Genomic DNA, 231,993 nt, shown 5'->3' with positions numbered 1-231,993 from the left:
TGCCCACTCAGTGACAGACAGCTGAGGCTATTGCTGATGACCACAACGTCTGAGTTTTAAACTCCTGTGTCCAGCAACGTCTACCCACTCCCTGATTTAGCGTGTCCCTGGGAGACACTCCTTTGACTCAGCCCTCCCCTCCCATTGAAGATGAAGGAGCCACCTTGAGGTTGCATGTGAAGGGTTCCCTAGTTAAATGAGCAAGTCCTGTTGGTTCTACCTTCAAAATCTACCCAGAATTCAACCACATCTCCCTACCTACGGGACCACTACTCTGATTCAAGTTGTCAACATTTCTCATCGGAATTATTTCAAAACCCTTCTATTCTCTTGCAATAAGTTTCCTGATTCCACTCTTCCTCCTATCCCCCGAAGTCCATTTTCCACACAGCAGCCAAAGGGCCTTTTTAAAAGGCAACCAAGCCACATCATCCTTTTGCTCAACTGTCACTCACTACATCCCCATCACTCCCAGGAGATGGTCCCCACGGGATATAAATGGGTTGTGATCGATTACTAACCTAAAGATTGGTGGGTTGAACCCGGATGCACCAAGGAAGAAAGCTCTGATGATCCGCTTCCACTAAGATCACAGCCAAGGAAACCTTATGGAGCAGTTCTACCCTGTAACACGTGGGGTCGCCATGATCCGGAACCCACTCCAATCAACTAACCACAGCTGGACGTCATGTCAATCTCTTCTCTTGTCCCACAGAACCACATCATTCTCCCTTGCTCATTCCTTCCTGGGCACACTGGGCCTCCCCTGGTTAGGCAAAGCCAGTTCCTGCCTAAGGGTCTTTTCAGTACCCTTTTCTGACAAGAGGGCATGTTTTTGCCCCAGTCTTTGCATGACTAACTCCCAGTCATCTAGGTCTCGTCTCAGAGGTCATTCACTGAAGGAAACCTCCCTTATCCATTCTCTCCTACGTTTCTCCTGTGAGTCACGCTCTGTTCTGATTTCTTTCTAGTTCTTCAGAAAGATCAAGTCGGAGGCAAACGCACCTAACAACCGTTGTCACCACTAGTAACCACCTCATGCTTTTGTTTATCTTTTATTGTCTGCCACCTATACGTACGCGCAGAGAAATGCCCTGTTTACAGAGCAGGTATCTTATCTTTGTTCGCTGCTGCTGGAGCGGCAGCACCTGGCACTTAGTGGAGCTCCACAAATACTTTTGTTCAACAAGAGCACAGAAGGACGTGGGGAATTGAGGGGAGCTGCACTTCTTCTGGAGGCCACACGAGGGAGCTCCTCCCCGAAAACTACATCGCTGGGACCACTCCCAGTGTTTCCCCTGAAATCTACCAGCCAGGGTGCCAAGATGGTGAGATGGCAGAGGTGTCCCTGATTCACTGCCTTGCAGCTGCCCACCAGTGGTTTACCTGGAGAGGTGAGGGCGTCGCGGGAAAATGGGGAAAAGAAAGTCAATCGTGCTTCTTTGATAGGGGTCAACTCCCACTGGATCTAGTGGTAGAGGTGTCCTGAGAGATGGGTCCCCACAAAGCCTTCCCACCAACTTGTGTTCTATACTCTAGCTTCAAGCCCATGGAGGCTCCTGGGCAGGAGTCAGAGGACTAAGAGTCATTGTTCTTTCTTACCGGATGGGGTGGGGGGAGGTGGAAGTTGGTTTCAGCCCCAGGAGGAAAACAACTGACTTGGGGCCTGAGATGGCAGGTAAACCCTATGACCAGTCCCCTCCAAGAATGTGAGGAAGCCACTCTATTGAGACAAAGGGGATTGGGGAGCACTGACTTAGCATGCACTCCGATACCAAATGAAACCTTCTGCCCTTCCCTGCTCTGGGACCCCGACTCTCCTGGCCTTTCAGGCTGCCTTCAATAGAAGGCCACCATGCCGCCCCCTCCCCTGCACTAAGGAACTACCGCTCTGCACCTGGGGGAGGGGCAGTGCTGCGCTGGGCACTTATGAGGGTCAGAAGGTGTTGTGGAAGCTGAGGCAAAGCCTGGCCTGGGGTTCAAAGACTGGGCTGGCATCCTGACACAGTCACAGACTGAGTGTCCTTGAACACGCTCCTCCCCTCCAGCTTGAGTTTTCATAGCAATAAACTGAGAGAGTTGGGGTAAATGATTTGCCAGCTCCTGGCAAAACATACCTTTCTGCAGTGCCCTGAGCCGGGCCCTGAAGACGGGAGAGTGGCCAGATCAGGAATACCAGACTGCCTACATGTAAACTGACCTGCTCACATTCTAGTCTCGGGGTGGTGAGGGGGAGCTCTCACTTAGCTTAACCGAGTCCCAGTGTTCTTATGTACAAATTCAGAGGAGAAAGGGGCCCACTTGACAGGCTTCCTTCGGTGACAAAATGTGTTAGTGGGTACACAGGCCTGGTACACACAAAACACTATACAGAGAGAGAACTGTTATTTCAGAGAGAAAAAAGAGGCCCTCCCGGCATGGGGAGGAAAGGAACTGCCTTGCTCTGGGAAGCGGTGGGGTCGAAGCACTGTGCTGGCCACATTAACTCATATAATCCTTACAGCAAGCTTTTTAATAGCATTTTTTAGCTTGAACCAACTATAGGCTTACACAAAGTTGCAAGAAGACAGGGTGGTCCCAGGAAACCTGTCATTCAGCCCTCCCGATGTTAACATCATTTGTTGTTCTTCTTAGGGACCATCAAGTCCGTTCTGACCTGGAGCGACCCAATGCACAATAGAACGGAACAGAACCACGGTCTGGCCCTGCGCCATCCTCACAGGAGTTCCTATGCCCAAGCCACCGTGTCACTCCATCTAGTTGAGAGTGACAAGCGCGGTGTCCTGCTAAAAGTATGAAGATGAAGCCTCACCATCCATACCAGTAAGAAGTGACTTTGACCTTTCTTCTTCCAAGGCAGATTTGTTTAGCCTTTTGGCAGTCCATGATAGATACTTTCAACATTCTCTTCTGGCACCACGATGCAAACCCACTGATTCTTCTTCAGTCTTCCTGAGTGTCCAACTTTCACCTGCATATGAGGCCATTGGAAATGCAATGGCTTGGGCCAGGTGCGCCTCAGTCCGCACAGAAACATCCATGCTCTTCAATGCTCTAAAGAGGTCTATGCAGCAGATTTACCTCATATGTCTTTTGATCTCGGACTGCTGCTTCCATAAGCACTGATTGTGAATCCAAGCAAGACAAAATCCTTGACAACGTCAACCTTTTCTCCGTTGATCATGATGTTACCTTTTGGTCCAGTGGTGAGGATTTTGGTCTTCTTGACATTGAGTTGTAATCCTTCCTGAAGGCTCTAACCTTGATCTTCATCAGCAAGGGCTTCAAGTCCTCCTCGCTTTCAGCAAGCAAAGTTGTGTCACCTGCATATCTCAGATTGTTAATGAGCTTTCCTCCAAACCTGATGCCATATTCTTTTTCAAATAATTCAGCTTCTCTGAGGAATTGCTCAGCCTACAGATGGAACAAGTTTGAAGAAAGAATACAACCCTTTCACACATCTTTCCTGATGTTAAACCATGCAGTATCCCCTTGTTCTGTTCTCACAACGGCCTCTTGATCCATGGACAGGTTCCACAGGAGAACAAGGAAGTGTTCTGGAATTCCCATTCTTCTCAAAGTTATTCATAGTTTATTATCGACCACACAATCAGATAGCCAGTAAAACACAAGTAAACATATTTCTGGTATTTTCTGCTTTCAGCCAAGATCCTCCTGAGAGCAGTGATTTTCCTTGCTCTGTGTCTTCTTCTGAATCTGGCCTGAACCTCTGTCAATGTAGTGCTGTAACTGGTGCTGGATGATCTTTAGCAAAGTTTTTCCTTCATACGACATCATGATCTTGTTACAAATTTGGATCATTCTGTTGGGTCACCTTTCTTTGGAATAGGTACACATATGGATCTCTTCCTGTGAGTTAGCCAAGTCGTTGTCTTCCAAATTCCCGGCATACATGAGTGAGTGCTTCCAATGCTTCATCGGCTTGTAGAAACACTTCAGTTGATATTCCATCAATTAGTGGAGCTTTGTTTTTGGCTAGCACACAGTGCTGGCTGCTTGAACTTCTTCCTTCGGCACCATTGGTTCTTGTTCATACGCTACCTCCTGAAATGGTGGAAGGCCACTTCTTTTGGGTACAGTGGCTCTGTAGTCTTTCCATCTTCTCTTGATGCTTCCTGCATCGTTCAATATTTTGCCCAGAGAATCCTTCAAGATTTCAACCCGAGGCCTGAATTTTTCCTGAGTTCTTTTGATTTCAAGTATGCTGAGCATGTTTTTCCTTTTGATTGTCTCATTCCAGCTCTTTGCACACTGCATTTTAATATTTGTCTTTATCTCCGCCAGCTGTCCTTTGAAAATGTTCTATTCAGCTCTTTCGTTCCATCATTTCTTCCGTTTGCTTAGCTCCTCTATGATGAAGAGCCAGTGTCAGAGCGTCTTCTGACACCCACTGGATCTTTTCTTCCTTCCCTGTCTTTGGAACGACCCTGTGCTTTCCTGACGAAGGATCATCTTGATGCCCTTCTGCAGCTCATTAGCTCTTCTGTCATCAGTGTTCAGTCCTTCAAACCTGCTCTTGAGCTGTTCTGGAAATTCAGGAGTGACGGTCTCAAGGTCATATTTTGACCCTTGTGGACGTGTTTTCATTTTCTTCAGCTTTATCTTGAACTTATCGATGAGCAGTTGATAGCCTGTTCCACAGCCCGCTCCTGGCCTGGGTTTAGCTGCTGACATTGACCTTCTCCATTGTCTCTCCCACAGATGTAGTCAATGTAAATTCAGTGTAATCAATCTGGAGAAGTCCGTGTATGCAGTGGCTTGTTGTGCTTTTGGAAAAAGCGACTGGGGGGGGGGGGTACTTACTATGAACAAGCCGTTGGTTTGGCAGAGCTCTGTCATGCGGTCTCCAGCTCGTTTCTATCTCCAAGTCCATCTTTTCCAACTAGTGATCCTTCCTCTTTGTTTCCAATTTTTGCGTTCCAGTTGCCAATAATTATCAATGCATCTTGGTTGCATATCTGCTCGATTTCCAACTGAAGTCATTGGCAGAATACTTCAGCTTGTTCATGACCAGTTTCTGTGGTTGGTGCATACATTGCGTAGCCTTTGGGCTGATTGGGTTTCCTGGCAGGCGGACGGATAGGACCCTGTCACAAACAGCATTGCACTTCAGGGTGGGTTGTGCGGTCTCTCTTTTGGCAATGAAAGCCACACCAGTCCTCTCGATTGTGTTATTGAAGCATAGGAAATCATATGACTTTCAGATTCAGAATGGCCAATACCAGTCCATGTCGGCTCATTAATTCCTAGGATATCAATCTTCTTGTGTTCCATATTAATTTTGGATGACTTCCAGTTTTCCTAGATTCATCCTTTGCACATTCTGTGTTCTGATCATTAGCAGATCACTGCAGCTGTTTCTGCTCACCTTGAGCAGTGCTCTCTGCAACTGAAGACCCTGAGGCTCCACCCCTATGGGCTCTACCCCCTCACGTGACCATGCTCCACTACACTCCTCAGTCCCGTTTCAAGGGCCTCGGACCCGAGGGGCTCTCCTCCAGCATTGTCTCAGACGGTGTTCTGCTTCCATTCATTAGACCTTCAGTATCTGACAGCGCTTCCTTTCTCCATTGTCTCTTCTTCTTCCAGAAGCTCTGCAGAAACCTGCTCACTCTGGGTGACCTGCAAACACTTGAAATGCCAGTGATACGCCTTCCAGCCTCACAGCCACACACAACCACCACAGTATGACAAACTGACAGACAGACAAGTAGTGAGCTAACATCTTACATAACTGGGGGAAAATATTTAAAAGCAAACCCCACTGCCATTGGACTCATCATAACCGTGCACAGGGTTTCTGAGGCTGCACACCCTTATGGAGCATACAGCCACCACTTTCTCTCTCAGATCATCTGGTGCGTTTACATCACCCACCTTGTGGTTAGCAGTTCAAGACTTACCCACTTAGCCATCAGTGCCGCCACGGTGCCTCTGACAGAGCAATAGTATCATATCAAAACCAAGAAACAGACTTCATGCAGGTCTCACCGGTTTTTACATGCACTGATTTGTGTATCAAGCTCATGGAAGCAGCAGTCGAGAGATCAAAGGATGCATTGCATTAAGTAAATCTGCTGCACAGGACCTCTTTGAAACATTGAAAAGCAAGGATGGTACTAAGGTGAGCGTGACCCAAGCCATAATATTTTCAACGGTCTCATCTGCGTGTGAAAGCTGGACGCTGAAGAAAACTGGTGCATTTGAACTATGGGGTTCGCAAAGAATCTTGAGCATACCATGGGCTGCCACAAGAACCCATAGCTCTGTCTTGGAAGAAGGACAGCCAGAATGCTCCTGAGAGGCAAGAAGGGTGAAACTTTGTCTCATGCACTTTGACATGTTGTCAGGAGAGGGCGATCCCGGAGGAGGACTTCATGCTTGGTAAAGTGGAGGGAGGGTTCACGGAAAAAGAGGCAGGCCCTCCAGGAGGTGGATTGCCACAGTGGCTGCAACAATGGGCTCGAACAAAGAACCCTGGCGGGGATGGCTCAGGACTGGTGGTGCTTCATTGTCTTGTACATGGGTCACCCTGATGGCACTTACCAACCACAGTGTGTGTGTGTTTGGGTGCTTAAGAAATTGTATGCTTAGATTACTTACAACAAACTTCCCTGGGATTTAAAACACTTTTTGGCATAGAAGCAAGGAAGCAAGACATGGACTTTGGAGTCAGACATACAATTTTGAATCCCGGATCCACCTTCCTGAAGCAAATAGCTCATCTTCCTTAAGCATTAGTTTTCTCATTTATAAAATGAGAGTGAGAATACGATGTTCCCCAGAGGACTGTTGTGAATATTCAAGGAGATAATATATGTAAAGTGCTTCAAACAATGCCTAAAATGTAGCAAGCACTCAATACATCGAAGCTATGATTCTCTTTTATGAAGAAAGCACATTTTGAAAAGTGGCTTAATATACATAAATAATTCATCTTTATTATAGGAACAATAGCACACGACCATAAGAGTAATTTAAAAAAAGAGGATAAAAGAAGTCATTCAGAACGTCATTATCCAGGAATACCCACTGCTAATAAATTTACTTACCACAAAATGTTGAGGTAAGTTCCATTACCCCCACTTACTATAGAGAACACTGAGGTTCGGGAGGGTAGACCGTTTGCTCAGATCAATGAGTAGAGCACTGAATTTAAGGCACACTCTCTCGCCTCCAGGAGCTCACAGGGAGGGCAGACAGGTGTCTGGAAAATGGACGGAAGGAAGACCCGGAAAAGCAGCAACTACAAAGATGAGGCTTTCTACTCCCATAAGGAGCTAGTCTCCGAAACCCACAAGGGCAGTTCTGCGCTGCCCTGCAGGCTCACTGTGGGCCAGGATCCACCTGGCGGCAGTGAGTGAGCATCTGCAGAGCACAGAGCTTCCCTGGGCCTCTGCACCTCACCGCACCGCACCGCACCGCACCGCACCGCACCGCACCGGCACTTCACAGACCTTCCTGCAAGCTTCACAAGGGCTCTTGGAGGCAGGCCCGATCCATTGCTGAATGAGCAAACTGAGGATCAGCGAGATGAGAGGTAGAGGTTGTGGATCCAGTGTTCAAAAGGAGTCTGATGCTTCAGCCTGAGCTTCAAATCCCTGTGGGGTGTGCATGTGAATGGAGTCTTTCCTATGGGAGCCTTTGGCTTCTTTGAGTCCAGAGCTAGCCTTCCCTTTCCTGATCCCAAGTCACCAAGAGCCAGCCAAGTCTTGGGTGGGCCCTGACAGCTGGAGCCTGCCTCTACTTGCCAGCGTGCCTGCACCCCATCTGGACTGGAGAGGTGGGAACCTTTGCAGGGGAAGGAAAAGAGGCATCAAAGGGACAGAATCTGCAGGACCCCTGAGCGCCACCCCCCCCAAAGGCTTTGCCTTGGGTTTTCTAGGTCCCTCTGATGTAGACTGCAAAACTCAAGAACTGCTGGGAGAGAAACTGCACGTGCGTGATTTTTGAGTTTCACACATTTTATTTATACTTTCCTTGTTTCCAGGAAAGATTTAAAGGTAGCTTACAACAACAGTCACAGCAATTATTCTTTTAAATGATTAAAACTCAAAGGAAAAAAAACAAAAACTACTCACTGCCATCAAGTTGATGCTGACTCATTGTGATGCTTTAGGATGGCATAGAACTGGTCCTGTGTTTTCAAGACTATAACTCTTTCTGGGAGTAAAAGGCCCATCTTTATCCTAAGGAGCAACTGGTGGTTTCAAACTGCTGACTTTGAGATTAGTAGCCCAACTCCTAGCTACTACACTCCCAGGGAGCCTCAAAAAATGATTAAAGAGCCTCATAAAGAAACCAAGTTGGAGAGGAAATGATTAACTGTTGAAAACAAAACAATGGTGGCCTAGGGATAATCACTGCAATTGAGCACCAACTGTGAGCTTCCTGGCAGCAGAGGCGAAAAGGAAACATGTATTGCATAGGTACTATACCTAATTAAAAACCAACAAGTAAACCTGCCTCCTGGCTCCTATCTCTTGCCTTGGTGGCTCAGGACTACAATGCATTTACAATTTTAATGCCCTCCTTGCTTAATTATGACATGTTTTAATCTGGTAGGTATGGAAAGTTTTGATCTATCACCAACTCTCATTGTTTGTGTAAATAGTATCCAGTCCTTTAAGAGTGTAATCAGAACAAGTCAACAATTCATGTATTGTGGCTCACAGCTGGCCTATACTTGTATAATTTCCTTTTCTCAACAGTGTTTTAAGTTCTATACCATTGGCTAAATGCATGCCACCACTAATAAGAATTATGTTATGTCGCAGAGGGTGGTTGACAATGTTCTCTAACATAAAATTATAATGATATCTCTAAAATGAACCAGAGGCACCTATAAAACCATAGTTATATGAATGGATTTGGGGGTTACAAGGATTTTTTTGGCTTAAAATTAATTATATACCCAATCTAAGAAAAATTAATTCCAAGACATGGTCCTGCTTGATGCTCACCCTCATAAAGAGATCACTGAAGATATGGGTGCTATAGTAAAGTGTGGTGAAGAAAGTAGATGGTGCCCAGCTCTCAGAAAGAATAGCATCAGCGGCCTTAAAGGCTTGTCTTCAAAGCAACCATCTGATGTGCCAACTAATTCCATATGGAAGAAGCACAGCAACCTGTGTGATCCAAGGATAGTAAACAATAAAGTCCAAATCTGAAGGAAGGAATGGTGTCAGAGCTCACACTGTGAACACCCAGTCTGCAGAAGTCTATGGAGGACAGGGGAAGCCCATTTGCAGGGTCTACAATGAATCCTCTCTGAGCATAGCCAAAGAATGTGGGTACCCTTGTTATCAGACAGAGAGTGTTTTAAAGTTGATTGTGGACAATGTAGTTAAAGTGTAAAATCTAATCATTTGATCTCCCTTTTGAGCCATTTTAAAGTTGTTTCAGTTAAAAAAAAAAGTGAAGGGAAAAAACCTGTGGATTAAACCTTCCATAAATCTCCTCTGACAATAGACGAAGGACATCGCCTTGCTATCATGCAATGTGCATTGGAAAAGGGATGATTGCCCATGCAGACAGGTTAAAAATTGTCTTTAAATCATCTTATGGGGGCTCACACAAGTCTCATCACAATCCTTACATCCATCCACTGTGTCAAGCACATTGGTACATATGTTGCCATCATCATTTTCAAAGCATTTTCGTACTACTTGAGTCCATGGTGTCAGCTCCTCATTTTTCCCCTCCCTCCCTCATGAAGCCTTGATAATTTATAAATTGTTATTATTTTCCCATGTCTTGCACTCTCTGATGTCTCCTTTACCCGCTTATCTGTTGTCCATTCCCTTGGGAGGGGGTCATTGTGATCAGTTCCTCCTTTCTCCCCCAACCTTCCCCTTCCCCTCCTGGTATGGCTACTGTGAATGTTGGTCCCGAGGGGTTTATCTGTCCTGTATTCCCTGTGTTTACAGCTCTTATCTGTACCCATGTGCATGCTCTGGTCTAGCCAGATTTGTAAGGTAGAATTGGGGTCATGATAGTGGGGGGGGGGGGAAGAAGCAGTAAAGAACCAGAGGATAGTTGTATGTTTCATCAGTGCTACACTGCACCCTGACTAGCCCGTCTTCTCCCCACGACCCTTCAGTAAGGGGATGTCCAATTGCCTGCAGATTAGCTTTGAGCCTCCACTCCGCACTCCACCCTCCTCCCATTCGCATTGACATGATTTTTTGTTCTGGGTCTTTGATACATGATCCTATCAACACCTCATGATCACACAGACTGGTGTGCTTCCATGTGGGCTTTGTTGCTTCTGAGCTAGATGGCCGCTTGCTTACCTTCAAACCTTTAAGACTCCAGATGCTGTATATTTTGATAGGTAAGCACCATCAGCTTTCTTCGCCACATTTGCTTACGTACCCGTTTGTCTTTAGCAATCGTGTCGGGAAGGTGAGCATCTCAGAATGCTGGATTATAAGAACAAAGTGTTCTTGTGTTGAGGGAGTACTTGAGTAGAGGCCCAATGACAGCTTAAAATTTGACACCTTATTTGATCTCCCTTTTGGCCCATTGTAATGTGTTCTAGTTTTTAATATTTTCTGAGGGTTTTTATTGAAATTTTTCTCTGTTTTATTTTGTTATTTTAAAAAAATCATTTTATTGGGGACTCATACAACTCTTACCACAATCCATCCATACATCCATTGTGTTGAGCACATTTGTACATTTGTTGGCATCATCATTCTCAAAACATTTGCTTTCTACTTGAGCCCTTGATATCAGCTCCTCATTTTTTCCTTTCCCTTCCTCCCCTATCTTCCCTCCCTCAAAAACCCTTGATAATTCATAAATTATTGTTATTTTTTATGTCTTACACTGACTGATCTCTCTCGTCACCTACTTTTCTGTTGTCTGTCCCCCAGGGAGAGGTTATATGTTTTTTTTTTGTTTTGTTTTAAGAGGTTATATGTTGATCATTGTTTGGTTCCCCTTTTCTCCCCCCACCTTTCCCTTCCCCTCCTGGTATCACCCTACTCTCGTTATTGGTCCTGAGGGTTTATCTGTCCTGGATTCCCTGTGTTTCTAGCTCATATCTGTACCCGTGTACATGCCCTGCTCTACCTGTATCTGTAAGGTAGAATTGGGGTCATGATAATAGGGGGAGGGGAGAGATGCATTAAAGAACTAGAGGAAAGTTGTGTGTTTTGTCAGTGCTATATTGCACCCTTCCTTGGGACCCTTCTGAAAGGGGATGTCCAATTGACTACAGATGGACTTTGGTTGTCCATTCTGCCCTCCCCCTCATTCACATCGATCTGTAGGACAATTCTTAACTATGTGGAACGGATCCCTCTCCCCTTCCTGAAATGTCAGTAAGAGAAAAAGCAAAACCACCCTTGCTGCCCCCCTTCCAGTTGAGGGTGACTCTGAGGTACCCTTTACGGAAGCAGACTGCCATATCTTTCTCCTGCTGTGCAGCTGGGGGTTCCAACTGTCTGCCCTTCAGATGGCAGCCCTGGCGGAACTGTGGGATACGTGTTGGGCTCGAATCACTGTGAGCTCTGAGTCAAGGGCAGCGAGTTGGGTATGATTTGAAATTGACCGACAGCACTGGGTTTCAGCTAAGTGCTTTAAGTACTGTGCCATCAGTGACAGTTAAAAAAAATCGATGTCATTAAGTCCATTCCAACTCCTGGTGACCCTATAGGTTAGAACTGCCCCTTTGACGCTTGTAACCCCTGTGGGTTTCTGAGACGCTTCATCTTTACAGGAGCAGATAGACAGCCTCATCTTTCTTGCACACAAGAGCTGGTGAGTTTGAACAACCAACCTTGCAGTTAGCAGCTCAACCTTTAGCCCTGCTACCCCAACTCCTTCTTGACAATCAAAACTTCCCCACAAATTCCTAGAATGACCCCTAGGGGGCAGTGCTTCTTTCTTTGAGAATCATTGTCTTAAATCAGCTGGGTTGTTAAAAAAAAAACGTAAATGGGTAATGTTGAAGTGTAGCTCTGTGACTGTCTACATTTCTGCAGAGGAACTGAATTTCATTTATGTATTCCTGGTACATGCTGGGATCTGCCCCCATTCCAAGGCTGAGCCCTGGAGAAGTTAATAATAGCACTGACCTATTTTTATACCGTTTTACCATACACTTTTAGAGATGCTGTCTCCTTTAACTGCCACAAAAAAACCCTGATTACGTAGATTGTTATTCTCCCCATTTGCAGCGTCAATATAGGTTGGAATCAAGAAGATGTCAGTGGGTACTTGGGGCCCCCTCTCCCCCATTTATAGAGGAAAGGGCTGAAGCCCAGAAAGAAAGGTGATCACGCCCTGCTCATCAGACAGTGTGCATTGTCGTGGGGTTGTCTCAGACAGCCTTTGATGGCAGCCTGACAGCAAATACTGTGTGATGGATATCACTGGCCGGTGCCTGAGTAAAGAACAATGGTCTCAACAGCACGCTTTGCACACGCAGGCAGACCCTGCTGATTGAAGGGGGGTGGGTGGTCTCATGAGTCAGGAATCCTTCTCCCTCGCTGCTTGGCATATAGAGGGCAGCAGAGGGCAAACTCCTGGATCTGGGACCTTAGTCTCTCAAAGCCACAGAAATAGACCCAGAAATGGAGGCACGGGCAGCTGAGAATCCAGGCCTGATCCAGGTTTGTCATGAATGTCCTTTGTTGACATCTCCCATGGATGAGGGGTATCCCCTGACTCCACCCACGCTCCCCGACTCCAAGCCCCACCTCCCCGCATCCTTTCCAATTCTTGATCCTACTCAGATGGATCCTCACCCCAAACAATCAGACACCAAGCTTGTCTATCTCTGGGTGTGCCTGCAGCCTCTGCAGCCAGTGGAGGAGGTGGGAGGGGGTGCCAAAGGGCTGGCCTGAGTTTGAATGCAGATGCTTTCTCCAAAACGGTCCAATGAACTGACTTCCAGTGGGGTGGGGGGGGAAGACAGCTATGAGAGAAGGGATCCTGAGGCCAGGAGCAAGGACCCCTCACCCTGAGCTTCCAATCTGAGTAACTCTGAGCTGGAAGTGCTTCAAAGGAAACTCCCCTCGCCTAGCCATCTGCCCACACCTGGCCTTCCTTCCCTCGCCCATACCCTCGCAGCTCTGCTCAGGACTGGCCTTCGCTGCACAGAGTACTCGTCTGAAGCGCATGGAGTAGCACGCTGCTTCGCCCTGCTCTGCTAGTACCACAGCTGCTTTCTGGAGCGGAGGTTTCCAAACCACCAGTGGCCTCAAAGTCAAAGAGCCACCAGTTCTTACCTAAACTTGGTCACTTTCCAGCAGGGATGGGCCACTGCAACTCTGCAGGTAGCTGGCCCACAATAAAAGAGGCCTCTGTACAAGTTTCCACTTTTAAAGAGAAGAAAGCATATGCTTTCACCAAAGTAAAAACAGGCCACTAAAAAAAGGCATTTGTTCATTAACCCAGTGGACTAATGGATCACACACATCAGTCTCCATGGCCCTGAGTCTAGTCAGGCGTCCTCAAACTATGGCCCATGGGCCACATGCGGGCCGCTGAGGGCATTTATCTGGCCCGCCGGGTGTTTTTGCCCCATTTGTTTTTTTTTCACTTCAAAATAAGATATGTGCATAGGAATTTTTTCATAGTTTTTATTAAACTATAGTCCGGCCCTCCAACGGGTCTGAGGGACAGTGACCTGGCCCCCTGTTTAAAAAGTTTGAGAACCCCTGGGCTAGATGGTGCCCCATCACCACCACCACTGACTACTCTGAAAGGGATCACGTTAAAAGGCCTGTAATAGAATGTGAGACAAATGTGGAACAAAACCCAAAGTCATAATAGAGGCCAGGCTTGCTGTGAGAAAGAGCCTGATGGAACCCCGAACACCATGGCCCTTACCCTTCACTCTGGAGCTGAACTCACCTCAGAGTTAGAATTACCAACCATTCAAGATCAAAAGGACGTGAGGTTGATGCGTAGTTTGAACTGCTGAAGGTAGGGTCAGTTGATGGTCTGAAATGTAAACGACCCTCCCCCCCTTATTCACCATGAAAAATGATTAATTTATTTTAAAAAGTAAATAAAGTCTACCAAAAGAACCAGAAGGGGGCCTGAATAAAAAAAGAAACCTTTATCCCAGGACCAAGTTCAAAGGGTCAGGAAGGCAGGAGGAATGGAAACAGGAAGCCCAGGGTGGGGTGGTATCAGTGGTGGTACCCCGAGGGCATTGAAATGGATGGATGTGCTGAATCAGAATGTGTGTGAGTTGTTGGACGCCACACGATGGCCTGTTCTGCAAACCTCCACCTCCTTCACAGTGAAAAGCGTTTTTGGAAAAGCCTGTGTTCGGATCACAGCTGTGATATCACAGCACCTATGACATGCCATTCGTTATATTCTGCTTTATTACACTTATCTGATTTAATCATCACAATAGCCCTATGAGTTAAATACTATTATTGTCCTCATTTGAGGACAATTATAGGTCAGAGAAATTGAATAACATGTCCAAAATTAGAAAGCTTTAAAAACACCAGCAGTCCAAAATTTGGACTCCATGCTTGCCCGACTCCTAGAAGTATGCACATCTCATGAGCTGCCCATTCCTAAACCTCGGAGGCTAGGGAGCCGAGGAGGTTCTGATCCCTTTGGGCCCATTGGAGGGACAGAGCCTCAGTAGAGCTGATGATGTCACTGTCTGAAGATGCAGAGAGACCACGGCTGTCTTCTCATCCGTTTGTTCAGGGTAATGTGGAGCTTAAGAGCAGAGGGTCAGCCAGCCTGCTTGATGGTCACTCTCATGAAGAGATCCCTGAAGACACACAGATAGGCAAATCTGTAGGAAAGTGTGGTGAAGAAACTAGATGGTGCCCTGTCATCGGAAGGAATAGCGTCTGCGTGTCTTCGAACAACCAGCCATCTAAGTGAAGCACCAACTAAGTCCTCAAGAAAGAAGCACACCAGCCTGCGTGCTCCAAGGATGATACAGAAATAAAACGCAGCTCTGAAGGAGGGAATGGTGTCAGAGCGTAAATTGTGAACACCTGGTTTGCAGAAGGCCATGGATGACAGTGGACGCCCAAGATCCATTTGTAGGGTCCACAGGGATTAGGCTTCCAGTGAATCCGCTCTGACCTCAGCAGAGGGATGGGAACAGCCCCGTTATCAGAGAACATTGTAAGATTGATTGTGGCAGATGTATTAGATTAAAGTGTAATAGCTAATTATTTGATCTCTCTCTTGACCCATTTTAAAGTTGTTTCAGTTTAAAAAAGTGAAGTGGGGAAAGCACGTGGATGAAGCGTCTGGCGGCCCTCCTGTGACCCCTCTGACTATAAGGCAGGGATGTAAGGGACAGCCTTGAGGTCATGCGGAGTGCGTTAGAAGGAGGATGCCGCAGATGCAATGAGCTTCAACTCCAACTCCTTACCGTGTGACCTCCCTCTTGCCACATTCTAAAGTTGTTCTAGTTTTCAGTATTTTCTGCTTTCTCCCCAATTGATGTTTTTCTGTTTTACTTTGTTATTGTTAGATTTTTTAAAAATAATTTTCTGTGTGTGAAATCCAGGATAGGCAAATCTATAGAGATAATAACTGAATTAATCATTTCTTGGAGGTATGGCAGAGGAGGTTGGGGGTAAACGGAAATATAGGAACAAAAAAGATGTTCTCAAATTGATTGCAGTGATGATTGTACAACTCTTCTTAATATGATTGAGCCTTTCAATTGTATGATTTGTCAATTATATGCCAATAAAATGGTTTAAAAAAGAGAGCAGAGGGCCAGGGCGCACAGTGAGACTGAGACATTGACTTATCTCTCAAAGTCCAAACCCTTTAAAATGTGGGCCATGGTTACCACGTCAGGGTTAGCGCTGTTTTGAGGGTCCAGCGAGCGAGATCGTGCATGAGCAATATGGAGCACGTGAGAACTGTCGTTACTTCAAATCCCACTGCCTTTCTCTGAGAGGTTCAGATTTTGTTCCCCTTGTTGCTGATAGAGAACAGTGATGTCTGAACCTGGCTGGCGTCTGAATTACTTGCCTGCAGAACGGATGCTTGGGTCCCATCCCGGGAGGTTTTGATTAAGGACTGGGAAAGGCTCTGGACCTTCTCATCATTAACACCCTCCCAGGGAATCCCAATGCCCAGTCAGCTTGGTGGGAATGGATTTACCAGGATAGATGGTGCAGGCACAGTGGGGAAGGGATTAGGAAAGTTCACAGGGTTAGGGTTCTTTTCCGAGTGTCATTGTTCCCTTTCTTGTCACTACTAGCACCCTTCTCTTTACCTCCTCCCCAAATCCAGCACCCCACCCTGTAGCCAACAGTATGTCAGTGGCACTGGGTTCCATGGAACCCTGGAGGCCTGGGAAGCCAGAACAAGGCTAGGAAGCAAGACACCAGGCATCAATCTGCTCCCAGTCACCAGAGAGTTAAGGAAAGCAGAGTTGCCCGTTTGTTCCCACGGAGTCTTTGCGTGATGTGCACACTGAAAATGCTTTGGGCACAAGGCTGGTTCCTCCTCAGTCACTCAGGCCCCAGCTCACATGTCACCTGTGCAGAGAGGCCTTTGCCAATCAATCCCCAGATCTACAGTGCCATTCCAGGTCCTGGGTGGGACACCCAGGTATTCCCATTTGTATCTTAGCCTTGATCACTCTAGATCCCTTGGTGGCACAAATGGGTAAGTGCTTGACTTCTAACCCAACGACTGGTGATTTGAACTCGCCTAGCAGTGAGCACCGTGGAAGGAACTGAATCCACAGCAGCGAGTAACAGGGAAATCATAACTCATTCATTACCAGTGGATTCTGACTTGTAGCCACCCTATAGGACAGGGTAGAAAGGCCCCTGTGGGTTTCTGATACTGCAACTCTTTGGGGGAGTAGAAAGCTTCATCTTTCTCCCTCCAGAGTGGCTGGTGGGTTCGAACTGCTGACCTTGCTGTTAGCAGCCCAACACGTAACCTATTCCAACACCAGGGCTCCTTTAAAAGAAAAAAAAAATCAATCTAGGATAACGCTTTTTCTTGTTTACTCACTTCTTCGTGTGTTGTCTGCCCCTTCTGCTATAGAATGTAAGCACCAGCTACTCAGGTCTTCGGTGGTTTTGTTTACCATGGTGGCCTCTGAATTCCATTCGGTAGATGAGTGTGACTATGTGAGTTCTTGAGGTTTGCCGCCCTAGCATGAACTATGACTCTTTCTCTTTTGGCTAAGGAACAGTTGAGATTCTGAGAGAAGCGACTGCCTGGAGCATCTCCGGTCCAGGCCTTTTGTCTTCTTTCACCAAGCCCCTCCCCTCCAACCTGGCTGACACACAAGCCTGGCTGGGGTGAGGCTCCCAGGTGTGAAGAAAGCTTGGAGTTGCCCCACAAATGGGCTGAGGTTGAGGCTGATGTGGATGTGAGAAGGCGGAAGGACAGAGCATTTGAAGAGAGAGACAGGCTGGGACAGGAGAACAGGGTGGGAACCTGGTGGGGAGGGTGATTTGGCTGTGTGTCAGGAAGTATTTCCTTCCACCCTCCCCTGGAGGGTAGGAGGAGGGTGTGTGCGGGGGGGATGTGGGGTGTCCGGGAAGAGATTGGGGCTAACCCCAAGGTGGCTTCATTTTGAGGAAGCAGGGAGAGTCAAGTAGCTGCTGAGGGTGGCCAAGGGTGTGGCTTGGGCAGTGACCATCTGCCAAGACTGATCACCCAAGGATCAATCCAGTAGTGGCATGTGGCCAAGTAGGTGATGGATGAACTTCTACCTGAACCAGAACCTGAGCCTGGAGTTGGGACTGCTGAGGAAAAGAAGTCACCGAGGCAGAATGGTTTGCGATGACAAAATGATGATCATGCTAAGAATACGTCCCATTTATTTAGTGTTCATAAAATGCTGGCACTGAACTAGCTTTTATATGTGCTTGCTTTTCAATTCTCAAAATGTTCTACAAAGTAGGCATTTCTATTCCCAGTTAAGAGATGTGAAAACTGGGACCCACTCACTGTGATTTGGTATCTTGTCCAAGGGCACACAGTAGATGCCAAAGGCAAGATTCATACTCAGGTCTCTAGTGATTCCTCTAGAAACCTAGGGCCCTGGGAAAGGTGGTTGGAGCAAGTTCAGAGAGCAAGTCAGACTGAAGTGTGGGTCAGGAAGGAAGGGTGGTGGGCTAAATGTCAGGCTTGTTTATATCCCCTCACTCAGGCCGAATCAGGCAAATGACTCTATCTGGCAGTCCTGTATCAAACATTTTCCTCCCCTTATACGCCTGCAAAGAGCCCTGATGGGTGGCGCTGTTGTGTGAGCATTGAATGATAACCATAGGGTCGGTGGTTCAAATCCACCAGAAGCTCTGCAGGTGAAAGATGAGGTTGCTGAAGGATAAACCCACGAGTCTGCAGACACCTGTTGAACACTGGTCCCGTGTTAATCAGCTGGGTCCGGGTCCTGTAGGAGTGCAATGGGGTTGGCACGGGGGTGGGGGGGCGTGGGGGGCGTTTTCACGTTGGGGAAGAAGGTGATGTTCAATGGCTTGTTCCACAACCGGTGTCTGTAATCCAGGAGTTTAGGGATTATGATTCACAGTTTAAAAATCCTAAGAGAGACGCTGCCCCCTGTGGAAAAGGTGAGGGCCAGCCACTCCGGTGGCTGGAGGATTTCTTTTGCTGGAATGATACCAAAGTGGCAGCAACCACAACTCCGCGGCTACTCCAGGTTCAGACTTGCTGGCATTCAAGCGTCTAATTTCTAAATGAGAAATTAATGATCAATTACGATTCGCTGTGCCAGCCAAAGTCGGCTTCTGAATTCGCGGTGGCACGAGTGGAGACCCGTGGTTGGGAAGAGGGACGGTCCGCGGGAGGGACCAGGCCCCGAGAGGGAAGGGACGGGACGAGGGGGTGGAGGGGTGGGGGGACGTTCAAGGGCTGAGGCTCAGCAATCTCAAGGTTGCTATTTGGGGAAAGGTAAAACCTGGTTCCCCGCCACCTGCCAGTTGGCGGCCGAGCTCCCAGTCAGGCCCCCGCGCTTCTGGCCTGCTCCCAAAATCTGTGCGCGCCGCCCCCTCCCCGCCACGCCCGCGGGGTCCGGGGCCGCGCCGGCGGCGCCGCGCGGCGCGGGGAAGGGGGGGGGGGCAGTCCCGGCGTGGAGGGGGCGGGGGCAGGGGCAGCGCGGGGCGGGGCGGAGCTCCGGCGCCTCCGGAGCCTTATTCCCCGCCGCGCGCCGGGAGCGCTCAGTCTGCCGGGGAGCGGCGCGCTGCACGGTTCTTGCCAGCGGAACGGAGGCGTTGCCGGGCTCGGGCGGAGCGAGTGAGCAGACCGTGTCACCGCGGCCGCGAGCAACCGCGCAGGTCTGCACCCGGCTGGTATCGAGAGACCGTGCCAGGCGGAATCTTCGCGCCCCGCCCGCCCGCCCGGCTCCGCACGCCAGCGCCCGGTGGCCGTCGCCTCCGAAGTGATTGCTGCCTGCTCGCCCGCCCCCTCCGCCGGGCCCGGGACCATGAAGCTGCTGCCGTCGGTGGTGCTGAAGCTCCTGCTGGCTACAGGTAACAGAGCCGCCGACGCCCCCGGAGGTCGGGAGGGTGAGGGGCGCCGAGCTGGGGGAGCAGGGGGAAGGTCGCTGCAGCGTCCCCCGGGCTGGGCCACTTGGTGGGGCCCGTGCGCCCTGCGCCCTGGTGGGCGGGAGCCGGCCTTGGTGCGTGGAGGCCGGGGGTCCAGGCGGGGGTCTGATGCGGCCTCGCCCCTCGCCCACAGTGCTTTCAGCGCTGGTGACCGGCGAGAGCCTGGAGCGAATTCGGAGAGGGCTGGTGGCTGGAACCGGCCGCCCAGATCCTCCCACTGGGTCCACCGACCAGCTGCCGCCCCCGGGAGATGCGCAGGGCCGGGAAGTCCAAACCTTGGATGAGACAAACCTGGACCTTTTCAGAGGTAGGTGTGGGGACCACCTGTCCTCGGTCTCCGGCAGGCAGTTGGGAGATAGAGGATCTGGGATCAGTTCTGTGGGCCTCCCCTGAGCGTTGCGGGATGTTCATGGAGGACCTCTAAGAAGAGCCTTTTGACCTGACAGAGGGGTGGTGCTGGGGGCGGGAAGGGGGGATCCTGGAATGTGAGTCCTTCAGCCCCATGCCCTTGGGACTCGCCTGGTAGTTTCCTGCCTATGTGGTCATTTGGGGGGGAATTCAGACCGCAAAGGCCCCGCGATGGATACAGTTAGCCCTCCAAGGTGGGAGATGAGCTGAGTAGTAGGAAGAAGGTAGAGCTGAGATGCATTCCTGAGAGCTCTGGGTAAAAATGGGTGCAAGCCCCAAATCCCACCTCAAATGGCAATTCTCTGGATACCAGAGATTATGAATATAGAGATACCCGGGCACATAGTAGGTGTGCAGGTTTAATCGCCGTCCTCAGCTGTCCCAAGGTTAGGCCAACGGAAGGGAATGAGGAATTCTTGGGGAAGGCTGTCAATGGTCCCAGGAGACTGTATTGAAGTACTTAATGAGGGTCTGCAAATCTTCCCCCAAACTCAGAGGCTTCTGACCACTGGAGTCCCTAAGACACCTTCAGGGAAGGGCCAGGTGCATGGCTCCTCCAGCCAATCTATGTGGTTGAGGCCAACACAGGGTTAGGGGCAGAGTCCAGAGCCTCGGGCATCACCTGCTTCCTTGTCCCCAGCCATCTTCAGGGATTCTCTGGAGGGTGGAGCAGGTACTGAGCCCCAGAGCCCTGGAAATGACTTTATTTGGTTGGAAAGATACCCACCTGTTTAGCTCCGCCTACTTCCAGGCTGCCTTTCTCTCTCTTTGCCCTGAGTTCCATGTAGGTGCTCTCCCTGTGTCTTGTATAAATTAGTATCTGCTCTGAAGCTGAGCCTGCTCCCAACCCCGACTCTTAAAGCAGTTCTCTGGGGGTCACCTCTCGCCTGAATGGCCTGGAACGGACTTTCTTTGCCCTCTCCTCCAAGGCTGGGCAGGGCTAGGCTGTGACTCACTCCCACCCACATGGCTGCTGTTCTACCTCTGCGGACCTGACTCACTCCCTGGCCGGAACCTGGCTGTCACCCTGCCACTCTCTCCTTACCCTCTCTGATTGGCTTGGCTTCCCTGACTCAAATATACACAGTCCTGGTCATCTGGGCTCCGCTGAGCACCTGCCTGACCTGAACTCTGGGGGTGGCATGGGGGTGCAGGGAGGCCGGGTACTGGGCTAGAGACTAAGGAGGATTCCTTGCCCTTGCCTCCCCTTCCTTCTCTTGGCTTTGCTGTTTTTCAGATTTGGAGATTCGATTCACCTGAAAAACAAACAAAAACTGCTACCATTTCTTAAATGCTTCTTGTGTTCTGGGCTCTTGACATGCTGATTTAGTCCTGTAGCAACCCTCTGAGATAGGTAGACTCACTGTCCACATGTTCCTGCAGAGAGCACCAAGGTTCAGAGAGGTCCAGTGACTTGTTCAAGGTCTCACAGCGGTGCCTGGATCACAGTTCTGCTGACTTCAGAGCTGCCCACTGTCATTCTTCTTCTTTGCCTCATTCCGGGCACGATATCTATCCCAGGTGCTCTAGACTTGTGAGGGTTTGGGAGGCAGCTTGGTGGGGGGGGGGCATGTCATCTCTTCTTTGGGGATCTCAAGATTTTCATGTGAAAATACAAGGCCATGCTTGATGCTCTTTGGGTTTACTTCCATCTGGGAGAGTCTACGTCTCCAGTTGAATACTTTCCTGCATATCCTTCTGCCCACCATATAGCTAGAGCGGTGGGCAGTGGGCACCTCTTTCCTACTGGGCGCAGAGGAGTTAAGGTGTGGGGCTGGAGCCAGACCCCTTGGCTAATGGGCGTAGCTCATGCATTACCAGCATGTGGGTGAGGTGGTTTCCCCCCCCCCCCCCGCTGTCACAAAGCCTGGAAAGAAAGGGGGACTCATTATTATTCCAGTTCCTCCTGGATAGTTCCTTACTTCCCATCTCCTTAGCCATTGAATGTCCCACCTGCCCGAGCCCCACCCCCACCCAAGAGAACTACCTATGGGACATTTGGAATAAGTGTAAAAGGACCTTTGAGGCAAGTGGGAGAGGTGCAAAGGCCACCGAGCAGCGTAAATACCCTGCTTAACGTAAGAAAACCTGACCAGTGGCAGCCTTCTTGCTGTTCCTGAGGCTGGCTCTGCCCAGGACTCAAGGTATCCTGATGCTAGTGGGTACCACCTGAAGACATGGGCCCAGTCCTTATTTTATGAACCTCCCCCGTGTCCCTTCCCACCCTCTCCACCCTCCAAGTTCTTTTTCCCAGAAGTAATTTTTGTCTCTGACACTGTCTTCCTGGAAGTGGGTCGCTGCATGCAGCCTCAGGAAACAAGGCTGATGAAGGCCGAAATAGAACCAAGTGGGAATATTATCAGAGGCTGGGGGCAGGGGGGGAGTAGACAGTGGGGTGGAGGCGAGCTGGGTGGGATTGCCCAGTCAGTGGTAGGCACGTGACAGAAGCTAGCCCTCTAGGTAGCAGGTGCTTCGAGGGAGTGTGTGGGATGGCCTCCTCAGAATCCACCTTTGCCTCGCCTTCCTCCCAAGGTGTTCCCACTTTCTGGAATGGCCCAGTCTTCCTTCAGCCTTTGGGAGGGAATGAGCCAAGGGGTATTGCCGATCCTCCCTCCAAATTCTGATTCTGTCCCCCAGGAGAATCAGAGATTTACCAGAGACCTTTTCTCCCTGCAGTTGCTTTCTCTTCCAAGCCTCAAGCTCTGGTCACACCAAGCAAAGAGGAATATGGGAAAAAGAAGAAGAAGGGCAAAGGGCTAGGGAAGAAGCGAGACCCCTGTCTTCGAAAATACAAGGACTTCTGCATCCACGGAGAATGCAAATATGTGAAGGATCTCCGGGCGCCATCCTGCATGTAAGTGGCCCTTCCCCTGGGCTGACTCCCATCGGCACAGCCTCCGCCGTCAGCCTGACTGCTCCTTGTTGTCACGGGTCCTTGGATTCATAATTCTACTCAACCTCTGGGCGGAAGTTGAGGGGAGGAAAACTACTTTTAGCAGTGGAAGGGGCTTCCCCTCAGTGGATGCGATTTCCTGTGGTGTGGATTTGTGATGCTCTGGCATCGCGGGGCCATTTCCTGCTTGCCCAGATCGCAGCATGCGGATGGGAAAGCTGGCACCTGGAGGGCAGGTCCTTCATGCTTGCTGCGTGCCCTCTTCTGGGTGGAAGAAGCCAGTAAGAAGCAACACAGAATGGACTTCCTGGGTGGAGCAGAAGTCGTGTAGTCTTTTGTCTCAAGCCCTGTAAATCCCGTAGGCAGATATGAGGTGCAGCTGCACGCTTGCTGGGCAAGTGTGTGCATACTCTGGTATGTATGCACCCATGTGAGCCAATACAGATGGATTCTGAAGCATGAGACGCATCATTATGGGAACAGGGGACCCCCTTCTCCCTTCGGTCTTACCCTGATGAGGGACGGGAGGTGAGGTCATGGGCCTTTTTCCTTTCCTGTGTTCCTCTCGGCCTTTGGCCAGGGGGGTGGGTTGGGGGTGCTGGGGGAGATGTTCTCTGTTCAGGAAATGGAACCTGACCCAGCAGATGGTAGCCCTCAATTAGGCAGCATCACCCTTTCCCTGGGCAGGGGTGTGGGTGGAGGGACCGTGGGTCCCTGGCTGCTCTGCTTAGGCTGAGCCCAGAGCCCAGCAAAAGACAGCCTTGGCAAACCCTCAGGGATGACGGCACTGGCAGGCATAATGTCGCCACTGTGCCCGAGGCCAACAGCACACGTCAGGCTGCAAACATTCACTCGCTTCCACTGGGCACAAAGTCCCTGTGGAGAGGCTAGGAGCATTGTGGCCTGGGAGACACTGCGCAGGGACAAGAGACGGCCGGGTACGCAGCACCTCCTCACCTGTAAGAAAGCTGGAGGCCCCCCGTGATGGGTGCAGGTCCTTTTGCATTTTCCCTTGGCCCCTCGGATCGCACATCGGCAGACAGACCCCTCTCTCTCTCTCTCTTTTTTTTTTTCAGACCCCTCTCTCTTTACCATGTCCTTGGCCACCAGTTTGTCTTCTATAACACCCTCGTCAGGGCATTGCTTGGGAGTAGCCTAGGGACTCCCCAGAATGCCCCTCCCAGGATCTTGGGACTGGGAGGAAATATTTGTCTTAAATTTGTAAAATGGCATCATTAGCTCAGGGTGGAGGCAGTGACTCTGAGGGTAGTCAGGATGGATAGAGGCCAGGCATCTGTCTGGGCTACTTAGCCCAGGGCATTGGCACATGGCTCTGGGGCCTCTGGTGCTTAAGGGGACCCTTGTAAAACTCTTCTCCCATAGCATGGAGCTCCACAGGCCACCTCAGCCTTGAGTACATCAATAAGGGTTACCCAGGGCCCGCTTCTCAGTGGCCTTGGGGATAGTGGACATAACCTTAAAGGGGCAGAACCTCTCCTTTGCCCTGGACCTTGATAGTTTCCACTTACTGTAATATGAGTTGAGACCAACAACTATGTTTTAAGTGCCTGCTTGATGCCAGACAGATTATTTTTTTGGGGGGGATTTCATTTGTCTCTTGGGGTTCTCAAAAGCTGTTTGCTAGGTAGGCAGCCTTGCTACCTTTACTTAAGAGAAAAGGAAATTTGAGCCAGAAGGGGATAAGTGATTTCCTGTAACCAAGAGCTAAATCAGAGGATAGAAACAGGACAGGGACTCCCAGGCCAGCATACTTTTCATTGCCCGAGGCTGCCCTGAGTGTTGGGCTTCCTGGGCGGATTTATGGAGGGTAACAGTTGACCTAGAGATCTCTGGAGACTTTTCCTAGCCCAGCAGGAGAAAGATGAGGCTTTCTACTACCCCGAAGAGTTAGGCTTGGAAATCCACAGGGGCAATGCCACGCTGCCCTATAGGGTCGCTCTGAGTCGGAGCTGACTCAAGGACAGTGAGTTTCGGAACAGGATAGCAATTTGATCTAAGAGCATCTGCTGCCTGCTTTAGTGAGGCAGACTTTTCAGGGAGCTAGATTTTTTTTTTTTGGCCTTGTTTGGCTTTTTTCCTGCTTTCTGTCTTCAGCTCTGGATTCTCAGGACAGAAAGCAGCAAAAAGAGAGAATTCCTGATTTGAGGAAGCATGACATCTAGGCACTTACGTCTGGGGGCCCTTTGTGGATCCTCCCTGCCTCCAGACCCAGGAACCGCCGGCCAGGGCGTGTCCAGGCTAGCGCGGTAAGCTTGAGGCTAGCCAGCTTCCTAACCCAGCCCTCCACAGCCACCAGTGACAGGAAAACCGTGCTGTGTCATCAGCCAGAAGCCACCCTTAGGGACTAGTTCCTGACAGGCTGTGGACCCAGGAATGGTCCACATCCCATGGCTGGAAAAGGCCCAGAGGGCCAAGGGGGACTCGCAGCTGGAAGAGGGGCCTGGGAGCTTCCTGTTGTCTTCCTAGTTGCAGAGAGCATGGTGGCAGAGGGCCCCCTGGGAATGGCAAGCCCGTTTTCTTTGGCTCCATCTGACTTTGGGACCCCATTCCTCAGGCTAGGGTACTGCCCATAGAAAACCACCCACACACCTTTTGGACTTGAAGTGCTTTCCCTTGTACTATCTCATTCGATTTTCATGAGGTAAATGAGTCCCGGTGGCGCAGTGGGCTAAGCATCGTTCTGCTAATCACAGGGTCAGCGGGTCAAACCCACCGGGCACTGTGTGAGAGAAAGATGAGGCCATCTGCTCCCATAATGATTGACCGTCTCAGCCACTCTGGGGATCGGTTCGACTCTATCCCTTATGGGGAGCTGCCTTGGTGACAGAGGGCCCCAGCGAGGCAGGCATCCAGTATCCCAGTGTTTTGCATGAGGAAACCAAAATTTGGAAAGGTGAAGTGACTTGTCCAAGCTCACCTGGGTAGGAATAGAAGCCAAACTAGTCTGGAACTCTCAAGTATTTGGGGTTCCCCCTCCCCTGTGCCCCTCCACCTCATGGAGGTAGGAACAAGAAGCTCTCAGTTCAGAAGATGTCTCTGGACCCTAGAGCCCAGAGGGATCTTGCTTCTGTCGTAAACGAAGTTCCGAAATGGGTCACAGACACGTGTCCCAGTTTGATGGGCAGCTGGCTCCGGGCACGACACTTGATCTCCCCCCCTATCCCCACCCCCCTCCTGGGATGCTTGGAATGTACTCATCCCTTTCCCTGCCACCCCCAAGTCTCTGGGGAAGCCAGGAGTCTTCTGCAAAGGGAGGGCGAGGTAGGTAATATTAGGATGTTTACATTATTATCCTTTTGACTCAGGGTGGGGGTGGAGGGATTATGTAACTGAATTGCGGGGCTCTGAGGCCAAGCTTTATTTCTATCAGTTGAGTAACTACCTGTACGGTCTGACTGGGGGACTGGGAGTGCAAAACAGCCTAAGCCTCTCCTCTTGAGGGCTTAGTCTCTGGGGCCAGCCAGGCTGCCTGACCGGACCGCTCACTACCTGTGTAGCCTGGGCAGCTTGGCTAAGGCAGTTAAGACTCTGTCTCATCTTGGATATGGTAATAGTAACTCCTTCCTAAAATGATTTGAAGTGAAATGAAACGATCCTTGGAAAACAGTTCACCCAGAGGCCCTGGCACCTGGCAAGCCTTTCATGTTGGCTACTTTTTGTTGTTTATTCATAAGAATTAATAGCAGTACTCATAGAGAGCGGGGTCAGGCATCCCCCGGAACCCATCTGATGTGTAATCTGCAATGTTCACAGTAGAAAGATCCATGACCTTGGGAACCTGCCCCAAACTGATTTCTGGTTCTGGGTTTCACTGCTGCTTCCTCGTGAAAGGTTTGGCAAATCACTTAATCTCTCTGACCCATTCAGTCTGTAAAATGGGGCTCTGCTTGCCTGCCAGGTTGTCAGGAGCCCCAGCTGAGCTCGTAGGCATGAGTAGTGTCTGGCAGAGTGCAAACAGCTGCGTCCAGGTCATTGTCCAGGGGAGCTCCGGGTCCTGGTTGGAGGGTGCAGGCCCAGGGACCCAGGACCCCTCAGTCAGCGCCCACATGCCTGTCTCCTCTGCTGGATTGGTCTGCTCTGTGGAACTTTCCTGGCATCTTTGGCAGATTCTTCAGGTGTGGCTCAAAAACAACCCATGTGAAATTGTTTACTACAGATTAGTAAGTCAACACAAGTAAGCCTGTGCTTAAGTGGGTAATCTGCCCCTCGCTACCAGAAAGCCAATAGTCGGAAGTCCCCCGGCAGATGGTTCTACTGCACTCCTGGCTGGGAGAAGGCAGTGGTGGGCAATGAGTGGGCAGCATACTGAGCTCAGCGTCAGAGGATCTATGCCCACAGGGTTGGTGGGTGACCTTGAGAAAACCCCTCTGCCTTTCTGTATGATGGCCTTCTAGCTCCATCCCAGGAGCACTGTGGACATCGTGGGTTACCCATTGGGCTTCCAACGTCAAGGTCACCAATTCGAAACCACCAGTCACTCCGTGGGGGAGAGAGGAGACTTTCTACTCCCCTAAAGAGTGACAGTCTCGGAAACCCAAAGGGGCAGTTCTATAGGGCGGCTACGGGTGGGAATCGACTCGATGGCCTTGCGTTTGGTGTGGGTTTGAGCTGCAGCAAAGGCTCTGCAAGGGGATCAGATAAAGGAAGGGATGCGATATACTTATTCAACTGGAAGCACTTCCAGGTTTTCTTCAGCGTGCGAAGGAAATACTGTCACTCAGTGATCTTCGATCGAGGTAGTGGCCGTAGGGCTTTCCCCCTGAGCAAGGAGAGCCAGCCAGGGCAGTGCTGCCGGTTCGGTTCTGACAGAGCACCTGGGCCGAAAGGGGCGCTCTTGGTTGGTGCATTTTGCCCTGCAGTGAAGGGCAGGCCTGCCACTGCTGTGCTCCAAGGCCTGTGGCTCCCACGCTGGGCAATGCATCCAGGAGGAGCTGGGAGTTAAATGACGGGAACTTGAGCGAAAAACCACTCTTGGCAATGGGTCCGGGTCTATTAATAGGCTGGGCAGCGGCAGCGAGGGCTGGAACATTGATGGGAAGGCTGGTTTATTTCTGGGTTGGGGTGTTGAGGGGCCTCCCTACAAGAAGTGATACTGAATCCCATTACTCAACCCACCAACTCTTGTGCCCAAGTCCCGTTCAGGGGGCTGAAGTCGAATGTCAGCACACGTGTACTAAATCAGTCACACATGGAACACCACGAACCGAGACCTTCAAACCACCCCGCTCACTTTTTCCCTGCCTGGAGCAGAACTCGCAGGCCAGGGAACCAGAAAGAATGGTGGGAAGGGAGGGCATGGCACGAGGGAGGACGTCCATGGAGCATTTCAGAGGGACTTTGGCAGAGTTTCCTACCAAAGAAGAAAGATAGGGGAAGGGCAGAGACCACGGTCTGGGATTGACTGCCAGGAGAGAAAGGGCACGTCACTAACCCTCTCTCTCTTCTCTTCTTCCTGTCTTGACCCAGCTGCCAGCCAGGTTACCATGGGGAGAGGTGCCACGGACTGAGCCTCCCAGTGGAAAACCCCTTGTATGCGTATGACCACACAACCATCCTGGCCGTGGTGGCTGTGGTGCTGTCTTCTGTCTGTCTGCTCGTCATTGTGGTGCTTCTCATGTTTAGGTGAGTATCGGTGTTCCTCGCAGACTGTTTCTGGAACTCAACCCCTTCCCCCTCCTCCTCCTCCCGGGTCTTCTTGTCGTTGATCCCATGAGTCCTGTGCCTCCACCTCCCCAAATCTTGGCCCAGGTCTGACGGACCTCCTGGGTACAAGTTCTCCAAGAGCCTGGCTTCTTTGTTACAGGAGTCCAGTCTCTTGGACACAACGTACCAGGCCGCGGCAGGTTCTGTTCTGCGTAGGGCTTCTTTGCCTGCCTCTGCGACCCAGCAAAGGAGGCTGGTGGCCCTGTTGGGGAAGCCTTGGATTGCTAGCTATGAAGCTGGAGGTCCAAATTCACCAGCTGCTCCGCAGGAATAAGATGGGATTGTCTGCCCTTGTCAAGATGTATAGACTACCTGGGGTCACTATGAGTCAAATCAACTCAATGATAGTGGTTTTGTTTGTTTTTGTTTATAGCCCAGAAATCCACCCATGGAGCCTCCCCTTGACACATTTACTTCTCCTGGTTTTGTTCTTGGGTGACAGTAGCACGTGACTTAGTGATCAAGGCACAGATGGTGCTCTTGAGTTTTCCTTCCAATTCTGAATGATCTGGGCCACAGGCCATGATTCTGATCCAAATAATGTTCTAGGTTGGGGGAGACCTACCAAGTAGCCTGTCTGTGTTCAGTGCAGCTCAATTCCTGAGAGACCTGGAATGAGCTACCTCATCTTACTGAGGATTATAAGCTTTCAACGATTTGAATGCCTTCTCATCTACCCTGGGAGGCTGCTGTCTGAGGACCCCGTGAAAGATGTGAATCCAAACCCACCACCATTGAGTTGATTCTGTCTCAGTGACCCTCAAAGGCAGAGCAGAATAACAGGGGCATGAACTCTCTCCAGAAGCAAACAGCTCATCTTTCTCCTGCAAAACACCTCAGTGGCTTCCTATTGTTGACTCTGGCCACACCGTAGCAGCTCAGTGAAATGAGGTGAATGAACGAAGTGAAAGCCCTCTAGAAATTATAGCCTGCTGTTTGAGACAGGCATTCTCGGAAGTTTAATCAGGGCTCTGTTGGGCTGCCATACCTTCTGGGGTTTTCCAAATAGTGGAAGGAAGCATGGGGTAGACTTCTTGGTAAAGACCTGCATCGTGTGCCACAGTTCCTCCACTGACACAGCAAACAGGGCTCGCTCACAAAGCTTGTCTTGCACAGGTACCATAGGAGAGGAGGCTACAATGTGGAAAATGAAGAGAAAGTGAAGTTGGGCATGACGAATTCCCACTGAGAGAGACCTGCACTCAAGGTAACGGCTCACTATTTGTCCCAGGGCACCATCCCTACCTTTCATGGGTCTGTTTCAAGGATTGCTGAATAAGTCTTTGGATCTAAGTGTTGGGAGATGGGGGTGGGGGCAGGCTACCCTGGAGTCAGCATCACATTGCACAGTTGTGTTCAGGAAGGCGATGGGTGTTTCATCCCCATTTAGGGTGTGTGTTGCCAGAGAGGTGTCAGAGAGGACAGTGTCTTCTTCCCACTCATCCCTTCCCTCCCCCCACCCCAGCCCCAGATGACCTTTCCACCTTCCCCTTTAAGGCTGGACTGGGAGATTCGGGGGTTTAAATGCTTTCTTCTTGTGCTTTAGGAATCAGCTGGGGACTGCTACCTCTGAGAAGACTCAAGGTGGTCGCAGCCTGTGCAGAGGGGAAGGGCTTCACAACTGGCCCAGAGGACTCCTTGTCCCCGGTGGTTACCTAGGCTGGGCCGTCCATCATTGCTTTGCCCAAACACCAGAGCCTTCAAGTGCCAAACAGAATATGTCCGATGGGATCTGAGTCAGAAGAAAGCAAAACTAAGGGCCCTTCATGCCCCTCTGGTGCCCCGCCACCAAACCTCACTTACCCCCATACTTTGTTTAAATACTTATCGTCTGGATTCAAATGCCAGTTCAATTCCATATGCTCCAGGATCTTTGACTGAAAGACAGAGAAGAAGCAGAGGAGGAAGGAAAGATTTATGGACTCGAGGCAAACAACAAAGACTGAGAAGCCATGTACTCAAGTAATCACCAAGGGATCTGCCATTTGGACCCTCCAGCGCTGGATTTGATGAGCTAACTGTGAAATAACACAAGCCCAAGAACTCTGATTGTTGGGACTTCTGCCCAGATGGAAAAATAACAACTATTTTTGTTTGTTTATTTGTTTGTTTGTAAAATGACTTTTAAATTATATATTTATTTTATTCTATGTATGTTAATTTATTTAGTTTTTAACAATCTAACAATAATATTTCAAGTGCCTAGACTGTTACTTTGGCAATTTCCTGGCCCTTCACCCTCCATCCTCATCACTGGGCTCAGGGCCACAGTCCTCTGCCACAAATCACAGTGGCTCTGTGGCCCGTCTGTAGTAATTTGTTGTCTGTCTGCATTTCTGAAGATCTTCTAGGGTCAGAGTGCTGCAGGGGGGAGTTCTGTACGGTCAGGATGTAGGAGTTAACTTTGTCGGATCCACTCTATGAGTTGGACTGCAGTCTTGCCTAGGCAATTTTGTCTACCGTGTGTTTTGAAAGCTGAAGGTGCTGATGTCAAAGGCGTAACAGATATCAGTATTTCCCGTGTCCTCTTCCTCCCAAATCTCAAGAGGTTGGGCTCCCAGGCCTGTAGCTTTCCTGGCCCTCCGCCGCCTTGACCCCCAGCTCATAGGAGCTCACTCTGCTTTGTGTCGAGACATTTCTTACTCCTGCCATTCTTCTGGTGCTACTCCATGCAGGGGCCAGTGCAGCAGAGGACAGTCTGTGGAATGTGTTAGCAAAAGAAAACAGTGAGGAAAGGAGGAGCGAGAAGCCTTGAAACGGACTGTTCTTGGTCATTGGTTGCCCGCCAATTTCTACCGAGGCTGGAGGTGGGGAAAGCTTTGGTGTAAACCCACCCACCTTACCCAAACTACAAAGGTATGCTGTCTTGGTCCCTTCTGGAAGTTTCTGGTGCCATTTCTGAACTGTTACAACCTGTATTTCTAAACCTGGTTCATATTTGTACTTTGCAATTCAAATAAAGATAACCCTTACTCCATAGAAGCCGTCTGCTTGTTTTAACTGGGAACTGGTTTAACACAGCTATTTTCTTTTTAAAGTCCTGACTCGGTGTTAGATTCGATGCTTGGCTTATGTATGTGCACTGTTTCAACAGCCCAGTAACCCTGTGACAGAAGTCTGACTGTTCTCCCATGCATGCCCAGGAGGAAGACAGCTCAGGTGACACAACCTGCCAGAGTTGTTATACGCTGGGAAGCAGGCACCAACTATTTCATCTTTTTTTTTTTCATCTTAAGACTTAAACCATATTACCTCTGAAACGGAAGAGAATGGTATTAGTTCAGCTGGTGATAAATGGGAACGATATACATTCAACCAACAGGACATGGTTTGGCTTGGTTCCTGGTGAAAAATGTTTGTTGACTCCCTTCTTATGCTCCAGAGCAAATTCATCAGCAGATCATGTCAGCGTAGCCTGAGATGAGGCCCATCGGCATCAATTTCTCATCACTGACACTACCGTCACCTGCCCATCCTCGGCTCCTGTCTGGAACTTTGTGAGTCTTCTGTCTTCCTGTTTCATCTTGCTGCCCATAGTGGATTTCCAACAGAACAGCCAGTGATCCTTTTAGCACATGTAGATCTTACCTGATCGCTAGGCCTTCCCTGTTGTACACAAGCACGTTCCTCTCCCACCCCCTTAGCGTGTGTGATGGGCAGAACTGTTGTTATTGTTCATGCCATCAGGTCGGCTCCAACCCAAGCAACCCGGTGCTCAACAGATCGAGACACCACAAAGCTCTGCACCATCCGCACGCATGCTCCTGTGCCCGAGCCATTGATGTCACTACCGTGCCATGATGTCCTTCTCCAGGGACCAGTCTCTCTGGACAACATGTCCAAGAAATCTTGCCATCCTTGCCTCTAAGCCTTCTGGCCTTTAATTCTTCCAAGATTGGTTCGTCTTTTTGGCAGTCCGTGGAACTTTCCATTTTCTCCAGCCCCACAAGTCAAATGCATCAATCCTTCCATGGTCTTCCTTGTTCCATGTCCAACCTTCACATGCAGGTGAGGCATGCGATCCTGTAACTACTCTGTAATTAAGAACAAGGGTTAAACTGTGTCTCCCCCGCCCCAAAATATGTGAGGCAAATCGGAACCTCTATGCCAGTGATTATAGCCCTATCTTGGGAATAGCTTCTTTATTATGTTAATGAGATAGGATTAGTATCGTTTGTGTCTGAGTCAATATCTTTTGAGGTATAAAAAGAGCAAACAATCGTGCAGAGAAGAGGCTTAAGATAGATGCTAAGGTGCATAAATATCTCCAGGTATCCAGAAGGCAGATGCTAAAGAGGCAAAGACCTTCCTCCAGAACCCTCAGAATGAGAAGCTTCTCCTTGAGCCAGACCTCAGCCTCCTTAGTTGTGAGAAAATGCATTTCTATTTGTTAAAGCTACCTCTATTTCTATTTAGGAGTCCTAGTATTTCTATTAGGGCAGTTCTAGATAACTACGACACCTTGCCCTCCATAGCACCGGTACCATTAACATTCTGTTGTTGTTCTTCCTAGTAGGAATTAGCTCCACGAGTCCTGCTCCAATCCTAGATTCTAAAATAGCTTGATTAGGCTGTTGTTGCTAGGTGCCACCAAGTCAGTCCTGACCCCCAGTGACCCTGTGCATAACAGAAGGAATCACCGCCTAGGTCTAAGCCACCCTCCAATGGTTCCTCTGTTCCAGTCCGTCATTGCAGTCACTGGGTCAATCCATCTCCTCGAGGACTTTCCTCTGTTTGCAGCCCCTCCAATTTACCAAGCACGAAGTCCTTCTCCAGGGAAAGCACGAAGTCCTTCTGCAGGGCCTTCTCCTGACCACTTGCTGAAAGCAGATGAGAGGATGCCTCACCATCCTTACCTCTAAGGAGCAACTCTGACCTTACTTCTTCCAAGACAGATTGGTTTGTCTTGTTGGCAGTCCGTAGTACTTTCGATTTTCTCCAGCACCACAATTTAAATGCATCAGTTCTTCTTCAGTCTTCTTTATTCAATATTCAACTTTCACATGCATATGGTACAATCGAAAACACCATGTCTTGGTCTTGGCACACCTTAGTCCACAGAGTACCAGCCCTGCTCTTTAACACCCTACAGAGATCTGGTGCGGCAGATTTACCCAATGCAAAGTGTCATTTGATGTCTTGACTGCTGCTTTCCTGAGCATTAATTATCGATCCAGGCAAGACAAAATCCTGGACAACTTTAACTTTTTCTTCATTGATCATGCTGTTATCTATTGGTCCAGTTGTGAAGGTTTTTGTCTTTCTTACCTTGTAGGCCCTCAGAATTTGTTATGTGGACAACAAATTAATATAAGAATCCATCAAAATCCAAACAAAGACCAAACAATGACAGACATAAGATCCAGTGCTTCCCTGGAAGTGTTCAGAGAAGAGCCTCTCTTGGGGAGAGTGGAAGCTGATGACAGGATAAAAGTGGAAGTGGGGGGTGGTTCGCGTGACCATGGCATTCTGGATGGACTGGAAGTGGTGATACTGGGTTGCCCCTGCCATCTTCTTCCCTTGGAGAATGGAGACATTCTGAAGTTTCTCCAAGAGCACACACAGATTGAGGATTTATATCGAGTTTCCCTTTAAAACCCTGGGGAGCTGTGGCAACAAAAGCCAAACATGTAAATTCCACAAAAAAAACAATTCTGCTGGAGATAGGTCCAAAATAAATCAGGACATATGCTTACCCAAAGATGTGAACAAAAAGAATCTTAGCAGCACTATAATAACCCCAAACTGGAAACCCCCACCCCCAGACCTACTAGTGTCGTTGCTGTTGTTAGGTGCCATCGAGTCAGTTCTGACCCACAGTGACCTTGTGGACCACAGAACGAAGCGCGGCACGATCCTGGGTTATCCTCAGGATAGTTCCTGTGCTTCAGCCCGTTGTCGCAGCCATGATGCCAAGACAGACGTGTTTGTCCTGTGATCAGCCCATGGTGCTTTCGGTCTTCATCACCACCATTTAAATGCATCGATCCTTCTTCAGTCTTCCTTGTTCAATGTGCAACTTTCACACTTGGGTCAGGCGCACCTTAGTTCTCAAAATAACATTCCTGCTTGTCAATACTCTAAAGAGGTCTTACGCAAAAGATTTACCTAATTGCCACGTGTCGTTTGATCTCTTGCCTGCTGCTTCCAAGAGCATTGATTGTGGATTCAAGCAAGACAAAATCCTGGACAACTTCAACCTTGTCTCCATTTATCATAATGTCACCTACTGGTCCATGGTGAGGATTGTGGTCTTCCTCACATTGAGTCCTAAGCCATGCTGAAGACTACAGTCCTTCATCTTCACCAGCCAGTGCTCAAAGTCGCCGCCGCCACCACCCCTCACTTTAAGCAAGCTAGGCGTGTCATCTGCATATCTCAGGTTGTTACTAAGCCTTCCTGTCAACCTGATGCTTCATTCTTCTTCATCTAAGCCAGCTTCTCGGATTGTTTTCTCAGCATACATGCTGAACAAGTATGGTGAGGAGATAAAACCCTGACACACTCTTTTCCTGATTTTAAACCATGCACTATGTCCTTGTTCTGTTTGCACAACTGCCTCTTGATTCGTGGTCAGGTTCCACATAAGCACAATGAGGTTCCCATTCTTCTGAAGGCTATTCATAGTTTATTATTGTCCACACAGTCGAATGACTTTGCATGCTCAATAAAACCCAGGCAACCCTCTTTCTGGAATGCTCTGCCTTCAGCCCAGAGCTAGCCGACATCAGCAATGATATTCTGTGTTACATATTCCTTTCGGAATCTGACCTGCCTCTCGGGCAGCTCCCTGTCAATGGACTGCTGCATCCATTGTTGGATGATTTTCCACACAATGTTACTTTCATGTGATACCATGATCTTGTTCCATAATTTGAGGTTGTCTTGGGTCACCTTTCTTTGGAACAGGTACAGATATGGATCTCTTCCCATGAGTTAGCCAAGTCGCTGTCTTCCAAATTCCTGGCATACATGAGTGAGTGCTTCCATTGCTTCATCAGCTGCAGAAACACTTCAATTGGTATTCCATCAATTCCTGGAACCTTGGTTTTGGCTAGCACGCAGTGCTGTCTGCTTGAACTTCTTCCTTCGGCACCATTGGTTCTTGTTCATACGCTACCTCCTGAAATGGTGGAATGTCAACGACTTCTTTTGGGTACAGTGATGCAGTGTTTTATTTCCATCTTCTCTTGATGTTGCCTGCAGCATTCAATATTTTGCCCATAGAATCTTTCAAGATTGCAACTTGAGGCGTGATGTTTTTCTTCAGTTCTTTAGGGTTAAGAGATGCGGAACACCGCTCTTCCCTTTTGGCTTTCCATTCTAGGGCTTTGTCCCTTCACGATAATATTTGACTTTGTCTTCTGGAGCTGCCCTTTGACATTTTATATTCAGCTCTTTCACTTCAAGCTTCCATTTGCTTCAGCTACTCCATGATTGAGACCAAGTTTCAGAGTTGCTTCTGACATCCACCTTGATCTCTTTTTTATTTTCTGTCTTTTTTTTCCTTTTCATTCTATTATTTATTTATTTGTTTGTTTATTTTATTAAAAGATCATTTTATTGGGACTCTTACAACTCTTGTCACAATACATATATTGTTTGCATCAGGTGACTTTATACATATGTTGCCTTCATTCTTTTCTAGACACTTTGCATTGAGCCCTTGGTATCAGCTCTTTTTTTCCTCCCTTCCCGCCTCACACCCACCCTCATAGCCCCTTTATAGAGTGTACATTGTTCTTATTTTTCTTTCCTATCTTTTTAATGACTGTTTTTTTCTTTGTGAATGATGGTTTTGCTGCCTTCCACCCATCAGATCTTCCGTCATTAGGGTTCAATGCATCAAATCGTTCCTTGAGATGTTTGCTAAGTCCAGGTGGTAGAATTTATTAGTGGTAGAAAGAATAAATAAAGTGTTGAATATCTACACAGTGAAAAACCTCATAGTAATATAGATGAATCTCACCACATACTGCTGAATGAAAGAAGTTAGATATTAAAGGGTACATGCTATGTGATTCTATTTATTTAAAATTCAAAAGCAGACAAAACTAATCTGTTGTGAAAAAGGCCAGGAACAGTCCCTTACTGGAATAAATTCTGACTGGAAGGGGGCAGAAAGGGCATTTCTGGGGTTCTGATGATGTTATGTTCCATGATCTGGACACTGGCCATATGGGTATATTCCCTTTGTGAAAATATATTAAGTATGACTTGTAAAATGTTCCATATATATATTATGCTTCTTGTGATACAGTCAATTACTTGGTATGGTTCTTCTACAACAGTCTTTGTAACCCTCATAGAATTGCTGAGTGGATCAAGCAAATAAGATGTTTGGAAATTATAAATGATTCATCTCAGAAGCAGAAAGGAGGCATCTCACTAACATGTAGCAGATTCAGGAGTAGAGCATGACCTTCGGACGCAAACTTCCTCAGTGCAGTAGACAGAGCTATGAACCAGAGAAGGAGCAGCGGCAACGAGAGCGTGGTTGGCTTCCCGACCCACTAAACAAGTCAAGCTAAGTGTCTTTGGGCAGCCGACTCACTGGTGGAGTGAGATGCCTTTGGGTACTTAATTTGGGTGATTAAGTTTTCTGACCCTGGAGCTAGAGCTGAGCACCTATAGATGGAGGCAGTTGGGTTGCCCTTTGGGATGTGCCGGCAGCACTAAAAGAGCCTTGCAATATTGAACGGGACAGTGGCTGAGAGGCTGCAGGCCAGTGGAAGATGTGCACTTTGGGCACGGTGGAGAAGTGCTCCTGACCCGAGGTTTGTATCCTGAACATTTCTGGTCCTGAACTGTACCTTGTTCCTATCCTTACTGACCCTCACAATCAAGAGGATGGCCTATGAGTCTGCATGGGACCCAGGAGAGAAGTTGAGTGTTTGGGGGGAACAGCTGTTGTCAGAGTTGGAGGCAGGTGTAACCTTCTTTTTTTAAAAAAAATAATTTTATTGGGGCTTGTACAACTCTTCTTATCACAATCCATCCGTCCATCCATGTGTCAAGTACATTTGTACATATGGTGTCATCTTCATTCTCAAAGCATGTTCTTTCCACTTGAGCCCTTGGTGTCAGCTCCTCATTTTCTCCTTCTCTCCCCAGCCCCCCTCCCTCATGAGCCCTTGATAATTTATAAATTATTATTATTATTTTGTCATATCTTACACTGTCTGATGTCTCCCTTCACCCACTTTTCTGTTGTCCATCACCAGGGAGGGGGTTATATGTAGATCCTTGGGATCGGTTCCCCTTGTACCCAATCTTCCCCTTTCCCTCCTGGTATCACTACTCTCATTATTGGTCCTGAGGGGTTTACTCTGTCCTGGATTCCCAATTCTAGGCCAGGCCAGAGGATGTACACTGGTACAGACAGAACTGGAAACACGTGTGACCTCTTAGCACAGGACTCGGCCTTGGGTTGGTGTTGAGTTTGAGTCTCCTCTCCACTTAGGAACTCAGAGGACAGACATCTGTACACCCCTCTCACACTTTGGTAAAAAGGTTTAAAAACCAAACGAAATACCTTGATTGCAGGTTCTTTCCCTGTCCTCAATACACAGAATTCTGTAAAATGCCCATATGTGATTTGATATCAGAGAAAACAGTTAAAGATGTTAGGGATAACTGTGGAGTGGTGGGTTACTTTGAATTGTCTGTGGGGGTTCCCTTCCTGCTTCCAAACTTCACCCCCCAGCCCTTACACTGGGTTGGGCTTTTCCAAGCAATCTTTGTTTCCCAAAGGAATGTTTCTGGAAGGTCTCGGGCTTCCTGCCTTTGAACTGCACTTTCCCGCTCCTCTGATGGAGCCTGTCAGCATGGGGTGATCTGGCACCAAGTCCCTGGGAGTCCCTGAACTTGCAGACGGGAATGGCGATTGGCCGACAGTAGGAAGCCTGCCTCTTCTCTGGGCTTCCCTTTGAGTCTCCCTGGAGACAAGGGGGAAAAAAGTGAATAAAGATCATTATTAGGATTATGGACATATAGCAGCATTCATACCCCCGGCGGCACACTTTATAGGCATCCCTTCATGTAAGTCTCCCCAAACTGAGGAGGCAGGTGCTCTTCCACACCTGTGTGCCTGAGGCTCAGAGAGAGGAACAGAGCTGCGTCCGTCCCTGCGTGGTCAGGGCAGAGTGTGAGACTGGACCTTCCGCGCTTGCCCTCTGACCATTAATTAAACTGTTGTCCTAAACAAATTCTTTGTGGTAGATGTCTCTTCTTTTCCCCCCATATCCATAAAAATGAGAAGAAATCGTGTGAAAGGGACCTTAGCGCGCAGTGTCTGGGAGTTCAAGAGTTTCTTCCCCTCACAACGCACCGCCATGAAAGATGTCTTATGGGGGAGAAGTGGAAGGAACAGGAGCGCAGACTCGCCCTGACTTGAGTCTGAATCCAGGCCCCTCAGCTATTTAGAGCAATGCCCTCAGGCGCCATAGCCCATCTCCCTGTCAATGAAATGGATACGTACAGTACGCGCCTCGAAGGGCTGCAAAAAGGTTGTGTGTGACTACGGCGGCGTCTAGTACCGCGTCTAGCACTGAGCCAGATCTAGACGAGCCCTGCTAGCTGCTTGGTGCATGTTGGTTATCTTAAGCAACTTGTCCAAGGACCTAATCAGTGGCCAGTCTGAGATGGAAGCCCCAGCCCCTGGCTCGCAATCCACAATTATTTCCTTAGAAAGCAACAAAGACTTTCCACCATTGTTTCATATTTGAATGTCAACTTTGGCATCAAAGGAGATCTTAAGGGCCTTAATAAGTATTTGTGAATTTAAGAAGTTATGGGATAGCAACTTTGTCCAAAAATAGCCCATCAGTTCAATGACCTGAAATTTTTCCATTGGTCAACAATGCCTGAAATTCAAGCTTTCTGTTTGAGGACACAAACACTCCTGGGACTAGTTAGGCATTAAATGGCTGGCATTCTTTGTTGGTATCATTCATTTTTGCTTCATCTCATACAGCAAGTATTTATGGCGTTTTCCGTATCACTTTCTAGATCCATGTCCTGAATAAAATGGGAGTGGGGAGAAAAAAAGAAGAGGCATGAGCATTTATGTATTCATTCAAAATGTTCACTGGGCTCTCACTCTGTGTCAAGTAGGAGCCAAGTCTCTGAAGAAGAGCAAGGGACAGACTGACACACAGCAAAGACATGAAACCATTTCAGAACTAAGTAACACGAAGGCACACACAAGACAAAACGATGTGGTCCAGAATCAGAGGGGACAGGATTGTTTCAGGAAGGTGGCCCAAGGAAGGTCTCTCTTGGAGGGCACATCTGAACGGAGACAAGAAGGGATCAGATAGAGCACATCAAATGAACTGAGGGTCTAAGTGGAACAGGAAGGCCGCTGTGGCTGCAGTACAGTCATCAGAGATTGAAGAAGGCAGCAGGGACTAAATCTTGTGGGAACTTGCAGGCCGCAGTAAGTTTGGGAGTCAAGGTAGTGTTTTGAGCAGGGCAGTGACAGGAGATGATTCATGTTTTAGAAACCTGACTCTACTATGCAGAGAGAAGACCTGGGCATCGCAAGTGGAAGAAGAAAGACCATTTAGGTAAACGCTGCAGTTGTCCAGACCAGAGATGATGGTAGCCAGGATTAGGGTGGGAGCAGAGGAAGTGACGAGAAATGGCCGGATCCAGGGTATGTTAGATCACGTGGATGGATTGAATGTGGATGTTGTGAAAAGAAGTGCCACCAAGGAAGATATCTTACAGTTTAGCCTGAGAAAGCAGACAGGCAAAGGCCCTGTCTTCAGGATGACAGAGGAGGGGCACGTTCATGAAGGCCATGGCAATCAAGAGTTAATTTGTGGACATGTTAAGTCCTTCTGGGGTGAAGGAAGGTGCCACACAGAGCTCCATGGGGGAGTAGGGAATGGAAGGAGGATACAGAGATAACGGAGAGAAAGGGGGAAAAAAAAGTGACACCTGACATTCATAGGATGTTCACAGTTCTGAAGTGCATTTCCTTTCTAGAATCTTATTTAATCTTCACAACGCCGCCGGGAGGTATTAGATAATATTATTATAATATATCATCGTATCTTATAAAATATTATTATTCCCAGCTTAATGAGGCCCTGAGTCTCAGAGGGGAGGAAATAACTTGAACAAGGCTACTATTAGCTAACGCAATTTTGCTTGATGCTGTCTTTGCCTGTGGAGTCCGAGGTTCCTGTCCTGACCACCATTCTCCAGTGAGAGAGGCCAAGACTGTGTGGTGACGTGTCCAGGCGAGGCCAAGCCTCCACGGAACAGGGCACGAAACATCGCCACTCCACGAGCGTCCGCCCTGCGAAAAGCAAAACGACTGAGTGCCTCCAAGAGCGGGAGCAAGTTAGAATGGCCCCTTTCCCTGCTTGGTTTCCGGAGCGTCAGGCCACCAACAAAGTCATGTAACTTGGAAGTCATTGTGGTGTGGTTTGCTTTTTAACCTTTTTTTTTTTTCCCAATTGCACTCCTCCGCCCCCCTCCGGCCCCCGATGATTGCCCCCTTGATTGATGGAGAAGAGAACAGGGACCTCTTAGCTCACTGCCACCCACACAGCTGAGAAGGAAGCCAGCTGCCCTCTTGCTCTTCAGAGAACATCCCTCCTTTTCTTCCCCCCTCCCAGCATCGAGCCTGTTACTAACCAACTGAGCAGCTAAGGAAAAGGGCCCCTTTCAGCGCCCGAGCGCAGTCGTTAGCAGTTCACAGCCAGTGTGGGAAGTTTCTCCAAAGACATACAATGTGGGTGTAGGAAACAGACGGGCCGGAGGAATTAAGTCACCCTTGCCCCCACCCTGATTTCCGTACCTCATCTGGAAGTGGGTCAGTCCCTATGAGTAGGAATTGACTTGGTGGCAATGAGTGTTTGAACCTAAACGTCACTGGACGGCTTCCCTATGATGAGGGTCTAGTTTTGTTCAAACAGTGTTCGAGTTTGGGGCAGAGGGCAGACGCCAAGGGGAGTGTGGACACAGGAAGCGGCTATCCACTTGTTCTTCTTACAGCATCCCTGCTTGCACCCAAGGCTCTCTAGGAAGGCTGGGTGTCTTCTTCCTCTTTTGTCTTGTGGCTGGTAATGGGTGGGTGGGGTGATCCTGGGAGCAGCATGCTTGGAAAGGTCAGGTTGCCTGATCAAGCCCATTTTGAGATACGTCTTCTTATCCTGCTCCATGGAGGCAACTCCGTGCTCTGGGGCTGCAGGACTGAGATGCCTGACCCAAGTTCAACCCTGCGGGTACCAGCATCTTTACCAAGTGTGCTTGAGCGCCCGCTGAGAAAGTCTGCCACCCATCCTCCTCCGTCCCAGCTGTTGGTAGCCAGTCGCTCCTCTCCTCTGCTCCCAGGACACCAGGCTTGGACCAGGCAAGGAAAATGGACTCTCTTCCCGAAGTCCCTTTGGATTTCCTGTCCCAGGCCTTTCATCACCCTGCACTGTCCTTGCCTGCTGGTGTCTCTATGGCTCCCACTGAATGCTTGCAGGCCACCCAGCAGCCTGCCCTCCATATCCCCGCCTCCAGCACAGCCCCTGACACATCAGAGCCTTTCAACATGTGTTGGCTCCAAGCAGGAACGGACGGGCTATTGAGTCACTGGATGAGTGGAAACCAAGCACGGAGCTGAAGCGTGGAGGCTCTGGAACAGACAAGCCCGGGTTCAAACCCCGACGGTGCTGTTTGCTGGCTGTGAGGTCATTTTTGATAAGGCATTTTCTTATTAAGGTCACTGTGAGGGTATAGTACAGGACCTGGCATGGAGTAAGTTCTCGACATATGCTACATATTGCTATTATTAGCAAGCGACTTCGAACCTTTAGCTGGTCTTCACTTTTATGGGTCTTGTTTGTACCCCCTTGTATCTAAATTCTTGGTACAGTAGAGTCCTTGCCAGACCCCAGGTTCAGTCTATGGGCTGCACCAGGGGGTACAATTTGGCGGGTCAGCCTGGGCAAGGGAGTTCAGCATTGGACTCTGCTGGGAAGGGAAAACTGTGCCAGGGGCCTTTCTGGAGCTATGCCAACAGGTCACCCCCCTCTCCCCGCCATGGTCTCAGGCCTTCTCTGTCCGGCATCCTCAGGAAACCAAGAACAGTGCTGCATTTAAGGTGCCCGGATGACAGTCACATCAAATATGTGACCTTTCTCTACGAAGCTTGGTTTCCATAGTGAGCGAGATCTCACCCTTTTCCTCAAGCCTCGCTCTGTGGCTCATGGCCCCACTCAGGAATGTGGTGGCAGTGGCCCCAGCATTGGTGGGGGCATCTACTCTTGGAGCTTCCCCCTCCAATATGTCCAGGTTGGGGCAGGGGGGTGGCGGATGGCTGAGACGCTTCTTCAGACTGTCTGATGGCCACACCAGACCTCCAAACTGGAAGCGTTTGGGTGGAGAAACTGACACCCTCCCTCCCATTCCTTCCTCCCTGTACACACACTCTTAATGGCTCAAGGCCAACTGGCTGCTAAGCTGGGCAGAAAGAAGGGTCTTTTTTTCTGGGAGCAGCCCCCCACCCCACCACTATCAGGCAGAGGCCATGACCTCCTCCATTTCATCTTGGCCGGCTGGGCTGAGGGAGAGAGAGTGGCGCACCCCAGCCTTGGCAGAGAATGTGTTTGGACCTGGTCTCAGGCATTGCCAGGACAGGAGCTGAATAGCCAAGGCGCCTGCCAAAGCTTTCCAACTTCTTTCTTGTTTCTCTGAGCTATGCAAACTGGAGGCTGCTAAGGAATGCAGTGGAGAACCTCCCCACCACCCGCCTCCCGCCTCCTTTGGCCTGCCCTCTCCCAACCCCCCAGACTGGAGTCACGTCAGAAAAATGCAGGGGAAGAAAGAAATCCCCCAATGTGTCATGACATTTCTGCATGGTGCTCAGAAACAAGAAAAGGGGGAGGGGAGGGGGGAGGTGATGTGGTCAGAGCTGCCTCTCCTGGCAGCCTCACCTGCTCCCCTGGGGCTTTTGTTTCCTCACCTATAGGTGGGGGTGAGTCACCCTGACTCAGGTGCCCAGAAACTCAGAGAATTAACTGTTTGATATCACGCAAGAGTACTGATCTCCCTAAGAGGCTACTGGGAGATGCATTATTGTTACTTTAAGTTGGCAATTATCTATCCAGTCACTGGCCACAGGTATTAACAGACATATCTTGATGCCTGCCTTGTTGGGGATGCTAGGAACACACGGGTGAACAGGACCCAGGTCCTGCTTTCTAGGAATTTGCACTCTAATAGGAAAGGCAGACAACGACCCCCAATTCAGTGTCAAGAAAGTTCTGATGGGGAGTCAGAGGTGCCAGGCTACCAGATTAGGCCCAGGGAACAGAGAGGTACTGCTTTGTGAAAATGAATTCAAGATGAGGCCCTAAGACAGCAGAGGGGACAGTCCGAGAGGAGAGGGAGGATGATATGGATGAGGAGTGGAAATGGATTTGGTATAGAAGGAATGTAGACAGATAGGTTGGGGTCAGAAGAGGAGGATCTGGAGGGAGGCAGGCCAGATGATGCAAGCCTTTGAAGACTGTGTCATGGAATGTGGACTGGGTGGGGAGGGGGTATCACATGATCAGGTGTATTTGGGGGGTAGGTGACACAGGCGACGGTATAGGGAATGGACTAGACGGGCAGCCACGGAGACAGGTTAGCTGGGAGCTGTGACAGTCTCTATAAGGAGCCCGGAAAGCATGACGATTAGGTGCTTGTCTTCTCACCCGAAGGATTGGGGTTTGAGCCCAGCAGTCACTCCATGGAGAAAAGACGCGATGACCTGCTCCCGCTCAGAAGTCCAGCCGAGGAAATCCCATGGGACAGTTCTAGTCTGTCCTACAGGTCACTAGGAACCGAAAGCAACTCAAATCAGCCGCACACAACAGGATCTTTCCCAGATCCAACTCAGGTGATGGCAGTCGAGTGGAAGAGAAGTATATGGGTTCAAGAGAGTTGCAGGAGGCAGGCGGAGATTGATAGAAAAGGAAAAAGAGTCAAGAGTGATTCAGAGTTATAGACACGGAAGCCTGTGTGAAAAGCAGTGTCAGCCAAGAAGAAGGATCACTTAGGAGATGGAGCTGTTGGCTGGGGGTGAAGGTAGCAAGCCCGGTTGGGGCCACACAATATCTAAAGTGGTGACCCCAATTCGGTAGGAATATCCCATGCACAACTGTCGAATCTGGAGCTGTGGACTGGAGAAGTGGCCCTGGCCTGGGGGTAGTAAGGGAGCTGTTTCATTAAGAGCGTGCTAGCTGCTCTACCAGGTCAACCTCCAGCCTCAGTGGCCTGTCGTGATAGTTGATCCCTCACAAAAAGTTAAAAATGGGTTTCCTAATAAGTAGGTGGCTCCTCTTCAACTTGTGAGTCAGAGGCCAAGGCCTTTCCATCTTGGGCCTCTGACTTCCAAAGTATACCGTGATGAAGATAAACCATGGAGCATCATTGGTGGGAGATTCTATCACTGCTCTTCACAGGCCACTGGGAAAAGAATTCATCACCGAGTCACACCTCGCTACAACAGAAGGAGAGCAGTACAGTTTAACTTGGGGGAGGAAGAGGAAATGGGTTTGGCAACCATGTAACCATTCTTGCCATAGGAAGCTGCAGGGCTGGATAAGGTCGCTTGGCAAGTTCAAGGCTGTGTGGCTGTTCTAGCCCCATCTGTAGGTGCCTACAAAGGCATAGGCTGCAGATAATCCACCCGTTCCTCTTCTGGGGCTCGTGTTCCTAGGAATTAACAGGAGAGGGTGGGCTTCAAACTCTGATCCCTCCTGAAAGGAGAGAGGACCTTCTGAGCGCCGGGACACTGCAGGAGTCAGTTGTGTTACTTCTAACACGGAGCACTCCTACTGCTTCTCAGAAACTGGCTGCCCTCACCCTTCCTTCAGTTTCCTTCATCCCCACAAACAGTTACTGAGCATCTACTACGTATGCGGTACAAGGTCAGGTCCTTGCAATGAACAAATGTCTCTTTATTTTCTTATTTCTTGTTTGCGCTCTCATCCACTAGAATGTCAGATCTATGTCGGATCTATGTCTTATTTGGTTCACTGGTATCCTCAGGATCCAGAACAAGGCCGAGCACATAGTAGGAGCTCTGGACATCATTGTCAGATAAATGGATGATTGAAGGAGGCCCTCTGGAGTCCACCAGTTATAACACACGAGGAGGGCTATGAAGACGGGAAGAGGGTGCCATGGGGGCGGGGGCGCTAATCTAGCTCCGGAGGTCAAGGAAGGTCTTCCTGAAGATGAGGTTTATGAGTTGACAATTTTAAGAGAAATAGATAGTAGGCAGATGAGAGAATATATGCCATGGCTGGACAGCAAACAAGTTCAACACACGGAGGAAGAAAGAAGTTCCGTGGGGCTGGATCAGAGATGAGAAAGCGAGAGAGCACGCTGCAAGGTGAGACAGAAGGGCAGGCAGAGAAGGCTGTCTGTGACCTTGAGGGTCTCCTAAGCCTTTGTATTTTGTCTTGAAGGTGCTCCCTTGATGAGGGACTCTTATTTTAGGGCTTTGTTTCAAGAGTATAATGTTTTACTTTATGAAGAATTCCCTCCTCCCCTCCTGGGTTCAACGAATGATTGAGCTGAGAGTAAAATGACTTGTCCCACTGCCTGATGCCCCTGTGCACGGTGGGCACAGGCATGGCTGCCCTGCTGTGCTTTCCATCGTCCCCATTGCTTATTGGAGCCATCCTGGAAGGTTGCCTTTATGGTCCCCATTTTATGGATGAAGGAACTGAATATAAGAAGAAATAGGAATCTGCAGTAAGGTTCAAGTGAAGTGCATCATTCCAGACTTGAGATTTTTAGGTCAACTCTCTAAATAACAGCTCCAATCTACTCTCAATATCTCACGCGTCTAGACATCACAGATACAAATGGGCTCTATCTTGTCTTACTTTTCTTGTATATCTTGTTCTTATTTTCTTCCACCCGAACCCTAAAATAACCTCCTGAGGCCAATATCCAGAGTGAAAAAGTCTACCTCCAAAGAAGAAACTAGGCGGTGCCTACTTTTCAAAAGCATTTTTAAAAATTTAATCATTAGACACCTCAGGGACCTGTACCCTTGATGGATTCGAGAAAGAAGTCTCTGTGTATAATTTATACCTAACGTTTTAAAAACCAATTTGTTTTGCACAAAGTAGATGACCGAGTAAATGTTTAAGCGATGCTTTGAAAATATTAACAAGTTGGCTCAACAGTCTAAGCTGTTTAAACAAGACATCTTCCCGTTCTTTAAACAGGAGGCCCAGTGAAACCCCAACGCGGTGGCAAGGTCTTAGGATTTTTTTCTTCTGAAGTAGCTCAGTTTTTATTTCCCATTTGATATTAGCAGCACAATGAGGTTCCTAAGGTGTGTTTTTGCAGCCCTATCCCTGGGAGACCATCATGCCTTTGGAAAGTTACCGAGAATTCAATATACGCTGGAACACACCCAAAGCTTCCCCATCCTGCCCACAGCCACTCTGAGAACATGAAAGCCGTCTGAGTTTGAGGACAGACATGGAACCACCTAGTCAGATGAGTCAGGTTAATCAGGCAGCTAGTCAGAAAGTGTTCACCGGCTTCCGGGACTCGGCAGAGGAGGGAGTCTGGCAGAGTCAAACCTGCTCCAGCCTCCGGAGAACTCACCTTGTGCCAGAGGAGACAAAGCAGCGAACCAAGAACCCCAGGCCAGTGTAAGAAGCTGCTCTCACATGGTTTAAAGGAGAGTCTGGGTTTTCTGTGTGCCCAGCGCTGGGGGCTTAGAGGATGGACACACGCTGGCAGCTTGCCAGATACTTAGGGCTATCCGTGAAAACCCACTGTCTTCCAGGCAATGCCGACTCCCGGGGTGCCCCTAGGGTACAGCAGAAGTGTCCTATAGGGTTTGGGCGGAGAAGCAGCCACAGCCAGCCGTGGGACGGCTGGTGGGTTTGAAGCACCAGCCTTTAGATTAGCAGTTGAGTCTTTGACCACTGTACCACCGGCGATCCTAAAAGCAAACTGATAGACTCAGTAGCCACCTTCAATCCAGAGGAGGAAACAGCTACTTGAAACCACGAAAACCACGAAAATGCAGCCTATCTCTGGAAAGACCCACGCATGAGAGCAGAATCGATCACCCCAGAAGGAAGAGTTAAGGATCAGGAGACTGGGAACAGGGAGGTACCTCTCCTTCCCTGGTATCCTGCGTTTCCTGTGTGCATTTTAAATTTGAGTATTGCATGAGTTAACTTTTTTTTTAATGGAGTTTAAAAAAATAGCCACACCAATAAATGTACTATTCAGAATGGCGGTGAACAACGTGGAGGAAAAGTGCTCTGAGAAAGGAAAACAGAAGGAATTACTTTCCACTGGGAAATCAGTAAAGAGCTCTTTACGAGCAGTCCAGGGAGCCAGAGCATCGGTTTTGGTTCCGAGCGAGGAAAATAGGGCCTCGTCAGAAGCACTGTCCACAGCTGTTTGCTCGGCGAGCTCCACGGAACGCAGGAGGCAGGAAAGAAGAGCTAGGTCTGCACTGGTCGGGCAGGCAGGAGCAAAGTGCGGAGGGAGGGGAAGTGAACAGCCTCTACCTAGGTCCTACGTGGAACGGACCTCAACCTGGGGCTCGCCACCCCTTTGGAGCGCGAATGACCCTTCTATTTTGTTTTTGTTTTTCGAATGACCCTTTCACAGGGGTTGCCTATTTCTGACGGTCCTAGGTGCCAAGGCATCACTCCTCTATCCATCTCCAGACGGGTCCCCACCACATAAGGAGCTGTGTGTGTTAAAGAGTCACAGCATTGGGAAGGTTGAGAACCACTGCCCTAGGGGAGAGGGTCCTGGCGGCATAGTGGGTGAGGCGTTGGCTGCTAGGCTCAGGGACAGCCTTCCAAACCACCAGCTGCTCCTCGGGAGAAAGATAAAAGACTTTGGACTCCCTTACGATCTTGGAAACCCCCTGGGGAGTGGGGGGTGGGTAGGGGGTGGAGCACACTTCTACTCTGTCCCATAAGGTCGCTGTGCATGGGCAGTGAGTTTGGTTTTGCCTAGGGGAAGCTGTGACACTTGGTCTTTGCTGGCTCTATCCATTCCAGCCTTTCTTCATTTGCTTCCGAAAGGACAACTCTGAACCTTTGTTTTCAAGGGTTGTGTAAATAACAGACAAGATGAAAACTTCCTTTTATTCGTTTTTGTCTCCTGAAATCAAACTTAATTTATTGACTTATGTTTCATAGATTCTGAAATCATCCCCTCACCTGCCCCCTATATTTCTTATACCATCCTTATTTCTCTCCATATCACACCAGCTCTGGGTTGACAGTTCAGGACAGATTATGGTCAAGGCCATGACTTCCATAACAGTACCCACCCCCCACCCTAGCAGAGAGTATCCATCTCACTAGCCAATCCGCTTCACCCTCAGATATGTGTTTTTTGAGGATGCATTTGGAGGTGTCGCCAAGAAAAAGGAGTCACAAGACTGTCCTCTCACATGGCAGCTTCCCTCACATCCTACACCCTCCAATTTCAAAAACGTACTAAACAAGGCTTTATCTCTGTCATATCTGGAGGAAGATCCCTGACTCTTTTCAACATTTGTGGGCTTTGGGGTGCTATATGTGCCTTGGCATCAATCCTAGGTCTAGGAGGTTCTCAGCGCAGGGGCCCTGGGTCCAAAGGATGCATTCTGCTCCTCTTATTACATGGTGGTAATCAGGTGTCCCCTGTCCTCTGCTTGATTCTCTCTCCTTTCATCTCTTGTAAGATAGCAGGTGGTGCAGGTTACAACCCAGAAAACTTCCTTTATATGGGATCAGCATTGTGACCAGAGTAAGGTATTGCGTACCCACCCTGATCCTCTTACACATGCTTGGCTAATACATAATAGGGGATTGTTCCATAACTGCCACACCACTGAGAATCAAGTTGCCACATTTTTGGTGTGGAAGGACTGGATTCAAACCATATAAGTCACCTTGTCCTTTGAGGATAAAAACCTTCCTCTGTGCTGGGACGTTTTGGTGCCTAGTTTAAAAATGTATGTGGACTTTTGCCCAGACTTAAGCCCAACTCCATTGTATTTCTCTTCCTGTCCTAAGAGACCAGGGTTGTTTTTCCACTTGGGGTGAGCTTGGAGTGGTGGGGGCAGAAACCTCGTTATACGGTTTGGTAGACACGGTGTGTGTCCTGGGTTCTATTTGGAGGGCCTCTTCTCATTAACCTGGTACAGTCCAATACCTTCCTCAAGCCTAGTAGAACTCCGAGGCACGTGGAAAGGGATGAAGAGGGAGGCACCTGCCCCAGGGTCTAAGTCTAAGGGGGATTAAAATGGCATTTCAAGACACCACAAACAGGAGAGGTGCCAGTCGGAGGCAGAGGGGAAAGGAGTTTCTGCTGAAGCACAGCTACTGTCAACATCCATTCTTGAAATGCAGGCCAGAGGCACTTTAAAGGTTGCCCGGATAGAAGTGTGAAGTCCCCACGTGGCTTTCTGTTTCCCTGACTTGATTTTTTTTCCTGTCCTAGGGCAGAGTCTCCTGCTCTGGCCTCTCTCTCGCCGCTGACAGTCCCCACACCCTCACTTTCTGGGTAGCAATGGGATAAACAACCCAGTCTGTCATGCTCTGTTAGCCAGCTTCATCTGTTACACAGGCTGAAATCACTAGGATTGATCAAAAATACACTTTCTGTGGGCTTTTCAAAAACAGATTGAATCAGATGTGGTGAGCTGCCTGGAAAAGCCCCCACTAGTTCCTGCCAGTGACGACTCACTTCCTCTCCTATGACTGCTGCATTCAGTAGGCACCACTAACTCCCTTTCCCTCCTAAGACGGTCCTAGCCCCAAACTTTGTCAGCTGGAAGGGCTACCTCATGGTTTCTTGGCAAAAACTGTCCCTTGAGAAGGATCCCTCCCATCCTGGTCCCTGAGAGCCTTCTCAGAGTTACCACAAGTCTTACACACGCCCCACCCAATCCCAGCCTATGCCCAGGCCAACCTTGGGGCACAGTTCATTTCCAAGGAAACAGGTGCAAATTGCCCCTTCTTCAGGATATCAGGAGACGGTCCACTTGGTGGAGAAACTTAAAAGCCTCCAATACTATGTAACTAAACTCAGTACTCTCAGAGGTCTTCCGCAGGTCGCAGCCTCCAGTGACCCAGAGCCACCACCCATGGGTGGGGTGATTATGAACTTAAGTGAAGGGTCTGGAGACATTTGAGATAGGATGACACAAGGGTGTGTGTGTGACAGATGAAAACACGCCAGACTGCAATCTATTTATGACTATTACATAATAATAAATTATATTTAATATAGTTGCATTATATTAACAGCCACAATGAAAAGACTCAAGGGTAGGTTTTACTGCATTGAACACTAATGACAGGAGACTTGATGAGCTGTGGGAGGACATTAAGATGATCCTTCGTGAGGAAAGCAAAACGTCATTACAAAGACAGGAATGGAAGAAAAGATCCGAGTGGATGTCAGAAGAGACTGACGCTTGCTCTTAATCATGCAGCAGCTAAGGGAAGTGGGAGAAATGATGAAGTCAAAGAGCTGAATAGAACATTTCAGAGTGCTCGCTTCGGCAGCACATATACTAAAACTGGAATGATACAGAGATTAGCATGACCCCTTCACAAGGATGACACGCAAATTCGTGAAACGTTCCATATTTTTAAATCACTACTAGTGTCAGGAGAATGTGAGCATGATTTTATTAGATTTAATGTGTTTGGTGGAGCTGCCTGACTGTAGCTGCTATTCTTGACAAGACATTAGAATTTATTTTATACTTACATTTTTATTTCAGACAAATGCTGTAATAAAACTTTTATTTTACAAAAGAAAAAAAAGAGAGAAAATTTCAAAGACCAGCTCGAGAAGACTAAAATATTATACTGAAATATGTGAAGACCTAGAGTTCAAAAACCAAACAGGAAGAAGATGCTCAGCATATCTAAAACTGACAGAACTCAGGGGTGGGGTGGGGGGAATCTAGCTTTGAGTTGCGATATTGAAAGATTCTTTGGGGAAAATATTTAATGATGCAGGAAGCATCAAAAGAAGATGGATAAAAAAAGAAAAGATGGAAAAAACACACAGAATCACTGAACCAAAAAGAACTAGTTGACATTCCACCATTTCAGGAGGTAGCACATGCACAAGAACCAGTGGTGCTGATGGAAAGAGTTCAAGTGGCACTGAAAGCATTTGTCAAAAGAAGGCTCCAGGAATTGGTGGGATACAAATTGAAAAGTTTCAACAAGCTGATGGAGCACTAGAAGCACTTAATCATCTATGACAGGAAATTTGGAAGACAGCTGCTTGACTAACTGGCTGGAAGAGATCCATATGTGTACCCATTCCAAAGAAAGGTGGCCCAACACAATGCCATTGCAAGTAAAATTTTACTGAAGATCATCAAACAAAAGTTTCAACAGTACATTGAACAGTAGCTGCCAGAGGCTTAGGCCAGATTCAGAAGAGGATGTAGAACAAGGGATTTCATTGCTGATGGCAGATGGATCTTGGTTGAAAGCAGAGAACACCAGAAAGATGTTTCATTGCGCTTTATTGACTATGCCAAGGCATTTGATCGTATGGATCACAATAAACTTTGGATAGCCTTGAGAAAAACGAGGATTCCAGAACACTTCATTGTGCTTATTCAGAACATGTACTTGGATCAAGAAGCAGTTATGGGAACAAAACAAAGGAATGGAAAACTGCACGATTTAAAATCAGGAAGGGTGTGCGTCAGAGTTATATCCTCTCACCATACTTATTCAATCTGTATATTGAACACATTATCAGAAAAGCTGGATTATCGGAAGAAGAATGTGGCCTCAGGATTGGAGGAAGGCTTATAAACAATATGTGATGTGCAGATGACACAACCTTGCTTGCTGAAAGTGAGGAGGACTGGAGGCAGTTGATGATGAAGATCAGAGATTGGAGCCTGCAGTACAGATTGGAAGACCAAAATCCTCATCACTGGATCAGTGCTCATAGAAGCATCAATCAAAGGATCAGAGGACACATGACATTAGGTAAATATGTTGCACAATGCACTTTAGAGCATTGAAAAGCAAGGATGCTACTTTGAGGGCTGAGGTGCATCTGACCCAAGTCATAGCATTTTCAATGACCTCTTATGCATGTGAAAGTTGGACATTGAATAAGGAAGAAGAAAGAAGACTCGATGAGTTTGAATTACGGTGCTGGCAAAGAATATTTAAAGTACCATGGACTGCCAAAAGAACAAACAGATCTGTCTTGGAAGAAGCACTTCCTGAGGGCTCCGTAGAGGCCAGGACGGTGAGACTTCATCTCACATACTTAGACCTTGTTATAAGAAGAGACCAGTCCCTGGAGAAGGCCATCCTGTTTGGTAAAGTGGAGAGGCAGTGGCAAAAGAGGAAGACCCTCAACGAGAGGGATGGACACAGTGGTTGCACCAATGAGTTCAAGCATAGGGCCAATTTCGAGGATGGCAGATGACTGGGCAAGTGTTTCATTCTGCCGAGCATAGGGTCACTGTGGGTCAGAACCAACTCGGTGGCCCTCACAACAACAATGAAGAATATTGCTAATAGTAAATTCAGTGTTCCAGGCATTGTTCAAAATGCTCCTCAACATACATTAATTCATTTCATCCTCACAATTACCCTGATAGGCAGGTACTGCACTCCACCATTTCCATTATGCATTGGGAGAACTGAGATTCAGTCAGGCAAGCCACTGATCTCTCTGTCACTCTAGACTTGTTTGTATTTTCTAGAATTTTCTTTTAAAAAAGGAATGATACAGTATGTATTCTTTTTTCCTAGCTTTAGTCTGCATACTTAAAAATGAATAAATTATTTTTTAGGGTAGCTTTAAACTCACACAGAAATTAGGCAGAAAGTACAGTGCTCTCATATATCCCCTTGTGCATCCTCCTCCTTTTACCAACATCTTGCATCAAGTAGTACATTTGTTACAATCTTGATACCTTATTAACAGCAAAACTCCACAGTTTACATTAGGGTTCATTCTTTTTGTCTTGGTCAGTCCTATAGGTCTTGGCAAATGACTAATGGCCTGTGTCTACCTTTCTGGTATCCTGAAGAATAGCTTCACTGCTCCAAAATCCACCAGAGCTCCACCTGTCGAACCCCTGACCATGACCGATTGGGGTAGTTAGATAATTTCACGTCAACTTGAAGATATATAAAAGGGTAGGATTGGTATTTAACCTGTCAATCAGGTCTCAGCCAGATGGTGTCTTCTTGTGGGCGTGGCCTTCTCATAAGGAGGGCCCTAGGAACCTCCCCTTCTCTCTGCCTTCACCTTCCTGCTGGTGGACCCTGGTTGCTGCCAGAGTCCTGTGATGCGTCCACCGCCCTTGGATCCACATGACTCTGCACCCACCAACCTGTAATCTTCATGCGTTCTGCATCATTGCTTGCAGCGCTGCATGAATCTCAAGAGGGACTTATGGACTAGTATCAGACTTCTGGACTAGAGTTGGAATGGGCTTGGTTGTTTTCTTGATATATAATTACTTGTCGATCTAAAGCTCTCATATATAGCTATCTCTCTCTCTCATCTCTATCTCTATATATCACTGGATTTATTTTGCTAGTCAACCCAGCCTAACATACTGATCTTTCTACTGTCTCTACGGTTTTCCAAAATGTCATGTAGTTGGAATCATGCAGTGTCAGTAGCCTTATTTTGAGATTAGGAATCAACTTTCCTTCATTGCTCTCCATCCCTCCCCACACTTGTTCCTTCATCAAATTCAGGAAACTTTACCTGGATACATCTACTTTCCTTGCTTCCCACTGCCATCATCCGAGTCCCAGAACACTACCCCCTTTCTCATGAACTACTGCAATCGTCTCCTGACTGGTTTACCTGTTTCCACTCTTGCTCTCTCCAATCCATTCTCCATTAAGAATCCACAGTGATCCCTTTAAAATAGCTTTCAGATCAGATTAACGTGACGTCATTCAGTGGCTTCCAGTCACTCTCAGAATACCATTCTGTTCTGATAAGCTGTTATTACACTGCTTTGTGGTCTGGCTTTGGCACATTTCTCCAAAGTCTCTTTTGGTCACTCTCCCCATCTAGCCACACTGGCTCCTTCCTTTTTGTTCTTTAAGTATTCCAAGCATCCTAGACCCTTTGTTCTTGATATCCCCTCTCTCTGGAATGTTCTCTCCCCTCTGACGCAGTCTCATTTCTCAGGTTTCATCTCAGATGTTAGGTCCTGTCGGAGGATTTCCCAAAGATAAGTGGCCTGCACCAGGTCCCGCTCTAACTACATAGCTGTTTTTCTCCATAGTAACATTTTTTGTGTGCCTGTATTGCTTATCTTACCCCACTGAAATAAACGTCCTAATTTACTACACTACCATCACAGTTCTACCATCTCCTATAGGGTTGTCAAGAGTTGGCATCGACTTGATGGCAGTGAGTTTGAGTTGGCATTTTTTGACCATTGGATCTGTGCTCAATGGGGTCAGAGAGCTTTCTCTTCGTATTGCTATTCCTCCAATGGCCTTAAACAATGCCTCACAGATAGTAGATGTTCAATACGTATTTGTTGAATGAATAAACAAGTGTACTGAGCCTTGAGTACCAGAGATTGGCAGTTTGAATCCACCCATTGGCATCTATGAAGAAAGGCCTGGAAATTTGCTTCTGTCAAGACGACACGTGGAGCAGCTCTACTCTGACACACATGGGTCGTCATCAATTCGAATCAACTTGACGGCAAAGGTTAAGAGACCACAGCTGGGTCTGATTAAACTTCCCACAGAGCACAGGCCTGAACTAGAGAAGCCTGTAGTGTGAACTGCATTTTTCTACAAAAAGAGAGAAGCTGAAACACTTAGCACAGCAAGGGGAGCAAAGCAATGAAGTCCCCAAGGAATACCAAAAGTAGACTTAGGGGCCAGGGTGTGGCACTCCATCAGACTCCACCAGGAAAATACTCCTAAAGTGTTGGGGAAATGCCAGCCCCCCACAACTAATCGTGGGTTTGATAGGCGCAATTGTACAGTTAAAATACATATAAAGATTATAATAAAGTCATAGAGAGCATGAGAGATAGAAGAGAAATTGAAATAGTGGAGTCAGACACATTTCATAGTAGCATGCTTACCTCAGCCCTGCTTGGTGGTCCACCTGGAGATAGGAGACCAGAGGGAAGGAGAGGGGGACAGGGGAAGGAGGACAAGGGGAAAGGAGCCAGGGGAGAGAGGACAGAGAGGAGAGGGGGCTGACAAAGGGGATCTTTATTGCTAACCAAGGCTTATGTATCTTTGGGGGGAGTGAGAGCTCATTAATTACAGGTAAAGACATACGTCACAGGAAGGGATTGCACTATAGGTTATACAGCAATGAGGGGGGCAATCTAGAGATATACATGCAATAGGAAGAGGAGGGATTGGGGGTACACATGTGACAAGATGGGCAGACCCTAGATTCAGGATGGCAGCCTAACTTTGGATATCACTGAGCAGGTTTGATCTGTTCTCTGGATCTCCATAGAAACCATTATCAATAAAGTATAACCCCACCTGCAGGGACCAGACTAATGGTCACAAGCCTTTCGGGAGAAGTAGCCCATTGTCCTTAACAGCAGGGAGTGTGCCCTTCTTCTTCTTCTTTTTTAAAAATCATTTTATTAAGGGCTCATACAACTCATCACAATCCATATATCCATCCATTGTGTCAAGCACATTTGTATATTCATTGCCCTCATCATTCTCAAAATATTTGCTCTCCACCTAAGCCCCTGGCATCAGCTCCTCATTTCGCCCCCGTCCCTCCCTACTCCCCTCTCCCTCATGAACCCTTGATAATTTATAAATTATTATTTTGTCATATCTTGCACTGTCTGATGTCTCCCTTCACCCACTTTTCTGTTGTCCGTCCCCCAGGGAGGGGGTTATATGTAGATCCTTGTAATTGGTTGCCCCTTTCCACCCCACCCTTCTGGTATCGCCACTCTCACCACTGGTCCTGAAGGGATCATCTGCCCTGGATTTCCTCTGTTTCCCCTGTATGTACCAGTGTACATTCTCTGGTCTAGCCAGATTTGTAAGGTAGAATTGTAATCATGGTAGTGGCGGGGAGGAAGCATTTAGGAACTAGAAGAAAGTTGTATGTTTCATCATTGCTACACTGCATCCTGACTGTATTCCTCCCCACAACCCTTCCGTAAGGGGGTGTCCAATTGCCTACAGACGGGCTTTGGTCTCCACTCCGCACTCCCCCTCATTCACAATGATATGATTTTTTTGTTCTGATGATACCTGTTCCCTTTGACACCTCATGATCGCACAGGCTGGTGTGCTTCTTCCTTGTGGGCTGTGTTGCTTTCCAGCTAGATGGCTGCTTGTTTATCTTCAAGCCTTTAAGACCCCAGATGCAACATCTTTCGATAGTGGGTACCATCGGCTTTCTTCACCACATTTGCTTATTCACCCTCTTTGTCTTCAGCGATTGTGTAGGGAAGGTGAGCATCACGGAATGCAAGTTTATTAGAACAAAGTATTCTTGCATTGAGGGAGTATTTGAGTGGAGTCTGGAGTGGGTCCTTCTTGTGGTGGGACCAGACAGTAGTCTGGCAACTGACTGCCTTCATGGAGGATGTTGCTAAGCATCTGACCTCCCACCATGTGCTGGCAAACAGCCTTTAATGTTTGGCATATCTTTGGGGGAGACAAAACTGAGGAAAAGTCTCTTAATAATCCCACACTAAAGGTCAACAAACAGTCCTGGAACTATGTATAGGTTCTTCTTGGTTGTTGATGGTTTTGTTTTGCATTGTTTTGTTTTTATGCTTATTATTGTTTTTGCATGTCTAGATAAGATAGGCGGAAGAGAGGACACAGAGAGGGGGAGGTGGGGGAAAGGAAGAGGGAATGCTAACAAAACCAGGGACCAGGGAATAAGTGATCCAACATCAATGGCAAGGAGGCCATAGGATTCCTGGTGGGGCTTGATCAAGGAATTAATGAAACCCAAATGAAGGCCAAACGTGATAGTGGGATAACAGGAAAGTAAAAAGAAATAGAAGAAAGAACTAGCAGGCAAAGGACATTTATAGAGGTCTAAATATAGGCTTGTACATATGCAAATATATTTATATATAACCATAAGGAAGTAGATCTATGTACATATATTTATATGTTAAGTATTAAGGCAACCGATGGACATTGGGCCTCTACTCAAGTACTCCCTCAAAGCAAAAGCACTTTGTTCTAATAACCCAGTATTCTGTGATGCTCACCTTCCCAACATGATCACTCAAGGCAAAATGGTGCATAAGCCAATGATGTGGTGAAGAAAGATGATGGTGCCTGGCTATCAAAAGATATAGCATCTAGGGTCTTAAAGGTCTGAAGATAAACAAGTAGTCATCTAGCTGGTAAGCAACACAGCCCACATAGAAGAAGCACACCAGCCTGTGTGATCATGAGATGTCAATGGATCAGGTATCAGGAACCAAATACCCAAAATAAAAAATTATACCAATGTGAATGAGGAGGAGGGTGGAGTGAAGACCCAAAGCCCATCTTTAGACAATTGAACATCCCCTACTAAAGAGTCACAAGGAAGAGATGAGCTAGTCAGGGTGCAGCACAACACCGATGAAACATCCAAATTCCCTCTAGCTCTTAAATGCTTCCTCCCCCCCACTATCATGATCCCAATTCTACCTTACAAATCTGGCTAGACCAGAGGATGTACACAGGTACAGATAAGAGCTCAAAACACAATGAATCCAGGACAGTTAAACCCCTCAGGACCAATCATGAGAGTAGCAATACCAGGAGGGGGAGGGGAAAGAAAGGGGAATGGGGGAGAGGGGTAACTGATCATAATTAACAAAAGAGATGAACAAAGGAAAGGGGCTGAAGGAAGACATTGGTTGGTGTAAGCCATGAAAAAAATAATAACTTATAAATTATCAAGGGTTCATGAGGGAGAGAGGGTGATGGAGGGTTTGAGGAATGAGCTGACACTAAGGGCTCAAGTAGAAAGAGAATATTTTGAAAATGATGATGGCAACATATGTACAGATGTGCTGGACACAATGGATGGATGTGTGGATTGTGATAAGAGTTGTAAGATCCCTCAATAAAATGATTCAAAAATAAAAATAAAACAGCAGAGACATATACTATCTTTAGAACAGAAAGCCATGTGTGATGCAAAGGGCAGCCTTGCGCAGACATAAAACCCAGCAGCCGGGAAGGAGCAGGAGAAAGTGAGTGGATACTGCCTATACTGGGAGAACGTGGCAAGCACACTGCTAAATTGCAATGATTGTAATCGAAATCACAATGTAAAATGTCTATGAATTGCTTATTTCATTTGACCTGGGAACTTTCACCTGAATCACAATAAAAAACCCCTTTAAAAAAAAAAAGAATGAGAGAGAGGCGAGTGCTTCCTGGTTACACTCCAGGCATGTTGTCCCCGGCTGCACGCTCTTCAGGCCTCTCAGAGACAGTCTTTTCTTCTCATTTTGGAGACGTTGGAAATACGAATAGAATAAACCACTGTAAAGACCTTCCCGTCCATAAATCTGCATCACCTTCTTGCCAACTTGGTGCTCAGGGCTAGTTTCATTTCCCCACAAATTTGCTTCCCTCATGCAATGGCAAGGATTACGACTCATGTGATGTCCAGAGAAACTGGTCTGGGACCGTGAATCCCATAGGGCTTTGGCAGAAGTGAAAATGAAGCCGCCCTTAGGATGTTTCCACAGCCCAGCGCGTGCTAGACACTGAAGACGGGGTCACCATAAAAACTTACAACGTGCTCTGTACTCAAAGACTTCTTGATTGTTCCAAGAGAGAAATTTCTTCTCTGGCTTTTAAATATTGTTGGTAGTTTTTTCTGTTTTAGTCTTTCTTTTTATTTTTTATCTTCATCTTATTACTATTGCTTTTATCTCTTTCTTTTTTTATTGTTTTTATTAGGTCTCCCAGTTTAGGAAGCACAGAAAGGGTGGATGCATAGAGACAATAACTGATGTAATCATTTATCAGGAAGGAAAGTGGGGAAAGGGAGGGGGGAATTGGGGAGCGATCAGTGGATGCAGGGAGGCAGGGGGGAGCTTTAGCGCTGATTGTGATGATGTATACACAACTCTTTTTAGAAGTTGTTTAACTATGGAAGTACATGGTATGTGAATATCCTATCAAGAGAACTCTTTGGCTCAAGGAAACACATTAAGAGTGCCCAGCTACCATTCTCAATTGCTTGAAGAACCACATTAAAAGGTCCTGGATAGAATGGAAGAAGCATGTGGAACAAAACTCCAAATCACACAAGAGCCCCGGTGTGTTGGTCAGACAGAGACAAGTGAAACCCCCAAGGCTGTCGCCCTTTGTCACCCTTCAGCCATGCATCTGAAATCACGCCAATGTTAAATGATCCACTAGGTAGATTTAAAAGACAGCATTTACCCAAGGATGAAGTACAGAGGATTAGAATGGAAAGAAGAAACAGAGGGAAGAAGTAGGATAAGTGACGGTATATTGAGGTGATTGTAATAGATGGGTTGGAAAAAAATGTATCTGAGTTGTTGAATGCAACACTGATGAGCTGCCCTGTAAACCCACACCCAAATGACAATAAAAAGTTAAACACACAAACACATCAGGTCCTACATGGGAAACAAAGAAAAGCCACCCACAACAAACCTCAGAGCAGGAGGGCAGAACCCAAAGACAAATTGTCTTAAAAGATACCAGAGTAGGGTGCAACAAGTGATCCAAAATCGGTGGCGAGGAGGGTGTAGGAGGCCTGGTAGGGCTTGATCAAGGGCAATGTAACCGAGAGGAATTACTGAAACCCAAATGAAGGCTGAGCATGATAGTGGGATAAGAGGAAAATAAAAGGAAATAGAGGAAAGAACTAGGAGGCAAAGGGCATTTATAGAGGTCTAAATAAAGGCATGTACATATGTAAATATATTTATATATGAAGATTGGGAAATAGATCTATGTGCATATATTTATAGGTTTAGTATTAAGGTAGCAGATGGACATTAGACCTCCACTCAAGTACTCCCTTAATGCAAGAACACTTTGTTCTATTAAACTGGCATTCTGTGATACTCCCCTTCCAGCCACAATCACTGAAGACAAAGTGGATGCATAAGCAAATGTGGGGAAGAAAGCTGATGGTGCCTGGCTATCTAAAGATATAGCATCTGGGGTTTTAAAGGCTTGAAGGTAAACAAGTGGCCATCTAGCTCAGAAGCAACAAAGCCCTGAAGAAGCACACCAGCCTGTGTGACCACAAGATATTGAAGGGATCAGGTATCAGGCATCAAAGAACAAAAAATCATATCATTGTGAATTAGGGGGAATGTGGAATGGGGACCCAATGTCCATCTTTAAGCAACTAGATATCCCCTTACAAAAGGATTGTGGGGAGGAAATGAGCCAGTCAGGGTACAGTATAGCAATGATGAAATATACAACTTTCCTCTAGTTCTTAAATGCTGCTTCCTCCCACTATTTTGATCCTAATTCTACCCTACAAATCCTGCTAGACCAGAGGATGTACACTGGTACAGAGAGGAACTGGAAACACAGGGAATCCAGGACAGGTGAACCCCTCAGGACCAGTGGTGACAGTGGCTATAGTGGGAGGGTGAAGGGAAGGTGGATGGAAAAGGGGAACTGATCACAGGATCTACATATAACACCCTTCCTGGGGGACGGACAACAGAAAAGTGGATGAGGGGCAATGTCGGACAATGTAAGACATGACAAAATAACAATAATTTATAAATTATCAAGGGTTCATGAGGGAGAGGGTGGGGGAAAGGAGGGGAAAATGAGGAACTGATACCCAGGGCTCAAGTAGGAAGCAAATGTTTTGAGAACCATGGCAACAAATGTGTAAATGTACTTGACACAATGGATGGATGTATGGATTGTGATGAGTTGTAAGAGCCTCTAATAAAATGATTAAGATAAACAAACAAAAAAACTCCACCAGAGTAAAGAGATTTTTCCCTTTCAAATCATGAGAATCACCTTGACAGAGTACTTTTTAATAAAAAGTACAAATAAGCCAAAATTTAATGGAAAATTGTCTTTAATAGTTGTCAATCTACCAAATCAAAATGAAACTCATTGCCATCAACTCGATTCGGACTCACAGCAAGTCTACAGGACAGGGTAGAACTGCCCCAGTGAATTCCCCAGACGATAACTCTTATTTTTTTATTTTGAGACTGTGACTCTTTGCGGAAGTCGGCAGCCCTGCAGAGCAGCTGGTGGATTCTAAATGCCGCCCTTGCAGCTCACAGCCTGATGAGTAATCACTCTGCCACCATGTTCTCTACAACCAGTGTTATTTGTGGTACTCAGAGTAAAAGGCAGACTTAAGACCTTTGAATCTACAAAGCTTAGGAGAGTGCATTCTGTGTACAGTACGTCAGTGTGTTGTTCTTGTTAGGTGCAGACAGGTTGTTTCTGACTCAAGAAAACCTTATGTACAACAGAGACGACTGCTCGGTCCGGTCCTGCATTGTCCTCACAACCATGATGTTCTTGAGCTCATGACTGCAGCCACTGTGTTGATCCTCCTCATTGAGGGTCTTCTTTGCTGACTCCTTGCTTCACAAGCATGATGTCCTTTTCCAGGAGCTGGGCTCTCCTGACAACATGTACAAAGTACATAAGATGAAGTCTCCCCATCCTTTCTTCTAAAGGGCATTCTGGTTGTACTTCTTCCAAGACAGATTTGTTTGTTCTTCTGGCAGTCCATGTCAACTTCATTATTCTTCACCAATACGATGATTCAAATACATAAATTCCTCTGTGGTCTTTCTTAGAGAGTAGACACATCTTAATTTGGGTGAAGGGGAAAGCAATAGATTGTAAGAGGGAGATCAGTAAAGAAATAATGATGTACAGAAGATACTAGGAGGAGGACAAGGATGAAAGGCAACAGGTAAATACAAATTGTGTACACAATTGTGGAATAACAATGACCTATGAGTGGGATGTGTAGATAGACACACAAACTGAACATGTGTGGGAAAGGGGGTGGGACTATACCCACAAACAAATATAGGTTTGATAGAGGATAATTTTACATATGTGCTTACCTATGCTGCATAGTAAAGCATACATGGGGAAAAATTTTAAACGTTTTATTAGGGGCTCATACAACTCTTATCACAATCCATACATACATCAATTGTGTAAAGCACATCTGTACATTCTTTCCCCTCATCATTTTCAAAGCATTTGCTCCCCACTTAAGCCCTTTGCATCAGGTCCTCTATTTTCCCCCCTCCCTCACCGCTCCCTCCTCCCTCATGAGCCCTTAATAATTTATAAATTATTATTTTGTCATATCTTGGCCTGTCCGACATCTCCCTTCTCTCTCTTTTCTGTTGTCCGTCCCCCAGGGAGGAGGTCACATATAGATCATTGTAATCGGTTTCCTCTTTCCAACCCACTCTCCCTCTACTCCCCCAGTATCACCCCTGGTCCTGAAGGGATCATCCACTCTGTATGGAAACTTCTTAACCATAAGTAAACACCTCAAGGGATGAGGGGCTCAGGACCATAGTCTCCGTGGACAGCAAGGTCAATTGCCAGAGCATAGTCCACAAAGACAATATTCTAAACACTCCTTTGGTGAATAGAGCTGAGGTCTAAGCCTGTGAGTGGCCATCTCAGATGCAACTATTGTTCTCTTTCCATTTGGAGCAAGAAAGATGAAGAAAAATGAAGACTCTTGGAAACAATTAGTCCAATGGTCTAATAATTATATCATGAGAATCTCAGTTTCGTGACCTTGGAACCAGAAGAGCTAGATGATGTCTGGTTACTACCACTGATGGGTAGGAAAGGGACCACATTAGAAAGTCATGGATAGAGTGGGAGAAAAATGTGGAATAAAGCTCAAAATCATAAAAAAATAAAGTCTAATCTTACTGGTTGAATAGAGACTGGCCCTCAGTCATTCTTTGGGTCTGGAATTGAACTCACCCTCATGGCTCAATTTTCAGCAAAAAAAAAAAAAAAAGGTGTTCAGTTGATTCTGACCCGCAGAGTCCCTGTGCACAGCAGAATGGGACATTGCCCAGTTCTGTGCCATCTCCATAATTGTTCCTATGCTTGATCCCATTGTTGAAGCCACTGTACCGATCTATTTTCAAAAGGGTCTTCTTTTCCACTGTGGTTCTACTGTACCATGAACAATGTCTGTGTTTGTCTGCGTTGACTAGAGAAACAAGTCAAGAGACACTCATATGTGGGTAAGAGAACTTTATATCAAAGAGCAATTGCATATTGAAAAAACAACTCAGGCCAGTCCAGTCCAAGTCCATAAGTCCTATATTAGTCCATATGTCCAAAACTAATCTATAAATTCCTCTTCAGACTCACACAACAAATGCAATGATGCCGAATGCAGGAAGATTCCAGGCTAGTGGGCAGAAAGTCTGTGGGTCCAGTGGCAGTGGAAGCATTTCAATGCTGGCAGGGGTCTCCACGTGGCTCCTCCAGCTCCAGGACGCTAGTGTAGCTTCATGTGTCTCATCAACAGGAAGACAAAGCAGAAAGTCTGCATGTATCTGGCCTTTAGTGAGCTATTTATCTCTGTGGTGCCTCCAAATAAGGTCATCAAGCTGTTGCCAGGGGAAGCCAGCCCCTAACACATCATTACGGGTCCGGTAGGCGCAATTGTACAGCGATAATAAGTAAAGATCATAGTAAAGTTTTAGAGAGCATGAGAGATAGAAGAGAATATTGAAATAAATGGAGTCAGTCACAATTCATGGTAGCATGCTCACCTCAGCCCTGCTCGGTGGTCCACGTGGAGGGAGAGAGAGATTTTAATGCTAGTCCAGGCTTTTTATATTCTCTGGGGACATGCAAGGCCCCTAATTACAGGTGAGGACATACATCACAGGAAGGGGCTATAGGTAATACAGTGATGGGAGGGGGTGGTCTAGGAACATACACACAATAGGAAGAGGAGGGATTGGGGATGTACAGGTGACAAGATGGGTGGATCCTAGATTTAGGATGGCAGTTTAACTTTTACCTGTTCTCTGGGTCTCCATAGGATCCATTATCAGTAGGATGCAAACCACCTACAGGGACCAAATAGATGACTGCAGGCGTCCATTGTCCTTAACAGCAGGGAGTGGGGCCTACTGCAGTCTGGCAACTGATGGCCCTCAGGGAGGATGCCTGTGAACATCTGACCTCCCCCCACAAGCTGTGACCTGATTGACAGGCTAGACTCCACCCATTTGCAAGACTCTACCCCTTGACACCAGATAATATAACTGCCACAATGTCTTTCTCCAGGACTGATCTCTCCTGACAACATGTCCAAAGTATGTAAGATGAAGCTTTGTCATCCTTGCCTCTAAGGAGCACTCTAACTGTACTTCGTCCAAGACAGATTGATTGGTTCTTTTTTTGGCGGGCCATGCACCATAATTCAAACACACGGATTCTCCTCAGTCATCCTTATTCAATATCCAACTTTCACATGCATATGAGGCAATAGAAAATACCATGACTTTGGTCAGGCACACATTAGTCCTCAAAGTAGCATCCTTGAGTTTTTATGCTCTAAAGAGGTTTGAGGGGCCCCGGTGGTTCAGTGGTTATGTGTTGGCCTGAAATCTGGAAGGTCAGTAGTTCAAAACCACTGGTTGCTCCAAGGGAGAAAGACAGGGCTTTCAACTCCTGAAAAGTTACAGTTACAGGGGCAGTTCTTCCCTGTCCTATAGGGTTGCTACGAGTTGGCACAGACTTGGTGGCAGTGAGTTTGGGTATTTTTTTGGTTAAAGAGACCTTGTACACCAGATTTAGTCAATGTAATGCTTTGCTTGATTTCTTTCTTTCATCGTTTGATTTTTTTGACTGCTGCTTCCATGAACATTAACTGTGGATCCAAGCAAGACAAAATTCTTGACAACTTCCATCTTTTCTCCATTTATCACGATGTTATCCGTTGATCCACTTGTGAGGATTTTGTTTTCTTTACATTGAGTTGCAATCCATACTGAAGGCTGCAATCCTTGATCTTCATCAGCAAGTGCTTCAAGTCCTCCTCACTCTCAGCAAGCAAGGTTGTGTCATCTCCTGATGGCAGGTTGTTAAGCCGCCGTCCTCCAATCCTTATACTGGATTCTTCTTCAGAGAATCCAGCTCTCTGATGATTTGCTCGGCACACAGATTGAATAAGTAAGGTGAGAGGAGACAACCCTGATACACACCTTTCCTGATTGCCCTACCCCCACCCCCACATTTGAAAGTGGTAACTGTTTTATTAACTGACCAGATTACAAAATTAATGCAGACACCTTAGTTCATTCTTCTAATAAGCCAGTTGATCTGGCCTTCCTTGTTGCCAGCATCTCTACTTTCTACAAAATGCATAGTCTTTTTCTTCATCCCACCTCCTAGAGAAGATCATTGGAGGGACCACAGGAAGTTATGAGCTTCCTTGAAACAGTTTCCCAACAGCACAGATCTCATGAACCAGATCCTCCATGCAGATGATGTCGCATTTACCAAGAGCTCATACAGTCAGAGTGTTGTCTGTCAGGGCAGAATCTTACTGAGTTTGCCATCACCACGCTTGCTGAAGGTTTGGGCGCCCCAGGCAATGTCCGGCTCCACAGTCCTCAGCCTGTTCACTGAAGCCTGCTTAAGCTTAACACAGGTGCTAGTGACAATCTGGCGAAGGCAGAGAAGCTGCAGCTCTTTCGGAACCTTTGGGCTCACACCGTTGATACCCGAGATCCTGAGAACAGACACCAGCTTGGGCTCCCAGGTGCATAGAAGTTGTCTGCAAATTCCTTTCTCAGGTGCTTGATCTTTTGTTCTGCAAAATTCCTTCGCTTTTTCTCAATGGTCCGTGGGAGAGTGGGGACCTTTTGCTTCTTTGCGACACTCTCCTTGGTTGCACCAGGCTTAAAAAAGGCAGTGGGGTAGTGGTGGTGGGGGTGCAGTTGGCCAGTGGGGGGGGGGGAGGCAGAGGGAGCAAATGCCTTTACCTAGTCGATAAAGCACTACTATAATACTAGGGAGGTATGCACTCCGTAGAGTACAACCACTGAGATCAAAATTTAGCATTTGCCCAATGACAAACTTTTTTTTCTTCCAGCATTTTACTGGGGGCTCATACAGCTCTTATCACAATCCATACATACGTCCGTTGTGTCAAGCACATTTGCACATTTGTTGCCATCATCATTCTCAAAATATTTGCTTTCTACTTGAGCCCTTGGTATCAGCTTTTCATTTTTTCCCTCCCTCCATGACCTCTCTCCCTCATGAACCCTTGATAATTTATAAATTATTATTATTTTTCATATCTTACATTGTCTAATGTCTCCCTTCACCCACTTTTCTGTTGTCTGTCCCCCAGGGAGGGGGTTATATGTTGATCCTTGTAATCGGTTCCCCCTTTCTACCCCACCCTTCTTCTACCCTCCCAGTATCGCCACTCTCACTACTGGTCCTGAAGGGATCATCTGTCCAGGATTCCTGTGTTTCCAGTTCCTATCTGTACCAGTGTGCATCCTCTGGTCTAGCCATGTTTGTAAGGTAGAATTAGGATCGTGATAGTGGGGTGGGAGGAAGCACTTAGGGACTAGAGGAAAGTTGTATGTTTCATCGTTGCTACACTGTACCCTGATTGGCTCGTCTCCTCCCCGTGACCCTTCTGTAAGGGGATGTCCAGTTGCCTACAGATGGGCTTTGGGTCTCTACTCAGCACTCCCTCTCATTCACAATGATATGATTTTTTTTTCTTTGATGTCAGATACCTGATTCCATCAGCACCTCATGATCACACAGGCTGGTGTACTTCTTCCATGCGGGTTTTGTTGCTTCTCATTTAGATGGCTGTTTGTTTATCTTCAAGCCTTTAAAACCCCAGATGCTACATCTTTTGATAGCTGGGCACCATCAGTTTTCTTCACCATATTTGCTTATGCACCCGCTTTGTCTTCAGTGATCATGTTGGGAAGGTGAGCATCACAGAATGCCAGTTTAATAGAACAAAGTGTTCTTGCATTGAGGGAGTACTTGAATGGAGGCCCAATGTCCATCTGTTATCTTAATACTAAACCTATAAATATATGCACATATATCTATTTCCCCATCATCATACATAAATATATTTACATATGTACATACCTGTATTTAGACCTTTATAAATGCCCTTTGCCTCCTAGTTCTTTCCTCTATTTCCTTTTACTTTCCTCTCCAAGGACAAACTTTTGAGGACAGCAAGGGTTAGGAAAAAAGGAGGAAAGGAAACCGGAATTATAGGAAGAAAGTGGGGTAAGTGAGGTTACATTGTGGGGAATGCAAACAATAATATGAAATAAAATGGGTATGAATATTTTAATGGCAAAAGGAAACTAGTTTCCTCTGTAAAGCTTGACCCTATTCTCCATAAAGAGTTAAAGGAAATAATAACACTTAAAAATAATTCCTTAAGCAATAAATTCCACAACGTTTATGATGATGCTGTTTATTGGCTCAGTTCTGAGAATTAAAAAAAAAATCATTTTATTGGGGGCTCGTACAATTCTTATCACAATCCATTGTGTCAAGCACATATGTACATTTGTTGCCATCAAATATCGGCTGCTCATTTTTCCCCTCCCTTTCCACCCCCCCTACATCATGAACACTTCGTAATTCATAAATTATTGTTGTGTAGAATTTTTGTTTTATGTTGAGCTGTAATCTATTCTAAAGGCTGTCATCTTTGATCTCTATCACATAGCACTTCAAGTTCTCTTCACTTTCAGCAAGCAGGTTGTAGCTGCATTCTATAAGTTGTTCATGAGTCTTCCCAGATCCTGACTGTGTGCTTTCCATACAGTCCAGCTTCTCAGATTATTTGTGCTGCATCATCTTGAATAAATATGGTGAAAGGATACAACTCTGACAATATCTTTCCTGATAGCAAACCATGAAATACTCTGTTTTGTTCACATGGTTGCCTCTTGGTCTATGAACATGTACCTCATGAGCACAATTAAGTGTCTGGAGTGCCAATCCTTCACAATATTTTCCATGCATTGTAAAGGTCCACAGAGTTGAATGTGGGGCACCAGTCTCCACAACTGAATGCGTCCAAGGGGCCGTTGTGTAATTGAGGGGTACAATTAAAGAGACATCAGAGAAGATAAAGCATGCAATTGCTCACTTCCTGGACAGTAATGATCTCAGCAGCCAGATTCATGCAGAGAGAGCAAATATATTTCAAACCAAGGCTTATATACACTTGGGGGGCATGCAAGCCCCCTAATTACAGGGAACCACATGTGTAACAGGAAGGTGGGCTGTAAATTGGCATACATGCGACGGGAAGGGGACAAGCCAGGGGTTGTTAGGCAGGCTAGCGCAGGGTTAAAAAATGTCCATTAACGCATGCCCAGAGAGCCAAGCACGGGAACAAGGAGTGGTGCACTGCACATGGTCAGAGGTTCAGGTTTCCCACAGGTGGGCGCTAAATCTGGATTGGCCCACCTAGGCCACCGGATTGGCCCACCTAGGCTAGGTGAATTCAATTCAGCCAATGGGGTCGATCAGGGGTCGTCCACCATGCCTCCCTGTGGAATCCTTGAAAAGGCAGGAGCCCAGAGTCCAGAGATAGACTTTTTCTGTGTGACGCTGAGCACTTTCTGCCAGGCTGCGTGGTCGGGAGAAGTCCTATGGGTGCCGTGTAAACCTGAAACTTCTAACTCTCATAAAACTCACTTGGATCACGAGCCAGGCTTCGGCGTGAATTCTTTCTCGTGTGGGGCCGAGGACTGAGGTGTAATGCTAGCTCCAGAGAGCTCTAACAGGGTGTATACACAAAAGGAAGGGGAGGCACTAGGGGTAACATGTGACAAGATGGGCGAACTCTAGATTCAAGATGGCAGCCTAACCGTGGTCCTCTCTGAGTTGGCTTGACCTTATCTTTGGGTTCTCCTTCAAGGAAACAATCCATTTTCCTTACAGAAGGGAACGGGCCCTATTTAGGGTGGGACAGACTGCAGGGTCTGATTGCTCTAGATGGCTGATCACCCTCAGGGAGATAACCTGTAAGCAGCTGACCTCCAAGTCATTGACTGTGTTAGCAAGCAGCACCTTACATTTGGCATACAATATCGGGGGACAACCTAGTAAATAACCTTTCTGCTTCCCATAGTTGAAATTTTTTGTATAGCTAATAAAACACAAATAAATATCTTCCTTATAGTCTCTCCTTCCAGTCAAGGTCCATCTGACATCAGCAATGATGCTCATTGCTCCCTGTCCTCTTCTGAATATAGCCTGAATTTCTGGCATCCCTGTTGGATGTACTGTTATACCTGTTTTTGAATAATCTTCAGAATAAAAAAAGATTTGGTTTATAGTGATGGGAAAAGCACACAAATTAAAATTTGGATTGAACAGCTGATTGATTAATATAATGTAATAATTTTCATTAATGGCCCAGTGGTTAAAGCATTTGACTGAAAACCAAAAGGTTCCGTATTCAAACTCACCAGTTGCTCTGTGACAGAACGATATGAGAGTCAAAGATTTATAGCCTTGGCAATTCTATGAGGGCAGTTCTACCCTGTCTGAATTCTCTCTGGGTGTCAATGTGTTGAAGTTGATGATGGCAATGGATTTGGTTTGGTGGGTTTAAAACAAGCAGTAGCACTTCATAACCACCAGCTGATCTGGTGGGAAAAGATGATGATTTCTACTCCTATAAAGAATCGCAGATTTGGACACTCACAGGGGACGTTCTATTTTGTCCTATAGTTCAGACATTTGGAGTACTGACTCCATGGGACATCTCAGTTAATTGGCCTAGTATCATGTTCAGTGTTTCTAGTCTACTAATTCATTATGTACTTAGTGCTTGAGGTTTTAAAAGCTTGTAAGGTCCAGAGAACATGTATTTTTAAACAAACATACTGAGTTTCGCTTGAAAACCACTGTGTCTAGAACAAGGGTGGGGAATGTCTGACCCATGGGCCTTATAAGGCCCAAGAAATCCTGAAACCCAGCTAGCATCATAAGCCTCACCAAAGAGCAGCAGTCCTCGCCACCCCATTAGGTAGGGCTGCATTAATTGTTTTGGCCAATATGGTCCTCAAATGACGTTATCAATATTCAAATGACCCCTGGCAGAGATAAAAGGTCCCCCATCCCTGAAAGATGATATTTCAGAGTGCACCCAGCAGAAATTCGTTATTTGTAAATGCATTTCAACTCTTCTGGAGATTATGGGCATGACTGAGGCTAGGGATTGAATCTTTTTCTTTTTTAAAAAAAGTTTTATTGGCATATGATTCACAAATCGTACAATAGTTCAATCATAGTAAGAAGACTTGTACAATCATCACAATAAATTTTAGGACATTTTCTGCGTTCTTGTAGTCATTCATCGTTATTAAACTCTATTTCCCTCCCCTGCCACCCCCCAAGGAACCCTTAATCCAGTTACTGTCTCTGTATTACACACGGACTAGCTGAAGGGCTGAACAACGGAAGGCTTGGCGCGACCTACATACATCCCAGTTCAGCTGCACAGACCACCCCATGGTCAAATTGCTTGAAATCACCCACAGAGACCACCATCCATTGGCAGCGTCCGGAACACGTGGAAACCCCGGGCGGCGCAGCGCAGGGCTGCGCGCATGCGCAGGCGCACGAGGGCGGACAACCTGGTTGAGCAGAACGCACCCTTCCCCCACCCTCCGCCTTTCCGGCCCCTCCTACTGCGCATGCGCACAGCGCGGGCCAAGATGGCGGCTCCCGTGGATCTGGAGTTGAAGAAGGTAAAAGAGGGTGTTGAGAAGGCCAGAGGCGTCTTTTTCGAAGCCGAGAGGACTGTGGACAAGAATATTGATTAGGTCCTTACTCCCACAAAGGAAAGAGGCTTCAGGGGACTGGGAAATGTTTTCCTAGCTCCTAAAGCGGGACTGGGTCTCCTTAGGTTTGGGTGGGGAGCGAGCGGCTCCTGCTGGCTTGGAGCCCGTAGGGCGGGGTCCTTTTAAGTCCGTGGACGCGGCCCCGGCCCCTCCTTGTGAGCTCCAGAGCTGCTCGGTTGCGCTGGGAGCGTCCAGGGACGAAGGGAGCGTTTCAAATTGGGAGTCCTTTAGGGACGCCTCCGCGAGCTGCAGCACCTGTAATCCTGCCCTTCGTGGCTTGCAAAACGCTGGTCCAAACGCTAGGCCCTTTATTTGAGAGCGTAGCTCGGAAGGTCAGTTTCCACCGTCCAGGAAGTTAGATAAGTTCATAGAAATGTGCACCTTAGGGCTTTGACACCCTTCCCCCCCGCTTCCCCTCCCTCCCCCCCAACCCTACGCTGTCTAGGGGACTATTCGACTCACAGCCACCCTGCAGGACAGAGTAGACTGTTTGCTCCACAGGGTTTCTCAGTGGACAGACAGCTTTACAGAAGCAGACTGCCACGTTCTCCCCTGGTTCCACGGACCCAAGTACCTAACTACCGCAGCACCAAAGCAGCCCCCTTTTTGGGGAATGACTTCGCGCGCGCGCGCGCGCACACACACACACATTTGGGGAATGACTTCACGCGCGCGCGCGCACACACACACACACACGCGCACGCGCGCGCGCGCGCGTAAAGTTTTGCAAGTGAAATGTGCACGAGAAGGAATTGGTTATCTGGGTTCCAAGGTGTAAAAGTGTGTTGGCTCAGATTTCCTTGTCTCAAGATTGGTCAGGATTCTAACATTACTACCTACCTCAAGCCATATGCACCTGCGCGGGTGAGGGTGGGGTGGGGAGGGATTCTAAAGGACCTTGAATTATCCTCGTTTAAATGTGTAGGTGTGAAGGAAATTGAGTTCAGAAAAGACTGTTGGGAGGTTGTGGTTCTTCATCTTTACACTTTTTGGCCATGAGTTTAGATGGTCAAATATGTTATATCTTAAGGCTGCCCTCTGGTCAGCTTTTGCATAAGGATAGCTGAAATAGCTTTTGATCCTAGTAAATGAAGCGGTTTGTTACCTCTGAGGATTTTATGTACATATTTGTCTGTATCTGCCATTTTTTCTTGAAATCTCTAAATTTAGTCTTCAAGTAGTGTTCTCTAATGTTGTAAAAGCTTTAACAATATGCTAACATCCTTACCAAGCTGTATGCAGAACAATCAGGTGATAGCCAGAATTTTCCATTTCAAAACACTATATCAATTTGTGGATTTCAAAATGGTAATATATATATCTTCCTGTTAAAAATTCAGATTTTATTTAACAGTTTACTGAAAGCGAACAAAGGAGTACAAGTGTGAATGAATTTTCTCAGTATTATTTGAATTCCTTGCTTAAAAAAAAACAGCAAATGGACTTAAACCTTCTAATATTTTAATTTACTGCTAAAAACCACGTAGACAACTTCTCTTTTTTGATGGAGACTACAAGAAAATTTTGGGCGCCTTCTCTCCCCCAAAATAAATCTTTTGAGACCTTGCTAGTAGGTGAGAACAAGGTCAGAAGACGTGGGTTAGTAGCGTTGGCCAGTAGCGTTGGCCATGTATTGCAGTCACGGATGTTATTCGTAGGGCATTCGTTTGACAGCATGTGAAAGTCATTCCAGGCACTTCCACAGTAGTATCCAAGAACTGAATTTATCTTCCAGCCAAGTAAACGGACCCAGGCTAAAATTTGACTTGTTATGTGTGTATGAAGATCACCATGAAATTCTTGTCGGTGCATTCCACTCCCTCCTCTTTTTCTGATGTTTTTAAAAATTCATATTCTAAATAATGCAGTAGACAGTAGTATGGAAGAGACTTGAAAGAGGGATCAGAATAAATAGATTTGAATCCCTGCTTTTCTACCTAATAGTTAAGCAGCCCTGTGCACGCAATCTCGTAATAATTTTACTTAATTTGTAAATTGTGGATGAAGAAACTGCTATTCCTAACATACAGGGTTTGCATATAGGGTGTGCATTAGGGTTGTGTCCTCTTACTTTACTTATTCAATACCTATGCTGAGTAAATCATCAGAGAAACTGGGTTATATGAAGAAGAATGTGGCATCAGGATTCGAGGGAGGCTTCTTAACCTGAGTTACACAGATGGCATAACCTTGCTTGGAAGTCATGAGGACTTGAGGCACATACTGATGACCATCAAGGATGGCAGTCTTCTTAAGGACTGCAACTCAGTGTAAAGACCCAAATCCTCACAATAGGTAACAGAATGAGAAACAGAGAAAAGATTGAAATTGTCAAGGATCTTCTATCTTGTTTGGATCCACAATTAATGTTCAGGGATGCAGCAGTCAGAGATCAAACGACACATTGGACTGGGTAAATCTGTTGCACACGACCTCTTTAAAGTGTTACAAAAAAAAAAGTATTAAAAAGCAAGGATGTTACTTGGAGGGCTAAGGTGTGCCTGATCCAAGCCATGGTATTTTCCATCGCCTCATATGCATGTGAAAGTTGGATATTGAATAAGGATGACTGAAGAAGAATCGATGCAGACTGGAGAAGAATATTGAAAGTACCATGGACTGACTGCCAAGAGACCCACACATCTCTCTTGGAAGAAGTACTGTCCGAATGCACCGTAGAGGCAAGGATGGCAAAAGGCCATCGTACATATGTGGACGTGTTGCGAGGGAGGAAGGCCCTCAGTGAGCTGGGCTGACACTGGCTGCGGCAGTAGGCTCAGCATTTGTGAGGGAGCACTTGTGAGGGTGGTGCAGGACCAGGCAGTGTTTTGTTCGGTTGTGCATAGGGTCGCTCTGTGTCGGAGCTGACTCAGTACCACCTCAACGACGACGACTACATGCAGGGGTCTTGAGAGGAGTAAACGATATGTTAACTATGTGAAGGGCCTTTAGAAAATCTTTTGGAAAATTGAAATAAAAGATAATTTTTCCATGAACCTATTGAAGCCCCCTTGTATATTCTTATTTAATAGTCAAATTAATGTGGGAAAATGTTTTAAAACTGAGAAGCATAATCTAGAAGCGTTGTTACATAGGGTTGTTTGAATCTATTTTACCCTTTAACGTTTGCACTTTGTTCTTTAGATGCTTGCTTTCCCATATGGATGTTATTTAATTGTATTTCTTGTTCATATAGAGTGCATCTTCTGAGGGTAGTGTAAATTCTATATTCAAACAGTTTTTTGGGGACATAATCCACATATGCAATTCAGTATCATATCAAGAGTTGTACAAGTATTACCACAATCAATAAATTCCATATTTATTATAGAACCGTGATCATTTGTGGTTATACTTTTATCGATGTTTGCTTTGGCAAATGTCACAGTTTTGTCAAGGATTAGCATGTTTTCTTTTAATGTCTTTGAATTTTATGTTAATATTTCTTGTAAAATATTTTACTTAGCAACTCAAGGACTTGTTTTTATTAGGCCTTTACAGAGCTTCAAGCCAAAGTTATTGACACCCAACAGAAGGTGAAGCTTGCAGACATACAGATTGAGCAGCTAAGCAGAACGAAAAAGCATGCGCATCTTACAGACACAGAGATTATGACCTTGGTCGATGAGACTCACATGTATGAAGGTGTAGGAAGAATGTAAGTAAACTATATTCTTACGGGGTTTATAGCTTGGTTGTCTGAATTGAATCATAGAAATTGTTCATTTTAAAACTTGGGCTAAGGTAACATGGAAGTCACTTTAAAAATCATCCAGTCATATACTTTCTTTTTTTACAAATGAGAAACTGAACCCCAGATAGATTTAAGTGTTTAATTTTAGACTTTGAAATTCATTTCTTAAATGCTTCTCTGTTCATCTCTCTACATTGGGTACTTAGTTGTAACTCCAGGGATAAAAATATGATTTGTCATGGAAAGATGTTTATAAGAATTTTGTGCCTTATTTAAGTTGAATTTTTAACCTCCTTTTCCTTACCCAATTTATTTGGAGACATACAAATCATACATCATTTGTAAAACATAAAGATTAAATTGTCATTTATGTATTATGTGTGTTCTAAAGGAGATCAATGTGTACATGAGAAATCTAACGAACCAATTGTTAAATCTTGTTGTTCTACACACACACACACACACACACACAAAAAAAAAACCAAGAAAAAATCTTGCTGTTCTAATTGTTATTGTGTGATTAACACCTACATTTCACTTTTTCCACAATTACCCTTATGAGGGACTGGGTCTGCTTCAGACTCTCTTCTACACAGTAAAGAAGAAATGGGAAAGCCCTGAGTACAGGTCACATTCCATTACAATGAGCTACAAGGAGAAGAATGACTTTAAAAGTGGGGGAGCTCAGGGAGGAGGGTCATTCTGGAATTTAGTCTTTGAGTTGAATAGTCAATGGACCATTACTTCAAGTTTGGAGATCTATTACTTGGCATGGAATTTGACCTCCATCCTAGGATGACTCGTTTTGTGACTGATTTGCAGGAAGCAAAATGTGTAAATTTTAGAAATGGTTTTGGAGTGGCACCCTGCTCATGACTAGTTTATCTTAATTTTTCTGGAAAGGAGATAGATTCAGATTTTTCATTCTCAGGGAAAAAATCATGTATATATATCACAAATAAATATTCTCTATGAGTTCATGTTTTCCATTTAACTTGTTTAAGAGGATTCTCAATTTGAGTGTTTGTTGTTGGGACATAAAAGAATTGGGCTGAGAACAAACTAAAACCTTCAGTGTGTGTCCTTATAGAATGAAGAGCATTATTGCTACTCACTACTGGACAATTTTATCCTTAGCGAGAATATCCTTAGGTCTTTAGACAGGAACGCTAGCTTTTCTAGCATGCCTAATAGCACATTGCTCTTGGACTTCACATCACCACACTAATCTTTGTTTGAGCCCTTTTTGTTAAAAGACCTTTTAGAGAAAAAAGAAAGCTTTTCACTATCTTTTGTCTTTGAGCTAAAAAAAAAAAAAGAAATTAAAAGAAAGGCTTTAATTAGCATAACTTATTAAGCAATTCTAGAAAAGTGGTAGAAAAAGTTCTTTTCCTTGTGTATTACCCAAAGTGCTTGTAGATAGCTTGTATGCCACACAAAAAAACTTCATTGTAAAAGTTTGGGATGTGAATTAGTTCATGGTAGGACATTATCTCCAGAAGATTTATTTTATAGAAGTAGGTTTCTTAGAAGTATTGTGTAATTTTACATGTTTGGGTAAAGTGGGATTCTTACAGTGTTTTACATTTTGGTTTTAAATGTGAGAGTTGTGTTTTTTACATCTCACTGGCAGTGTGAGATGACCCTGCATTGTAGGGGCATGTAAGGTGAGTAGCGTTTGTTGTTTGGCTAGCATATTATGCCCGGGAGGAAGAAAAGACTTGCTGAGTATTAGTCTGGTCATGAGGACGGTCTCTTACTTGATGCTAAACCTGAAATATCTATTTCTGAATTTATAGTCTTGAGTAATCTTGGACATCATTGTGATTCAGTTCCTTAATTCCAGCCTTTAATTGGCCTTTTCTTTTGCCTTTTTGAGTGTTATAACCTGGGAATTCTGATTAGAGTATAACTTTTTCTTTATAAGAATCCCATATTCTCCATTTGCGTTTTTAGACTGACAGTAGATTTTTACCGTTGCCCTCATTCAGATCGTACAGTATCTTGCTTGGACTGTTGCAGTAACAGCTAACTGCCCTGACTGCCTTTTTCCAGTGTCCTAACTCATTCTTCACACATCTGCCAAAATTGGTAACATCGGCATTTCCCTTAAAATCCTGTGTTGGTCCTCTGCTGTCTACTGGATAAAATCTTTGACCTAGCATTCACGAGCATTTATAATTTATCCTTCTCGCCTCAAGTTTCACAACCTTCTGTGACCAAGTTCAGGATGGGACTTAGGTTTCATCTTCTAGACTAGTTGTTCCCAAAGTTGGGGGGAAGGTGCTGGAATGGTCCGGGGGGGCAGCAAATACTCTGCACTTTCTCCTGATTACGGCTGTAGTACAAACGTTTTCCATTGCCAAGGGGCTGCTGAGTGATTTTTTTTTTTTTTTATGGAAAAGGGGGTGGTAGGCCAAATTTGAGAACCTATGTCCTGGTTTTGGCTATCTTTTGAGAGGAATTCCAAGGTCTCGTTTGGGCTTTAAACTATACATTAATTGACTAGTTATTTCTATACATGCGCGGCAAAAGAGTAGTAGCATATGTGTAAGAAATTGTAATCTCTGCTCTTGCCATGTGGCATATATCTTGGTATAGATATATTGGATATATGCCAACTTTATTGTGTTTGCTTGCTTTTGCTATTGTTCTTCTTTTTAATTTGGAACAGCTCTCTCTTTTTCTTCTACAATGTTTGTCCTTCAAAACTACATAGGTCTTACTTCTCTAAAGATTTTTTTCCAGCACAAGGAAATACTGACTTGCTTTCTTCATTGTTACTACAGGTAGTAGAGAACATTGCGTGTATGTGTGTGTTAATGGGTCAGTAAACCAACTAGGTGGTGGCTCTCCAAGACCACCTACATACTTAACTTTGTTTTCTCAGTTCCCAGCATACTACCTGGTACAAAAATAGGTGATAAATAAATGTGGGTAGATTTGAGGGATGAATCTGATACTTTTGCCTAAGATTATTTTCTCTTTGGTTCTTTAATATGTTTGGAAAGTATCAAACTTAAAATTAGACTATTATTCTATATTAATATGTGATTCAAGATGAAATGATAAAAGTAACATGCTTTGGTTAGAAACTATTGTTAGGAATTGTTTCTGACCCCCCAAAAAACCCATGTTCTTTGGCATAATAGGATGAATTATTTATTAAAATATGTAATTTGTATTTGCATATTGGTCCATAATTTGACCAGCTTTAAATGTCAATTAGTTGCTTAGGTATTGAGTTAGAAATAACATATTGGAAAACTCAAGCCCTTGGAACCGAGCTGAGGGTAGTATAATTCTTAGAGAATAAAGACTCTTTTATGCAGAATAATACCAAAATCTGTTTTACCTATCTTCAATGGAGTAGTTATACTTTTATTTTAGGGTATGTTTTGTTTATTGAAAATCATTGGTAGCTCTGATATAGTCCAACTCAAAAGTATGGGGAAATTTGATAGTGTTAAATATTTCTTATACTTGGCTATTTTTGGTTTAAAACAAAGTCAAGCAGTGGGATAAGAGATGATGGATACTTGTATACTGTAAGCTCTGCGTATTCGTTGCTCAGAGTTATAGCCCATCCAGCCTTTTGGCATGTTGCCAGCACATTTTAGTTCTCTTACTTCATATTCTTTTGGAGAGGCTGTTGTGTAGCCTGATACTACTCCCGCCAATTCCTCGTTTTGCTATTTAAGCTGTTTGTGAACTGACCTCACCGAACCGCTTTGAGAACTGTGTTGAAAGTTACAACTGTGGAATGATCTGTCTGAATATTTGGAAGTGTTTGCCTCTGCATCTTTCTAGTATGCAAGTAAGGAGTAGACACACATCTCAAATAATTTATGTTAAGTCAATGTTTCTTGATTTTTTTTGTTGTTGCATTAATAAGTACCAGCTATAATAATTTGTGGTGTTCTTCAGCTTTCTTTGCACAGTAAAGGATAAGAACATATTTCTATTATGTGAATTATATTTGCAAGTGAGCATAAAAGACATTTAACCATGCCAGTGCTTGTAAGCACTAACATTAGAATAAATATCAAATCTATTTTTTTTAACAATAGGTATGATTTGATTCTGATTTGGTGTTAGGTCTATTACTGATGTCCTTTTATTGGTTGAACATTACATAACATAACTCATTTTAAAGTTATTAATGTATGTTTTAGAGTAGAGAAGTCGAGCAAAGAGAAAAGCCAGGTTTTTATTATCCTTAATAGGAAAGGAACTTGAGTAGGTTAGCCTTGAAGAATGATTAGTGCCTTTTTAAGTCTTGAGCATAACTAAAAATAATTTTGAGCTATATTTAAACTAATTTAGAGGTATGCCACCGTTCTGTGGGTATTTTTTTACATTTAGGGAACTAAGAATGAACATTGTTATAAATCTACCAACTAGATAAGTGTCTAGCAATGCAGAAATTGCTGTTGGGGAGCGGTGTTGCTATTTCTACTTGTTGAAGTAACTTAATGATTTGTCTCTGGTTGAAAGTTCCAGAGTACAGAATTTAGATAAACATGGTTTAGATGGAAGGTGAAACAGTAAGTGTATTCCGGATATGTAGCAAACAAATAAATATAATAACAAAGCCTAAAGTAAAAGAACACTTAAAAACAAAACTTGACACAATGGATATAGGTATGGATTGTGATAAGAGTTGTACGAACCCCAAATAAAATGATTAAATAAAACAAATAAAACCCCTAAGTTTAATAGCTTAGCCATTTTAGTAGCTGTACATTCACTGGGTATATTTGTACCCCAAGTTAATACACACATACACATATCCACTTTGAAACCTGTATATATTTGTGGTGCACTCCTCTTCCTCTCCCACCTGGGTCAGGCTGTGTGCCTGCCCCAGCATCTACGTGTCCAACTAGAAAAGCCCCATTGTTGCAGGATTGTGCATATAACAGTACTTGCCTCTGCTGCAAACCTTCTGGTGTCTTCCCCTGCCTCTTAGCGTTTTGTTCCTAACACGTCTTCATCCAAGTTAACACTTGTCTACCCTCTAGCCCTCCTGCCCCTACTATCAAATAATATTTCTTTTAATGTGAAAACCTATTCTTTTTATAATAGTGGTCTCATAGTATTTGTCCTTTTAAAAATGTTTTATTATTTTTTAATATTTGTCCTTTTGTGCTTGAGTACTTTCATACCCACTGTAAGGAGTTTCGCAGATTCATTGTTATTCTTTAATGTGTAGTATTTCATTGTGTTATGGACCAAAGTTTACTTAACCATTCTTTCACTGATTAACATTTAGGCGGTTTCCATCTTTTTGCTATTGTGAATAGTGCTTTGATGAACATGATGTTATTAATATATGTTTAGAGAAGTTGAGCAAAGATAGTAGACAAGTAATTTTCAAAGGTGAGAGGAAAAATGTTGTGTATTTTTCCTTTGAAATTATTTAGACTTTATTTGAAAGGCAGCGATTCTTCATCTTGAGCTGCCTTTACGAATAGACTATGACCCACCCTGCTAGTGTTTTTATACAGAGCCATTTAAAGTCTGGCTCTCGTTGCTCAGAGTTGTAAAGGGAAAAAGAAAACAACTTCTGTCGTGCAAGGAAAATGGCTCCAGTTTTGTTGATGCTGAGAATGAGTGCATTCAGCCCAGCTGGAACACTTCTCTCTCCCACAGATGTGGTCCTTCTGGGGGGAGGAGATTTTTGAGTAATAGTTTTAATTTCCTAAGTTGTCAGTGATTTAAATACTTGCTGTTCATTATAAGTCTGCTGTACTGCCGTCTAGACTGACATCAGTGTTTCTGTGCCCCACATTTGCGTAGGAATGACACACTCATGTTTCTTCTGCAGGAGAGGGCTTTTGAATCATTTTTCCCCCTTCCCCTCCCATGTCCCCCAGAAGCCAAGCACTCTCACTGAAACACAGGAAATTAACTTTTAAAATGTTGAACTAATTAAAAGTCTATTGTAAAAAAGGAAAAAGAAGTCTGTTATCTTTGAATACAACTGTGCTAAAAAAGATTTTTATTTTAGCCTCAAACTTGTGTAAATAATATAAATATCATTTATTCATTTAGTTACTTGGAAGACTTTCCTTCTTCATTTCCTGACATCAAAAAGCCTCACTTTTGTTTTGTTTTTGTTTTTAAACTGACAAAAGATTAAACCAAATCTGCTTTTATTACTTGAAAGTAGCAGTTGTTTCAACACCACCACAGGATACTGCAGTGAATTCCAGTGGGTGGTAAGCAAGAATCCTTGATAACTGAGGGGAGGGTGAAAGGTACCTTTTCTTGCTGTTCCTGTGTAAATAGAAATAAAAGTGGCAGCAGTCTTGAACAATTTTTTTAAAACTATGTCACCAGGCATTAAGTGCTGTAAGTTACTTAACCCTAGCCGAAGTGCTCTAAAAAGAAAAAGTCAATTTTAAGCTGTACCAAGAATTTTCTGATTTTAGCTGCCACTTATCTCATAGTGACAAATTTAGGAACAACTTGCTACCTAATCTCTTTGAGACGAGAAGACTGAAATGTTCATGTCAACGAACATAATCTTGCTTAATGAAATGTCCAAAAAAGGAGCTAAAAAAATGTTGACCTAGTCAGGCCCATATGTATGAACACTTGGTAATGACTTACTGATAATCTTTTCTTAGGAGATAAGGAGTTTTTCTGTGAACTGCAAATATCTTTTACCCTGATGGCGTGTGTTGCATGCTTCCTTAATGCCTGTGTTTTTGTGAAGAACGTAGGCCCATCTGAGTTTTAGATCTCGTGTTTGAATGGATATGTCTAGGAGAATGCTATCTCATTGTCCTGGGCAGTAACGTTCATTGCTGTTCCTGATTCTGCGGAAGATCAATCACCTTGAAATGAACCAACATGCTTGGAAGACACTATTCGTATGGCTTTGAATAGGACATGAAATATTTTCATATCAAAACTTGCTCAGCAGCAGAAACCCAGTGTTAAAAATGTATCTTTAAATAGATAAGAGCATGACTTCTTTAAGCCCAGCCTTTTACGTTGTTTGGCTCAGAATAAAAAGATTTGGACCACAATGTACATCCTGTGTGTGTGTCCGCCTGAGTCTTTTGCATTTGTGCCAATGTATATTTATATTTCTCTGTGACTCTTCTGCTTTTGTACCAGGAGCTTTCTGTTCTATTGTGTCCTCCAGTACTCACTGAATAGCAATTTGTTACTATCCACTGGATGTATTTTAAGGTACTAGTAAAATAAAGATCACATCTTGGAAAACATAGGCTAGCTCAATGCTTATTTGAGTATGGGGACATGCTTGGGGTTTGTTGAGGTCAGAGTAAAAGTGGTAAATATCAGAGGTGGCTATTGACCAAAATACTTAGAATACCAAATAGTGACTCAAAATAAGCATCATGTTCTACTCAGGATAAAATAGACAAACTTACAACTACTTCCAGTTCAGGAGTAATTGTTTTGAATTACAAATAGACCCACTTAAACGCACTGCTGTTGAGTCAACTCAGTAACCTTACACGACAAAGTAGAGCTGCTTTAGATGGTTTCCAAAGCTATCAGATTTTACAGAAGCAGACCGCTACATCTTTCTCCTGCCAAACAGCTAGTGGGTTCAAACTGCCAACCTTTCCATACCAGCTGAGTGTTTTAACCACTGTGCCACCAGGGCTTCCTTCCAAATAAAAACTCAAATTCACTGCCATCGAGTTGATTCTGCCTCATAGCAAGGACAGGGTACAATTGCCCCTAGGGGTTTTCAAGAGTGGCACTCTTTACAGGAGTAGAAACCCTCATCTTTCACCTGTGTAGCAGCTGTGGTTTTGAACTGCTGACCTTGTGGTTAGCAACCCAGTGTGTAACCCACTATGCCACCAGGGCTGCTTTCCTTTATAAATAGGCATTCGTCTTTAATGAGTTCACAGTAAACCTAACAACAGAGTGTAAGTTCCTCATTTAAAATAAGTAAGGAATGCGGAGAAGCTGATACCAAGGGCTCAAATTGAAAGTAAGTTTTTAGAAAATAATGATGGCAACATAGGTACAAATATATTCGATACAATTGATGTTTGGATTGTTATAAAAGCCCCCAATGAGATGATCTTAAAAAATACATAAGGAATGCATACATGGAATTTCATTCCTGAAAGGCCACGATTCTCTAATTATGTTGGTGAATCCATTGTCCTTAGGTTCCTATCTACTATTTCAAGTTGCTGTTGTGGATTTGGGAACCTGGTTCTGTGTTGACTCACCAGCCACTCTGAGGAAGGCTGATGGTGTTTTCTGCTCTATTAAGATTTACAGCCTCACATGAGGGAGGGGGGAGCGGGGAGGGAGGGGGAAAAAAAAGAGGACCTGATGCAAAGGGCTTAAGTGGAGAGCAAATGCTTTGAGAATGATTGGGGCAGGGAATGTATGGATGTGCTTTATACAATTGATGTATGTATATGTATGGATTGTGATAAGAGTTGTATGAGTCCCTAATAAAATGTAAAAAAAAAAAAAGAGTTGTATGAGCCCCCAATAAAATGATTTTAAGACAAAAAAAAAAAGATTTACAGCCTCACACTCCTACAGGGGCAGTTCTGCCTTGTATGATAGGGTCGCAATAAATCAGTATCTAACTTGATCACAGTGAATTAATTGTTAATATGAACCTATATCCAAAACCAAAGCCCTAAGCAAAGACCTAATGCTTGCTACCCAGTCAATTCTGTCTCCTAGTGACCCTGCGTACAGGGTTTCCGAGGCTGTAAACCTCATGGGAGCAGATAGTCTCATCTTTCTCCCTTGGAGCAGTTGGTAGATTTGAAGTGCCATCGTTGTGTTTTGCAGGCAACCAAACCTACCAGCACTGCCAGGGCTCCTGTATTGATAGTTCTGCAAGAACCACAATGCTCAAGGCAGACATTTCTTACTCATTAAGCAACATTTTCGCTCAATTTCAAGATGATTCGGGGGATAGATTTTTTTTTTGGTGTAAGGTTTAGAGATAACTCTTTCCAGAGGTTCATGTCCCCTCTAAGACTCCAGAAAATCTAGAGTCCATGACAATTTGAAATTCTCTTCTCCATTTCCCTCCTTTTGGGTCAGGATTCTTTTATCGGCATCATCGTGTTCTTCTAGACTCATGGCAAAAGAGGCAGTGGTTCCTGGAGGTGCTTAGCTGCACAATCCATATCCTTCTAACCTTGATTCTCTTTTTTTGTCTTGGGCCAAGTGAACAGAGACAGTTGTGTCATGGATAGCCACTTACAAGCTTTTCAGTCCCCAGTCGCTATGTAACAAACTAGGAAGAAGAGCAAAAACACTAAACATGCTAGTAAGCCAATCAACTGGGAGGTCAGATGAAACCATGAGAATAAACTCCCAGCCAAGGGTCCAAGTCCCAGGAGTTGTTTGGTTGTACATAAGCAGGTTCAGTAGCTATTCTTTCTTTTTCTTTTAATTGACTTAAAACAACACCATTTTATTTTCTTGTGTGGGTCAGGAATTTGGGCTGGGGTCAGCTGGGTGAGCCCAGCTGTTTCTGGCTCTATTGATGGTACTACTCTTTTTTCGGTCGTCGTAAATCCATCACACAACTTTTGTCAGTTCAATGTTTTACAGGTATACACTTGACAACACAACTTTTTATGAATTAGGTGAGGGTTTACAGATCAGATCATTTTTGCATTCAGTAATTTATCAAGCCTTCCAATGGTTTGCTTTCCTTTTCTCCCCATCTCCATCTTGTTGCAATTATCTCCCCTTTACCCAAGTTAATACTTATCTACGCTGTAAGCCAGCGGTTTTCAACCTGTGGGTTGCGACCCCTTTGGGGGTTGAACGACCCTTTTACAGGGGTCGCCTAAGACCATCGGAAAAAACATTGTGATTTGCATTGTGATTCATAACTAGCAAAATTACAGTTATGAAATAGCAAGGAAAGTAGTTTTATGACAAGTTTGATCTACATGTGATCTCCTCCCTGGGGGACAGACAACAGAAAAGTGGGTGAAGGGAGACGTCGGATAGGGAAAGATATGCCAAAATAATAATTTTATAAATTATCAAGGGTTTATGAGGGGAGGGAGGAAGGAGGGGAAAAATGAGGATCTGATGCCAGGGCCTTAGGTGGAGAGCAAATGTTTTGAGAATGATGAGGACAATGAATGTACAAATGTGCTTTACACAATTGATTTATGTATGGATTGTGATGAGTTGTATGAGCTCCTAATAAAATGATTAAAAAAAAAGAGAAAGTAGTTTTATGGTTAGGGGTCACCACAACATGAGGAAATGTATTAAAGGTTCACGGCATTAGGAAGGTTGAGAACCATTGCTCTAACCTGTTGCTTTCCCCATTTCTCCCTCCCTTCACCCCCATTGTAAGCATCAAAGTCTTTCTTTTGGTGTGAAAACCTTTCCTTGACTTTTTAAAAAAGAACAGTAGTCACATAATATTTGTCTTTTTTAAAGATTAATTTTGCTCAGTATAATGTATTCTAATTCCATTCTCGTCATGAGGTATTTCACAGATTCAATGTTATTCCTAGATGCTGCATAAAAATTCCATTGTGTCAATGTACCAAATTTATCCATTCGTTTACTCACAGACATTTATGTTATTTCTATCTTCTTGCTATTGTGAATAGTGCTACAGTGAACATGGATGTGCATATATCTGTATATGCTATGTTCCTGATAGCGATTGTAATCAAACTGAACCTTTGTACATCCTTGGTGGTGTGGTGGACTGCTCACCGCGAGGTCGCCAGTTCACAATCACCTGCTACTCCACGGGGGAAAGATGAGGCGGTCTGTTCCGTAGAGTTACAGTCCCGGACACCGGCAGGAGCAGTTCTGCTCTGTCCTAGGGCCCCTGTGAGTCAGAGTTGACTCGATGGCAATGAGTTTGCTGCTAGTCAGTGTGCTTTTTCTATCACCCCTGCCACCTGCCCTCCTCCCCTTCATGCTGCTGCTAACCACGAAAACGTTTGGTCTTCAGACATTTGTTTTCCTTGTCTTTTAACATGCCCTCACCCTTTTGATCATGAGCACTTTCTTTCTGGTGCTGCACAACTCACCCGTGTCTCCGGGAAGGTGTGGCTCTTATTTTTGGAGAACAGTCTGTAGAAGCCAGGATCTGCACTCTGGGTGTTATGGGCACTGAGGGGTATTCTTTCAAGGTCCTTTCAGTAGCTAGAGCTAGGTGTGTGTTAACTTGCGTGTGCCCCCATCACCATAATGTTGCTGGGCCTATCCGCTCCCGTAGAGGTACGCTCACACTGCTAGGTCAGACTCTCATCCAGTCCCACAGGTCCTTTCTAGTCGTCCTTTCTTGATTTGCTGTAACTTCACTCTCTGACAGGGAGAGCCTGCCTCCCAGCCTCCTCCTCATGGTTATAAAGCAACTTCAGAACTGCTAACTTACATCCCCTATGACAAATACATTTACGAACTAGTGAATCCAAGGTTAGTCATCTTTTTATGAACTATCTATAATTTTTTTCTGCTTGTACAAACAAACAAATGCGTTGCCATCCACTTGATTCCGCCTGCAGCGACCCTTAGAGACTGTGTAGCACTTTTCCAGAGAGCTTTCAAGCTGTCAGTCTCCATGGAAGGAGGCTGCCCTTTTTTTCTCCCTTGGAGCATCTGGTGGATTTAAACTGCTCACCTTTCAGTTAGCAGCTGAGCGTTTACCTAGTAAGCTTCCAGGTCTCCTCTTTCCAATTAAGCTTACATATAGAACCTGTACATGGGAGAATGATGGGTTTTCTACTCCTGAAAAGAGCTCCAGTCTTGTAAATGCATGGGGCTAGTTCTACCCTGCCCTGTTAGGGCCCCTATGAATTGGCAATATGTGAGTTGATGGCAGTGGGTTGGTTTTTTTAAATACAACTCACATATATGTGTAAATATACACACACATTTAACCTTGAAAACAATAATTTAACATGTTGGTTTTGTAAATTTGAAGTTTTAGAGTAAGATTACCCCCTTTTACGGTCATAGTTCTTTTTAATTTTGATAACATATGTTGTTAGGTGCCACCAAGTCAATTCCAAGTCCTAGTGACCCTGTCCACAACAGAATGAAACACTGCCCGACCCTGTGCCGTCCTCACAACTGTGCTGTGCTTGAGCACAATCCTTCTGGAAGTTGTACACATAATTTAAATTCATTTTGAATTTAAGTTTTAGATACAGTACAAGTACACATCGAAGTTCCTTTTTTTAAACATTTTGAAATGCGTGATTTTATTTATTTATTAACTTTTGGTGTAGGAATTTAGAATGTTAGTAGGCTCATTATTTCAGAGGGAAAGGATTATAAAGCCAGAAGATTCTGATCTATGGGGATCCCCGCGGTTAGGGCAGAACTGTGCTCCACAGAGCTTTCCATCACTGCTTTTTCAGAAGCAGATCACCAGGCCTTCCTTCTGAGGTACCTCTGGGTGGACGTGAGGAGCATGGCGGTATCGCCCAGGGTCTCTCCAAAGAAGGTTGAGGACGCAATGACTCCAGCCCGAGTCACAGGTTCTCTCGTGGGTGATCATGGTAGCTGGTGATCCCATTGACAATGTTGAAGGATGTCAGGTAGGTGTAGAGGCAAAACTGGGGTAAAATCATGGTCTTCAATCATGGCATCATTGAAAAAAAATACCAAGGGCCCCATGAAAGGGAGGAAAGCTGCAGGCTGGAAAGGAGCAGGCATCAGCTTTCCACTGTCGGGGTGCACTGCCGAAAGACTCTTCTCTTCCAAGCTTCTTGCATCTGCTTCTCCTCCATGTTCCCGCTGGCTGCATTGGTGGATAACAGCTGCCTGAATTTTCCTATTGTTTCAGTTGAAATGATCAGATTTGTAGGGACTTATAATTCTGTCCATAGAAGAATCTTTGAACAAAAGATTGGTGCTCGCGGATCCAGAAGTGCAGGTTAGGCTCCATGAGGGCTGTGCAGCACCCTGCAAGCCGCTGGCCCGTGAGGCCTCCTCCGCTTATTTTCTTATACGGATGTCAAATTGCTCTATCCCCATTTGCTGATAGGACAATTCTTTGTCCATTGAATTACCTTGGCAAGTTTACCAGCTATATTAGAACATTTCTGCACAGCTCTATTTTGCTCCATTGATCTGTGTGTCATTGATCTATGTCTGTTAATTTCTTAGTACCCTGTAGGCTTGATTTTTATAGCTTTATGGTAAGTCTTGAAATTGCCGGTAGGTATTGTGAGTCCTCTTAACTTTTTCCTTTTTCATAATTGTCTTAGCTATTTCAGATCCCTTGCATATGAAATTTATAATAAACTTGTTAATTGCTACATAGAAGCTTGCTAGAATTTTTATTGGAATTGCATCAAATCTACAAATCAATTTGGGGAGCATTGACATCTTAACAATTTAGATTTGCCTGATGTATGAACATAGTATATCTCTCCTTTTTCTGGATGTTATATTGGATTTTTCTCATTAACTTTTTATAGTACTTAGCACATAAAGTCTTAAATTTTTGTTATATTTATTTCTATTTTAAAAACTTTATACTATAAATAGTACATAACAAAATTTTTTTCAGTTGCCAATTGTTCATTGCTAGGATACAGAAATTATTTTTAATTGAAATTTTTATGGAACTAATTATAAACTCAGTTATAAGAAATAATAGCAATCCCCTTGTATATTGTACCCAAATTCCTCAACAGTAATATTTTGTAAAACTATGATATAATAACCCAGAGCTTGACAGATAAAATCCACTGATCTTATTCAAGCTTCCCTACTTTGACTTACACTAATTTGTGTGCATATAAGTATATTAAGTTCTGTGCAGTTTTATTTCTATGTAGGTTCCTTTATCTACTACTACAGTCAAGATGACTGAACAAAGAGATTGAATTTTGTGTTGTGTTACCTTGTAAATTTTCCACCTCATTCATTATTACTTTTTTGTAATTTTTTTGGACATGTTTATATAGGAAATCATACCACTTATAAATATATTTTGTTTCATTTTTGCTTATTAACTTGTATACCTGTTATTAGTGTTTTCATGCCTTACTGCACTAGGTAGGATTTCCATTACAATGTTGCATTGTGAAAGCAACCTCTTTGCCTTGCTCCTGGTGTTCTGTAGAAAGCCTCTATGTGACTGATGAAGTTCTCCTTTAGTAGTTCACTGAGATTTTAAGTACTTTTTAAAATTTTATTTTATTTTTTAAATTTTGCTATTTTTTTAAGTTGGATTTTTTCCAAATGCTTGTTATCATCTAATGGGATAATATTATGGTTATCTTTTTGGTCTGTAGATAAGGTGAATTACATTGATTTTCTAATGTTGAACGAACTATATTTTTGGATAATACCACTTGGTGTATTATTCTTTTTATGTATTGCTAGATTCATCTTGTTGATAAATTATATTTTGTGTATGTATTCATGAAGTATTTGGTCTCTAGTAATTTTTCCTTCCCTCCTGCCTTAAACCCCACCACCTTCCGCTTTTGTCTTTGGCTTTGCTATCAGTGTAATCTTGACCTCATACAGTGATGTAGGAGGGTCTTATAATCAGATAAGCATTTGTACAGACAATGCAATATTTTATCTTTAAACATTTGAAAAATTCACTAGTGATACCATCTGAACCTGGAGCCTTCTTTGTGGAAAGATTTTAAACTATGAATTCTAATTTTATGAAATTATATATGTATGTATCTATATATATATACACATATTTTGTTATGTATGTATATAAAACACTTTACTAATTCAGTATTTTTCAGGTCTACAATTGAATTAAATCTCTTTAACATCTGTTCTATCTGTTTCTTCTTGAATAATCTTTTGTTAATTTGTGTCTTTTAATGAATTTGTCCACTTTATCAAATTTAACAATTGTTTATTTTTGTGTTTTACTGTCTGTAAGATCTGTAGTGTTGCATTTCACGCCTGATACTGATCATTTGTGTCCTCCTTCTTTTTTCCTTCATCCTCTAGATCAGTGGTTCTCCACCTTCCTAATGCCACGACCCTTTCATACAGCTCCTCATGTGGTGGTGACCCCAACCATGAAATTATTTCCATTGCTACTTCATCACTGTCATTTTGCTACTGTTAGGAATTGTAATGTAAATATCTGATATGCAGGATGTGTTTTCATTGTTATACATTGAACATAATTAAAGTAGTGTTTAATTGCAAAAACAATATGTAATTATATATTGTAAAATATTTGTTTCTAATTACAAATAAATGAAATTTTGTCTTGAAGTGTGGTGTAGCATGGCTAACAGTCTTCAGGCCGGGTACTCATATGGGGGCGTATCTGCATGTGGGCGGACCCGCCTGGAGACAGAGGAGCAATGTCTCGGTTCCTAAGACCCTCTAAAATATGTGTTTTCTGATGGTCCTAGGTGACCGCTGTGAAAGGGTCATTTGACTCAAAAGGGGTCACGACCCACAGGTTGAGAACTGCAGCTCTAGATAGTAGTAGCTTATCAATTTTATTGACTTTCAAATAATAGCTTTTGGATTTTACTGACCCCCCCCCATTTTTCATTTTCAATTTCACAGACTTTTCTGCTTTTATTCTTTTTATTTTTCTTGTTTTGAGTTTAATTTGTTCATTTTTCTAAAGTCTGTATTTATATTACTGATAAATATTTTTTGCTTACTCATAAGCATTTCACACTATCCATTTCCTTCTAAAAACTGCTTAGCTTTCTCTTGCAAGTTTTGATACATTTTAATTTTCACTCAGTTGAAAGAATTCAATAATTTCCTTGTGACTTTCTCTGTGACACATTTGTTATTTCAAATATATTGTTTAACTTCTAAATATCTGGGGCTTTTCTAGGTATCTTCCTGTTACTGAAATCTGGTGTACTTTTATTATAATAAAAGAATATACTTTGTATAATTTCAGTTCTTTTATATTGAAGTTTATTGCCCAGAATGTCACTTGCTTTGGTGACTGTTCCCTGTGCATTTGAAAAGAATGGACATGCTTCTTTTGCTGGGTAGAATATTTTGTAGCTGTCAATTGGGTCAAGTATTATGTAGGTCTGTCTTTCAGAAAATCTTTATTGATTTTCTTGCCCTTGCTCTGTGGATTACTTAGAGCAGCGGTTCTCAACCTGGGTGTTGCGACCCCTCTGGGGGGTCAAACGACCCTTTCACAGGGTTTTCCGATTCATAAGAGTAGCAAAATGACAGCGATGAAGTAGCAATGAAAATAATTTTATGGTTGGGGTCACCACCACGTGAGGAAGTGTATTAAAGGGTGGCTGCATCAGAAAGGTTGAAAACCACTGACTTAGAGGGACGTGTAGAAGTCTCCCCCTATAATTGTGAATTTGTCTACTCTTTAGTTCTGTTAGTTTTTGCTTCACGTACTTGAAGTCCTTGTAAGTGGGTTTCACTTAGGCTTGTTCTTTTTAAATTGATTTTAAAAATAATTACATAATGTTCTCTCTTTATTCCTGATAATATTTATTTTTTTAAGCCTGTGTTGGTTGATATAAATACATCCACTCCAGCTGTCTTTTGATTTGTGTTTATATCACATATGTTTTTCCATCCTCTAACTTTCTTATAATAACTTTCGTGAGATATACTTCAAATATCATGCATCTATTTGGAAAAGTCAATTTTAGAACATTTTCATCACTCCTAATAAGAAATTCTATATCCATAAGCAGGCAGTTCCCAAATTTTTCCAGTTCCCCTCACCCATTCACGCCTCATCCCTGGCCCTCAGCAACCACTAATCTTTATTTATGTCTGTGTAAATCTTGTGCATTTCATATAAATAAGAGTCATATAATATGTGATCTTTCGTGACTTTTTTACTTAATGTTTTCAGGGCTCATCCATTTTGTAGCATATATCAATACTTCATTCCTTTTTGACATATTTTTTTTGTCTTCCCTCTCCCTACCTTTTTGACATATTTCATGAATGGATATGCCACATTTAAAAAATAGATTCACCTATTGATAGACATTTAGTTTCTTTCTACTTTTTAGCTATTATGAATAATGCTGTTTTGAACGTTTGAGTGTACATTTTTTTGTCCGGACATACATTTTTATTTCTCTTGGGTATGTACCTAGAAGTAGAATTGCAGGGCTACACAGTAACTCTTCAAGTAATTATTGCTAATAATGGGTTCTAGTCTACCAGATCTTGCCAGTTTCTATTTTCCTCATTTGTTCTTTGTTACTCTTTTCTGCCTCTGTTTGGATTATTTTTTATACTGTTTCCTTTATTAAAATAATTTAATAGTGATTGCTCTATGTTTCACAATATGTCTCTTTAACTGATCACAATCTATCTTCAAATAATATGCTGTGTCAGTCCTAATAAAATGTAAAAAAAGGAAAAAAAAGGTAACAACAAAAAAAACATACAAAAACTCTGTACCTATGACACTTCCTCTGTTTATGTACTAGTTGTAATCAATTACTTTATACTGCATATACCCTGTAACATAAATTTATACTTATGTTTATGCCTTTGTTATTATAAAGCAAGGATAAAATTGTGTGTAACCACCTAAATTACCTTAAATATGGTCATTATACTTCCCCCCCCAAAAAATAATAATATGCTGTGTCACCTCATTAAATGTCAAATTTCATGTTCTTGTCCTTTGTTACATATTTGATGAAGCTCACTGATGGGAGGGGCAGTGCAGGAAAGGGAAGAGGGAACGGTTATAAACAATACATTGTTATTTTTGCAAACATTTTCTGTTGAGAAACTAATAGGATTTTCAGCTTTGCTGACCATGTGGTCTGTGTCATAACTTTCTGCAATTATAATGAGGAAGTTGACAGACAAGATGTAAACAAACGTGGCCAGGTTAGCCCACAGCACATAGTTTGCCAACCCATGTTATAAAGTGGTTATTTTTTTAACAGTTTAAAATTATTAATAATAAGAAAAACATACCGTATATACTCATGTATAAGCCGAGTTTTTCAGCACATTAAAAAAATAATTTTATTGGGGGGTTCGTACAACTCTTACCACAATCCATACAGCCATCCATTGTGTCAAGCACATTTGTTGTCATCATCGTTTTCAAAGCATTTTCTTTCTACGTGAGCCCTTGCTATCAGTTCCTCATTTTACCCCTCCCCCTCCTCCCTCTCTCCCTCCCTCATGAACCCTTTGATAATTTATAAATATTTATTATTATTTCATGTCTTGCACTGTCCGATGTGTCACTTTACCCCTTGTCTGTTGTCCATCCTCCTGTGAGGGGTTATAGGTAGGTCATTGTGATTGGTTCCCCTTTCTCCCCTGCCTTTCCCTTCCCCTCCTGGTATTGCTACTCTCAATATTGGTCCTGAGGAGTTTATCTGTCTTGGATTCTCTGTTTCCAGCTCTTATCTGTACTCATGTATGTGCTCTGGTCTAGCCAGAGTTGTAAGGTAGAATTTGGGTCATGATAGTGGGGGGAGGAAGCATTAAAGAACCAGAGGAAAGCTGTATGTTTCATCGGTTCTATACTGCACCCTGACTGGTCTGTCTTCTCCCCATGACCGTTCTGTAAGGAGTTGTCCAATTTTCAGCACATTTCTAATGAAGTTTTTGTGGTAAAATTGATGCCTTGGCTGATACTCAGGTTGGCTCATACTCGAGTATATATGGTACCTATTATATTCATTTTATATACATTTAATTTTATATTGTTTTTAGTGCTTTTATTTTTTTCTAAGTTGATGCTTAGATGGGTATGATATGGTATGATACTCCTTCTGGAGTCTTCTTTTTTTTTTTTAACGTTTTATTAGGGACTCATACAACTCTTATCACAATCCATACATACATCATTTGTTTAAATCACATCTGTACATTCTTTGCCCTCATCATTTTCAAAGCATTTGCTCTCCACTTAAGCCCTTTGCATCAGGTCCTCTTTTTTCCCCTCCCTTCCCTCTCCCCCCTCCCCCTCCCTCATGAGCCCTTGATAATTTATAAATTATTATTTTGTCATATCTTGCCCTGTCCAGCATCTCCCTTCACCCCCTTTTCTGTTGGCCAGGGAGGAGGTCACATGTAGATCCTTGTAATTGGCTCCCTCTTTCCAACCCACTCTCCCTCTACTCTCCCAGTATCGCCCCTCACACCCCTGGTCCTGAAGGCATCATACGCCCTGGATTCCCGGTGCCTCCAGCTCCTGTCTGCACCAGTGTACATCCTCTGCTCTATCCAGGCTTGCAAGGTAGAATTCGGATCATGGTAGTTGGAGGGAGGAAGCATTTCGGAACTGGAGGAAAGCTGTGTTCTTCATCGGTGCTACACTGCACCCTGACTGAAGTCAGTCTTCTTTCTTATACTGTGTGTGTCTACGGGAATAAATTCCCTTGGCTTTTGTTTGTTTGAATTTCCTCTTCATACTTGAAAGCTGTTTTGCAGTGTATGTAATGCCATTTTCGTTTAATGCCCTGGAGATGTTAGTCTGTTGCAGTTCTAGCTTCCATGTTTGGGACAAGAAGCTTACTTTGATTCCTGTCTTTCTCGGGATCTAACGTGTCCTTTCTCTGGCTACTGTCAAGTTGTCCTCTTTTCTCTTTGCTTCTCAGTAGGGTGATATATTTGGAAAATGGAGTTTTCCCACCAACAGTTTGAAGTTCCCCCATATGTCATGTTTTTGACTTTATTTTGTTTGTAGTTCTTTGAGGTTCTTGGAACCATCATTTGCTGTTTTCCCACTTGTCTTAGAAAATTTTTGTCCATTCTTCTTTCACATTTTTATTCTACTCCATTCTCTCTCTCTTTTCCTGGGTGTCTAATTATACATGGATACGGTCTCTTAGTTTTAGGGTGTTGTATCTTAATTTTTTCTTTTAATTTATTGCTATTCTCTCTTTGGATTGGCTAATTGTTATTGACCTGTCTTCCTTAAGGCGCCCTGGTGGCAGAGTGGGTCACTCACTGAGCTGCTAACTGAAAGGTCTGGTTCAAACCCACCAGTGTCTCTGAGACCATCTTCTCCCATAAACGTTTAAAGTCTTGGAAAACCAAAAGGATAGCTCTTTTCTATGCTATATGGTTGCTATGAGTCGCTATTGACTCAGTAGCAGTAGAATTTTTTTTGTGGTTTAAGTTTCCTTGAACATTGACACCCGGCTTATCAAGAGCACTGTAAATTCTGCGCATTGTGTACTTGAGGTTTTCTAGGCCATGTAGGTAGGGTGACATCAGACATAGACAAGTTTATTGGTCACTGGTGATGTAAGTGGTTAAATGCTCACCAGATTTAATCTTTTGGTTACAAGGTTGGCGATACAAGCCCATCCAGAGGCACTGCGAAAGACAAGTCCTGGTAATCTGCTTCTATAAAGATCACAGCCAAGGAAATCCTGTAGGCAGTGCTGCCTTCTCTGGGGGTGGCAGTGATGTGACATAGACTAAACAGTATTCCAAAGCAACAACCGAGGAGCCAGGTTTATTTCTGATTCAGTGGTAGACTTACAGTGGAAACCTTTGGGACCGACCCCGACTTTAAGGGATCTTCCAATAGAATCCTTACTTTGGATGATCCCTAGGCTTGCTTTCTTGTTCTTCATTCTGTTTCTGTAGCCATCTGGATGCTAGAGGTCTAGGATTCCACAGAAATTGAAAAGGTGAAAGCCAATTCCTTAATTTATCACTTTCCATGGTCCCTTCATGTTGAGGCTCTGTTTAAAGAAAGAGGAAAACATCCCCCCCTTTGTTTTCAGAGTTGTAGTTGTTTTAATCAGGAGGGCTGTTTTCTGCATTACAGCACAGCAGGATTCTCCAAGTCAGCATTGTGTAAGATGCATGGATCATCATTTCTTAATCACTTCCTGAGAGATTTAGGTTATTTCTATTTATTTTTTTCTCCCTAAAATACTGTGAAACAAAAAGCTCTTGAGAAGTATTTACGTACATCTAGAAGTAGCTTTCATCACCAGAGGCAAAGACGGCAAGATGCCATTTTTATTTAGCCTTTTTGTGCCACTTAGTGTGTGGATGTCTTTAAACCTAAGTGGCACTAGGATATGCTTTCAGCCGTGTAGCAAGTTTCCCGCCCAAACTAAATAATGCTGTCGAAAACACCACATTGCCACGCTCCTGCATTCGGTCTCAGGATTGTGAACACTTGTGATTCATCCTGAGTTTTAAGTCTAAGTCATGCAAGATGGTTCAGAAGACAACCTCTGATGTGCCCCCAATAAGCTCAACTTTCAGATGGCATAATTACTAATCAATAAAGAAGTGGCACATGAAGCTAGCAGGTTCTTGAAAGTTGACAGTGCAGGCATGGCATTGAGTTCCAGGTCAAAATAGAAGCCTTTTGCAAAGCTACGGTGCTAGATTATGTGATCCAGAATATTATACAACATTATCTGTAAATCATTTGCCATAGGAGGAATATTTTCCCTCTTCATGATTTATTTTTCCTTTGTGGCACACCCTGAACTGTGGAATCCTTTACCTACTAGTTTGCTTTCCATAAACAGGCAGGATCTGAGTAAGACTGTGTGCTTTGAGAAATGGTGTACATGTTTGTTTATTATACTCATAATTACTTTATGTTGTATCCTTTATCTTCAAAAAATTTTTTTTTGTTAGCTACTGTCGACTCATACACAACAGGTTGGGACCGCTTTATTGGCTGAGTTTTGGGAAGTAGATCACCAAGTCATTCTTCTTAGACTGACTTAGTCTTAAAACTCCCCTGAGGCCTGTTCAGCATCATAGCAACAGGCCAGCATATGCTGACAGATGGTTGGTGGCTGTACAAGTAGTGTATTGGCTGGATTTGGCGCTGGGTCTTCCCTGGGGAAGGTGAGAAATCTACCACTGAACCACTCACTCTAGCTTCAAAATAATAATTCATTGTCCTAAAAAAAAAGTAGTCAGATGTTTCTTGGGTCCTTTCCAATCTCCCTAAAAAGATTGTTTGGCTTTTTAAAATTTGAAGACAAAACCAAGTTTTCTGTAGATTTTCTATTTGAATTTTGGCTGTGTAACTGCTCTTTGAATTAGGCATGTAAGTTTACCAAACGCTCATCTTTGTTTAAAACTTTCATGACTAAGATGTTCTTTGAGGCTTACTAGTAGGTTGGCTCGCTTTGGTGGAATCTCTCTGGCCTTTGAAGTTGGCATTCTCCAACAGAGCTACTTCAGGGGTGTGTGACTACAGAAAAACATGTTTTTGTTGTTGAGTGTTCGTGCTTTCTAGTAATTTTATTTTCTGCTCAAGGGATTTAGTATCTGTTCAGATCCTTTATTTTTAAAGGACACATAAGTAATGAGTTGATCTCTAATCTTAGACTTGAAAATTTCCCAGACACTAATAAAGATGATGCCTGATGACCTTTTATATGAAAATACTACTTATTGGCCAGCAATCAATGCCATTTAAAAAAATGTATCTTTTGCTCTGAAAATTATTTCCACAGTTAAAAGACTTACTTAGTAAAATCCTAGATATAATTCATTGACTTCTGGATCTTGTTTTGTTATGCTTTTCTTACATGATGTGACTGAGACTTGATACATTCTAGAAGCCATGGCCTTATCAGAAATAATACTTGCCTGTTGGACCAAAGAACATTTTAGATGTGAAGATCCTCAGAAAAGACCTAGAATTTAGTCTTGTTTTGTATGAATGTAGATATCTTTGCTGTAAATGTATGAGTTGGATTTTTTAAAAGATCAAATTACTACAGTTCACATCAGATCACAGCTAAGTAATTTGTGGAGTAAAAGGAAAGTTCATTAGATTGTCTTAATTTATGGGGGAAAGTATATTCACGATGAAGGGAAGGTGAAGGAAGAAATCAGGATTGCCTCCCCTCCCCCCTATCTGAGACAGCTAGTTGCTCTATTTGGTCTGCTTTTATTGTGTCTGTAGGAACCAGACCTGCTCGGTAAGAATCTGCCTAGGCACTACACTGGTTTTTCTGTGGGATAGACGAAGGAAATAGGATTGCTACGTCCATGTGTTCCTTTTTTTGCCTGGCTTTATGCTAAGAGATACTTTTTAATTCTTTGTTACTGAATTCTATCTGCTTAATTAATTGTAGTCTTTCATTGAAATCTCTTATAACCTAGTTGGCTATCCTGATAGCTATTTGAGTAATTGGGGTTTACCCTTGAATTCCAGAAGAAGGGCACTATTTTAGTTCACTTACCTGAGGCTATAACACAGATCAGTCTTCCTTTCCTCACAGCAAAAATAATGAACACAAAGTCACAAAACAGATTTAGAGTTCATTTGTTTAAATTTCCCAGCTTTCTGCCCTAATGCCGTTCGTCAGTGGTAAATAACGTGCCTGGCTGTAAAATGGAAAAAAGTTGAAATTTTCCGTTTGTGCATTTTGAGGTTTTCAGAGGTATTATACATGCTGGAAATAATAATAAAAGATACTAGGGCTTAATACAGTGCTTTTTGTGTAAGGAGCTCATACAAACACTAATGCATTGATCCTAACACAGTACTTGATTGTGACTTTGAAAGGTCATGAGTTACTGCCGTTACAGAAAAGAAGAAGAAAAGATGGGGGACACTCCATTCTACAAGTTGCAATATTGTTTAAAAATGTAGATCAAGTTGAGTGATATAACTGAAAAAATGAAAATTTTTCAGTTTTTATTGTGCTTGAATGTTAACTTTAATTTTTTTTTGCTTAGATTTTTATCCTTTCTTTTTTTTCTCTTCTATCTGTTAATCTAGTTGAAGCTGGCTTTCCTACTTAGACAAGAAGGCAGAGTCTTTATCCCTTGTCTGTCAGGAATGTACAGGGTCCACACAATGGATTAACCCTGGGGGGAATCCCCTCTGATGGGGTCTAGGATGTGGATAGCCTTGTTAAAAGACAGAGAGCCCTGTGAAGTTGATTAGGGCAGAAGCTGTGCGGTTGAAATGTCATATATTAGCGTTTGAAAGTTGTGTCAGTTAAAACAAAACGTGAAGGGCAGCACACATGGCTTAAGTGTCTGGTAGACCCGCAGACCATAGACGGGTGTGAATGGCTTTGCTATCATGCAGAGTGTTGTGGAAAGTGGATTATTTCAGTTACATTTAGGTTAAAATTGAACAACTTAGCATTTGATTTCCCTCCTGATCCCTTTTAAATTTGTTGTAGTTTTTAATATTTTCTGCTTTTTGACTTAGTTTTTTTCTCTGTTCCACTTCATAATTGTTGTTTTCTTTTAGACATGATTTTCTGTATAAGAAATCCAGGATAGGTAAATATATAGAGATAATAACTGGATTAATGATTCCTTGTAGGTATGGCAAGGGGATGGTGGGGGGAATAGGGAGTTAATAACAATGATACAAGAATGAAATTGATTGTGGTGATAATTGTACAAGTCTTCTTAATATGATCGAACTATTTGTATGATATGTGAATTATATGCCAATAAAACTGCTTAAAAAAAAGAAAGCCTGTATAACAAATAGCCCTGGTGTTTTCTTGCCATGTTAACATAACAATATAATTAATATCTCCTGAACTGTAGAGGCAATCATTTTTTTAAATTAATTAATTTATTTATTTTAACAATTTATTGGGGCTGATACAATTCTTTTCACAGTTCATACATATACATACATCAATTGTATAAAGCACATCTGTACAGTCTTTGCCTTAATCATTTTTTTCTCTTTTCTTCTTTTACATTTTATTAGGGACTCATACAACTCTTACCACAATCCATACATATACATACATCAATTGTATAAAGCACATCCATACATTCCCTGCCCCAATCATTCTCAAGGCATTTGCTCTCCACTTAAGCCCCTTGCATCAGGTCCTCTTTTTTTTTTCCTCCCTCCCTCCCCATTCCCTCCTCCCTCATATACCCTTGGTAATTTATACATCGTTATTTTGTCATATCTTGCCCTATCCGGAGTCTCCCTTCCCCCCTTCTCTGCTGTCCCTCTCCTAGGGGAGGCAATCATTTTTGCCTTGTTAGTTTAACATTTGATACTACTGAATTTGATTCGTATCTGGAACTTGTAGCTTAATTTTCAACTTTTTGTATGCTTTGTAGGTTTATTCTTCAATCCAAGGAGGTTATTCACAACCAGCTGCTAGAAAAACAGAAAATTGCAGAAGAAAAAATTAAAGAACTGGAAGTAAGTTTTGAGTGAATTTTGGTAATAGCAGTCAACTTTTAGTGGGGAAAAGTAATCATAATGTCACGTTTAAGCCATGTTTAAACCTGGGAGCTTAGTGAAGCAGGTTCCATGGGATCTCGAACTCAAGCAATGTACATGCGGGACGTGCTCCACTAGCCTTGAGCTCAAGTGATGTATCCATAGCATGGTGCGGCAGGTCTGAAAGGAAGGAACCTCACTCTCTAGGGATGTGATTCATGGATTGGCTCCGCCCACAGGTAGTGTAGTACAGTTTGAAGTGAAGAACTAGCTCTAGCAGCAGCACACTGGTCTGATCACCAGGGAGGAAGGGAGACAGGATGTCAACCTGCAGTGTTTATCTTGGTCACCCTCCAGTCAAGCTTTGACCTGATTAAACCCCGCCCACATGTTCCTATGGAGGCCCAGTTGGCACAATAAACCTATCATGCTAACTAAACATCTGAAGAATGGTGTTCTTGTGAGGAAAACAAAGTTTTCCAGATTGCGAAGAGATGATATGTATATTGACTTTCTAGGGCTGCTGTAACAAAATACCACAATTTGGGTAACTTATCATAACTGAAATGTATGGTCTTCCAGTTGTGAAAGCTAGAAATCTGAAAGATCAAAGCATCAGCATGTTGACTTCTGAGAGCTCTGAGGCAAGAGTCTATTCCTTGCTGCTTAAGGTTGACCTGATGACAGTGACCCCTGGCTTGTAGGTGCATCAGTCTGCCAGCATCTTGGCACAGTCATTTTTCCTCTGGGTCTCTGTGTGGCTCTTCTCTTTTGTAAGGTCGCCACCGTACTGGATAGAACCCACCCTATTCTGGTATGACTGCTTGTTAACCTTTAGCATCTTCAAAGAGCCTATTTCCAAAGGAGGTCACACTCCTAGCTACTATTGGGGTTAGGACTTCACCTTGTCTTTAGGGAAGACACAGCTCAATCCATGACAATGGATAAGGATAATTTAGTAGGTTTTTGAAAATTTGAGTTTATTATTCTGATTTCTTTTATACATTAGACCTATGAAGGGATAGTCTTCTTAGACTTTGGGGAAAGGCCCATCTGTGTATAGTAAAAGTTAGACTGGACAAAAGCCAGATGCTATTTATGAGGGACCAGGACTTCCCGACATTGAGGGGTAAATACAGTGACTTTATAAGTCACTTTCTCTAACTTCTCTTGAGTATTATTTGAGGCAGTGGTTCAGAATCTCACTCAGTTCTCTGCTGAATTAATGAGATGCCCCTCTGTAGCCGCCTGGGGGTTTTTCAGGGGTATTAATATAGTGTGACGCCCCCCCCCCAAGACCATTTTTAAAAGGATTGGATTCTTAGGTTTGAGACTAAAGTAGACTAGGAAGAATGGCCATCTACTACTGAAAATTTGCTAATAGAGGAGGGGTTTCCTCTAGATTACAACATAAAATTGTCTGATATAGTGCTGGATGATGAAGGAACTGAGCATACCTTGGCTGCAGCAGCAGACTGGAACATAATAGTAATTGTACAGACGGCACAGGCACCAGTGAAGTCTTGTTCTGGGGGCTCCAGGAGTCAGAGCCAACTGGATGGCAGCTGAAAACAACAACAACATTTGAGGTCTGGAAGCAAACGAACCAATGGCTGTCATTTTTACTTAATTTGCACACACACAAATCTGTCACTGGTGCCGCTCTCATCTCCCTCTTTTCTTCATTGGAAGCACGGACAAAAATCAGTGTCTATGCTATGAGGGGACTTTAAAATTCTTGTTGCAAAGTGAAATGAAAAGATGAAATGTTCCATGAACTTGATACCACCTCCAAAGAGCAGCTCCCCTGTGCACTCCCATACCACTAAAAATGAAGCAGTAGGGCAAAAACCGGACATCCACCTAAGTGCCCACCACTCACCACCCGTGCTGTGGAAAATGTGAACCTCAGTTGGCAGATTCAGATTTTCTTTTTTTGGGAATGCCTCCAAAACATTTTCTCATCAGAGTGTCAGAACGAAGCCCACTTAGTGTCCCTGGCACTTCCTATTCAGTTCTCTTATCCCTGGACTTCCGCTTATGTCAGGAACCACTGTCTGACCAAAATTGTCATTCTTATGTACGAGTCAGAGCTTTACGTTACATGATGTCTTAGATTTTATGTACAGCAGGGCGGGAGAGCTATTTCTCAACTCTAAGATTGCAACACTGCATCAGAAATGGCACTAAGCAGGCCAGAATGTCTTGGGTTACCTTATTTTTAGGTCAATGCTGTGGCAGGAGGAGGAAGTTCCTAGCCAAAAGAAACTACTTTTGCAAAGACCTAGTAGAAATAATGCACAGCAAGTTCCATGAACAGAGTTTTTCTGCATGACTGGAGCATACAGTAGAAGAGAAGCAAAGGAGTGAGCAGATGGGAGAACGAGATGAGTCATTTCACAAAGACCCATTGACGTATGTTACTGCGGCTAAACTTAATCCTACAAGCAATGTTGGGTTTTACAAAAGTAGTAATAGGACTAGATTTAACATTATAGGAAAACGTTTCTACCAGAAACATCTTAAAGGAATTACAATGAGAAAGGCTAGAGATGGGAAAAATCACTAAGATACTTCCACAGCTAATAGTAACTCTTTGAATTGGAGGTGGGGAGTGGGAAAAGTCCAGAAGAAAATACTAGTAATCTAGACCATAGGGAAGATGTAGTACTCAGAAAAGGAATTTTCCAGAACTGATGAAAGGCAATATGCTCAGTTTCAGGAAATTAAACAAATTGTAAGTTGTGTGTATACACAAAGATTAGTAAAAAAAAAAAGTTGCAAAATATGGAAATCTTTATTAAAAAAAGATAAAAGTATGAAGCTGTTGTTTCTCATTATATCCTCCTCCTAGGTCAACATACTTTAGAAGGCGCTGTCCTTCCATCTCTAGTCCTTTCTTGAAGAAGTCTGCGCTCTTTGTTTTCACGATGCCATAACGGTAGTTTGGGCATTCTCAAGGGACTCAAATCGTGCATTCTTTTACAATGTTCTTCAACTGTCGGGACCAAAAAAGTCTTAAGGGGCAAGATCAGGCGGGAGGGTGGCTAGGCTGAGACTTCCCAATGCAGTTTGCTTAGCCAGCCTTTGGGTCCTCCTTGGAGAATGAGAGGCACATTGTTGTGGTGGTTGAAAACAATTCCTCAGCCCGACTTAGCTTTTTTCTCTCCAATTCAGTTTTCCATTTTCTTAAAAGCTTCTTTATAAACCCCTGTGCATGCCCTGTGTCTTTTGAGAAAATGGTTATTACTTGGCAATCACAATAAGGAGTCACCATAACCGTCTCAGCTGACCTTTCTGCCTTGAATTTAACCGACCCAGCAGATCCCGTAAGAATCTACTATTTGGGGTCTTTTTTGAAGGTACCCTAATGACACACAGGTGTATTACTGATAACACTTGTCTGCAGCTACCCACCTGATGATGGGGACCTGTTTAAACATGTTTTGTGTGGAATAACTCTATGCATGTATAAACTAGAACCCTAACAATACTTTTTATAATGCACAACTTTTGAATGATACCTTTTCCCCATTTTATTGGGAGCTCTTATAGATATCATAGCAGTCCATAGTTCAATCACATCAAGCGACATTATACAATTGTTACAAGTCAAAACCTTTTCTTCCTTAAACTCCTTGATATCAGCTCCACTTTGTCTCTTCCCTCCCCCACCATACTCCCCAGGAACTCTGATTTTTTTCTATAAAAGTCCCTCCACCTCCATATCTTACACAACCTAATATATCCCTTCACATACAATTCTGTTGTTCTATTCCATCGAGTGGGGTTATACTGTCATCACTGCTATCAGCTCCCCTCTCCTTTCTTCCTGTACCCTCAGGGAACCATTGCTCTGTTAACTATTTCTGAAGGGTTATCTATCTTGACTTTCATGTACCAAACAATGTTAAGTATACAATATACAAAATAAATGTGCAAATCTAACATTATTAATGAAACAAAACACATAAAAATCTTAATAGTAAGGAGAGGAAATATTAAAGAACTAGAGGATAGTTATGTGGTTCACCTATGCCATACGACACCCTAGATTTTCGTCCCTCCTGTGTGGCCTTCTTGTGAGGGATGGTCCAGTTATCTTACAGATGAGTTTTGGTTCTCCACTACATCCGTGCCTCTTCACATCAATTTAGTTGCTTGGTTTTGAACTTCTGAGGCCTCTTCCCGTCGGCACCTCATGATCACACAGGCTGGTGTGCTTCTTCATGTGGGCTTTGTTGCTTCCCTGCTAGGTAGCCGCTTGTTTAACTACAAGCCTTTAAGACCTCAGATGCTACATCTTTTAGTTGCGGGGCACCATCAGCTTGCTTCACCACATTTGCTTATGCACCCACTTCAGCGATTGTGCCCAGAGGAATCAAGCACCATACAGTGCTGCATTATTAGAACAAGCCGTCCTTGTTCTGAGGTAAGGCTTAAGTAGAGCGCAAAGTCCACCTGCTTCTTTGTTGCATTTACATATGTACATATGTAAACAGATACACGCACACATATATATTTTCCTTTTTGCCCCTCCTGCCCCACAATTCGGTTTACCCATCATTCACCTCTTGATAATAATACCTCTCAGATATCATTTGATTGATCATATACAACCCTTAAAGTTACTCCCTCCTTGCCATCCATCTTAGAGCAGTCATAATTCCCCTGTCCCTGTCATTGGCTCCCTGTGGATGGTACTTTTATTTACTTAACTGGTGTGTGTAGACATACTGTGAGCCTTAAAATGAAAATTTTATAAGCACATGCTAAACAAATACCAGAGAAACTATAAACCTTTTTTATAAAGGACAACGAGGGCATGTTGAGAGCATCTAGACAACAAAGTGAAGGAGCAGTTATCCGGAGAAAAGCCTGAGAGCCAGAACCCAATCATCCAGCTCTGTTTTTCTCCTCTAACGGTGCGGCGAACTACTTCTTCTTCTTCTTTTTAAATCATTTTATTGGGGGCTCGTGTAACTCTTATCACCATCCATCCATCCATCCATCCATCCATCCATTGTGTCACGCACATTTGTACATTTGTTGCCATCATCATTCTCAAAACATTTTCTTTCTACTAGAGCCCTTGGTAACAGCTTCTTATTTTTTTCACTTCCCTCCCCAACCCTCCCTCTCTCATGAACCCTTGATAATTTATAAATTATTATTTTTTCATGTCTTACACTGACCGATGTCTCCCTTCACCCACTCTTGTCCATCCCCCTGGGAGGGGGTTATAGGTAGATCATTGGGATTGGTACCCCTGTTTCCCCACATCCTTCCCTTACCCTCCTGGTATCGCTACTCATTATTGGTCCTGAGGGTTTTATCTGCCCTGGATTCCCTGTGTTTCCAGCTCTTATCTGTACCCATGTACATGCTCTGGTTTAGCCAAATTTGTAAGATAGAATTGGGTGATGATAGTGGGTGGGAGAGGAAACATTAAGGAACTAGAGGAAAGTTGTGTTTCATTGTTACTATACTGCACGCTGACTGGTCGTTTCCTCCTCATGACCCTTCTGTAAGGGGATGTTCAGTTGCCTATAGATGGGCTTTGGGTCTCCACTCACACTCCCCCTCATTCTCAATGATACGATTTTTTGTTCAGGGTCTTTCATGCTTGATATCTGATCTTATCTTCAGCTTATGATGACACAGGCTGGGGTGCTTCTTCCATGTGGGCTTTGTTGCTTCTGAGCTAGATGGCTGCTTGTCTACCTTCAAACCTTTAAGACCCCAGACGCTATATCTTTTGATAGCTAGGCACCATCAGCTTTCTTCACCAGATTTGCGTATTCACCTGCTTTGTCTTCAGCGATCATGTCGGGAAGGTGAGCATCATAGAATACCAGTTAATAGAACAAAGTGTTCTTGAGTAAAGGCCCAATGTCCATTTGCTACCTTAATACTAAACCTATAAATATGTGTACATAGATCTATTTCCCCATCATATATAAATATATTTACATATGTACATGCCTGTATTTAGATCTCTCTAAATACCCTTTGCCTCCTAGTTCTTTCCTCTATTTCCTTTTACTTTCTTCTTGTCACACTTTCATGTTCAGATTTCATTTGGGTTTCAGTAATTCCTCTTGGTTACATTGTCCTTGATCAAGCCCTACCAGTCCTCCTATACCTCCTTGTCATTGGTTTTAGATCACTTGTTGTTCCCTTGTCCCTGAGTTTGTTAACACCCACTTCCTTTCCCCTGCCTCCCCCTTTTCCCTCCCCCCCTCAACTGTCGGTCCCATTGTTTTCTCCTCCAGATTGTTTATCCTGCCTATCTTATCTAGATCGACATGCAAAGATAATAATATGGACAAAAACAAGACAGCAAAACAAAGCAACAAAGGAAAACAAAAAACAACCAAAAAAAACTGATAAGAAAAGAAAAGCCTATAGTTTTCTTTTTTTAAATCATTTTATTGGGGACTCATACAACTCTTATCACAATCCATACATATATCAATTGTATAAAGCACATTTGTAGATTCGTTACCCTCTTCATTCTCAAAACATTTGCTCTCCATATAAGCCCCTGGCATCATCTCCTCATTTTTGCCCCTCCCTTTCTGCTTCCCCCTCCCTCATGAACCCTTGATAATTTATAGATTATTATTTTTTCATATCATACACTGTCCGATGTCTCCCTTCACTTTTCTATTGTCCACCCCCCAGGGAGGAGGTTATATGCAGATCCCTGTAATCGGTTCCCCCTTTTTACCCCAGCCTCCCTCCACCCTCCTGGTATCGCAACTCTCCGTGCTGGTCCTGAAGTGATCATCCGTCCTGGAGTCCCTGTGTGTTTCTAGTTCCTATCTGTACCAGTGTACAACCTCTGTTCTAGCCGGATTTGTAAGGTAGAATTGGGATCATGATAGTGGAGGTGGGATGGGGGTGGGGAGGAAGCATTTAGGAACTAGCGGGAAATGTATGTTTCCTTTTTGCTACACTGCACCCTAACTGGCTCATCTCCTCCTCACAACCCTTCCGTAAGGAGATATCCAGTTGCTTACAGATGGGCTTTGGGTCCCGATTCCGCACTCCCCCTCATTATGATTTTTTGTTCTTTGATGCCTGATACCTGATCTCTTCGACACCTCGTGATCACACAGGCTGGTGTGTTCTTCCATGTGGGCTTTGTTGCTTCTGAGCTAGATGGCCGCTTGTTTACCTTCAAGCCTTTAAGTCCCGAGACGCTTTCTTTTGATAGCCTGGCAACATCAGCTTTCTTCACCATATTTGCTTATGCACCCACTTTGTCTTCAGCAATTGTGTCGGGAAGGTGAGCATCATGGAATGCCAGTTTAATAGAACAAAGTATTCTTGAAATGAGGAAGTACTCGAGTCGAGGCCCAATGTCCATCTGCTACCTTAATTCTAACTATGCATATAGATCTATTTTCCCATCCTAATATATAAATATATTTACATATGTATATGCCGGTATTTAGACCTCTATAAATGCCCTTTACCTCCTAGCTCTTTCCTCTATTTCCTTTGACTTTCCTCTTGTCCCAGTATCACGCTCAGCCTTCATGTGGGTTTCAGTAATTCCTCTCGGTTACATTACCCTTGGTCATGCCCTTCCAGGCCTCCTACACCCTCCTCACCACCTATTTAGATCACTTGCTGTTCACTCTTCCTGGGTTTGTTAACACCACTTCTTTTTTCTCCCTCTCCCCATCTCCCTTTCCCATGTCCCCCCAGAACTATCGGTCCCGTTGTTTTCTCCTCCAAATTGTTCATCCAGACTATCTTATTTAGACAGACCTACGGAGATAATAACATGCACACAAACAAGACAGAGCAAAACCAAGCAACAATACACAACAAAACGAAACAACCAAAAAAATGACAGAATAAACAAAACAACACAATACAACAACAAAAAAGAAAAGTTTGTAGTTAGTTCGAGGTCTGTCTGTTGACCTTTACGAATGTTTTCTGGTTTAGTCTGATGGGGTGCCACATCCTGGCCCTCAAGTTTATTTTTGGTGTTCCCTGGGGACTTGTTGCTCTGCTCCCCTTGCTATTATGTTGCATGCCCTCAGTGTTTCCCCTCGGTGTGTTTGGGGCAGACCGGGCACCATTCTCGCACTGTGTCTCCAATGTTGTCTCCCATAGTGCTATGGGTCAATGAAAGACGTTGTGTTTCGTAGTGCATTGGCTACTCTGAGTACAGAACTGAAGATATAGCTCAGGAGAGAGACATGTCTGATCAGAGCACACAGGAGCAAATGAAGGGGGAGGAAGAGAGGGGAGCACATTCTGGCCCACTGTGGATCAGACATGTCTCTCTCTCTCTGAGCTATATCTTCAGTTCTGTACTCTGAAGTGCTTTCTTTTGGGAGGAGGGGGTACTATCCACGTAATTGGGATTGGGGCTGATCCCGTAGACCTTTCTATTGGTTCCCTTCTTCATGCCAATATGTTGCATTCATGTCTTGGACCGCTGGGTTGAAGTCTGGTCCTTTTTCCCTGTGGAGATAGAAACAACACCCTCCCCTTGGGTGGGTTAGTTCCTTGTTCCCTCACTACCCATGTCTTCCCCCACCCCCCCTTTTTAGTTGGGTACTATATGTCTGGCCCCTGCCATATTACCTGGACCTCACCCCAGGAATGTCTGTACACAGTAGCTTTTTCCCTATGTCCCGTTTGCTTTTTTAAGCTTACCTCAGCAGACTCAAATCGTACTTGTTCTTTTGTGCTTGGTTTACTTCGCTTTGCATAATTTCCTCCAGTTCTTCCCATGCGGCAATGTGCTTCATGCGTTCATCATTGCTTTTTAGGGATGTGTAGTACTCCATTGTATGTATGAACCACAGTTTTTTAATGTTTGTTGATGGAAATGTGGGTTGTTTACAACTCCTTGCAATTGTGAACTGTGCTATCTCTAAGGGTGTTAAGGGGTATCTCATAGTTATTTTCATTTGCATTTCTTTTATGGCTAATGATTGCAGTCATTTTCTCATATGTTTATTGGATGTTCGGATTTCTTCCCCTGTGAAACTTCTGTGCAGGTCCTTTGCCCACCTCCTCAGTGGGCAATTAGTGTTTTTCTTTTTGGAAGCTAGCAGAGTATTGCAGATTTTAGTGATAAGGCCTTTGTCTGATGTGTCATTGCTAAAGATGTCTTCCCAGTCCGTGGGCTCTCTGATTACTCTCTTGGTGAACTCTTTCAATGTACACAGGTGCTTTATCTTCAGTATATCCCACTTGTCAATTTGTGACTCTTCTGTATTTGTGTCCTTCTCTATTTCTAATAGCCTATGTATTCCCCATGCCAAAGTTCTCAGGTTTGTCCCAATTCCTTCATTAATGTCCCTAATAGTTTGGGGTTTTACCTCAAGGTCTGCGTTCCACCTTGAGTTTATTCTTGTGTATTTAGTGAGATAAGGGTCTTGCTTCATTTTCTGCAGGTAGATACATATTGTTTCCAATACCATTTGTTGAAGAGGGCATCTGTTTCCTTTGAATATTATTTCTTTTTTGGTCCTTTATCAAAGGTCAGTTGTCTGCATACTGATGCTTTTATTTCTGGGTTTTCAGTTCTTTTCCATTGGTCTGAGTATGTGTCATACCGATACCATGCGGTTTTGACATCTGTGGCTGCATAATATGTGCTAAAGTCAGGTAAAGCAAGCCCTCCCACTTTGTCCTTCTTCTTGAGGAGTTCTTCGCTAATTCTGGGTTTCTTCCCTCTCCATATGAAGTTGGTAATCAGTTTTTCCAATTCTTTGAAGAAAGATGATAGTAATTGTATTGGATTGTATTAAATTTATGTCGTGCCTTGGGCAGAACTGACATCTTTACTATACTGAGGCTTCCAATCCACAAACATGAGATAGTCTTCCATTTGGTGAGGTCACTCTTGGTTTCTTGTAATAATGTTCTGTAGTTTTCTTCATACAAATCTTTTGTTTTTTTAGTCAGGTATTGCCCTAGATAATTCAGTTTGTGCTTGGCCATTGTGAAGGGTACTACCGTTTTGATCCCCTCTTCTGTGGTCTTGTCTGATACATATAGCAGTCTGATAGATTTCTATTTGTTGATACTGCATTCTGTCACTCTCCCATATTCCTCTATTGCTTCTAGTACTCTCCTTGTGGAGCTCTTGGTATTATCCATATATAAGATAATATCATCTGCGAATAACTATAGTTTCACCTCTTCCTTCCTCATGTGAATACCTTTGATGTCTTTTCTTTGCCTTACGCTGTTAGCTAAGACCTCCAGTACTATGTTAAATAAGAGTGGGGACAAGGGCATCCTTGTCCTGTCCCCCTTTTCAGTGGGATTGTTTTTATCTCTTCTCCATTGACTACCACGTTGACTTTTGGTTTTTCATATATAGCTTATATTGTATTGAGGAATTTTCCTTCCATTCCTATCTTCCTAAGTGTCTTAAACAGGAATGGGTGTTGGATGTGTTCGAATGCTTTTTTCCGCATCTATTGATATTATGTGGTTCTTAAAATTTTTCATGTCAATGTGGTGAATGATACTTAAGATCTTTCATATGTTGAACCATCCCTGCATCCCTGGTATGAATCCCACTTGGTTGTGGTGAATTATCTGTTTTATATACTTTTGTATTCTATTGGCCAGTATTTTGTTCAGGATTTTTGCATCAATGTTCATTAGGATATTGGGCTGTAGTTCTCGATTCTTGTGGGATCCTTGCCCGGTTTCGGTATCAGAGTTACAGAGTTCATAGTATGACTTCAGGAGTTTGCTTTCTTTTTCTGTGTCAGATCTTCCCTGAATGCTTGGTAAAATTCTCCAGTGAAGCCAGGAGGTTTTTTTAATTGGTAATCCCTTGACAAACTTGTCTGTTTATTTTATTGCATTGGGTCTGTTGAGATTCTTGACGTTCATCTGGGATAGTCTAGGGAGAGATTGTTTTTCCAAGAATGGGCCATGTCTTCCAAGTTGTTGAGTTCATTGGTGTACAGTCCTTCGTAGAACCATACTACTTTTCTGTTGCTCTCCATTATTGAAGAATCTTTAGATTTTTCTTTTCTGACAGGTTCTGGCTTTTGTAAATTTTCCTGATCAACTGGATTTTGTTGCGGAGACTCTACACAGCCGAAATATACCAATTCAGTCACGTTAGCATGTGCATTTCAGTGACATTGATTGAATCCTTGCACTTTACTCAGCGATTCTTACCCTCCTTTTCTGAGTTGTTTCTCCTGTGTTAATGTAAGCGCACTGTCCCCTAAGGGTTCCTAGCTAGTAGTTCAAGTTGCTGTTGTCAATTTGGTCCTATATCAATAGTTCTTCAAAGAGCTCAGTGCATAATTAAGACAGACATTTAAATTGTTCGCTTTAAAAAAGGTGTCAGGGTTTATTTTTGGCTTAAGGTTTGAAAGCTTATATTAGGGTAGTAATTTTGACTATTCATCTAGTTTCCAAAAAGTTTTGATTCTCTGATAATTTGAAAATCTGTTCTGCACTGTCCCTCTTTTGATCAGGTTGTGCTGTAGGATCTTTTTTTGCCTTTAAAACAGTTAAACCTTTGTTGTAAATATGTCTGTTTCATTGACTCTTTTACTAGTTTAAATTCTCACAAGCATGTAGTGTATGACAGCGGCTATTATAATCACCTGTGTAAACCTACTCTTAATCTAGTCAGTGTGATTTTTCCATCTTCATAAACTCAGTACTACATAAACAATGAACCTCTTGCCTTCAACCCTGGGAAGTCACTATGATAAAATTTTGTCTGTATACATTGACCTTCTCTTTATGTAGAAATAAGGTCAGACAATACTTATCCTTTGTGACTGGCTTTATATCACTGAGCTTAATGTCCAAGCTTCATCTGTATTGTAGCATATATCAAGACTTCATTTCTCCTACTGTCTGGTAGTATTCCACTGTGTTATGTACCACATTTTGTCCATTCATGAGCCTTTAGGTTGTTGCTACCTTTGGACTATGATAAATAGTACTGCAATGAACAGTTGTGTACAAGCCGCTTTTTGAGTCTCTGGTTTCATGTTTATAAACCTAGGAGTAGAATTTCTGGGTCACGTGAGAGTTCTGTTTTTAGTGTGTGAGGAACTACCTCAAAGTTTGCTCTAGTGACTGTACCATTTTGCATTCCCATCAGCAATAGGTAGGCATTCCAATTCCCCCACAGCCTTGCTAACATTTGTTATTTTTTAATTAATTTATATTTAATCTGAGCCCTCCTGGTGGGAGTGAAATGGTATTTCATTGTGGCTTTGATTTGCATCTCTCTGGTAGCTAATGGAAGGCTCCCTGCTAGCATAGTGGGTTACACAGTTGGCTGATAAATGCAAGGTCAACAGTTTGAAACTACCAGTTGCTCCACTGGAGAAAGAGGAGACTATATTCTCTTGTCAAGAGTTATAGTCTCCAAAAAAAAAAAAAAAAACTTACAGTCTCGCCTATATGATCCAAGGATTGTAGATAATATAATCCACATCTAAAGGGGGGAATGGTATCGGAGCTTAGCTCATGAACACCTGGTTTGTAGATGGTACTGTATGAGAGTGGAAGACCAAAATCCATTTGCAGGAAAGCCTCCAGTAAATTCCCTCCGATCATAATTGGGGGATGTGAATAGGCCTGTTATTAGACAGAGTGCATTGTAAAGTTGATTATGACCCATGTAGTTAGCATTTGGTCTTCCTTTTGACCCATTTTCAAGCTGTTTCAGGTTTTTTAAAAAATGAAGAAGTACACGTGGAGTAATCCCCTTGTGGATCCCCTCTGACCATGGTCAGGCATGTGAATGGCCTTGCTGTCTTGCAGAGTGCACTGGAGGTAGATTGTTGCAGATGCAGTTAGGCTAAAATTTAGCTCTCTTATCATTTGATCACCCTTTTGATCCATTTAAACTTGTCCTAGTTTTTAGTATTTTCTGTCTTTTTGATTTTTCTGTTGTTGTTATAAGTTGTTTTTTAAAAAAATGTTTTTTTGGTATATGAAATCCAGGATGGTGAATCTATAGAGACAGTAACTGGACTAATGGTTCCGTAGGGGTATGTCAGGGGAGGTTGGGAGAAATGGGGAGCTACTAATGAAGAGTACAAGAGTGATGATATGTGAATTATATGCCAATAAAATGGTTGGAAACAAAACAAAAAAGAGATACAGCCTCGGAAACCCACTGGGGTCACGTTAAGTCAGAATCAATTGGCTAGCAGTGAGTTTGGTTATTGTGTGTGTGTGTGTGTTATGATGTTGAACATCTTCCCATATGCTTAGTGGTTATTTGAATGTCTTCGTTGGTGAAATGTGTATTCAAGTTCTTTGCCTTTGTTGTTCTTGTTGGGTTTGTACTCTGCTAGGTTATTGCAGTTATGTTTGTATTTCGGTTATTATTTTCTTACTGAATGTATGCTTTCTGAAGATGCTCTCCCAATTGGTAGCTTTCCTCTTCACTTCTTTCACTTGTCTCTTGAGCAAAAATTTTAATTTGTGAAGTCCCAGTTGTTTATCTATCTTTCACTGTTTTGGATATTAGGTAATTCATTGTTAAAAGCAAGACCTTTGCATTTTCTTCTAAGAATTCTATGCTTGCAGTTTTCACATTTCACAAAATCACATTATTTTGATTTTGTGGGGTGGTAGTGGGCACAGTATGAGACATGTATCCTATTTCATTTTTATGCATGTGGAAATTCGATTGTTCCCTACATCATTTATTGAATAGACTCTTCTTTCCCCGTCTAGTGAATTTATCAGAGAAGGATCCTTCTGATTACTTAGATTTTTTATTCTTTCTTGCTATTGCTTCCTAACTTCCTTTTGTAACTTAATTATGTGATGTCAGTGTGTTTCTCCTTATCCCAGATTCTTACTCTGATAAATCTCCATTATCACACATAGGAATTTAAGGCACTGAAACCTATGCTTTACGTCTCAAGGAATTATTGAAGGTTGTGCTATAAAGTTTAATGAATTGGCGATCTCTACTTAGAGCTCCAGCGTCAGTCATTTGGATTTTGTCCTGTTGAGCTGGCGTGCAGTATACTCAGGATCACAGGTATACACTTCCCCATGGCGGGTACGAAACCACTCACTTTTGCTACACTGTAATTGTGAGCTAACTGTAATCATGAGTACCTTCAATTCTTGATTTAATACCTTTTATTGATTTAGGAGAGGAGCCCTAATGGCAGGCATAGTGGTTCCAAGTTGGTCAGCAATCCGAAAGGTCAGCAGTTCGAATTCACCACAGACAGGGCTTTCTAATCCCTTAAACAGTTTCAAAAATTCACAGGTGAAATTCTACCCTGGCCGAAGGGTTCCTGTGAGTTGGCATCAGCTTGATGGGAGTGAGTTTATTGATTTAGGAGTTTGGGGTTTTAGCCCTTGCTGCACTCTAAACCTTAATTTTCTCATCTGTAAAGTAATAATTAAAGAGCTTACATTAGAGCAGGTTCTCCTAAAATGGATGATTGCACCCCTGCCAGGCATTGGGATGACCCATGGGGTGGGAGCGGGGTTGTAAGAGCAGGTACCTGCAGTTGATCCTGGATTATGGGCGGTAGGTAGTACAGTGGCTTCTCATTTTCATGGGGGCACTGAGTAATTTTTTTTCTGAAATAGTGGTAGGCCAAATAAGTTTAGGTAGGAACTTACACATTAGAGAATCTCTAGGATCATGTCTTTATGGTTTATGGTTATAACTAGACCTTTTATTGAATTGGGAATAATAATGCCCTTTTGCCTTAAAATGAAAAGATGGAAGGAAACACCAGTGCCACCATCACCAGTAATGAAGAAACCACCCAGCCTCCTTTCAAGAGCCAGATCATGATCCTAATTTACAAATCAATTGGAATCTTATTTGTGAAGCTGAAATAAAACTACCAGTACTTGTCCACCTATGGCTGATCAGACCAAATAAACGCTTAAAACAAGATAAGCAGCGGTTCTCAACCTGTGGGTCGCGACCCCCTTTCCAGGTCAAACGACGCTTTCACAGGGGCCATATGATTCATAACAGTAGCAAAATTGCAGTTATGAAGTAGCAACAGAAATAATTTTATAGTTGGAGGGGGTCACCACCACATGAGGAACTATTAAGGGCCACAGCCTTAGGAAGGTTGAGAAGCACTGGACTTGAGACTCTGCTGTTGTAGGCATGGTGGTGAAAGGTGCTTTATATTAGCATCGCTTGTCTTAGAGACAAACTTTTGGGTAGAGTTGATAATGGCTTATTAATTCCACACACATAAAATAACATCCAGGAAGACATTTTTCTTATTTGTACTTTTTTCAGTACTGTCTTGCAGAGTACATGAAACTTAGAACAATGTTCAGAAAATATCGAGAACTAAATTCCTTGAGTGTCCATGGATATTTTAGTGAATTGTCTCTTATAATTTTGATAAGATGTTTTATGAATTCTAATAAATCTGATATAGATCATTATACTTTCTTAGGGCTGACCATTTTTATCTTGTCATTTGACTCATTTCAAAAAACTTCCAGTGCATTATTTCATTACTAAATTATGGGCAATGGATGCATTTCTCCTAGCTCACTTTGTCTTGCTTGCAGGTCTACACCAGTCACTGGTGTAGTATTGAAATCTGACCCCCCTTCATGGGAGCCACCCTTGGGGGTGCATAGTCGTCTTGGGAGGGAATTGTCCCGAAGTGGACGCAGATGCATTGTACTCCTAACTTGTATGTGAAACATGGAGTTCATTTTATTCTTCTTTTGTGTTTAAGAAAACATGGGTGAGGGCGGAACAGTACTCCAGGAAGCCTTATCAGTTTCCACTGGTGTTTTATACATACTCTATTTTTAAATGACACGCTAAAGACTCAAGCCCTGTTGATGCTAGAAAGAAATGGAAAGTGATTCTTTCTTAGGGTGGGAGGAAGTGATGACTGGTGTTTTTTCACTGGTAGTATCTGATAAGTCCCCCTCCCTTTAGCTATTCTAGGCATGTTTAGTTGTCAGGCGTTGTCGGACTAAATTGCTAAAAATAACAAATAAGGGGGAGGCTGTTCTAAGGGCAGCTCTTGCCACCATCTGTAATCTGTTTCATTTCGTTTCTAGGGAGAAAGGGCAATAGGAACATGGTGCCATTCTCGTTGAATGGATTGTCTGTTTAAAGTGCTGACAGGAACATTGTTTGAGCGCTCCCTTTCCCCCCAGCCCCTGAGGCCCCAGTCTCCACATCCACCTAAGCGTATGGAGCCAGAACTTGAAGGGCTCAGAAAGCGTGCCCAGATTCAGTGGCTGGCCCAGAAATTGTGGTCTTTACATGTGGCTTTTTGATAGTGGAAATGCACAGTTAGCTTGTGAGTGAGGATGGCAGTGGTTAGAAAGGGGAGTTTGTGTAGGAACATAGACCTCTTTCTGTGTCGTGCTTGCTCCCAAGTCTGTGTTCAGGAGAGGCAGCTTGTTAAAGTCAGCCACACATGTGACTCCTGTACACCTGCATTTCATTTTAGCCCAAGTTGTCAGCACAAAAGCTCTGCATTGATTTGGCTCCTGACCTCTCTGGGCCTTAACTTCTTCCAGCTTCTTCCTAATAATAGAAATGACTCTCTGTCAAGATAGCAATCTAGTTCTTGTTTGTAAAGCTGTCGGAGAGCAGTGAAGGAACGATGTAAATGCCTTTCCTCGCCCCTGCTGTGGTGGAGCGTGTGAAAATGAGGAGCACATTTTCCGTTGTATATCGGGAGGTCTACTTTCCGGTTGCTCACCCAGGGGCTTGCTGATTTTATATGCTGAAGATGTCTGCTGACTTTGTATTCTGAAGTCCCTTCCAAAATCTTTTCCTTTGTGAACTGTTGTTTTGCTTAGTCTGCCTGACCGCCCCCGTCACACTGGAGGAAAGCATGGGCAGTGTATCAGAGCGTGCTGGGAATTGGGAACTGCCCCGGGAAAGTCTGCATTCATGAAGACCAGCCATGGTGTCTACCTCAGGCTTTGAGAACTGAACATTTGGGCCGATAGGTTTTGGGAATACTAGCTTTTAAATATTTAGGTCACTGGCATGCCTCACTCCCTCGTTTAATGAAGCACTAAATTATTTTAAATTGGCTAAAGGGCCTCAAGGGTTTAACATAGAGCAGTCTTCAAAACTACCCGTGATGTATAGATTATAAACCTTGTGATGTATGTGGAACAGTACTTTCTGGGGAATGACACTTTACATCTTTACAAGTGGCCCTCTCACTGCCATCAAGTCAGTTCTGACACACACAACATTAACCATCACAACCATCTTGGAGAAGATTCCAAATATAGAAGCCCTGACATGAGAGCTTCACTGATGGTTTGGGAGATCAGCAAAGAAGCTACCAGAACTGTAGCTAGTTTGTAAAGAGAGAGAACGGCAGGAGGTGAAATCAGAGAGGTAGCCAGGACTTGTCTGTAAAGGCCTTGGGTTCAGGCTTTTACACTATGATCTGGAATTGGGAATTTTTTGCAAAGTTTTGGGCAGAGGAACGACCTAAGCCAACTTACATTTTAAAAAGAACAGTCGGACGTGTTGTGGTTCGATCAAAAGGGTGCTAATGGAGGGCTGAAAGAAAGCAGTCAGAGATGACTCTGAAGTTGTGTACCTTTGATTACAGAATGCTGCTCCCTCCTCTCACAGATGTCTCTCATTCTCTGGGTGGAGAGAGCTAGGATGGGTTCGTGGGAGAGGAACTAGCGTGGACAAAGGCCCCTGAGTGCATTGGTGGTTGGGATGTAGAGCTGGATTGGGAAATGGAATGGGAAATCGCCAAAGGATAGGAATGAAGGCTAAAATGAATTAATTTAGCTTTGTCTCTTCTTCTCTGTGCACACAAACAGACAAAGCAAACCTGCTGCCATTGTCTTATTCCAACGCATAGAGCGACCCTGTAGGAAGAGAGTAGAATTGCCCTATTGGCTTCCCAGTGTTATCATCTTTATGGAGCATGCCCTGGTGATGCTGTGGGTTAGATGTTGGGCTGGTAACTTCAAGGTCAGCATTTCAACCCACCAGCTGTGCTGAGGGAGAAAGATGAGGCGGTCTGCTCCCTTAAATATTACAATGTTAGAATCCCTGTATAGGTTTGCTGAGTCGGAATTGACTTCGTGGCACTGGGTAATCTTATGGAAGCAGACGGCCACATCGTTCTCCCGTGGAGCAGGCAGTGGGTTTGAACTGCTGACCTTGTAGTTAGCAGCTGAGCACTTAGCCAGGGTGCCCCCGAGCTCCATACTTTGTGTAAATGCTGCTTATGCTGGGCAAGTAGATATGCCCAGTGCCAGCGCTTTTCATCGACGGGTTCCACACAGCTTTCCCTGTATACTGGGTTTCTTGGACCTCGTCCTGTTTCAGACAGTCCATATACTTATGGAAATAGATGTGCTACTGATAATTCGTACATCCATACTTTCTAGTCAGTTTTCAAGTTTCAAAACTAATTTTAAAAGCAAAGAGAAAGTTTGTGTTGAGTCACATGATCTTTGAGATATGTATTAGACACATAAGTGAATATATTGAATAGATAAGTTAGCTTCAAAACATTCCTAGAAAATGGAATTAAAAGATAGTGGGAATTTTTTTTTCGTGAACTTTTTGAAATCTTTTCCTATGACTCTTAAGCCCCAGGCTAGTGAAATAACATTGAGAATTGTCCATTTATAGATGACATTTAAAGCCATAGATTTGGATTCCAATTGTCACCTAAGGGAAAAGGGCAGATAGAGAAGGAATGAGGTTCATGGTCTGAGCCTGGGCACAACAGGGGACGACTATGGAGCTCTCCATAGAAGTGCGGACAGTGCGGTGCGAACCCGGAGCGTGTGATAGCTGCTCACATGGGACACTCTGCTTGTGAAGGGGCTCGCCGAAGGCATGGGACCAATGGCCAGGCTTGCTGCCATTGGGTCAGTTCTGACTTGACCTAGGGTTTCTGAGACGATAAATCTTCATTGGAACTGACAGCCTCATTTTTCTGCCCTTGGAGCAGCTGATGGGTTTGAACGGCTTATTTTGAGGTTAGCTCCGTGTTTATCCCTCAGTCACCAGGCCTCCCTGGTTTGGGCTGTCCAGGGCAGGGCTTTGTGGTGGCAGCAGGAGCCATCAGCTCTCCTAGGTCTTCGTTGGAAGTGCTAGGTGCCCTTGTCTTAGGAGCCCAGGCCTAGTCAGCTTGGGGCAGTAGTTTGTTCCTCCTGGGAACGGTTGCAGAAGGTAAGGTGGACATTTAGTCAGGCTCAGAGCTCAGTGCTCCGGGTGGGGGACCCCAGACTGCAGGGAGTGGTTAAACACAGTTCATTTTTGCTATGGATCTCTTCTCTCTTTAGTAAGCTATGAGGGAGATGGGTATTTACATAAGGAAAAGCAATTCCTCAAGGTTAAAATGTCTTAAAGGGATTTTATACTAATTATTTCACTGTTCTATACACAGTCTTTGTATACATATGTACACAATTTCCTACTTCTTTCAGATACAAGTGTGTGGTTAAAAAAAAACCTGACAAGGAAAGAACAAGTGACCTAAAATCGATGATGATGAGATTATAGGATGCCTGGGGGGCATGTAGCCGAGAGGAATTACTGATCAAGAGCAATGTAGCAGAGAGGAATTACCAAAACCCAAATGAAGGCTGAATGTGATAGTGGGGCAAGTGGAAAGTATGAAAGGAAATAGAGGAAGGATCTCGGAGGCAAAGGACATTTATTTAGATCTAAATGCTGGCATATATATGTAAATACATTTATATAATGATAGGGGAATCGATCTATGTGCATATAAAGTATTAAGGCAGTGGATGGATACTGGGCCTCCACTCAAGTACTTGCTCAACATAAGAACACTTTGTTTTACTAACCCAGCGCTCTGTGATCCTCACCTTCCCTGAGATGATCACTGAAAACAAAGCAGGTGCATAAGCAAATGTGGTGAAGAAAGCTGATGATGCCCGGCTATCAAAAGATATAGCGTCTGGGGTCCTAAAGGCTTGAAGATAAACAAGTGACCATCTAGCTGAGAAGCAACAAAGCCCATATGGAAGAAGTACATTAACCTGTGTGATGAGGAGTGTTGATGGGATCAGACTTCAGGCATCAAAGACCAAAAACTAAACAAAAAAATCTTATCTATGTGAATGAGGGGGAGGGCAGAGTGGAGAACCAAAGCCCATCAGTAGTCATTTGGACATCCCCTGTCAGAAAGGCCACAAGAAACTAGCCAGTCAGGGTGCAGTATAGCACTGATGAAATATACAAGTTTCCTGTAGTTCTTTCATGCTTTCCCCCCAGTGCCCAACTATCATGATCCCAATTCTACCTTACAGACCAGAACATGTACAATGGTACTGATAAGAGCTTGCAACACAGAGAATCCAGGACAGATAAACCCCTCAGGACCAATAATGAGAATATTGATAATAGGAGGGTAAGAGGGGGTGTGGGGAGTAAGGGGGAACTGATCACAATGATCAACATATAAAACCCCCCTCTCAGGGGGATGGACAACAGAAAAGTGGGTGAAGGGAGATAGCAGTCAGTGTAAGACATGAAAAAATTAATAAAAGACTTGAAGATAGACAAGTGGCCATCTAGCTGTGAAACAACAAAGCCCACATGGAAAAAGCACACCAGTCTGTGTGATCACGAGGTGTCGGAGGGATCAGGTATCAGGCATCAAAGAACAAAAATCATATCATTGTGAATGAAGGGGAGTATGAGTGGAGACCCAAAGCCCAGCTATGGGCAACTGGACTTCCTCTTACAGAAGGGTCACAAGAAAGAACTGAGTCATTCAGGGTACAGTATAGCACCTATGAAGCATACAACTTTCCTCTAGTTCTTTTTTAAAAAAAAATCGTTTTATTAGGGGCTTATACAAATCTTAACACAATCCATACATACATCAATTGTGTAAAGCACATTTGTACATTCATTGCCCTCATCATTCTCAAAACATTTGCTCTCCACTTAAGCCCCTGGCATCAGCTCCTCATTTTTCCCCTTTCCTCCCCACTCCCCCTTTCCTCATGAACCCTTGATAATTTATTAATTATTATTTTGTCATATCTTATACTGGGAGATGTCTCCCTTCACCCACTTTTTTGTTGTCCTTCCCCCAGGGAGGAGGTCATATGTAGATCCTTATAATCGGTTCCCCCTTTCCACCCTACCCTCCTTCTCTAGTTCTTTACTGCTCTCCCTGTCCCCAGACCAGAGCATGTACACTGGTAAAGATAAGAACTGGAAACACAGGGAATCCAGGACAGATAAACCCCTCAGGACCAATAATGAGAGTAGCTATACCAGTAGGGGAAGGGGAAGGTGGGGGAGAAAGGGGAAACCGATCACAAGGATCTACATATAACCCCTCCCTGGGAGATGGACAACAGAAAAGTGGGTAAAGGGAGACATCAGATAGTGTAAAACATGAACAAATAATTTATAAATTATCAAGGGCTCGTGAGGGATGGTGGGGGAGGAAGAAAATGAGAAGCTGATACCAAGGGCTCAAGTAAAAAGAGCATATGTTTTGAGAATGGTGATGGCAACAAATGTACAAATGTGCTTGACACAATGGATGTATGTATGGATTGTGTTAAGAGTAGTACAAGCTCCTAATAGAATGATTTAAAAAAATTAATAAGCAAGCATTCATGGAAATAAGATATGTAATTAGAAATTTAAAAAAGGAACATGGCCCAATGTTAAAATGTACATCTATTTAGTAATAAAATCAAACACTGATAAAAACAATAGTTTAAAAATTATCCAGGGTTCATGAGGGAGGAAAAAAAATGAGCTGATACCAACGTCTCAAGGAAAAAGAAAATGTTTTGAAAATGATGGCAACAATGTACAAAGGTGCTTGACACAGTGGATATATATATATATGGATTGTGATAAAAGCTGTAAGAGCCTCTAATAAAATGATTTATTTTTAAAAGTGGAAAAAAATCAAAATCCTGTAAAAATAAAAAAAAATAGCCCTTTAATCTCTGGAATGATTTTTTTTTCAAGTTTATCTAAAAAATTCTTAGTAAGCAGTTGGTGTGCCTTTTATTTGTTTTTTTTTTTTTGCTCTGATATGTGTGACTTAATTCCTTGGGATAATTACTGAGAATCTGAACTCTAGAATCAGGTGAATATTGATTTGAACTCTGGCTCACCACTTACCTAACATTGGTAAATTATTTAACATCTCCAAGCCTAAATGGAGTTCCTGGGTGATGCACACATTTAAGCACTTGGCTGCTTACCCAAATATTGGCAGTTGAAGTCCACCCAGATAAGCCTGGTGATCTGCTTCCAAAAGGTCCACACCCTTGAAAAGCCCCTGAGAGGGATTCTACTCGGTACATGTGGAGTTGCCATGGGTCCAAAATCAACTAACAGCTGACAGCCTGCTGAAATACACTTGTTTGCATTCAGTGTCAACAACAGCAGTGTTGTAAGTGACCCCTTTTTCTCATGTGCAGTTCCTTGAAAAATGGAAAGCAGAAGCCAGGTAGGTGAATTTAAAAATTTGATCTTATTACGGATGAAGACTAGATTGGAACATGTGGCTTAGTATGTAACAACATTCGATGGATAGTATTGATCCAAGTTACGCATATGAATTAGAGAAAGTTACCTCATTTGTTTTATCTCTTGAAGTACAATGCGATCTATGATAAGTAATATCTATACCCATACAAGGAAGTGCAGTAAATACATCTATTACTCGAGTTTACTCACCAACAAATAAAACTAGTGAGGAATAAGTTGATACATTTTGCCAATTTCTTTAGTCTGAAATTGATCAAACATGCCATCAAAATGCATTGGTAATCATTGAGCTTTGGAAACAAGGAGGAATAGTAGTTGAAAAATAAGGCTCTGTTGGTAGGAAAAAAAACAACCCGGAGATCACAACATAGAATTTTGCAAGATCAATGACTTCTTCAGGATATATACTTTTTTTCCACCAACATAAATGTCTACTGTGCACTTACACAGGAATCAGATGGACTGCATCTGCAGGAAGAGACGACGAAAAAATATCCACAGCCCAAAATGATCAGGCCTGGGGCCAACCAACTATGCAACATATCTCAATTGCTCAGTGTAAGTTCAGGTTCAAGTTGAAGAAAACGAAAACAAGACCACGAGAACCAAAATACGACCTTGAGTCTTTCATACTTGAATTTCATGAACAGTTCAAGAATAGATTTGACCCAGTGAACACTAATGAAAGAAGACCTAGTCGACTATGTAATGACATCAAGCACATCATGCATGCAGAAAGAAAAAGGTTATTAAAAAGACAAGAAGAAAAGATCGAAGTAAACTTCAACAAAGACTCTAAAACTTGTTCTTGTCCTAAAGTGAATGGAAAAATGATAAACAGGAAACTTGAAAGGGCAGCTAAAGAAGACAAAGTATTACAATGAATTGTGCAAAGTGTGGAACCAGAAAACCAAAAAAGAGAAAATACTCAGCGCATATCGAATTGGAAAATGTGATAATTCAAGCCTCAGTTTGCAATGTTGAAAGATTGTGTGGCTAGAATCTGGAGTGAGCCAGGAAGCACCAAAAGATTGACAGGAAGAACCGGTCCGTCCGCACTGGACGGCGCTCCGAAGGGGAAAGCCCTGGCAGCCCTGAGGGGCTAGTGAGGAGAAGACTCCAGGGAGTGACCAAATCACCACGTGAAATGGTTACCAAGCTGGAAGCAGTTAACCAGGCCAAGAAATTTGGAAGACAGCTACCTGGCCAACCACCTGGAAGAGGTTCGTACTGTGCCCAGTCCAAATAAAAGTGACCCAACCGAGCACAGGAATTCTTGAACAGTAGCATTAATATCGCATCCAAGTAAAATGTTGCAGACCATTCAACAATGTTTGCAGTTGTACATTGACAGAGCTGCCAGAAGTTCAGGTTGGTTTCAGAAGAGGATGTGGAATAACGGATATTGTTCCTTATGTTAGATAGATCTTGAAGGCAAAGGATACCAAAAAAAATTTACTTGTGTTTTATTGGCTATGTAAAGGCATTCCACTGGGTAGATCCTAACAGACTATGGCGAGCACTCAGAATGGGGGCTCCAGAACCCTTCATTGTGTCCATATGGAACCTGTGCTTGGACCTAGAGGAGCTGCTCAAACCGAGCAAGGGTGTACCCTGGTTTAACACCAGGAAGGAGACGCGCTCTCCTGTACTTATTCAGTCTGTATGCAGACAGTTCAAGAAGCTTGACTGCCTGAAAAGTCACTCTCCGTCTCGGGGTTGGGGGCGGGCTTGTTAACAGCCTTCTCTATGCAGGTGACACAACTTTGCTTGCTGAGAGGAAGAAGAACTTGAAGTATTTGCTGACTGCAGTCTTCAGGATGGATTGCAGCTCACTGTAAAAAACAAATCCTCACAACTGGACCAGTAGATAGCAATGGATAGACAGAAAGGATTGAAGTTCAGGTTCTCACCTTGCTTGAATCCACAATCAGTACTCATGGAGACAGCAATCAAGAAATCAAATGATATATTATTGCATTGGGAAATATCTTGCACAAAACCTCTTTAAAGTGTTGAAGAGAAGGATGTTACTTTAAGGCACCGGTTCACAACCTGAGTTAAGACCCCTTTGGGGGTCAAACGACCCTTTCACAGGGGTCGCCCGATTCATAACAGTAGCAAAATTGCAGTTATGAAGTAGCAACGGAAATAATTTTATGGTTGGGGTTCCCACAGCATGAGAGCTATTAAAGGGCCACGGCATTAGGAAGGTGGAAAACCACTGCTTTAAGGACTAAGGTGCCCGACCCAAACCATCTTTGGCATTTTCAGTCACCCATATGCATGTGAAAATTTGTAAGAATCTGTTTAAATTGGGGTGCTGATGAAGACTGGGGAAAGTACAGGGCCTGCTGGAAGAAAGACACTTTGTCCTGGAAAAAATATGAGCAGTGCGCCTTAGACTTGAGGGTGGTGGGACTTTGGACATGCTATTAGGAGAGAGCCGGCCCCTGGAAAAGGACATCACGCTTGGTAAAGTAGAAAGGCAGCTAAAAAGAGGACGACCCTTGATCAGATGGATCGACTCACTGGCTGCGGCAATGGGCTCAAACATGACATGCTTGCGAGGCTGGTGCAGGATCCAGCAGGGTTTTGTTCTCTCGTACACAGGGTCACTGTGAGCCGGGACTGGCTTGATGGCACCTCGCAACCACAGCAGATCTTCTTACTAGAAGTGCAGGACACCTGCAAGCAGGCGGATCCTGGCCAGAGTAGAAGGAGTTGAGCCTTTGTATTTCCAGACACACATCATTCGGAAAAGCCACCCCTCTTCTGTGGGTAGATTGAGGAGGCCAGGCCTGTGTAGCTCACCTGTCTTGCCAAAGGCACCTCCTCTGTACTGTAATGCTGAGACATCACTCAGTCATACCTGGCACACAGTACGTACTCAGTAAACGCAGGCTGTTGTTAGGCCCAGTTGGTGGCTGCTCAACAGCTAATTAATGAGCACACTGCTTATAATAAGAGTATTTTTTTAATATGGAAAAAATTAAAAATACACAAATTTAAGAAAGTTTACTGACATCTGTGCATATACTACTCAGAATTCACAAACATTGGCATATTTACTTTTTGTTTTGTTTACAAAAATAAAACATTACTAATGAAATTGAAGTCTCTTGGAATCTCCTCCACCACTTCTCCAATTTCATTTTTCTTCCTTCTCTAGAAGCACCTACTGTCAGGAATTTCCATGTTATGTTTTCAGAATGCCTTACATTCAACAAATAGCATCATATTGTTCATATCTTTCAGCAACCTGCTTCTTTTTCCCCATTTAGCAACGGTTTTAAAGCTCTAATCATACCAATAAAAATATCTAACTCACTCATTTGAGCTGTTAGGGTGTTCCATAAGAACATACAATCTTCTGTGTCTTACTCGACGTGCCCACTGTTGACAGCCTCGGTGTACACTGGGAAAGAGCGGCTGAAGTAGCTGGTGACTGCCTTCCGCTGTAGCCTACCTGCAGCCTTAATGGTAGGACCGTTGCGGATGGATGATGGCTGGACAGCTGTGGCCAGGCATCGGGATGTTACCTGCAGGGCCAGTGGTTGCCCCTCTCGGTCATTCAGAGAGGGTGAGAGGCGGCCGTTTGCGCTCATAAAGGTTCGTAGTCTTGAAAGCCCTATGGAGAGTCTGCGAGTTAGAATGGACTCTGTGACAGAGGGTTTGGGGTTAGGGGACAAGTGTCAGCAGGTTGGTGGTATCTGCTGCTCTTATTCCCAGTGCCCATGGCTTCTGTGGTGATGTCATTTCATGTAGCCCGGGCCTACGGAGGTCATCACCTGCCCGTTATTTACAGAGCCAGGGAAATGAGAGCGCCATCAGAGTGGAGACTAGGATTTCAGATTCTCGCCTTCAACCACTCTGTCATTCACCTTTGCTCTGGATTCAAGGGAGCCCTTTGCCATGGTGGTTACTCCTAGTATCTTCTAAAACATGTGGTGTTAGTCAGCTAAGACGGCAGCCACACCTCCCTTCCTCACCCCAAAGTCACCTTTTGAGTACAGGCATTTTAAGTGGTTTCTAAGTGGCCTAGCATATGGAAATTGAAGAAAGGGCAAAAAGAAAGCCACCCCTTAAATCATGTTTACCAAGAGAAATGTGCCAGGGACTCTCTCAGTACTCCAGTGTCATAAATGTAATTGGTGTTGCGTCAGCTGCTTAGATCAGAGCTAATCACATTTTAAGCGCTCTCTGTCTGCCCCACTTCCATGATAAATTGGTGGGTGTGGACTTGAGGACAAGTGTCCGCTGTGACGTGTGAGCTGCTGCATCCTGGTGTGAGGCCCTGTTAAGGTCTGCATCTCCCAGATGGAGAAGCAGCGCTCGATGATGGAGCCCTGACTTCTCGCTTGTTTCTAGAACACTCAGAGCTGTAAGCAAGACCTGGGTTGATTGTCTGGCCTTGATGTCTAAGTCAGCACTGTAAACATGATGCCGACAGGTGTCACTCTAACTTTTCCTTTCTCTTAATTAAAAGAAAGCTCAGGTCCTTGGAAGGCATCTGTAGCCCCTCAGCCTGCCTTCTGTGGACCTGGACAAGTTGGGTGAGTCACGCATCTGGGGCCGCGGTGGCTTTGAGAGCAGGTTTGTTTTCACTGTCTCTAGGTCTTTTTATGGGTTTCCGGCTGCCATATCTCTGTTTTTTTAGTTGTACAAATATGTTACATGATTGGAAAGTAGTAGTATGATCACATAGAAGTTTCCTCACCCTTGTTTGTTCATTGGCTCGTCCCAGAGTAATTAACTCCTGAATCCCAACGTTAGGGGCTTCTGCTGATAACATTAAAGTTAATTTTCAGAAATTAATACATCAGTTTATTTTACCCGGGGTTATTTTGTGTGTGTTACTCTGTCTTTGGGTGGAGTGGAGTGATTTGCTGAAATTGCACATTAAAACTTGCCTTGCCATGCCTGCTTTTTTGTTGTTGTTGGTTTAACTGGTCTGGTTGTTAGGTGCCATCAAGTCAGTTCAATACTTAGTGACCCCGTGTACAAAAGCGCCGACACTGCCGGTCCTGTGCCATCCTCACAATGGTTCTTCTCTTGGAGTCCTTTTCGCTGACCCGCTTACTCTACCAAGCATGACGCCCTTCTCATGGGGCTGACCTCTCCTGACCACATATCCACAATATTTGCGACAGAGGCTCCTGGTCGTCGCCTCTAAGGAGCGTGCTGCCTGTACTTCTTCAAAGACAGATGTGTCAGCTCTTTTGGAGGTCCGTGGTGCTTTCGATGTTCTTATCCAGCACCGTCATTCAGATGCGTGGGCTCCTCCTTCATGGTCCTTCCTTAGGCAGGGTCCAATGTTCACTTGCATCAGAGGCGATTGGAAAGACCCTGGCTTGCGTCAGTCAGGCGCACTTTAGTCCTCAAAGTAGCATCCTCGCTTTTCAATACTTGAAAAAGGTCTTGTACAGCAGACTGGCCCAAGGCAGTGTGGTGTTTGATCTCTTGCCTGCTGCTTCCATGAACATTGATTAGGAAGCCAAGCAGGACAAACTCCTTGCCAACTTCAATCTGTCCTCCTTTTATCATGATGTCACCTGTTGGTCCCTACAGGGACACTTCTGCTCTGTCCTACAGACTCACTGGGAGCCAGCATAGAGTCCACGGCAGTGAGTTCATTTTTTTCCTTGATTTTCACTTGGTCCATTGGCGAGCATTTTGGTCTTCACATAGAGCTTTAATCCTTTCTGAAGACCGGAGTTCCTGAGCTACTTCAGCCAGTGCTGCAAGGTGCAAGTCCTCCACACCTTCAGTAAGCAACGCTGGGTCATCTGCAGACCGAGGTGGATAATAAACCTTCCTCCAAGCCTGAGGCCACCTTCTTCAGCATGTAATCCGGCTTTTCTGATTGTGTGCACGGCGTGCAGCTTGAATAAGTGTGGTGAGATGATACAACCCTGCAGAACACCTTTCTTGGTTTCAAATCATGAAGTACGCCTTTATTCTGCTCCCGCAACTGCCTTTGAATCCGTGTACAAGTTCCACATACACAATAAGCTGTTGTGGAATTCCCCTTCCTCTCAAGGACACCATAGTTAGTTACGATCACCCAGCCGAATGTCTTTGTGAGTCAATGACGCACAAGCAGACTCGGTTCTGGCAGTCTCCTTCAGCCAAGATCCACCCACCATCAGCAGCGCTATCCCTTGTGGAAGAGTCCTCTTCGGACTCCAGCCTGAACCTCTGCAGCCCCCTGTCAATGGACTCCTGAAACTCGTGCTGGGTGGTTTTCAGCAAACGTGTGCTTGCATGTGCTTTTAATGGCGAGCGTTCTGTTGGGTCACTCTTTGAAATGGGCGCATACGTGGATCGCTTCCAGTCAGTCGGCCAAGTGGTTGCCAGTTTCCCGGCAGAGGCGAGTGAGTGCGTCCAGTGCTTCATCGGCTGGTTGGAACAGTTCCGTTGGCATTCCACCGTTTCCTTGAGCCATGTCTTCGGATAATGCGTTTAGTGCAGCTTGAACGTCTTCCGTTAGTACCATGGCTCTTACTCAGGTGCCTGCTCTTAAACACAGGACTTCAGCATCCTTTCTCATCCTCTTGGTGGTAATGACATTTTGAGAATGAGATATTTTTTAACAGGTAAACTTTCTTGTTAACCATTTGAAAGCGTTTCCAATTCATTGACAGTGTTTGCAACCATCACCCGTCATTCCTTTCCCCAAAACGCTCACTGGCGGCCGTGAGCAGCCCGTGCCGCGCCAGGAGCTGGGGGGCCCGCCTGTCTGTTTCTCTGCAGTGGCCAGAGCCCGCTGTAGAGCCCCACTCACCTCCTGGTCCCCTGGCTCTGACCTCCCCTCACGCCTCCAGGCTCCTGTCCCCTGAGAGGCTCAGCACCTCACCGCTGTTCGCGTTGGAGACTTTGGGGGGCAGCACGGCTGAGGTACCGGTTTGCTGAAGCTCACCCATCAGGACCTCATCCAGATCCGCGGGGCTGCTGATGGAATCCGCCTTTTCAATACTCTCAGAGGCAGGCTTTTACCAAGAGATCTCTCTGGATGAGCTCAGTGCTGTCGAGCTGATGGGGAAACTGGCCGAGTTCCTGGCCCTCCCAGTCAATCAGATCCATTGCCTCTTTCACCAGGGCCCTGGGGACATCCTCATTCTCCTCAGTGACCAGGTGGTCCAGAATCCTGTGGATGAATCCTACTTTGTGACCATAGCAAAGAAAGTGCTGAATGCAGATGGCTACTATTTGGTCCTGACCAAGGCCTAGGAGAACCTGTCCCCCAAAGGCTCTCTGGGGCCATGCTCAGCAGAAGCTTGGCTGACTGACTGGCAGGTGCCACACGGCCTTCTCTCAACTCAGCAGCAGTGCGTGTTGGGGCCCTCAGACCGTGCCCCCTGCCCAGACTCAACTGAGTGGCAAAGTTTATGCAGCAAAACCCAAACTCGAAGTCCTAGATGCCAGCAAAATGGACCAAGAGCTGGAGCGTGAGCAGTGTTGGCTACTGGACGGGATGAGTCAAGTGCATGTTGATTTAAAACTGTCTTCACCCCTTGTTAAATTAAAAGTTAGTTTAAATAAGTAAGAAAAAAAACTCTCACTGGCATTGATTCAGTGCCAACTTACAGTGAGCCGCTCGGACAGAGTAGAACTGCACTGTGGGTTTGTGAGACAGGCACTTTACAAGAATCGACCTTGGAGCGGCTGGTGGCTTCGAACGGGTTATCTTGCAGTTAGCAGCCCAGCACATAAACACTGTGCCCCGATGGCTCTTTTCATCATCCCTTAGGGCAGCGGTTCTCATCCTGTGGGTGGAGACCCCTTTGGGAGTTAAAGACCCTTTCATGGACGCCTAAGACATCGGAAAGCAAATATTTCCGATGGTCTTAGGAACCGAGACACTGTTCCTTGATCCGTCTTCAGGCGGGTCCTTCCACATCAGAGTACCCTGCATGAAAACTTATCCATGCTGCACCATACTGCAAAACAAAATGAAATAAATACTTCACAAGATATAATTACATATTGATTTTGTGATTAATCACTATGCTTTAATAATGTTCAGTTTGTAACAATGAAAATACATCCTGCACATCACATATTTACATGGCGATTCATAACAGTAGCAAAACTACAGCTATACAGTCGCAACGAAAATAATGTTGTGGTTGGGGGTCACCACAACATGAGGAACTGTATTAAAGGATCTCGGCATGAGGAAGGTTGAGAACCACTGTCTTAGGGGGTAAAAAAACAACCCTCTATCTGTTAGGCAGTTGTGGTGCAAAGTGGTTAGACTCTATTGTTAACGGAAAGGCTGGGATTTCTGCCTGCCCATCTTGCTCTTTGAAGAGAAGAGACCTGGTGATCTGCTGAGGTACATACCATGAGAAGCCCTGTGGGCCGTCGTGCCTGCAGCACTGGGTGGCTGCGAGTCAGTTCACAATCCAGCAGCAGCCACGCGCTGTCCACCCTGCTTCTTGTTAATGGAGTCATACCGCATGGGCCTGCCTTCTTTCATTGAGTACTCTCGTCAGGGTCCGTTCACGTTGTAGAATGCATTCTTACTTCGCTTCATTGTATGGCCAGATGATAGTTCATTCTATGGATTTACCACATTTTGTTTATCCATTCATGAGTTGGTGGACTGTTGGGTTGTTTCCATTTTAGACATTTACGTTGCCATCAGTGTTCACCTGCAGGGTTTTATTTGAATGTTTGTTTTGGGTTCTCTAGGGTTAATACTTAGGAGTGAAATGGCTGGATCGTGAAAGGAATCCTAGTTGCACTATGGGTTAGGTGTTGGTTGCGAACTGTAAGCACAGTCGCTGAAGCCCACCATGCTCTACGGGAGAACGATGAGGCTGGCTGCTCCCTCACAAGTCGCAGAACCTCTGTACAGGCTCTCTCTGAGCCGGAGTTGACTTTGTGGCAGCAGGCTGGGCGTTTTGGATTAGTGAGTATAAAGTGGTATTTTGTGGTTTTGATAAACATTTTTCTAACGATGAGTGACTTTGAGCATCTTTTCATGTGTTTATTGGCGACGAATGTGTCTTCCTTGGAGAAATGTCTATTCGGTTCCTTTGCCCATTTAAAAATTGGGTTGCTGGTCTTGTTGTTGAGCCATCTTGAGCTAACTTGGAGCAGAGGGCAGTGTGGGACTGACTTCAGACTTGCCACACATACCTGCGTGCCATATCTGTGTGCTAGTCTTGCCCCAACCTTTGAGTCAGTCACACCTCCACTTCCAAGAATGTAAGGTGTTGCCCGTACTTCCTCTCTCACGGGCACACCCTTAATCACCTACCCCTTTTCCATGCCTACAGGCTGACCTCCACAACAAATACCCCGCTATTGTAAAGCTGGGAGAAACTAAAGATGAACTGAAATTGTGAGAAGTTTTGCTTTCTTTTATTTGCTGTTTGGAAGACTTAGCGAGTTTTAATAGTCCCTCTGAATGATGAATACTTGGCTTTCATCCTGGAGAAGCAGGAAGACCAATAATGTATATTTGGAGACCTTTTAATTTTGCAAAATTTGTTTTCATGGGGTTTCTTTATTACGTAATTTTGTTTTTCACATGTGGCACTTAGAAAATCTGTTATTTGTAGGTGGTACTTTCCTAGTTTTGTTTACTTGTTTTAGAAAGGAAATAGGGCCCCTACAGTTGTATTTCTGGGTCGTGGAATTGCTGTTACTCTCTGTGCATCCTTTTCTTGAATGATCTTGCACGATTTGTGAGAGAGACAGATAATTCTTTGACAGGTATGTGCCCTTAGTTATTCTGCACAGAACTCTCAGCTGGTCCGTTGTGTGGTCTCTGAAGGGCATTCTCATTGTGTCCTGATTAAGAGACTTCTCCAACCCTTGTTTTAGCCCCGCACAGAGTGCAGGTCTCCATGGAGGAGGAAGTGAAGTCACTTGTCCTGATGCTGTGGGATGCACGCTCTTGAGGCTCATCTCTAACGATGAAGGTTTCAGGTAATTTGTCATCATGGCGCTTTAGAGTCAAATCTCAAAGACCCATAGACTAATTTTAAAGAGGAAGATACCCTGTCGGCCCCTTGATGTACTACTCCCCTCACTCCCAGCCACTGCTGACCCTTTCACTGTGCCTACTTGCATGTATACCGATAATTTTAGTGTGAGCTGATTCTTTTTCTTGAGTGAACAAGCCTACTGGCTTCCATGACTCATAGTTTCCCTCAAAAATTTTTTTCCTGCTGACTCTTCCTCTTTCTACCGACCTAAAAGGTTGACTGTTTTCAAGGCCAAGACCTGGGCGGTGTTTCCTCCTCTTCTTTTTTTTTCCCCCTCTCTCTAGGAATGTCATTCATTCTCAGAGCCTGGAGTATAACCTGGGTGCAGGAATTGATCTCCAGCCCAGGCAGCACTGAACTTCAGACCAGTCTGGTGTTCGTCTCACACGCAGCCTTACACACAGCAATGCCCAAAGCAATAGTCAGTGGTCCCGTTGCAGTTAGTGTCCGTCACTTGGGGCCTTGATACTTTGAGCACAGCTGGGGCTTTTCCCTTGGCACCATGGGCGCCTGTGCTGCCTCTTGGAAACGTGGGGTGCTGACGAGGCCTTTTTGGTACAGCGATCTGTATATTCTTTCCATCTCTTTTGATGCTTCCTACACCAGTCACTAGTTTAACCATAGAATTCTTTCAGTCTTGCAACTTGAGGCTTGAATTTTTTTCTTTAGTTCTTCCAGTTTAAGGTGTACATGGATGTTTTTCCTTTTTGTTTTTCATTATAACACTAACCAAAATCGTTAGTGTTGCTTACAACTCTGCACCATCTGACTGGGCCACACAGTTGCATGTATTGCCCCTTTCTCTAGCTTGGGCTGAGCCTCACTGACCAGCGTGCCATTCTTCAGACACGCTCCATTGGACCTTGACGTGCTGCTCCGTTGCCTGGAATTGGTCCTTCTCCCTCTCTGAGCTCTCCACTGAGTTCCTGCTCATCCTGAAGACCCAAGTTAAAAGTGTTTCTGTGATTCCCTGGATGACGTCAAATGTTTCCTCCATTAAATGCTCCACTTTTCCCTCAAAACCCGATGGCAGCCTGCGCTCTGCAGCAGAAAGTATAGGGCTTAATCATTGCTCTAGGCCCCAAAGAGGGCATAGCATATATTGAATGCTCAATAAATGCTGGTCACGTGAGTGTGTGCCAATTCTTGGTGCGGACACAGTGCATAGATCCAGGGGGACGAGCTCCTTATGACGGAGTGTGGATCCAGTGCAGGGATATGGGCGGTCTCGGAATACACAAGGAAGCGCGCGCGTTGCAGTCAAGAGGGTGCTTTTTAGCGAAGGCCTGGGGGACCACCGTGGGTTGAGTCATCAGGAGGCCTCTCTGAAAAGCTGCAATTTCACCTCAGATTTGAATGAGAAGTAGCATCCACGGACGGACATTGCCCACCCCTGATTTAGAAGTTCGCAGAGGAGGAGCCATCCCAGAACTTAGGACTGGCCAGTGAAGCAGGAGGAAAATAGGCGTGTGGCCTCAGGGAGGCTGAGAGAAGTGTGCTTTCCAGGAATAGTGCACAGCACTGCTGAGAGGCTGAGCCAGACGAGAATAGAGAGGTAACCAACCGCTGGTGCTGGCCTCACAGAGATCGTTGGGGACCCGGACCAGAGCCAGTTCCCAGAGTGGGTGGGAACATGATTGCTGAGGTCTGGGGTGCAGGGGAGAGGAGGGTGCAGAAGCACCACTGCAGCATTTGGCTCTGAAAGGGAGAAGGGGAGTGTGTGAGGTCAGGAAAGGGTTTTATAAGGCTGTGTTTCAATTGAAAGGCACATAAGCATTTGGATGGCATAGGAAGAGAGGGTTCTCGGCAGTGAGCCTGGGTTTTCTCAGTGAAGCTTGAGACGCAGCCGTGTGTGGACAGAGGGGCGAAGGAGTGTTGGAAGTTTGCGAAGACAAGGTAGCGTCTGAAACAGTTACTTTGGAGAGTGGTCAGTGGACGTAGTAAGGAAGTTTAGCAGAATTTCCAGGCAATGGTGGGTGTCTGTTTGCGATTCACTGCCTGCAATGTAGAGTGAGGCCATTCACTGTTCGGGATTGTGAGACGCTTGTGATGAACCTGGGCTGGCGTTTGACTAGGCATGCACAGCAGAGGGCGAGCCGCTGAGGGGGAAGGGTGCTTGCGAGGGGGATCAGTAACTACCTGGTGATGGCAGCTTACCTGGCTTGGAGGGGGAAGGCTGTGGGAGAATCAGTGGGGGATAACGAGGGGCATGGGTCCAAGTGTCAGGCCAAGTGCCTGGAGGGGTGTGAGGTTGGGGGGCAGTTGAGAGAATGAGGTTCTTGAAACTGAGGTTTCCGAGGCAGTGGTGACAAGTTCTAGGGAGTGGTCATGGGGGGGGGGGCGGCTAAGGCAGGCTAAAGTAGAAGTAGTGGGGGGCAGGAAGTCTGGTCTGGATGCATCAGCTGCATGCTTGTTGCGGGGACCGTGCCTGGTGCAGCAGTGGTAGATAGAATGGCAGCGAGCCGTGGGTGAATGAGGTGTGGCCCGCCAGGGTATATTGGTAGATGACCACAACAAGGAGGGGAAGCGGGCAGCCAAGCACGGGGCCATGCACATCAAAGGCGGGCTTCTGGAAGGAGAGAGAAGTGGTTTGGTAGTAGGCCGATGAGAATGTTAGGCAGCTGTCACTGAAAGGTAAAAGTGGGTGGCCCCACCTGCTGGACTTAGTTTGAAGGACCGAGTTGGCCATGGGTGAAGGGTAGCTGAGCGTCAGCATCCACTCCATGGCAGGGAGTTGGGTTTTCTGAGTGAGGCACTTACACCAAATAGAGGGTGCTGCTGGTGTTGTAAATAAAGGGTCAAACCCATTTGTTTACTCATTGCCCTTGATAGATTTTGCCCTTGACAGTGTTGGATCGTTGCCATAGAGACCATCCCTAACACAGTTATCAAGTCAGTTCTGACTCATGGTGACCCAATAGGATGGGGTAGAACCCTATAAGTGGGCGGGGCGGTGGGGTGGGTGCCCAAGGGTTTGCATTTCTAACAAGTGTCCTGGTGATGCTGCTGCTGTTGGTCCAGCCACCACACTTAACAGGTATTTAAGATAGTGATTAGGGGGAAAAAGCGATAGTGATTAATCCTCACCTTCTCTGAGCAAACTTTCACTACCCTCATGGCTTGAGACTTGTTACCCCTGCGGCCCACAAGCGGTACGGTACCGGCGGTCTGGAGCTTCGGAGGAGCTGACCAGGGCCATGCATGTTGGTGCAGTTGCTTCCTCCTGGTTAGCCAGGCGCTTTCTTTCTGATTGGTTTTTCCCGGTTGATCGATGGGCTGTGTTTTCGCTGGGACTTAGTGAAGCCGCTGCGCTCAGGAGAGACAGTAGGTAGAGATTCCCTAAATCCCGGAGGGCTGTGGAGTTGGAGAGCTCTCTCTCTTGCACACACGCAAAGTTTTTGTTTGTTTGGTTGTTTGTTTGTAAAGATTTATTGGGAGCTCTTACAACAGTTCATGCATCAATTGTATGAAGCATATTTATACATACCCTATGTTGCCATCATCCTTTTCAAAACATTGTCTTTCTATTTGATTCCTTTGTATCAGCTCCTCTTTTTACCCTCCCTCCCTCCTTCCCACCCTCGTGACCCCTTGATCAATTATGAATTATTATTTTCATATCTTACACCAGCCGCTGTCTCCCTTCCACTGAGGTTTCTTCCTCACTCCTCTCCCCACCTTCCTCTTCCCCTCTCGGTATTGCCACTCTCACTTCCGTCCCGAGGGGGTCGCTGGGCTGGATTCCGTGTGTTCTGAGCTCTTAGCCGTCCCTGTGCATATTCTCCAGCCTAAGCTGCAGTGAAAGGCAAGGCTTGGGGTCATGATAGTGGGGGTGAGGCAGCCTCAAGGAACCAAAGGAATATTGTGTGTTTCATTGATGCTAGACTTCACCCTCATTGACTCATCCCTTCCCTGTAGCCCTTCTGTGAATTTTGGGTCTCTGCTCCAACCCCTCTCGTCTCAACAATATGTTTGCTTTGGGTCTTCTAATGCCTGTTACCTGATCTCGTCGACACCTCATGATCTCACAGGCTGGTGTGCTTCTTCCATGTGGGCTTGTTGCTTCTCTGCTAGATGGCTGCTTGTTTAACTTCAAGTCTTTAAGACCCCAGACACTTTATCTTTTGATAGCTGGGTACCCATCACTTTCTTCACCACACTTGCTTCTGCACCCATTTTGTCTTAAGCGATCATGACATGGAAATTTTTTTGGGTGAGGCAGAGAGACAAACTTCGTAAGAGAAATATCTATAACAATGGTATCACAAGGGGAATTACCTCAGGAGCTTATTTAAGACCTTGTATCATGTCAGAAAAGTTCTAGGGACTTGAACCTCTTTCTTCCGTGAGAGGATGAGAGTGAACATTAGCCTCTCAGTCTGACTCCCAGAAAAAGGAATTGGGCTGATGAGCAATAAGTCCAGCAATGTCATTCCCTGGCCATGCAAGCCCCACAGGAAATCTCAGAATTACAGGTCGGGACAAGGCCCCACAAGAATGTCGCTGCAGCCAGAGCCTTGTGGTTTGATGCCACCAAAGAATTTCCTAAGGGGAAGGGAAATTGCACCACTTGACGGAAAGATGCTACTCTTGAGGCTAGCAAATGCCTTTCCCGGACTCCTGGCAGCTGGGGGTGTGAGTGGGTTTAAAGTGCCCGCAGATTTAGCCAAGTCTTCTTATCCCTTGACGTGCACAGGAGCCCTGAGGCTGACAGCAGCAGGGCATTTCTCACGGATGTCAAGAGTCCAGGCTATGGCTGGATGGCTGTACCAGTTGACCTAATAAAACATAAGGGCCTGCTGTTTGCGGAGCCAGCCTTGATGGCTGCGGGGATCTGTGAGGTTATAGTTTTAAACCATGGCATGCATGGCCAGGGCAGAGAGGTTAGAGGGCTCTGCCCAAGAGGGAAAGCCAGTCCAGAGAGCATGGCCAGCAGACACTGGGTCTGCATGTAGACACCAAACAGCCCCACCCTGGGAGCCTTTCCTTCTAGTTAGGAAAGACATAAAGACAATGAGGGGTCTTCAAAAAGCTCCTGGAAAAATCAAATGAAAAGATAATGGGATTGTCCCAGGAGCTTTTTTGAAGGCCCCTCAGGCTGTTCTAGGTGGTGGTAGGTGCTGTGCAGAAACCGGGCACGGAGTGCAGTGTGATCAAGGAGACCCTTCCGTTACAGTGACGCATGAGAAAGGCTGGAAGGAAATGAGGGAGCAGGTGACACGGTGTCTGGGAAGAGGGTCCTGGTTCCGAGAAGTGCCAAGGGGCCAGCTGGCAGGAAGCCACCTGGGGGCCTCAAGGGCTGCTGGGGCCCCGTGTGGTGGGGCCTGAACCAGTCGGGGAGTCCGAGTTAGCCAGAGCCAGGACTTGGGTTTTGGCAGCTGAAAACGGTTTAAATTGGTTCATTCCAATTGGACTCCCCTCCTGAAAATTTGCATTTCCACCCCAGATATACAAAATCAGAATCTACATTTTAAATAGATCCCCAGATGATTCTTGGCCTGCTGAGGATTTGAGAATTTGCTTCCCACAGATAACGTGGTTGTGCTTAGATGTCATCGAATTCAAACTCCTAGCAGAGCTGTGTGCGAATGAAGGAAACCCCGCCAGCCCCGCGGCGGCACCCGTCACCCTTGTTACTGTGCTCCAGCCCATTGTTGCAGCCATTGTGTCAGTCCGGAGCCGTGAACTGCTTCCTTTTCTTCAGTGACCCTCGATTTAGCCTCCTGGTAACATGTACAGCATATCTGAGATGAAGCTGCAGCCTTGTTCGCCATCCTGGCTACTCTGGTGCATTCTGGTTGTACTTCTTCCAGGACAGATTAGTCTGTTCTTCTGGTAGTCTATGGTACTTTCAACCAGTACCAAAACTCAATGCATCCTCTGTTCTTCTGAGTCCCAGCGGCCACATGTATGTAAGGCAATTGGTACAATTAGATATATGTAAGGCAATTGGTTACCTGAGGAATCTTGTAAAGTGGAGGTTCTGATATATCTGGGGAGAATATATATTCTCACCAGGAGGTTGACTTGAATGAACTGGTTCAGAGCCATGATAGTAAATCAAAACAATGCAGACTCACTGTCATAGCAACGATTCCGACTCATGGTGACCCTCCAGGATAGACAGGGGCCCTCCTAGCTTGTCAGTCTGTGTGGGAGTAGGCAGCCTCCATTGTCTCCGGTGTGACCCACCGACTGCCTCATCACTGACTGCTGCACCAGGACTCCCTAGTGCACACTGGACACCCTGGCGGCTGGGCAGCGGCAGCGTTCACTCAGCCAGTGTGTGGAGAGACCGGGCAGGAGAAAGGTGGCCAGGTAGAAGGCTGTTGTATGAAGGTCAGATTTGGGGTTCATTGTTGGCCGTGTGGCCGTCAGAGGTAAGAAGGTTGGAGTTGTTTTGAACACTGACCAGAGTCGTCATTCACAGAACTGGGGAGTTCTGTGGAGTTTCTGGCTTGACTAGACGTTTTAGAAAGAAGCTGCGAAGACTCAGGAAGAAGAAATGTGGCAAACCATTGGTTCTTTCATTTTCTCTGTCCCCTCGGAGCCACTCCTACCTGTTATTTTGGTGCCAAATGTGATTTCCAACACAGAAGCTTTTAGGGACATTTACTCAGGCCTCTACCACTTGGCAGCGTAAACTCCTTGGGGCTCTTTGGAGCCTGGCGGGCGCAGGGAGTGCATCCTTGGGCTGCTAATGCAAAGGTTGGCGGTTTGAATCCACTCATAAAGATTGAACAGCCCCGGCATCCCTAGGGAGCAGCTCTGCCCACGCTTTTGGGTTGTCCTGCGTCAGATTGGACAGCAGACTCACAGCAGTGGTGGTGTGTGGTTTGACTTGGGGGTGCCAGCCCCCCAACCACTAATCACGGGTTCAGTAAGCACAATTGTACAGTTGAGATATATATTAAAGTCATCGAGAGCATGAGAGATAGAAGTAATGGAGTCAGACACGTTTCTTGGTAGCCTTGCTCACCTCAGCGCCGCCTGGTGGTCCACGTGGAGAGATGGGGAAGGGAAGGAGGGAAACAGGGAAAAGGGAGCCAAGGAGAGAGGTGGGGAGAGACCAGCGAGAGAGGCCTCTATTGCTAACTCAGGCTTATATATTCATTCTCTGGGGACATGCAAGCACCCTAATTACAGGTGAAGACATTCCTTTACAGGAAGGGATTGTGCTATAGATAATACAGTAGTGGAAGGGGGTGATCTAGGGGATCCATGCAACAGGAAGAGGAGGGATTGGGGGTACACATGTGGCAAGATGGGCGGATCCTAGAGTCAGGATGGCAGCTGGATCTCCATAAGAACCATTAGCAGTAGGGTGTAAACCCCACCTACAAGAACCAAGCTAATGGTTGAGAGAGAGTCCATTGTCCCCAGCAGCAGGGAGCAGGCCCACCCCTGTGGTGGGGTGAGACAGCAGTCTGGCAGCGATTGCCTTCAGGGATGTCTGTAAGCATCTGACCTCCCCCCACAGTGGTGTGGTCCAGATTTCATTAAGAGGATCTTCTGAGTTTAGATGGGCTTAGAGACTAGGGAGGAACGATTGAAGTATATCTGGTCAGAAAACAGGTCCCCACCCTACCTGGAATATCCCTCTGCTGGAATTTCTAAACAGAACTCCAAGCTGGAATTGTTGCCCTGAAGCCTGAGCAGGAAGCCCTTGCTGAGACTCAGAGGCTGGTGCTGCCCACTGTGGCAGCGTGCCCGCAGAGATTGCCTCGGGCCAGGGCCCCCAGCAGGAGCTGACTCTGCCCAGGGGAACCTTGCTCACTCCCTGCCCGCCCAGTGCATGCACATTCTTGAGTGGTGCGTCAGGGGCTATTCATGTGCTCCTCTTTTAAGTCTCCACTAGTAAAGTCTAAGAGTTGTTTATCAAGGGAAGTTTTAAGTTTCCACTTTGATATCACAATGATAGGCCGGTGTTGGTTTAGCAGTGTAATTAAACAATTCCTTAGCAACCACACACTTGTGGCCATTGCCTTGTTTATGGTGCTCTGGAGTGTGGTAAGAAACCGGTGTGAGTAGGGCAGATGGGAGATGAGTGAAGGGACAAGGCCCTTGGTAGTCATCAGGAAATTGGACACAAGAAGATACACAGGAGCCAGAGCCTCATTGGGCTGGATAAGGAGTTGTGTAGCCACTTGTTGGGAAAAGCCTCCAAATATATGATTTAATAACTATCTGGGCAGGGTGTGGGAGAAGTTAGAGACAGGTGTTAGGGGTGCCCAGAGAGGTTTGCTGGTCAAGACCATGGGGAATAAGGGGCACACATTTCCTCTTTCCGTCTGACGCTGGGGCTCCTAAGCAAGCTACAGTTATGTGTAGCTCACCTGACCTCTTCCCCAAGTTCTCGACCTCCCCAGGCCAGGTGGGCATAGTAGTGGTCTAGTGGAGCCTACAGCTACTTCGGTGAAAGGCACTGGGGGAGAGAGAAGGGCCGAGGCCCACAGTCCCACTGCCCGTGCCAGGCTCTGCTTTGCGGGCTCCTTCTGTGGCTCAGACAGTCTCCTGCACCCTTGGCGGCGATGGTGTGAACTGTGCTCTCATCCTACTGCCACTAGTTGACTCGGACTGGAGTGGCCCGACATAAGGTTTCCCAGGTTGTACGTCTTTATAGGGTTTCACTGCTGATCGATCTTGCAGTTAGGCATCCAGCACTCACCCGGCAGCGCCACCAGACATGGATAGTGTTCCTCAACAAGAGGGCCTTCATCTCAAGTGGGCAAAATGGGAATGCACCCATAGCTATGTCCTCAGGGCAGGGGCCAGCCACCATGAAGCCACCACACTTGGGGGTGGGGTGACCACAGGGCAGGAGTGGACAGACAGCCTTTCCTTTGACTAATCTTTTGTAGTCCAGGTCCAGATGTGGCTTCTGGAAGTAGTGCTGTGTCTAAGTTGGGTTTTTTTTTTTAATTATTTGGATCCAAATGGGGTAGGAGGTAAACGTCTCAAAGGTCTGTTTCACGGAGTGTGTCACTGTCCGGGATTCCTGACTGGCCACAGTTTCATTCGAATAGCAGATGCCATCCTGACTCATCTGCACGGTTCGGGAGATGTGGGACACAGCGGCTCCCAGTGTGAGCTGGTGGTGCTGCAGCAGTGGGGCCCCGGGCGGCTGGCCCAGACCATGGAAAACCTTGAAAGGAGACAGTCGGTTATGGGGCAGGAACTAGACCCTGGAATTTCCTGGCCTTTGTCTGCTCTAAGCTCATGGACTGAAAAGCCTGTTTTTAGCATGCACTTCCTTTTGGGGGGAGAGTTCCTGTCTTCCAGAGCACTTGTGCTTCCTGCCCTGAGAGAGGGGGATGGGACTGGGGAGGGGGAGAGGGATTCTGGGCAGGTGTGTACCTGGCTACACTTGGAAGTCCTGAAGATGTCATAACCCCTGGGCTCAAAAGCTGCCCTTACCAACCTGCCCCTTTGTCCACCCTGACCATGTTTCTTTCCTACATTGCAGCAGAAAAAATCTTACCTTGAGCGGAGTGTCAAGGAAGCTGAGGACAACATCCGGGAGATGCTGATGGCAAGAAGGGCCCAGTAGGAGGCCCCAGGAGGCCCCTCTCCTGCTTTCCCAACTTTCTTGGCAAGGGTGGGCAAGGGGCAAGGAAAGCCTCTGCTTGCCCCATCAACACTACTGGGCAACCTCACCACCCCACCTCGTCTCCACTACCCAAGTCCCTTACAGATTCCAACCCTGCAGCTGTTACCTGCCTCTGCCTGCCGCTCCTGCCCAGGACACGCCTCCTCTCCCAGGGGTCGGGGCTGCCTTCCCTCCGGGGAAGACAGGAGCCAGGGGAGCTCTGGCCGAGCCTACCATTGGTACTATGTTGGCAGACCAATAAAGGCTTCTGCCTCCCGCTACCATGTCTGTTTTCCTTGAGCTGAGGCGAGGACAGAGCCCAAGAGGCAGGAGCCACCTGTGTCCTTCAGCTCCAGCCAATCCCTGCCCCTTTCCCTGTTCTCATTCTGGTCTTCTGAGCAGTCCTCTCAGGTTCTGGCCGTCCGTGTCGCATACAGATGGGAAAGAAGGAAGACGGGGCTGTAACAGAATTCAAATGAACAGAATGGCAGTTTCTCCAGGGCATTCTTTCTGAAGATGCCTTCCCCTGCTTCCTCCCCAAAGATTCCAAATGACATTCAGTAATACCAGGCGACCTTCCTGCCTCTGCTCCTGAGGAAGTGGGCACCAAGATCCCAAGGTCTCCTAAGGCTTGGGGCCACTGGTATGCTGGAGCTGACTTATTACCTACCCTGGCTTAAATTTTGTTGCAAGCCAGCTGTTAGACACAACCATTATCAATTATGTGAATTTACAGTGAAATTATATTAAAAACAAGGGTGATGTTTAAAACGCATCTTTTCCTCACTATTTTGCGACCGCCCATCTGTGCTCTGGGTGTTTGTCCCCTGTTGTGTGTGGATGATGGAAAGCCTGTGGTGGATGGTGTGCCTGCACTTCTCTTCCCACCTCCCTGGAAAAAAGGGAGTGCTACAAAACCCTGACCTCCTCCCCCCCTTTCAGAGACATCAGGAGCAGTTAGTTCATCTACCCCCATACTGCTCAGGGAGGTAGGTGGGAAGGAGAAGGCAGTTGCCACTGTACCCTCTGGCCTGACTCGCTGCAGCTCAGTGCCACCCTGTGGCCAGAGTGGGGATGGACAGCAGGGGAGGGAAGCCTCCAGTCTGGCTCTGCACTGAGGCCCCTTTCCAAGGCTCTGGGGAAAAGCAGGTGCAATCCTGTTGACTGCTCCTGTCTGAGCTCATCTCTTGAGGGTTACCAGAGACAGAGGAACCTGCTCTCCTGACACCCCATGCTGCTGTGGTGTACTCTCCCTCCCTCCCATCAAGTCCACGCGGACTCAGTGACCTTATAGGATAGGCTAGAAGTGTCCCTATGAGTTTCTCAGACTTTAATTCTTAATGGGAGTAAAAAGCCCATCTTTATCCCTCAGCACAGCTAGTGGGTTTGAACTGGGAACCTTACAGTTAGCAGCCCAATGCAGAACCACTGCCCCACCAGGCTGCTGTGGTATACTCAGTGAAGGGAAAATGGGCTCCTCTTCAGATGTGCAGAGACATCTGAGGCAGCCAGAGTTGACAAGCCTTAGCTTAACCTGGGACTTCGGTGAGCAGGAGAGTCCGGCATAGACTATCTGGAATCATGTAGACCGTTGAGGTTGGAACAGATTTATTAAAACATACAGGTGCCAGCAGAGAAATTATTCAGTGGTGTGTTCCATGGGGCCACTACTTTGTATAATTTTAAAATTATAAACAGACATATTTCAGAAGCCTTTGGCTAAAACAAATAGAAGAGTCATTTAGCACATTCTTTAAAGACCAAGAAGAACCAGATTCTGAGCAGTACAAAGATCAAGTCACTGAATTAAAACAGCAGCAACCCCCACTATTCTAGAATCCCGTCGATTTGAAAGTAGAGGTGCCTGGGCAGAGCAATCGGAAGAGATGGGACAGGCACGCTCGTCAGGCTGTGGCAGCACTGGCAGGACCGGAGGAGCTGGGCTTGTCAGGTGAGCATGTCCCAGAGGCAGCAGCAACAGAGAGCAGTCCAGCAGGCAGTGAGACAGGTGGACGAGCCCATGTCATCCCTTCTTTGGTCTTCCACCACATACACTGGAGAGAGAAGGGAGAGGTGGTGAGAATGGCCAGCACAGCCCCACGCCCTCCAGAGCGGAGCCCCCGGGGCCAAGGGAGAGCCACGGCCGTGGACAGCTTTAAGCAGACTGGGTTACAGCCTTTCTGTGCCTGCCATTACTGATATCCCGGAGGAGGTGACCCAGCTCCACACCTTTCGCTCCTGCTTTCCCTTCAACTAAGGACCTTCTTCCCTGCAAGGACATGTGGTGGGTACCTTACTGCAGTGCAGTGCATCAGGGCAGCTGCAGCTGGCTAACCTTAGCTTATGAACCAGCCAGCACTATGGTTCCTTTCTCACAGGGGCTGGCGAGTGTCTTCAGATACAGCCAAGCTGCCACACGGGGGTAAGGGCATGTCTGGGGTGAAACCTAAGAGGGCCTAACCGAATAACCAGGACACCCTGGTTTTCATGCCTGGGCATTACACACTATCCGGGTGGGCCCCGACCTGTGTGCTCTGCTGTTCACAGCTCTCAGGGCCAATACAGTAATGCAGGGTGGATGACAACCAGCTCGAGTAAGATGATGGTTAGAACTTGCCGAGTGTCCCTTGAGCCTGGCATTCCTGCTTTTTTCCACAGAATGCTTTGGAGTTTGATGCCTAAGCCTGTTAAGGCTAAGCGCTCCATTAAGTGATCTGAACTATAAAACTGAGAGGTCAAAGACCCCAACTACATTTCACTCGTCAGCTGACTTGTGGCTGGCAATTAGTCTCTCTTCCCATAAAGATATTTTAAATGGCTGCGGGTCAGCCTCAGCCTTGAAGGATCTGTGGCTACTTATAACAAATCTCTCAGCCACCACCAATCAAACTCATAAGCAGTTAAGAATTTTCAACTTTTTCAAAGCTCACGAAAGCACGAATCTTATAATTAAGTCCCTTGGCAATCTTTGTTTCAGTTCCATTTTTGTATCTGGTGTCTATTTTTAGATCTCCTTTTGGCAAATCCCCTTTCTGAGATGGGTGGCAGTGAGCTGTAAAGTGCTCCTGTGTTCTCAGCAGCCCTCCAGGCCACATGTTCTTAAGTGCCTGAGAAGTCACCTCTGACCCGTAGCAACCTTATCGGTGTACAACAGGACGGACACCTGTCCAGTACGGTGCCACCCCCACCATCCTTGCTGTGCTTGAAACCCACTGTTTGTCATTTGTCACCCATCTGCAGGAGGGAGTCTTTTTTGTTGACTCTGCCCCGCACAATGTCCTCTCCCAGGGGCTGGTCTTCATAATCACTTTTCTAAAGCATATTGGTTGACTCTGCCCCGCACAATGTCCTCTCCCAGGGGCTGGTCTTCATAATCACTTTTCTAAAGCATATTGGATGGAGTCTCAACATCTTCGCTTCTAAGGATCATTCTAAGCCAGCCCTTAGTATATGGAATATTCATCAACACCATAGGGTTTTCCTTATTCACCGTTCAGCTTTCAAATGTGCACGAGGCAAATGGGAATACCATGGCTCGAGTCAGTTGTACTGCAGCCCTCACAGTAATACCGCTTCCACTTTAAAGCAGCGGTTCTCAACCCATGGGTCGTGACCCATTTGGGAATCAAACGACCCCTTCACAGGGGTCGCCTGATTCATAACAGTGATGAAGACTCAATGAAAATAATGTTATGGTTGGAGGGTCACCACAGCATGAGGAACTGTCTGAAAAGGTCTCGGCATGAGGAAGGTGGAGAACCGCTACTTTAAAGAGATCCTTTTGCAGCGGATTTGCAATGTCTTGTGATTTCCTGACTGCTGCTTCTCTGGCCATTGATTGTGGAGTCAAGCAAGAGCTTTTAACGACTTTAATATTTTTCCATTAACGATGTACTGATTATTGGACCGATTGTGAGGCTATTTTACTTTCTATTCTTTCATTATAATCCATTCTGAAGGCTGCAGTCTCTGATGTAAGTTAAGTTCTTCGCCTACTTTGCTTTCAGCACGGTTGTGTCTTGTCATCTGCTTAACACAAGTTGTTAGTCATTCTCCAATCAATCCTCATGCCACCTTCTTCGGATTGTTCACTTTTTCAAATTACTCGTTCAGCCTACAGACTCAGCAAGTATGGTAGAAGAATGCAACGCCAACACATACCTTTTAAAATTTAAAACCTTGTTAATGTTTCAGTGACTGCTTCTTGGTCTGTGCACAGCTTCCACGTGACCACAATGTTCTGGAATTCCCTTTCTCTGAAATAACTGTTACCTACAGTTTGTTAAGATTCACTCAAGTTGAATGCTGTGCACAGTCTGTGAAACACAGGTAAACAACTTTCTGCTCTTCTCTGCTTTCAGTCAAGATCTGCCTAACATTAGCAATGGTATCACTTGTTCCATGTTCCCTTCTGAATCCGGCTGGAATGTCTGGCAGTTTCCTGTCGATGCACTGCTGCCACTGCGCTTTGTCTACAAAGTTTTACTGATGTCAGATAACGACCCTGTGTTTGAAAGGCCACAGCAGTTGGTTGTTGAATAAAGAGAACTGTTTAGCCTCCCCCCCAAAAAAAGAAAAGCCGCAGCAGTCTGTTGGTTGGGGCACCTTTCTTTGGAATGGGCACAAATAGGAACCCCTCTCCCTCAATTGGCCAAGTCAGATTTCTGGGCACAGACAGCACTGAATCAGTGTAGAAACGTCTCAGTTGACTTGTTTTTCACCAATCCCTCAGGGCAGCTTGGACTTCTGCCTCCAGTACCACTAGTTCTTGATCCTGAACAGAAGCCCATTCCTTTTGGTGCTGCCTGCATTGTTCAATGTCTTACTCGCGGCTTTCGGCTTGAAAAGTGCCAACGCTGTTCTTCGCGTCCGGTGCTCTAGCTCCAGGTCTTTGCCTGTTCCATCACATGGCTTTGTCTTGTCAGCCCCCTTTCGAAATCCCTTCAGTTCTTTCCCTTCATCATTTCTCCTTAGCTACTTTACATTCAGGAGTAAGATTCAAAGTCTCTTGCCATCTAGTTTTTTCTTTTTCCTGTCTTTTAAATGACCTTTGGCTTTCTTGTGTATCATGTCCTGTTGTCATCCCATAACTCATCTGGTCTTCCGTCACGGGTTCAGCATGTCGCCTGTTCTTGACATGACCTGTAAGTTCAGGTGGGAAATGCTCAAGGTTGTACTTTGGCTGTTGCCGAAGAGGTTTTTCTTTAGCTCCAACTTGAACTTGCATTTGAGCAATTACTGGTCTGTTCTCTAGTTGAGCTGTCATCTCTTTCCACAGATACAGTCAATGTGATTCCTGCACATTCATCCATGCATATAGTTCTCATGTTGTTGGAAACAGTGCATGTAATGAATATGTCACTGGTCTTGCACAATTCTAGCATGGGATTTGTGGTGTTCCTTCTATCACCAAGGCCTTGGTGTTTTCCAGCTACTGATCCTTCTTCGTTTCCAACCCCCAGTAATGAGCAATGTAGCTGCAGCCGCCAACGTGGCAGGCAAGTGGTGGCTAGGCCATGTGGACACCCCTTTCCCCTTCCCTCCCGACACAGCTCATCCACTTAGCAACAGCAGCCCAGCAACTGCTCTGGGTAAAACGGTTCTGGGTCTGGGAGGAAAGAGCCCACCAGGGAAACCTGGTCAAAGGGACGAAGACGATCCATGGATTCTGAGGGCTCAAAGGACATCTCCTTGCTGCTCCCCTTCCCGCCCCACGGCTGCTGCCAGGGACAAGTCAGAGGCGTCCAACCGTTGCTCCAGAGCAGCTCCGTCAGGGAAACTTAAGTCTTGCTTCCTCTCTTGCACTTCTTCCATTTCATCTGGCCCACTGGGGCTCATCTCACAACTTCACACTTAGGAAATGAAGGGCTTTGAGGTCATGACTCTCCAGCAGTGCTGAGGTTGGAAACAGTGGCCCTGGGACAGAGGACTTCAAACCAAGGAAGGGGTTGTGTCAATGCTGACAGGGGTAGGAAGTCAGCCTACTAGAGTCCGCTACTTCAGCGTCAAGGCAAGGCCTCTAGCCGAGGGGAGCCTTCCCTCCTAAAGGCATGCCCCTCTACCCCCACCTCCCTGGGCCCTCCTGCCTGCGCATTTGGCTGGAGGATGCAGGGTGGGGCAGGAGAAAACAAGCTCTGAGGCAGGCCTCACAGTTCCTTATAGTACCTGCTTTGGACCCCCTCCCCCGCAGATGTGGCATTTTACAGCTGTATCTTAGCAGGCGCTCAGCCCACCTATAGGGGCAACAGCCCCGCATCTGCAGAGGGGCTGCTGCACTGAGCTGTGTCGCCGAGATTTTGCCTAAATCCTACTCCATTCCTGGGAGTCTCATGGCCACCTGCCCCGACCCCCGCTCCACAGCTCACGATCTCAGCCTGCAATGTCCCAGACTCAAGGGAGCTTGGTTCCCGGGTGTAGAGCACTACCATCTCAGCTCCATGCTGGGGGGTGGGCAGAGTCAGCCCAAGCGCTGGGGTCTTCCCCTCCATGGTCGCCAGTGTGCAGCCCTGCCTGCCTGGGCCATCGGAGCCAAGTCCTTGAGCCCTGCAGGGCGCTCTGTGTATTAACACTTAGTGCCATCTTGGTCACCAGCAGGCGCTGGAGTTAAAAAGTTTAGGAGGGAGTGAAGGGAGGAGGTAGGGGAAGAATAAAGTGTGTGTGTGTGTGTATGTGTGTGTGTGTGTGTGTGTGAGAGAGAGAGAGAGAGAGAGAGAGAGAGAGAGAGAGAGATTAGGAGATCAGCGTGGGGGTGGAGTGGTAGGTAGTGGACACTGCCCTTCCAGGCTAGGCAGTAGTTAGTTCAGGCCTAGGTTCCAGAACCAGCTATGCTGCTCAGATGTCACGCCCTCTTGAAGAGCAAGTGCCCCCTTGTGGCCAGCTGGGGAAGCGCTGGGCTCCAGCTCTAGGCGAGAGCTACAGGGCCTGAAGGCCTGGCTTACATAACCCTCATCCATCACTATTTAGGTGTCTTGGAAGCCCATGGTGAGGGCCTGTGCCCTGACCCTAGGCTAGGAAGACTGAAAGGACTATTCCCAGGGAACTAGAGGTGAGTTGGAGGGAGGGCAGGACCTAGCTCCCCCACACTGGCTTGTCTCTTGCCCCAGACAGCTCCTGGGCACCAACTCATGTGCTCTCAGCCTGACAGGGGCACTCCCTTCTCAGCCCGTGCTTGTGCAGAGAAGGCAGATGGGAGAGTCTGACGAAGTGCTGGGGTCTCCCCTCCAGGGTCACCAGCACCCATCGGCCCACAACCATATTATACAAGCCTCAAATATGATTCTGTAGGCAATGGGCTCCTGGGGCCAAGGATGACCTGCAGGGCAGGGGGGCTAGCCTGCCCCCTCCCAGGTATCTGAAACCTGCACTTGCTCCACTTGGACTGTAAATGATTCATCAGGTGCTTCTCCTGTTGTGTCTGCAGGCACACACAGCCCTACCCGAGCTGCAGGGGAGACCCATGTCACAAGGCAGATTGAGAGGTGACCTGGGGACTGAGCCTCCCTGGAGGGTGGTCTTGTGCCAGGAACTAGGAAACTTGTAGCCCTCATGGCCCAGCCTGGTGATGAGCCCCTCGCCTGGCTCTCAGCTGCTAAGGCCACCACAGCCACAGCCTCCTAAGAAGCGTCCCCAGAGTGGCGATAGATGGTGGCCTTGCCAGAGACGTGAGATCTGATACCCATGGAAGGCTAGCCTTCCAGAAGGATCTAGACCAGCAGTCTCAACCTGTGGTCGCACCCTTTCACAGGGACCACCGGATTCATAACAGAAGCAAAATGACAGTTATGAAGTAGCAACAAAAATAATTTTATGGCTGGGGGTCACCACAGCATGAGGAACTGTATTAAAGGTCGAGGTATTAGGAAGGTTGAGAACCACTGCTCTAAACGATGTGTAAAGAGCTCTCCTACTGCTCAGGCCAAGAGGCAGAAAGGAGGGGACAATCTTCAGGCTTTTGGGAATCAGTGAAGCCTTAAGACAGCTGGCTCCTGTCCCTCCCGCAGTGGCAGTTCGGTGGGATCAGGTACTCGGCAGCATCGGGGCTTTACCGGTAAGAGAGACTGTCTTAAAGGCAGGGCCCTGAAGCTCAGGGGACACCAGGCCCGAGTGCTGAGGGGCACAGGGGTGGTCAGCAGAGGAACCCAAGCTGACGCCAATTCTGCCAGGGATTATCCAGGAGGGGGCTGTTGAGGGCCCATAGTTTTCAATGGACTTTACGAAGTTTAAAACCAGGAAGGATTGGGGCTTATTGAGATACTTCGCTCAGAAGTCTGCTGTGGCGGCTGCCTTTACCAGTTAAGGGTTGGGCCTTCCCTGCCGGCCCTGCTCCTCACGTCTCCTTGTGGCTCCTCATGCAGCTTTGGCACTGGTCTTACTGCCTGTGAAACTGTGAGTCCAGGGAGACCGTGTCTCAAGTTCTGTTCCTTTCCCTGCTTCAGTGTCCCGAGACACCCACTCCAAGGTGAGTAGTCTGGGAGCAGGCCACCAAAAGACCCACCCATTGTGCATGCGCATCCACTGCTTGCGCTGAGCATTTACCACGGGGTGTGCAGCCGAGGCACCACCCAGGGTGGCTGCTGCCCAACGCCAGCATATACCAGCCACTCACTCTGCAGACACTGTGCACGGTGTTTATGCAGATGGGTCAGGAAAAGTTGAGAGGATAATGACCTGTACATGGGTGTCTGTCCCAAAGTCCCCAGAAGTGCAGCTGTCTCATGCTGTGAGGGAGGCAGTCCCAGGACAAAGACCATGTCCCGGCGCTGAGACCAGTCTTCTGTGAGGATGGTGAGGGGCTAGGAGCTCGAGAGAAACCAGAAAGCGCCCAGATGGCCCCCCAGAGAGGGGCTCGTGGAGTCCATAGGCAGCTGGGCTCCACGCCCCCCCCTCTTCTCCAGGCTCTGTCACAAAGGCCTCTGGCTTCCAGAAGAAATGACAGGAGAAGAGGAGGAGCAGGCAGTGTGCGTTTGGGCTCCGGCCTCGTTGCTCTACACACTGTGTGAAGATAGACTTGGGGGCTACACCTGGCCACAGCCTGACAAGTAGGGCTGCACTGCCATCCTCCTGGGCTTGAGCTGCTGGTGCGCTGGGACAGGGTTGGGCACACAGTCAACCCCTCACATGCCAGGACTGCAGTTGGAGGTGCTGGCCATTGTTTTGTCAAGAGGAGGATGCTGAGCTCAGGGAAGAAGGAACTAGACAGGTCACAAAGTGCATTAAAGTCTGGCCCTGGCCTATCACCCAATGCCCCTGCCTCCTGGCCCAGTGCCCGAGGCTCACTGTACATCGGGTAGCAGCTCAGGGAGGGAAAGGGCTTTCTCTGTATCTAAGGGTGTGTACAGGTGGATGTGTGCACGTGTGTGCCCGGGTGCATGGTAAACCTCTAGAACTTGGACAGTGTCCAAGTGTTACGATGAGAGCCAGGGCCCAGCAGTGAACGGCAAGAGCTCCTCCTGGCAGCTGCAGGCAGTTTAGTGGGTGTGCTGACCCAGAACAAGGCACCCTTGGGTGGAGTGGGAGGAAGAAAAGGGGAGACCTGGCACCTGGACATGCCCCCTTACGAGAAGCTTCACAACTTCCTAGGCCCCCGCCCCATGCTTTGTTCTCTAAGGACTGGGGGATGGGTAGAGGTAAGTGCCTGGCTCTGGAGGGACACTGTCCAAGTTCCAGTGCTGATTCTGCCACTGACAGGCTGGTGATTCACAGCAGGTCACAGCAGCTTCTCACTTGTAAACTGGGGGTGGGGGAGGAGCCCCAGCTTCAGAGGGCCTTTATGACAAAGCACAAGTGAAGTGAAGCACCTAGTCCTACGTGAACGAGAGGACGCAAGGATAGCACTTTCCTGGAGGTGATGGGACTCGAGGACGGTCACGCAGACAATGCAGACCCTATGGTTTGCAGAATACAGAACAAAAACAACAAAACCTGATTGCATGGAGTCAATGCTAGCTCACAGTGACCCTATAGGGCCAACTTGACACTATACCACTAGGGCTCCCTAGTCCCTCCAGAGGGCACCTCACATGGTTTCCTGAGGGGACGGGAAATGTGGCCATTACCTTGGGCCAGGTCAGCTTTCCTAGTGAGTTTGGAGAGCAGGCCGTTTTTATCGCCAAGTCAGCCAGGTGGGGGCAACAATGGGAGGGCTACATTGGACAAGACATGGTTTCCTCGTCCCACTGGATCCCGCCAGCGCTGTGCACCACAGCCTGAGACAGAGCAGAGAAACCGGCGTGAGGCAGGGATCCAAGGGGAGAAGGGGCAACTGCGAGGAGAGTTCAAAATGCATCTGGGAGACACACAAAGGCTCTGGTGCTGAGAACCCACTCCTGTTAGAGTAACACTAATTGCATAGGAGAGAGCAAGACATTTATTCTGTCATTATATAACAGATATATTCCTAATGTGGTCTCTGAAGAAACAGATATGAACAGGACTATTTTGCCAGGCAAAGAAATCCAGGAAAAAATGAGGAGCTGATGTCAAGTAGAAAGTAAATGTTTTGAGAATGATGATGGAAACAAATGTACAAATGTGCTTGACACAATGGATGTATATATGGATTGTGATAAGAATTGTACGAGCCCCCAATAAAATGACTAAAAAAAAACAAACCAGGAAAGGTTAAAAGAAAATTCCTGACCATGCTCAGGACACAGCAGTTCTATGACTCTGTTAGGCTTGAGCCCCTGGCCAGGAAATGGTACATCTAGGTGGACGTTACACCTGGATTGGCCCATCTGGACCAGGTGAATTTGATTTAGCCAATGGGGTTGACAAGTAATGTCCGACCACACCTCCCAACAGGGCCCCTGAAAAGCCAGAGGTTTTGCTCTGTCGTGCTCTCTCCAGCAGTGCAGTGTGGCCGAGCTGCGGTCCCAGAGGCTGAGCCGTTGTCCCATGCACTTGTGCCACTTCCATTCTCTGTAAACTCACTTGGATCACGAACCAGGCTTCGGCGTGAATGCTTTCTCTCGAGAAGCCAAGGACTGAGGTTTAGCTCTCCCATGAGAGGGAAAGCTCTAACAACTCTTCTAGTACACCATGTTGCCCACAGCCTGAAGAAGTGGTGAGGCACATGGAGACCGAGGTCCTAGAAGAGGGTGCTGCTCCGACCCCGAGCCCCTCGGCATGCTGGTCAACTGATCTGTGCATGGCTGTTCCTACTTGATTTGATGAGGACCACACCTCATCCACGTCCACGCTTCAAATGGCCCAAGGCAATCACTGGAGCTTCGGATTCAGAACCCGGAAACAAACACAACACATCAAAGGCTGCCTGCTTCATTAGAGGTTACAGCAGAGAAGAGCATGCAATTCCAATCAAGTACCTCCCAGAGTAGATTTAATGGCATTTCAATCAACATCTCAAAAGGATTTTTGGCAGCTAAAAATGGATCCGAAAAATTTACCAAAAGGCAAGAGAAATACAGCAGCTAGTTTTAAGAAATAATTTTAAAAACCCAATTTTTTTTAAACAAATAAAATTCACACTGAAGGAATCACATACTACCCCAGTTTCAGTTATTGTTGTTGCTAACTGCTGCCACCTCGACTCCTGACCTGGGGATTAAATTCTCGTGCGATCCACTCATAGACTAGAAACACCCCTGAAAGCTGCTCAGCACCCTAGCAACACACAAGCCTGCACTGATAGATGGTGGCTGCACGTGAGGTGCACTGGCCAGAATCAAACCCTGGGCTCCCCAACCACGTAACCACCCCTGCCCTCCCAGAGCCTCACACAGGAACCTGACGGCCGTCAGCAAGACAATGTGGAACTAGCAAAGCAGGGACAGAATAGAGAAGACAGTAATAGTCCCACACAAACAGGGTTATTGATGTTTCATATCAAAAGCAACTCAATGGATGAATGAAAAAACACTGAATTAAAAATTCCCTCCCAGTACACAAAAACTTCAACTCAACCATACATTTTATACAAAATAGTTCATTTCTCTTCATGTCAACATAGAAATGTAAACTTTTAAAAGGAACTCTTCATGATCTGAAGTTAGGCAGAGTTCTTCAACTCAACACCAAAAGCATGATCTGTAAGAGAAAAAAAATCAACTAGACTTTATGATAATTAAAAATGTTAACTCTGTCAAAGAGTCAGTTAAAAGAATGAGAAGAGAAACCACAGACTGGGAGAATAGAACTCTAAGTTTCCCCTGGCAATGGACTTGTAGCAAGAATCTATGAAGACTTTCAAGACAGAAGATCATCTGACGACAGTTGCAGCAGGACACTGACAGGGCTGCCAGAGGTGCAGGCTGAATTCAAGAAGATGCAAATCAAAGGACATCATTGCTGATGTCTAATGGAATTTGGCTAAAAGCAGAGAATACCAGAAAGATGTGTACTTGTGCTTTACTGATGATGTAAAGGGATTCAACTGGGTGTATCATTCATAAACTACGGAAAAACTTGAGAAGAATGGGAATTCCAGAACACTTCATTGTGCTCAAGTGAAACTTGTATGTGGATTAAGAGGCAGTTGTGTGAAAAGAACTAGGTATGGTTTAAAGTCAGGAAAGGTGTATGACAGGTGTATCTCTCACCATACTGTTCAATCTGTATGCTGAGAAAATCATCAAAGAAGCTGGATTATATGAAGGAGGAGGAGGCATTAGGATTGGATAAAAGCTTAATTAACAATTTATGTTATGTAGATGACACTATCTTGCTTGTTGAAAGTGATGATTTGACGTACTTGCTGATGAAGATCAAGGATTGCAGCCTTCAGTATGGACTACAACTCAATGTCAAGAAAACAAAAATCCTCACAACTGGACCAGTAGGTAACATCATGATAAATGGAGAAAAGATCGAAGTTGTCAAGGATTTCATCTTGCTTGGATTTACAATCAATGCTCACGAAAGTAGCAGTCAAGGCATCAAAAGATGCATTATAAAGATGGGTACATTTGCACAGGACTTCTTTAGAGTACTGAAAAGCAAGGATGCTACTTTGAGGACTAAGGTGTGCCTGACCAAGCCATGGTATTTTCAATTGCTTCGTATGCATGTGAAAGTTGTACACTGACTAAGGAAGATGGAGGAAGATTTCATGGGTCTGAATTGTGGTGCTGGAGGATAGGTAACGTACCATGGACCGCCAGAGGACACACAATCGACCTTGGAAAAAGTCATCCTGAGTGCTCCTTAGAGGCGAGGATGGTGAGACTTCACCTCACATACTTCGTACATGTGATCAGGAGAGACCAGTCCCCGGAGAAGGACATCGTGCTTGGTCAAGTGGAGGGGCAGCTAAGAGGAAGGCCCTCAAAGAGACGGACTGGCACCGTGGCAACAACGGCCTCAAACAAAATTGTGAGGGTGGCCCTGGGCCGGACAGCATTCTGTTCTGCCGTGCAGAGGGCCAGTATGTGTCAGAACGGACTTGACAGCACCTGCCCACAACAACTCAAAACTGAACAGTAGGAAACAATTGGAAAGTGTGCGGAAAAGAAGACATTCAGGCACCCAACAAATATATACAGAAATGATTGTGATCATTAGTCATTTGAGATAAAAAACAAAAATGTCCTATTACCTCAATCCAGCATTAATAGCAAAATGAAAAGAAATGAAAACACAAATGCTGGTGATGATATTATGGAAAGATTGGAACCTTCATATACTGCCAGTAAAATTATAAAATGGTACAACCACTGTAGAAAAATGGTGTGGTACTTCCTTAAAAAGTTAGATGTAGAGAAACCATTTGACCCAGCAGCCCGTCTACTTGGTATAGATCCAAGAGACGTAAGAGCCACGACATGAATAAACATATGCACACCCTGTTCACTGCAGCACTGTTCGCAACAGCAAAGAGATGGAAACCACCCAACTGCTCATCAAGAGAAGAAGGGATCAGCTCTGGTACATACACACAATGGAATACTCGGCAACGTTAGAGGATGATGAATCGGAAACACCTCAGAGCATCGTTGAACTTGAAGGGCATTATGCGGAATGAAATCAGTCGATCACAACAAAACAAACATTATATGAGAGCATTATTTAAATGCCAAGAGAAAGTGTTCATTCTTTTGGTGGTCACAGAGTCAGGACTAACTCGGCGACAGTGGGTTGGTGGGTTTACCGGGCATCTCAACAACCCGTTAACACTGCAAACCAAATCAGCAAGGTGCTCTTCCTCTCCAGGACATGTGGCTCCTCCCCTTGTTGCCCACCTTCGTAACTACCACCACCAAGCACCCAGTTAAACACCCGGGAGTCATGCCTGACTACTCCTTACTTTTTCTTCAATTCCCTTTTCCAACCTGCCTGAGTTTACTTCCAAATATCACAAGTGAATTCATGTGTCTCCATTATCACCCCATGTACCTGTGCCCGCTTCTCTGTCAGTCTCTGCACAGAAGCCTAAAGGATCACTACAAATGCTGTTAATTGTGCGTCCCTTTGTTTAAAATCCTCACAAAACAAAGACCCAAACCTCTAAGCTGGACTAACAAGACTCCCATCTTGCTCCTGCCTGCCTTTCTCCATCTGTTCCAACATCCCACCGCTCTTGGCAGTACTAACTTCATCGAATTTCTCGGACTGTGCCAGACAATGCCCCCTTTCCATTAGCAATATTTATCTTTTTTCATAGGTAAGTATACGGTCAATTCCCACCTGTGTGTCTGTGGGGTCTATGACCTAGCAGCTCGGAGCCATTCAGTGTGTGCTGAGTGAGTAACTGTCCCTGTGGAATGCTGGTGCTCCCCTGAGAACACCCCTTCCCCTTCCTAGGCTGGGCACAGGGCAAATTGAAGAACCAACCCCCACAGCTCAAAATGCCTCAGGGCAATAAGGACTGGAATAAATTTCTTATCTGGGACCTCTACTGGAGTAATTATCCCCAGGAGGAAGAAAAAACAGAATTAAAAAAATCCATTCATAAGAGCTATAAAACCATTATCAAGGAAACTTGTTCACTGCCATTGAATTGACTGACTCATAGTGAACCTATAGGACAGGGTCGAACTGCCCTTGTGTGTTTCTGAGATTGTCTTTCTCCCATATCAAGGAAGAAATAAAAATTTAAAAACCAACAAAGGGCATGTCAGACCTAGGTGAGGAGATCATCAAGCTAAGCTTATGAGTGACAAACCCAAATGAAGAGATGCCATGTTAATGAAAGGAAGGCCATATGGCGGACATGCCAGCCTTCCCCATTCACTTTGTACATCACATGTCATTCCAATCAAAACCAAATAGTCTTCCACAGAAAATGACATCATCATAAGAAAACTCAGATTGAATAGTAAAACATGGAGGATAAACAAGAAAAGTGCTGGAAGCAGGGGTGCCTACCCTACTGGATTCCTGATTGTACCGCATGTACATATGGGACCTCAGGATGTGCCTTTACCAATCAGTGGGGGAAGGGAAACCCAATCAATAAATGGTGCTAGAACTGTCCAAAGAAAATCAGAACCCTATCCCAAATCGTGATCAAATGTAAAATTCAGGTGGAAGAATAGAATGCGTCTTTTAAAGACTAGAACACAAAACATGAAGGAAAGATGAATAAATAGGGCACTCACAAACTTCTACCCCTACTGTACTATTAGTATATTTGCAAGGCTGTAAAACTGACAATTGGTGTGCAGAATATACAAAGACTTCCTATAAATCAGTAAGAAAAAGACAGCCCAATAGAAAAATAGTAGACTAAAAGAAGTATGTACAAACAAGTCACAAAAAAGCCATATCACCAAAATTTTAATAGTTTTATGTTCAAGGCCTCTTGTAGTTGGGGAAGGCACAGTAAAAGTGAGCTATGATTCACAGCTCTCTCAGCTTCTAGAGTCTAAAAGTCTACCGATTAGAAAGAAAGCAGGTAGGAATCAGGCCACACTAGTTGTTTATTCCAGTAACCAGCTCGGGGGGCCTGCAGGCAGCCCTTGGAGGCCACAAAGAACCTGGGTCTTGGCTGCTCAGTCCAAGCTGTCCAGGAGGCAGCAGCAGCAGAGGGCAGCCCAGCACGCTGCCAAGGCTGCCTGACACCCGGTGTCTTCTCTCTTCCTTTCCCGTTCCAGCACGTACACTGAGTGGGAGGGGAGGGGGTGAGGGAGAGAGAGACCCAGTCAGAGGGGAGGCTATTGTTCACATCCCCCCTCGTCTCTCCACCATGAGGCAGCTCCCACGCCCAACTTGTCCATGACTACACACCCCTCCAGTGTCTCGGCACACATCAGGTAGTCACTCAGCACCTCTCGAATGAGTGAGGACATCGACCTAGCAGCTGGCACATCACTGTTTCCTGCTGCCTCTTTATCCCCAAGCTGATTGGGAAGCCCAACCCAGCGCCTCCTGTGAAACTACTTCAGGTGACCCATTGGCAATGGAACCCTTGCCCTCAGCCCCGTCCCTGTAACCTGATGTGGCAGACACTGGTGGAAGCTGTACACACGATCTCATTTAATCCTCACAACCATGCTGTATCATGATCACCAGTTTATAATGTTCTTACAGTGTTGTAAGCTGGCTAGCACCTCTCTGAAAGGGAATCTGGGAAAAGTAAAATTTGTGTGTGTGGTGTGTGTTGTGCAGAAAATCTGCACCTAGAATTTATTCAACAGAAATAAAGGGCCCGGTGTTTGCTGTGTATACAGAGGAGGACTGTTGCTGCTGAACAGGCCCACACGAGCACCAGCCTCAGCAGTGCCTGTCAGCTGCAGATTCACACAACAGAATATTAAACAGCCATTAAAACGAACTAGGTGGTTCCTTCTACACTGCTAAGCCATTAAGTGAGGAATAAAAGAAGGCATGTAAGTGTTTCATTTTTTAGTTGAACAGTAAAAAAGGATGCCCACATATACAAATACACACAACTTTCTGAAAAAGTACAAGAAACACAAGGGTCAGGGTGTGGGGAGGCGTTCAAGTTTCCACTGTTTTCTGAAACCCACGCTGGCCTGAGCTAGTGCTCGCCAGTCCTTGCTGGGAGGAGGGAGGCCAGGGCAGTGTGGGCACACCTGTTGCACTAGCCCAGATACTCCCAGGGAAGCTGGCACTGAGCCAACCTGGACTCCGACCCCCCCCCAGAGATGCTGGCCTCTATCCCCCCACTGTCTTCCTCCTCTCATCATCAGACACCCCGGTGCTGCCACTGTCGTTCTTACTTCCCCAGAGCCTGAATCGGCCCCTTCTGACCATCAGGTATGCTGCAAGGCCCACTGTGACTTCCCTCTGACTCTGCCAGGCAAACCTGAGTTCCCATCAAACCAAGGCTCCTTCACCATCAGAGAGTGCTCGAGACGGCGACAATTCCCAGGGCAGAGCTCCTTTAAGTAAAAAACACATAGCCATGCTAGGTCTCACACAGCTCAGAGTCCCAATCCCTAGAAACACCAGGGACAGCACTTCAGACTTTCTCAACGCTAGGCCAGCCTCTTCTGCCCGCCTAGGGTGAGTGCTCAGGAACCCAGCTGAATGGAGCCCCTGGAGGAAGAGCTTGGTGGAGACCCCAAGAGAGCAGACACAACTTCTGCCTGTGGATTCCCACAGCCACCCCTCTGCAGCCTTCCCTGGCATTAAGTATCTCTCTGACTAGCCCTGGCTCCTTCTCTCCCTGCTCAGCCTCAATGAGGGTGAACGTGGCATTTTCCTTCTCTGCTCAGCCGAGCCTCTCCCTGCAGCTGCTCTCCCCTCCGGCTAGCCCATGGCGTCAAGAGCCTGCTTGTGGGCGTCTTCTGTGCCTACCCAGCTGACATTGACAGCAGTCCTCTAAACAGCAGCCTCCAGGAGCCTGACGCCAGGAGAACTAGACGGTGTCCGGCGTCCACTACCAGCTGCTGGCCCTCCCTGGAGAGGGAGAAAAATGTGGACTAAAGCTCAGACTCATGAAAAGAAGACTAGTGGACTAGTTGCATAGAAGCTGGAGGAATCCCCAAGATGGTGACCCTTAGTCACCCTTCAGGTCTGAAAATGAACTCACGGCTCAGTTTGGAGTCCAACAATAGAGAGGTCTAAAGGGGAGCCATAACACTAGGGAGGTGCACACACCCACCTAGACCAAGCACCAGGATGAGATCAAAGGGCAGCATTTCCTCAGCGGGTTAGGAAAGAGGGATGGAAACGGGTCAGTTACAGCGAAAAGACTGTGATGAAAGACCATGTGCATGAACTGCTGCTGTGGCAAACAGGCGGTTCGCTCTGTCGAAGTCGACCTGATTAAAATAAAAAGTGACTTCACTTTGTAAACCACGTGACTGGGGGCCAGAGAAGCCTGCCTGTGGACGTGGCACGGAAGAAACTGTGCTGGCGGAACAACAGCACTCTCCCGAGCAATTCCCAGCAGAACTGTTAGCTTCCTAGTAAACGCCATAATCGTGGAGGCCATTTCAAAACAAAATCCGTATTGCCCACCAGCCCTGGGCCTCCTCTCCACACTGGGCATTGTCAGGGGGCTCACCCTTGCCTTTGTCCTGGAAATACCCCCTCCACACCAGCAAGACGGTCTCTATCACTATCACATGAGTGCCTGAAGAGCCCTACACAGAAGGCCCCATTTTGTGGATGAGAATATTGCCTCAGACATACGGTTAAACCGTACGGCTTGCCCACGGTCAACTACAAACAGCTTGACCATCTAAAGCAGTGGTTCTCTGTGGGTTGTGAAGTAGCAATGAAAATGATTTTATGGTTGGGGTCACCACCACGTCAGGAACTGTATTCAAGGGTCACAGCATGAGGAAGGTTGAGAACCACTGCCTTAGACTGTTGCTCAGCTCCCAGGGACCCACGGTCCGTATCTGACAACCTCCACACCCAGCCCTATCGCCGGGGCCTCACGTAACCAGTCTCGCTGCCTCGTGAGATGTGGGGCACCCTCCCAGCCCCACAGGAAGCCTGCTGCTCGGGCAGCACTGTCCTCCAGCACAGCTCCTTTCGGGAGACCTAGGGGCAGGCAGGACCCAGGTCACCATTTCACATGAAGCTGGGAGCGTAATCCTGGGCCGTGCATGTGTGGAGGACAAGGGCTTTGCTGACTGACAATCTCGAGAGAAGTCTAAGTCTTCGTGGTGAAATTCCTCAGTGCCCGAGCACCAAGGCCTGTGTCTGGCAGTTACCAAACTTTGGGTGTCTGTGGGAAGGGAGTGAGGACGGTTCTGCGGTGTGGAGGCAGGAGCAGAGATGGAGCTTGGCTGGCCCCTCAACAGTGGTGAGCAGGGCCATGGTGGGCAGGGTGTGCACGACACGTCTCTCCAGTAGGCAGACTGCCCATGTATGTGCAGGAGACCACACACACTATGGCCCACTCCCCCACTCACAAAGAGCCATGCACAGTGGGCTCTGTCCTGAGAATTCCTGTGTCCCATTCCCCAGCCCTTTTCCTTAGCAGAGGTGAGCTCTGCTTGTTCTGAATCCCTCTTCCTAGGTCAGTAGGAAGGTACAGGTGGGGGCAAATCGGGGGGCATTGGTTCCCATCAGTCTCTGGTGAGGAGAAGCTCAGAGAGAAGCAGGGAAAAACCCTTAACTACCTGTAGGGGATGCCCCAATTCAGGTCACAATTCCCAAGGACACCTTTTCCCAGTTTAGTGGGAAGCACCACAATTAAGATTTCAAAATGAGATTTTAATGAGACAAACCAAACTGGCCTCACCTAGAGCCTCATCTACTCCTTGGCCATGTAACTTTGGGCAGACGACAATCGCTTCTTATCCTTAGTCTCTTCCTCAGGAAAATACGGGTAACACTAGTCGCTTCTACACCGCAGGGTTGCCGGGGAGATGAAGAGTGGTGAATGTGAAGGCTTGCTACCGAGCTCGGGACATCCTACAGCTTTCCATGAGCGCTCACGGACACGGTGACTGTGATTCAAATGACCGTGACCCTTCAGGCAGGCAGGCAGAAAGACGGGGCTCACCTGAACTCCGGAGAGAGGCTTCTGAAGGAAACCCGAAGTGGGAGGCAGAGCCACAGACTGTTTTAGGAGGAGGGGCCTGCAGGACCTGCGAGCTGTGCCAAGTCGCCACTGAGAAGAGGAGGAAATGGACAGAGCCTGGCTTCTGTCTCCAGCAAGCACCAGGGAGGGAGAATGTCAAATGGTCATTCAAGGGTGATGGCCAGGAACCCAAGGCCCAGCCTATCAACAACCTCCTTGGTGCAGGCACACAGTCCCTGTAAGCTTTCCTTTGACTTCAACCAACCAGAGCTCAGGTTCAAGGTCGAGGAGACATGGTCACATCTTTAGGAAATAGGACTCTGAGAAGCTCAGACAGGGCCAGGGCTGAGCAGCTTCTGGCCAGGGAGCAGGGCACTCATGCCCAAAGGCTGGGCTGCAGGCCAGGGCCATACACAGGCCTGCCTCCTGACTGCCAAGCCCTTTGCCTAAGTGACAATCCACTGATCTACTGCAGCATGGCACCCTAGGCTTTGGGGCCACTCTCCCAGGGATGCCTCATAGTGGGTTTCATCACACCAGCTGGGCGGCCCAAGTCCTCATCCTCTAAGGAAACTGTGAGCAGAGCCACCTTTCAGTCTGGCTGCACTGCACCTGAACAATCTCTTCCTGACGGGAATGGCACACCCAGCCCTGGGGCAGAAGGATGCCCACTCTACTTCAGAAATAGCTGCCTGATGCATTACCAGGTCCCTCCAAGGGCTCAGACCAGAGATCCAGCTTGAAGTTGGGCTGCAGGGTAAGAGGCTCCTCTCAGGCCCCACACAACTCCCATCCTTGGGGAAGCATCTGATTTGCTGTCTGGCAGACTCCTCCCTACACCCTCCAGCATCCAGAACAAACCCAAATAAAGCAGTCAACTGGGAGAAGAGTGGCCTCATTCCTCTCTCTCCTCCCCCTCCTTCCCTGCTTGGGCTGCAGCTCTGCCCCTGACTTGGTGGTCCCTTTCACCTCTCTGGACCCCAGCATCTCATATATAAGAACAGGGATGGATAGTATTTCTGCATAAGACCTCAAAGAGGTGAAACTGTGTTGGCAACAAACACATCACTCAATCCCTTCTTGGGCACATGAGGGTGGCAGGAGAAGGCAACCACCGTCCACCCTAAGAAAGCTGAGCAGCAAAGCCTCGGACATTGTCTTTGTCCTCCTCCCTGTCAGCCTGTCACCTACCCACCATAAGGGGGCTCAAGGAATCCCCTCCAGTCCAGCAAGGATCCTTCTAACTGCATTCCTGCTACCGCACTCCCATTACAATCATTTGAAAACAGTCTTAGAAATAGCCAGTGGTCAAGAAGAAGAAGAAGAAAGAGCACCGAGGTGGAAGGCCAAGGCATTTAGAAGGGAAAGATAGACTACAGAGCCTGAGACCAGAGCCACTGCCAGGAGTAGCCTTCCCCTGAGACCCTTCTCAGCAGAGTAGAAGTGCCCGCTGTACACCTTTGCAGGCAGACTGTCACGGCTTTCTCCGGTACCGTAGCTGGCGGGCTGCAACGGTCGATCTGTGATGGTGCCACCAAGCCTGCTTTAGGCCACAGGGCAGTGCGTGTTAGCTAGTGCTTCGAAGACAGACCTTTGGTGGAAGAACAAGAAAGAGGCTTTGCTTTTGGCAGGGAGGTCTTCAGGTTAACCTCTGTCATCAGAATAGAACCAAGAACATAGATAGGTTTGCTCTATTTCAGTTTTTTCTATATGCCCTAACTAGACTATTAGTTCTTTAAGCGTGAAGTACAGGTCTTCTCCAGGTGCTGCCCCACAGGACCTGCGTCACAGAGACGGGTGGTGTGGGCTGGCGGGAAGCCAGGAGGAAGCAGGGGTGAGTCAACACACCACACAAAGAGCCTTCTGGCCAGGGAGTCCCAGCCAAGCACCAAGGGCCACAGTGGGCAGTGGCAGGCTCCCTGCCCCACTCAAGGGCCATGGGGTCCACAGTCTCAGTTCTCACCATGTCATGGGCTCAAAGACTTTGGGGGCACTGGTGACTGTTCTTGTTCTTTGTGTTTCTTAGTGTCCTTGGCCATGCAGAAGAAGCTTGAGTGCACTCATTTGTGGGTTTGGAGAATTTCAAATGAATCAACACAGAGAATAACCATAATGACCACCTGGACAAGAGTTTCACAACCAGCCACCTCCACTTCCTAACTGATGGAGCAAATACAGAAGGACACCAGCTCAAGGAAGTGTCCCCAGGAGAGGCCAGCTGATTCCATCAAAAGCCCACAGGCCCCAAGTGTGCAAACCTTCCCAATCAGAGAGCCCAGGCCTGGTTCTTAGCTGGAGTAGAAAAACCCAATTCCAAATGCTACAGCAGTTCGGAAATGGTATATTTTACTCTCCACAGCAAAAAATGTACACGAAATTCTAATAATTCAAAGCTGTGTACGAGTTGGATGAAAGGAAAGCCAGTTATAAAAGGCAGCAGACAAGAGAGACAATGCCATGCCTATACAGAGCTGCACTGAGTGGAAAACAAGTGGTCTTAATGGCCTCGCTTGTCAGCAGGCTCAAGATTTCATATCCCGAAGTGGTGCCAGGTGTGGGGCAAAGTCAAAAGACCAGTTCAATCTGGGTCAGGTAAGAGGAGGTCAAAGTCAATAGGAGCCTGTGCATCCTGAGAGCAAGTAAGCCTGGAAAGGGCCACCGCCTGGTGTCAATGCTACCATCTGGGGGAGAGGGCCCCACAACTATGAGGTGGCGGCCAACTGACCAGGGGCAGTCAATGAAAGGTGATATGTGAAACTGGAATTGTAACATGTTGTGGAAGCCTATCAAATAGCAAGAAGTATGTTATGAGAGCTCCATGGTGGTTATGTGGGAGTCTAAAATTAGATAATGCGTAGGCTTTTGGTCTGCAAATCCAGCCTCTGTGAAGCCCCACAATCTTCAATCCTCTGCTTATTCCTAAGGGCTGCAGGAACCACAACACGCTGTGAGGAGGAACAGAAGAGCAGAGCTTTGTAGCAGATGTCACTCTGTATGCATGAGGCTCAGGACGCTGTGTTCCAGCAGCAGCTTCAATTCTCTTTGGTTTGGTATCGTGATTTAATTTTGCAGTTGCCTGGGGTCAGCCTGGACATCAAAAAATTAAGTCCACTCTTCCTGTCGGAGTACCAACCACCTTCCCATATAACCCACCTCCCCAAAGACTCTTCTAGATGGCTCCAGCTCTCACTCCAGAAAATGTGCTGGAGGAGGAAGAGGCAGATGTGCCTGACACTTTGCTTAGTCACTCTCATCTCACAGGCTCACTTATCTCTCTGACACAGCCAACCCTGCCGGGGAGTCCAGAAAGTACACCATTGTCCCTGACTCAGGCATCTCCCAGAGTGCTTGGAGAAGAGACAAGGAACTCTCCGAAGCAGCGCCCGACGCTTTGACAAATGGCACAGTCAGTAACAAACACAACTAGAATTCAGAATCAGGACAGATTCTTTCAATGAGTTTAAGGAGTAAAGAATGTCGTTCCTTGTTGCCAATCTTAACTGCCCTGTCCTCTTTCTTGTCCTTTGCACTGCTACAAGAAAATCGAAGGGAAAAATAGCTAATGAGAAGTTCCTTAGGAAATGGGCACCACCTTAATTGGCCCTGGCCACCGCTGCCAGCCTCACAAGCTCCAAATGATAGGTCGCCATGGCCTGACTCCCCCGGCTCCAAGCACAGGAGGCGTTGGTGGCGATCAATGTAAAACCCATCATTCCATATGCTGCCAAGCAACAGGAAAAATGCATGGATCTAGGGAATCAAGGAAACAAGCAAGAGAGAAAATGTGGATAGTGGAATAGAAACAAAATGACTCGGACGCCACAAGCTCCCAGTGTCGGTAAGACTAGTGCCATGATTTTAAGGAGCTCTCGGGGGTCTAATGAGCTGTGCATTGAGTTGCTAGCTGCAGGGTTGGCAGTTTGAATCTACCAGTTGATTCGAGGGACAAAGATGAGGCGATCCATGCCAATAAAGATTTAAAGTTTTGGAAACTCAAAGCAGTAGTTCCACTTCATCTTGTAAGGTAGCTATGAGTTGAACTGACATGGTAGCAGTAAGCTTTGGCCATCAAATTTTTAAAGGATAAATAGAAATCAGGGAAATAATTCTTGTCTTGTTCCTTCTGGCACTGAGTTACAGAAGGGAAAAAAAAAACAGTAGGTTACGTTTAGGGGACTCGCCAAAGGGGTCAGAAGTCAGCATGGAGGTAGCTGCTGAGTTGTACTGATTGGTGCCCGGGCACAGGCAGGCACAGGGGCGCTGTTATCGGCAGCACTCGTCTGACTCATTCTCTGAGCCCCAGCCCTAGCACTCTCGCACAACTGGGCCTTGTTGCATTTTCTAGGAAGGCAAACAATGCTATATCGTTTTTACTAATCACAAAGAGTGTTTTTATCTTAGGTACACAGACCACAACTGGCTCTTACAGGTTCCAGATTCCGGATTACTGACTAACAGTTCCAACATGTATATTTATATAAAATGCCCCAAGTTGTTTTCTTCCTCAACTGTCAGCCTTGATTTTTGCGTCAATAAGTACTGGTGTTTCCACTTGAAGTACCCAAGGTTGAGTCTGGGTGTGGGTGGGTTTTGAGGTCAGGGATAGGGCAGGAGGACCAATCTCAATGACGTTGGCGAGAAGGTGACTCGAGGCAAACTCACTCACAAGGGCTGTCCCCTTTCTCTACTTACTGCAGCAAACTGCTACCATTTCAGAGAAATACAAGTCATTCTTATAGATTTGAAAAGAACTGTATGCCTGGGCACTACCAAGTTATTCATGGAAATTCCTAATGTTTTTTTTTCCTGATGTTTTATAACACTGTCACAAGTCAGCACCCACCCCAAATCCAATAAAGTGTTTGAACACCACCACCCTACCCACTAAGATGTGCTATTTAGCAAATGTGAGGCTAGAAACTTTTGGAGTGGAGAAAGGGAAACAATTTCTTCCGGCAACACCAGCTTGGGCCAGCTTATCATGGACGTCAGGTCAAAAACTTTCCACCATCTTGGCCAACCACCCTTCTGGGGAGCACCAGACTCTGCCTACCTGCAGGAAAGAGACGGGCTACTCCTCACCATGAAAAACGCAAGGTCGGGAATTGAAAGGAGTGAGCTTTGGAGATGGCGCCTACAGTGGGCCGAGGCCAGAGGGACCTGGTTTATTTCCATCCCTTGCGCAGGGGTCAGCTGCCTAAGGCAGTGGGTTTGTCTTCACTCCATCAGTTTGGAGACCCAGGAGACAGAAGGGTAGAAGGGAACTCTGTACGTCCGCAGGCCCAGCACACAGCGCACTCCAGGTAGGGTATACCCTGGTCAGTGTCTGTAGCACTCTGTCGTCATCGGCAAAGGAGCCGCTCCTAAAATTGCAGCACTCAGTCACGGGGCTGCGCACCAAGAACCACAGTGGGCGGTGTGAAGGGCGGGCACATAAGCTGGACACCAGGGCTCCAGCCTTAATGCCACGTTGGAGGTGTGACCACCTCTTTCACCAGCTTTCGGTTTTCATCATCAAATAGAAGTCATCCTCAAGAAGATGGACAAAGTCGGAGGGCTCACTTTACCTGACTTGAAAACATACTACACAGCACCCGTGGTCAAAACGGCATGGTACTGGTATAATGACAGATAATCAGACCAATGGAAAAGAACAGAAATAAAACCAGTAGCATAGAGACAACTGATCTTTAATAAGGAAGATCAAATGGGAAGTGGATGCCCTCTTCAACAAGTGGTGCTGGAAAAAATGGATCTCTACATGCAGAAAAATGAAGCAAGATCCTTACCTCACTTCACATACAAGAACAAACTCAAGGTGGATCGCAGACCTTAAAGTAAAACCCCAGACTATTAGGGCCATCAACAAAGGAATCGGGACAAACCTGAGAACCTTGGCACAGGGAATACATAGGCTAACTGCAATCGGGAAGGACCCACACAGAGAAGAAGCTGAGACTGACAAATGGGACATACTGAGGAAAAAACACCGTGTGCATCAAGACTTCACCAAGAAAGTAAGAACCCACAGACTGGGAGAAGATCTTTAGCAGTGACACCCCAGACAAAGGGCTTATTGCTAAAATATACAATACCCTAATAGCCTGCAACAAGAAAAAAGGAGAGAACCCTCTGGGGAGGTGGACAAACGACCTAAATAGAAGTTTCACCAGGGAGGAAACCCAAATGGCCAGTAAACATATGAGAAAATGTTCACAATCATTAGCCATCAGACAAATGCAAAGTAAAAAAACTATGAGATACCACCTAACACCCCTGAGAAGCCCAGGTCAAAAATCAGAAAGCAACAAATATTGGGGGAGATGTGGTGAAACAGGAACTCTCATCCACTGCTGGTGGTCTTGTGGATACGTACAGGCACTGTGGAGAGTCATCTGGCGATATCTAAAACAAATGGAAATTGAGCTAACTTACAACCCAGCAAGCCCCCCTATCGGGCATATACCCAGAAGAATTAGGAAATACTGACCAGTCATCTGTGCCGCAAAGATTATTGCAGAGAAATTCACAATATCAAAGATCTGGAAACAACCTAAATTTCTATTGATAGGTGAGTGGATTAGAAAATTCTGGCACACAAAGGGAAATCCTTGAACTAACTACAAGCTTTTCTTTCTTGTTGTGCTTTGTTTTGTGTGTCTTTTTGTTATGGATATGTTGTTGCTGTTGTTGTTTTGTTGTATATTGTTGCTTGGTTTTGCTCTGTCTTGTTTGTGTGCATGTTATTATCTCCGCAGATCTGTCTAAATAAGATAGGCTGGATGAACAGTCAGGAGGAGAAAACAACGGGACCGACAGGTCCAGGGGGACATGGGAGAGGGGGAGGTGGGGGGAAAGGTAGTGAGGTTAACAAACCCAGGGACAAGGAAACAACAAGTGATCCAAATCGGGAGTGAGGTGGATGTGGGAGGCCTGGTAGGGCATGATCAAGGGTAATGTAACCAAGAGGAATTGCTGAAACCCTGGTGGGGACTGAGCATGATAGTGGGACAGAAGGAAAGTCAAGGGAAATAGAGAAAAGAGCTGGGAGACTAAGGGCATTTATAGAGGTCTAGATAAAGACATATACACACATGCAAATAAATTTATATATGAGGATGGGGAAATAGATCTATGTGCATATATTTATAGGTTTAGTATTAAGGTAGCAGAAGAAGGACGTTGGGCCTCTACTCAAGCATTCTTTCAATGCAAGAATACTTTCTTCTATTAAATCAGCATTCTGTGATGCTCACCTTCTCTACACAACCGCTGAAGACAAAGCCGGTGAATAAGTAAATGTGGTGAAGAAAGTTGATGGTGCCCGGATATCAAAAGATATAGTGTCTGGGGTCTTAAAGGCTTGAAGGTAAACAGGCGGCCATCTAGCTCAGAAGCAACAAGCCCACATGGAAGAAGCACTCCAGCCTGTGCAATCACGAGGTGTGGAAGAGATCAGGTATGAGGCATCATCAGAACAAAAAATCTTATAGTGAATGAGAGGGGTAGTGCGGAGTGGAGACGAGCCAGTCAGGGTGCAATATAGCAATGTTGAAAAATACAACTTTCCTCTAGTTCCTAAATGCTTCCTTCTCCACTCTCACTATCATGATCCCAATTCTACCTTACAAGTCTGGTTAGACCAGAGGATGGACACTGGTACAGATAGGAACTGGAAATACAGGGAATCCAGGGCAGATGATCCCTTCAGGACCAGTGGTGTGAGTGGCAATACCAGGAGGGTAGACGGAGGGTGGGTTGGAAAGGGGGAACCGATTACAAGGATCTACATGTGACCTCCTCCCTGGGGGACGGACAATAGAAAAGTGGGTGAAGGGAGACGTCGGACAGGGAAAGATATGACAAAATAATTTATAAATTATGAAGGGTTCATGAGGGAGGGGGGAGGGAAGGGAGAAATGAGCTGATGCCAGGGGCTTAAGTGGAGAGGAAATGTTTTGAGAATGAGGGCAATGAATGTACAAATGTGCTTTACACAACTGATGTATGTATGGATTGTGATGAGTTGTATGAGCCCCTAATAAAATGATTAAAAACAAACAAAAAAGAAAATTCTGGCACATACACACAATGGAGTACTATGCAACCCTAAGAAACAGAGATGAATACATGAAGCACATTGTCTCATGGGAAGAGTTGGGAGAAATTATGCTAAGCGAAGTTAGCCAAGCACAAGATGAGTTCACTGAGGTAGGTCCAATCAACACAGTGGAAACAGAAGAAAAACTATTTAATACATAATTTATGGTTTGAAGGACAGGCACACAGGCAGGAGACAAAGCTAGCCAAATGATGCATACAACAAAGAAGGGGAAAAGAGGAGCAGTGGGTAGGAGAGGGAAAAAAAGTATGGTGGGGAGATGAAGGCATTGTGAGAAATAGGGCATTAATCCACCATGGAGATGATATTGTTTATGTCTCCATAGGAAAGGGAGAGAGGGACCAGACCTCAACCTGGTGGGCCAATTCTTGAGGGCAACATACTGGCATGAAGCAGTGAACTAACGAGAGTTCTGCAGAGCCAGCCCCATGCCGGCTATGTTGACCCCCCTCCCCAGAAGATGCACTACAGATACAGCCCGGGAAGTGGCAGGTCTGTCCAAACCACACTGCAGAAAACTAAGAGGAAGAGAGAGTGGACAGCATCCTGGCCCACCGAGCTCTGAGAATGAGCTCAGAGCAGCCAAAGCACACAGAGGAATGTAGGGTTGCCCTTACCACAAGACACAATGTCTATCCCGGCGTGGAGTAGGGAACCAGTGGAGAGGTCTGGGAGACTGGCCCCAGCACCATAAATTAAGTGGATTCCTGCCCCTCCCCCGAAAAGAATTTGTTCCAAAGGACGACATTGACTCTGCAGCTCCAGGAGATGGACATATCTGATCAGAGCACACGGGAGCAGATGAAGGGGCAGGAGGAGAGAGTGGAACACAGCCTGGCCCACCAGGCCGTGATGATGATGTTCCTGAGTAGAGCAGCCAGTCCACAGAGAGAACAACATGGCTGGCCCCACTATGAGACATGATGCCCCTCAGTGACCAATGGCGCTACAGGGGACAGCATCAGAGACACAGTGTGCGAATTGCACCTGACCTGATCCCACCACACCGAGGCAAAGCACTGGGGGAGTGCAGCAGAACAGCAAGGGAATGGAGTGGCAAGGTCCCCAGGGAATGCTGAAAGTGGACTTTGGGGCCAGGGCGTGGTGCCCCAACAAACTGGACTGGAAAACACTCCTAAGGGGCAACAAACAATCCTTGAACTAACTACAAGCTTTTCTTTCTTGATGTGTTTTGTTTTGTTCTTTGTCAGTGGTTTGTTATTGTTGTTTTGTTGTCTGGTTGTATACTGTTGCTTTGTTTTCCTCTGTCTTGTTTTTGTGCATGTTATTGTCTCCACAGGTCTGTCTAAATAAGACAGGCTGGATGAACTATCTGGAGGAAAACAACGGGACCGACAGTTCCGGGGGGGACTTGGGATAGGGGGAAGTGGGGGTGGTGGTGGTAAGGAAGTGGTGTTAACAAACACAGGGACAAGGGAACAACATGGGACCCAAAATGGTAGTGAGGGGGAGTGGCAGGCCTGGTAGGGAATGATCAAGGGTAAGGTTATATAAAGAAGAGGTATAGCTGTAACCCAGGTGGGGACGGAGCATGGTAGTGGGACAGGAGGAAAGTCAAGGGAGATGGAGGAAAGAGCTAGGAGTCAAAGGGCATTTATAGAGGTCTAGACAAAGACATGTACATGCAAATATATATATGAGGACAGGGAAATAGATCTACGTGCCTATATTTATAGGTTTAGTATTAAGGTGGCGGAAGGACCTTGGGCCTCTACTCAAGCACTCCCTCAATGCATTAATACTTTCTTTTATTAAATTGGCACTCTACGATGCTCACCCTCCCGACACAACTGCTGAAGCCAAGGAAGGTGAACAAGTAAATGTGGTGAAGAAAGCTGATGGTGCCCGGCTATCAAAAGAGATAGTGACTGGGGTCTTAAAGGCTTGAAGATAAACAAGCGGCCATCTAGCTCAGAAGCAACAAAGTCCACATGGAAGAACACACCAGCCTGTGTGATCACGTGGTCCCGAAGGGATCAGTTATCAGGCATCAAAGAACAAAAAATCATATCATTGACTGCACACCTCCATGATACGATCGCTGAAGACAAACGGGTGCATAAGCAAATGTGGTGATGAAAGCTGAAGGTGAACAAGCGGCCATCTAGCTCAGAAGCAATAAAGCCCACAAGGAAGAAGCACACCAGCCTGTGCGATCACGAGGTGCCAAAGGGACCAGGTATAAGGCATCATGCAAAATAAATATATATATATATATATAATATATATCATAGTGAATGAAGGGGGAAGTGCAGAGTGGAGACCCAAAGCCCATTTGTTGGCCACTGGAGATCCCCTCACAGAGGGGTTAAGGAGAGGAGATGGGTCAGTCAGGGTGCAACGTAGTACCAATCAAGAACACAGCTTTCCCCCAGATCCTGGATGCTTCCTCCCCCCAACTCCCATGATCCAAATTCTACCTTGCAAGACTGGATAGGGCAGAGGTTGTACACTGGTGCATATGGGAGCTGGGAGTACAGGGAATCTAGGGTGGATGATACCTTCAGAACCAGGGGTATGAGGGGCGCTACTGGGAGACTAGAGGGTGAGTGGGTTAGAAAGGGGGAACTGATTACAAGGATCCACATGCGACCTCCTCCCTGGGAGACGGACTGCAGAGAAGGGGGGGGGGAGGGAGACTCCAGATAGGGCAAGATATGACAAAATAACAATTTATAAATTACCGAGGGCTCATGAGGGAGCGGGGAGCAGGGATGGAGGGGAAAAAAGAAAAAAAAAGAGGACCTGATGCAAAAGGCTTAAGTAGAGAGCAAATGCTTTGAAAATGATTAGGGCAAGGAATGTATGGATGTGCTTTATACAATTGATGTATGTATATGTATGGATTGTGATAAGAATTGTATGAGCCCCTAATAAAATGTAAAATAAATAAATAAATAAAAATTTTAAAAGGACACAATGTCCCCTTATTGATCCAGAAGGTAGGGGCAGCACTGGAGACACAGTGCAGGAATTCTGCCCAGTCTGACCCCCCACCCCCACACCAGGGCATAACATGAAGGGAGCACAACAGAGCATCAAGGGGAGCAAAGTGACAATAGCCCCGAAGGACTTCTGAAAATAGACTTCGGACTCGGGGATGGGATGTGGGGTGGGGGCAGGGCTTGGCATTACACCAGACTCATTCAGAAAACATTCATAAGGATCAGCAGACAGACCTGGAACTATTCATAGGCTATTTTTTCTTCTCTTTTTCATGTTTATCTATAAAAGAAAGGTAGGATAAAGGTAGGAGAAAACAAAGGACTTATGGTTCTGGGGCACAGGGGAGAGGAGGGGAGGAAAGGGAGCCAACAATCCAAGGGACAAGGGAACAGGAGATCTAAAATCGATGGTGAGGAGGGCATAGAATGCCTGGTGGAGTTCGATCAAGTGCAATGTAGCCAAGAGGAAATACAGAGAGCCTAATGAAGGTCAAACATGATAGTGAGACAGGAGGAAAGTAAAGAACTAGGAGGCAAAAGACATTTATAAAGGTATAAACATAGGCATGTACATATGTAAATATATTAATATATATTGATAGGGATATAGGTCTATGTACATATATTTGTAAGTTAAGTATTAAAGTAGCAGACAGACATTGGGCCTCTACTCAAGTCCTCCCTCAATGCAAGAACTCTTTGTTCTAATAACCTGGCATTCTGTGATGCTCACCTTCCTACCAGATCACTGAAGACAAACTGGGTGCATAAGCAAATGTGGTGACGAAAGCTGCTGGTGCCCAGCTATCAAAAGATATAGTGTCTGGGGTCTTAACGACTTAAAGATAAACAAGCGGCCATCTAGCTGGGAATCAACCAAGGCCACGTGGAAGAAGCACACTAGCCTGTGTGAGCAGGAGGTATCAACAGGTTCAAGTATTAGACATCAGAAGACCCAAAACAAACATTAATGTGAATAAGGGAGGGCAAAGTGGAGACCCAAAGTCCATCTGTAGACAATTGGATATCCCCTCACACAAGGGTCACAAGGAAGGGACAAGTCAGCCAGGCTGCAGAATAACACTGATGAAGCATACAACTTTCCTCTAGTTCTTTAATGCTTCCTCCACACCCACTATCATGACCCAAGTTCTACCTTACAAATCCAGCTAGACTGGAGCATGCATACTGGTACAGATAAGAGCTCTGGACGCACGGAATCCAGGGCAGATAAACCCCTCAGGACCAATAATGAGAGCAACAATACCGTGATGGTAGGGGGAAAAGTGGGGGGAGAAGGGGGAGAAAAGGGGAACTGATCATAATGATAGACATACAACCCCCTGCCCCCAGTGGGATGAACAATAGAAACATGGGTGAAGGGAGACAGCACACAGTGTAAAATATGAAAATAAATTTTAAATTATCAAGGGTTCAAGAGGATGGGAGGGGAGGAGAGGCAGGGGGAAAAAAAGAGGAGAAAGACTCAAGTAGAAAGAAAATGTTTTGGAAATGATGATGGCAACATATGTACAAATGTACAAATGTGCTTGATACAATTGATGTATGGATTGTTATAAGAGCTCTAAGAGCCCCCAATAAAGTGATTTATTTTAAAAACCACCTAAAGTAAACACCCATCAGTCCTGACTTAAATAATTGAACAAATAAGTAAGGGGGGGAAATCATAATAGTACTGATTTAGAGTCGCTATGAGTAAGAACTGATTGGTTGGCAGTGAGCAATTCCCTCATTAAGCTGGTCAAGGACTTACTGAGCTAACCCATGCAGGCCAGTGCCTGGTACACGGTGCTCAGCAAGCTCTCTGTGTTTGTTCGCTTCGTGACTGCTCCCCAGGCAGAGGCTTGAGGGGCAGTTGCTGAGCTACACAGAAGCACCATGGGCCCTATATAAATGTTGTAGGAGGTCCAACCAAGTCCCACTTCATATAATGTTTTTGGGTCTTTCTGAAGAACCAAGCTAGAGAAATTGGGTAAAAGAGGAAGCTATTTTTCGAAGATACAGCCTGAGACCAACTCTGTGTAGATGCCAGACTGCTGGGCAACAACTCCTGAAGGCAGAGCCCTGCCTCCCACAATGCTCACAGCCACACAGCTACTCCATGAGCGACCCCACGGCAGCAGCAGGCCAGATGTGCTTCCACCCCCACGCCCCACCCCCACCCACCCCCTCACTTCCTTTCTCCTCTGCCTGCACAGGGTCACCTTCCTGTGCAGGGACTCCTTTGAGGCTCTAAAATCACCCCTGGTGGCTGATCTCGGCTCCTGATTCTATCAGGAGAAACGTGCTGAGGACCCCAATGTCACTCAGCACAGTGCATACCACAGCAGAGGGCTCTCAATAACCCTGGCACGCAGCAGCTACAAAATGAAAGAATGATTTGCCTTCTACCCTCCAGCTCACCAGGAAAAGCTGTTTCTACCCTGCCTTGTAATCCAGTTGTAGACAAGGACCTAGCTGCCTACTTGTTGTCTGGAAAAATAGGACTATTAAGAATAGCACGAAGACTCTATTAGCTTGAATTCTTACTTTTAACAGATCAAACCTTTCTAAAAACATCTGGGCATATTCCAAAACGTCCAGAAAGGAAATCGCTGAGCCTGAGCCCTGGTCACAGGTGAGGGTTGAATTGCAGTAGGAGAGGGCCTTGGAAGTGGGCTAAGCAGCCAAGGCATCAGCTAGGCCAGGGGAGTGGGCCCCGCAGGCACAGCACACCTTCCCCCAGGGCCCTCTGAGGACCCTCTTTCAGATCGGCAGCCACGGCCCTAAGTAGCTCCTGGTTACCCACAGGCTGCCCAAAGGTACTTGGGCAGGGTTTTTTCTGGGGAGGTTGGGGAAGAATAGAGTGGAATACTAATCTTTCTTCTTAAACTTCCCATGACACACACACACGCAAAAATCCATTTTTACCAGCAAAGATCAACTCAGATACAATCTCTAAAACCCCCCAGGCCAACAAGGTCTTCCCAGGCTACCAAAGAAACCAACTTCCAGGATAAATCGAAAAGGTTGGAGGGAACCAAGTCACTAATAAAATAAATAAGTAAATAAAATTCAACAGAACTGTTTTTCCCTAAGGAAAATATAACTGAAAAGCATCGAGATCTTTCCCAAGCCTGCTCGGGAAGAAAACTATCCACATCACCACACATGCCCAGGTACAAGCCCAAGCACAAGTGTGTGTGAGGGGGAGGGGGCTCCACTCCCCTCCCTGCCCCAGCATCAGAAAGCACCTAAAATCTGGAAGGCAGAGGCTGAGCCACAGAATCTCAGTCCGGGAGTGGGCCACTTTCCCAGTCAGGACCCCAGCAGAGCAGACAAGGCAGTATGTGGTCACAGGAGGAAGGAGCACTGAACCGGCTGGAAGAAAGCAGGAGCGGGCAGCAGCGATGGTGTGTGAAAATCAAGAGGGCTTCGGGACTGCTGGCACAAAGAAGCAAGCTTCCTGACTGCAAGATCACGAGACCTTCCATAAGACATTTTAGGAAAGTAAATATTTCCCGCAAGAGAGATCCAGTGTCTCGGGGAGCCAAGGCCAGTCTGGAGCAACACAAGACCAGAGCAGGCTACTCTAATGATGCCACCATGCACCCACTGGTCCAATCTGTGTCTCACTACCCCTCTACACTGCCCCAACCCCACAGCCTGTCAGCCCTGCCTCACAATGGCCATTGTCATCTCCATCTCCAAGATCATAATTAGAGAGTCACTGGATTCAAGGATTCTGCTTAATATACCCAGCTGTGTCTGCCTAAGTAACTGCTCTGTGGCTCAGGTTTCACACTAAAAAATGGAGCCAACAGAGTACCAACCTCCTAGGACTGTTACATGAGTTGTGTGAAGTCATCTTTAACATGCAGTTAGCACACGATCGGTGTTGGTCGGGCAGTGACTCAGTGTCGGGCTGCTAACCAGAAGGTCAGTGCGTTAAACCCACCAGCTGCTCTGTGGAAGAAAGGTGGGGCAGTTTGATGCTGCAAAAATGACAGTCTTGTAAAGCCTATGGGGCAGTTCTGTTTGGTCCTACAGGTTCACTGAGTCAGAATTGGCAGTGGCATGAGTCAATGGCATGGATAAGGGAAAGCTAAATTAATAAAAAGGTAAATGGAAAAGTAATTTAAAATGGTGGAGCTTTCTGATGTATTGAGACTTTTCAAAAGGCAAGAATAATTTGGACCAGGGGCAGTCCAACATGAAGTAGCATGTGTCTGACATTAGAAATGAAGACCTCCGTGAAATCGACTCAGTGATCCCTGTTCCTCAAGACTTGCACATTCCCCCACCCAAAGGAAACAGATACAAACCAAAGATTATCAACTGCTACCCAGGTGGGAGGGAAGAGAAAAGGGAGAGTTTTGTTTGGGGAATACTGAGTTTATCTTATGGTAGGTAGTAAAATGTTTTTGATGAGAATAGCAATGAGGGCGGCACAACATAAAAACGTAATCAATGTTACTGAGTAGTAAAACGTGGAAGGTGCCGAATCTTGGGGGAGTGAGTCACTGGGCCCGGAGGATCAGGACCATGGTCTCTGGGGACATAGGAGGCAATTGGTATAGCATAGCTCACAAATACAATGGTCTACATCCTGCTTTGTTGAGCAACAACTGGGGTTTACAAAGCTTGTGAGCGGTCATCTAAGGTGAACGATTGGTTTCTCCCCAGCAGGGGAAAGAAGAACAATGAAAATCGAAAGACACATAGAAACAGTCTGACGGACTAGTGGGCGACTCAAAGATTAATCTTCACACAACTCTGATAACCTTGAGAAGAATTGGAATTCCAGATCACTTCTTTGTGCTCATGAGGAACTTGTACACGGATCAAAAGGCACTTATATTAACAGAATAAAGGAAAACGGCATGGTTTAAAATCAGAAAAGGCATGCATCGGGGTTGTATCCTCTCACCACATCTACTCAATCTGTATGCAGAGCAAATCATTAGAGAATTAGAACGGGACATCAGGTTTGGAGGAAAGCTTATCACCAACCTGCGATATGCAGGTGACATAACCTTGCTTGGAAAGTGCAGACTTGAAGCACTTGTTCATAAAGATCAAGGATTGCAGCCTTCAGTATGGATGATGAATCAATATAAAGAAGACCAAAGTCCTCACAACTTGAACATTATAATAAATGGAGAAAAGACTGAAGTTGTCAAGGATTTCGTCTTGCTTGGATCTATAGTCAATGCTTATGGAAGCAGCAGTCAAGAGACCAAAAGAAGGGTAAATCTGCTGCATAAGACCTCTTTATAGTGTTGAAAAGTAAGAATGTTACTTTGAGGACTTACGTGGCACCTGACCCAAGTCAGGGTATGTTCAATTGCCTCAAATGCATGTGAAAGTTAGACATTGAATAAGGAGTACTTAAGAAGAATCAACGAGTTTGAATTATGCTGGCAAAGAATATTTGAAGTGCCATACACTGTCAAAAGGATAGACAAATCTGTCTTGGAAGAAGTACGGCCAGAGCTCCTTAGAGGCAAGTATAGTGAAACTTCATCCATACTTTGGATACTTTGTCAGGTGAGACTAGGCCTTGGAGAAGGGCATTGTACTTGGTTAAATGGAAGGGCACTGAAAACTAAGAGGCCCTCAACAAGGTGACTGACACCGTGGCTGCCAACAGTGAGCTCAAGCATAGGAACCTTTGTGAGGAGGGTACAAGATTGGGCAGGGTTTCGTTCTGTTGTGCACAGGGTTGCTATGGGTCGGAATGGACTCAACAACATCTCTGAGACCAGAAGAACTATATGGTGCCCAGCTACCACTGCCTGACTCCTCTAAAAAGAATCACATCAAAAAAAAAAAAAAGGATCACATCATAAAGTCCTGGATAGAGTGGGAGAAAAATGTGGACAAAACCCCCAAATCATAAGAGACCAAGCTTACTAGTCAATAGCGACTGGTGGGATCCCAAATACTATGGCCCTTACTTAGCCTTCAGGTATGGAAGTAAACTCACCCCTTGTGTGGCAGTTACATAAACTGGTGTCAATTTGAGAGAATTACGAGGGGGGTGGAGTCTGGCCTACCAATCAGATAGAACTAATGAGGCCTCTGTATGGGCATGGCCTTACCCTGAGGATTCTGGGGATTGTTATGATTTCTTCCGTGGAGTGGGGAGACACTTCTCTTTCTCGTTTCATACCCTTACCCTTGGAAACTCCTACTGACAAGGCAAACTCCTTGGAGTTGTTCTACTGACATTACACTGATAGATTCTGTGCCCTGACCTGGACAAGCTACATGGACCTACCCTGATACAACCAGACCTCTGGAGAAGCCACATAGAGACCCCTGCCAGCACTGAGATGTTTCTACCACCACTGGATCCAGAAGACTTCCAACCCACTGGCCTGTGAACTTTCTGCATTCGGCATCATTAGGGAACTGCGTGTCTCCCTACCCTGGATTTAAGCCATGAATTTACTCTCAGTTTCCTGCCATACAAACTGCCCTGAGGTTTTACTGCCCTTTGTCTCAATTCCCGCCAGAGGGTGGCTGCCTTGACCCTTGCTAGGATTGGTGCTCTTTCACTAGCAGCTGCTATGCTCATTGGTCAATACATGACTGATGGCATCTCCCCCCAGGCTCTCCAGGAATGCTTCATTAGCATACTTACCTGTTTGATCAGTTGCCTGCCATTTCTTCCTTATTTAGAGATGCACAACTATTGGCTACCTCAGCTGTACCTTATTTTACATGTGACGTAATGGTGTCAGCCCTTCGCTGGCTATTTAAACCTCTGCTCTCAGCTCAATAAATGAGGCTTGATCAGGTTCCTGTCTTGCCTCCATTTCTCGCGCCCTTGCCCATCTTCATTCCCAGTCCCTCTTTCAGGTATCCACGTTAATGTCCCGCGGGACGGGACTTGATCTGGACTGGGTTGGGATACTTTCTTAATGTACAATTACCCTTTATATAAAACTCTCTCTTACATACCTGAGTCTCCCTGGATAGGTTTCTCTAGTCTACCCAGACTACACACCCCTGTGTTAGAATAATTAATTATTTATGATCAAAAGGGCAACATTTATCCAAAGAGCAAGTTTAGAGGACTAGGAAAGGAGGGATGGGCACAGGAAAGGAAAGAAGGAAGGGGGGCAAGTGGTGGTTCACTGAGGGGGTTGCAATGAGTGAGTTGAAACAAAAGGTGTAGAATTGTTAAATGTAAAACTGATCATCTGCTCTGTAAATTTTCACCTAATTCACAATAAAAGGTTTGAAAAACTGCTGGGTTGATGGATGTTTTGTTGTGTATTGTGCTATCACAAAACAGAGAGAGAGAGACTTGTATATTTCAAGGAGACAAGTTATATTGCAGCTGAGAAAATATGGGTGGAGCTTGATGAATGAAAAAACAAACAAACAAAAAACACCAACCAACACTTTTATGTAACATTGCATTAATAGTAAATATAATCTCTGGCCAGTCTAATATACTAGTTAAATTTCAAAAAGGGCTACATCATAAAAAATTAACAGACTAAAAATATTTATATTAAAATGTTAATAAGTACTATCCCTGAATAGGAAATTTTTGTGTAATACTTTGTACAATGAAAAAATTTTTCTGTAATTTATCGTTGCTTTTTAAAAAGCAGCCATGTTTCTCTGTGTGAGGACCCAGAAGCAGAAGCTCTGGGATCTTAACAGAACTGACCTCAGTAGTGTTTTGGAGGGAGCCACCTCTTCTGGCCCACTGATAATTCTGATGTGGTCATCTCACTTGTTATTCTTTTCTGGGCTAAGTGCTCTTATTCAGCAAAAGTCGACATCAATCCTTGTCATCTTCATCTCCAGTATTACAGTTAGAATCATTCTATGTCGTGTCCTGATTTTTAGAGCATCTCAATTCTGGGGAGCCCCAGTTTAAGCAGAAAATAGATGAAAAAGCAGATACCAAATGCCACCAGTGTCCTCAGTGACTTCCTAAAACCCAAGGGAGGTTTCAGAGAATTAAAAAGCTGTCTGTTTTCAAGAGATTCCTTCCCAAGGTTCCCCTGTGGCTAACCACACACCAACCACTGGGCAGACAGTGCTAGATGCCTGTGGGCACCAAGCCACAGCAGCAGCTGTCTGGCTAGAGCTCTACTGCCATGTGCAGAGGTCCTGGACCTGCAGCCCTCCAATGCAGCTGACCCCTCTCCTTGCCACTGGAAAGGGGCCAGACCCCTCCCTCACAGACTACAGCACAGGCTTGCTCTACTGAATGAAAGTAGACAGGGAGTGGCCTCCAAACTATTATCTTGGCTTTCATCCTTCAGAAAGGAACCTATTCTATTCCAGCCCCAGCTTCTCTACCTTTTTGTCCGAGCAGTCATCATCTCTTGTCATTGTCTATACCAACCTTACTAAAGGTGGCTTCTGAGGGACAAGCAGGGAATGGTATGCGTCATGTTTCTGAGCCTGAGTATAAGCAGTATTAAATTTGAATTATCATGCTGGAGGAAAATGTTCAAAGTACCGTGGACCGCTAAAAGGAAAAATCCATTTGTCTTGGAAGAAGTATGGCCAGAGTGCTCTGTAGCGGATTTATTAAAACTCTAAAAAGCAGTTAGATGGTAGATATTTTATTGTTTTCATAAATGTAAAATATAGGATAAGGTGATAGACTACACTTAAGGAGAGGGTATACACAAACCAATCACTTGGGTAAGCATCTAATACTTGGTGGCAAAAATAAAAGCTGGGGTTTGGGGTGTACCAAGAAGTACATCACTCTTACGTATATTCTAGCTGCTTTCCAAGCTACAGATATATGAAGGTTTATAAAAAAAATCTTAGATTATGTTTTCATTGAAAAACTCAAAGCCCATGCTGAGTTTTAAGATATAAACTAACAACTAGAATGGGAAGATTTATTTGGCTGTCTGGCACTAAGTTATAAAATGCATTTAACTGGTATTTGTTAGAATGAGAGAGTGGTAGTTTTAAGGGGAAAATGAAATTTTCACTCAAGCATGGGAGGCTGCATGGCACAGTGGAAGCATGCCAGGCTCTTTTCTGGTCCTTCACATCAGTAACATGTGAGATAATGCCATTTACCCCGAGGGTTGTTATAAGTGTAAGAAGTCCTGCCCATACAGCTCCCAGCCCAGAGCAGGTGTCAGTGAATAGTAATTTCCGAGGAGCATGGATTGTTGGGTTTGAATCCCAGCTCTACCACTTCCTAGCAGGTGTAACACCTGGAATAACAACAAGACTTAACTCAGAGGGGTGTTCTGAGGACGATTATGAGCTAATGCAAAAAAGTGCCTGGTACCTAGAAAGTACTCAATATTAGATTTATTGCTTAGAACTAGTATTTGTTGTCAATAGTAATTACATATTGATTGTTGTTGTGTGCCATTAGTTAATTCTTACTCATACCACCATATATGATGCATAAAACAGCCCCACGGGACTTCCTAGGCTGTAATTATCTTTTTATTTGAAAGAGATGATTTATTATAGTCTTAAACAGGATAAGAAGAAGACAAAGACACATTATCCAGGTAGGGAAAACATTGGCAGAGGGTCAAAATGATGTCCACGGGTTTGCTGACATACAAATTTTAGAAAGGACATGGGATGTGGTCAAAGAAAACTGTCACACGTACAAGGTATACGGCAAATCAAAACACACAGTTAGTTACAGGTGGGGCTATCAGAGGGGAGTGGGGCCATGACTGTGATATTTACTTTCTGGCAGACAGAGGAGCTTACTAGATTGGTCCAAGGGCCTCCCCAAAGCAGTCAGGGCATGACTCATATCTACTTGACCCCACATAGAGGGGTCTCCATCAAGGGCATATCTAGTCAAGCCCCCAGGGGAGACTGCTCCTCCTCAAACCTATCAGGTGAGTGGAGGTAATGCCCTTTCCATTGGACTCTGAGGGCAAGATTATTCATATCTCCGGTCATTGATCCGAGGGGGTTCAATGGAGGCTTATCCACATAGTGACTCTGTAGATGGGTTTTGGGCCTTCACTGTCATCTATATCCTTCTGCATATTGGGTGCCCAAAATTTAAGCTCTATTATACTTTTCCTCCCCTCATCATGGATTTCATTATTTATAATCCTCAGATCATACAGGCTGGTGTGCTTCTTGCATGAGGACTTAGCTGACACCTCATTTAGATGATTGTTTATTTTAAGTTAAGCTTTTAAGACAGATGCTATTCTGATTTCTTCACTGTACTTTCTTGTAGTACTCATTATATTCAGTAATCTCTTTATGAGAGTAAGTATTGAGCAGGGTTACATCATAAAAATTGATTGTTCTTAGATTACAATTATGTGAGACCTTAAGACTCCATTCATATATTCAAGATTTATATATATATACATATATATATCCCTGGTACACTTTAGTGGCAGCATCATCAGTATTTCGAGAGAATACAAGTAATCTCCATGGAAACTTTGGTAATTCTAATAATAGTCTCATTTATAGCAGCAGTTCTCAACCTGTGGGTCGCAACCACTTTGGGGGTCAAACGACCCTTTCACAGGGGTCGCTCAATTCATAACAGTGGCAAAATTACAGTTATGTAGTAACAACAAAAATAATTTTACCGTTGGGGGGTCACCACAACCTGAGGAACTGTATTAAAGGGTCACAGCATTAGGAAGGTTGAGAACCACTAATCTATATATAGGCTGTAATTTTGATAGGAGTCAATTGATTGCTAGTGCTTTCTCCCACAAAACAGCTGGTGAGTCTGAATCATCATCTTTTCTAGTTAGCAGCCAATCATTTAATCATTGCATTATCAATGCGTCTTACATATTGATTACCACTGAATGATATTAACACATATTAAGACTTGAATTGTTTCCTCAAACACATCTTGTTTGATCTATAAAATTAGTTTCAAACTACCTATATTCTTCACCTCCCAACTACAGAGAAAGTTGGAAATAAAATCTGTTCAGTCAGTCAAGAAATAGAAAGTTCTTTATGGTTCCAAATTCCCAAACCTTTTTTTCTGGGCAGGTCACCAAAAAAAGTCATATATTTCTAAACTGCTGATGAAGTTGATGAGGGAAGGCCTTTTTCTCCCTTGGGCTCAAAAGCAATGGTTAAATTAAGTTTTATTTTGAAAACTCAATAGCAGTAATTCTCAAAGAGAGATTTTCGCCCTTGGGGGACATTTGATAATGCTTGGAGACATACACGTGGACACATAGTTGGTTATCATAACTAGGAGCTGCTACTAAACATTACAATTCACAGGACAGTCCCTCACAATGAAGAATTATCAAGTCCAAGAAGTGACTAGTGCTGTGATTGGAAACTCAACCCTCTCTAGGAAAAAGTACGTATAAAAAGGAATAGGGGTGTAGTGGGGCCAGAATACACAATGGTTTCCATACTACATGACAGCCAAGACCAAATGGTACTTGCATGTCAACGAGATTTTCACAGGAAATAAGACCATAAAAATTAATTAATCCTTAACAAATGAGGTTGGACAAACCGGATTCCATGTGCAGAAGAAACAAGACCCATTTCTCTCCCCATACATAAAAATGAACTCAAGATGGATTAAAGACCTAAATGTTAACCCCAAAGCTCTCAGGATCATCAATGAAAAGGCTAGAACAAACTTAAGGGCCTATTGCAGGGCACACATAGACTACCAAGTACAATGGCGGAGGCACACACCGCAGAAGACCAGACAGATGACTGGGAGGTGCTGAAATGCACACCAAAGGACTTTATTAGGAGAGTGAAATGGAGAGCACACAGATTGGGAAAATTTTTTTTTACCAACAACACATCGGAAAAAGAGCTAATTAACAACAACAACCAAAAGCAGGAACTCTACAACAGCTCAAAAAGAAAATAACAAAGATACCCAATTAAGAAAAAGGAAAAATACATGAACAGACAGTTCACCAAAAATGAAGTACAAAGGGTTAACGAACACATGAAAAAATGTTCATGGTCACTAGCCATCAGGGAGATGCAAATTGAAAGCACAATGAGATACCACTTTACACCCACAATACTGCTCCAAGTTAAAAACAAAAACAAATGCTGGAGAGGATGTGGAGACACTGGGACATATATACATTGTTGGTGGACTTTTAAATACATATAAGCACTGTGGAAAATGATATGACGATACTTAAAGCAACTAGGAATTGAAATTCTATTTGACCCAGCAATACGACAATTAGAAATGTACCCTAAAGAAACGAGACACGACACGAGTGGATGTATGCTTTCCCATGTTCATAGCAGCACAGTTCACAATCACAGGAAACTGGAAGCAGCCCAAATGTCCAACAGTGGAAGAATGGATGAAGAAATTATGGTACCAGCACACAATGGAATACTCAGTCCCTAAAAATCAGTGATGAGAGCATGAAACACCACATGACACCATTATGCTGAGTGAAGTAAGTCAATCACAAAAGGACAAGTATTGCATGAGTCCACTACTATAAGGAGAAACACCAATTAAACAAATCTTAGGGATCAATTCCTGAACAAAAGGGGAGGAGGCTAGCTATGGGCCATGAACCATACATCACCTCTCTAATGTGCACTTCACAAGAACCCCCTTGAAGGAGGAGCCCTCACATGGTCTGGGCATCACTTCAAGAGGTGGAAAGGGAGAAGACCATCCACTTGGGGCTATACAGCATTGCGGCAAGGCTGGGACCAGTCAACGGCTTTCCACAGGAATCAAAGAAGACCCTTGCCAGAACACCAAGTTAAGACCAGGGAGGGGAGCACCTGCCTGACCTCTTTCTGAACAAAATCATCCAATGAAAACTCTGTGTATCACAATGATCTGATCCTGCTGGAGAAAAAAACAACCATGCAGAAAGGCTCCGTGGGAGGAAGAAGATCAGTAAGGCTGAGGGAAAGAGCTGTGCTGGGTAGCAGGGCCAGCTATTCCAAGATCTCTTGGAATATTTGTCTTTGTTGTAAGAATAATAGAAAACTATTATGCTGGCAGAAGAACTATTTTAACCCATAGATTAAATAGTCACTGTGCTAGCACATCCAAGGTGAGGCAACTGTTCACACCAGGATTTCTTTACTCTCAAGTAAATAAAACACCTGGCCCATTAACAGAGAATCCAGGGCAGTGGCAAAACCTTAAACAAAGGAAAAGAGAACACCGTAAAACGTAAGAAGGATTTGTTTCCCTCCAAAGCAAGGATTAGCGAGCTCTAAGCCTGATGGCCCATAAAGGACTATGCCCTTGCTGGATCGGTAAGGGCCAGGGGGCCCCTTCCTGTAGTCATAAATCCAGTGGGGAGGGAGAGGTTCTAAGCAACCAATCTTTTCCTAAATGAGGGGCAAAGTTCAGGCTGGATCAGATCACAACCAACTAACCATTTGTTCAGTAAGTGTGGTGCTTCCATCTGCACAGAATTCATCCTTTCAGGAGATCTTTATGAAAGCCCTACTAAGTGCCAAGAGTCCTAATGTCACCATCTGCTAACCCTTTCCTTAATCATCTTCTTGGTCCCTCTCTCTCTATGGAGACCTCCCCCTTCCCTGTGACTACCAACACTTATTTTCTTCCCCTTTTATAGCTTGGCCAATCTAAGGTATATGTGCCCAAACCCACTTGCCAGGTCAGAAACCGCGAGCTTCTCAAGCGTTTGCCAAACGAGCTAAGATGCTGCCCCAGGGCCATGAGAGACCTAAGAGCACTTTTCCAAAGGATTCATGAAAAGAAAGTTAGGTGTGTTCGTCTGGGTAAACTAGGGAAACAAATCCACAATATAAGACAAGTATAACAAATCCACAGTATAAGAGAGAGTTTTATATCAAGGGTAAGTGCACATTAAGAAAGCAGCCCGTCCCAGTGCTGTCCAAGCCCATAGTCCAACATTAGCCCATATGTCCGACACCAATCTACAAAGTCCTCCTCAATCTCATAAGCACACGCAATGATGCTGACTGCAGGAGGAAATCCGAATCAGTGAGCGTGTAACCATCTCAGCGCTGGCAAGGGTCTCCACACGGCTGCTCCAGCACCCAGGGATGTCGTGCAGGAAGTGAACCTTGTCAGCTGAAGCAGGGAACTAAGCTACACCCTGGTCTGACCATCAGAAAGCAAGAGACCCGAGAACTAGAAAAGCAAGGCTCACCAAGCCATTTATCTCTCTAGTTAATCCCACATGTGTTTATCAGTTAGGTTGGCAAAATAAACCTTAACTATCTCAGTTAGGTATTATAAGATTCAAATGAATGTCTCATGGCATATACTGCAACTAAAGAAAAGATTCAAGCCTCAAGTGCAATATTAAATGATTTTATGGGAAAAATATTGAATAATGAAGAATACATCAAAAGAAGATGCAAAAAATAGAGAGTGATTTACCAAAAGAACTAGTCAATATTCCACCAGGAGATAGCATATGAGCAAGAATCAATGGTGCTGAAGGAAGAAGTCCAAGCTGCATTGAAAGAATTAGCCAAAACAAAACTACAAGAATTGATAGGGGTAAAAAATGGATTGACAGAATACCAATGGAATGTTTCAACAAGCTGATGAAGCACTGAAAGTACTCACTGGTCTATGCCAGGAAATTTGGAAAGACAACTATTTGGCCAAATGATTTAGAGAGTTCCATATTTGTACACATTCCAAAGAAAGGTGACCAAAAAGAATGCACAAATTATAGAAGTATATCATTAATATCACATTGAGCAAAACTTTGCTGAAGATCAAACAAAGGCTGGAGCAGTACATTGACAGGGAACTTCCAAAGATTCAGGTTTGACTCCAAAAAGGACGTAGAACAAGGGATATCATTTCTGATGTCAGATGGATCTTGGCTGAAAGCAGAGAATATAAGATGTGTATTTGGGTATTATTGAGTATGCAAAGACATTCGGCCGAGTAGCTCATAAAAACAATGGGTAGTCTTAAGAAGAATGGGGATTCCAGAAACACTTTATTGTGCGCACGTGTAACTTGTACATGGATCAAGAGCCAGATGAACAGAACAAGGAAATACTGCATGGTTTAAATCCAGAGAGGCATGCATCAGGGTTGTGCACTTGCACCGTATTTATTCAATCCCTATCCTGAGTAAGTAAATCATCAGAGAAGCTGGATTATATGAAGAAGAATGTGACATCAGGATTGGGTGGCTTATCAACAACCTGTGATATGCAGATGACACAACTTTGCTTGCTGAAATGAGAACTTGAAGCACTTGCTGATGAAGATCAAGGATTGCAGCCTTCAGTATGTAAAGAAAACCAAAATCCTCACAACTGGAACAACAGGGAACATCATGATAAATGGAGAAAAGATTGACGTTGTCAAGGATTTCATCTTACTTGGATCCATAATCAATGTTCATGGAAGCAGCAATTGATCAAAAGACACATTAAAAAGGATGGGTAAATCTACTGGATAAGACCTCTTTAGAGCGTTGAAAAGCAAGGATGTTACTTTGAGGACTGATATGCACTGACCCAAGCCATGGTGTTTTCAATTGCCTCAAATGCATGTGAAAGTTGGGCACTGACTAGGGAGAGCTGAAGAAGAATTAATGCATTTAAACTATGATGTTGGTGAAGAAGGTTGAATGTACCATGGACTGACAAAAGAATCAACAAATTTGTCTAGGAAAAAGTACATCCCGAGTGCTTAGAGGCAAGGATGGTGAGGTATCATGTCACGTACTTTGGACATCTTATTGGGAGACACCAGTCCCTGGTAAAGGATATGACGGATAGAGCAGAGGGGCCCTGAAAAAGAGGAAGGGCCTCGATGAGATAGGCTGCAACAATGGGCTCAAGCACAAGAATAATTTGAGGATGGCAAGACTGGGCAGTGTTTTGTTCATTGTACATAATGTCACTCACAATGAGTCGGAACCAACTCGACGGCACACAGCAATACATGCTACAAGACATGGGAAGAAGGAAGAAAGTTAAGAGAATTAAACAAGCTAAACTAAAGAAAAGGAAAAAAAAAAAAAGAGGATTCATTTGTAAGGTAGTTCTGGCCACCAAAAAGGCAAAGACCAGGACAAGCTAGGAAGGAAGGAATACCAGACTGCAAAAAAAATCCCGCCGTGCCGCCAGGCATGGACAAGGCCCTATCTAGGCCAGATGCGGCACAGGTAGACAGCAATGGGGTACAGCTGGCAGGAGTTAGCACTCAGCTGGAGGGAGAACCATTGAAGCAGTGTTGTCACGGAGAACAAGTTCTAAAGTCAGCATCGGAATCCTGCTCTGCCACTGCCTACCTCTGACCCTGGACAAGTTATTAGTATTTTGAGTTCTTACTTTCTTCAACAGAACTCACTCTACCACGTTGCTATGCCAACAAAATCATAAAAGATTTATGCACCAAACCTGTCACATGACAGGAACAAAGTATCAGCTCCTTAGCGCCACTCCCAAAGTTCTATACTGATAAGGAACAGAAAGAGACCAAGGTGAGGTTTGAAGGAGAAATGTCTCACAAGACACAGGAAGCCAGAGAATACTGGGGGAGGGACATAATCAACAGATTTTTGGAATAGAATAGTGAGCACAACATATAGAAATCTCTGCCCTTCATCATCATCAGAAAAAAATCTTACATAGTGAATGAAGGGGGAAGTGAAGAGTGGAGACCCAAAGCCCATTTGTGGGCCACTGGAGATCCCTTTGCAGAGGGGTCTAGGGGAGGAGATGAGTCAGTCAGGGTGCAATGTAAACACCGATGACGAATACAGCTTTCCTCCAGTTCCTAAATGCTTGCTCCCCCCACCCCACCCTAACTATCATGATTCGAATTCTACCTTGCAAGTCTGGATAGAGCAGAGGATGTATGTACACTGGTGCAGAGAGGAGCTGGAGGCTCAGGGAATCCAGGGCAGATGATACCTTCAGGACCAGGAGTGTGAGGGGCGATACTGGGAGGGTAGAGGGTGAGTGGGTTGGAAATAGGGAACTGATTACAAGGATCTACATGTGGGGGACGGACAACAGAAAAGGGGTGAAGGGAGACGTCGGACAGGGCAAGATATGACAAAATAACAATTTATAAATTATCAAGGGCTCATGAGGGAGGGGAGAGCGGGGTGGGAGGGGAAAAATGAAGAACTGATGCCAAGGGCTTAAATGGAGAGCAAATGTTTTGAAAATGATGAGGGCAAAGAATGTACAGATGTGCTTTACACAATTGATGTATGTGTGGATTGTGATGAGTTGTATGAGTCCCTAATAAAATGTTTTAAAAACAACAACAACATAAAAAAAATACAGCTCTGCCTTCAAGTAGTTAATATTCTAGTGTGAGGAGTAAGGCAGCCAATGAAGAAATACGAATAAACTGGCCCCCAAAATGTCATGTTCTTGCCAAATGCAAACATTCATCCCATTCCATCATCCCACATGTCTTAAGTCAACTTCAAGTAAAAAAATCTCACTTTCTGAATTATCTAAATCAACTATGGGTAAGACTTTAGGCTTATGCCATCTTAGGGCAAAATTCCGCATCTGTGAAACCTAGATTTTAAGTGGCTATGTATGGGCTGCTAACCACAGGTAAGCAAATTAAAACCCATCAAAGGGTCTCATCCCTAGGGGTTGCAGATCAACTCTATGGCCCCAAATAACAATAACAATAACAACAACAACAACAACAACAAAGATTTAGTCATGGAAAGGCACAAGGGCACTTCTATTCTGTCCTAGTATAGAGTCACGATGATTGCAGTAAGTTAGGTTTTCAAAGCACAATGGCATACAGGTGGATGATGGATGTTTCCATTACAAGTGGGAGACATTGAAGGAAAAGATGGGCTAATGCTTCCTAGTTCCTTAGAGTTCTCCGTATGGCTTAGCATCTATCTTACCTCATCTCTCTTTCTCTGCTCACTTTTTTTAACCTTTTTAAAAAAATCATTTTATTGGGGGCTCGTACAATTCTTATCACAATCCATACATACATCCACTGAGTAAAGCACATTTGTACATTTGTTGCCCTCATCATTCTCAAAGCATTTCCCTTCTACTTGAGTCCTTAATATCGGCTGCTCATTCCCCCCTCCCCAATCCCCCCATCTCATGAACCCTTCATCATTCATAAATTATTATTATTTTGTCATATGTTACACAGTCCGACGTTTCCCCCCGCCCTCTTCTCTGCTGTCCCTCCCCCAGGGAGGAGGCTATACGTAGATTCTTGTAACCAGAGTCTTGTAACCTTTTTTTATGTCTCAAAAAAACAGATTCAAGATACACCCTATATCAGGGGTGTCAAACTGGAGGCCCTTGGGCTACAGGTAGCCCGTGAGGTAATTTTTTTTTATGCCCCATGATGCTCTGAAATAAAATGAAGTAGAAAAATTGTTATGGAGAAAATAGCACTTAGGGGACATTGAGGCAATGCCGTAAACGCAATTCCCTTATTACATTTTATTTTAGAGCATCGTGGGCCACAATAAATTACCTCAGGGGCCTCATGTGGCCTGCGGACTGCCAGTTTGACAGCCCTGCCCTATACTAACCATGCCTCATTAACACAACGAACAACCGATTCTCTAATGGGCTTAAAAGCACAGGCATAGAGGTTAGGATTTACAACTGGTATTTGGTGGGGAACATTATGCTCTCCAGAAGAGGTGCGGAAAAAAAGTATAAAGAATAAGAATAGAGAATGCCAGTGGGAAAGGATTATTATATGGGGTGGGAAGGAAGGCCTCTGATTAGGGGGTGGCTGAGCAAAATCCCAAAGGAAGGGAGAATGCAAGTTGTGTACATTTCTGAAGGGATGGCAAATACAATGGCTCTGGAGTGGGAATGTGCCTGAGGGGTGACTGGAGCAGCTGCCTGCTGGTACAGAGCCCTGCTGGTCAGTGCAGGACTGTGGCTGTCACTCTGAGAAGTCAGGGCGATAAGTTGCATGGCTATGACTGCAGGTGAGGCCAGTGGGGACTCGGGGAGAGCAGGAGTGACCCTCAGCAACTAGCTTCCATTCTCTCCTCTAAGAGCCCCTACCGATCACAAACAAAAATCAGAAAAGCTTTATTGGACAAAGGAGTACACTAATTTCCCCTCACTGCCACTAAGATGCCATCCTGTAGATAAATTACCTCACTTACTCTTCACCACAGTCCTGTCATCCCCATTTTACAGATAACAACAACAAACAGAATCCAGAAAACTGAAGAAATTCTGCCTAGCTTCCTAGAGCCAGAGTGGCTCCTGGTCTATCACCATGCTGTGCCCTTGGTGGGACTTCTGTCATCTGATACTTGGCAAAGAAAGAAGGCACTGAGCTGGACTTCATCTATCTGGAAAGGCTTTCCACAGCAGTGAAAATGCCTGATCTGAGTTTCTGATAAAATAGGCATAAAGGGCTCTTACAAGCCATGCTGTAATCCCACAGTTCAAGCCAAGTAGCCAGAGATGCCTGACTGTTAAATTTCCTTCCCCTTCCACCCTCACACTGACTGATGTGAGCAGGTCAGGTACCAACAGCCGTGTGCACAAAGGATGAGAGGCCCTCCTCTCTCTTCCTCCACAATCTCTGACGCTGAAACAAAACCCATGCCTCTCTCAGCTTCCTGCTGACTGGCCGATGATGGATTCAGTAAGGCACTGCTAGAACAGTCTCCTTTACCTTTTCAAATCATAAAGTCTACATAAAGGGTAGTTCCCTATTTACTGGCTTAGGAACTTAGTTCAAAGTCCAAACAGGTGTGCTTGTTTTTTAACATCATGGGATATCCCAAGGACTTTGCTGAAGTAAAACTTGTTTGATTTTAAATCAATACCTTGCCAGACCTCCCATTCCTAACCCAAAAGAGTATGTACAAAACCTTAACACCTGGACTCACCCAAGTTACATAGCAAGAGCACAGTCTGAAAGGGAAAGGGGTCTAATGGACCACACAAACCACTGCCCAGAGACCAGAAGAAAAAGATGATGCTACTACTATGGACCACTCTTTTTGGAACCACAGAAGGTCTGGGACAGAATGGAAGAAGGATGGAGAAGAATTAAAAAATAAAAAAACTTATTGGTAGAATTTCAAGATTGTGGCCTTGAGATATCCTTACTTGGATCTTGTGGGGGGAGGTCAGATGCTCACAGGTCTCTTCCCTGAAGGCAGTCCCTGCCAGATTGCTGTCTCCCCACACCACAGGGGTGGGGGCCTGCAACCATCAGCTTGGTTCCTGTAGTGGACTTCACACCCCACTGATAATGGTCTCTATCAGCTGAGCCAGGGAACAGGCCAAACTGATCTGTGACATCCAAGTTAGGCTGCCCTCCTGTTCCTAGGATCCACCCATCTTGTCACATGTATACCCCCAATCCCTCCTCTTCCTATTGCATGTATTTCCCTAGACCACCCCCTCTCACTACTGTACTACCTATAGCACAACCCTTCCTGTGATGTATGTCCTCACCTGTAAGTAGGGGGCTTGCATGTCCCTGGAGAAGATAAAAGCCTGGACTAGCATTGAATCTCTCTCTCCCTCCACGTGGACCACCAAGCAGGGCTGAGGTGAGCTTGCTACCATGAATCGTGTCTGACTCCATTTATTTCAATACTTCACTTCTAGCTCTCATTCTCTCTATAACTTTACTATGATCTTTACTTATCATCGCTGTACAATTGTACCTACCGAACTCATAATGATGTGTTAGGGGCTGGCTTCCCTTGACAGGATCTGAACCCACGTCCAGGGAGCACCTCTCAGCTAAACAGGTAGGCCTATAAAGTGAACAGTAACACTCTTGAAGAATGTCCTCTTTAGAATAATTAACAATAGGAGACCACAAGGGCAACACGTGCACCAAACAAAATTCACAGGGCAGGAAGGGGTATGAAAGAGGGACTATGGGAGCAAACGAAGGGAGAGGAAGATAGAGGGGAGCTCATCCTGGCCCACCAAGCCTTGACAACGAGATTCCCACTCAGAGCAGCCAATCCACAGAGAAGACAATATGGCTGGCCCTACTATGAGACATGACATCCCTCACTGACCCATAGCCCTGCAGGGGACAACACTGGAGACACAGTGTGGGAATTGCCCCCAATCTGATCACACCACACCGAGGCAAAACACTAAGGGCGTACAACAGAACAGCAAGGGGAACAGAGCAACGAAGTCCCCAGGGAATACCAAAAATAGACTCTGGGGCCAGGGCTTGGCACCCCATCAGACTTGACCAGAAAACACTCCTAAAGGCCAACAAACAGTCCTTGAACTAACTAGAGCTTTTCTTTCTTGTTGTGATTTGTTTTCATTTTTGTCACTGGCTTATTGTTGTTCTATTTTCTTTTGTTGCTTGGTTTTGCCTGTCTTGTTTTTGTGCATGCTATTATTTCCGCAGCTCAAAATAAGATAGGCTGGATGAACAATCTGGAGGAGAAAAAAACGGGATCCACATGGGGGGACATGGGAGAGGGGGACATGGGGTGAAAGGAAGTGGTGTTAACAAAACCCAGGGGCAAGGGAAAAACAAGTGATTCAAATTGGTGGTGAGGAGGGTGTAGGAGACCTGGTAGGGCATGACCAAGGGTAATATAACCGAGAGGAATTACTGAAACCCAAATGAAGGCTGAATATGATAGTGGGACAAGAGGAAAGTCAAAGGAAATAGAGGAAAGAGCTAGGAGGCAAAGAGCATTTATAGCGGTCTAAATAAAGGCAATGTACATATGCAAATATATTTATATATGAGGATAGGGAAATAGATCTATGTGCAGAGCATATATTTATAGGTTTAATATTAAGGTAGCAGACAGACATTGGGCCTCCACTCAAGTACTCCCTCAATGCAAGAATACTTTGTTCTATTAAACTGGCATTCCATGATGCTCACCTTCCTGACACAATTGAAGACAAAGTGGGTGCATAAGCAAATGTGGGGAAGAAAGCTGATGTTGCCAAGCTATCAAAAGATATAGTGTCTGGGCGACCAGTCATATGCGCTCCAATGTTTATTGCGGCACAATTCACAATAGCAAAGACTTGGAAACAGCCTAAGTTTCCATCGATAGACGAGTGGATTAGCAAACTTTGGCACATACACACAATGGAGTATTATGCAGCACTAAAAAGCACCGATGAGCACATGAAACACGTTATTTCATGGGAAGAGCTGGAAGGAATTATGTTAAGCGAGGTAAGCCAGACCCAAAGGGACAGGTACAACATGAGTCCCCTGAGGTAAGTACAATCAGCATGACAGAAATGGGGCATTAATCCACCCAAGGGGAGGGTATGGTTTATATCTCCACAGGGAAAGTGGGACCAGACTTCAACCAAGTGTCGCAAGGTGTGAATGCAATATCCCGGCGTGGAGGACAGAACCGGTGGAGAGGTCTGGGAGGCTGGCCCCAGCACCATAAATTAAGTGGATTCCTGCCCCTCCCCCGAAAAGAACTTGTTCCAAAGGACGACATTGACCCTGCAGCTATGGGAGATGGACATATTTGATCAGAGCACACGGGAGCAGATGAAGGGGCAGGAGGAGAGAGTGGAGCACAGCCTGGCCCACCAGGCCGTGATGATGATGTTCCTGAGTAGAGCAGCCAGTCCACAGAGAGAACAACATGGCTGGCCCTACTATGAGACATGATGCCCCTCAGTGACTAAGGGCGATACAGGGGACAGCACCGGAGACACAGTGTGGGAATTGCACCTGACCTGATCCCACCACACCGAGGCAAAGCACTGGGGGAGTGCAGCGGAACAGCAAGGGAATGGAGTGGCAAGGTCCCCAGGGAATGCTGAAAGTGGACTTTGGGGCCAGGGCGTGGTGCCCCAACAGACTGGACTGGAAAACGCTCCTAAGGGCCAGCAAAGATCCCTGAACTAACTACAAGCTTTTCTCTTGTGAACTGTTTTGTTCTGTTCTTTTTCAGTGGTTTGTTTTGGTTGTTTTGTTGTCTGGTTGTATACTGTTGCTTTGTGTTCCTCTGTCTAGTTTTCGTGCATGTTAGTGACTCCACAGGTCTGTCTGAATAGGACAGGCTTGATGAACTATCTGGATGAAAAACAACGGGATCGACAGTTCCGGGGGGACTTGGGGTGGGGGGTAGGGGGGGTAAGGAAGTGGTGTTAACAAACCCAGGGACAAGGGAAAAACATGGGACCCCAAAGGGTAGAGAAGGGGAGTGGCAGGCCTGGTGGGAAATGATCAAGGGTAAGGTTGCTTAGAGAAGAGGTATACTCTAGCCCAGGTGGCGATGAAGCATGGTAGTAGGGCAGGAGGAAGGTCAAGGGAGATGGAGGAAAGAGCTAGGAGTCAAAGGGCATTCATGGAGGTCTAGACAAAGACATGTACATGCAAATATATATAGGAGGTTGGGGAAATAGATCTTTGTGTCGATATTTATAGGTCAAGTATTAAGGTGGCGGAAGGACCTTGGGCCTCTACTCAAACACTCCCTCTATGCATGAATACCTTCTTTTATTAAATTGGAACTCTATGATGCTCACTCTCCCGACACAACGGCTGGAGCCAAAGTGGGTGAACAAGTAAATGTGGTGAAGAAAGCTGATGGTGCCCGGCTATCAAAAGAGATAGTGACTGGGGTCTTAAAGGCTTGAAGATAAACAAGCGGCCATCTAGCTCAGAAGCAACAAAGTCCACATGGAAGAACACACCAGCCTGTGTGATCGAGAGGTCCCAAAGGGATCAGTTAACAGGCATCAAAGAACAAAAAATCATATCATTGACTGCACACCTCCATGATAGGATCGCTGAAGACAAATGGGTGCACAAGCAAATGTGGTGAAGAAAGCTGATGGTGCCCGGCTATCAAAAGAGATAGTGTCTGGGGTCTTAAAGGCTTGAAGGTGAACAAGTGGCCATCTCGCTCAGAAACAAATAAGCCCACATGGAAGAAGCACACCGGCCAGTGCGATCACGAGGTGCCCAAGGGACCAGATATAAGGCATCATGCAAAAAAAAAAAAGATATAAGTGTGTGTATGTATGTGTATATATGTGTATATGTATATATGTATGTGTATATATATATTATATTAAATGAAGGGGGAAGTGCAGAGTGGAGACCCAAGGCCCAAGTGTCGGCCAATGGAGATCCCCTCATAGAGGGGCTTAGGAGAGGAGATGGGTTAATTAGGGTGTGAGGTAGTATCGATGAAGAACACAGCTTTCCCCCAGATCCTGGATGCTTCCTCCCCCCAACTACCATGATCCGAATTCTACCTTACAGGGCTGGATAGGACAGAGGCTGTACACTGGTACATATGAGGGTTGGAGGTACAGGGAATCCAGGGTGGATGATACCTTCAGGACCAAGGGCGTGAGGGACGATGCTGGGAGAGTGAAGGGTGAGTGGGTTGGAAAGGGGGAACTGATTACAAGGAGCCACATGTGACCTCTTCCCTGGGAGAGGGACAGCAGAGAAGGGGGGAAGGGAGACCCCGAATAGGGCAAGATATGACAAAATAACGAGGTATAAATTACCAAGGGCATATGAGGGAGGGGGGAAAGGGGAGGGAGGGGGGAAAAAAACGAGGACCTGATGCAAGGGGCTTAAGTGGAGAGCAAATGCCTTGAGAATGATTGGGGCAGGGAATGTATGGATGTGCTTTATACAATTGATGTATGTATATGTATGGATTGTGGTAAGAGTTGTTGGAGTCCCTAATAAAATGTAAAAGAAGAAAAGAGAAAAAAATGATTAGGGCAAAGACTGTACAGATGTGCTTTATACAATTGATGTATGTATATGTATGAACTGTGAAAAGAATTGTATCAGCCCCAATAAATTGTTAAAAAAAAAAAAAAGATATAGTGTCTGGGGTCTTAAAGGCTTGAAGGTAAACAAGCGGCCTCTAGCTCAGAGGCAACAAAGCCCACATGGAAGAAGCACACCAGCCTGTGCGATCACGAGGTGTCGAAGGGATCAGGTATAAGGCATCAACAGAACAAAAAATCTTATCATAGTGAATGAGGGGGAGTGTGGAGTGGAGACCTCAAGCCCATCTGTAAGCAATTGGACATCCCCTTACAGAAGGGTTGCAGTGAGGAGACCAGTCAGTCAGGGTGCAGGGTAGTAACAATGAAACATACAACTTTCCTCTAGTTCCTAAATGCTTCCTCCCTCCACTATCATGATCCCAACTCTACCTTATAAATATAGCTAGACCAGAGGATGTACACTGGTACAGATAGGAACTGGAAACATAGGTAATCCAGGACGAATGATCCCTTCAGGATCAGTGGTGAGAGTGGCGATACCAGGAGGTTGGAGGGAGGGTGGGGTGGAAAGGGGAAACTGATTACAAGGATCTCCATATAACTTCCTCCCTGGGGGATGGACAACAGAAAAGTGGGTGAAGGGAGACGTCGGACAGTGTAATATATGACAAAATAGTAATTTATAAATTATCAAGGGTTCATGAGGGAGGGAGGAGCGGGCTGGGAGGGGGGAAAATGAGGAGATGATGCCAGGGGCTTAAGTGGAGAGCAAATGTTGTGAGAAAGATGAGGGCAATGAATGTACAAATGTGTTTTACACAACTGATATATGTATGTATGGATTGTGATAAGAGTTCTATGAACCCCTAATAAAATTATTTTTAAAAGAAAAAGAAAGAGGGACTAATGGAAACAAGTGAGAAGAGTGAGGCTATATGATATGAACTGTAACTATTATGAAATAAAATGCATATAAATTGTTGACTGAAAAACTAATTTACTCTATAAACTGTAATACAAATTTTAGAACTCCACAAAAAAATCCTGGCCTTTTAGAGCTTACAATGTGAATTAGAGAGAACTCCAAGATCGAGGCAGTTAAATAGCCTGTCCACGTCATAGTGACTAAGAGGATTTGAAACCATTTGTATAACATTGCGCTCTACCTCTGTCTACTAGCAATGTGGTAGCCATCACGACCATGTTTTCTGGGGAGGATGGGAAAGGTGGAATGAAAGGGTGACTTCAGAGGGAGTTGATAATGAATTTCTTTTAGTTGGTGTTTTGAGCACTTCTGTGGAACTTATGCCGGATAGCAACAGCAGAGCAAAATTTAAAAAAGTATTTAGCTGAGATTAAGGAAGCTTAGATCCTAATTAAAATTTACCAACTGTGGGGAAGTCACGACACTTCCCTGGGTTTCAGTTTGAACCTCTCTGAAGAGAGGAGGTTAGCTGGGTTCAGGAAAGGAGGAAGCCTGAGGGATATCGGTGCAGATGTCAGAGAGATCTTTGCTAAAAGCAGAGAATACCAGAAAGACTTTTACCTGTGCTTTATTGACTATTCCAAGGCCATATTCTATGTAGATATATCATAATAAATCATTGACATTATTGGAAAGATGGGAATTCCAGAACACGTAATCATCCTCGTGTGGAACCTGTATATAGACCAACAGGCATTTGAACAGAACAAAGGGGTTTTGTTTTGGTTTAAAATCAGGAAAATACACACAGAATTGGAGATTCTTTTGTTGTGTATATTCGTGCCACAATTAAAAAATTAATTACATGAAAAAGATAATAAAAATCAGGAATGATGTATATCAAGGTTGTATTCTTTTACCATACTTATTCAATGTGTATGCTGAGCAAATAATAGGAGACCCCGGACTACATGAAGAATGTGCCATCAAGATTAGAGGAAGACGCTTTAAAACCTGTGAAATGTGGACGACACATGCTTGGTCAACGTGTCAAGGACTTGACGCTCTCAATGAAAAAGATTTTTAAAAATTACAGCCTGTAGTATAGTTTATACCTGAACATAAAACAAAAAACAGATCAATAATCAACGCTCTGATAAATGGAGAGCCTCGGTGGTGTGGCAGGTCACGCCTTGGGCTGTTAAGCACAGAGCAGCAATTTGAAGCCACCAGCCACTCCACAGGAGCAAGTTGAAGCTGTCTAATCTTCTGAAGAGTTACAGTCTCAGAAAACCACAAGAGCAGTTCTACCCTGTCCTAGAAGGTTACTATGAGTTGGAATCAACTTGATGATGGTGAGTTTGGATTGTTTTTTGTTTTGTTTTGACAAATGGACAAAAGATTGAAGTTGCTAAGAATTTCATTTTCCTGGATCAAAACCCATGGAAGAAATAATTGAGAAATTAAGTGACAAAAGTTTTTGAAAGAAGAAGAAAGAAATCAAATGACATGTTACATTAAACAACTCTGCTGCAAAAGATCTCTTTAAACTATTAAAAAGCAAAGATGTCACTTGAAGGACTGAGATAGCGTGCCCAACCCATGGCATTGTTCAATGGTTTCATATGTATGCGAAAGCTGGACAATGAATAAGAAGTCTGAAGAATGGATGACTGTGAATTAGGGTGTAAGTAAAAACTATTAAATATACATACCATTAACTGCTAGAAGAACGAATAAATGTGTTTTGGAAAAAGTACGGTCAGAATGCTCCTTATGAGCAAGGATGGTGAGACTTTGTCTCACTTACTCTAGGTTTGCTATCAGGAAAGACCATTCTTTGGAGAAAGACATCACACTTAGCAGAGGGTCATCGAAAAAGAAGACCCTAAAGGAGATGGACTGACCCAAAGGTTGCAACAATAAACCCAAACAGAGCAACAAATGTGAGGGTGGTGGACCGGGCAGTATTCCATTCTGTTGTGCAGAGGGTTGCTTGCTATGCTCAGAAACTGACGCGCTAACAAGCCTAACAAAAGATGGTAATGCTTCAAATCTACGCATCGTGGTTGCCCAGGACTGCTTTGGTAGGGAGGATTCCAAAGCCTTATTCAGGCTTAGCAGCAAAGAGCCCTAGATGACTCTTCTTTCTCCCATGAGCTTGGCTGCTTGGTGATTAACATGAATTACTATCTGAGAAGTAAGTACTCCTGATATCTTAGTGGAAGAAATTTTGAAGAATTAAAAATCCCCTTCTTACCAATTCACAAGAACTATTTCTTATTTTCTGATCTAAGAATAGAGATCTCGTTGTGGATAATTTTTTTTTTTTACTTCAAATCATCTTGGGCCCGTGGCACAGTCACAAGCACGTAAAAATAGTTCGTTCTTTAGAATGCATCACTGAAACAGGAGTTCGCCTGTTGCCACTGGAACTGCGGCAGTGATTCCGAAGATGCTACCGCAATGCCTCCCCAAGACCTTGACACCCGCCCATCGAGGAAGAAGCCTTTCTCCTCCCTTTGAATCTAGCACAGTGAGCCTGTGGCTGCTTTGATCAATAGCATGGGATGGATCAATAGCACAGTGATGTGCTGAGGCTTCTAAGCCCAGGCATTAAGAAAGCTGGACACACAATTATACTGTGATTGCTTGAGATTAGGGGAAATCTGGATGAAAAGTATTTTTGCAGGTCTGAACTTGTATCTGTTCTTAAAAGTTAATTTTTAAAAGTTTTGTTTCTTTAAAGGAAGGTCTGACAGCCTCTGCCTTTCAACTCTAACTTGGTGAAGCTCAGCTACCCTGAGGCTGCCAAGCTGTGAATATGTTCATAGAAGTCCCATAGCGAAAACCCCCGCACATTCAGCCATTCCAACTGAGACTCGTCACCTGTTTACTTCCCTAGTAACCCACCCCTTAATTGTGAGCAGCCTCTGTGAGCTCTGCATCATCACATCCAGCTGGAAAGAGAATGCTGTGGGAGACTGGAAAGAGGCACCAGTATTTCAATTACAGCTTCGGTCAGGTGGAGAACCAAACCTGCAGGTATTTTCTGCATGAGGGACAAAGTCTGCCAATCCTTTCACAAGTACCAAGCAGGCAATTCCTCACGAGTCCCTGTGTGTCACAGTAGAACTGTGCTCCAAAGGCTTCTCAGTGGCTGCTTAGGTCCACCTCCCACCTTTCAGTTAGTAGCCAAGTACATTAACCTTTGCCCCAGCCACAGACTCTATGCCAAGCCTAGATAGGCTCAATAAAGTCCCAAATTATAGAATATCATTTATGGAGTCAGTGTAAAGTTCACTGTAAAGGATGCTGTTAGGTTCTGTCGAGTTGACTCTGGCTAATAACTGAGCGGGGACTAGAGATGTATGGAAAGACCATGAGGATTAAGGGTGGAAAACATCATACCAGGCCGGTATTGGGCTGAGTCTATTGGGTGGCTCAAATGTCAGGCTATATTCTTCTCTTTCTTTCTATTATCCCAGAAGACTCCCTTGGACCATGCCACCTCTATCATCACGGCCAGAAGTGGTTACTATTCCAATCTCCATCACTATTGTGTCAATTTTTAAAATTTCACATGAATGGAGTCAGGCAGTATGTAGTCTTTTGTGTTTACCTTCTTTCAACATGACAGGGTTACAATATTCTACAGTAGAAATCTCAGAAGCAGAGATTTATTTTAGGAAATGCCCCTCTGATGCCACAGATCTGAATTCCAACTTCTCTAATTACATTGGTTACTTTTCCTGAGCTATTCTGAGCTCAAGAAGAGTATTACAAGAAAATGGAATATTGAATTACCAGTTTTTCTTAAAGACCAATTAAACTGTTTAAAGGTATTCAAACATTCTATTCAACCCTAACAGAGCCACTGATTAGGCACTATAATCTCTTATACTGAGTGCAAAATTTCCCTGAGACATATTTCTTCAGTGGCATCTACTGATTTTCAAAGTATCTTCAAATTCTAAAATAAAATAAGGTACCAGTTATATTAATTTTTATTAATAAGAAGTTAAATAAACTATCAAATAATCTCTGAGGTAGTTTATGACCCTGAAGTCAGAGGAATAAATATAGTTCAGCTCAGTAATGGGGGGAAGAGAAGGGAGAAAACAACACAGTAATAAATTATCTGTATCTATAGTGTCAGAATTATAAATCTGGGCTCTACCACTTTTTAGCTGGGTGGTCTTGAGCAAGTCATTATTTTACCCTAAGCCTTTACTGCCTCACTGTAAGATGAGAATAAGCTCATGTGGTTGTAAGGATTAAATGGCAATATAAGCCGAGTCCTTTAGGAATCCAGTTAGCATATAGTAAGCACTTAGAAAGAATTAGTCATTTTACAAAGATAAGTGCACTGTAGGAGCAACTCCTCTGCAAACCACACGGTTTAAAACAACACCACCAAGACATCTAGCCCAGTGCTGCTCAAGCTGGATTACTTCCACTTCTTCACAGACCAATACTCAGAAAATGCAACATTATTTACTTAAATGCTGCAGCAATGTCAAACCATCCCAAAGTTCTAAATGCTTGCTTTTACTTTCTGGACTTCATCAGAGTACAGTAACAGTTCACAGATTAGCATTTGTCTGCAGGCTGAACTTTGAGTAGCACTGTTCTAGAACACAGGAGAGGTTCAGAAGTTTAACTCGACTAGCAGGTTAAACAGAATTATGAAAATGTGCGTCTATTAGTAAAGAAAGGCGCCCCCTCACCCCTACCCCTACCCCCCAGCTGGGGCAGGAGGATGACTTGAGGGTCAACAAATTCAAGAGAGAAAATAGCCCCAACAGGCTAAACCTGAAAAACAAAACTGACTGCCAGGGCAAAATCCCAGCTGGTACTTTGCTCTATCAGGGCTCTAGGGCCCTCACAAAACATGTTGGCCAGGAAGTCATGTCCCCCAGAGGGGACAGAGGCATGAAGGAAGAAAGCAGACTGACTCAGATCTGAAGGAGCCACTCGAAGCCAAAAGCAAGCTTTGGGTACTACCACCACCACCACATACAAAGGTCAGCGTTTGCTCTCTCCCAAAGGAAGCATGTCAATGTTTCCTTTGGTGATACTCGAGCTGTGTACATGGGTACACACACACACGCACGCACACACACACACCCCGTTCAAAGTACCTGTGGTTTTAGGAGGCTCCTGAGGTCCACCCTGCCATCCATACTGAGGGTATCCTTGGTAGGGGTAACCCTGAGGAGGTGGGTAAGGTCCCCCCATAGGTCCTGGAGGGTAGACCTCAGGCCCCATGGGTTGCTGTGGATACGGTGGGTATGGGGCCGACGGACCAGGGCCCGGATACGGTGGAGGGTTCCCTTGGTTCATTGGGACCTGCAAGTTGTACCTAAGAGGCAAACAGACAAAAAAAAAATTGCATTTAACATTTAGCATTAAATTCATTAGGGGGGAAATTTTTTTCCAACCCATGAAGTCATTTACAAAATAAAAGATGTCTCAAACCTCTTGCAAATCTCTAGCTCTGGCCATTTTCTGTTTCCATCTCACATCATAATTGGAAACCCAAAGATACAAATCCACTCTGTCCTACAGGTCACTATGAGTCAGAATGAACTCAGTGGCAAGGAGTTTGGTTTGGGGAAGCAGTAGGCCACTGCTGACCATGTGCATCTGGCCCCTGCAGCAATGTTTCTCTCTGAGTGACTCTTATTTGGTGATTCCAAAAGTCTTGGAAAATTGTTCTCTCTTCAAATAGAGCTTTTGCCTTTCTTCTCTTCAGGGGTTCCAAGGAAAATGTACCTGAAGGAGGCTTTAAAAGTTTGTGAAAATACTGCTTGATGTGATTGAACTATAGAATGATATGATATCTGTATCAGCTCTCAATAAAATGATTTTTGGGGAAAAAATGAAGAGGTGATGCCAGGGGCTTAGGTGGAGAGCAAATGTTTTGAGAATGATGAGGGCAATGAATGTACAAATGTGTTTTACACAATTGATGTATGTATGGATTGTGATAAGAGTTATATGAGCCCCTAATAAAATGATTTTTTAAAAAGAACGTGAATTTTTCCACAAATTTTTGAAGCCGCCTTGTATTAAATCTTCTCACTATGTCCTTTGGGCTTGTTACCTCTCTCCTGTACATGCTACGACAGCGGTTCTCAACTTGTGGGTAGAGACCCCTTTGGGGGTCGAACGACCCTTTCCCGGGGGTCACCTGATTCATAACAGTAGCAAAACTACAGTTATGAAGTAGCAAAGAAAATAACTTATGGTTGGTGGGGGGAGGGTCACCACAACATGAGGAACTGGGTGAAAGGGAAGCAGCATTAAGAAAATTGAGAACCACTGCTCTGTTTGTTACTTTAGTTTCATTCTATGTTGTTAGGTGAGGTCCACACATACAGTTGCTGTTGAACAATGTTATTTCCAATGACAGTATCAGATATGATTATCTCATTGGTAGGTACCTTTGAGTTGGTTCTGACTCCCAGTGATCTATGGACAACAGAATGAAACACCACCCAATCCTACACCATCCTGGCCTTATTCTTATGTTCAAGCCCATTGCTGCAGCCACTTTGTCAATACATCTTGTGTAGGGTCTTCCTCTTTCGTCTGCTTTTCTACTTGACCAAGCAGGATATACTTTTCCAGGGACTGGTCTCTCTTAATGACATGTCCAAAGTACCTAAGACCAAGTCCTGCCATTCTTGCTTCTAAGGGCCATTCTGGCTGTACTTCTCAGATTTGTTTGTTCTTTCATCAGTTCACAGTACTTTCAATATTTTAGCAAGCACTCTAAATCAAATGCATCAATTCTTCTTTGATATTTCATATTTAATACCCAATTTTCACATCCATATGAGGTGATTGAAAATGCCATGGCTTGGGTCAAATGCAGCTTAATTCATGAAGTAATATCCTTGCTTTTCAACACTTTCCAGAGATCTTGTGCAGTAGGTTTACCCAATGTAATTTGTCATTTGATCTCTTGACTGCTGCTTCCATCAGCATTGATTATGGATCCAACTATGATGAAATCCTTAACAACTTTTCTCCATTTATCATGATGTTACTAATTGGGCTAGTTGGGGGATCTTGGTTTTCTTTACATTGAATTGTAATCCATACCAAAGGCTGCAATTCTTGATCTTCATCAGCAAGTGTTTCAAATCCTCCTCACTTTCAGCAAGCAAGGCTATATCATTTGCATATCACACATTGTTAAGCCTTCCTCCAACCCTGATGTCACATTCTTCTTCATAGAATCCACTTTCTCTGATTATTTGTGCAGCATACAGATTAAATGAGTATGGTGAGAGGATAAAACCCTGTTACACACCTTTCTTGATTGTAAACCATGCATTATTTCCTTGTTCTATTCCCACAATTGCCTTGTGATACATTTATAAGTTCTACATGAGCACAATGAAGTGTTCTGGAATTCCCATTCTTCTCAAGGCTATCCATAGTTCATTATGATCCACACAGTCAAATGTCTTAGCATAGTCAATGAAACATCTCAAGTGCAGTAAACATAGTCAAGTAAACATCTTTCTGGTATTCTCTGCTTTCGGCAAAGCTCCATCTGATACCAGCAATAACATCCCTTGTTCTATGTCCTCTTCTGAATCCAGCATGAATTTGGCAGTTCTGTCAATGTACTGCTGCAATTGTTGTTGGATAATCTTAAGCAAAATTTTACTTTCATGTGATATTAATGATAATATTCAAGTATTCTATTGGGGCACCTTTCTTTGGAATAGGTACATATAAGGACCTCTTCCAGTCAATTGGCCAAGTAGTTGTCTTCCAAATTTCCTGACATAGATGAGTGTCTTCAGTGCTCCATCAGCTGTTGGAATATTGCCATGGGTTTCCCATCAATCCCTGGAGGCTTGTTTTGGCTAATGCGTACAGTGCACCTTGAACGTCTTTACTCATTACCATTGGTTCTTGCTCATCCAGTACCTCTTGCAATGACTGAATGTCAACTAGTTCTTTTTGGCATGGTGGCTCTATGTATTAGTTCCATATTTCCTTTAATGCTTCTTGTATCATTCAATATTTTGCTGATAGAATCTTTCAGTGTTGCAACTTGATGCTTTAAGTTTGTCTTGAGCTCTTTCAATTTAAGGTATGCTGAGGGGCCTTCTCTAGCTGCCCTTGGAAATTTTCTGTTCAGCTCTTTGACTTCATCCTTTCATCTATTTGCCTTAGCAATGGAAGATCAAAAGCAAGTTTCAGAGTCTCTTGTGACATCTACTTTGATCTTTTCTTTCTTTCCTGTTTTTGTAGTGATCTTTTGGCTTTCTTCATGCATGATGTTCTTGATGTCATCACACAGTTCATCAGGTTTGTCATTAGTATTCAGTGCAGCAAATCTGTTCTTGAAATTCAGGTGGGAGAAACTCAAGGTTGGGTTTTGGCTCTCATAGACTTGCTTTAATTTTCTTCCACTTCAACCTGAACTTACAAGTGAGTAATTGATAACATGGTCCACACAATCAGCCCCTGGCCTGGTTTTAGCTGTTGGCATTGAGCCTCTCTGTCATCTCTTCCTACAAAGGGAATCAGTTTGATTTCTGTGTATTCCATCTGGAGAAGTACACATGTATAGACCCCATTTGGGTTGTTGAAAAAGTATATGGGATGAAGTTTCATTCTATATGGTTTCTTTTTTTTCTTTCAGTTATCAATATATTGTTTTAAATTTTATTTATCTTGATGAGAATATACACAGAAAAACATACACCGATTCAACTGTCTACATGTACAATTCAGCGACGGTGTTGACATTCTTAGAGTTGTGCAACCATTTCCTTCCCCTTTTCTGAGCTCTTCTTCCTCCATTGACATAAACCCACAGCCCATTTAGGTCCCTGACCAATCTACCAAGTTGCTGCCTTCAATTTAACCCCACATATATAGTTATTAAAAGACAAGAATGAGGGGGATGACCTCACTACCAGCAAAAAAAGGCCCAGGAAGAGAATGTCTTTTGGATTCAAGGTCCTTAGGTGGAGAACCATGGGACAGAGAGCAAGAGTTAGTGAGAGAAGATGAGCAACAGGAAAAGAAAAATGGCAGCAACAAAGACAACACAACCAGCACAACCAGGAGATACTGTTAGGGGTTTTCTGGTCCACTAGGGGAGAAAGCCTTTGGGAAGGAGACTTGCTGGCAGTGGGCTGCCTTCAGCCATGGATTGGCGGAGATAAAGAGCTCTGCCCTTTCTTTGTCTGTCAGTTTGTCATACTGTGGTGGCTTATTTGTTGCTGTGATGCTGGAAGCTATGGCACTGGTATTTCAGATGCCAGTAGGATCCCCCAAAATAAATAGGTTTCAGAAGAGCTTCCAGACTATGAAAAAGGAATTGGCTCTCCACTTCGGAGGAAGAAGCTTCTGAAAACCTTATGCACAGCACTGACACATTATCAGACACTGCAGCCCTAGTGAGTGGAAGCAGAACAATGACAGAGAGAGAGAGGGCCCAAGGATGGGCCCCTCAGGTTGGAAGGCACTCAGAATGTGACTGAGGAGGAAACACCTTTTCAAAGTAGAGTCAACCACGGTATGTGAATGCAGCCTGTGGGAGTAAAGGCTTTGGGATCTTCATTTGCTGAGGCACAATTCAAAATGAGAAGAAATAGCTGAAAATCTAATAATTGGAATTTAGAATGCACGAAGTATGAATCTAGGAAAACTTGGTCACCAGAAACTAAATGAAATTGATAAAGATCAATATCCTAGGTGTTAGTAAGCTGAAATGGGCTGGTATTGGTCATTTTGAATCAGAATATCCTATGGTTTACTATGCCAGAAATGAAAAAATCAAGGAGTGGCTTTCATTCTTTGTCAAAAAGGACATTTCAAGATCTGTTATACTGCAATCTATTATTGGACTATATCTGCTTCAAGAAAATCCAATTCGTGTAACTATTATTCAAATTTATGTACCAACCACAAAAGCTAGTAATAAAGAAATTGAAGAATTTTACCAATGTCTTCAGTCTGAAATTGATCAAACATGTATTCAAGACAATACAATCTTGCTTGCTGAAAGTGAGGAAGACTAAAAGCGTTTGCTGATGAAGATCAAGAATTACTGCCTTCAGTATGGCTTACAACTCAATGTAAAGAAACCAAAAATCTTCACAACTGCACCAATAAGTAACAACATGATAAATAAAAAAAAGTTTGGACAAATTTTCTGCATATTAGACCACTTTAGAGTACTGTAAAGGAGAGAGGTTACTGTAAGGACTAGGTGTGTCTGATCTAAGCCATGATATTGTCAGTCACTTCACATACATGAGAAAGTTGGAGACTGAATATGGAAGACTGAAGAAGAATTGAGGCATTTGAATTATGGTGCTCGTGAAGAATACTGAAAGCATCATGGACTGCCAAAAGAACAAACAAATCTTAGAAAAAGTACAGTCAGAATGCTCCTCAGAGGCAAGGATGGTGAGACTTCATCTCATATACTTGGGCATGTTATCAGGAGAGACCAGTCCCTGGATAAAGACATCATGCTTGGAAAAGTGGAGAAAAAGAGGAATATCGTGGATACCATAGATTGACACAGTGGCTGCAACAATGGGCTCACGCATCGAAACAATTATGAGGATGGCACAGGACTGGGTGGGTTTCATTTTGTTGTACATAGGGTCACTATGAGTGGGAACAAACTCAATGGCACCTCACAACAACAACAACAACAACAACAAAGACCTTTGTAACATTTGCCCAAACGGGGCAAAGGCTAAGGGACTGAAGGCTGTGGGGCTGTGAGGCCTAAAAGCCAAAGGTTATAGAGAGTTGTGCATAGCATGGCTGCGAAACTGTTCTGACCAAGAACTGTATCCTGAGTTAATGAGATGATTGCTACCTATCAAAGTAACAAAGATTAAAACCAATATAATTCTCAAGGTTCCTAATAATATGGGAGACAAACATTCACATATTAATTGCTACGAAGCCCTGTCATGCTGTCAGGTCGGTGTCAGACTGCAAACTGCAAGACTGACTATTCAAACCCAACCACTCTGCGGGAGAAGGAGGAGGCTGTCTGCGTCAGTCAAGGTTTACGAAGCCTCAGAAATCTTACACTGGGCCACTAGAGTCGAAATTCATTAGATGGCAGTGGTTCTTTTGTGTGTGTTTAGTATCCATGAAGGCTTTTAAAATGTTCAAAATCCTTTGCCTCTGTAATTCTACTTTTGCTATTTGTCCAAAAGATATGCGTACATTACAAATGTACACAATAAGACTAAGCAACCAAGAGGTCTAGCAAGGCAGCACTTACCCGAGTTCAAAAGTCAGGGAAGAAGGAGGAATAACAGCACAGAAGCGGGGAAACAGAGAGAGGGGCAATGGGGCAAGTGTTACACTGGAGAGACTGCAATCAGTGATAGGAAATAAAATGGAAATGAACTGTGGGGTGGAAGATAGATTTACTCTGTAAGCATTTGCTTAATTCACAATAAAAAGTTAAAAAAAAAAGACTATTAAATATATCACTTGATAGCAACACCAGCAATAACCAAAAACCGAGTATACAGTCACCTGTTATGTATGTAAGCATACATGTATATGGGTAGGTACAAATGCATACATGTGTGCATAGACAATGTGTTTATACATATGCATTCACAGATATGTATGTGCATGCCTAATAGTCATAGAGGACACTGTTATAGATACTTCTCAGACATGTCCTAATGCCTTGCAAAATTGGTTCTCTGGGTTTGAAGGTTAAGTTAACTGGTATAATGTAGGTCACAAAATTCACATTCTGCATCCTAGTGAGGCGAGTTGTGTCTGAGGTCTTAAAAGATTGTAACAGTTATCTGAGCTAGAAGAACTGGGTCTCCACTAGTCAGGAGCAAAAGATAAAGAAGGAAAAAGTCTCAAAGAAGAAATTAGCCTACAGGGCTAATAGTCACCAGAGCCTCATCTACCTGGAAACCAGAAGAACTAGATGGTGCTCCACTACCACGACCAAGTTCTTACTCAGGCCCACAATACACACACCCTGGGTTACTCATTGAGCTGTTAGCCACGAGGTCAGCAGTTTGAACCCACCAACTGCTCTGCAGGAGAAAGATGAGATTGGTCCACTCCTCTAAAGATGTAAGGTTTCCGAAACCTAAAGAGGCAGTTCTATTCTGTTTTATGGGGTTACAACTTGAGGGCAGTAGTTTGGGCCTTTTGGATAGAATGGGAGGAAAACACAAACCAGAACTCAAATTCTTACAAAGTTCCGATTCATTGGACCAGTCGAGAGTAGAGGACTCCTATTGCCCAAGACATTCTTTAAGCCCCAAACCTAAGAGATTGGCACAAAAAGTAAACGCTCTCATCTGTGAGTACAGCATGCCATTGAAAATGTATTTATATGAAAGCAAAGGTCAACAATTACTCTAAAGCCAAGATGAGAAAATAAGGAGGAAGGGAAACTAGAACACTGAAAAGGAAACAAAACACAACTAATGAGAACGTTGACCCACTGTGAAAGATGTAACTAATGTCACTGAACAATTTGTACAGACATTGTCAAACAAGAACTAGGAACCTAATTTGCTATGTGTACGCTTTCACCAGTAATACTGTGTGTGTGTGTGTGTGTTTGTGTGTGTGTGTTTTAAGTGAATGGACTGCCCAGGATTATCTGTTACTTATTTGAGTTAAGATTTCCACATAAAAGACAAACCAATTGAAGGGTTAGCCCCAATCCCAACTATGTGAACACTCCCCTCCCCCGCGCCCGCACGTGCGCCCACACACACACACACACACACACACACACAAGAATTTACTTCAGAGCACTGAAGCTACAGTTTAGGGAGAGGGACATGTCTGATCAGAGCACACAGGAGCAAATGAATGGGGAGAGAGTGGAGCATATCCTAGCCCACCAAGCCTTGAGGACAATATCCCTGCTTAGAGCAGCCAATGCAGAGAGGACCATATGGCCAGTTCTACTACGAGACATGACGTCCCTCACTGACCCATAGCCCTAAGGAGGGACAACACTGGAGACACAGTGTGGGAATTGTGCCTGATCTGATCCCACACGAAGGCAAAACACTAAGGGTGTGCAACAGAACAGCAAGAGAAGCAGAGTAACAAAGTCCTAAGGGAATATCAAAAATAGACTTTGGGGCCAGAGCGTGGCACCCCATCAGACTCCACCAGAAAACACTTGCTAAAGGTCAACAAACAGACCTGGAACTATTTGCAGGTCTATTTTCTTTTATGTATCATTGGTTTTTTTGTTGCTTTGTTTTATTCTGTCTTGTTTTTATGTGCATATTATTATCTCTGCAGGTCTATCTATGATAGGTAGGATAAACAACGAACTGACAGTTCTAGGGGGACATGAAAGAGAGGGAGGAGGGGAAAAAGAAGTGGGTGCTAACAAACTCAGGGACAAGGGAACAAATGATCCAAAATCGATGGCAAGGAAGGTGTAGGAGGCCTGGTAGGGCTTTATCAAGGATAATGTAACCGAGAGGAATCACTGAAACCTAAATGAAGGCTGAGCATGATAGTAGGACAAGAGGAAAGTTAAAGGAGAAAGGGCTAGGAGGCAAAGGGCATTTATAGAGGTCTAAATAAAGGCATGTACATATGCAAATATATTTATATATGACGATGGGGAAATCGAACTAAGTGTATATATTTATAGGTCTAGTATTAAGGTAGCTGATGGACATTTAGCATCTACTCAAGTATCCCTCAATGCAAGAACACTTTGTTCTATTAAACTGGCATTCCATGATGCTCACCTTCCCAACATGATTGCTGAAGACAAAGAGGGTGCATAAACAAATGTGGGGAAGAAAGTTGATGGTGCCTGGCTATCAAAAGATGTAGTGTCTGGGGTCTTAAAGGCTTGAAAATAAACAAGCGACCATCTAGCTCAGAAGCAACAAAGCCCACATGGAAGCACACCAGCCTGTGTGATCATGAGGTGTCAAGGGGATCAGGTATCAGATATCAAAGAATAAAAAATCATATCATTGTGAATGACGGAATGTGCGGAGTGGGGACCGAAAGCTCATCTGTAGACAACCGGACATTCCCTTACAGAAGGGTTTTGGGGAGGAGACCAGCCAGTAAGGGTGCAGTTTAGCACCAGTGAAACATACAACTTTCCTCCAGTTCTTTAATGCTTTCCCCCACCCACCCACTATCACAATCCAAATTCTATCTTACAAATCTGGCTAGACCAGAGGATATACACAAATACAGATAAGAACTGGAAACACAGGGAATCCAGGACAGATAAACCCCTCAGGACCAATAATATGAGTAGTGATACCAGAAGGCTAAGGAGAAGGTTGGATAAAATGTGGAACCAATCACAAGGATCTACATATAACCTCCTCCCTGGGGAACGGACAACAGAAAAGTGGGTAAAGGGAGACATCGGACAGTGTAAGACATGACAAAATAATAATTTATAAATTATAAAGGGTACGTGAGGGAGGGGTGGTAGGGAGGGAGGGGAAAAATGAGGAGCTGATACCAAGGGCTCAAGTACAAAGAAAATGTTTTAAGAATGATGATGGCAACCTATGTACAAATGTACTTGACACATGGATGTATGTATGGATTGTAATAAGAGTTGTATGAGCCCCCAATAAAATGAATTTAAAAAGAAAAATGAAAGAAAAAAAAGCAGGAACAAGGAAAAAAATGCAGCTTTGCAGTAAAAAAGGCACAGTGAATAACAAGAAACTAAAACAAAAACCAAACACCTAGGAGGGAATAGAAACCAAGAAGTAAAAACAGATGCTATCAAAAGGAACAGAAGACAATTATTAGCTCTTGGAAATTAAAGACATTACAGTAGACATACCCTCAAATGTATTCACAAATAGGTCACTACAACTGCCCAAGAGAGAAACAAGTGAGGCATTGGAGAGAGGTCAGAGTGCTGTAATAGTGGTACTTAGACTCGAGGCAGACACAAGATTGAGCCACTACTATGTGCTCTTCTTTTATTATCACATGTCATTTATCTCAAGAACCCAGGAAACAAGCATTACTATGAGCAGCTATCTATCTGTACCTGGATAGTATACACAAACATATACACACATATAAAAGTTCAATAGATAGGTGTCTTTGATAGTGAAGGTTGTTATAACAGAAATACCACAAGTAGGTGGCTTTAACAAACAAATTTTATTTCTCTTACAATTTAGGAGATCAAAACTCACTACCATTGAGTTGATGCTGACTATAGGGACCCTGTGGGTTTCTGAGACTGTAACTGTCTATGGGAGCAGAAAGCCTCATCTTTCTCCTGAGGAGCAGCTGGTGGTTTCTAATTGCTGACCTTTCGGTTAGCAACCCACTCATAACCACTATGCCACCAGGGTTCCTTCAACCACATGTATAGGGGTTAGGACTTACAACCCATATTTGCAGGATTCACAGTTCAATACGGACCTTCAAAATTCACATCCTCACAGGCAAAACACATTCATTCACCAGATTAAAGGTCAAATTATGTAAATCTCTCCTCTCCAAAATAGAAAACACACACACAAGAAAAATACAAACCGGAAAGGAGGATTTAAAAAAACAAACAAAACCCAGAGACTTAATCTAGTTAGTCCATACCCAACTAAAAGCAGTTTCAAGGGCAAAAAGAGACAGTGGTGGGGAGGAACTAATAAAATTAAGTCAAGAAAAGATCCCAGAATGAAAAGTTTTATCTTATGAACTAAGGCCCATCCCAATGAGTAACATGACCCACAAAGAACTTCTTTGTGAAATTCAGAATACAAGCTACAATGCGACGATTAATAAAAGTTTCCAGAAAGTTAAAAAGCAGTGGTCACAGAAGATGATCAAAAACTTCAAAAACAAGGTGAACAAGCGGCCATCAAGCTCAGAAGCAAAAAAGCCCACATGGAAGAAGCACACCGGCCAGTGCGATCACGAGGTGCCAAGGGACCAGGTATAAGGCATCATGCAAAAAAAAAAACAAAAAACAACGATATAAGTGTGGGTATATATGTGTATATGTATATATACACCATATTAAATGAAGGGGGAAGTGCAGAGTGGAGACCCAAGGCCCAAGTGTCGGCCAATGGAGAACCCCTCATAGAGGCGTTTAGGAGAGGAGATGGGTTAATTAGGGTGCGAGGTAGTACCGATGAAGAACACAGCTTTCCCCCAGATCCTGGATGCTTCCTCCCCCCAACTACCATGATCCGAATTCTACCTTGCAGGCCTGGATAGGACAGAGGCTGTACACTGGTACATATGAGGGCTGGAGGTACAGGGAATCCATGGTGGATGATACCTTCAGGACCAAGGGTGTGAGGGACGATGCTGGGAGAGTGGAGGGTGAGTGGGTTGGAAAGGGGGAACTGATTACAAGGATCCACATGTGACCTCTTCCCTGGGAGAGGGACAGCAGAGAAGGGGGGAAGGGAGACTCCGGATAGGGCAAGATATGACAAAATAACGAGGTATAAATTACCAAGGGCACATGAGGGAGGAGGGAAAGGGGAGGGAGGGGAAAAAAAAAAAGAGGACCTGATGCAAGGGGCTTAAGTGGAGAGCAAATGCCTTGAGAATGATTGGGGCAGGGAATGTATGGATGTGCTTTATACAATTGATGTATATATATGTATGGATGGTGATAAGAGTTGTATGAGTCCCTAATAAAATGTAAAAAAAGAAAAGAGGAGAAAAAAATGATTAGGGCAAAGACTGTACAGATGTGCTTTATACAATTTATGTATGTATATGTATGAACTGTGATAAGAGTTGTATGAGCCCCTAATAAATTGTTAAAAAAAAAAAAAACAACACTTGAAACTTGACACTACAGACCAATGCCTTCAAAATTCCGAGGAAAAGAATGTTACCCTTTACCAGTTAAACTCTTAATTAAACACAGGATTTAATGCATTTTTAAAGATTCAAGGGTCAAAAATTTTTTACAAATCTCAAGGTTGAAAAAGTAAGGGAAATGCCAGGCTGGCAGCTCCATAGCAACCCAAGAACAAAACTCCCAAAATGGAGCAAGAATGGAAGAAGGAGCAGAGGTGAGAAGTTGATGGGTGACCTGTTATCTCTGACATGTAGAAACTAAAAGGGGGTTGACAATTTATGGGGCAGTCAGCAAAAATTAACGAGGCAAATAAACAACAAATTGTGGGGGAAGGAGTTGTTATATAAGACAGGAAATATAATATAATAAATATAATCATAGCATACAAGATGGTCCAGCTTGTGATTAAAGCAATGTTAATTACTGAGTATTTGCTTTAAACAAAAACATCATTAATCTAACCAAAAAGTGTAACTATGTGAGGAGGAATAGAAGAGAAGGGGAGGTAAGGGAAAAGGCTGAGATGAATCAAATCCTCATAGCAGGAAATCAATGCCTAGCAAGAGCTGTGTAAATATGTTATTCAGAATTGTGGAGATAAACAAAAGCAATGAAAGTAGTTGCCTCTGTAAAGCAGGAATGGAGGGTGGCAAGGTTATGTTCCTTAGTTTTTAATTTTAAAATTCTAAGCAAAAACTGTGACAGCAATTATTAACTCCTGAGAGCACAAAATCTTGTACAAAAAAGGAAATTCAATTATAAGTATACTGCTTGGTTCAGCTTCAAATATATTTTCTTAACTTTTTAACAAATAATTTTTATTGTCAAAGTGATAAAAAATATATAGATCATGAAAATAAATGTTAAACAATATTGGAGGTGTAAATCTAAGAGCCTTTTGGAGAACTGTTAGGGAGTTGGAAACATCTTTATAGGTTTATAGACCTAGATGAAGGCTATGTTGAGAAACAATAGTTCTATCTTTATAATAAATGCTTCTGGGATTTTGCGGCAATACTCTTTTACTCACCCTCTTACACGGAAGTGCTATGAAAGCAAACGGCCAGGCCTTCCTTCCACAGAACCACTGTTTCCGTTTGAAAACCTTATTGTAAGCAGTCAAGTGTAAGACATTTGGGGGGGAAGGGGATTTGCTGTCCACTTGCACCCAGGGCCCATCATACAATCCTTAAAAACAATGAGGTAGAACTCAAGTGCTGATGCGGAAAAGCAACAGCACGTATTAAGCAGATCATCAAATTGTAAAGTGCAGTCTCTTACCCCATTTAGGTTTTCTAACTTGAGGTCTTTGTATAACTCATACTTGACTTTGTCTTCTCAAGACACCTGACCAACTGACTAGAATAGATCCTTATTCGTACCCATTTCCAGAGAAAGGGGACCCAAAAGAATGCTATTATAAAATATCATGGATCTCATGCACAAGTAACATTTTGCTGATGATCATTGAGATAGTTAAAGTTTATTGTGCCAACCTGGCCGATAAACATGTGGGATTAACTGAAGAGCAGCAAGATAAATGGCTAAGAGAGCCTTGCCTTTCTACTTCTCAGGTCTCTTGCTTTCTGATGGTTGGACCAGGGTGCAGCTGCCTTAGCCAGTTCCCTGCTTCAGCTGGCAAGGCTCACTTCCTGCAAGACATCCCTGAGGAAAAGCCACATGGACCTACCCTGATGCAGCCCTGGGTGCTGGAGCAGCCGTGTGGAGACTCCTGCCAGCGCTGAGATGCTTACACGTTCACTGACTCGGCTTTCCCTCCTGCAGTCGGCATCATTGTGTGTGTTTTGTGAGATTAAGGAGAACTTTGTAGATTGGTGTTGGACATATGGGCTAATGTTGGACTTATGGACTTGGACAGCACTGGGACAGGATGCTTTTTTAATGTGCACTTACTATACACACACACACACACACACACACACACACAAATAAAACTCTCTCTTATACACGAGTTTCTGTGGATTTCTTTCCCTAGTTTACCCAGACTAACACAATCATTCAACAACAGTTATAGCAATACATTGACAGGGAGCTGCCAAAAATTCAGGATGAATTCAGAAGTAGACATGGAACAAGCGATGTCATTGCTAAAATGAGATGGATCTTGGTTGACAGTAAAGAATATCAGGAAGATGTTTACTTGTGTTTCATTGACTATGCAAAGGTATTCGACTATATAGATCATAACAAATTATGAGAAAAATGGGAATTCCTTGAGAAAACTTTGAGAAAAATGAGAATTCTAGAACATTTAATGGTGCTCTTGCAGAACCCGTAAATCTCAACCTGTGGGTCATGACCCCTTTGGGAGTTACGACCATTTCACAGGGGTCACCCAATTCAAAACAGCAGCAAAATGACAGTGATGAAATAGCAACGAAAATAATTTTATTGTTGAGGGGGTCACCACAACATGAGGAACTGTATTAAAGGGTCACAGCATTAGGAAGGTTGAGAACCACTGCTGTACATGGATCAGTAGACAGTTGTGTGAACAGGACAAAGAAATATTACATGGTTTAAAACCAAAAGAGGTATGCATCAGTGTTGTATCGTGTCACCTACTTATTCGATCTGTCTGCTGTGCAAATCATTCGAGAAGCTGGACTATATGAAGAACAAGGTTTGGAGAAACGCTTATTAACAACTTCTGATATGCAGATGACACATTTTGCTTGCTGAAAGTGAGCAGGATTTAAAGCACTTGCTGATGAAGGTCAAGAATGTAGCCTTCAGTATGGATTAAACTCAGTGTAAAGAAAACCAAAATTTATAAAAAGAAAAAAGAAAACCAAAATCTTCACAACCGGACCCAGAGATCACATCATGATAAGTAGAGAAGAGATCAAAATTATCAAAGATTTCACCTTGGTTGGACCCACAATCAGTGTTCATGGAGGAAAAAGTCAAGAGATAAAACGACACATACCATTAGGTAAATCTGCTGCACAAAACCTCTTTAAATTGTTGAAAAGCAAGGATGTTACTTTGAGAACTAAGGTGTGCCTGACCCAAGCCATGGTATTCTTAATCATCTCATATGCAGGTGAAAGTTGGACCTTGAATAAGGAAATCCGAAGAAATGCAGGTGCATTCTAAATATGTGGTGAAGAATATTGAGGTAACCATGGGCTGCCGAAAGAACAAACTTATCTGTCTTGGAAGATGTACAGCCACAATGATCCTTAGAAGCAAGGATGGTGACTTTGGTCCCTGGAAAAAAGACTTCATGCTCGGTAAAGTCGAGGGCAGCAGAAAAGGAGGGAAAGCCTCGACAAGGATTGACATAATCACTCAAACAAGACAATTGTGAGGACCAGATGGTGCAGGGCCGGGCAGTGTTTTGTTCTAGTGTACACAGGGGAACTATGAGTTGAAACTGACTCAACAGAACCTAACAACAATAATTTTAGGATTTAAAACTAAAGCTCTACTTCCAGACCTGGGTAGATCACGTAACTATATTAATGAATAAAATTGTTCATTTAACTGTGCATCTGTTACACATGCTTTTCTATATATATGAAGGCAATTTTAAAAGTTTGTGGAAAAATCCCATTATCTTTCAACGTCATTTTTCCAGGAACTTTAAAAAATCATTTTATTGGGGCTCTTACAGATTTATAACATTCCATACATCAATTGTATCAAGCATATTTATACATGTTACCATCATTTCTAAAACATTTCCTACTTGAGCCCTGGGTATAAGCTCCTCTTTTTTTCCCCTTCTCTTCCCCACCCTCTCACCCTTATGTATCCTTGATCAATTATGTATTGTTATTTCTTATCTTTCACTGTCCATTGTCTCCCTTCACCCACAATTCTGTTATTCGTCCCCTTGGGGGGGGCTATTATATCCAATCTTGTGATGGGGTCCCCATTTCTCACCTTCCCCCTTTCTGACGGTCCCCCTACCTACCCTCATGATAGCACTACTTCCTTTACTGTTCCTGAGGGGTTTACCTTTCCTGAATTCCATGTGTCCAGAGCTCTTATCTATACCAATGTGTTCCCCCATCTAGCCAGATTTGTAAGTTAGAAGCGGGTCATGTAGTGGGGAATGGGGGATGGGGGAAAAGTATTCAGGTTCTAAAAGATGTGTGATTTGTTGGTGCTATGCCTTGGTTGAATTCTTATGCCTTTCTTATACCACTTCTGTGGGGGAGATAACCAATTGTCTACAGATTTTGGGTCTCCACTCCAGCCCCCCATCCCTTTCTCATCAATATAGCTGTTTGGTTTTGATCTTTTGACACCTGATGCCTGCTCCTGTCCACACTTTATGATCACACAGGCTGGTGTGTTTCTTCCATGTGGACTTACTTGCTTCCCTGCTAGATGGCCCCCCTTGTTTGACTTCAAGCCTTTAAGACCCCAGATGCTATATCTTTTGATAGTTAGGCACCATCCACTCTCTTCACCACATTTGCTTATGTACCATTTTGTCTTCAGTGATCGTGGTGGGAAGGTGAGTATCAAAGAGTGCCAGGTTTAAAGAACAAAGTGTTCTTGTGTTAAGGGAGGCCTTGAGTAGAGGCCCAAAGTCCATCTGTTATCTTAATACGTACATTGTCCTCTATCCCTTTCATTTATAAATTAATATATTTACATATATAAATGCCTATAGTTATAAATCTATAAATAGCTTTTGTCTCCAATTTCGTTCCTCTATTTTCTTTCACCTTCCTCCTACCCCACTATCAGGTTCACCCTCTATTCGGCTCTCAGTATTTCCTCTCAGGTACATTGCTCTTGATCAAGTCCCACCCAGCATTATACGACCTCCTCATCATCAATTTTAGATCTCTTGTTGTTCCCTTATTTCTGAGTTTGTTGGCTCCCCTCACCCCAGCCCCAACCCCAACTGTTGGTCCCATAGTTTTCTCCTTGGGATTGTTCATCCTGCTTATTTTATACAGAGAAACATAGGGCAAAAGAAAAACAACATAAGCAAAACAGAACAATAGCACAAAGCCGATAGTTCCAGGAACTTTTTGAAGCTCCTTTGTGACATATTTAATGAGGAGAGTTCAAATTTTCTACATCATTGTTGGGTCAAGACTACCAAATGGCTTTGGAGGAAAATAATTCATTTATTTCCTCGTTGAACAGGAAAACCATGCTTCTGGGTGCTTCCAATAGTCACCCAGTCACCAATGAGAAGAGAAGATGTTCCCTTCACTACCAGGAGAAAGCTGGCTCCAAGGCACGAACAGTGAGCAGATGAAGAGTTCTCCAGGTTCCAGGACAACTTCACTGAGGGCCATTTCTCCAGCCTTTAGCATCAGGAATGGGCTTCCCACAGGATCCAGAAGTCAACCTGGCTGTGGACTCCCTTCTGCTTTTAGCTATTGGAAGGAACATGCCCCTGAGGGGTTGCCACCAAGCAGGGATCTCAGCTCTGTTTGGACAGTTCCTGACTGCTAACAAATCCTGACCACAACCTTCCCATAACTGCTGTGGATGGGGCATGCCTAGCCTCTGGGGCTCTGGTCAGTACCCAACAAACCCTGCAATCAGAAAGAAGCCAGTGGGGAAGTGAATTCTAGCTAGTTCCTGCAACACACAGGACACCATTGTGATTCGGCACTTCAAATAGTCAGGCCTCAAAGGGAGCAGGGAGAGAAAAATGAGTCAGTCAGCAGGAGGATGGAGAGAGTGAGGCAGCCTGGAACAGAAAGCAAAGGAAAAGGGAAGAAAGCTGTTAGCCAGAAAGTGAGGAAATGAAAGGAGGGGTTAGGAGAGACAAGGGAAGAACTCTGCCCTCTGCCAAGTTAAAGGGACACACTAGAAAGGGACAGGTCTGTCCTTCCCAACAGGCCTGACAGAGCCATTTCCCAGGGGCCGAGTCCCCCACCAGCACAGCTCGGCAAAGACTGATTCTGCCTGCCTCCTTCCAGAGCATTACATTAGGCTTTGTGGGAAAGTTGAAATCTTGATGGCTTAGAAAAAGGATCCCACAGCTTAATGTGCGGCAGTTAACTAAGCACTTCTGCTCCTCCGTTCAAGAGCAGCACTCTCCTGATCCTCCCAGAGCAGAGCTCAGTCAGCGCTGCAGGTGGCTCTTAATGGACAACAGTGGGCTTCACTTCACACCAGCAAGGACACTCCTCCGGCCTGCCTACCTACTAGGCGCAGGACTCTCTGGGGCCATACAAGGGGCAGCTCCCCCTGCCCCTATCTCTGTTTTTATGGTTTCATTTCTGTTTTTTAAGGACAACAAAGGGTACAAAGAGCAAATGTTAGATGAAAACTTCAGATTTCTTTTATTTGTAATACCCACAAAGAACTACTACTCTGTTCTTTGAACTTGGGGTACTGATGAGGTAAAGTAATAATACTACTCACTCCCCTGCAACAATTAAAATCTAAGTTTTCCAGGAGGACACGGTATATGTAACACAGGCGGAACAGTGACAGCCTCAAGAAGCCAAGCCCTAGGCAAATCTAGTACAGTGCTGGAATTCAATCCGCCACCACTCACACTTCTTTGGGAGGCTTCACACGGCATTTACCTCTTTTTCACTCTTGGATTCCTTATTGTCCTGTGACCTTCACGGAGTCACAGAGCTAAACAGTGTTTCAGGAAGTGATTTTTTGGGGCCATTCTGAAGGCCTACCGAACCCCTACTCCATAAACTGTTGCCTGAAAAGCTATTAGTGAATGTCCTTAAGGAAAAGCTGTATTTCCCTAAAACCAACCAACAACAAAACTCTCTGCCATCAAGTCAATTCCAACTCATACTGACTCTACAGGACACGGTAGAACTGCCCCTTAGTATTTCCCTAAGTGGGGGATATGTCCTTTAAATGCTACCTTTTATTTGTGGGTTTTGATAGCTTCTCAATTTAAAATAATGATAGTTTCTCACAAGTAAGTCTTAGGGTTTAAAAAGCGAGTCCATTGAAAGAAAAATTTGAGCTGGATAAAGGTACAGATGGCACAGAGACAGAACAAAGAGCAAGCAGATAGTACACAGATCGAGGGTGAGAAATGCCTGTCCCTCGACCCAACACCCCCTTAACAGGAGTTTCCTGTATCACTATGTGGGGTCCTGGACCCCACAACTACCACCATGCATTGCCCTCATTGTGGTTTACCATCCAGTGAATTCCAACAGGGACCCAACAGGCCAGAGTAGAACACCCCACAGGGTTGCCTAGGCTATATTCTACAAAAGCAGATGGACACACCTTCCTCCACTTGTGGGGTGGAACCATCCACCTTTCAGTTACTAGCCAAGCGCTTAACCACTGCACCAAGAGGGCTTTACTTACATAAAGAAACCAAAAACCCAAACTCACTCCTATGGAGTCAATTAGAAACCACAAAAAAACAGCAAAGTTAGCAGGGTCAGAAATAAACTGGGATGAGTTTATTTCTAATATCATTAGGAATTTGATTTGGCAAGAAAGATGGGAGGACAGGGCTGAGCAGGCAGGGCCTGGGGTCCCCTAAAAGCTAGTGGCAGTACAAAAGTATTTAGTATGCTGACTATAAGAACTCATGAGATAGGCACTTTACTACAAATGTGACCCTCTCAACATATTATCTCCCCAGCTGACCTGATCCTACTCAAGGTCTGATACTGAAAGTTGACCCATAACACTGCACTTGGCTGCTGAACAAAAGGTTGGCTGTTCAAGTTCACCCAGAGGTAATTTGGAAGAAAGGGCTGGTGATCTACTTCCAAGAGATCAGCCTAAGAATCCTACAGAGCACACTTCTCCTCTGACATAACTGGCATCACCATAAATAGAAACTGATCTCACAGCAACTGGTTTCAAGTACTACACATAGCATTCGAGAGTTAGAGTGGGTCATTTCCCTGGCCTTCCTCGCTCCAAATACCTCTGCACTTCACTTGTCTCCAGGTCTACCTTTCTTTGACTAACCACCACGCTTAGGTAGTTTGCAGTGATGATAGACTTTTGGGCACGGGGCTCCTGGGGCTGGCTAATGATTCCTTAGCACAAATCATCAGAGAACAAGTAAGGTATTATTTATTCCCCAGTGAGTACATGCAAGTGTACGAAATCCTTCTCTCACTATTTTTACCCTTTTAGCCCTTTAATTGAAAAGCCCAGAAAAATAAAAACCATCCCATGTTTTTGGCAAAGTCATGCTTTCCAAATCACAGGCTCACTGCCCAGAGATTGGAGCCAAACCGTTTCTCTCCCTGGCTTTAGAGCAGTGGGTCTCCACCTGCCTCAGGCCACGGCCCTTTCAGACACTGCCTCATGTGGTGGTGCCCCCCAACCATAACATTATTTTCGTTGCTACTTCATAACTTAATTTTGCTACTGCTATGAATCAGGCAGCCCCTGTGAAAGGGTCGTTCGGCCCTCAAAGGGGTTGCAACCCACAGGTTGCGAATGCTGCTTTAGATTGAAGCGCCATCCTGCTTCATAGAACTGGCTTTAAGGCCTAAACCAGCACAAATCTTTTACACGTCTCCTAAAAACTGCATAGCTCACTTGTTTTGAAGAACCCTTTAAATACAGATGCCCCGAATGGAGCAAACCCCTGACCTATGAGGCTTGAGGGTCAGCTCACACTCTCCCAGCCTTTACTCCCACACTGCTGCTGCTTAATTGCTGACTCCCATTTTACAGCCAAGCCAATTAATAAATAGTCTCTGCCAAGCACCAAGTGTAGGGAACACAGACGCTTGAAACAGCACAAAGCTTAGCCCGAGAAAGCTAGGAAGTCTCTTCTGTCAAAAACCCCGCACTTGAGAGGGATACCTAGTCAGCAAACGTCGGAACCTAGGAGATGGATGTGGTAGTTCCACAGTGCGAGTCCCTGCGCACAGGAGCCAAGACGCCATTCTCTACTTGCCTGGGCTGCATGGCTGGCAGGCTGACAGAATTGGGGGAATTTAACAGGTAACTATGTGACTGATCACTTGTTTTAGTGAGCATTATTACTCACTTGCTTCTCTGATGAGTATAATAACCAACTCCTTCTGGGGTGGAGACAATTTCCTACAACAGCCTCGCTATTAAGGGGAGCTGATATCAAAGAGTTTAAGAGAAAAGTTAAAAGAAGAATGTTTTGAAACTGATGGTGGCAATTCTATAATTATGATTGATATAAATGAATTGTGGCTTATTATAAGATCTGTAAGAGCTCCCAATAAAATGATTTCTTAAAACCTTAAAAAAATAAAAGTCTCACTGTTGAAAGGATGTTGAGTCAAAAGCCCCACACATTTACTATAGACACTCTGAAGAAATCAAGTCCAAGTTGGAAACCAGCGGTCATTGAGTCTGACTGACGACAACTGTATAGGTATCTCAGAGTAGAACTATGCTCCGTAGCATTTTCTTTTTTTCCAACAGTTTTACTGGCATGTAATTCACATATCATATAATTCGGTAGTTCAATCAAGAAGAGTTGTACAATCATCACCACAATCAGTTTTAGAGCATTTTCCTTTAATCTTGTACCCATGGTTATTATCTTCCCACTGCCCGCCAACCTTCCCTGCCATGTCCCCCAAGGGATCATTAATCCAGTTCTTCCTCTATAGACTTATCGATCCTGGATTTCACATACCAAAAAACATTAAATAAGCAAACAACAATAACTAACAAGAATGACATAGTAAAATTGTTAAAAACATCAGTTGAAAGAAAGTAGAAAATACTAAAAACTAGAACAAATTTAAATGAATCATAAAGATCACATGATAGGGTGCTAATTTTAACCCAACTGCATCTGCACAGTCCACGTCCAATGCACGCTGCACGTTAACAAAGCGATCATCCCTGGCTCACGGTCAGAGGGAATTCCCCAGGGGCTTAATCCATGTGTATTGATTTCTCCTTCACTTTTTCAAAAAATTGAAACAGCTTTAAAGCGTGTCTACAGGGAGATCAAATGGCATCTGCCATGCTCTCTATTACAATGTTCTCCGTCTGGTGCAGGGCCACTCACACCCTTCAACCGTGATTGGAGGGGCTCACTGAGGGCTAAATCCACGTGTGGGCCCTGAAAATAGATTTTGGGCTTCCCTGCGTAGCATTTTCAATGGCTGATGGTTTTGGTTTTTGTTTTCCCCCTGAGGCACCTCTGCGTAGACACAAACCTCCAAGGTTTAGGTTAGCTCATTAACCACTTGTGTCACTAAGGGAATAAGCCCAGTTCAACTGAGACTGAAAGAAATATGATTTTCAAAAATAGATGACGAGGTCTTTCTTTCTAGTCTGTCTTAGTTTGGAAACTTTACTGAAACCTGCCCACCAGGGACAAAGGAGCCCTATTAGAATAATTGGTTACAAAAATTGAGTTACTAACCATAAGGTTAGAGGTTCAAACCTACCAGCCCCTCTTAGGGAGATAGATAATGCTTCTTACTTCAGACAAGATTTACACTCAGAAACCCTAGTGAGCAGTGCTGCTCTGTCCTATAGTCACTATGCATCAGAATCTAAATAATGGCAGTGGGTTGTTATTGGTGGTGTCCACTACGGGGTGAAGCTGTTGGTATTTGAAATATCAGCGTCATAGCTTTCAGCATAGCAGAGAATTGACACCAGAATATTCCTTGGTAGTGGAGATGGTACAACTTCATCTTGCTTACTTTGAACATGCCACCAAGAAAGACAAATTTCTAGAAAAAGTCATCCTGTTTGATAAATTGGGTCAGGGAAAATGAAGAAAACCTACAAGCAGTTGTATTGACAGCCTCTACAATGGGCTCAAACATATCAAAGATCACGAAGATAATGCAGCTCCAGACAACAAAAGGTAGAGCTGTTTGAAGACACTTGATGGCGGTGAGTACCTATCAGAAGAAATAAAAAGAGCAGGGAGAAAGGTGAGCTGATTTATACTGTGGAGCACAAACATGCACTTAGCCTAGGGACTCTGTATCTTGACTATAAGCTGGTTGACAATCAAGCACATAGGAGGATGAGTCAAAAAGTACTGCTACTATAAGGATTCCGATTCATACATGTACAGTTTTATTCCAAACAAAATGTTTAAAGATGATCTCTGCAGTTGATCTTAGCAATCATGAAAACAAAAAACTTTCTTTGCCATTGAGGAGGGGGTATTTTAAGACCAGGGCTAATATCAAATTTTAAACAAAACTCAAATGGACGTCTTCCCAACTCATTAAAGCTTTGTAACAAGTCTATTGGAATACTGTTCCATGTAAAATAACTGCTTTTAGATGGAGCCAGTGTTGCCAAGAACAAGGGCTTGGGATTACCTGTCACGGTTTCAGCCAAAGACAGACTGGGTTCGTCTGTGAGAAACTCTAGTATCTTGATTAATAGCAATTCAACTCTTTCACCGTTTCTTTCCCAAGCATATAAAGACAGTTGGGAAAATCTCAAAAATTAAGTTAAAGGTAGAACGGTCAGCTCAGAAGTTTATGGCAAGTGTCTAGGATCCTAAAGTAGTAATCTTTCTCTTGGGGTACAGCATGATAATAAGCATAGGGGCTTATTAGGGAAAAAAAGTTCAAGAAAATAGAAAACTGCATTTTGAGGAAATGGCCAGGATAGTTACACTATGAACTCTCCACCCCCCACTCCCCCTCCACCCCCCCCCCCCCCGCCATCTCTTGGGGAAACCTTACCTCATCTACCCTACAGACTTAATCCTGCTGCTTCACCTTTTTTATTTGTTCCCTAAACTCAAAAACACTTTAAAGGAACGCAATTTGAATACCATGAGGATGCTAAACTGCCCTTTGACAAAGTATAAACTAAGAGCACAGAATTCTTCAGGAAAGGGCTAAAGGGAAGGAAACCACTTTCAGAAGTATATAGACCCATAGGTCTAGTATTAAGGTTGCAGATGGACATTGGGCCTCTACTCAAGTATCCCTCAATGCAAGAATACTCTGTTCTATTAAACTGGCATTCCATGATGCTCACCTTCTTGACACGATTGCTAAAGACGAATGTGTGCATAAGCAAATGTGGTGAAGAAAGCTGATGATGCCCGGCTATCAAAAGATATAGTGTCTGGGATCTTAAAGGCTTGAAGATAAACAAGCAGCCACCTAGCTGAGAAGCAACAAAGCCAACATGGAAGAAGCACACCAGACGGTGTGATCACGAAGTGTCAAAGGGATGAGGTGTCAGGCATCAAAGAACAAAAAAATCCTATCATCGTGAATGGGAAGGAATGCACATTGGTGACCCAAAGCCCATCTGTAGGCAACTGGACATCCCCTTACTGAAGGGTCACCAGGAGGAGCCAGTCAGAGTGCAATGTAGCAAAGATGAAACATATAACTTTCCTCTAGTTCTTTAATGCTTCCTCCCTTCTCCCCCCAACCCCACTATCATGATCCCAATTCTACCTTACAAATTTGCTAGACTAGAGGAAGTACACTTGTACAGGTAGGAAATGGAAACACAGGGAATCCAGGACAGAGGATCCCTTCAGGATCAGTGGTGAGAGTGGCGATACTGGGAGGGTGGGAAGAAGGTGGGGTAGAAAGGGGGAACCGATTACAAGGATCTACATATAATCTCCTCCCTGGGGGACAGACAACAGAGAGGTGGGTGAAGGGAAATGTTTGATAGCCTAAGACATGACAAAATAATAATTTATAAATTATCAAGGGTTCATGCGGGAGGGGTGGCAGGGAGGAATGAGAAAAAATGAGGAGCTGATACCAAGGGCTCAAGTAGAAAGAAACTGTTTTGAGAATGATGATGGCAACAAATGTACAAAAGTGCTTGACACAATGGATGTATACATGGATTGTGGTAAGAGTTGTAATATAATGATTTTTAAAAAAAGAAGTCTATAGACCTAGGTGGGGGACATATCGAGAACCAATAGCTTCACATTTTAATGTTTTGTTTAATAAAGAAAAAAAGCGAGACTGTCTTGAGTTTGAATGGGCCTTTGACTGTGTTCTAAAGTTTAGAATGCTCATCTCTATATATCATTCATCACAAAATTAAGATAGTCTACTTTGGAGTTCGGGTATATAAAAACCAAAAACCAAACTCAGTGCAAAATGAGTTGGTGCTGACTCATAGCAACCCTATAAGATAGGGCAGAACTGCCCCTGTGGGACCCTAACTCTGTAGGAACAAAAAGTTCTCTCTTTCTCTCTCTCCTGAAGTAGATAGGCCTCTTTGGTACATTTTTAAAGATGGATTGACCATTATCTCTTTTCCAAGTGGAGGAATGTTTTCCACAGGTACACAGGCACAGGGCTCTGAACGACATCGCAGCCATTTTCCTACCAATATCCCAGTCCTGCTCTTTAGCACCACCCAGCTCCCCAATGTTCTGTTGGAAAACCAGTTCGTGTTTATTGAAGTCTGTGTTTAGTGAAACACGGGGTTTCCCCCCACCCCCCTGAATAGGAAGTCTTAAGTTCTCTACCAATGGGAAAACTTGTGGGGGTGGCACAAACTTGTGGTGAGCGAAAGGGTTATGGAAGTGATCCAAAAACTCTTGGCCTACTGAACTCCTCTGATAGCACATACCTACTGTGCTTACATGAGAGGGAGAACAGACGGCTTCCTTCCAAAGAAAACATGATTAGTGGGCAAGTTGAAAGAGTCAGAGGTTTAAAAATGGTTAACTACAAACTTTAAAAATGTGGTCAACATAACATCTAGTGATTCTAATACTGAGGAGTTCGTGCAAAGACCCTTAAATATTGCTATGCAACAATCCCTACCACTGAACAGGAAACAAGAGGAGGGAGGTCCCAGGAAGAGTGGGTGGGGAGGTCCTGGAAAGAGGGGGTGGGGAGTTCCATCCGGGAAAGAGGGGGTGAGGTGGGAGAAGGAAGGAGGAGGGAGGATGCCCAGGAGGTTACGCTGGTTGGTCTTATACTGGCATTGCTCAAGTCACGTTATCTTGGGATTTTACAGAGAATGACTTCACTGGCCTGACCTCTGAATTGGCTAACCCCAGGTCCCCCCACTCTGGATGCACAGATCAGCTGGTGGCTACCTTCTGAAGTTGCAGGCAATTTCCTAACCCTGCCTTTGGCTGTACAGAATCCCTAGAGGTCTAATTGTTTGCTGGAGTCAGTTAAATATAAACAAAATTTGATGAGAGGTTAGTAATTTCACTTCCTCCCCACAGACAGATGTTTGTAAATTTCCATATAAACTAGGCAACTATTATGCATTTATTTACTTTGAGCCACAACATCAGGAAACTTCAGGGCCAGAAAAAATTGAAATCACCCAACCATTTTTCTTCAGGTTCCTCAGGAAATTATGACAAAATGGCTAATTAACACACAAGCAGCCTTCACACTGCCAAGAAGCCCTTAAGCTACCGGGAACTGGTAGAAAAGGTGAACTGGGATGGAGATCTTTGTTGTACAATTAACAAAGCCCAAGGGGCCCCCTTTCTGAAAAGCTTATCCAATGAGCCATACACATGTTTTAGGGGGCCATTCTCCATTAATCTCCATCCACCACCATCATCCTCGCCTCCCCCTCCCCCCCAACCAAAAAATATCTACCTGGAAGTTTGGGTTTTATAAGGGTGAAAGAGGCGTTTGGGGGTAAGATACTCTTGAAACTCTTAAAGGGCAAGCGCTGTGGAATTTACAATCTGCATTGAAGGGAAAAAATTCTCCACTAGTCATTAAATGCAGCCAACTAAGAAGAAAATGGATGGCCTGTGAGTGCCATTCTCTCATTACGGTTTTAAAAATCTGCTAACAAGAACATGCGTGTACAGCGCCTGTTAGCCTGATCACCCATTCCCCTATGTCATAAATATTTTATAAACAAGGTTCCTGGATTCCCATCAGACCAGAGTTCCAGTGTCCTTACTCTACACCCCCCCCCCAGCCTCAAGTGTCTCTCTAAACCCAGGCTTATTATCCTCACCCCAATTTAGACCACGTTGCAATGGCTCCCCGCAGCACTGTTTTTCGTAACTGGTCCTGATTTTTACAAACTTCTCCCACCTGTCGATCACGGAATCGCTTTTCCTCCGCCTCCAGCGCAAAGTCTCCTTCTCCAGCGACACCGCCCCTTTTCCTCCACCTTTCTAACCCCATCCTCCTGACCGCGCTCAAATTTCACCTCCACTCGCATCCCCAACCCCCCCGCAGCACCTTCAGAGAAAGCCCGAGCCCGCGGCGCCCCCACCTCCGCCCGCAGGTCCCACCCCAGGGCTCCCGACGGGCTGCGCGCAGGACTCGGCACCAAGTGCCCTGCAGCCCCTCGGCGGCGTCGGAGAAATCCACAACCCGAGGCCAAGACAGTCGGAGCCGCCCGCCAAGTCCCCCGAGACCGGGCGTGGCGAGTCCGGCTCCTAGCCCGCTGCCTTCCCGCGAGGCAGACTCGCAGAAGCGCGGAGCCCCGGGGCTGCTCCGTCCCCGGCCGAGGCGCTGGGGGGCTGGGGCGGGACCCCCTCAGCCTCCGAGGCACCGCCGGGGGCCTCCAGCAGGCGGCAGCCCCGTCCAGGGCCCCCGGCCCGGCCCGCGGGGCTGCGCGCGTCCCCGCCTCGGCTCGACCCGCCGGGCTCCTGAGGGCCGGGCGCCGGCGGTCGCGGCGCCTTGCCCACCGCTCCCGGGCACGCACGGCCCGGGCCGCCCCTGCCCGCAGCTCGCTTCCCGCTCCCAGGCGGGCCGGGCCGCCCCGCGCCTCACCTCTCCCCTCCACGAACGGGACGCTGGTTCGCTCGCTGGTTCGAGCCGGACTGTCGTAGGCGGCCTCCGAGGGACACGCCACACCTGTTTCCGAGAGAGTGAGTAGCGCCAGCGCTCCCGACGTCACGGCAGAGCCCAGTCCCCAGAGCTCCGAGTCACCTGATCACCCTGGCAACGGCGCGGGGCGAGGCGGGGCCGCGGGCGGCGTCACAGCGCAGGCCCCGCCCACAGCTCAGGCCCCGCCCACAGCCCCTGCCCCGGAGTCCGCGTCCCCGGAGCTGGGAGGCCGCCCTGAGACCACAAAAGCCACGCCCCCGCCCCACGGCCGACCAGCCACCGAGGCTCTAACCTGGACTGCGTCTCCGCTAGGGAGGGAGCCGGGAAGTAGGGCTGGTGGCCCGCCTGTCCTTGGCCCGCTGCGTGGCTCACCAGGGTTGCTGTGGGCTGCTCGACCCTTGTGACCTCTTG

The 231,993-nt window shown here is 45.0% G+C and overlaps 2 protein-coding genes, 1 long non-coding RNA gene and 1 other non-coding gene across 4 annotated transcripts; 3 read left to right on the top strand and 1 right to left on the bottom strand.

The window, feature by feature from the left end:
• Positions 1 to 19,182: 19,182 nt before the first annotated feature.
• HBEGF (heparin binding EGF like growth factor) lies at positions 19,183 to 31,581 on the top strand. The gene is made up of 6 exons (XM_075541653.1): positions 19,183 to 19,499; positions 19,708 to 19,881; positions 22,659 to 22,836; positions 28,363 to 28,518; positions 29,716 to 29,806; positions 30,146 to 31,581. The coding sequence occupies exons 1-5, from the start codon at positions 19,454 to 19,456 to the stop codon at positions 29,786 to 29,788; spliced, it is 627 nt and encodes a 208-aa protein (XP_075397768.1). The 5' UTR covers positions 19,183 to 19,453; the 3' UTR covers positions 29,789 to 29,806; positions 30,146 to 31,581.
• Positions 31,582 to 51,136: 19,555 nt separating this feature from the next.
• Positions 51,137 to 51,240, top strand: LOC142441965 (U6 spliceosomal RNA). The gene has a single exon (XR_012783239.1). It is a non-coding gene; the product is annotated as a U6 spliceosomal RNA (small nuclear RNA).
• Positions 51,241 to 71,317: 20,077 nt separating this feature from the next.
• PFDN1 (prefoldin subunit 1) lies at positions 71,318 to 142,707 on the top strand. Its single transcript, XM_075541652.1, has 4 exons — positions 71,318 to 71,416; positions 75,001 to 75,167; positions 100,215 to 100,299; positions 142,304 to 142,707. Exons 1-4 carry the CDS (start codon positions 71,363 to 71,365, stop codon positions 142,385 to 142,387), a joined length of 390 nt encoding a protein of 129 aa, XP_075397767.1. The 5' UTR covers positions 71,318 to 71,362; the 3' UTR covers positions 142,388 to 142,707.
• A 1,316-nt stretch (positions 142,708 to 144,023) lies between these two features.
• Positions 144,024 to 231,712, bottom strand: LOC142441031 (uncharacterized). The gene is made up of 3 exons (XR_012782894.1): positions 231,526 to 231,712; positions 204,180 to 204,400; positions 144,024 to 144,480 (listed from the first exon to the last, which is right to left on the bottom strand). It is a non-coding gene; the product is annotated as an uncharacterized LOC142441031 (long non-coding RNA).
• Between the last annotated feature and the right edge of the window lie 281 nt (positions 231,713 to 231,993).

Source organism: Tenrec ecaudatus, chromosome 2 (genome assembly GCF_050624435.1).
Source record: "Tenrec ecaudatus isolate mTenEca1 chromosome 2, mTenEca1.hap1, whole genome shotgun sequence".
Classification (NCBI taxonomy): domain Eukaryota; kingdom Metazoa; phylum Chordata; class Mammalia; order Afrosoricida; family Tenrecidae; genus Tenrec; species Tenrec ecaudatus.
This window is presented reverse-complemented; position numbering and strand designations above follow the sequence as displayed.

Bases quoted from the DNA above. Each gene is read 5' to 3' on its own strand.
- HBEGF (XM_075541653.1), top strand. From the start codon at position 19,454: ATGAAGCTGCTGCCGTCGGTGGTGCTGAAGCTCCTGCTGGCTACAG. The intron at 19,882-22,658 runs GTAGGTGTGGGG...TTCTCCCTGCAG, and splicing joins AAACCTGGACCTTTTCAGAG to TTGCTTTCTCTTCCAAGCCT. The intron at 22,837-28,362 runs GTAAGTGGCCCT...GTCTTGACCCAG, and splicing joins CTCCGGGCGCCATCCTGCAT to CTGCCAGCCAGGTTACCATG.
- PFDN1 (XM_075541652.1), top strand. From the start codon at position 71,363: ATGCGCACAGCGCGGGCCAAGATGGCGGCTCCCGTGGATCTGGAGTTG. The intron at 75,168-100,214 runs GTAAGTAAACTA...TATGCTTTGTAG, and splicing joins TATGAAGGTGTAGGAAGAAT to GTTTATTCTTCAATCCAAGG. The intron at 100,300-142,303 runs GTAAGTTTTGAG...CCTACATTGCAG, and splicing joins AAAAAATTAAAGAACTGGAA to CAGAAAAAATCTTACCTTGA.